The 283,091-nt window shown below is 43.8% G+C and overlaps 17 protein-coding genes across 60 annotated transcripts in view; 11 read left to right on the forward strand and 6 right to left on the reverse strand.

Annotated features, from left to right (window-relative positions):
* gbf1 (golgi brefeldin A resistant guanine nucleotide exchange factor 1) overlaps nucleotides 1-14,483 on the forward strand; it is a 57,651-nt gene extending 43,168 nt beyond the window's left edge. For 2 of the 8 annotated variants that reach the window (XM_047029801.1, XM_047029807.1), the window contains 20 exons: nucleotides 593-675; nucleotides 866-1,102; nucleotides 1,756-1,849; nucleotides 2,006-2,182; nucleotides 2,702-2,766; nucleotides 3,028-3,151; nucleotides 3,377-3,448; nucleotides 3,544-3,638; nucleotides 3,759-3,912; nucleotides 4,794-5,019; nucleotides 5,164-5,321; nucleotides 5,556-5,805; nucleotides 7,020-7,234; nucleotides 8,969-9,119; nucleotides 9,521-9,651; nucleotides 9,752-9,853; nucleotides 10,149-10,262; nucleotides 10,539-10,716; nucleotides 11,208-11,402; nucleotides 11,539-14,483. In XM_047029801.1, the coding sequence (XP_046885757.1) occupies nucleotides 593-675; nucleotides 866-1,102; nucleotides 1,756-1,849; nucleotides 2,006-2,182; nucleotides 2,702-2,766; nucleotides 3,028-3,151; nucleotides 3,377-3,448; nucleotides 3,544-3,638; nucleotides 3,759-3,912; nucleotides 4,794-5,019; nucleotides 5,164-5,321; nucleotides 5,556-5,805; nucleotides 7,020-7,234; nucleotides 8,969-9,119; nucleotides 9,521-9,651; nucleotides 9,752-9,853; nucleotides 10,149-10,262; nucleotides 10,539-10,716; nucleotides 11,208-11,402; nucleotides 11,539-11,819 (3,102 nt within the window). In that variant the 3' untranslated portion in view covers nucleotides 11,820-14,483. The remainder of the gene's footprint in view (nucleotides 1-592; nucleotides 676-865; nucleotides 1,103-1,755; nucleotides 1,850-2,005; nucleotides 2,183-2,701; nucleotides 2,767-3,027; nucleotides 3,152-3,376; nucleotides 3,449-3,543; nucleotides 3,639-3,758; nucleotides 3,913-4,793; nucleotides 5,020-5,163; nucleotides 5,322-5,555; nucleotides 5,806-7,019; nucleotides 7,235-8,968; nucleotides 9,120-9,520; nucleotides 9,652-9,751; nucleotides 9,854-10,148; nucleotides 10,263-10,538; nucleotides 10,717-11,207; nucleotides 11,403-11,538) is intronic. The other 6 variants (XM_047029805.1, XM_047029808.1, XM_047029804.1 and 3 more) reach the window with 5 other exon arrangements.
* LOC124473989 (core histone macro-H2A.2) lies at nucleotides 14,057-18,784 on the reverse strand. 3 transcript variants are annotated; one of them, XM_047029813.1, is made up of 9 exons: nucleotides 18,598-18,784; nucleotides 17,158-17,345; nucleotides 16,973-17,079; nucleotides 16,166-16,360; nucleotides 15,637-15,741; nucleotides 15,419-15,518; nucleotides 15,241-15,330; nucleotides 14,903-15,077; nucleotides 14,057-14,686 (listed from the first exon to the last, which is right to left on the reverse strand). In XM_047029813.1, exons 2-9 carry the CDS (start codon nucleotides 17,327-17,329, stop codon nucleotides 14,521-14,523), a joined length of 1,110 nt encoding a protein of 369 aa, XP_046885769.1. In that variant the 5' UTR covers nucleotides 17,330-17,345; nucleotides 18,598-18,784; the 3' UTR covers nucleotides 14,057-14,520. The 3 variants fall into 3 exon arrangements, with proteins under 3 accessions (XP_046885769.1, XP_046885766.1, XP_046885767.1); XM_047029810.1 differs by having other exon boundaries at nucleotides 15,637-15,744; nucleotides 18,598-18,782; XM_047029811.1 differs by lacking the exon at nucleotides 18,598-18,784 and adding an exon at nucleotides 18,332-18,538 and having other exon boundaries at nucleotides 15,637-15,744.
* A 41,954-nt stretch (nucleotides 18,785-60,738) lies between these two features.
* On the forward strand, nucleotides 60,739-139,616 carry col13a1 (collagen, type XIII, alpha 1). 27 transcript variants are annotated; one of them, XM_047028906.1, is made up of 43 exons: nucleotides 60,739-61,454; nucleotides 65,733-65,802; nucleotides 92,941-92,985; nucleotides 95,228-95,235; nucleotides 98,846-98,872; nucleotides 102,295-102,330; nucleotides 103,638-103,664; nucleotides 106,066-106,116; nucleotides 108,083-108,118; nucleotides 108,626-108,652; nucleotides 108,918-108,944; nucleotides 110,645-110,671; nucleotides 110,788-110,814; nucleotides 110,967-110,993; nucleotides 112,184-112,255; nucleotides 115,139-115,231; nucleotides 115,403-115,444; nucleotides 115,563-115,580; nucleotides 116,205-116,231; nucleotides 116,612-116,656; nucleotides 118,477-118,503; nucleotides 123,145-123,180; nucleotides 123,277-123,330; nucleotides 124,054-124,140; nucleotides 124,260-124,286; nucleotides 124,683-124,718; nucleotides 124,914-124,970; nucleotides 125,067-125,090; nucleotides 125,217-125,270; nucleotides 125,419-125,463; nucleotides 125,587-125,721; nucleotides 126,320-126,391; nucleotides 126,602-126,646; nucleotides 126,919-126,969; nucleotides 127,118-127,144; nucleotides 127,291-127,377; nucleotides 128,266-128,301; nucleotides 129,286-129,339; nucleotides 129,450-129,503; nucleotides 129,653-129,688; nucleotides 132,082-132,168; nucleotides 134,258-134,296; nucleotides 136,318-139,616. In XM_047028906.1, the coding sequence occupies exons 1-43, from the start codon at nucleotides 61,152-61,154 to the stop codon at nucleotides 136,348-136,350; spliced, it is 2,238 nt and encodes a 745-aa protein (XP_046884862.1). In that variant the 5' UTR covers nucleotides 60,739-61,151; the 3' UTR covers nucleotides 136,351-139,616. The 27 variants fall into 27 exon arrangements, with proteins under 27 accessions (XP_046884862.1, XP_046884868.1, XP_046884863.1 ...); XM_047028912.1 differs by lacking the exon at nucleotides 132,082-132,168 and adding an exon at nucleotides 132,883-132,960; XM_047028907.1 differs by having other exon boundaries at nucleotides 115,142-115,231.
* Nucleotides 139,617-139,927: 311 nt separating this feature from the next.
* Nucleotides 139,928-151,873, forward strand: LOC124473470 (cGMP-dependent protein kinase 2). Its single transcript, XM_047028905.1, has 18 exons — nucleotides 139,928-141,091; nucleotides 142,414-142,580; nucleotides 142,823-142,936; nucleotides 143,183-143,288; nucleotides 143,532-143,595; nucleotides 143,702-143,779; nucleotides 143,909-144,003; nucleotides 144,312-144,380; nucleotides 144,536-144,634; nucleotides 144,718-144,868; nucleotides 145,295-145,431; nucleotides 147,017-147,106; nucleotides 147,244-147,385; nucleotides 147,543-147,706; nucleotides 148,825-148,947; nucleotides 149,472-149,534; nucleotides 150,136-150,202; nucleotides 150,627-151,873. Exons 1-18 carry the CDS (start codon nucleotides 140,601-140,603, stop codon nucleotides 150,720-150,722), a joined length of 2,316 nt encoding a protein of 771 aa, XP_046884861.1. The 5' UTR covers nucleotides 139,928-140,600; the 3' UTR covers nucleotides 150,723-151,873.
* A 3,270-nt stretch (nucleotides 151,874-155,143) lies between these two features.
* On the reverse strand, nucleotides 155,144-187,931 carry si:ch211-250c4.3 (uncharacterized protein LOC100535981 homolog). 4 transcript variants are annotated; one of them, XM_047028955.1, is made up of 10 exons: nucleotides 187,828-187,931; nucleotides 187,663-187,733; nucleotides 187,266-187,420; nucleotides 175,192-176,021; nucleotides 168,985-169,146; nucleotides 163,559-163,721; nucleotides 162,321-162,460; nucleotides 161,706-161,827; nucleotides 157,504-157,608; nucleotides 155,146-156,946 (listed from the first exon to the last, which is right to left on the reverse strand). In XM_047028955.1, the coding sequence occupies exons 4-9, from the start codon at nucleotides 176,008-176,010 to the stop codon at nucleotides 157,512-157,514; spliced, it is 1,503 nt and encodes a 500-aa protein (XP_046884911.1). In that variant the 5' UTR covers nucleotides 176,011-176,021; nucleotides 187,266-187,420; nucleotides 187,663-187,733; nucleotides 187,828-187,931; the 3' UTR covers nucleotides 155,146-156,946; nucleotides 157,504-157,511. The 4 variants fall into 4 exon arrangements, with proteins under 4 accessions (XP_046884909.1, XP_046884911.1, XP_046884908.1 ...); XM_047028953.1 differs by lacking the exons at nucleotides 187,266-187,420; nucleotides 187,663-187,733; nucleotides 187,828-187,931 and adding an exon at nucleotides 183,488-184,027 and having other exon boundaries at nucleotides 155,144-156,942; XM_047028952.1 differs by lacking the exons at nucleotides 187,266-187,420; nucleotides 187,663-187,733; nucleotides 187,828-187,931 and adding an exon at nucleotides 183,488-184,027 and having other exon boundaries at nucleotides 155,147-156,946.
* Nucleotides 187,932-192,966: 5,035 nt separating this feature from the next.
* hells (helicase, lymphoid specific) lies at nucleotides 192,967-200,131 on the forward strand. The gene is made up of 23 exons (XM_047028901.1): nucleotides 192,967-193,245; nucleotides 193,364-193,473; nucleotides 193,645-193,763; nucleotides 193,859-193,981; nucleotides 194,318-194,353; nucleotides 194,452-194,476; nucleotides 194,600-194,661; nucleotides 194,748-194,789; nucleotides 194,918-195,139; nucleotides 195,252-195,434; nucleotides 195,622-195,765; nucleotides 196,161-196,357; nucleotides 196,602-196,698; nucleotides 196,855-197,016; nucleotides 197,122-197,267; nucleotides 197,679-197,823; nucleotides 198,053-198,136; nucleotides 198,284-198,403; nucleotides 198,534-198,650; nucleotides 198,864-199,023; nucleotides 199,143-199,239; nucleotides 199,345-199,421; nucleotides 199,609-200,131. The coding sequence occupies exons 1-23, from the start codon at nucleotides 193,238-193,240 to the stop codon at nucleotides 199,695-199,697; spliced, it is 2,565 nt and encodes an 854-aa protein (XP_046884857.1). The 5' UTR covers nucleotides 192,967-193,237; the 3' UTR covers nucleotides 199,698-200,131.
* Nucleotides 200,132-200,492: 361 nt separating this feature from the next.
* On the forward strand, nucleotides 200,493-203,034 carry calhm3 (calcium homeostasis modulator 3). Its single transcript, XM_047028969.1, has 4 exons — nucleotides 200,493-201,013; nucleotides 201,278-201,405; nucleotides 201,595-201,722; nucleotides 202,088-203,034. The coding sequence occupies exons 1-4, from the start codon at nucleotides 200,727-200,729 to the stop codon at nucleotides 202,538-202,540; spliced, it is 996 nt and encodes a 331-aa protein (XP_046884925.1). The 5' UTR covers nucleotides 200,493-200,726; the 3' UTR covers nucleotides 202,541-203,034.
* A 292-nt stretch (nucleotides 203,035-203,326) lies between these two features.
* On the forward strand, nucleotides 203,327-205,436 carry calhm2.1 (calcium homeostasis modulator family member 2, tandem duplicate 1). Its single transcript, XM_047028970.1, has 3 exons — nucleotides 203,327-203,474; nucleotides 203,799-204,422; nucleotides 204,656-205,436. The coding sequence occupies exons 2-3, from the start codon at nucleotides 203,877-203,879 to the stop codon at nucleotides 205,067-205,069; spliced, it is 960 nt and encodes a 319-aa protein (XP_046884926.1). The 5' UTR covers nucleotides 203,327-203,474; nucleotides 203,799-203,876; the 3' UTR covers nucleotides 205,070-205,436.
* A 504-nt stretch (nucleotides 205,437-205,940) lies between these two features.
* si:dkey-51a16.9 (RING finger protein 122) lies at nucleotides 205,941-211,647 on the forward strand. 2 transcript variants are annotated; one of them, XM_047028978.1, is made up of 6 exons: nucleotides 205,941-207,107; nucleotides 208,839-208,995; nucleotides 209,401-209,443; nucleotides 209,601-209,642; nucleotides 210,216-210,298; nucleotides 210,741-211,647. In XM_047028978.1, the coding sequence occupies exons 1-6, from the start codon at nucleotides 207,083-207,085 to the stop codon at nucleotides 210,859-210,861; spliced, it is 471 nt and encodes a 156-aa protein (XP_046884934.1). In that variant the 5' UTR covers nucleotides 205,941-207,082; the 3' UTR covers nucleotides 210,862-211,647. The 2 variants fall into 2 exon arrangements, with proteins under 2 accessions (XP_046884934.1, XP_046884935.1); XM_047028979.1 differs by having other exon boundaries at nucleotides 208,857-208,995.
* Nucleotides 211,648-213,447: 1,800 nt separating this feature from the next.
* pcgf6 (polycomb group ring finger 6) lies at nucleotides 213,448-218,187 on the forward strand. Its single transcript, XM_047028973.1, has 10 exons — nucleotides 213,448-213,998; nucleotides 214,370-214,469; nucleotides 214,567-214,663; nucleotides 215,288-215,343; nucleotides 215,449-215,508; nucleotides 215,682-215,799; nucleotides 216,024-216,051; nucleotides 216,221-216,319; nucleotides 217,128-217,214; nucleotides 217,409-218,187. The coding sequence occupies exons 1-10, from the start codon at nucleotides 213,825-213,827 to the stop codon at nucleotides 217,451-217,453; spliced, it is 864 nt and encodes a 287-aa protein (XP_046884929.1). The 5' UTR covers nucleotides 213,448-213,824; the 3' UTR covers nucleotides 217,454-218,187.
* An 85-nt stretch (nucleotides 218,188-218,272) lies between these two features.
* On the reverse strand, nucleotides 218,273-221,452 carry inaa (internexin neuronal intermediate filament protein, alpha a). The gene is made up of 3 exons (XM_047028959.1): nucleotides 220,385-221,452; nucleotides 219,305-219,429; nucleotides 218,273-219,219 (listed from the first exon to the last, which is right to left on the reverse strand). Exons 1-3 carry the CDS (start codon nucleotides 221,450-221,452, stop codon nucleotides 219,012-219,014), a joined length of 1,401 nt encoding a protein of 466 aa, XP_046884915.1. The 3' UTR covers nucleotides 218,273-219,011.
* A 1,743-nt stretch (nucleotides 221,453-223,195) lies between these two features.
* On the forward strand, nucleotides 223,196-232,063 carry nt5c2a (5'-nucleotidase, cytosolic IIa). 4 transcript variants are annotated; one of them, XM_047028948.1, is made up of 18 exons: nucleotides 223,196-223,367; nucleotides 223,907-224,028; nucleotides 225,672-225,745; nucleotides 226,238-226,355; nucleotides 226,616-226,711; nucleotides 226,840-226,931; nucleotides 227,165-227,222; nucleotides 227,382-227,475; nucleotides 227,556-227,609; nucleotides 227,703-227,786; nucleotides 227,875-227,916; nucleotides 228,011-228,118; nucleotides 228,218-228,284; nucleotides 228,473-228,643; nucleotides 228,784-228,835; nucleotides 229,010-229,070; nucleotides 229,161-229,337; nucleotides 229,654-232,063. In XM_047028948.1, exons 2-18 carry the CDS (start codon nucleotides 223,928-223,930, stop codon nucleotides 229,885-229,887), a joined length of 1,683 nt encoding a protein of 560 aa, XP_046884904.1. In that variant the 5' UTR covers nucleotides 223,196-223,367; nucleotides 223,907-223,927; the 3' UTR covers nucleotides 229,888-232,063. The 4 variants fall into 4 exon arrangements, with proteins under 4 accessions (XP_046884904.1, XP_046884905.1, XP_046884903.1 ...); XM_047028949.1 differs by lacking the exon at nucleotides 223,196-223,367 and adding an exon at nucleotides 223,389-223,470; XM_047028947.1 differs by lacking the exon at nucleotides 223,196-223,367 and adding an exon at nucleotides 223,437-223,543.
* A 1,914-nt stretch (nucleotides 232,064-233,977) lies between these two features.
* borcs7 (BLOC-1 related complex subunit 7) lies at nucleotides 233,978-236,119 on the reverse strand. Its single transcript, XM_047028984.1, has 5 exons — nucleotides 235,949-236,119; nucleotides 235,517-235,579; nucleotides 235,338-235,381; nucleotides 235,214-235,234; nucleotides 233,978-235,084 (listed from the first exon to the last, which is right to left on the reverse strand). The coding sequence occupies exons 1-5, from the start codon at nucleotides 236,078-236,080 to the stop codon at nucleotides 235,033-235,035; spliced, it is 312 nt and encodes a 103-aa protein (XP_046884940.1). The 5' UTR covers nucleotides 236,081-236,119; the 3' UTR covers nucleotides 233,978-235,032.
* A 102-nt stretch (nucleotides 236,120-236,221) lies between these two features.
* On the forward strand, nucleotides 236,222-239,349 carry LOC124473500 (steroid 17-alpha-hydroxylase/17,20 lyase). The gene is made up of 8 exons (XM_047028988.1): nucleotides 236,222-236,827; nucleotides 236,927-237,065; nucleotides 237,294-237,529; nucleotides 237,716-237,802; nucleotides 237,898-238,116; nucleotides 238,344-238,513; nucleotides 238,601-238,704; nucleotides 238,866-239,349. Exons 1-8 carry the CDS (start codon nucleotides 236,513-236,515, stop codon nucleotides 239,144-239,146), a joined length of 1,551 nt encoding a protein of 516 aa, XP_046884944.1. The 5' UTR covers nucleotides 236,222-236,512; the 3' UTR covers nucleotides 239,147-239,349.
* A 260-nt stretch (nucleotides 239,350-239,609) lies between these two features.
* On the reverse strand, nucleotides 239,610-243,533 carry wbp1la (WW domain binding protein 1-like a). Of its 2 annotated transcripts, none has more exons than XM_047028975.1 (4): nucleotides 243,289-243,533; nucleotides 242,326-242,428; nucleotides 241,619-241,780; nucleotides 239,610-240,942 (listed from the first exon to the last, which is right to left on the reverse strand). In XM_047028975.1, the coding sequence occupies exons 1-4, from the start codon at nucleotides 243,352-243,354 to the stop codon at nucleotides 240,524-240,526; spliced, it is 750 nt and encodes a 249-aa protein (XP_046884931.1). In that variant the 5' UTR covers nucleotides 243,355-243,533; the 3' UTR covers nucleotides 239,610-240,523. The 2 variants fall into 2 exon arrangements, with proteins under 2 accessions (XP_046884931.1, XP_046884932.1); XM_047028976.1 differs by lacking the exon at nucleotides 243,289-243,533 and adding an exon at nucleotides 242,519-243,282.
* Nucleotides 243,534-244,767: 1,234 nt separating this feature from the next.
* Nucleotides 244,768-255,125, forward strand: si:dkey-191g9.5 (rap1 GTPase-GDP dissociation stimulator 1). Its single transcript, XM_047028950.1, has 14 exons — nucleotides 244,768-244,853; nucleotides 246,439-246,543; nucleotides 248,471-248,593; nucleotides 249,218-249,343; nucleotides 249,619-249,747; nucleotides 249,859-249,984; nucleotides 250,218-250,361; nucleotides 250,948-251,079; nucleotides 251,423-251,557; nucleotides 251,637-251,762; nucleotides 252,361-252,500; nucleotides 252,687-252,813; nucleotides 253,132-253,260; nucleotides 253,534-255,125. The coding sequence occupies exons 1-14, from the start codon at nucleotides 244,841-244,843 to the stop codon at nucleotides 253,659-253,661; spliced, it is 1,683 nt and encodes a 560-aa protein (XP_046884906.1). The 5' UTR covers nucleotides 244,768-244,840; the 3' UTR covers nucleotides 253,662-255,125.
* Nucleotides 255,126-257,463: 2,338 nt separating this feature from the next.
* camk2g2 (calcium/calmodulin-dependent protein kinase (CaM kinase) II gamma 2) lies at nucleotides 257,464-282,100 on the reverse strand. The gene is given in 21 exon segments (XM_047029389.1): nucleotides 257,464-259,872; nucleotides 260,063-260,313; nucleotides 260,498-260,592; nucleotides 260,790-260,865; nucleotides 261,813-261,917; nucleotides 263,422-263,523; nucleotides 265,462-265,516; nucleotides 266,312-266,356; nucleotides 268,152-268,235; nucleotides 272,265-272,305; nucleotides 274,709-274,768; nucleotides 275,359-275,401; nucleotides 275,540-275,623; nucleotides 276,335-276,457; nucleotides 278,473-278,484; nucleotides 278,486-278,518; nucleotides 278,520-278,569; nucleotides 278,754-278,837; nucleotides 279,732-279,834; nucleotides 281,839-281,918; nucleotides 282,085-282,100. Coding segments are annotated over 20 exon segments (1,524 nt in total). The 3' UTR covers nucleotides 257,464-259,872; nucleotides 260,063-260,080.
* Nucleotides 282,101-283,091: the final 991 nt, after the last annotated feature.

Raw genomic sequence — 283,091 nt, forward strand, 5'->3', positions numbered from 1 at the left:
CTCTCACTTTCTCTCTCTCTCCCTCTCTCTCTCCATCTCTTCTCACTCTCTTTCTCTCTCTCTTCCTCTCTCTCTCCTCTCTCTCTCCTCTCTCTCTCTCTCCTCCTCTCTCTCTCTCTCTCTCTCTGTCTCCCCCTCTCTACTCTCTATGTTTATTTCTCTGTCTGTCTCTCTCGCTGTGGCAAGTCTCCTGTTTCCCTTTTTGGTTTACCTGCCATTAGCCCCCAGCATGGTGCCAACCCAGAGTCTCACTGCTGTCAGGTCAACACAGGGCGGATATGTTTATTTGTAGGGGGATCTTGGCTCCAATCCCTGTTTGACTCGCATCACAACCGGACCGTATTAAGTGACACGCGTGGATAAACCCCCTTAATTGCTGGATGCTCAATTAGGAGAAGCGTCTGATGCCGAAAGGGTTGGATGTCAGCGCTAAGCTAGCTAGCTGAGACGCGATGATGGATATGTTGATGGTGGAGGGCTTGGCCGATGGCCGCGGTGTTGACTGTGTGCGATGTATGATTTGATTGGGAATAAAGACTTGTCACTGATCGGTACGGATGGTTGTTTTGTTTTGGGGGGCGGCTTCTTGCAGCAATTCAAGAAGAATCTGAAGGGTGTCAACGGCTCCAAAGACTTTGACCAGGACATGCTGGAGGACATTTACAACGCCATTAAGTAAGTGGAAGTCCAAGTTTAAAGGAGGCAGATAACAGTTTGTAACGTGGAGGCATTGTGTATAGTCGCTCCAGGTACATCACGTGAGTGATATAGGCCGAGAATGTTTCAGTGTACAGATGCATATATACGTACAGACACACACACACACTTAACGCACCCTTCCCCGGCCGTTTGGTTTCTCCTTCAGGAACGAGGAGATTGTGATGCCCGACGAGCAGTCGGGCCTGGTGAAGGAGAACTACGTGTGGAGCGTGTTGCTGCACCGCGGCGTCACCCCCGAGGGCGTGTTCCTGCACGTGCCGGCCGGCAGCTACGACCACGACCTGTTCACCATGACCTGGGGCCCCACCATCGCCGCCCTGTCCTATGTGTTTGACAAGAGCCTGGATGACACCATCATCCAGAAGGCCATCACAGGCTTCAGGTACAGCAGGCTTCAGGCACAGCAGGCTTCAGGTACAGCAGGCTTCAGGTACAGCTCGCTTCAGGTACAGCAGGCTTCAGGCACAGCAGGCTTCAGGTACAGCTCGCTTCAGGTACAGCTCGCTTCAGGTACAGCTCGCTTCAGGTACAGCAGGCTTCAGGTACAGCAGGCTTTAGGTACAGAAAGCTTCAGGTACAGCTGGCTTCAGACATAGCAGGCTTCAGACATAGCAGGCTTCAGGTACAGCAGGCTTCAGATACAGCAGGATTCAGGTACAGCAGGCTTCAGGTACAGCAGGCTTCAGGTACAGCAGGCTTCAGGTACAGCAGGCTTCAGGTACAGCAGGCTTCAGGTACAGCAGGCTTCAGGTACAGCAGGCTTCGCAGAAGGGTTGGGCCGAGTCACGTAGAGCGCAGTAGATCGGCGGTGTCATCCGAAAGGTTATTGCTGTCTTTGGGAAGATCCATATAACCAGTGACTGGGATTAGGATTGGGTATAGAACGTCGACTATTCCCCAAATAACGCTGTTTAGGGTACTTCTAGCCCAGTCGCTGTGATAACCTGCCAGGGCTTACAGTTAGCCATGTACTTTCAAATGGGATCGTTAGCTGCATATGAAGAATTAAAACAATGTCAATTTTTCTCTTTTCAGGAAATGTGCCATGATATCAGCCCATTATGGATTCAGTGATGTGTTTGATAACCTGATCATCTCCCTCTGCAAATTCACCACACTCAGCAGCGAGGTGGTTAAACCCCATGCAATTTCCGACACCACACACTCCATTTATGAACCAGCTACACTACACGCAAATTGACCACCTGATATTTCTCTGGCAAAGACTACATTGTGCGTCAAGAACCGCGGCCGGTAATCTGACCCTGTGTGTGTTCCTCCTCAGTCGGTGGAGAACCTGCCCACGGTGTTTGGCAGTAACGGGAAGGCCCAGGTGGCGGCGAAGACGGTGTTCCACCTGGCGCATCGTCATGGAGACATCCTGCGGGAGGGATGGAAGAACATCATGGACTCCATGTTGCAGCTGTTCAGGGCCGAGCTCCTGCCCAAGGCCATGGTCGAGGTCAGGCAGGCGTGAATGGAAACGCTTGTGTTTTCGACCTACGAGTGGAATGCCCACTGGAGGCGGATGCTAGTGCAGTGCCCGTTGTCGCCTCGCCAGATCCATGGCTCCCTCGCCTAGTGCAGCTCAACGCGTTTATGTATTCAGGGTTTCTTTCTTTCTCGTGAACCGCTCCTCCAAGCCTGTTCACAGGCCACGCCGCACGTCTTTGCGTCCTGATTAATATACCTGACACATTTCTACTTCATACAGTGCCCACTTCTCACAATACATTCTCCAGAAACACACACACATTCTTCCCTTTATAGTTTGATCATTTGTATATATACAGTGTTTTTTAATACTTAACATACCGAGTGTTTTAATTTCTTGAAATGGAACAATAAGCTGTTTCTTTTAGTTCAAAAATCGTTGTTGTGAGATGTAGAGCAAACATTGTTCTGCTGGCCAGACTAACTTGTGTGTGTGAGCTGCTGTCACCTACTGGCTGGTCTCAGTATCTTCTTCTATTCCATACAGGTGGAGGATTTCGTGGAACCCAATGGAAAGATTTCCCTTCAAAGAGAAGAGACGCCGTCAAATCGGTACTACGTCTTGCTATTTGCAGCCCTTTCATCTAAGCCTTTATCTAAACAAGAGAATCGCAAACCCTGTTTCCTCACTCAACAACCCACCCCTTTTTTTACTTGACCCATTTGTTGATGTGCTTGTCATAACTTGGCTGTCATTCTCCCCGTCTCACTCTCTCTCTCTGTCTCTCTCTCTCGTTCTCTCTCTCGTTCTCTCTCTCTCGTTCTCTCTCTCTCTCTCTCCCTCTCTCTTGCTCTCCCTCCCTCCTCTCTCAGGGGCGAGTCAGCAGTGCTTAGCTTCGTCAACTGGCTGACGCTGAGTGGAGCCGAGCAGTCAGGGCTTCGAGGCCCCTCCACTGAGAACCAGGAGGCCAAGCAGGCGGCCATGCTGTGTATCAAGGTACCCAGGCTGGAGCATCCTCTCCCGCCACTGTGTCTCAGATAAAACACCCTTCGGACGCCTGGTGCCGATTGATACTTTCAATTCCAGTAGGCCACATTTTCCGCATTGTACAAGGAGAACTTCTACTTACTTGATGAGAACGTTTCCGAGCCCCCGATTTCCGTACAACCTTTTCGAGGTGGTCTTACAACACACACTCAAACTGTCTGTTCTGCCCTCTAGCAATGTGACCCAGAGAAGCTGGTCACTGAGAGTAAATTCCTCCAGTTGGAATCTCTACACGAACTGATGAAGGTAACCTTTTAGAACCACGTGTGCCTGATAAGCCTTTTAAATGAGGGTGAGCCAGTCGAAATGTTAGACTGTGAACACTGTGTGTGTGTGTCCAGGCCCTGATATCAGTCACACCTGATGAGGAGACCTACGACGAAGAGGACGCTGCCTTCTGTCTGGAAATGCTGCTGCGCATCGTGTTGGAGAACAGGTACACCACAACCTGTGTGTCGCTCGTGGGTGATCTGGAACATGTGCATGTTCTACGAGCATTTCAGAGCTTTCCAACTGGGTCTCCGGGCATCAGTATGAAGTGTGTGTGTGTGTCCAGGGACCGCGTGTCGTGTGTGTGGCAGACGGTGCGAGACCACCTGTGCCACCTGTGTGTCCACGCCACCGAGAGCTGCTTCCTGGTGGAGAGGGCTGTGGTCGGACTCCTCCGATTGGCCATCCGCCTGCTGCGACGAGAGGACATCAGCTCTCAGGTACACTCACACACGCTCTCTCACGCACACGCACACACACACATATATATAAAACATTGTAGCGCACCTGCTTGACCATGAGCTCTGATTTAGGTTGATGTTGTTTTCCCCTCATGGCAGTGATGAGTGCTTTGATAAGCCCATCGTGGGGCCATCTGTTTGTAGGTATCATGTGTTTGTGATGACTTGTCCTGTTTTCATCTAGTTCCCTTCCTTATCAGATTTTGAGTACACTTGTAACATATATATATTTTTGTTGTTGTTGCTGGTATTCAATTATTGTACACTAATCTTTGGCATAACATTGCATTCTGTAATGTTTCCCATTTGAAAAGACTTTAAGAGCGACCTTCTAAAAAAATATACCAATCCGTTACGCAATGATCATCCGGGTCAATAGGGCAATCACGTAATAAACTAGGACAATTCCTTTGTCCAGGGGATTTGTTTATAAACTGGGACGGCCTCTTTAGAAATCTTATGTCGCGAGGACATGAACCCTCAACCTGTGCCCGTGGTCAGCAGGAATCCACACGTTGCTTCACTTGTATCCTCAGAGCGTTCCTCAGAATCAGCTTGCCAAGTCTACCTTTCACGTACAAACAATGTGTCTGACAGGAGCTTCAGTACCCACGAGCAAGACATGGATAAGAATAAAAAAGACAGAGATAAGAATAAAACAAAATACATGGATCATTTAAAAAACAATGTACAGACACACAGGCATACCTACATACACTCCTACACATACATGCCTGGTGCAAATCGAACGCAATGACACCCCCTAACGCCACCCCCTCCCCCCCCACCTCTCTCGTACACGTGCAACACTGAGCACGTGACCAAAGAACCGCCCTGTAACCCCTCCTCCCTCCCTCCAGGTGCTCCTGTCCCTGCGCCTGCTGCTCATGATGAAGCCCCACGTCCTGTCCAGGGTGAGTCGGGAGGTGGCCTACGGCCTCCACGAGCTGCTGAAGACCAACGCCGCCAACATCCACTGCACCGAGCACTGGTACACGCTCTTCTCCCTGCTGGAGTGCATCGGGGCAGGGATCAAACCCCCAGCCTCCTTCCAAATGGCCAGTGCCAACCCCGACCCGGACACAGGTCAGACATATGCATGCACGTTTGCGTTGGCTTTGATTTAAAAAAAAAAAAAAATGGGGGGGTGGGGGGGGTTGAGCCTTACGCACACTCCTACTGAACTGGACTCCCAGGTCATGAATACATGGTGGTTTGTGTCCCCCCCAGGAGCCCAGTCGGACAGCGAGCTGTCCTCCCACCACCCCAGCGAGGTGAGCCTCGACCGAGGCTACACCTCCGACTCGGAGGTCTACACCGAGCACGGCAAGTCCAGGATGCCCCGCTCCATCACCGACGTCGACGTGGCCAGCAGCGGCTGGCTGGTGGTGAGTGGTTATAGAGGACGCGCACACTCTCTCACACACACACACATGCTGTTGAACACAAATACATTCCATACATTCAAGTTTCATACAAGAATTCAAACTCCCGCAGCGGTTCTTTGGGACTTTTATATGACTTTACTTATCCATCATGTCCGTGAAGTTCATGCCCTTGTATCTAGAAGTGCTGGAGGTTTGATCTCTTCGTGACTCGAATGTTGCGCTTTGCGTCGCCAGGTTGGTAAAGATGACCTGGAAAGGCCTGCGTTGGCGGCGGCGGTGAGCTCCAAGCCCCTGAACCATCCGCTGGTGAACCAGTACAGCCTGACCCTGGGCCAGGACATGGGCCAGCACGACACCAAGTCCCTCATCAAGTGCGTGGAGTCGCTGTCCTTCGTCGTCAGGGACGCGGCGCACGTCACCCCGGAGAACTTTGAGCTGTGCGTCAAAGCCATCCGCGTGTTTGTGGAGGCCAGCCTGAACGGAGGTACTGCTTCCTGTTTCGGACAATGTCACTTCCTCTTTGTTGGTGAATGGTTTGGAAGTTTGTTCTTGTGATTCGATATTTATTTTGGGGGGGGGGGGGGGAGAGAGGTTCTATGTAAAGTGTGTTTCCTGTTACGACCAATTGTACAAGAATAAATTGACATCTTAATACGTGTTTGTAAGGGTTTCTTTGGTAGTACAGTTCTTGCCGCAAGTGACTAGCCTGGTTCTGGGGCCTGTTTATTTAGGAAGACTCTTCAGAAGACTCTCGCGCCACCTCTCTCTCTCGCAACTCTTTTTCTCTCCCTGGCTTCCCTCTCCCACCCTTTCTTATCCTCTCTCTCACTCCTTTACCTCTCCCCCACTCCTTTTCCCTCTCTCTCTATTCACCCTGTCTGTTTCGGATCTACAGCGCAGTAATACAGGGATTAGATGGGAAATTGCATTGGTGCACTTTCGCTCTGGCTCTGCTTATGGCTCTTTTCATCACCGGCCCTCCTCGCCCCAGGTCCTTGGATACACACTGTCAACACAGCTTTAGACGCGCAAACAATAAAGTTTGGTCGATCAAAGGCCTTAGCTGAGCCTAGCACTGTATTAATCTGTATAGGAACCTAATGGCAGGCAGTCAGTCCTGAAACCTGCTATTAGTGATGTGGGTGATGTTGCCTGCGAAGGTTTGACATGAAAGGAATGTTTGGGTAACCCGGAAAACTGTGTGGCACAGGCTGTTTCTTTAAGTCGTACTTAAGTCTTTCGTTGTGAGAGTCTTCAAAGCCAGCGTCTCGTATTAATCCATCTAATTAAGACATCGTCTGCCAAAAGCATCACAAGAATCTGTTGGAAGATCCGTGTGCATAACAACGATCCTGATCTTTTGCGGTACTGCCTTGCAGTTCACCGCGGGGTGACGTTCATTTTTGAATCTCGGATGAAGTAGTGGGGATTCAAATGAGCCGTCCTCTCCACAAGTCTCGAAGGCTTTCCCATGAAGGCCATTTGGCACGATATTGCAGCACTCATCTCTCGAATGAAGCCTGAGCTTTACCCTTTTTTCAAAGACCCGAAAGCTTCCTCTGGAGACGAGCTGTCGTCGTCACCACCCGAGCGACACAAACCCAGTAGCGAGCGGTGAAGCGGCGTGTCTCGGGGCTACCGTCCTTCCAGCCGTCTTTCCATCTCAGCCCGCCCCGCTCTGCTCTCTCCCTCCTCCAGGCTTCAGGAGCCACGACAAGAAGAAGAGCCACAAGTACGACTCGTCCAAGTCCCGCCTGAGGAAGAAGGCCGGCGGCGGGGGCCGGGAGAAGGAGGCGGCGACCCGCCGGGCCAGGCCGTCCAGCCAGCGGCTGTCCCGCACGCACAGCGACGAGGAGGAGGACGAGGGCGTGCCGGCCAGCTACCACACGGTGTCTTTACAGGTTAGTCAGGATGTAAGTACAGCAGTCCTCTTTACGCTTCTCTACCTTTATGCCCTGTCTCAGAGGGGGGGGGGGGGGGGGGAAGGAACATTCAGGAAGGCCACGTCCTGTGTTTGTAGTGATGTTCGTTTGGGGGGGGAAAACATGTACAAATATGACTAATAATATGAATATCTTTATTCATATTATTATAATTTTATTTTTGTGCATTGGTGTCAGACAAACGTCTTACTGAATGCCCAGGTAGGCCTACTACATGGTCTTTATTACTTCCTGTGTCCTCTACACGGAGCAAGCAGTTTAAAACGGCCTCGTGGAACGGACATCCGTGACCGTCGGGTGGGGTCTGTCCGGAACGGTTGTTAGAACTCTGACCTCTCCTGAATGCCCCCCCAGCTGTGCTGTTCTTCTGGTGTTTGGAATGGGGGGGGTGGGGGCTGATCTTATATGGGGTGAGGGGTGTAGGTGTTTGCTATTGTTCTCTCCATAATACTCATGTAAAGGGGCTGAGCAGGGCTGGGCCTGAACGACAAGCGTTTGGTTGTCATGGAGTTGTCAAGGGATGTTCAGTGTTTCCCACACATAGACTAATGTGTGGCGGTGCGCCACAGAATCAACACCGGCCGCCACATATTGCGTTTCGTAAAAAAACATTTTTTTTATCGCTATTTAGGTTAAAACACGCAGCGTATTCGTTCAGCTGCATTTCCTTTCCCCTGCTCTCCCTCCGTCTCTCTGTCACTCATGCGTCTTTCTCACATATTCACACAGTCACAACGTCAACACACGTTAGCAACAATGCATACATATGCCGTTCTAGTAAGACCGACAGCTATATCAGCTAGCCTTCAGCATTAGTGCCGTTGCTATAAGTCGAGGAAAGTTGAGGCTACTTTTCGCTAGGTACCTTACTCACATTTACATTTAGTCATTTAGCAGACGCTCTTATCCAGAGCGACTTGCAGTACTCGAAGTTTCCCCTTCGGTCTTTTGGTGAGAAGTCTCAAGAGCTAGCTACTTACCCGGCGTCATGGAGCCGACCTGTTAAATAGTTGTTTAGCACTAGCGTTGCTACATGCATAATGCAGAAATGATATGTTAGTTGTTGTAAATTTTGTGAAGGTGTGAATCATTTTGGATTAATATTTAATGTAACAAATTATTAACAAATTAACTGTGTAACGAATTGTTAACGAAGGAATTATTACGACCCCCCCCCCCCCCCCCCCCCCCGTCTGACAACCCCCACCCCTCCCCGCCACAATTAGTTTTCTAATCTGTGGGAAACACTGGATGTTGTACGGGGGGATGGTGTTTGGGGAGAAAAGACTACGTTTACTGTAACTTGTTGACCCGTCGTTTTCTGTGGTTACTAAAAGGGGCGGTATTCCAAATACTAACTCCCTCAGAAAGCTTTCAAGTCTCTCCCTCAGCGTGTACTCCCTGAAGTGTACTTTAAATCCATCATCAGGCCTCACTCCATCTGGTGCTAAATCAGCAGTACTACCTGAAAACGGCTATTGAACTGTCACATTCGCTATTAATCAAGCCTCTAAAGAGGGCTGTAAATAAACAAAGTGTCACTCAGTGAAAGCAATACACAGCCATTACACAAGTCAATTTGTTCAGAAGTGCTTACAAACCTACAACCCCCCCCCACCCCCCTCCACATTGCTTTGACCTGTATTCCGATCCGAAACAACGTAACTGTTAACAGTGCTATCGTCGTTTCCCCCTCCGGTACAGCTGCTCGACCTGATGCACACTCTGCACACACGTGCAGCCAGCATCTACAGCTCCTGGGCGGAGGAACAGCGCCACCTGGGGGCGGCCGGCCGGAAGATCGAAGCTGACTCCCAGACCCTGTGGACCAGCTGCTGGTGCCCCCTGCTGCAAGGTCAGCCCCTCCGCCACAACCTGGCCCACCTCTTCAACCCTGGTCCTCGGGGGGGGGGGGGGGGGGGGGGATGGGCCGGCGGTCCTGCATGTTTTCAATGTTTCCCTGGCTTCAACACACCTGATTCGAATGAATGGGTCGTTATCAGGCTTCTGCTGAGCTCGGTAACGACCGTTCATTTGAGACAGGTGTGCCGGCTCGAGGCCTGAAGGAGAAATCAAGTTGTTTTTGTGGAAAGCAAAAATACCTCTTAACAAAATAAGCTTTTTTTTGGGGGGGGGGGGTGATTTTGTATCCTTCATTTGCTTGTAAGCATTTAGCTCCCAGGGTGTTCTAGGAGGAACGGTGTTGCCACGCCAATCTTGATAACAGCTGTGTCCTCAACGTGTTGAACCCTGTAGGTATTGCCTGGCTGTGCTGTGATGCCCGGAGGCAGGTCCGCATGCAGGCCCTCACCTACCTGCAGAGGGCGCTGTTGGTGCACGACCTGCAGACGTTAGACGCCACTGAGTGGGAATCCTGCTTCAACAAGGTGGCACCCCCTTCTCAACCAAAGGAGTCTGTTATCCTAGCCTTCCTTCTGTGGGGACGGTTGATAGAGAAAGCGGTTGTGTGTGTGTGTGTCGCTGCAGGTGCTATTCCCCCTGCTCACCAAGCTGCTGGACAACATCAGCCCAGCGGACGTGGGGGGGATGGAGGAGACGAGGATGAGGGCCTGCACCCTCCTCTCCAAGGTGCGGATCACTCGTCCACGTCACGGCCCTGCCGTCCGTCAGGGATTCCCTTTGCTTCCCCTGGCGATAGACCCGTCCCTTTCCTAATGGCCTATCGATCCGATTCTCATTTGTGTGTCCCGCGTCACGCAAAGAATCCCACACGCATTCGCTCGATACTCTTTGTAAAGACCTTCACAGAAGCAACCCACAACGCACGTCCTTGTCTATGGCACAGTATATTGCCCCCCCCCCCCCCCCCCCCCCCCCCACGTCACGTAACACGCCCATACCAACCCCGGTCTCCTCCCCCCAGGTGTTCCTGCAGCACCTGTCCCCACTGCTGTCTCTGCCCACCTTCGCTGCCCTCTGGCTCACCATCCTGGACTTCATGGACAAGTACATGCACGCTGGCTCCAGCGACCTGCTGGTGAGTCATGTGATTCCGATTACAGACGCTGTTAGATTTGGGGGGATGTCGGCGGGTTCAGTTTACGGATTTGTTGTACAGGCAGTTGTTTTGCTCTGGGTGTGCCTCCGCACGCCATCTTCATTCGTCGATTTTGTTTCGTTGCATGGAGTGCTCCGTAGAGCATAAACTCCCACGCACTTCTCTCTCACAGCAACATCATGAACGCCCTCTTCCATTACCGTCACCAGGTTTTCCCGTGAGAATGTATGTTTACTTTTTTCTCCCCCCCCCCAGTTGGAGGCAATCCCAGAGTCCCTGAAGAACATGCTGCTTGTGATGGACACAGCCGGCATCTTCCACTGCGCCGACTCCCGAACCGGCTACTCCGACCTCTGGGAGATCACCTGGGAGCGCATCGACTGCTTCCTGCCCCACCTCCGAGAAGAGCTCTTCAAACAGACCGTCATACCAGGTAATGGCAGGGACACCCTGTGCAGACACATCCAGCACTCAACCCAAAATAGCTGTCCGGGCTCTGAAACGGAGATGTAAATTGGTGTAAGGACCAGGGAATGGCAATTGGAGGAAGTGTCTACTTTCAAGGAAAATGCATCCCAAGAATAGGATGCTGTGTAGACCGTTCTCAGCAGGGAATGAACTGGATGAATCAAAGGACAGGAATGATGCAGCCAGACTATGCGGTCCTGGTGTGACGTTGATTTGCGGTGAAAAGGTTAAGCGATAGGGAACTAAGGGAAGCACCGAGGAGTATGACCATCAGAGATGGGAACCAAGTTAGTGGAGCGCCTTGCAGTAGAACTGCAATCTTCTGGTCCTGCCGCAACGCAAAATGATTTCCGACTGCATGTAAACATGGTTGTCATTGTAAATATCCCCACTATCGCCGTTCTCGCCGCTATAGGAAGAGTGTGAAGTTTGACACCCGTTCTCTCTGTGCGTCAGTAGAAGCGGTGCAGAGTGGTCCTGTGGAGCCTGCCCAGCCCCCCCCGGCCTCCCCTCCCCCAGCCCAGGCACCCTCCCCGGGCCCTGGACCCATGCCAGTGCCAGCTGCTCCAGCAGAGCCAAAGATCTCCAGTAGACCAGCGTCGCCCCAGGAGCAGCCACCACCCAGTGCCAATGGTAATGTCTTTATGGCAGGTAAATTACGAATTTTGGGGTCAAAGTTATATGTTTTACCAAGATGCAATTGTGGTTCAACTCGGTCATTTTCGCTGTGTCATCATTTTTCCTCCCCCCTTTTCTTTTTGTGTGTGTTTTTTTTCTTTTCTTTCAGGAACAGACCGCACATCTCCGGTGCCCCCCTTGACTCCACCCATGCACTCCCCTCCCAAGATGCCCCATGCCCACATCTCCTCCCCCATGAGCCAGTCCCCCCCGCCCATGAGCCAGTCCCCCCTCATCCTGCAGCCCCTGGGCTCGCCCCTCCAGGTGGGCGTGCCCCCCATGTCCCTCCCCATCATTCTGAACCCCGCCCTCATCGAGGCCACCTCCCCTGTGCCCTTGGTCCCCACCCCTCGGCCCACTGACCCAGCTGACATCTCCGAGGTCAAATAAAGCCGCACCTCCCCTCCGCCCTCTTCTAAAACCCATGGTTCTCCCCACTGCGCCCCTAAGTAGACCCCCCCCTCATTACCTCAGATACAGAGAGAGACCCTGGACTTGCATGGTCAACTCGGCTCAAAACTGCAGAAGTGAACCCTTTAGCTTAAATCTTAAAGTCTCCTTGCTTTTTTGACCCACGGTATTGCTGTCCTTCAATAGTCTTCTTCAGAAACATTAAGAATCCATGTTTAGGAGATACATGTGTGTTAGGGACAACACTGTTTTAAGCTCTATTCTGTCTTTTGACTTGCATCCGTCAAGTCAGATTCATGAGAGAATTCTTGAGAATATGAAGATCACTACATTGCAAGTATGCCTGTGCTTCATGTAATATCTAGAGGTTTCTGACAGGGTGAGTCCTTGCTAACTTGGTTTTTAGGTACAGTACTGCATGTTTCCTGAATAGGATGTACAGTGATGAATTTTAGTCCAAATGTATCAGGGGCACTGTGTCTTCAAGTATGTAATTATTGATGTCATCTCATACAACTGAGGGTCTGAAGTCAAATGTACAGTAATATAAAAACAAACAAATAGTCTATATTTCCAATCTAGAGTATTTGATCTGAGAGTGTTCGAGAAAGAATTGTATATTGTTATGTCCAAAGACGTCGAATTCGGCCTGTACTTTACTAATATCAACTTAGTTCAAATATTTGTTTTAATTAACCTGAAATACCTTATTTGCCCCAGAGAACAACAATGTCACCTTACTTAGTTTGGGCATACCCAAATGGTGTACATACATACAGAAGACAGCGTTTGAAAGATAGATTTGAGATAAGACGGGATGACAATGGCACCCTCTCCTAAACATTCCGAATCTTAGTCTGCCCTGGACTGTTGGTTTGCTGGAGACAGTCTACATGTTCATATACATGTGTCAGTTTTTATGGAGAAGCAAGGAGGAGTTTCTTTAGGAGAGTCTTACAATGAGATTATTTACAGAGTACAGTGCTTATGTCATATGAGGGTATATTTGTCACATTTGTGTAACTGGATCCATTGAGTCATCGTGTCTCCAAAGGACCTAAGAAACTCATTGCCATATTGAGTTTCCTTGAACAGGATTCCACCGTAAATCTAGTCTTGGATCTTCATGTTTTACTTTCAAACGGCTTTTGGGATATTTGTCGTCAAGTGTATTTGGCAGGTCTAAAATCAGAACTTGATTATGAAAAGTATTCTTCCAGGTGATTTGACCACATTGAGTAGTGTCGTACATTAATTGATCAAAGGAAGGATACCTGGGGTTGAAGATGGAGCTTTATGATTGAATACCCAAACTTTGTGTACTGGAGTACTGTGTGACGATGGAACAGGTAGTTGTAAAAGCATCCAGTCTCTTCTTCAGGTTTCTTTTTGGAGAAACCTCAACCTTGTTTGAAACCGCCTATAGTCACAGCTTTGCTCTGGAACAGGTCTCCAATCGGTCTAGAATATTATATGTTATTTATTCCATTAGGAATGGGGAACTGGAGAAGATTTTAGGTTGAATCACAGTTAGGTCAACTGCATCTTGGTCAGGTAACATCATTCTACACATCCATTGCCTTATGTCAGAGAGATGGGGACAGCTGTGCATCAACACAACCACATTACAAAGTGTCTTTGTAAGCCGTTTGTTCATTTGTTGTGCTGCTTTGTTAGAAGCTAATTTTGCGTGGACAGGAAATTAAATGAATATAATGTATATATAATGAAAGGTAATGTACTTTTTACAATGTAATAAATATAATGTAAAGATACCTTGCTGTAATATTGCTGTTTTTACCCAATTTTAATGGGTTGGTTAAGGGAATTACTTATTTACGTTGTAGTCCAGGGCTTCCTATTAATGTTGGTACTGTCCTATAGGTTGTTATGCCAACCCTAATGCAGCACACCTGATTCGAATAATGAGCAGTTTGACACGCTGATTCATGTTTGCGACGACTAGGGTTGGAGTGAAAATTGACAGGAGCATAGATCTCCCCGAGTAGGGTTGGACAGCCCTGTTCCAGTCTTATTTTATCAAGCAGTTATTACGTTAAAGTATTTTGCTTTTGAAGTCTAATTTCAGAGAATTTATCTGTATACAATGGTAATAAAGTTAACACATCATTTTCTTCAGAGAGATTTACCAACAGAGGTGGATGTGAGTCATTTGAAAGGAGTCCCAAGCTGTGTTGGAAAGTCAGGCCTCAATCTGTGGTGTAAAACATCTGGATTTTTATTTCAAAGCAGAATGAGAAACACTCATTTTTTTAGTAAACTAACTGTATCAGAAACTACAGAGGGATTTCTGGCCGCAAAAACAACCGTCAAAATTGTCGTCTTTGTTGGACATGGAATGTAAAAACAACAATGGGTAAATAAGAAGTCAGAACGACAAGCCATGGGGATAAAGTTACTCTAGTCTAAAAAGAATTATATCATAAAAGGACAGTGTAACATAAATTCATACAGTACTTCACTCACAAAGGTTTTTTTTTTTTTTTTCCTTAACCTTCCGAGGCTGGGTCCACATCATAATAATGCCTACTCACATGACCTTCCATTGACCTATACCAGATGTAAAGAACTAAACCCACCTGAAATACAACTGCAACCTGTTTAAAAAAAAACAAAAAAACACCCCAAACTGAGCTCCTTCTTTTTTGCAGTCTCCTCTTCACTTGGCATCCAGCTTGGCCATTTCCTGAAGATATATTCCGATACTCTCGCTGTCAAATAGTACAAAGTAAATGTTTTTGAGAGAGGAGGTGGTGGCGGACACAAAATGGCTGGAGATGGCCTTGAGGATCAGCTGGGCAGCCGTCTGCTTTGGGAAGCCGTTCCTGAGCCGGGGCAAGAGATACATACATGTTGTTTAAGGGCGTGTGTTGTTAAGACACAGGTTTTGTTTTACACCTACTTTTCAAACTATATCCTAATAGACATACAGCACATCAACAACAGTCACGGGAAAGTGTAGTTATACTATTGTTTAAATGTATTCTTTTAAGGATACTACTGTAGGGATAAATGGCCGGTGTAATCAGTAGAAGTCTCACCGGCCAGCAGGAAGGGAGGGGAAGGCCACAGATTTGAGCTTTTTCTCCTCGGCGGCGGACAGGCAGTTCTTGACCGTCTTCTCCAGCTGGTCCTCGCACTTCTCGGAGCCCCACTGGGGGACGTTACAGTGGATCACAAAGCGGGCGGCCATCCCAGTGGCCTGGCTCACAGCAACTACAAAACACCAGACGGATTTGTGAGGTTCAGGATACCGCTCGCTACTTGCGACCTGTGCTGACGTCGGTATATTTGGTCAAATGGACCTTTTTTCATTCAATTCATCACCAATGTTTAACCCGTGTATGCTTTAGTGTTAGGGTAATGGGTTTTCCCATACCTGATGCTACCTCTAGAGGCCCTTGTGCTTTCCGCAGGTCTTTTACTGCGTCCTGGAACTCCCGACCCCCTGCCTTCTCCAGAGCGGTCCCTTCAGACAGAAAACGGGTGAGCGCTACAAAACTGACTTTTTTGTCAAGGCTAATCTTAAACATCATGACCATGACAGGGGTCCTCACCCACGCCTTCTTTAAGGTCCATCTCTGCATTTGTTGGGTTGATGATACCTTCCACTTTGATACTTCCAATTTTACTGATTTCACTCTCGGTTAGTGAAAGCTGTTAACATGGGGCAAGGCGTTAAAGAACTGCCAATAAGAAAAGTACCTCTCTAAACACAGCAACATTTTTTTGTAGTTTTGGACCGGCTGAGCTTCCTTGGTACAAAACAGTTTACCTTCTGTCCGAGAAACAGGCTTTTCGCTGACAGGATTGTGAACCCATCGCCTGGTCCATCCTCCACAGTTGAGTTGGCTACAACCTCTTTGTCGTTTTCTGTGCTCTTCTTTGCAGGGTGGAGAAAAAGTAGCACAAATAAATATCTCCTCCTATCGCCGCTTGACCATGGAATATCATCATATAGGGCAGTGGTTCTCAATCCTGGTCTTCAGGACCCCCTGCCCTGCATGTTTTAGATATTTCCCTGCTCCTACACACCCGATTCAAATAAATGGGCCTGATAACGACCCATTAATTTGAATCAGGTGTGTTTGAGGAGGGGAACGTCTAAAACATGCAGGGCAGGGGGTCCCGAGGACCAGGATTGAGAACCACTGATATAGGGCAGTGGTTCCCAACCCTTGTCCTTAGGGCACCCTGTCCTGCATGTTTGAGATGTTTCCTTGCTCCAACACACCCGATTCAAATGAAGGGGTCGTCCTGAGGACCAGGGTTGGGAACCACTGATATAGGAAACCCGAGCTTACCCTTGCTTTGCGGCCTGGTTTGCCTTTTCCTTTTTTGATGGAGGGTTTCTTGATGCTCTTGACGCGCGCCTCCCTCTTCTCGGGCACTGTGACCTGGGTGTCCACCTTCACCCGGCCCCCCCTCTTCTTGGACAGGAGCTCTGGGTGGATCCGGGGCAGGACCCCGCCGTTCGATATGGTCACCCCACGGAGAAGCTGACAGTCGACAAATACTACTAGGTCACATATTTGACTATTATCTTTTGACCAGCTCCTTTTGAGAAACGACTATACTTTGAGTCTGAGAGAATGGATGTTATGCCCTTATTGCTAAAGTTGCCTCGCCACCAATGTGGGCTTAGTGTGAATGTGAGGTGTACAGGTGTACATCAGGTTAACTGCAAAGTAGAAGCATTTGATGCCAAGTGAAACCCTACCTGGCCCACACACAGCATATGGTGTCTACTGAAATAATGGGTTCCCTTTGGTCATTATACTTTCATGTTGCACTTCCATTACTGGGTTGTATTTAAAAGTTATTTCCGACAGACATATATTTTAATATTATTGACTATAATGAACATCAAACATTTTTTGTTTGTGAATGTAAGAACATTAAGCAATAACTATAAAAATATTTGGATTCCACAGTTTATCAAGCAACTCTCTTAAAGGGCCTTCATTTTGAGGTAGGAGGAAACATGACAGCTCAGTGTGATACTAAAATAGTCGATGTCAAAAGCTTGACATTTCTCGACTGAAAACACATTGAAACACCTACTTGAAAAAATAATAAGCACTGTTGCCTGTACATGATGTGATTGCTACCTGGTTGAGCTCCTCGTCATTAGCTACTGCCAACTTGATGTGTCGTGGCGTTATTCTGCCTTTCTTGTTGTCCCTCGCTGCATTGCCAGCCAACTCCAGGATTTCAGCTAAAACACACAAAAACACATACAAATACACAGCAACACAACTCCTGTTTAGGCTGGATAGCCAAAGAGGGTACCCACCTGCCAGGTATTCGATGACAGCCGCCATGTAGACAGGGGCCCCCATGCCGATGCGGTACTTGTGGGTCCCTGTACGGAGGTAACGCATCATCCTCCCCACGGGGAAGATGACCCCTGCTCGGGCAGAGCGGGACAGCTTGGTGGTCTTCTTCTTCCCTCCTCGGGCCGACATCCTGCCTCAGCTTGCTCTGAGTGAACGGGAGTCATGTTTGGTTTTTAGACAATGGAGGGAAAATTGACATTGAGCATGCACTTTTAGTGTCATGGTTACCAATTGCTGTTTGCCGGTGGGTACCGTACATGCAAGTAAAATCTATTTTTGTTTGTAAGTGTAAAGCAGTTGAGTTGTTCTTTCCATAAATGTTAAACAGGACAACCATTGCAATATGTGATTCTACACTGTTATAAAAGGGGCAAGCACACATCACATATCGATGTGCTTATGCACACATAAAACAAGACTGCAATCTGAACCTAGTCGCTACAGCCGGATATTGTCCTCATGCAACCTATGAAATAACTTAAGATACTCACTATCTTAAAGATATCATGGACGATTTACTCATGCAAAGCTGATCAATTGTATTCAGTTGCCAACATTTTAATTAATAAGCACGGTTAATTCAATCACATAACTAAGTATTCCATTACGAATCATTTGCACATCTATGACCAAACGTCAATATTTTCCTCAAAGTAAACTAGCAATTATGTCACGGTAATTTAGGATTCATGTAATACAACTGAAAGTGCATGGCACAGATGTTTGGAAATGGTTGCATCTCCTTCACAGCTCCATGGCCTCGAGGGGTTACATGTAAACAAACTCAAGAGCACTGCACTCTGCAAGGGTGTCCTGCAGAACGGTCACGAAAATAGCCTCGAGCGACTACACTACAACGTCGTGTTTTATTTTGCTCGAGAAATTGAAAAACCGAATCGTGCCACCTACTGTACAGTCTAACAATTTCGACACACAGCCATTAAATGTTTCCTCTTAAACGTTTAGAATAACACACACCAACCCATATGAATAAAGTACATCAAGATCAGTTCTACAATATTTAGAAAGAGTAAGGACATCTAAAATAGACACGTTATTCTGCAGAAAAAAAGGCCTCGCTGGTACGTGCGTTTTTCGGATAGGCTGCGCGTATCGAAACGGTTTGCACACCTTTCTTATCAACGACGGGGTTCACTTGGTCGCTTGTCAAACAATACGTCGGCTATTCTAAACATGCAGAGTCGTGGACATAGGGTCAAAACCTTTCTTTAAAACTGTTGCTCCTATGTTCACGCTACAACCCCCATTTTGTTTTCAATCCGTTGGATGTGTAATCTCATCAGACATGGAAAGTAGCTTTCCTTTCGGAGACGCAGTTCGCCCACGAAACGCATGAATCCGGATATGCGTGAGCGTAAAAATCCCCAAGTTTCTACCTGTTTGTCCTCCTTTTGAACGAATCAATGCTGGCCTGTGATTCTCTTAGAAAAATCCCCGAAGAATAGATGTATTCTCTTCTCCTTGTGCGTATCCTGTTCCAAAAAAAAACTACAGCCAGAACCACCGTACAATCATTGGAGGCAGGCTCTATGCTACTGATGCTGCAAAGGGGAAAAATTCAGTACACGGAAAAATAGAATGAAAACGCCCCCCTAACATGGCTTCAAGGGGAGAAGAATGTTGGCTAAAGGAACGCGATGTGCTTCGAGATAAAACTACGTTTGGCGATTTTACCGTAATAATACATTTAAATGTGACCAATATACCTGTTTATGAAAAAATAGTAATTTATTAAGACACCTTTGCTCTGCCAATTGGCATGGCTGCTGTATTTCAAAACGACAGCCCACATACAATTCACAAAATCTTGTTATGACCAGGTATGGGTCCTTCAGTCTGAGGTTAACCATTTATGGCAGGTTTATTGTCAGGTAACACATTAGAGCATATTACTAGATGTTGCTTTAATAAATAAAATAAATATTTTGGTTGTCACAATATCATCCTCTACTTATTATAACATGAAGACAAGACCCAGACTATAGAAAAGGGAATTAAGGCAGCTAAAAGCAGTTTATACTTGGCTGTGCAACTGGCTGTTTCACACATCAAAGGTAAATCACAAGGGACATGGCTTTCAGATGAGCCAATCAGAGCACTTGACTCCATCTCTGATCTGTCAAACCCAATAGACAAATAATCGGTGATGCCAACCATCTCCTTTATTTCACCGGCAGATATTAGCTTTATTTGTCTTTTTCAATTATCATGTCATACCCAATTTCGATTTCAGTCTCATTAAACAATGTTTAATATTGAGGTTAATATAAATTTGTGTTAATGCCAGTTATGGTTTAAATCGTGTTGGGCAAGCCAAACTGAGAATGTGGCTGCCAATTAACACACTACTCATAACTTACTGTTATGTTGCATATGGCTTTTTTTGTCATTTGTTTCCACAAAAGTCAGGTGAACAATTCCATGGTTATGGTTGTGCTATTAATATCCCTATCTCAACATAATACCTATAACCTGGCACCAGTAGCCTCAAGCAAAACAATAAAGCTGCTCGGCAGAACGTAGAGCCAAATGACAAATTACCACTCATGGCAAACCAAAAGTGCAGGGGTTGTGACTTTCTTTTGTGGCACAAATTCTCTCTGAGCATAATATCAAAGGAGGCATTGTGCAGTACTTTTATTTCTAAATGATTGTGATAACCACATAATATTTGTATTACTATACAAACTGTAGGATGTTTCCCATCCAAACACATTAATGAAAATGAGTAAAGGATGACACATACAGAACTAAACGGAACTTGGTTATACACAAAATAATGTATATCACATCAAGTATTTGAAATGGATTCCAGAACTGTGTGTAGTACCATCCAATGATTACTGAATATGCTGACCATTACTCTATGACTAATTACAAATATTGAGGGTGGATAATATTCTGGCAGTATGTGCCAAAGATGTTCCACAATATGGCTCCTCAATATCTTCATGGCCTGGTTGTTCAAACCAGTAAAGAAAACTGTCCATAGAGGGCAGTGAAACACCATGTTTGATAACGGCACCCAAAACACACTGTAATTTATCAATTAGATTAAAACTTTGAAATGACTCTTCAATTGAGCATGGTCAGATATATCTGGTAAAAAGGGCTTCAGATAACATCAATCATGTGACATTCATCAATTAGATTATCAATAATTAATGACATTTGCTATTCCAGGTTGTTTTCTAGTACGGACAGGACATGATTTTGGCCCTCTGTCCCTGTATTTCCCTGGATCTCCAGTGGAGGTCATTAGTGGCATGTTCTCTGAATATACTGCTCTTATTGAGTCATCAAATCATCCAATGAACTTCTTGACATTTTTAGTGGTAAGGGCTTATTAATTGTGATGTGTGCTGATTAGAGGTGAGGTTGTATTGATTTGTTTTCAGAATTAGTAAGCTTGTTGTGTATTATATAGAATGCAATGTGACATACAGTATATATATAGATATATGTATATGTATTCTTGCAGAGTACATTAGAGATTTTAAATTACTGTTATTATATGACTGTTGTATTCCCATTACTTCTAATAATACAATATGTAATGGTTGCATCTTCCAAGACAGTAGACCCAGACTGACAAAAATGGTTTCATAATGAGTACTGTATCATTTGTAAATTACTTATTTTAGAGGATTAGACGGAGAATAACTGAAAAACAGACAGCATCATGAACGACGGACAGCGTATCTTTCCAGTCCGGTGGAGCACACAAGGACCAGATGGCAGCTGTATATCAGTAAAAGCACAGAGATGATCCAGACACTCGTGTGCATTGACATTGGCCTTCGTCACTGTTAGAGGATGTTGGATCCAGTTTAATGACCTTACCTACTCTGTGGGCTCAGAGGATGGTGCTGTCTGTCTCTAACAGCCCCAGTGCACAGCTCCAGATGCCTTGTGAAGCATCCTCAGGAGGACACCCAGATGGCTTCCCCAGGCCTCCCGTCTAGCTTCTTTCTGCAGGAAGCTTCAGGGAGAGAATGGGCCCTGGAGCCTCTGCCTTAGAGGGGCATGTATGCTGTTAGTCAGCATCCACCGGCTGAATGGTGAAAACACCTGGTTGGAACCGTCTAAACAAACTGTGTGCCTGGTGATGGGGAGAGTGGGGCTGCTCCCAGCGGGCTGCGGACAGAAATTACTTTGAGCATTGTGTGTGCTCGTGGTCTGTTTACGAAGAAAACAGAAAGAAAACCTGCCTGCTCGTAATATGAATACCTCATTTAAAGTTGCATTATCAACTGGATTTGGTGATTTTCAAACTTAGTGTAGCTGACAGTGCTCGGTATTACCCATGCAATGACCAAAAACAACATTACATATACCACTCCTTGACAACACTTTACAGTAGCAAGATCACAAGGGCAACATTTATCTAGCAGGGGAACTGTTGTCCTTTCAGCATATCAATCACAGAGGAACCTGTACACACCTGTACCTACAGCAGTCTTGATAAATGTGTTCCCTCTAAGGATACAAACGGATAGCAAGTGTCAACAAGGCTATGGACTTGAGGTCTTTCTAAGGGGCTGCTGCCTTATTGCACACTTGGGTATCTGGCTAATCATTTAGCATGGAGATTACCTTTGGTCATGTTTGTTCTAGTCTGTATCCAGGTCACTGTTTAGTCATGTGTCTTGTATAGAGAGGTAAACGTCACTGTAGAGGTGTGGCGGGGTTATTTATAGAGACGACAAGAAGCTTCACGGATCGAATTTGACAAGTTATTACCCAAGAGACACTGGTGTTCTTTCCTCTGCTGTTCGAGGTGTCTAAGAGCAGTATTTGAACCTACAAAATCCAATGTCATGAACATCCAGATCACTTTAAGTTACCCTAAACCCACCTTGTTCAAATGAAGCGGAAAGGGGAAAGAAAGCTTACAAGATTGATTATCATTCAAAGCGTCTCTCGTCTCCTGTCCCGTCTCATCCTGGGAAAGTGACCTTGTGCGCCAGGGTGGGGCTTCCCATCATCCCCTTTCCCTTGCTGACAGCCTCCCCCACCCCACCTCCACCATTATAACCTTGTGTTTCCTCCCCTACTGTTTATAGATATCTCTCATGATAGGTGGTGTGGTGGCAGGGGCGGTGCATGTTTATTTCGGCCGTTTTGTACTTTTCCTTACGACCCGCGAACTGTAGGTCAGGAAGAGAGTGATGGAGAGTTTGTCAGTTCCATACCTCTAATGATGTCAGAGAGCTTCAAAGGGAGGGCTGTTTGTTATCTGAGTTTGAGGTAGTGTTGGACAACAGACGACTGCAGGGTTGATTAGACAAGGCTACGGGAAGTGTGATAGCTTGCCGTTTGTCGTTTCCTAGTGTGGCTGCTCCCTCTCTAGCCTTGACTGTTTTTTTCATGTAGCTGTGGCTGATGTATTTCCTTTTTCCAAGCATAGTGTTCAGCCTGTTCTCAGTTTCTTCAGCTGCAGTCCGTTCCAGTGGCAGTAAGTGGCATTACAGATGCAAGTCAAACTGTATAGTAGTTGTTTAAAATGTTTACCCATTTTGAATACATTGATTGGATCCAAAAAAATCTTGGTAGCTAAATGGGGTACAGCCAGTTTTAGATTCAGGTGAACAATAATGATACTATTGAGTATGACATCCCTAATGTCCAGTGATACAGTGTGTTTTCAATTATTCATGTCGTTTCTGTGATGCGTCTCGATTCAGGCCTGAGACAAAAACAACATTGCTATTATCTGATGAGGGTTTGGATCTCTTCAGAGAAAGATTTAAACACGCCTTGTCCAAAACCGCACTCAGGTGGCACCATAAAGAACCAGCTGGAGAACTCATCCACATGTGTTGACTCTTCAACTGGTTGGGCCACGTTTCCCATCCATTTATGACTCATATGTTAAGTAATGACGAGGCCTAAATTAGGTTGTATTTTAGGAGGATACTAAAGTACCGTTCGTGTCTGACGAGAGAAAGTTGTGAGCTGTGTTTTGACTGTGTGGGAAAGAAGTGACTGTCTTAATAAAAGGGTGAAGGCATAGCTTTAACTGTTACATGTTTTACTCACTTAAACTGCCACTTTAGTCTCGTACAATATATAATGAGGTCGACCCAAATCTCATGTATTTGTCATAAACATCAGTTATCTTCTGTTTGGGAATGACAGATTAGACGCCCTGAGAATACAGTTAGTGGAAAGCCGCCAAATTGTATATTAATTGTAGATACTTCCTGTACCTTCCTTCACGGAGACTATAAAAAGGGTTTATTTAACAATGTCAGCTCCGTCCATCCATCTAGTTCCATTCATCCATTTGACACCATCATTCCCTGGACTGTTAAAAACTCTAATGGTGTGAAGTAGACACACGCAGGTATTATTTTAAAGATAAGGATGACATGCTGTATAGTCATATCCCACACATGCAACACCATAGCATAGAAAATGTTTCCATCCTAATTAGGATTTAATACCTGCAGTCTAGCTGAGAAGAATCAAGATCGGCTACGAGATGGTTTCTCCAGAAACACATGCGTATTGCTTCTGTTACAGAGTGAGCAGCTCCCCTATTAAAGCTACACCAAAACATTGCCTAAGAGGCAAAGCCTTCTGGAGTACTGAACTGGATAGAAATTAAAAGTGTCCATGTGAAACAGAGGACATACCCTGTATTAAAGATCCAAAGGACAGTAGTGTGGTTCCAACTTTGTTTAGTTAATTATAAATAAAAGAAATAAGAATGTATTTATTTTAACTATAAAAGGCCAATTATCATGACAACTTGAAGTTTTGGAGCAAGATCACAATTATGACCTTGAGGGTTTAGGTTGGTTGAGGGGCAGTTCAATGGGCATATGTGAAGCCCTCTGTGACATTGCTTGTAAAAAGGGCCATACAAATACATTTTGATTTGATGACCTCAAGCCACTTAAAGATCTGAAGTACAAACATTGTTCGATGGCTATGAAAAAGATATTCTCTAAAGCAGATCAAGAGTCTTCTGCTTGTTTACTATTGCAATCAATGCTTGATAGCATTTAAAAAGTGTCAAATCATGCTTGATGCCGGAACACATTCATGACACGTCACCAGAGAAGATAGGGCTGGATGGGGGGAGGTTCTAACCCAGAACAGTCTGTCCTACCAGTGACAAAAAAAAAAACAGCTCACAAAATAGATCTATCACACACCCTCAGCGTGGGCACCTATCACAGGTATTTATAGGACCAAGTCTAGTGGGCGATGGTGCCTGTCTCTAAACAGATGACCTGGGCCCTCAAAACAGCGCGGTCTCCCTGAAGGCCCCTGGAAATAGCACCCCAAAATCCCCTCTCATCCGCTCTTGGAGGTCGCCCTCAAAAAGAGTTCTCAGAACAAAATAAGGCTTGAAAGTGGAGGAGTCAAAAAAGAGGAGCCAGTTTCAGGTTTCTGTCAGACGGAGCTGTCCTGTCAAAATAGGCCCTTGGAGTGGCGACAAGGCCCGGGCCACTGACCTGACCCCACTGCCAAGCCCCAAATTCCAGCCAGATATTTTTAGCCGTGGCATTTAAACTTGGCAGCGCGTCATATACCCGGACCATCTGTACTGCTTCCTGTTCCTGTTAAAGATGGAGGTACAGGGGACACAACCACTCCAGTCAAGGCCCAACCTTTAAAAGACATATTATCATATTTCTCTCATCAGCTTTGAGCTATAATGCTTTTAATCAACTTTGAGCTGACAACACACTGATGTTTGATGAGACTGGTTGTTTACACGGTACACAGACATGGAATGCTGTGACATCCAAACGAACGGACATCACGATATGTCAGACATGTCATGAATGTAACCCAATGCCTGGTTCAAAACTCACAGTACACAAAATAGTCCTGTCCAAGACGCCTGCCCCACCCAGAAGGAGAGCACGTCCAGAAGTAGAACAATCCACCTTTTCCCGTAGGTTTTCTCCCTAGTTCCCAAGCCTGGGTGGTGTGTATTTTGTTGTAAAGGATTTCTTTTCTTCATGTTCTGTGTTGTCTAAAGCTAAATGAAAAAGAGTGGAATGGTGAGTGAGAGAGGAGATGGAGAGACAGCTGGATGAGAGTATAAATCACTCTGCAATGATTCAGACTGCTGAATCATTGCACGAAATGCGATTGTATGTCATCAATGTTTTACCCTAAACTCACTTCTGTTGCTTTTGTGTGTCCGGATTAGGCCATGCATATTTACTATTTCTGTACTTTACAATGAGTTTGAGTCCAACGTGTCTATTCTTAGAGTGAGCGTCACCCTTTATAGTTTTGGGCTAAGCTGTCATAGTTGGTATTCCTATTAGCATAGGAGTGAAAATCTTATGTGCAAAATCAAACTCACAATCAATGAGGCTATTTAATATGACCTACAGAATCCTCCTCCTCTGATTCACTGTTATCATGTTCTATATATTTCACTCCAGCCTCCACCTGTACTTAAGCCTCCTGGTGGGGCATAAGTACAGGGGATGTATGGTGTTGTCTCAGCTGACTGTCAAACCGTATTATGAAAGGTTATCCTGTAAGTAAAGTATGTATTTTGAGACTAACCACAGGCAGGTAGTGCTCTACCCCCCCTCCCACACACACACACACACACACACACACACACACACACACACACACAGCGTCTGAAGACACATTTGTAAATTGCGAAAACCTTCATGAAAAGGGGGATTAAGCAATTGGTGCAGGTATAGGGTGGCCTAGCGATAACCACTGGTGGAGTTTGAACTCCATTCACTCAACAGCATGTGAGCATGGATCCCCAGTTGGGACCGATGGAAGTTTCTGTTTCCATTCCAGGCTTATCCACTAGAGAGGCCAGAGCAGTGGATAAATTCTGTCCACACTATCTGGTTCCGTGTCACTCATCGTTCCCATTTAGCGTCGGTGCCGGTGTATTAAAAGCTCACGCTTGGAAGGGAACCGTCGCCTTTGGCACGCAGGAAGCTCTCAAAATGTGTAAAACTACTAAGAGCGTATTGCTGCTAACAAGGGCCACGCTACTGAAAAGGGCCTCCAAATGTTCAAATTTTTTGTGCCTGATTTTCAGGCTGCGGAGTAAGGTGAGGCGTTGAAAGTATGGTTCCTGAGGACAGTGTTTTCCTTGACACATGACTAATTAGCATTGAGAGGCCAAAGGGAGCCTGGAACTAGCGGATCAGATTTTATGACGGCTGGCTTAATCTGAAAAGGTTCCACATTTCCCCATTAAAAAGTGTTACATACATTGTTAACCTCCAAAACCAAGCCCCTACATGAAATGGATATTTCAGCCGAAGTTTTCAATTATGTAGCAGGCCTACTCTACCTGAAAACATAACAAGATGACTTAAATGACTCCAACTCATGTAAATACATTTCTATGTACAAATAAAAACATGTGGGAACTCTTTCATTGATTTATGTGGTATTTACAACCACTACACCGTGGGTGACAGGATTTACCATCATCCTCAAATCCTGTAAGTACAGTACTACCTCATTTTAGCATACTACAACATCTGCTTCATATGAAAGACTACATCAAACACCAGTAAGGGGTAGATACCGTCCGTATACCTGCAAGGATGGAAGCCTGGGACTCATTTTCCACTGTGATTCTATACTTTGATGGTAAAGGATAGATCCCTGTTCCTGACACACACTCTCGATGCCTGAGTGAACTATTGAGTGTGTGTCAAAAGAATAAGTGTGTGCGAGTGCTCACTCGACAGTCTCCCTACAGCTAAGACTGTAGCAGCACCTACTGTAGGCAACACACTGTAGTAGTCAAGCATCCATCTGGAAAAGGAGTCAAAGTCATAAATCACAGAATACAGCACCATGGGTTGGCTAACCACTCTCTATCATAAATGTGTGTCTATTGTATAAAAAAAGGAAAGGGTTTTAGTGTGCAACGACATATAGAATTGCCCTCTTACAAATACAGATGTTTCTGGGAGCGCGTGAACTCCTTTTTCCCAGCAATGTTAATGTCACCTGTAAAAGCACTTACCTTGCAGATAGCATCAAATCCTACAATGGCACTGACCTGAATGTAAATGGGTCCCAAAATTCTAATACATTAAAGTGAACCAGATTAAGCTAAATACATTAAGTGGTGTGATCCAGCCAGAGTCCCAGTTACGGAATTAACCCTTTACAGATTTACACTATGAATATCAATCCTTCAATGTTCATGCACAAAAATACTGCATGTGTGCACATGGACTGCACACACTGTACATTAACGTGTGTAGTCGTTAGACCTATTGCAAAACATCTTCATTACCAAAAGCAGCTCGAACCACAGACTATTCCCCTTTGCATTTAAGTACACATCATCACATTTTCTTACTAAATCACTTTGTACGTTTGCTGAAGGGGGCGGCGCAGGCTGGATATGATGCATGATTAGGAAAAGGAGCACATTGAAAAACGTTCACTAAGTATCTCTTGACATGTGGGCACTACCCTATTTAGAACACTTGTTTATTGGCCTGTCACTTTGACAGACAGTCGCCCCAACAACATCACATAACAGTGTCTGGTTTCAAAGGCAGGTTGGAGCGCCAAACCTCTCATGTCAGCATCCCTTTGAAGCCTACGTCTGGTATTGCAGATACAAAACAATACCATGTAAATATAGAGCTCTCTGGATCAGGTAGTCCAAGCTCAAACCAAAGCAGACACCATCTCATTTATCTCATGAGCATCTCTAGCCTGTAATTGTGTTCATTTTAAGATCTGTCCTCTAATGGCATTTGTACAGCTAACGCTTAATGGCCTACAATTATGAACTATAAAAGCTCCATAAAAGTCCATGAATTGGCATCCAGTACTGTATGCCTCCTCCTGTCTATGACACAAGGGCAGCTTCTGCTCCATTGACAGCACGACTGGATCTAAACCCCAATGACAAAACAATATGACAAGGACGCCTCCCGTCTCCATCCCAATCTCTATCTCGCTTCGTTTTTATCCTTTTATCCTCTCTCTCTCTCTCTCTCTCTCTCTCTCTCTCTCTCTCTCTCTCTCTCTCTCTCTCTCTCTCTCTCTCTCTCTCTCTCTCTCTCTCTCTCTCTCTGCACCATCTGTTTTTCTTGTGTTATTTTCTTCCTCTTTTAGTCCATCCACTCATCTTCCTATTCCTCATCGTCATATTGGGGTCTACATGGCCATGCATAACAGCGATGGTGCAGGATCAGAGGCGGGCCCTTCTGTGTAACCTGAGCTCAGACCTTGACCAGGGGGGCTAGGTAGAGTTTATAAATGAACCAGGGTCGTTGCTTCAACAGCACAATCGCTCACTCTCAGGTGTGTGACACCTCTTTCCTTTTAAGAACCAGAAGCCAAAAAATAAGTAAAAGTCCTTGAGTACTATATGTTCATTCCGATACCCCCCAAAAATCTGCGTTCTGTCAACATTTACTTACAGCTTTGGACTTACAAGACTGCTCCATTCAGAGATTTAGTCTGTAATATATCTATAGTTGGGGAAGGTTTTACAAATAAGAGAAGGACAAAGTGTTTGTCTGGATCATTTTAAAGACCTTCTTAACAGTGTAATGTGAGATGTCCATGAAAACAATACTTTTAAGCCAAAGCAACTCCAAAATAGTCAGACCACAATGCTGCATGCTGACAAGCTCTGCTGTGAACCAAACATTTGGCAGTGGCACTGACTGAACAGAAAAGGGGGCTTGACTTAAACTCGGATTTTACTTGCCGGCGAGCTAAGTCTCCTGTCCTCAATGCTATCGGGTTCTGCACCTTTCCGCAAGTATGATAGAGGGCCTGCTTTTGCGGTTTTGCATATCGCAGAGCAACTTGTTGTAAGCTCCCCCCTGACCCCTAAGCCCTTGGCCTTAAAACATTCCTCTTGTAGTGTTACACTGAAAACATTCCCCTCCACCTACTACAACTAGTCTTGACTGCTAGCAGCATTAGCGCCCATGATTTATGGATACAGCTGTGGATTAGCAATGAAGACACCTGTCCTGCCCTCCATCACCAGTTCATTCCCACACAGCCTGTGCTAACCTGGGCAGAAATGTTACCCCAATGACCCCTAGGGTCAAAAGTGCCATGTTCTATTGACAGCACATTTCGCGACTGTGGTTTAGTTCACAAACTTTCCTGTGCAAATGTTGACATATCCATAGCCATACATTTTAACGACAAATAGCAACTGCAAGATCATTGTGATTGATGATTCAAGAAATAATAAGTCTTTAAAATGATTCAACATGGAATGATACAATTACTAGATTATAAGAGATATCGAGACAAAAAAATATAATTCAAATTAGTATTAAACAGACTCAACACTTGTTTTTACTTAGGGTACCAAATCGAGCATTAAAACAACTTGTGAATGAATGCACCTTCAGTACGTCCACTACTGAGGTCTGCCCAGGGGTCAGACGCTACCTGGGTTTTGCGGTTCTTTGTGGTGGGTACCACCCTAGTGGAAACCAACCCTGGCCAGGCCTGCTCTGAATGCCTGGGCGGTCTAAATGGGAGAGATATCCTGGCATCTCCTCTGACCTGTGTCACCATGGACACCAGTCACCAGTGACATGACATCTCCCTGGTAGGTAGAGACAGGTATTCCACAGGAGCAACTGCATACCTTTTCATGTCATTGCAAGGACACGTTTTGTATGTGCAGTATATACTGTGAGCTATTTATATTGCTTACTGGTACCCTCTGCTATTCAAATAATGGAAAAATGCGCTGACAAATAGAAGCTGTATTGCATAGCGTCATTATACAGGACATTGCATAATTTCAGTCCTTTTCCAAAACGTAATTAAAGTAAACTTTTACGACACTGGAATCCTAAATGTAATCATCATGCTCTGCAGTGAAAGACTACAGTACCGTCCACCATCTAGCATCTGCTTGTCGACAACATCTGAACACACTTATCGGATTACCTTTACATTAAATCTTAAGAACATTCGAAGGACCCAAACGGCTCCCCATTTGCGATGAATGGGAAGTTCAGGATGGGACAAAGTGTGTCTGCCATGGAATGTAGAGCTCCTCTCCACAATCACATCCTTGTCATTCCTGGCCTTGACGAGCCCTCTGAAGTCTTTGTGTTGCTCGCTCCCCGTAGAGCAGAATCAATGGAGAGTCAGATAGTAGTCTGTGACAACTTAGGCTGTGTGTGTGTGTGTGTGTGTGTGTGTGTGTGTGTGTGTGTTGACCCTGTCGGACTCCAGTGTGCTAAAGCTATTGAACGTTTCGCAGGACTCCGACTTTGTCAGTCAGCATGGTTTCTGGTTCTGGACAGCCTCTGGGATCCTGGCCCAGTGTTATCCAATGGAACAGGCTTCATTAGAGAATCAGAAGCAGATCATCAGTTACTGGAGAAGAATGAGCATTTGGGGAGAGCTGTTACCAATCTGGTCTCCTTCTAGTTTTAATACTCCACCCAGTATAGGTCACCTCCTCCTTCCATTAAGTCATGGAATTTCATAAAGTTGAAGTGGAAGTTCTCTTTCAATATAGAAAGTAATCTGTCAATCAGGTCAACTTGATAGGTTGCATTTCCTGACATGGCCCTGCCCCCCCTCTCCCCCCATATCTATGGCCTTGAGATGGGCTAGCTAATAGGTTGATGTAAATCAACATTGTTTAAGCATATTTGGATTACCTCAACTAAAAATAACACATTGCCTTTCAAGATTAGGTCGGAATTGAAATAACTTCATAATTTTATGACAAGTCTCTGTGCAGTGGTACTGAAGAAAGACAGACTCATTATTTGAGCTATGTCATAGTTTGAGTTCTGTTGTTAGTAGTGTCAGTTCTGTTGGCTGCAATGAGGGATCAATCTGGTTTACATTAAGTTTATTTGTTTCAATTTGTGTTCCTACTTACTTCTGAATTGCTCCCCCAGACACATGGGCTTTGAAAACTGTGCATCAAAAAAAGTGAACAGTGGTCACAGATGTTAAAATGGTTGCGGATGGAAGCTTGCAAAACGACTAATTTGAGCCACTGTTTTTAAATCCGATTAAACTCAGAGCATTGAGTCTTTCCGCAGCCTCACCTGCAGCTTTTGTCATATCGATCAAGCACAACACTGACCCCCAAACCTTTGCAGTAACTTCTGATACGAACACGCGATACTCGCCCACCCATGCAATAAACGGTCACAAGATCACTCCTGCGAGACGTTCCTATCTTCATCTTCCTTGAGGGGAAAGTATGACTCAACAGGAGAATATGGCCTTCTGAGGAGAGACAAAGTCACATCCTCTCCTCCGGCCGTTTTCCCCATCTCTTCCCTCTCCCTCCCCAGAGCTCCCGAACATCCCCACCACCACACTGACCCACAGCAGATCTCAAAGCCGCCCATCTTCCCCCAACGCTGTAATTACGTCTGGCTAACGTTTCAAGGGACGTGCTAACTTGAAAGCCTCCTTCTTCTTTTTTGAAATGATAGACGGCCCATCTTGTGGCTCTCCTGGCTAAGAGGGAGATGAAAGGTGGGAGCCAAGAATGGGTTACTTGTCAGTGGGGAACACTGGTCAGAGAAAAAGACAAGACTAGCAACCTTCTGTGACATCACTGAGTGACAAACAATATGTAGATATTGAGTGGTATTTTACCCTCTACCATTTTCACGTAGCTGGTAAGATATTGAATGTTTGAAGAGGTTGGACACGGAGACATTTTTACATTCTATAGCTGTGCTAGATGTCATCAGCCAAGTTCAGTGGAGAGAAGTGATATATTTTGTTGCATAGGCTGTGTAGGGCTAAGAGAAGCAGTCATGTACTGTAGGATTCAGGGAGCTAGCATATCATGCTGCTTTTACTGGCATCTGGGTGTAAGACAACTCCAGAGGAGCAGGAGCCAGGCTCTCACTGTGCCCCTGCAGAAGATGGCCCTCTGCGAGGGGGCAGAGCATTCAAAGCAGCCCCCACCACTTTGAAGACCATACATGACTCACATGCCTCGCATTGAAGACAAGTCCCTGAAGAAGGTGTGAATAACTTGTACGATGAAGAGATGAGAGAAGCAGCCTGGTCTGTCCACCTAAGATCCTCTTCAATGTTCTTTTCTGCAGTTCTATAATATTTACATGACATATGGTTTCTTAAATGATAGTCATCACACAGAGTTTTTTTGATAATACATTATCTATTGATTGTATGCTGTAATCCACTGTCACATACTACACAGTTTTTGGGTGAGCATTGGTATTACTTTCTGGAAGGTTCCTATGCACAAATTGCAAATGTGATTTAATTTAAATGAATAATAATTAGTCCTTTGTCATTGCTGGGCTCCATGTTTAAGATTTTGAATAATTAAACATTGTTCCTCATAATTTCACATTTATTTGGATATTCTATGAGTCCTACCTTACAACATGATGTTTGTTGATTTTACAGTATAGCCTAACAAAAAGTCCCACTCCAAGCTAACCACAGATCCAGATGCATGTTGTTTCGGTTGAATCTCTGTTAATTTCTATCTGTAAATCAAACTGTTTTACAAGAATAGTGCTGCCATCTGTTTTCAAGAGTTACCATTACGATGCTCCTGGCGACAAAACTTTTAAGTCAACTCACTAACCGTAACCGGTGTCTTGTTCACTGCATGGCCACCATAGGCAGATTTGAATCAGCTCAACCATACAGCTACTAAACCATTACTTCAGCATTCATACATATACTATAACACTAACGGCTTACTCTGGCCAGAGTAAAATACTATGAATATGAATAATATGTTATAATAGAAAACGTAAACCGTCGCTCCTTGTAGCCTACCCGAGTAATCAAAGTTACTTGGCTGATGGTGAGTCTTCAGGAGGGTAAAAGTCCATCATAAGTGATGTAGCAGATGTTCTTTAATTACTTTTCAGACAGGAGTAGTTTGGACAGATGTCTCAGTCACTGAAAGATAGGGTAAAATGAAGATCTGTGTTTGTGTCCAAAACACAGTTGTTAACAGGTGTAAACATGGATGTACTACACATGTCAATCCAGGTTTTTCCATGCACATCGGTAACTCATGACATTGGTATCGTATACATGAAGGATAGATGTGTTCTTGTTGGAATGGTATTCTTTTCTGTCTGAAACTGAAGAACAGCTTCATCTGCACCAGTCTAGTACTGGTCTAGTAGCACAACAAAAGTTTCAGATTCAGATTAATGTTCTTTACCTGCTACAGTACAAAACATTATGTTCAAGGTGCTTGGACATGCTTCTGTCATATGTCTTCAAACTTATTTACTTCAAACAAATATTTAAAGACAAAAATGTAACGTGCAATAAAAAAAAATCCTAAATGCCTGAAAAACGTTTACCAGCATTGTCAAATCTAGAAAACATATTCCATGAGAGCCTAGCCTGTGTGCCCCAAATCTGATACTCAAAACAGATTATGGGAAGTAAATCATATCTTAAAACTGTGGATGAATGTATAGGGGTTACCTCACATGTTTTGTAAAGCTAAAAAGGTAAACACTTGGAGATCATAGATCACTTCTATCTGGGAAATATATGGAACGTAAAGGAATGTTCTATGGCTGGAAGAAGGGCTTTTGCAGAATTGGGATAGCATACGTTATCTTTTGTACTATTTGGGAGGTAGGCCTACACATGTGTATCTCGTGAGGAAAAGCTTAGGAATGGATAAGTCATTGGATATTCCTGAGTTGATATCCAATCATTTCTTTGCTCTGCCATTGTGCCTGGATTTGGAGGAAATTGAGGTTGATGGGTAGACTTGGCCCCAGGGAAAACATGTTCATTTGAAATACAGACCTGATTAATTTTGAGCACAGACCTGTCACTTGGGCTAATAATTGTGCTCTAGTTGATTGAAGTTGTTGTTGAAGTCAACAACGAACATAAACTGCTTCTTGTACTACATTTAAAGGGATAACATTGTTGTTAATTGGAGCTCACAGAACATCCAAATATTGATAATTTTGTTTTTTGGCAGGGGGGGGGGGGGGGGGGGGGGGGGGGGGGGGGGGGGGATTTGCTTGTTTATTTCAGTCAGCCTAGCTCTATGGGGCTACCTTCTCCCTGAGAACTGTTCAACATGATGCTTTGGGGCGGGGTGGATAAAGAAACCTCTTTGGAAAAGGATGTTTGTTCTGAGACTGTTCAGTTTCTCAACAACTGTTTCCTGAAATGCCCTGAGAACCTACTCATTTCATTGAGGGAAGGGTGAGTCATACCCCTGGGACAATGTCATATATGTATATCATTGGCAGTGGCATGCCAAATAACCTGGTCCTTCTCAGAAACCCACGTGTTTGCATTAGACAGTTTTGGACTGAAGTGGTTTACGAGGAACTGCATAGACAGACTTCACGTCATCCGACCTCACTGACAGTCAACAGATTAAAAGAGATCACGGGTTCAATGTAATTACAACCAGTATAAGAATGCACCTAAAACGAAACCTTGTTTTAGTAGACAGCCTTTATGACACCCACGTGAAAAGATTTTTCTAATCCCCCACCACCCCGTCCTCCTTCAAACAGTGGGCCACCTTGGCCTGGTCTGGCACTGCAGGGGCCTGGCTGGACTGCTAAAGATATCAACCTGCCCTGGCCTGGGCCAGATAAATCAGCTTGTAATAACAGACATCAGCAGGTAAGGGGGGTTTGAGGAGGTCCAAGCTACCTGCTCTAAATCTCCAGCCCTGCTGTCCGTCCCACATCCACTTTGGTGTGGAGAGTGGCGTGTAATCTGCTCTTACCCCCGGAGTGACTCGACCACCCCCTGATTTAGGACTGTGAGAATTTTTTCGCCTAGAATTTCCTTGTTTGGCTACGTGTTCTGTTTTGTTTAGTTTACCAGTATTATAATAATGTAATTGTATCATGGTTTGAAATAGGTCTTACTACATGTAGACACTAAAACTGAACTATTTATTTGTTTATTTCCCTATAGATGATCTGTTCATTAGTTTATGTTCAAACTTAAAGAACAAGAAACTTCAACTAAGAGAATGTAAACCGTGTGATATGCTTCAGCTGGTTAAGGTTAGTTGATAGTAATTAACATTTTTCTTTTCCAGCAGCTGAATGAAATGAACACACATTGAAGAGTCAATTTATTAATCTGAAGAGTTAATAGATTTACGAACACGGCCCAGCGTTTTACACAACCTGTGAAGTCATCCCCAAAATGGCGTCTTGAACCCCTTCCAGTAGCATGACGAATCAGCAGTAAAAACAACCTCTTAATATGTAGCCCTCTGCAGCAGAGGGATGATAGATGAGGCAGACAGGCTGGCTGCTGCTATGGCTGCCGGTTCCAGCTGAGGCAGCCTTTCCAGGCCCCAGGTCGTCAGGAGTGCGTCCCCCATCAGGGTTGCCTTTCCTGGGCCTGCTCTTGTCTTATGTGGCTGTGCCGCTGGAGTGGGAAGGGGGTTACAGAGAAGGGACAGAGTAGCTGCCCGAGGCTGCTTGTCTGGGAGGTCTTTTCATGCCTGCCTGTTCTTGTATTTGAAATGAAGTGACATGCCAAAGCCTGAATAGCAGCCCTGTTTGACCTGCTTCTTGTATTTACCATGTTGGCCACCAAGTTGTGTAGGCACATCTGACACTGATTAGGCATGCAGGCATGACTGATCTCTGGTTCGACCTATTAGCAAAATAATTCATGAACATATACAACACACAATATACTGCATGTACACATATTAATGACATGATGATACTATTAATGTGTCTCTCAGTCTCTTACTCTTTTCCTGTGATGGGAAGCTCACCAGCAGCCACTACGACTGACACCAGCCGGTCCCATGTACATACTCTTTGAAGTCCCAGCTGCGTTTGTTTCCGCTGTCCTGCAGGTGCTGGCAACACCAAAGGATAGATAGAGAGAGAGAGAGTGAGAGTGAGAGAGAGAGAGAGAGAGAGAGAGAAAGAGAGAGGAAGAGAGAGAGAGAGCTTACACACCACTGTCTCGTAAAACATGCACAGCTTTTCTACAAATATTCTCTATCTGCTATAAAAGACAACAGGTTGGAGTTAACATCTGCACTGCACATGAGGACAAACCGCAGAAGTCCTCGGGGTGGCAGATGTGTTAATGCATAAACAATGTAACGTTAGAGTCTCGCGCAGGTGTAAAAGACTGGGCCTCTGAAACAGTGAATATCGGAAGGCTGTGTAATGTCCGCTTTTGATTGATACTCCACATTTGTTTTCGGAGGTGTCAAGTCACGCAAGGGTTTGTTAATGGAGCTTTGACTGCTTCTTGTCGTGAGAGAGTCATGTGTGGGAGAGGATGATTTGATTTAGATTTTTTGTATGGTGCCATCTGTAATATATTGAGGGAGATACTACTGAAATTTACGACGACTACAAAGTTTAGGGTCAAAGTGTTCATTGGGTAATAGTTACACTGATAGTAAAATGTGCCCACCTAAAATGACATCATGCAGTTATCACCCTGTGTTGGTCTGTTTCCTAGGTTAACCTACGAAAGTCAGTCTTTATTTATTTATTTGAGTCTTTACTTATTCCCTACTATACATTCCATCCATAAATATGCAGGTATAAAATATTTGGTTTTCTTTTAAAGTCTACTCATCTAACAGTGTTGAGTATGATCCGATTATCAAAATGTGGTCACAATGTTTGTTTTAGTCATCTGGCATTACCAAATGGGCCTGCAATTTATATAGACCATACTGTACTATTATTACCAGTTTAAACATTCCTATTCCGGAACTCTCCCGCTTATGTCAAACTCTAATAATATTAGTCATTTGGAAAGGGTCATTGAAAGTGGAGCAGCACTATTTTTGACATTGTCCAGTGGTCAGATATGACACTGTTAATAAGCACAGTGAAGTGCAGCCCCACTTCTGCCAAATGGATTGAAATGATGTTCCAAATAAGGTTCGGTTACTAAACATTTAATGCATGTCCTCAACCTGATCTATTTGTCTAGTTCTATAGTAAGAGACAGATTTTAGTCATTCTGGTTTTTAGAAAAGTGCTACAATGCAGATACACATTCAATAGTAAGTTGTATAACATTGTAGGTAGGGTTGACCACCTCTCAGTTATGCAGAAACCATGTGAAGATTCTTAGTCTTCTCCGCAAATGTACGTGGAATTCTACACTCCAAATAACAAAGACTCCAACGTCTTTAGGTCAAAGGACAGCCTCGATCAGTTTGTAAAACAGAGTAAGAACACATTTTCTCCTTGAGCTTTCGAGGGGCATTGCCTTGGGCGTCTCTTTTCATCCAATACAACTCTGTTCATGTCCACACTCACAAGCTGTTTTCACTTTTACTCAAATGTGTCATTTATTCCAATGCCCTGACATCCAGCTTTCAAGCTGTTAACATGTGATCTCTGGGGTGAGTGATGGAAAGCTTCCAGGTAGTGAAAACAGGCATTAAGAGTTACAATAGCATTTGGGCAATGAGGACTGGCCTTTTAAGAGCAAACGTGCTTCACAGCTGACACCAATCATAGCAACACAGCGCAATCTGGTCTGATGTTTACTTCAAGGTAGGTGATGGGTGAGCCGGGGCCTTTTCAAACAGACTGTTCTTCATCAAGCACAATGTTCTTCATGAGTCAACGCTCGCGGCTAAACAGACAATTAGCTACCAGCCGGGGATATTATCCTCACAAGGAATTTATCAGTCAATTGCCGTTAAAAACAGGTGTAAATTCATACCGAGGTGAGTGTGTTGGCATGCAACCTCAGCAAAGATAGATGTTCTCAAAAATTCCTTGGCTTTAAACGTGGGGAAACTGACACTTATATTGTTAGGAATCACTAACTGCTGTGTTATATAAATTATGTGGTACTAATTGCAATGGCTTGTAGTATCTATAGTATAATATATAGTATCAAATCTAGGTGTTGGATTGTGAAAACCACCAGTGAGACACGTCAGTGTACCCCAAAATAGGAGAGAGTGTGTTTCCTTGGCTTTGTGTAACACTGTTGTGTAGAGGCACACAGGTCAGAGAGGGTCAATGAGGGTCACTGACGATGTGAGGTCACCATGCTGTCACACAACGGCTGCAGAGACAGACCCCACTCTCACAGGAACAACTGTCATGATGACTTGGTTGAATTGAATGTCATGTTTAGGCAAAACAACTGGTGCTGAGCAATCTTTTTTTTTAAATAATACTGCCATTCAGGTCAATTTAAAACACGTTGTAAAAGTGTCCAAATATCTCATAGCTTCTCCCCATAATTAGAATGGAGGTTAAGAAAGGACACCTCCATTTAACATGAGCTTGTAAAGCAGGCAGAAGCCCCTTTCTTAGGATACTGATGGACTTCCTTGACCCCTCTTTATGGACGGCAGCAAGGGCCACAGATTGAACCCCCTCCTACCCATCTCCTGAGCAGCTGTCCATCCTTCTGTGGAGGTCCATCCCTTTCCAGCGGGAGTAAACTGCAAGGCTATGGTGGAATGTGGAGTGGTTCCTCCCCTCAGAACCTGATGGTCTTAGCAGGCTTGGCAATCAGTGGGAGACTAAGGTCGGTGGGCGAGGTGGGGGGAGGGGGTGGTGGTTTAGCAGAGACAGGTCAGTGATGCCACGCCTGGGAAAATGATCAAGACAGTCCACAGTCCATAGCAGATGTAATGGCATTGTCTTACCTTCCTTCTCTCAGGTGTCACTGTCTCTCTCTTTTAATCTTGCCGGTCTCTTTCTCCCCCACCATACGAAGAAGGGACCAATGATTCTACCCAATGTGTCTCCTTCTCTCCCCTTCACATCTTTAGTCTACCTATTTCCCTTTCTTTTCTCTTAAGTCTCTCTCTGCCCCCGTCCCCAGGAAACAACCTCCTAGTAAGGACTGGGAAATAAGCGGAGCAGAGGAGGAGGATTGTGAGGTAGATGGCGGGGAGGCCGGTATGGATTGCCGTCTCCACTTACCGGAGGAAGTGGATCTGCGTGTCAGATCTCGGCACGCATAAAGCTGTCAAAGTCCAATTGATAGTGATGAACAACCGCTGGGGACTGGGGAGGGTGATGAAGGGACTGAAGATAAATAGGATGGATGACGGCTGAGTGGGCAGCTCCCTTCGTGTTAGCGTGTTAGCCTACTACAGAATAGAGAGGCTCACCACCACTAGCCGGTGCTCAAATTGGTGGTTTATCTGCAGGATTAGCGCTGCTGCTTGCAGTTGTTTCAGAGTTATTTGAACGTTTGAGGATAGTTATTCAGGATATTTATGGCGTGATCGTACGTGGCAAGAGCCCAGTTTAATGTCATTCACTTGAAACGGATTAACATTTTGTCATTATCTGCCACAGAAAAAGTCATTTATGGTGTACTTTTTAGACAATACTGTAAATCAAACAAGGAAAATGAGGTAGGCAAAGGACGATCTCAAAAGCAGGTTCTGAAATAGATGATGTGGAACTTGACATGCTTGAGGTGGTCATACGGTGGTGCCTGCTCTGCCCCCTGTCAGCTCTGCTGCTCTGCCTACTGGGAAGTTCCTCTTTGATGTGGACACAATCTAAATGAGACCCCTGGCATTTCAGAAATAATTCAACCTTGTTCAAATGTTAAAGCCCGCCAGCTTTGAATTGAACATAACATGCAATAATGTTTATGACTGTAATCAAAGCTCACTATTACCTTGTTTATTTCACTTCCAGACCATTTTTTTTTCTTTCTGTGATGGCTCGTGTCTCATTACAGCCATATGTTTGCTTACCATAAACCATTCTCCAGTGTTCCACAAAGACAAACAGTCTGTTTGTGTTGCTTATATTTCCCATTATGTTCTCTCACTCATGTCAATCGCCATGTTTTTCTTGTGCTCGGATTTGGTGAGATAAAACAAAAGAGAGAGAGAATGTCTATGTGTGTTTGTTTAGGTGTGTTTGTGTGTGTGTGTGTGGAGCAAAGGGTTTCAGTGAATTAAGGCCTTCTCCTTCCAAGCTCCTACCTTCCTCCAGAGGGGTAAGGCTGTACCCTTGAGGAGAGAAGACCCCATGCCTCCTTTAACTGCTACTCAAGCTTCCTGCTCTAAGCCTTCAGGCTTTGTTCTCCTGTTGTGAGAGCAGGGCGCTGAACACACACACAAAACACACACACACAGAGCCTGGGTCCTTTGAGCCATGTGGTCTTCTAATTTGTCCTGATAACTGCCAGATGATGAGGCTAGGGCCAAGGAGCACTCAGGGAGGGGGGGGCTCCTACTGACTGACGGATCAACTCTCTCTCTCCCCGCTACGGTGTACGAAAGGACAGGAAGGGGGTCTGAGATTTGGAAAGACAACTCCACTTCCTGTGTCATGGGAGCTATCCCAGACTATCACCTGTGTCCGGTGGTCCTCTACCACGCCATTCACAGGCAGCACTAAGGAAGAACCGGGGATCTGAGAGAGGAGAACCATGAGAGAACGGTAAGCCAATAACCAGAAAACAGGTAATTTCACTTTCGTAAATGAATGAATTGCTGTATTATACCGGATAACCAGTATAGTACATACCGGCCTCATTCACAAATCTGTGTTATACAAAACCAGATTTGTTCCCACTGTTTATTTATCCTTTTAGGCTATTCAGGAATGTTGTTATCTTTCTGAACCAGTAGCTTCACACAATTGGCCACCCGTGTTCTTATCTTGACAATCAACCAATACCAATGAGGATTGGGAGCAATTGAGAGTTTGGTAGTAAAGGTAACATTTAAACACAATTCAACTAAACTGCCTCAGTCATATGAGAAAAAGCAAGCTGTCCAACCAAGACAGTTCAAGATGGCACTGCAGACTGGCAAGCCCAGACGCTTCTTGTCCACAGCTCCTCCAGCACTATACAACTGCACTTTTACATACTATTCCCACTCAGTCAAGTTAGGATATACAGTAGCTACAGTATATTAGGGTTTGCTTTGAAAAGCACGTTGTTTTAGCCTGGCAGTAACAGCTGCATCTGATAATGTCCAGTCCCTCCCGTCCTTGACTTCAATGGCAATTGCCTCATTGACGTCCTGAAAACGGACTGTCTGTCATGCTGTTACCTAACAAGCTGAAGGAACAGTGCACTACCGGTCTTGAGAATGCCATTATGATAATGTCAACATGCTCCTTCATTTGGCCAATCACACGCTACGGTTTTTGTGGTTGTTTATCTGAAATCAGACCTCAGTTTAAAAGCTTCTTGAATCATTTTCCTGCTCGTTAGGCGTCATGGCTGAGGAGTGTCCATAATTCATGATGATCACCTGCAGGACTGTTGCATATTACAACAAGACAGTGTGCCTCTCCATGCTTCATGGAGGCAAAGCAACAAAACTAAGGCTATTTTAGTTTTCCCAGCAGAGACAATACGACATCTATTTCATGGCCTGCACATCTATTAACCTGCCAAAGCGTGAGAAACCTTCAACACAGGACAGGATATTGTACACTTCCCTGATAAATATGGTGGCGTCTGCACGCTACGTGTAAAAGTCGGAAAGTACCGCGCACAAGGTGAAGGCTGAAGCACAGTCAATGGGCTGGACCGTTATATATATATATATACTCTCCGATAAGCTCTATTTGGGGCCTGAAAGAAAGATCTGAGCCTCGACAACCTTGAACATCATCACCCCAAAGTGACTGTGTCTCAGTCAAGGAGCATGAAATGACAAACGCATATCTGATTTTCCACATGACTGACCCTCATACTGCATCCCTCCTGTTCCGAGGATTATGGGAAACCATGACCAGGAAGCAATTTGTTAGGCCCAGGAAGACTGAAAGAGGACGAGAGGTCCAGGGGTCAACATGCCAGATATTTCTACTTAGCCCCTCTCTCAGGAGTGAAGGACTATGTATTTTGTGTGATGACATTCCTTTATGAATTTTAAACCGGAGAAGAACTGACTGACTTTATCCGGATCATTAAACTGCACAGGCTGTATAGGTAGGTATGAGTGTGTAAAATGCTTTCAAGCCATGAAGGACTAAGTCAAGATGTCCTGCTGTGTTTCCTTATGACATTCACCACTGATGCACTCATTGTGAGTTAAGGCTTCACAGATGCTCCTCTTCGTTGACTTGACTTCTACTGTATGTACAGTAAAGTCTCTCAGAATACAGTACTATATATTTAATTATTCAAGACTGTAGACAGTACTGTCTACTTAAAGATCTTAAAACATATCTTTATGAAACCGTATCATCATTGCACATAGCTTCATATTACCCCAGGAGTTAGCATTTTTACAAGCTCACACTCTATAAAAACTCCTTGTAAATACAGTATTTGGACAACTTTGTGGGAGAACTCTGCTTTGTCTAAAAAAGAATGAAGCTGTCAACACAATTTGATGTTTCCGCTCTCCATGCACCTCCACAGGGAGATTTCCTTCACTGACCAGCCCGTCTGCGACTAGAGCAAGACCCAAAACTAGGGGTAGACACTGACAGGACCCTGTAATGCTTCATCAAATAAGTTTTACAACACCTTGTAGAGGAAACGTCACAAGGTTAATGGCCATAATGATTACAAAGTCCTCTATTGAAGAGGATATGGAATAATATTTTGAGAGCCTTATGTTGAGAACTTTTTTTGTGGGCCGTCTCAAAAACCTGTTTTATTGGACCCTCGGTGGTCAACAGTATGTCTAGGTACTGTAGATCCTAAGTATACTTGACAGTTGAAGAATGGTCCCATCTCAGAAACTTGGGTCAGGGTTGTTTCAACACAAAAAGTTTAATGATTCTTATTTAATTGGTGAATATAGGCCCACTACAAATGTGGTTCAAGCTCCACAAAGAGCATCACACCCATGGTCAAGGAGACATCACCATCAACAGAACTAACTAGACTGTAGACCCATACACAAGCAGGTAAATGAGCAAAGTGCCAATAGTAGACTTATACTGTACACAGATTTATGACCCCTTTGTATTACCCTGTGGGTTAAAATCCCAAGTTTAGTCATTATTGTCCCTGCTTCATTTAAGATGTTTCTGCCATGTATCTTTCACCATTTACTTCCTTAGTTATCTGCACTGACCATGACTCCACTTTGGGACTTGTAAGTCATTCACATAGGTTTTTTTTGCCAATCACAGCAGACATTGTCTCTGCTTCATTTAAGATGTTTCTGCTACTTATCTTTCACCATTTACTTCCTTAGTAATCTGCACTGACTTTGACTCCACGTTGGACTTGTAAGTTATTCACATGGACATTGTTTGCCAATCTGGCTATAAATTAAAAATAAATACATCCAAAATCTAGTGTAAGAAAATAGTGTACTGTGGTATGTCTTTCAAAGCCTCTTATAATCCATAAACTTTACAAGTGCACAAGTTAGATAGAAAATACAAAACTCCACCTTCCATGATAATGGCTAAGAAAGCACACATCGTCACTCCATGTCTCCAGATTTATTTTAGCTCAGGGCGCAGGCACTTTTAGGGCACCAGTTTGCCATTTTACCAACCATTTGCCCAGTGTTTCAGGGTTCCCATGCATGTATATTGATGCCAAGGTTAAAGGTCACTATGGAAGATTCCAGACAGTGTAGACTCATTAGAGAACATAGGTGCCCTAGCTTTGATGTCCCTGCACCCTACAAGACTGAACCCACCAATGATTACACAGGAAGGAGGGAAGACTTGGACCTAAAACACAGGAGAATAACCAAAGTAGGAACACAGCCCTATACAGTCATTAAAGAGTGCATTAGGAGTAATGCTTCCCCCATGTGCTTGGGGCCTAACTGTGAGATACATGGAAAACAATTAAGCCCTTACCTTGAAAATGATACAGTGTGTTATTCATCTCAGTCCACCTAATTTCCCAGTGAAAGATTTATTGTTTGCTGAACCAGCACAGGTTGATAAATAATGCTAATGTTATTGGGCTTTCTTTCCTATAAACACAATGGGAATCCTTCAAGTAAATCCCTGGATTATATGCTACAGTAGAGTTGCCAGTTGAAATTTACAAAACAATATTTATTAATGCCCTGACAATAAAACGTCAGAAAAAAAAATGAGTGAATGATAATTTTACCACGAGACAAAGAGAGGGATGCTCCAATTACACTAACAACCTAACAATTGTGCTGGTAATGATCCCTAAGTGGTTAAAAGAAGGAATAATCCATCTGTTGCTGCTGTAATTTACTACAACTGATCACAGGGTCATTTGAAATATACTGTGCAACTTTGCCAGAAATTGAGGGCATACTTTGGAAATGAGGGCTTTGACTTCAAAAGAGACTATTAGACATTATACATACAGTACAACTGCTCTTTAGAAAGAGACAGGGAAAACAGCTGCAGCGGATCTGAGGACTTCTCCCACATACAGTTTCCTGTTTTAAATCTGGCCTACGTCTTTTTTACGGCCTATTGATGGCAAATAATGTGTGTGTGTGTGTGTGTGTGTGTGGGGGGGGTCATGTATATAGTGTCACACTAGCAATACTAGTATACTACAGATATCATTAACTACATCCCCACAAAATGGTGGTCAGGAAAGGTAAAACAAATGGCGAAGACATAATCAAGATGTTGTGTTTATCGAACAGACTAGGCGTGAATCAGTTGAAGGTGGATGTAACTTACGGTTGCAACGTTGACGCCAATTTGATGGTCTGGTGGTTTGTAGTGGACTAAAATAGAGGGTGGTACGACCTCTTGTTAAAACGGTTTATAGTGTCTCTATCTGCAGGATATCCCCATTATCAACACAAGGGCTGAGGAAACCCAATGTTTGTGAGATGCTTTTGTAATCCCAAAGATTTTATTGTTTTATTGTGCGTCATCTCCAGATTTTAATAGGGTTCTTTGGCCTTTTGTCCTTACTCTTGGTCCAAAATCGATATACATGTGCTCTAACGTCAGCGTCAAATGTGTACAAAAGACGGTAATCTCCTCTGTCTTTCCAGACAATACGTTGATTATTTGGAGGGGAGTTTCAAGGACATAACTCTAAACCAATACACATTCGTGTGTGTGTCTGTGTGTGTGGGTGTGTCTGTTTGTGAGAGACCGAGAGTATATAAGAAGACAATACATTAAACTTTGAGAGATCCTCAACATTTTGTGGCCGTGCTGCTTTGAAGACCACAAAAGCAGACTTTAAACCTAAGCTGATAAACTTGATAGATGTTCAGTATAGTCTCTTTGATCTTAATGAAAATATGAAGTGTCTTGCTGTCAGTTACGTCTGTCTCTGTTTGGCTACATTAACGAGAGAAACAATGATCATGTAATCGTGAACTGTCATACGCTATTACATTTATCTGACTTTGAATAAGCCTCGAACCCATAAGCTTTACAAGAAATACGAAATTTGGAATCTAGTTAGAAATCTTTTTTTCTTCTGTCTTTACTTTTCTTCCTTTTCTTGTTGTTTCTTTCTGCTGTGTAATGGCTTTGTTCAATGATGAATATAATAAAGTGAGAAACAGAAATCTCAACGTTCCTGTAGTTTTTCCTGGCCACAGACAGACACTAGGCCTACTGGCAATATATTTTGCTGGGTCATCAACCGGACACCATTCTGTTCAACCCCCTACAAGTTGCTCCCGTTTAAACGAAACGCAGTTGGAACACATTGAACACACTCGGAAATGAACCATAGGTGATTTGCCCTGGGGCTTAAGCAATTGGCTCTTTACGCACCTCCTTCCTTCAGCTTCTCAAAACCTCCGGAGCAACGCTGGAAAAATACAATACGGTCTGTCCAAACCAATTACATTAGAATTTCCATGTAATTCAAGATAGTACTTCAAACCTTTAGAAGATTAAGCTGTGGATGAAACGTGATTTCTTCTGTAATTGACTCGGCTGCGAGAACATTTTACATAACAAATGTGTACGTTTGTCAGAGATGCGCTTAAACTGTTATTTACGAGGGTAAATGAATCAAGTGCCCCAACCCAAATGACCAACTACAGTAAGGCTCATTAAAAAGATGACTTCCACCTGAGTCAACAGACCAAATGCACAGGTGTAATTAAACAGTTTTCCCCGTTCAGCTTCTGGTCAACTGTAGCATGGCTGCAATCACTCTTCATTGACCTTCATCTAACGGAACAGCCTACAACCCCACAGGAGCTGCGCATATCTACAGGAAATAATTCTCTCTCTCCACTCAGAATCAACAGAAACCTTTCCTGATTTTAATGTGTTGGCACTTAGTTATCCTATAGGAATTTAATGTAAGGTCCAGGACATCTTATACTATTGTCAGTGATATAATCCAGACAAACTCTAAACTTGCATACTTTCCCAAAATATATCCTTTTCCAACTAGACTGCTTTCATAATATGGACCGTTTGATACACAGAGTTTCTAGTCAACCAAAAAGTGCCTGTTTATGAAGCGTGACCACAGGAATGGGGCCCACACAGCCTCTTAATACGCTATTGTTTGGAGATCAAATCTTTAACCCTTGACATGCGATCCGTCTACAGCACCTCCAAACCCAGACTCCAAGATAGTGGGCCAACCACAGATCCATGCTGGATTAGTGTAAAACTGAAGATTGCCTTGAAAGGGCTGAACACGGCAGTTGACCCAGGGGTGATTAACGGTGTGATCTCCATGGTACAGCTGTGGTACTTCCGGTTCTCCACAAGAGGTTCCATCCTTTCAGACCGCTACCTTGCTCATCTCAAAAGAACAAAACTGAAGATACTGTCTGCTAAAGACACTTTGGACTGTCCTTGCATGTCTGTCAAGATGTATCTAGATTTACAGTATATCCTGGAGGAATCAGGCTTCACACTGAGGACACTGACCAAGGTCTTATTCACTTCTTATTCATTCACATCGTCTAGCATTACGTTTTTTGGTCTATTAAGATACCAAAGGCCTGTGCCCGAACCTCTACAACATTTGTAGACTGTTTTTGTTTCTTTAGTGTGCTCATAAAAAGTTGCAGTTGCTGTCCAAGCATTCAGGAGAGAGCACTTCTGTCTCACAGATTGGCCTTAAGAACAGCAAAAGTACCTCCAGATGAACCTCCACTTGTCCCCATGTTAAAACACTGAAAACATGTTGTTTTTGTAATCAGAACGTGTGGCATTGATAACTGGAAGAATGAAGTTCAAGGCGACTGCTAGGTTATCCTATTGGGAAGTTGAGGAAAGGGAAATTGCAGATAACATTACAGACTAACTAATCTGTACTTCCCACCCTAAACACAAATGGTAAGCTATGTTTTACTATTCACCAGACAGGATTAGAACTGGGGAGGGGAATTTGGGTAGAGAGCGAAAAAGGTGGGGATGGAGAGAGGTAGGAATGAGAGACAAGGAATGAAACAGGTAGACGGAGGGTTAAAAGGGAATGTAATATCAATAGATGGCAATGTATGAATATAAATAGAATTGTCTTTAATCAACAACAAAAATTGCTGTAAAATATCATTGGTGGATTATAATACTTACTGTTTTGATTAAACATGTTTCACATGTTGGCATTGGATGCTGTAGTCTAATCTTATGGTCTGTACCATTGAATTCAAGCAATGATTAGAATCATTTGACATGTACAGTCTCACATGATTCAAAAAGAGGCTACAGTGTATGTATACAGTTTTTCATGAAGTAATGTCATAACAGTACAGTATCATTAACCTTTGTGTGGTGTTCATATTTGTCACTCATCCAATGCTCGAGGGTCTGATGGACCCACATTTTTATTGGGGCCACGAAACAGTACAGCCATACCAATTTCTGTAAACAAACCACCAATATTTGACAAAACATTGACATAGTTCAGCCTCCCTATGCTTCATGTAAGATCGAGCGGGTGTAAGAGGACACTGAATGAGACTCCTCTCATGCTGCACCTGTGTGAGGACCGTTGAAGGCGTAGAAGCTGGTTGAACCGTAAAACATACACACAGGTTGGGTTTCGCTGTAAATTCACCACAGTGCTCTCTCTTTTTGCCCCCCAACACTAAATATAAACATGGACAGCTGAGGTGGGCAGGATCAAATACTTTCTGGGGTTGAAGTTGTGATTTATGCTAAGGCAACACCAACAAAAGCCTTTAATTGGGGCCACCGCTGGCAGGAGAACTTTATGGAACAGCTGCCTTTAAACCGTGACTCTTGAAAGGCAAACTTCATGTATTGCCATAGGGAAAATCTTGATTTTGTTGTCTTGCAACTGATATAAACTATCATGGACTGTGACTGAAATACACAAGAAAAATCTTTTAAACAACGCAATCTATTCCAACAGTGAGGCAGTCTTTTTAGGTGATGGGGGGTTTGTGGACACCTGTTTTTAAAAATCGACTTTCCCTGCAAGAAAGTTACATTACACCACATGTCTTTGTGGTGTAATGATTGTGTCTGTTTTGGGTCGTAGCAATCTCCCCAGACAATCTTTTGGTCCTGTGTACTTTTGGTCCAGAAGAAATACAGATTTATTTATGGAAAATTAAACTAGTACCATTGTATCACGGGAAAGTAGAGTTTAATAGTTTCAAAGTTTCAAAGAATACATCTGTAATGTTTGGGGTGTAGACAGTGTTCGTGGTAGTAATCAATGAATTCAATGAGTGAGGACAGATAGTCATAACCACAACGAGAAAGAGAGATAATGAAAGACAGAGAGGGAAAGAGCGTGAGAGAGAGAGGGATACTGAGACAGAAGTGTGAGAGGCGTAGAGCTTTGGTCTGGTATTTCAGTGATCCCTGCAAGTCTAAATGGCTTCTCTGGCATCTGAATAGTCCTTCAATAGTAGCGATTACAAGAGGAGCTCACATGTGTTTTCAGCTGACAGCAGGGTCGGAGTGGCCGTCGGGAGATTAGGGAGATTTCCCGAACGGCCGGTCAAACGGCCGCGGCATAATGCAAAAAAATGAATATATAAACAATAATAATACACGGTCTTGGGTTGGTCTGCGTTTCAAAGTCCCAGGCCGTTTTTCAGTCCCAGTCCAGACCTGGCTGACAGTCAGGCCAATTTAGCTGCAGGCCAACAACAATTGGACCTATTTTCTTTCTAATAGACACAGTATCGACTAGCATCTATGGACTTAAAACACTTTCCTCTGTATCCCTGGGATGTTATCTGTTAATTGATGTAAGGTACAACATTGTTTAGGTATGACTCACTGAAATAGCTGCTTATTTAGCTAGTTTCTACCTCTGTCACAAAGTTTTCTAAACTGGAGTTAACTCTTTATCAGATCGCATACAGCATAGCATAGTACACTAGCAATACACTAGCATAGTACACATATCTGATAAAACACCTAAACACATGTAATGTCTAGTTTAGATAAGATTTGATCCATGCAAAGCCAAAAAAAGCACCACTGATGATTTATGCTTTGCTCATTGCTCTGACTAGAATTTGTAAAAAAAAAAACACATCTTATATAACCATAATACTTACTCTCATAGTTTCTTACAACAATGTATCTGTCCATTGCTAGTTTGGCATGACATGATCTGGAGGTTAAGCTTTGGGTAAACGTTACAAATCTTTTGAAATCTACGCTAATCTGATTTTATATGCTTCAATCTCACAAATTGAAATTCCATTCCATTGGACTGTGTCTCATTTAGAGGCCTACTGCACCTCGGCCATCATTGGTGGTACACAGACAGTAGTCTTGAAAGTGAATGAGAGGTAAAAGAGAGTGATGGGATGGAAAGTGGCCATGAAGGGCATCAAAGCCCTTCCTCTATTTTTTTTTCCCTGAAAGGTCGCTGCTCTCACAGACCCCGGGGAGGTAGCCATCAGGCTTTCGGAGTCTTGACAGGCAACTTCCTGCTCAGCCCTGGCATGTTCTTGAGTGATGGCTGGAGTGGAACATCGATTGCCATGCTCAACAACTTAGCCAGAATGATCTTGCAAAAAAGAGCTTTGTCAGAGACATGAACATTGCCCTTGCGATTTAGATTGAGGTGACTTGGCAACTCAGCACCATGTAAGAATGGTCAAGATGAGAAATGAAAGACAGTTCTTTGTAAGCAGGCTTCAACCCAGACAGAGAGGCACCCAATTCATTTCTTGAGGGAAAACTATAGAAACATTCAGGAAATCTGTATTACATTACCAACTATTAACATTTCCAAATAAAAATGCTCTTCACAATATATTTACTGCCTAATTTATACTAAGAAATACTGACTTGCTTCTGTCAATAAAAAGTATGGGTGTGTGGGGGCAACATCAGAATCTCATCCTCTTCTCTCAGAGGATCACAATGTCTGCCGAATGTCTGCTCCAAGTTTGGAAATTTACGAGCTTTGATGAAAACAAATTCCACCCATAGGACTCATTGTTATTGTCTTACCGTCCTGCCAAGTAGCTAAACTACACTGGCGAATGCTCCCGCCAACCCTCTCCACCAAGGACACTCCTCGTTATCTGCAGCACATCTAGTAGTGTTTTTCCCACACTTTAATTCTTGTGCTGCCTTCGGGTCACAACGACCCAAAGGTTCACAACGACCCACCGTAGTGCTGCGACAACTTTACCCAATACAAAGACAAATAAAAAGCATTTTCTTTTAACCTCGTGCTGTGGGGGGGGGGTGAGACAGCCCGACGAGAAAATGCTTCACTTTATTTTTGTATGAGGTAAAGTTGTCGCAACACGTGGGGGGGTCACAATGACTGAAGGGTCACAATGACCCGAAGAAAACACAAGGGTTAATAGGTTGTTTTGACCAACCAAAGTCTTTCCGAAAATGTTCTTTGCCTTCAAAAGAGTTACTTCTGATTGGTATGTATGCCGATGGCTTTAACATGCTCCTTATCTGCACAGAAAAAATATCTAAATTCAGTGATAGTTCCTCAAGGTGTATGGGAAATGAAACCGAAATGGAGCAAAAAGTCGGAAAATCCACCAAGACCTGTATTGCATCATACCTTGAAAGTGCATTCACAGCTTGCACTAGGCCTAAGCCAGATACTGAGAGAAACTCAGAGAACGGACAAATGAAGTGGTTCCATATCATCGTACAGTAACTTAAATATTTGGCATGGTATATAATGAGGAGACACATGAGATAGGCTTGAGTCAGACTTTCATACTTGGTTGCTTTCTTCCCTGCTATTAAGCAGTGGTGCCACAGAGGGGGCTAGACCCGTTAGAAGCCCACTCGCTGGTTTAGGGGGCAGGTGCTGCGGGTCGTTCACCGGTTTATGTCTCCTGGCAGTGTCTCAAGGAGGCATAGCGTTCCCCTGCTCTCGTATTCCCAGACTATCTGAACGGCCTCCAGCTCCAACAGTTGTGACGTGCAGGCTAACATGCGAGGACTTCTGCTTGTAACCCACCGAGGGAGATACGACAACAGGCTAACACCCATTGTAGCAGGGGTCCATATGACGGTGTTTGACCGCCAATCGACCGTGTTTGACCGCCAATCGAGCCAAAGGCCAGGTCCATAAAGACACCATGGTCCAACGCTCGGCTTCCTTCTCTTTTTTTATTGGCTGGGTTCAGCCAAAAGAGTGTCAGAAAGGAAAGGGTGGGGAGACGGGTGTGAGTGGGATGATGGTGTTTAGGGTCTAAAGTGCCGGATGCTCTTCCAGTCCTCACACCTGTTTGCCTGCCTCAATGGACCTCTGAGTCAATTAGAGCTGGGTCAGTTTGAAGAGAGCAGTGAATGGATACACACACACACATACTCACACATGCTACTGTTGTTTCTCACATCAACTTAGATCTTAGACCAGAGCCAAAGTACACAGTCTGACTGACTAAAGGCAAGGACTCTCAGACTCGTCTGCTTCTTGTCACTTTTAGACACTGCTGTCATCTGACTTCCTATGTTGTGTCATGTTTTTCACCTGGCCATTACTATGTCTCATGAGAAGGATTCGATGCTCGAGCACAATTACTTAATTTTCTTTGAAAGGTCACATTAAAAGCGACCACAATGGAAAGTTTAACAGAGACCCTACATAATCAACGAGCAACATATATGCCCAACAGATGGCCTTACTTTGGAAGGTCTCATAATGTGACCGTCCACAGACCAGGCCACTGTGGTCAAGACTGAGGCATGGATTATCTCAACCCTGTTGGTTTGTGCCTAGGATTGACGCTGGCCAAAACCGAAATCTAAATTAGTTGGGGTCTAGGCACACAGACTGTAGCCAGCAAGCATGACCAAACAAAAGTGGTAGCAAACCCTCTGCCGAAATTACGTTTCTCATCAGACAACCGCTTTGAAAATAAACCTCCCGATGAGCTCACTCAATGTTGGGTTGGCCTAATTAAGTAATGCGGTCAACGTTATTTACAAATCGGATTCTTACTCTTGGGATTTCCTAAAATGTACCATCTAAAGTAACTTCTCATTAATGCCATAATGATATATTACAGTGTGTCCGTGTGTTTTTATTTCATTCTTTTCTCCGACACATTTTGTAAATCTTGATTAGCTGGGATATATTAAAGCTATGAAGGGCACAGGGGAGCAATTTCCCCTGTTGGGAGAACTGTAAATATCTATTGAAAAATTGTCATGCGATTGATAAAATGTAAATATTACTACAGGAATAACACGAGTGAGTATACAGTAGTGTAGAGATACTGTATCTGTAAAGAAATAAAGGTGGCTGACAGAAAGAGATTCTCAGATATGACGTCCTGTTTCCCTCGAGTTAGGGTTCCAAAACATCACAAAATAAGAATTGAATGTTCGCCCTCAAAGAAAAACCCAAGACAAGAAAAACATCCCTCCCCCGAAAATTATTTCCTCCAAACATTTTCTTTTTTGATTGCTTCAAAAGAGTATTTTTGTGGTAAACCTAGCCAGCATAAATTCACCTTTAAGACCTAGTGTCACGGCCACAGCCGTGCCCCCCTATTGTTTTTGGTTTTGCCCTGCCCTAGTGTTTCCCTGTCATTGTCGTCACCTGTGTCGTTCAGTTGTCGTTAGTTTCATTGTGTTCACCTGTGTCTTGTTTGTTTCTGTGTATTTAGGTTCCTGCTTTGTGTCCAGTCTTTGTCTTAGCATTACCCTTTGTCACTGTGTGTACCCTGTCTGTTTCCCGTTTTGAGAATTAAACCTGTGTTCCTCGCTATGCCTCGGTACTCCCCTGCATTTGGGTCCAACCCCACCTCACGTCGTGACAGAATGCTAAGAACAAGATGGGACCCAGCAGAGAGTTCACCCAACCCTTTCCTAGGGACCCGCCTGGCCTTTGGTGGACCCCGAAGCCTGCAGCTCAAGGCCCACCCCAAGTCCTGGTTCCAGCCCCAGCCGGAACCCCGACTCCAGCCTCGGTCCTGCCCTGGGCCCCTGCCTCGATCCTGCCCTGTGCCCCTGCCTCATCCTGAGGTTGTGCCGCCCTGCACCCGGACGAAGAAGGTTGCGCCGCCCAGCACCCAGACCACCAAGGCTGTTCCTGCCAGGGAGTTTCGGCCGCCTGCCGCCAGAACCCAGCCCCGTTCCTGCCCTGTACCCCTGCCTCGTTCCTGCCCTGTAGCCCAGCCTCGTTCCTGCCCTGTACCCCTGCCTCGTTCCTGCCCTGTGCCCCAGCCTCGTTCCTGTCCTGTAGCCCAGCCTCATTCCTGCCCTGTGCCCCAGCCTCGTTCCTGCCCTGTACCCCAGCCTCGTTCCTGCCCGGTGCCCCAGCCTCGTTCCTGCCCGGTGCCCCAGCCTCGTTCCTGCCCTGTGCCCCAGCCTCGTTCCTGCCCTGTGCCCCAGCCTCGTTCCTGCCCTGAGCCCCTGCCTCGCCCCGAGGTTGTGCCGCCCAGTGCCAGGCCATCCGAGGACTCCTGGCCGCCTCCTACTCCTCCCGAGGACTCCTGGCCACCTCCTCCTCCGCCCGAGGACTCCTGGTCGCCGCCTCCTCCGCCCGAGGACTCCTGGCCGCCTCCTCCTCCGCCCGAGGACTCCTGGTCGCCGCCTCCTCCGCCCGAGGACTTCTGGCCTCCTCCTCCGCCCGAGGACTTCTGGCTGCTGCCTGCCGCGGTGCCCGCGCTCCCATGCGCCCCGGTGCCCACGCTCCCATGCGCCCCGGTGCCCGCGCTCCCAGGCGCCTCCTCGTCCGCGCCCCCTCGTCCGCGCCCCCTCGTCCGCGCTCCCAGGCGCCCCCTCGTCCGCGCTCCCAGGCGCCTCCTCGTCCGCGCTCCCAGGCGCCTCCTCGTCCGCGCTCCCAGGCGCCTCCTCGTCCGCGCTCCCAGGTGCCTCCTCGTCCGCGCTCCCAGGTGCCCCCGTGCCCGTGCTCCGGCGTCCGGGCCGCCCCCCGGACCTGCCTCTACCCTCTGCCCTGCCTCCGGGTCGCCCCCCGGACCTGCCCCGACCCTCTGCCCTGCCTCCGGGCCGCCCCCCGGACCTGCCCCGACCCTCTGCCCTGCCTCCGGGTCGTCCCCCGGACCTGCCCTGACCCCCCTGCCCTGCCTTGTGGGTCGTCGGGTGACGTCCCTTGGGAGGGGGGTACTGTCACGGCCACAGCCGTGCCCCCCTATTGTTTTTGGTTTTGCCCTGCCCTAGTGTTTCCCTGTCATTGTCGTCACCTGTGTCGTTCAGTTGTCGTTAGTTTCATTGTGTTCACCTGTGTCTTGTTTCTGTGTATTTAGGTTCCTGCTTTGTGTCCAGTCTTTGTCTTAGCATTACCCTTTGTCACTGTGTGTACCCTGTCTGTTTCCCGTTTTGAGAATTAAACCTGTGTTCCTCGGTACTCCCCTGCATTTGGGTCCAACCCCACCTCACGTCGTGACACCTAGTAACGGACCACAGCTGAAGTTAAAGGTGAGAGCCATGGGCTCAATTATCGAGTGAGGCGTTTTAACTATTTTCCAGTGAGAAAACAAGCAGTGGAAATCAGCAATGTATCAAACGCAACTAGGCAAATAAGCTGTGTAATTCAATGACACACTGACGGTGGACAAATGATACACAGAGAGGTCCAATTTCAGCACTCAGTGCAAATCAAAGTAATACATCGAGAGCCCAAATGATTTTCCCCTCTCTGGCTTGGATTGTTTTTCTTTCTTCATTAAAGCCACCGTCGCTCCACATCTGCCCAGAACGACCCACTTGCTTTCTGAAACCTCAGGGTAGCTGGTTCTAATTTGTTGTTCCTTACACATTATTAAACCTCACTAGGCTCAAAGCGAAGGGGGGTGGGGGGGTTGTGGGGAGTAGGATGACCCCAAAGACATTTAATAAGCACATGGAGTATTTAACCATGCACATGGTAGTCCACATGCAGGAAGGATTGCAGTGGGAACATGCCAGATGTTTGTAGACTCATCTATTTATTCACAGAATCATGTAATTACCCCCACCCAGTGAAAAACGACAACTGCATTTATCAGCCACAACAAAATGACTAACCCTAAGCCAGTTATTAATTACATTTGAGCGTGATGGCAAGGTTACAAAAAAATGTTTCAACAAACTTCAGCCCTTTGACGTGAGAATCTACTGCAGCATTGCAACTTTCCAAGTTCTTTGTCAAAGCTACTCTGTCTTCAATTCTCTGGTGCGCTGAAAAGGACAAGTGCCTCCTCTCTGCAAAACCTGAATGATCTGACCATAAGTGCAATCCAAGGCCTATAATTTATTTGATGTGAATGTCAGCAAAACTTTAATAACCGAAAAGAAAATAACATTGAGGGTGGAGCACTTGGCTAATTATAGAAGTGTGAGAAAACCGCAGACCGCCAGTAGCCTGCAAGGGCAAGAACCACTGATGCCGAGACACAGGCTTCCACCTCAACTTGCAGTATGCTGTTTGAAAAAGATGAGGAACTCTGGATGGACTGAGAGAGCAAGACACACTGACAGAGAGAGAGAGCGCTGATAGAGGATCCAGGCACAGACAGAGTGAGAGATGGAGGAGGCAAGAGGGACAGAGACAGAGGAGCAACATAAAAATACTGAGACACGGGGAAGGAGCCAAAGATATCAGCCGATTGGACCTCATTAGAACCCATGCAGGACTGTGCAGGCCTTTGAACAAGTGCAGCTGTGACAGTCCTACTATGTAATCTCCTTGAACAGAGGGAGTAAGGTTGTAATTTTCAAATCTAATTGCCACAGTTGCATGATCCTGCTGTGAACCAGAGGGATCAGAAAGAGGAAACCTTCTTGCTCACAATCTTGTTTGGTTTTTCTTCAGCTCCCATTCTTGAGCCAAATCAAATTTTCCTCAAGCATATATGACCAAGCCCCTTTACATGTGAGATATTCCATCTGGATCGAAAAGCTTCTGTAGTAATTTAATCCTCTGAATCATTGCATCCTTCCTGGGCTGAGCAGTCTATCAACACACTGTTTTCTATAGTAATAGAGAATGCATGGTGGTCCAATCACAGATAAACGCCTGTGGGACCTTCTGACACCCCTTTTCTATGGTTATTAATGGAGTTAGCATGCTAGCACAGACAGGACCTTCACTGTGGTTGATAATTGAGTTAGCATGCGGCTAGCATGGACCATCCCTACCACGACAGGACTTTTGTCCAGAGAGCCAGACACACCTGCAAGTCATTAGGAATAATTATCCTCAGGGACTGGGTGAACATCCTCTTGAACTTGAGATCTTTCCGCCTCAGTATCACCCAAGATGGACCATGACTGAACATTCAAGACGAATAGCGGCAATTGTCTCCCCATCACAGGAAAAAGGCCTCCCTCATCAATTTAGGGTGATTGCCTCATTATTCAAAGAAATAACAACTTTGAGGGCGCTAACAGCTTGAAAGTGATGCACAATTTTTCACGGTCTAGATTCTGTGTAGTTACATGGCCTTAGTGATCAACTATGGATTCATAAATGTGGCAAGTTACTATACAGACAATTGCTGACTAGTTTAAGTTACATATTGTGTACAGTGACATGGTACATACCAGGGATCTGATTGAGTTTTCCCACAAATTGGCTCACATGCTTATGACTGATGTCAATCGCTCTGCACTAGGTTGCCAAACAAGTCTGGTTATAGGGTGCTTGGCACATGTTTTTAATAGATCCAACAAGCATTGCGTAACAATGTACCCCCTGTCATAAATTCCAGAAAAAAAGGGAAAATTACAAAGAAACAGTGTTGACTTCACACTTCAACAGCTCAGACTTCTCAAATGCATTTCATCCTATTTTTCTTAACTAACTGTGAAGGCCTTACTGCTGCAGAGTCTGCATCAGATATCCCCTGACACTGTCAACTCAATGTTATGTTTTATCCAGGAAAGCTTTAAGTTTGCCAGTTGCCACCTAGGTATCGGTTTGGCAGAAACATGAACTATTTAAAGAAAGCTGCTGTTGATCGCTCTGACCTTCATACCGAAAATAATGTGTAGAATAAATGTGGACCAGTGTGAAGGAGAGGAGTCAATATGTAGACATATCGCTATCCTCCCACCCGGTCTGCCATGAGAAAGTAATGGAGAGGTACAGAACTGGAAACACATTTATCGAAAGATATAAAGATAAAGTTAGAAAACATACTCAGCTTCTACCTCCAAACAGGTAGTATATATAGAGTATATATATGTATTTATATAGAATAAGCTGTGGGCGAAGCCCCTCATGGGTAAATAACTAGTATCTATTGTAATGGCTGCATGGACTGTATCCTGTGACTAGGAACTGGGATAAATAACACATTGTATGTTTTGAAGGAGCTGTATCCTGTATACCCGGATACTGGTGCAGGGTTTTCTAAGTGTGGGGTCAATGACAAACTGCATCTGTGTTTAGCCATTTGGCATACAGGGTGTAGTATGTTCTTCTAATGTAGAAAACAAGACTCTGTGCTCTACTGTCACTGACAACGTGCATCCCCCTCTCATGCACAGACATCCACCATCCACTATGCCTCAACAATGCCTTCAGGCACAGAAGATAGCATCATTTTAGTACCATAAACGAACAGTTAAGACAGAAACAAACAAGCGATTTTCTCAAATAGGGAGCTTGGCTGATTTCAATCCTCAATTAGCTGAGAGTAATTAGCTGCTAAGGCAAGTTTTGCTGTAATTTCAGAGAGGGCAGAATTTGTTGCCAGTGCACATGCTGAGGTATTGGACTCACACATAATTACTGAGCACTTGACCCGAAAATGTTCATGTTGCAAACCGAACCAGATGCCCTTGTGCTGAAGCGTACCATCAAATGACTTTTCTGTACTTTGTAAAGACATTTCGTAATTCAGTCATTTGAACCTTTTCTTTACGTTTTTCAATAACTGTTTGGAAAGTATAGGTTTGTGAAAGACCTTGGACCAAATAATGGCTATCCCGGAACTGTAATATTGTTCAAGACATGTCACAAAACCTTATTGTTAATAATCCCTGTCTTTGTAAGAAAGACATAAACAAAATAATCCATCCCCTGGACCCTCTCTTCCTACTGCATCATACTTCTAGCTTTCGTACCATCTAAGTTATCATTTCATTTAATTGAATCCAATGATTGCCATACGTTTTCTGGTTTCATTTCATATAGGTTTTTTACCTTCCAGAATCACAAAGCCAGCTGGCTAGGGCAATGTCGTAATTACAAGGGCTTAGAGAACCAACTTTATTACAAACGCTTAATGGACCTGAGTCACCAAGTCATAAACCTTAGTGGCTAGGACCGTACAGTAGCACTAAGATGTGGTTGACAGTCGAAAGGGGACATCTCTTGGTCCGACTACATTTACGTCAGAAGATATAAGTCAGGAAATTCTCCATTAGCTTTTTAAAGCCTTCTGTGGTCCCTTGAAAATCTAAACCACCCATGTGGTTTTGTAAACGCAATTACACAACCGCTGCTTGAGGTCGGCCATCTTGATTTTGGTGGCCAGCAAGTCATCTGCTGTCAAAACCACACTTGTAGTTGCTACAGGCAGCACAACATCAAAAAAACATTGCTTTCAATGTAACCGACGTACCCCTCAATTTGAAGGATTAATCAATATACAGTGGGGATGATTGTAGGATTGTGAATGGTCTCTTTATCAAACGTAATTATTGTTTTAATACAAAACACATTTTTCTCAAATGTGGTATAATCCTGTACTGAATGACATTTGATTAAAATCTTTCTGTTGTAGCAAGTCACTTTTCTTTTTTTTGGTCTGTTCAATATGCAGTGCCAAATCTCTGTTCTGCCAGCAGCCTGTACATGCACATACAGCCAGGGGACAAGTGTTCTTTTGTCCTCCAGCAAGCAGTGAGCATTGCTGCTGTCTGGCCCGCCTGGGAGAGATACTACAAATAAAAACCCTTGATAAACCTCAGAGTTAATCCAGTGGGTTAAGGCTCCTTTTCTCTACAGACATGTGAACGTAGCACTGTACCACTGCATACAGCCCACTGAACGATGGAGTTGAAGAGTGCCTTAATCACAATTAAACTGTCAAATTAACCGTTTCATAGCATTGTACTCTTCATCATAAAATCAATCCGTTTTATGTTAGGGCCACGGTGATGAATGCCAGTTTATGTAATAAAGAATACTGGTTGACACATGTACAACAAGTACATGCAGTAAGTATATGAACTCAACACACTCGCACTCCACTTGATTGAACACTGAGACTGAACTCAGCAGTTTTACAGTGTTTTATTCACTGACTGCCAACTAATCAATGGTAGGCTCAGGCCTCTCAAACATGGGCAACCATAGCCAAAAGCAATCGACAAACCTATTAGGTTCAACCTGATAAAGCATTTGCAACTTGAAAGAACTTGTCAGGAAACAGCATTATTGGGCCTACAAGGTCATGTTTATTGGATTTCTAAATTAAAGAATAAAGCCTTCATAAACAGACACATCCTAGACAAATCAGTGAAACTAGGATGAAAATGGTTTCCCAAGCAAAGATGAATTTGGGTCTTACATTTGAACTAGTCTTCTTGACCTTGTGTTGTTCTCGATCCGTTGGGTTCGGTCATGACTTCTGTCTGACAGTCAATTTGTGGAGCCCTATCCAAAAACGTAAATATGTAGGGCTGGTATTTAATGTATGTATTGATATGGCACTTCTACAGTGACTTCGTGGTATGGTAATTCTCCAGCTTCTTCATCCCCAGTGGTTGTCCTTTAGACCTTTTAGTGATTTTTACATTTAAATATAAGTGATTATATGCATGGAACGTTGTGGATCCATAATAGGAAGTTGCACTACATCATTAACAATTTCAGCATCATCAGTTCATGAGCTTCACCTATGAAATTACTGAGTTTCCTTATCTAATGTGGGAGAGGCCGATAAGTTTGCATTAGCCCCGCAAAACATGGGTGTGCCAACCTTTGATATCTGTGCACAGCCAGGGCTGAACAGTGAAAGCATTTCAGAACAACTTGAAGGGCTTCATGTTTTGAATGCATGAAGACTGCAGGATTCGGGGTATTCTCAGTATAAAATACAAGTTGAAGTTGACTTGCTGTGGTAAGTTGAATACAGTGCGTCGGTGCTGATAGCCAAGGCGATGGAGCGAGTTCACTTCGCATCTTAACTGTACGCACCTAAAAATATCCTCCGCGAGCTGCTTGGATCAAAGGGGGAAGGCAGCAACACCGCCGTGAATCCCGCCCCGACATTTAGCCTAAATAAACTCATAGGAGGAGCATGTACTCTACAGTGGAGCAAAAGGCCCATGGTAACCAGTGCAGTAGCGAGCGGGTCGGGTTACAACGTGCGCACTGACTGGTGATCTTGCTGAGATAGTAGGCTGTTAGACACTGCAGGACCGCTTTGAAGACCTGATCAGATGGCATAGCCGAACAACACGGCAAATGAATAGAGCTCCCTTTGAAATCGGACATAAATTATTGATTAATCAAAATCTACATAATGTCTCATATTGTCACTCTGATATAGACAGTCATCTGAGGATAGCAGGCAGAAGGAGAGGGCAGCTGCAACTTGCTCGAGGCGACCCTCTGTTCAAAAGTTAGGTTAGGATTTCGACTCCAAAACTGTTATATTTTCATCTTTCTTCTCATGAATATTGGAATTTCGTGGCGGATAAAAAGCGAATAAACACGTATAACAAACATGGAAGAAGATCAGAAATGGGGAGCTGCTGATAAATCTAAAGTGGGGAGGACTTGCAACGAGTTCTACCCTTGTAAAAAGCCCTTTTGGAGGAATTGTAAAGACCTGTCTGCTATAACTGTGTGCATCGCTTTATCGGTGTTGTCTTTTGGAGTTTGCTTACTGGTTTTCCTTCGGACCTCGGATCTGCATTCCCGGATACTAAATCTGGAAAAGCAGAGAGAAACACAGGTCTCCGCGTGGATCTCTCTCGAGCAGGTGGAACCCGTTATCTTGGGACGCCTCGATCAGATTTTGGAAGAGGTAAGGATTCCGTTGTTAGACTTGCTACTGTTATTTTTGAGGAATATAAAAAGCACATTAATGGATATTAAAGCTCCCTTTTCACATCCAATATAAAATGAACTAAACCTAAAATTAACGTTCTTACAGTTTTTTGGGGGAATATCAGAGTTTTAACGTATGTCAAGTACATTTACTTAATTTTTAGACCTAGGCTAGCCTACTACAAACAAGGAATGTTTGGGTAATACTTCAATTACCAACTGGAAAGGATGTGCATCGCTTATCAAGGCTATGTCTTACCGATTACTTTAATTATCAAAGCAGCTTAATTCAGTCCTGCTCGTTTATTGCATGATTATATTTTTTTGAACTCGGAACGGTCCACGGTTAAATAGTGCGCACAGCAGCCCTTAATTAAATTCATAAGCTACTACCATTGGGTCATAACCTGTAGATTCAGGCAAACGTAATAGCCTTCTGAAGCGCACGCGGGAGGGTTGCATTTGCCCTGTGTGATCACAGGTAACATCCCTATTATCACCCCAAGCAATGTTACTTATTTACAAAATGAATAATCTGAGTTAATTGCATCAGAATCATGGTTTAGAACACAACTAGAGAAACCATGTTTTCAACGCATCCAGACGTAGCCCTTAAATTGACCACTTCCACAGCTATACTAACATCTTCTCCCGTTATTGAAGTCCCAAAGTGCCCAGGTTTTCCCTTGCCGTGTTTACTTTAGCATACCTTTGTTCATCATGCCCTCTTCACTCTCACTAAGTGCGTCGTAAATGCTCTTTATGTCAGGGCCGGTTTCCAAAAGCCCTCTGTATGGTGCCAGAACTCAGCTGTTCTCTGCAGCCCCGGTCCCCCCAGCTGTCAAGGTGCTGCAAAAGAAGTGATGACTAAAGACAACTTCCAAATATAAAATGGTAGATAGAAAATATGTTACAAGTCATGCAAGAAAGGACATTTACAACTTTGTTTATTTCATGTGACTAATATTCCAGGTTGAATGAAGTGTTTTGAGGGAGCATGGGGCCCGATAAAGAAGATCTTGCCTCAGGCATCTTAGTCCATCCCTTTGTTTAGGACTGTTTATATAAATACCCATTATTAATGTGACGCAAAAACAGATGTGGTCGTTCATGGAAGCTTACCTTCTCACTCAACACAGTCCAGTGCCTCTTTTTTTTTCTTCTAATTGACTCCTAGTTGGATTCCTCTTTGGAAAATCTCCCCTGTATCAGTTGAAATTATTTCCCACTATTTTCCATGATTCTTTCAGGACCAGGACAGTTTCCCATAGCGCATGGGAAAATGTTTTAGCCTTTTTGTCACTTACTTGTGGATGTACAGGTAGTCGTACATATGCCACTCTCTATGCTGTTTAAATAACTATTAAGAAAACGTTGTGATTTTTACTTACTAAACCAAATAGTGAAAAATGACAAATGCTCTTACTTAGGCCCGTGTGCTCACTCATGCACCTCCAACTTCCAACCCCCCCCCCCCCCCCCCCCCCCCCCCCCCCCATCCGAATACACCATTATCTCACCCTAAAAGTGGCCTGTTTAACATTTACAATTAACCGCAAAGTGGTCTCCACAGGCCGCACTGAGGCCTAGCACACATTTCAGGGTGCTCAAGCTCGGTGTTAGTTTCAGGCCAGAAACTGAGGTGTGGAAAAGGAAGAAATACGGGCGCCCTCTGCACAGGTTTCTGCGCTCTGTTCCCAACTGCTCCGTCACCCAGCACAGTGTAAACTATGTGTAGTGTTGAGGCACTTTGGCCAGGAAGACTGACAGAGCACACGCACACACCTACACACACACACACACACACGCACACACCTACACACACACAACAGTCATCTCCATGCTGTGCGTCATCTGTTTCTGTAGCTTGTGGAGGAATGCAAGTGTTTGTGCTTTTTTCTGTTTGTGTATGTGCAGAGGTCTCATGTGTGTATGTGGTGTGTGTGTGAATGCTTTGGTGTGTGTGTGCACTAAAATAACCTATTTGTAGGCGAATCAGACAAATGCAAACAGCCCACTCTAAGGGAAGTGTCCATGCAACCTCTGTGATTTATCAAAATTATTATTGAGTACTGTCAGTCAGAGACTGATTCTGCATAGCATTTCAGTAGGCTTGCAAAGCGGGTGATTAACCTCGTTGAATAATTTAAACAAAGGATTAGGACTAAAAGCACTACAGCACAAATTATTATGAAGTACCTTTGTCAATGGTAAACTGCATGTAGCACCTCATACGTTTTCATATTTCCAAATAGCAAACCAATGCAATAGTTCCGTATTGCATTCTAGATGCGTGCTGAGTTTGGACCCTTGTCAGAGACAACTGGAGACTACTAAAGCTTCTTTACCTGATTTTACAAACCAAAGTTGTAAAAACATCTTAGTACGAAGGTTGCATCATTTACCACAGGCAATCAATTCCTCTAAAATCTTCCATAAATGGTACATGTAAGCAAACCTGCTAACTTGACATGAGATCAATAAGATGTCCTATGACCTGTTTGTAAAGGTTTAATACCATGTGATTGATGACACCCAAGTGCTAATAGCTCATCTGCTATAGAAATCAGCATGAGTCAAATAGGGGTGTAGGTTTCTGTAAGGAACTACAGAAATATACCTCAAAGTCCCATGGTTCCTCAGTCCCACCAAGTTTGGTAATAGAGATGCAGCCATGATAGTGGGTCACCATCACGCAAAATGCTCTGTGGCGAAAGGGCCCCTGAGCACCCAAAGCCCCTGGACTCCCTGAGTAATAATCCAACTTTGAGATTGTAAAACGTTTTGTCATCCTTTTTAAAATAGAATGTTAAAACCAGATCAAAAACCTCCGGCATCGGGTTACCATTAGAGTGGGGAGGCAGAGAGGCGGAGAATGCATCCCCCTCTCTCTACCCCTCCTTCCCACACTCTCTTCCCCTCATCCCTTGCTCACCCCATTCCCAAAAGGCCAGAGGACATCAGCTGCTATGATTGCAGTGTGCATCATAAACACTGTACACCCTCCACATCCATGCACATTATATACGAGACGTCTTTTTGTCTCCCTCGAGTGAGACTGCCCTTGTTATTGTCAGACCACAGACACTCCACAGGAGAGCACGATATGAACCAATTGTGCAGGATGGGTTCTTTTGATGTTTCTTTTTGTCATGCAGCTTCTCCCAGTTAGCTGTGTGCAGTGGTGACCGAAAGTGCTTTGGGTTTTCAATGGTGAGCCTTCATGTGGTTTTTGGGCAGCTTTTAGTGGGTTTCCTCTGCTCGGATTCCCATTAGCAATGTATTCTCAGCATTGCATTTTTGCTTGACATTATCCAGGTGAAAGGCTGTTTTCCTAAATTCCAGTTAGTGTGATTTTGTTCAAGGTTTAACCTGCCACTTTGGAGATTAGGAACGAAAAAGGCTGTCTACTCAGAGAGTTGGGTCGTTCTCTTTCTAAAGAGTTCTCCAGCTGAGAGAGAGGGAGGGAGGGAGCTGTGCCAGCACAGTATCAGCCAAATAACTTCCTGTAACTATTTATGATTAATATAAAGATGGTTAAGAGCAGAAAGTCCAGAAGTGCAGTCCGAGAGTGATTTGCCATGAGAGTTTTGTAACATTGGGGTGACTTTGAATCTTGAGCCAGACACATTTTTTGAGCAAGTTGGACTCCAACAACCTCATTCCCTCCAAAACCTCAGTCAGGAGCACTTACAGAAAAGCTACAGTACAGTATTATACAGCACACACTATATATATGTGGTTGTTCAGAAAGTTGATATATGAAGGGTTTTGGTTTCCCTTGTTTAAAGTGTGACTGCTTTGCCCTTGTTAAAAATATCATAATGTATTTTTTATTTTATTTTTAACAGTATGACATGACATTGTTCAGAATTGCAGAACACTATTAACATCAACACTAGCACCTGTTAGAAGCATCTAAACCGCACTCTGACTTTCCTCTTACAGTAAGTACACTGAATGGCCCTGGATGACGGTGTGTAGTGGGGATGTGCTTGTGTGTCTGCTCAGGGTCAGATCATGGAATCACTGTTGTTTGTTTATTGAGGTAAGCTGTAAAACTGAACAATTCCTTGACTAAGATGTGAACACCCTTTGTCTGAGGTTAAGGGTCTGTGTCATTTGTTTCAGGGTTCATCAACAGTATGTCTGTTGTATCCCTTTGACATGGCATAAACACACCCGATAACATTGCATTAGAGACGTTTTGATCATGTTTGCTCTGACACTCCCCTCTGTCTCCTCTCTTTTTTAGAAACTAGCTGCTCGGCTTCCCAAGACACGAGAGGCCAGAGACGCGACCCAGGGCTGTGTCTGTCCACCAGGTAAGTCCTCCTTTATCCACTCGGCTCACCTCTGAGCTGAGCTCCGCTCTGGTGTAGTTAAGAGTCTTTTTCAGCCACCGCCACTAATCACAGCTGCTCAAATCTTGCTTTGGTTTCCTCCCTCTGGGTGAGGGGAATTTGCCCCCTTTATATGGGTCACTACCTTAAGTAGGTAGGAGTAGTATGGGTGGGACGCTTATGGCACTTGGCCACTGCCTAAGGGTGAGATATTGATCCCTGTTAGTGAGATCTTCCCCTCAAGGTGTTTGTTACCTGAGAAAATCATATAAGGATCTTTTGAAGGAAGGGTTTTTCCGCACAAAGGTTTCTCTTGTCTACAGTTGAAGGGCCTCATTCAGAGTTTTTTTACTACTGGGATGGTATCATTTATGTTAGTTTGGTCGTCAATGGGAACAGTGTGCAACTCCCATGCAATCAGCGTAAGGTGAGAGAAGTCAGGGTTATCTCCGTTGGTTTATAACACCTTTAGGCAGGTAATTACGTTTTTATGATCATAAGGCACCTCCGTGAGAGTAACTAATGGCTCATGCGCATGCGAGGCTGTTGTTTTCTTAACTGTGTGAAATCTCTCATTACGGACACGGAAGCAAGCAATATAAACAGTTTGTACAAACACGGTATCACATCAAAGTTAGAGGGTAATAAAAAGCATCAAAGATCAAAGTAGAGTGGAAATGGATACCCAGCCATAGCATGGGGCACTAAGGCACAATGACGGGCTCCCCTCGCAGATTCAGGAAGGGACAACAAATGCAAGGATATCCAACAGGTTTTACTAGTATACCACTATCTGCCACACTTGATACTATGCATGCCAACTGGTGCCCTCATTTTGCACTTGTGCCCTCGGGCCAGCTTCACCATGACGACAGGTGGAGGTGTATTTTGGGCACAGTTGGGTCAGTGGCAGTTGACAATGGTTGCAGCAGAGGGCATTCTGTGTCACATTGGTTCATGATGGAATCTGGCGTGACGAGGTGCCATCATCAGGGCATTCCTGGGTAAGGATGGCAAGGCATCCCACTGATAACTAGCCATATCCGCCACCTTCTACACACAGTGTTGTCCCATTGTGGTGTAACATTGTGACCCATGGAATTGAAAGATTGAAAATCTTATCCTTGGACTTGAATTATCCTGGAGTAATCTTTGTTTTGGAATTTCATTAAATCATTATTCTATTCAAGTAGAATTCCATGTGTGTGTTTGCAGATCCCAGTTAGGTTAACTGAATTGAATGAGCTGTACTTAGAATTGCGTCTGACTCACATTTGAGAAGCCACCTCAGTCACTACAGACACCTGTTTCCCCGCTCTCCTCCCCTGGTGTCAGTCATTAAGTAATTACGCAGTGTAGAGTGTGTCTGCTGAACACTAAAGGTTTTGTGAATGCCAATGTCTGTGAGGCTCGGCATAGGATTATAGCATTCTACACATCACGGTGTCGGTGAAACTGACGTGTGTCTCTGTGTGTTTGTTGTCATGGTTTGGTGTGTTTGTGTGTGTTTGAACACTTTCACGTGGGCCCACATATGTCTGCCTGCTCGCCTGAGCCAAACACGTCTGTGAGAACCAGGGGGCGTGAGAGCGTCCACACATTCGTGCTAATTGGCCTTGTCAATAGGATGCTAGGCTTTTAACGGGTCAGTGAATGTCTTTGGAGGTCCTCTGAAGAGCAGTTCGGACGCACACGCAGTCACAGCCCCAGAGACGAGGGCCTCGTGTTGCAGGTGTGGGGAGCTCTTTCAACTCTGACCATCCCAGATGGTCGGTGTGTTTTATGGGAAGAGCTGACTGTTTGTGAGCTCAGACTGCTGCTAAAGGATCCTGTGAAGACGTGCTGTGTTGTTTTGAACCCACCTATTGTATAAGGTCTGGCTTGAAGTCGACAAAATGCATCAGCCTCACACAGGGAAGCGTTTTTGAGGTGGTAGGGCTACAACATATATCTACTGTGACTTTATGGCTTCTCACCATAGGCTACGGATATTCTAAAGGCTATCGTTTTGCGCTTATTCCCGGATTACAGCCTACCATCCATCACCTCCGCTCTTATTGTGTAAAGACCACTCCATTGATGTCCCTTTCAACAATGACACAGGGCCCCTGGACGGCCCAATGGCTCCAGCCCTCCGCCCTCGCTGCGGTGCACTGTGGGATATGTATATGTATGGCTATACAGTGTTCACAGCACCCACCTGGCTACTGCCAATCAAAGAGCGGCACACAGCGTTCAGATGGCTCCCATTCCTTTGTTTATTTTCAGTGCCGGGCGACCAGAGCCATAGCGAGCTAACTTCCCTGGTCCTCAAGAGGCCCTGTGAAGAGACCCTAAGACAAGAGAGCAAGCCACTATTGTAGTGTAGCCCATATGTTATGCCGTGTAATTGTGTGGCTGAGGTATAGTGGTTAAAAAGTTGAAGATTGATTAACTCAGGGAACATATTAATGAGCGTCGTTCATCACAAAGTGGAATCCTTATACTTAGTAGGCTTTTGTTTCCCAAAAAGGTTTATTTATGCCTAGGCTACATCTCGAAATGTTCTCCCAGAAGTCAAATCAGCGTACACAATGTGTTAGATATTGACCCAGAAGTTTTATCTGACTTGACTGAAATGCCCTTCTGTTGAAGCTATGTTGAAGTGCCTCACCTGTCTTTTGAACACAAGGAAAATAACATAGCGTTTCCTGTGTCATGTTGAGGAGGTTTTGGGCTGTCAGTTGAAGGACACTCTGTATTATTCTGGGCTTGACATTTTTGTGAGCCAGGGAACAATCACCTCATGCTAAAAGCATGAGGTGATTGAGTGGGTGTGGGTATTTGCAGAGTGGGTATTTGCTCATATTCAGCGTTCACGGTTTTACAATAACAATAAAGACACATGTATGTCGCGACTTCTGCTATTGTAACAATGACATTGCCCAACTCCTTAACAGTACTCAAACATTAACAGTACTCAAACATTCTATTTTTAAGAGGAGTTGTCAGAAATAAACAAGTCAGACATTTTCAATCGCTCAGTGCTTTCATGTCAACAGTCTGGCTATGCGGAGATGTGTACATCCCTCTGAGTGAAGCATTGCATGTTCTCATATCTAAACATGGCACCGTTGACGGGACGGCTAAAGCCCTATGTGTGTCACCTTCCAATTAGCTCACAGTCACATGTTGACCAAGCTGGTTTCGAGCAAGAGCACATTCTTAGCCTGGATTAGAATATTCCACAAAGCCTTATGGTTAAGACTTATTTTGATTGGCATGAATTGGCATTAATCAGAAATTTTAATGACTTGCATGCCTTTAGTTTTTGACGAACAGCTAACCACATACTCTAGATATTGCACATGCCAGTTTACTTGGCTTGCATCGATTCGTTTTTGCAGTAGAGGTTGATAATCACAATAAAATATATCACATCCTTCTTAAGAGGATGACATATTTGCTGGCTATGTTATGAAATACAAATAAAACAAATACATAAAACAAATGTTTGGCCTAAATGTACGTGAACAGGAGGTCATAAACAATATGTGTAGCCAAAGTCTAAGGAACCAAAATGTAGGAACATTTCTTATTTCATATGTGTGACATGGTGTGAATGTGAACATCCAGCTAAAGGTCAGGAAGTCCGTGGCCCAGTCAGATAAACAAGAGCGGGAGAGGAGGGAGCTATCTGTAATTGGAGCATTGTTAAAGGCGGTGTGTTTCTTCCACGGAGGATACAGTGTGTATACGTTAACCCCCGTAAGATTTACGACTGTGAAAATACGTGAGAGTGAGTGTTTATCAGCCCTGTCCAACACTCACCAACAGTGTTTACGTGAATATTTATTGCCATCAAAGTAGTCACGCATGTCGTGGATGAAACCGACTAATCGGGATTAATTGAACTATCATAAAATTAACTTAGATACTTGAAATCTTTTTTTATTGAAGTGGTGTTCAAGTTGTCAATCAAAGAATAGAATAAAGCCAAGACCAGGATAACAGCATGATTGAATCCAGGCCACGTTGTTTTTGGGACAAGCTTAAGCGGACTTTCTTGGATGTCAAGTCAGAAAAAGGAAAGAAAAGGCAAACTCTGTAGCCTCCTCATTTGCGTGGCAATACTCTTTCCGCTCCATCAAATAAACCTAACTCCTCGGATTGAGTTGCTTTGTGCCTGGAGACGACAATGGTGGAGACAATGCTTGGAGTCAAAGGGGGCGGGAGTTGCGGGTAGGGGTCAGAGAGAGAGTGTGCACAGGTGCGTGTGAGTTTACTCCTGACCCTGTGTGTGTGTGTGTGTGTGTGTTTATGTATGCAAGGTGACTAGGGTTCTATCTTGGGTAGAGAGTGTCACTGGCACTCGTTCAGCCACTTCCTGGGACTGGATAACACAGCCCTTATCTTCCGTGCATTACTGCAGAGCAGGGCCCTGCTGTAGCTTACATCCCCCCTATCTGGGGGGATTAATCCTGGTTAAAAAGGGGGGATGGAGTGAATGAGAAAGGATAGCAGGAAAGGGGGCAGGGAGAAGGGGAGGTAAAGGCCTTCTAAGCCCACTGCCAGAGAGGCAGGAAGTGGGCTTTGACAATTTACCTGGCCGAGCTCCGAGAGGAAGCTACATCTAGTGTGTTCGCTGGATTGTAATCAGAGAACAGACCCCCCCCCCCCCCCCCCGCCTCCCCGCCCCATCCCCCTTCTCCTAATGCCACACAGGCTGGCAGCCTGACGTCGTTGGCATAGCTGACCCTCACCCCTCTTCCATTCACCCTCTCCCACCCCCCCCCCCCCCCCTGGCAAAATAATGGTGAATGAGACGGGCAGCAGGGCTGCCGCTGCCACCCGCCAGGACCCACTTACACACACACGCACACGCACACACACGCACACGCACACACACACAGACTTGCATACACACACCATCTGGGATGGGGCCGGGCATGATAGACAGATTTAAAGAGCTGCATGACATAGACATCATTTTTTCAATCCCACTTGTCCGCAATGTGTCACATTGACATTAGGCAGCACGGTTGGTGTGCGGAGGGGGAACAAAGAATAAGACTCCAAAGGTTCGTTAATGGAACAAAAACCCTGTAGCTCATCATTTTTTCCCACCTATTTTAAGCCATCAGAATCAATTCCATGTATTTATCGCCAGCACAATCTTGCACTCAACCACAGAGTTGTGTTTACTCAAACATTACAGTGGACATGGACACATCTATTCTTAGTGACTGTACATTTGCAGTGAAAGAAGCTTAGTTGTGCCTGTCCGTCAATCTAAATTTGACCTGCTTATAAGTGGAGCGGCGCTTGGGGAGACGGTGCTGTGTGAAAACATTGTGACTTTATTTTATTGCTCAAGGTACAAACACTTGTCAGACAGGCTCCATTGCCAGCATGCTGGTTTGGCTTGTAGGGCACATTGGCTAGCTGGCACGCAGAGCTCTCAGAGTATGCCCATAGCCAGCCTGCTGACAGACCAAAGCAGCACCCAGTGCCAGATCAAAGAGAGTTGGGAAAAAACTGTCCGTGTGCAAGTGCAAGAGAGGAAGAGGGGGTGAGTAATGTCTGGTGTAGTGGGGGGGTCGGGGGTCCAGGTTGGGGGGTGGGAGAGAGCCCATAAGGACAGACAGTTCTGTCCATTGAAAGAAAATAAGCCAACTGAGAACAAAATCTGCAGGGGAAGGGGGGGGGGGGGGGCAGTTACACCTGTCCACTCCTGGTCATTTTTTCTCAAACTTTTTCATAATCTCCCCATCCATCCAAATGCTGTCGATAAAGTCCCCTCCCCCCCCCCCCCCCCATGATCCTTGTAAACAAGAGGCTTCCTCTAATCTCTGCATTGATGGAGGGGGAAGGGGAGGAGCATGAGGTCGCTGGGGTGGTTATTTAAGGAGTCCCCCAAGTTCACCTTGACATGTCTGCTGACAGGAAGAGCGGCCAGCAGATCCCCTTTCTTCGCCTGTGATTAGTTTTCACAGCAGCTGCCAGTGTGCAGCCATACTTGGGGTGGGGCTGCCACTGGTCCCAGAGAGCGAGAGAGAGAGAGAGACAGAGAGAGAGAGACAGAGAGAGAGAGAGAGAGAGACAGAGACAGAGACAGAGACAGAGACAGAGACAGAGACAGAGACAGAGACAGAGACAGAGACAGAGAGAGAGACAGAGAGAGAGAGAGACAGAGACAGAGAGAGAGAGACAGAGAGAGAGGGAGAGAGACAGAGAGAGAGAGAGACAGAGACAGAGAGAGAGAGACAGAGAGAGAGGGAGAGAGACTGACCAGTGTGGGGGGACAGAAGGAGAGAGGGAAGGATGGAGGAAAGTCAGTGTGCTGGACACATAGAAGAGTTCCAGAAACTTGAAGCTCAACACGGGAGGGAGAATGGTGTACGTATTCAACAGAAACGTTGAACATTTGAGCCGAGAGAAAGAGGGAATGGTTAGAGGATTGGGGAGTGTTCAGAGGGCGAAGAGGAAGAGAAAGTAACACACCCCTCTGAGGTACGGTAGGTGAAGGAGACACTGAGACACAGTAGAATTCCAGTTAACCATCTGGTTTTCCGATCAAGATACTGGTCCTGGTCAAAGAGTTTGCCCAATCCCCTCCCAGTGTTCCAACACCGATACAGCGTCCACATCCTAAACCTGTTAGCATCTTGTTTGTAGAACTTTAACGGCCAACTCTTAATGCTCTACTCAGGAAGAGACGCCTTTAAGACGCCTTGTTTGTCTACCCCTCTGGCCATTTCCGCGTTGAATTGGAGAAAGAGCTGAGCAAACACAGGGTATGCTCTGAAGTATGTACTCTGTATTGAGTATTGGACAAATAAGATTTGTGCCGATTCTTTCAAATGAAAGTGCCTCAGACATGTGTCAAATGTAGGCTTATTCTAAGTAGAGGACTGAATTATGGAAATGGTATCATTTAACCTTATTCTGTGCATGCTGCGTGATTGGGATTTAGGAAATGCGCAGTCATTCAGCGAGTAAGCCACAAGTGGGCAGCCATTTTGCCTTTTAGAAATAAAAGCATGATAGTGAATATGTAGAGGTGCAATTAGGTGTAATTCAAGCTGACCCCTCAACCACTGAGTCTCCCAGAACAATTACTGCTGAGATTGCTGTATTGGACAAAAAAAAGAGAATGAAATTGAGTCTGGCTTTCTTGCTTACAGTTGCGGTCAAATCAAGGGATAGCAACGCTACTGTGGTCTAACCCGACTTTAGGAATTGTTTACTTGAATTTATATCTGTGTGCTTGGTTGAAGGAGCTGCTGACAGCGCATGCACATGGGGGAAATCATGTCTACATATTGACTGATTTCCTGGCAAATAAACTATGAAGAAGATGGAGTTTTGCCAAAGAGAAGGTTGGCCCATGTTTGCCCATTCAGACTCTCAGTAGACGGGCATTGGTCAATCGGCAACTCCTGACGTTTCTTTTTCTAATTATTATTTCAAATACCATGGCTATTCTCAATTGTATTGCAGAACATTAAATATGTCTGGTCCATGAGAATTTGACATCTTCATGACTGTGGAGAGCTGAATATTGAAAACCTGCAGGCAGGAGCACATTTTTCTCAAAATTGCCTTTGGATTAAAACCAACAAAAACAAACATGCAATCATTTTATTCCATGAATCTCTGGTGTTTGGAAGAGTTTGAGTAGGTATGCAGATGCTTGGGAAATGAGAATAAACATCTACCAATAAAATGTGACTCCAATATAAAGGAAGCAACTCACACACAAGGAAGCAAGGCAAACAAATATGTACACAACAGGCCTAAATGTTTCAAGATTAGTTCTGAAGAGTCTGCTCTGTACCAATGCAAAGGATTGCATGAATCTAACTGAAATCTTAAAAACATCCCTGTGTGTGTGTGTGTGTGTACTGTATCTACTGTATGTGACTTCCTGGCCAGATTCCAGGCATTGTTGACACACTTCACAATAACACATTGTAGGTTTGGCAGTGATAACTTGGTCCTTTTGAGTATGCCACAAATACAACAGGAACAACAGCACAGTACTGTAGAAACTGACACCTCAGACCTCAGACAAATCAGACCTCATTTTGTTTTTCATTCCGATTTCTCTCAGCAGCCAAAAAAAGAAGGTTATTCTTTGTATCAACCCTTCTCATCTGTGCCCACTGAACATTTTTATAGCTTCATAATGAGTGAGTTATGCATGAAATGTAATAGCGATTAGGAATTGCTGCAAATGCAAAATTGTTGTTGTAAAGGAAAGCCAATCATGTTATAATCAGTGGAACACCCTTATCCTTATAATGTAGGTGTGGTAGCCCCTGGAGTCGCCATGGGGAAGTTGGACTGGAAATTCAGTTAGCCAATAATACTGAACTGTGATGTTTTTTGTTGAGTGTTATGAAAGTGTTGTTACAGATATGTATTTATTTGGAGTATATTTCTGTACTGTGCAGAATGTGCATTCCCCACAGGCATGGTTGCCCTCCTGATGATATGCAGCCTCACCTGTAGGCTGTGTGACACTTTAGCTCCAAAACATGCTACCAGATCTGCTGTCTAATCCCCCCCCCCCCTAGACTGCTCAGTTATACGCAGTTTAACACTTTTGTGTAATTAAGATACATTTGTTTAATAATTGGCGTTTACAGGAAGAGTGGGGCCTAAGTACCAGGTGTCATGTGAACGTGTGGCCTCCAGGCCTGGGACCCCACTGAAACACGCACACACATACACACACACACACACACACGCACACACACACACACACACACACACACACACACACACACACACACACACACACACACACACACACATACACTGTAAGCACACTGTAAACACACTGCCACATTACAAACACAGAAAGCCACACACATGCTCTTTCCCACTGTTTCCCAGAGGGCCATCTCGTGTTGGCACCGTCCGCGGAGGCCCCCTCGCTCACTCCAGACATCCTGTGGGCATCGTAGCGGACCGTGGCGAGCGAGAAAACCCACAGGGAGCACGCTCTTATGTTAACAGAGCTGGGATGGTTGCCAACGACAATACAATTCATTGAAACTCTGAGGGAAAAGCTTGTATTTCCCCCATCGGCTACAGAGGGCAACGGCAGTAAATGGAACAGTACAGTAGTTGAAACTGCAGAAGCCATTTACAAAAGGTTGTGTGTCACCTTTTCAGTTTGCAAGTAATTACAGACTTCAAGACCAAAAGTCAAATACGCGCTGCAACACACATACACACACACACACACCCTCACCACCAACCGCACGTTGAGGATTGCCTGAATTTATGTCTCGGAGTGCAATGAAAACACTGGCGCCTTGATTGTTAATATGGGCTATTAATGGTGTGGATGTGTCGTACTCGCAACTAATGGACCTGAAGAAGTGGGCCATCTGCTTCACATCATCCTCTGATTGAGAGAAGGAGCGGAACCCTCCGATACTGTTGTTGATGGATAAAGGCTTGCTAAAGACGGCCCTCCCGGCCTTGTGTGAGTACACTGTGTTCCGGCAGCACCATCAACAGTCAGTGAAGGGAGGATGAGTTGGTTTGCCAGCGTTAAAGGATGGATGTCGCCGTACTTCTGAGGACTGGAGGACTTGCTCGCGATGTTGTTGTTGGAATGGTCCCTCTGATATCTGACTTGCTTCTTGATGAATCGTTTGTAACCTTGTCGCTTAGACATTATTTAGAGTCCTAGCCGTCTGGGTATTTATTTATGTGTTACTTGTAAATATATCAGGACTCCTCGTCCGGAGAATAAACGCACACACACACACACACACTTACATACTGACACACAGAAATGTTTGGGGGTTATGAAACCTAAGCTGTGAAGCTCTTGAGATGTGATGTATACGATACTCATCTCCACCAAACATGGGCCCCTTCTAACAGACCACAACTAGGCTGTCCATTTCATAATACAGCACACAAGCAAAAAAAAAGGCTATTTAAATTTGAGTGTTTGGATCTCATGGCTTATATTTCATGGGTACATGGAGCAATTGTATAGCACTTTGTCCCAGTCCTCGAATAATGGTTTTCCACATTTTCCCAAGATTGGACTGTTGAGTTCTTTTAGTGGGTAATCTTTGATAGCCCACTGGAATGGAAACTCCATAACAAATGACCCCTCCATCAACGCAAAGTGCACCTTTAAAGCCATGTTGAAAATAACATCTAAATGATTAACTTTTCATTGAAGAAGTTGAGCCAGAGAATATCCTCTCATTTTAGGATTAGGTTACTTTATAATATTTCGGTACCTGCGTAAAACCATACAATTCTTTTTTTAATATGTATAAATTACTAAACGTATATTTAATGGTGGCTACCCACATCAGAAAGCTGTTCTAAAATGTTTCTGAAATACCCGTGACTTCTGGAGCAAGGTCACATCAATGAAGGGATTGTTTTTACTTAATAAAAGGCCCAAGCTTTCATGCTGTCTTTATATCAATAAGGACCTTTCCAGATGTCTAAATATGAGAAGGTTTACGCTTTTGCTTTTGTGTTACAACATCAGGCACCGATTTCCCTGATCGGCCTTGGGGCTTCTAGCCCATGCTTTCCACCCTTCTCTCAATGGCCTTTTCATATGAAACAATAACCTTGCAGGATCTTTGATGCACACAGCCACTTTATATGGGCGACTTCCCTTAAAACGGTGACATGACTTGGTAGAAATGCAGACTTGCTTAATGTGACTTTAATTGCCTGGCAGGACTTCTGATATAACGTAATCTCTTTGGAGCCGTAGGTTAAATAGGTTGCGATCATCTATGTCACCCTGTTTGACTAGCTTTGACTTCTGACCACTAATTAAAGCGCTACTATAATCATGACATAAGGCGGTAACCAACAACAGTTCAGTGGCGTGGAAAAACTATCAGGGGCTTATATGAACCAAGGCTCATGTGACACTGTTTTCTCAACCCATCTTCTCTACCATCTATTCCATCACAGTCCTAGTTAGGGACCTCCCCTTTCCTGGAAGATGAACACTAAAGAGAGCACTAGTGCTGGATCACAAACACACACCAAAGCTACCGCCAGTTCATGGATCTGTTACAGGCCGAAGAAGATTCCACTTAGGGTCAACATGACCCCGACCCTGCCCACTCCCTTCTATCCTAAAATTACCCCCCGATGATCTGGGAAAATTCACTGGAGAACTCAGGGGCGCTTTAGGAGGACATAGGACATACAGATTAGTCTCTCTTCCTCTCTCTCTCTCTCTCTCTCTCTCTCTTTCTTTCTCTCTCTCTCTCTCTCTCTCTCTCTCTCTCTCTCTCTCTCTCTCTCTCTCTCTCTCTCTCTCTTTCTCTCTCTTTCTCTCTCTCACTCTTCCTCTGTGTCCCTTTCTCTGTCTCTCTGTTTTTCTGCACCCCTGACTCTCTCTCTTTCTTTCTCATCCTTTCCCTACCCTCCAGTTCCTCAATTGTCGACGATTGAACATTGTACTCCAGTCTTTACCTAGCACCATCTTAATCATCCTCCCTAAACCTCTTCACCCCTGGTGTTCCTGTGCCCCCCCCCCCACACACACACACACTACCACCCACTTCCCGTAACCTCTCAACACCCCCCTCTGATCCTCTTAAGAGCTAATTAGATCTATTAAAAAGATAGGCAGTGTTTCCTTGTCTTTGTTTGTCTTGGCCGGCCTGGCTGAAGGCTGTCAGCCTCTACCTCATCAGTTGGTTTACTGACTACCCCGCACGTGCACACACATCCGCGCGCATGCACACACACACACACACACACACATTGGAACTGAGCCATGTTATTTGAAATGGCATCTCTCACCTCAAGTTAAAACCAAGGCCTCTGATTATCAGTTGAGAGGATGATCTTAAATGTAATTCATGTGGGAGAATATTATTCAGTTGTTAAGGAACAACAACATGATTCAGTATGTTCATGTTTGGAAAGGCTTGTGGCGTAACTACCATGCGATGCCAACTCGTGTAAGTATGCGGCAGGTTATTTACTTGAATGATGAGCATCTGTCTTGGTCTGCCAAGGGGTCAAAATTGATATTTCCTGTGTGGCGTCCAGGAGACTGGAAGTAAAGGTCATGTTGAGGTACACATTTCTCTCAGATTTGGTTTACTCTTCACTTCTGTCACCCTTTCACGTGTCACTTTCCTCATTCTGGAGATCCTTATCATTGACAGGAAGACGATAATAGCGTTCACATGTTGAACATTTGTCATGCAATCATAACAAACAGAACTGTTGATATAATCTTCTGTGTCCTTTGGAATATGGCCTACCTCATGGAGGTTGTCTCAGTGTAAAGCCTTGAGGAGTTGTTTTGTGAAGAGGTCAAACCATGATGCGTTACAATGCAAACCCAGAATACAGAGAGAGACACTGAGAGATCAGCTTGCCTATCTATACCAATATTTAATTAGTCACAGTAAAACTTTTTTCTGTTTTCTTCCCCGCTCTCTCTCTCTCTCTCTCTCTCTCTCTCTCTCTCTCTCTCTCTCTCCCTCTCTCTCTCTCTCTCTCTCTCTCTCTCTCTCTCTCTCTCTCTCTCTCTCTCTCTCTCATTCACTCTCTCTCTCTCTCATTCACTTTCTCTCCTTCTGTCTCCCTCATAGTCCTCGGTTTCCCCTTTAAACATAATGGTGGGTCTTCAAGGAGACAATCAACTCCATCTTCGATAGACGCTTTGTCAGTATGTGGACTTGTACGTGAGCTCCAGGGTGCGTTGAATTCCTTTCCCCCACAGAAGAATGTGCGCAGCTCCCACGTAGGAGCTGTGCTTGTCTCCGTTTGCCTTGCAAAGCCGTTAGTGCGTCAATCCTCCGAGGTGAAGGAGAAAAATGTGGAGAAGCTCTATGGATTTTCCAGAGGTTCTGGATCATGGCCTAGCCACCACGACACCCGAAGCCCAAAGTGGGGGACCTAGGGCCTGTTTAAAAGAGTGTGAATAAGAAGGACAGTGAGGTGATTGAATTGCTCAAATTCCATCGTTATATGAGACTCGACTTTTCAGTGGAATTTTGTTCAGGCAATGTAGGAGACCAAAACCCATCCAGGCCTTACACACCGAATGTCATCGTTAACCAATCACCTCAAAGGGGTCCTGTTATGGCCCTCGCTGGTGTGGTCCAATAAAAATAAAATAAAACGTAAAAATGCATCTGTTTTGAAAGATGAGAGCACCAGGTTGGCTCAGTAAAGGTCTTGGAAAGTGTAACCCAGTAGACATGGTGTCCAGGTCAGAGACTGAAATAAGGGTGAAGCTTCTCCACAGGGCCCCCCTGGTCTTCTGCTCTTTCTTACAGTGGAAAGCTTAACAGGCACTTGTCAATTACAAGTCAGTAAGCAAGCCCAGCAGGGGAATACAGTGTTGGCTCTGACAAGCTGCTGGTCTGTCAACACAGAGGAGACTTCCCAGAGACCAACTGCCATCAAACCCACATCAAAAGTGGAGAAAATGGCTCCCAGACTGGGGTGGACTTGTAAAAGGACTCACATCACAGCTCCTTGTTGGCAAATGACAGAAAAATGTGTGAGGCGGGTGGAGGTTGGAATAACAGGCAGTTTCAATGAAAGAATGTCAGTTACAAAACTTTTACTGGCTAAACATTTCCCCTTCTGTTTGAAAGCACATTTACAAATATTGTTTTTGTATTTAGATGTGGTGGAACCTGACAAAGACACATTCACTTCCTTGTCGTTAAGAGAATGTTCTTGACTTCCTTGTCTCTATAATGACATCCTCGCAGATATCCAGTCTATGGATTGTCTGCCGCCATAAAGGTTATCTGGCCCCTCATCTCATATGGTCGACCCCTTATCCTAAGGGTCAAAGGTCGGGCCTGTTGCTGTGTCATCCCTGAGGCTAAGCGAGAGAGGGGGGAAGGATGATGACACCAGATTCTCTCCAATGACTTACCCAGCTGTGAAACCAGAGAGGGCTGCACACCTAGGAATGGAGGGGGTTAATGGAGTAACAGAGAGAGCCAAACAGACAGCAATGCCATGCAGAGGGTGACTGGTGAGGCGGGCGGGGGGGGGGGAGAGAGGGGGGGGGGGAGAGAGAGGGGGAAAGGGGGGCTGACAGTTGGTTTGCTCATCTAGCCGTTAAACAGCATTTGATGTCCCCAAGATAAACAAGGTTATTTACAATGCTGGAGGGCTGTGACCAGGCCGGGGTGTCAAACCCTCTCCCTGGCCGGGCCCCATCGCTGGGTTGTCAGGCAGATGTGTGTTCAAGTGTTTGTGTGAGTGTTTTTCTCCACCTCACCATCCCTCCTACCCTACCACACACACACACTCACACACACACGCACACACCCTTTCCCGCTCTTTGTCTGTATCTGTATTTGCTTATTCTCCTGTGTGTATGTGTGTCGATAGTGTGTGTTTTGGTCTCTTGTCATGCGCACGAGACAAAACAAGTGCCAGTGTTTCGCAAACAGGCTGTCTTCAGATCTAAGGGCTGGTGGTACTGTTCCTGACCCAGACGTTGTACGCATTAGAGTTCCAGGGTCTTCTCTGACCTCCGTCTGAACTGGTGGCCTCCTTTGACTCAGTCCCACCGTACTTCAAACAGACCAATTTCCTAGACCGCACATTACCGAGCCACGAATGAGGGGTAGCTGCTTGGCAAGTACATTGTTAGAGGCTTTTAGATCTGATTGATAGAAAAGGCAGGGTGGACCTTTCCTTGAAGTCTCTTGCGCTGTAGATGTCCCTTCAGATGCCTGCTGAGGAAGAGGTTGGGAGCCCTGGGGATTTTCAGACTGCAGACTATCTCTCACTACTTTCCATTTTCCACCCCCCCCCCCCCCCCCACACACACACCAACCACACACACGCCTCACACTCTCGATATCCCTCGCATGCAGTATGTGAGGCATTGCCCTATGTGGTTGACAGGGCCAGGTCTCTCCTCTGCTCCCCCCCTCACTCATGCGGTGCCAAGACCTGGGCCCCACACTAAAATGCCAAGACCCTCCTGATAAAACAGCCCAACTCTCCCAGGCGCAGGTCTACACCAAACCTGATATCATAATTTACTGTAGCTTACCCCCCTCCCCAGCCCAGGGGGTAGGGGGATAGGATTGGGGCCTGACAGGCTTTCACAGCCAGGTTGAGTTGGGATGATGTGTGCCTGTGTGTGTGTGGAGGGGAGGGGCGGGGGAGGCGAGGGTTGAGGGGTACAGTGTTTGTTCTCAGCCTGTCAAGGCCCCCTCATCCAGGATTAGATCTCCCCTGTGTGTGTGTGTGTGTGTGTGTTTGTGTGTTTTGTTTGTGTGGTATGGATACCTCTACCCCCTGTTTACCTTTCGTCAACATCAGCTCACCAGGGAAGTGATGATTGAGCTTAATCCAAGACTGGGGGTCGAAATGAGGGGGTGGGGAGGTGGCAGAATTGGGGGCGCGAGAAAGCGGCGGATACTGTCACCACGGAATGCTCCTTTAGTATTCTGCTTTGAGGTGTCTTTGGTGATGCAGAAATCCCTGAATGCATATGTTGGCGTCTCTATAAGGCATTGTATTGGGTTGCTTTTGCCCAACGTGATAGCGTACAACTTGAAAGCAAACAAAGAAGTTCCAATGCTTTTGTCCACGGAATTTCAGAACATCTACAGCCTGTTTAGTTTAGCTCCTATTAAATAACGTACTTCAGCGATGGATTGGGCACTGCAGATGCAACATCTGTGTTTGGCGACGTACATTTCGATGGATTTACATCGGCGCAACAGTGGGGACTGAGGGACCACTGGTCAGAGGTATACTGTGCATCAAAACGCTGTATGTTTTCTATTACAAGGAACATGCATTCTATTAAAAAATACTTTTGAAATTTGAGAAAGTGGAAACTTAAAGGTGCCTCCCCCCTTCATCTAGCCACCATGCTAACTCAGTCAACATTGCAGTCACGCTTGACCTGCTGCGATTACTGACGCGTGGAGACATGGATATCCCAGATTATGAACCCTAACTGTGCGCTGAGGTCGGACACCCCTCGCGCAGCTATGGCTCTGCAGTTTCGCTCCAGCGAGCCAAAATGGACCCCACAGCTTCCTGGCAAGCCACTCTATGTTATTGTCCTGTCCTGCGACTGGAGAAGGCCAGCAGCCATGGGGGTGTTTGGTCGGTGGTTCTGCATGGCTGGTCTGAGATTCAAAGATATACAATGGCTGCCGTTGCGCGCGGGGGCTTGTTTTGTTCTGAGCAGAACAATCAAAGACCAGCTGGTTTGTGAGCCAGTGTGGTCAGCAACCACCATGAGAGAGAGGCCCTTTGCCATTATGCCGAAGCTTCCTTTGTCCGGAAACTTGGAGTTATTAATAATCACCCCAAGGAGTCTGGTGCAATCTGGGATTGTTTTATTGGATTCTGTGTCCGACCTGGGGTCAGTGTTCTTAAATACTTTGAAGTTTGTCATTTCTGGAAGTGCATGGCCGGTGACCACACTGGTGCCCTACACACATGGAGGCATTGGCACACACATACACATAATCACACACACATGCACACACAGTCATATAGGAACTGAATGTTACTATGTGGATACATTCTTATTGAATCTCCTGATTGGGTTTGGCTCTGAATGGAGGGTAATGTTGAGGTAATATTTTTCCAACAAACCCAAGTAAAAGGCTATAAGGTTTGTGTCAATGCCACACTGAGATTTAACCAACATGTCAACAGAGTTTTAATAATTTCATTAGTGCTATATCCTATACACCATTATGGAATACCCCATTATATACTGTACAATAGGGGACATTGTTGAAATTCCAGCATCATGTCATATGGACCAATCTAGATATTCAACTGAGCCTCAGTTCCCTTTTGACTGAACCAACTTTGTTCACATGGGAATACCGAAATTCCCAAAGCTTCTCTTCCTATTCTATGAAAGCAGATTCCTTTTCATAAGAACCCAGCTAAGCCCGAGGCTTCACCAGCCTGAAGTCTGATCCCTCTGGCTTGTGAGTGGCGTTTGTTCAGCCCCTGCAGTAGAAGAAACAGTGGGGGGAGGCCATGTTTTTGTGTTTTCTCTGAAGAGCTGACTGACTTCCTCCCTTGTTTTGGAATGCCCTGGAGCAAGTGTTCCATACTAGTAGGGGACAAGGCTAATTTCTCTTGTTGACTGTGAGAAAGTCCATATGTCCTTTTTTTGAAAGGGCTTGAAGACAAACAAGGTCTGTTTCATGTTTATTGATGTTGGATAATCATTTTTTAAGTGTGTGCCCATGTGTGTGTGTGTGGGCGCGTGTGTGTGTTTTTGTAAGTGTGCCACAGCCGTTTGTTATGGTAACTTCCATATGACCAGTTCAAGTCTCCAGTCTCTTTGCGAACGTGTGTATGGACTTGCTATGTGTGCATAAATACATGGAGACATTGTTTAGACTCTCGTTTTTCAGATCCACTAATAACATAATCTGGACTGAATAAATACAGGTCATTGATGCCTTCTACTGGAGCCTGAAAAACATGTGTGTGTGTGTACATTCGTGTGTGTGAATTAGTGTGTGTGTGGTCACTGGTTGCATGTCACTGCTCTCTCCCACTGTCTGTTTCTTTGTAAATGTACAGAGTCCTTACAGTAAACCCAGCCTCAAGGTATGAAATGAGCGACAGTGTTGTCTCCCATATGGACTACAAGGTTAAGTCTATGTACCTTGACTCCCCTGTAATGCTGTAAAAGGCTGGATATCCTACATAGCTAGCTCCTTAGCTAACGGCTGTTTGCAGGCTATGCAAACTCATAGAAGTTACTTTTAGCCTGGTGGTGTTTTTGAGCGAGACCAACAGTCATGTTTTGGTTTATGGTTGAGGGCTCCTCTCCCAAGGGGGGACCCCTGGAATAGACCAGCTTTAAGTTTCAGGGTTTCATGATTTCAGGGAGCTAGGGTGGCACATGAAGGTATAGGATGAATCCCTTCATGTTGAGTGTACAGCGTGTGTGTGTTTGTGTTGATGTGTTTGTGCGGGGGGGTGGAGGGTGTAGGTTTGGCCTCTGTGCGAATGTCACGTGCAGTGGATCGGAGATGCAGACGTGTGGTGTAGGAAATCCCTTATAGATCACCCAGAAGGGCTTTCTGCGGAGCAGGGCGGAAGACATCTGGAAAGAGAGGAGGGAAATGGGGAGAGAGGTAGAAAGAAAGACGGGACCGAGATAAACCGAGGAGCACACAGAAGTACTGAGAGGAAAGATGAAGAGGAAAGAGTTCAGAGGAAAGTACATATGGGGAAAAAGAGAGGAGGAAGAGGGGGAGGGTGGGGGGGGAGGGTTTTTGTGGACAGAGCAGGTTCTGGGAACAGACTCTGGTCAGTGTTTGGATGTATGTAGTTATTGGCCAGACCAGGATAGAGGAGGCTGAGAGAAAGAACTCAGTCGCTCCAAGTCAACACTGTTCCAGAGTACAGTGTACAGGTATGTGACCTCTTGCCCTCGACATCCCCATGGCAATGAGATGCAAATACAGTGCAAAACACATCGAGTTTCATATATATTTGCCTATAATCAGAAACACTGAACTATGATCCAGTTTAATTAATGATTGGAGTGTTTATAGAATGGAAAACGTCCATTGGGGGTTGATAAAAAAGATTTTGCTTCAATTCCACCTAAATTATGACACAAAACTTATGATGGCATAAAAGTCTGCGCTAGCATTTATATTGTTTATGGTGTGCTTTCAGAAATCCACATCAGACATACCTTTTGCCCTGCCAGTTAGTCATATTACAGCACAGGATTGTGTTTTACAAGATGCACTGCTATTTCTCCTGTCACAGCCATGGTGGTAGTCCTGTTGTCCAGAGTGGTGGCATGGTACGCTTATTTTGAGATGTAACAGAGAGGGCTGAAGCCAAACGTCCTCTGCAACAGTCCTTAACTAAGCAGTAAGGGTCGGTGCACATTGCTGCAGCAGTCTATTAACCTCATGCACGCGCTAAGGTTTCGATATTTTTTCATTTGCAATCCGTTTCCATTGACTGATCTGTGAGTTTTAATTTCTGTTGGGATGAGAAGAGAGGACAGGAGAAGAGAGGAGAGGAGACTGGGAAATAGGGTCCAGGGGTGTTCTGATGGTTTTAGGAATGAAATGTCTTGTCAGTCATAACTCCCTCCGGCTAGACGCAAGTTCGCATTTGTGGCCAGGTCTGTTTTTCTCATTTAAGGCTTCCACCTTCCTTGCTGTAATGTGATATTTTCATGTGATTTGGCTTTTTTACTTTGTTTGTCCTTTTGGTAGACATGTCATCCTTCACCAAGCCGTGTGTTTATTTGGATATCCTGTGTTGAAGGGAACCAAAATAGACCTTTGAACTACAGTATCACAGTAGTGATACTGGAGGATAGTGAAAGCGGAGAAGGAGGTATCTTGATCTTGTTTAGAATGTGCTCTGTAAAATGATTTTGAATCTTATGACCCATGTCGGAGTACCATCAGAAAACACACTGTTGTTTTAAAAGCTTGAAATACGCCCGCATGAATCCAGTTCTGTTCCCATGGCGATATGGTGCGACCGCAGGGCTCAGGCGACAGCAGTCCTGTACTATGTTCTGTTGAAACACAAGTAGAATGTTTACAGCTCTCACAGCTCAATGTGTTTGATTCATTTGTTCAGACCTTGGGAGCCGTCTCTGACTAATGGCTCCGATGACAGTTTCCAACCTTAGCCGTGAGTCGTGACATCGAGGTGTCCATGTTCATGACAAATGGCCGACTTAACGCAATGGGGCCTTCTGTCGGCTTGGGACATTGCGAAATAGACATGGCTGGGTGCCTGTGGTTGAACTGAAGGATGCTTGCCAGTCCCTCTCTGTCCCACAGGGGGCAGGGTAGAGGTATGAGGAGGGTAAGAGTGTCACTGTGGTTGGGACCAGACTATTTCAACTTTGGGATTCAAGATGGCGGCAGTTCTACCATTGAGCCAGGTTTGAGATTTAGAAAGAATAGAGTTGCATAGCTAGACAGTTAGCATGATTTCACCTGACAGTCTTTGCAAAAATATCACAGGCTTTCCAGATACAAATCTTTAAAGGTTCTCAAATATTTTCGTACTCAAACACAATTTTTTCTCCAGATTTAAACAATTGAGGGTTGTTCCTCTTCTAATCGAACCCAGACTGTTTTTGTCACCTTTAACAAATTGGATCTGTGATGTTTATGCCAATGGCTCTGCTTTTCTAATTAGCTCAAGGTAATACCCATTTTAGAGCTCCCTTTTTAACACTAGAGTCGGTGTGTAGTGTAGAGCTGGCCAAATGCCAATCCTTTATACAGCACACATGGTAAAAGTGTTGAGTTCCTACCCGTTTATTTCAGCCATGCAACAAACGTCTGCTCTCTCTGTTGTTCCCTTTCTCTGTCTCTCCATTTTCTCTTTTGAATTCTCTCTCTTTGCTATCGATCTCTGTCTTTCTCTCTCCTTTTCTGTCTTTCTCACATTTTTCTTTGATTCCTAATCCCTCTTTCTTTTCGCTGTCTGTCTCTGTCTCTGTCTCTGTCTCTCTCTCTCTCTCTCTCTCTCTCTCTCTCTCTCTCTCTCTCTCTCTCTCTCTCTCTCTCTCTCTCTCTCTCTCTCTCTCTCTCTCTCTCTCTCTCTCTCTGTGTCTCTCTGTGTCTCTCTGTCTCTCTGTGTCTGTCTTTGAGCTTCTGTTTTAATAACTTCTTGCACGGCAAGATACCCTCCCTATTCCCCCCTAGTAACTCAATATTAAGAGGCACTAGCTCTTAAAATCTACATCGCACCTCATTTTTGATCTTGGCAGCAGAGTGTGGTTAGGAATGGAAGCAAGGCCCTGTGGTCCCTACGCAGTGGCCCAGGGGGAGCCTCGACGTCTGGGCTGTATCACATGAATGTTGTGACACTGTTGGGTAGAGCCACTTGTCTAACTTGGCTGTCAAAGTTGATAGAATGCTTTCTAGAGGGAAAACCTGAGGAAACTTAACAAGCTTGTTTTGGTTGTTTCAAGGCCGAGGGGGATTATGTCAGTGACTAATTGGCATGTAAAAGTCAAGCTGTGATTAGATTTTTCACAGAATCACGATGTTAGTCAGTAGCCTCACCCAGATTTATGTCGAGGATTGATGACAGGTAGAAAGTCCTTGGTGCAGAAATATTCGCAGCTCACATTGAGCTGAATTACCTTGAGTGTCAATATCTGAAAATATAAACAGAAGAATATGGTGAAGAATGGATGTCAACAGCTCTTTTTATTTCACACACTCATAACTTTAATAAAACACAGATAAACAAGCATAGTAGCTATACGGTGCACATATAGGCTAGTTAATGCACTACTTATTTGCAGATATGACTAAACATTTCAGTCGTTGTTATGGATGTTGGTCAAACTCAATACATCTTGGCTACCTGTTGATGTGATTAACTGACTGTACTTCTCCTTGTTTGTTATATTAGGCCCGTTTTTACAAGAGGCTCCACAGTTGATTCATTCATCAGATTCTGGAAACAATAACACACGCCTAGATCACATCCCCATGTTCATTTCTCTCAGCGAGGCCTTCAGCGGATATACACGTCCACATGAGGCCTGAAAGGTTGCAGGGGAGGAATGCTAGCTTTGCACAATCCTTTTACTGTCGTCTGAGGCCAAGCATAAAACATCCAGAGACATCCCTTGCCGTTCTAAACGTGTTGTTTTAACCTTGCCCTTGATGCCATTTGTCTCTTGTAAATAATGTGTTTGTGAGTCAAGAAGCGGTTAATGCGTGGCCGGCTGGATAAGTGTGGCGCCTGATTGCCGCTCTCTACACTGACAGGCGTGGGCTGTTTCCTTCTCTGCTGTACGGTACCCGCAGGTGCCAAAACTATTATTAGAAGCAGCACGTAAAAGTACATTTTTTGTTATATGTCCCAACTCTAAACACAAGTTTAAACACTTTATAAAGCCTTTATAATCCATGTTGATTCCCTCATACAGCGTCTCTCCAATTCCTTCATACAAATAGATCAGTTTTCATCTTCTTGATGACCCAAGTGACCCTTTACAAATAATGACAAATAATCAATTGTTATTATAAAATAAGAGAGCCTCTCCAAATAGTTTCCATATCATCTATCACATGTCTGTTTGTTTCATTAATGTGCTGCTATGCATTGTATTTCGCTGCTTGAGTTGTCAAATACCTCCCAGTTAGAAAAACAGAAGATTGCTTTGGCTCATTGTCTCTCTTTTAAATCCTCACTCTCCCACCTCAGACAAACATTAAACCCTTACCCCAAATATTTTTGGGACTATGTCCAAACCCCACAGGACACATAAAAAAAGAAATCCTTAAGATTTAAAAACATTAACGGGGTGGAATGCAGCTGCCCCACGTGCTGGTATGGGACTCCCCTGGTTTTCTTTCCCAGATATGTCTTCACTCTGGTGGGCTTGTTTCCTTTGGCTGGCTGGTGACAAACAGTATAGGAAGTACGCAGTGGATGACATATTGGTTTTCATGACAGAGGCCTGTTGAAGGTTATTTAACAGCTAGAGCAGAGGGCCCTGCTTGGGTTACAGAGGGACCATCCTTGTGGAATACATTGAAAGGAGGATTTTCTGGGAGGTTCTGTCAGTAAAAAAAAAACTAAAAACCATCATGCAGTTTGCTTGGAGTATATCCTCTCTCTACCCAGACCCTTCCCTGTTATAGTGAGTTGTGACATAATGTCTTTAACATCTGCTAGATATGACAGGTGTTAATATTGAAATTACCTTTTATTTTTGGAAGGCATTTTATAGCCTAAACTGTTGACTTGTAGCTCTGGGAGTTTTCAACGGTGAGGTTAGATGTTAAGAATCAGCTGACCTTTGTGTCTCTATTGACTTTCCTGTCAGTTCAAAGACCTCCTTCTCTGGGTTTTTTTTTCTTTTCTTCCTCTGCTCCTTTGTGTCCTGTTATTTCATGGCCTAAGGTCCAACAAAAGTTCAGGGCTTACAAAAGCAAAACCTTGTCAACCTGAATGAAACCTCAGTGTGTCTGAATGCAAACCTGCTATTAAGTCAATGAAAGAGGAGCCATGGTAAAGCCTCATTAAAAGCGCTGGCCAGTTTCCGAAAGGTCCTGACTGTGCATTTCCAATGATTAGGTGAATTAGCAAGTCAGGGAAATGGAGCTTGGTATTCTAGAGCAATGCAGTTTAACCTAATTTCTTACTAATAGTTTGTACTTTGTGTCCAGTGCTCTCTCAGATGTGTTACTTTGCTAATTGGAAGACAAAAAAAGTTAGTTTTCGATAATAATCAGAAAAAACTACACCATATATATTCAAACTCCTACTAAACTAAAGTGGTTGCATTTGACTGGTTTCAAACTCATCTATCATGAAACAGGCTTTGGTGCTCTTTGCCACCATCACCCTGGCTAAAAAATCTAATCAATTTTTAAGTCCTTATTGCATAACAAAACAACGTTAAAAACGTTATATATATGTGTATTTTTTTCCTCCAATTCTTATAGATCACACTTATCTCAATGTACAGGTGATTCCTGTAGTATGTGTGCTTTGTGCTTAAACCTGCAGAATACCAAACTCTGAACTTGACCCACCAGAGCCAATATTCAATTGTTTCCATCCAATGTCTGAGATTTGAATCATGGAAAATATGGAGGTGTGGAATCAAAGATATGATTCATGCACCCTCTCCATGAAACCACTAACCTGAATGGATTGGGAAACAAAGCCTTGTCTTCTGCCCAGTCTACAGTGGGTTTGTTCAAGATGTGATGCCTTTTCTTCTTCCAAGAACAATTTGGGAACATAATGGTAAAGTCAGGTTAATTGTGGCTTTTCTGGTCCAAACACAATACCGTCTTTGTGATGATCTGCTGTATGAAGCAAGGTGTAATTACATAATCTCCGGCTTAGTGGTTTGGCTTTTGGGGTCCAAGCGGTTGTTCGGGAAAATAGCTTAGTTTCTTTACAAAGCCATTTGATTGAGTGTGTAATAGGTGAACCAACTTGTCTTCTCCCCGACATTCCTGGGAGGAGATCCCTTTATGATAGGGCTGAGTTTTCTGTCATGTGGTATCCTAAATCTGATCATAAGAAAAGAGCTGCAAAGGTCCCTTGAAACTCGTTTTGTATTGGGTTTTGACATTATTTTGAAAATATATCAGATTATTGAGAACCATTGGCAGTGTGTTACAACAACAGTAGAAACCTTGCACAGGTAAACTAGGGATGAGGATTTGAGAATGTTTATGGTTAACATAGCAGTGTTTGCCCTCACCCCTTACTGGCTCGTTGACTGAAGCTCTTTCCCATGGCCTTCTCCATATGCTGTAATAGCTCATTCAGCCAAGTCTTGTGTGCACAAGCACTGTCATCTTGACCATGAACCGGTTTCTACACGCTAAATGACACATAGGAAATATTTCTGGATGTGTATGTTTGTGTTCCAGTCAAGTGTGTACACATTATAATGCCAAAATGTGTCAAGCAGGGTTTTTGGGTCACTCATAATCCACATTAGAGAGCATCTTTTCATAACGATCGGCCCCACCTCTCTTAACTTTAACATTTTACTCAGAACATGACATCAGTGGAGTGCAAGCCAAAAGAAATCACCACAGGCTCTGGAACTATGACTCATGTTTAACAAGGCAACAAAGCTACACATACTCCTTGTGAATGGGTCGTCTGTCAGATCGGGGAACAGTAAGAGGACGAGGAGGAGGACTTGTGTCTGGGTCCCCACAGTCAGCCGTCTACCATTCAGGACATGGCATCTCTTTCATGGGTACCCACCCCTGACTTCAACCCCCCCACCCCACCCCTCCCCCACCATACACACACACACAGAGACACACACACACCCCAGGACAAGTAGGAAATGAGCAGACGAAGGGATGTGTGATGAACTGTTAGGTTGGCCAGACGTTATTTTTGTGGAGCACGTGTAACCTAATAGGACCGTTGTCAGCTTTTATTGGTTCCCCCGAGGAAGCAGGGACGGCGAAGGAGTCAACTAATCTAACTCACCTTTTGGAAAACAGCCACACATCCATACTTTTATTAGGAAACCAAGCAAGCGTTTATATAGGCCCTAGCAGTTGTGAAAAAGGCATGAAATGTGTAGAATTTCTTCCCTCTTTTAGGCCTTACAAATGTCAGAGGTGCAAAAGTTCAGTCCCTTTTTGTCTTCGACAGATACTGTAAACGCCCCTGCTAAGTAAATCCGGTCCAGTGTTTGCACAACTGCAGCAGAAAATCCTCAAAGTCTGAATGTAAATTTGTTCAGTAAAATTACTTTTTGTTTTAAATGACTGTTATTGAAGAGTATTCTTTACTCCCTCAAAAATCTGAAAATGAAATGTGAATGGTTTACAGCTTTAGGGTTATTTTAGTCTATTTGGGGTCATTTCAGTTCGAGAGCAAGTTCTGCTGATATGAAGAATTATAGCCGTTCCCACCTAAGGTAATTTAGTAATTAAAGTTATTTTTCAGAAGATTGATCCTTATTACATCTTTCAATGCCTTAACATACTCCTCATTTAAACCCCCTTTATTAATTAACTCCCATGCCACTCACCTTAGTGATACTCAAAAGTATACCCCACAGGACATGCCCACAGGTGATACCCGATATTACACAACACCGCAAATGTTATTCCTACCATCCTGGCAGATCACACTGTACATACCAGATTATACAGAGCTCTTTCTGTGGTCCAGCGTATCCTAACCTCTCTACTACACTCACAGTACGGAAGCTTGAGAGTCGATACATTTGTGGCGGACACTACTGTGTGTTTACAAGGGCAATCGGAGAAGTGGTGAATTTGAGAGATTGGTTTAGGATGAGGGGGGTTGGGAAGAGGGTGTATTTTCAGCACCAGAATTCCAGAGGTTATTCCTGGCTGGATCTGGATCCCGGTAGAGGAATCGTCTCAAGATGACAATCCACCTGCCCACAAGACTCTTGTGCTTCAGTACACTCCCTACGACACAAAAGGTCATGTGAATTTAGCAGTGAAGTGTTCACAAATGATCCCATAGTTGTGTTGTCTTATTTAATAGACAATGCATGAACCCTTGCAGCATTAGTTACATAAACCGGAGGTTACTACTGTTTACTACTGAACTGGTGTAGACTCATTGTAAAAAAGCTTTGCTGAGATTTGGAAGACAGTCCCAGCTGTAACTCAGGCAGAGACAGTGTTGAGTAATTAACTTCCCCTTGAACCATTAGAAGCAGTGTTGAGTAACAACCTGCCGGCTGAACCATTAGAAGACGTATTGAGTACTTGACTGCCTGCTGAACTATTATAAGGGGTGAGGAGGATGCATGCATGAGATGGTAGATCTCAATTTCAGAACACCATTAGCTGGGACATGGGCCCTTACACAAGCAGGGACAACAGGTGTCAGCAACACTTGGACCACATTTCGCCCGACCGAAGATATGTGGCATGCATGATATCAATGGAACAACTTCCTTTTTTATATTTGTGGTCAGTGTGTGTGTGTTGCGTGCGCCGACCGTTGCCACTAGCGTGCAAAGCTTAGGCTTCAGCAGCCCAACATCAGGCGCCATCTCATGAGGCTATTTGAAGCCTCTCCATGTCTCTTAATGTGCCTTTGGTCCAAGGTTGTCTATAGATGTCCCTCCCTGTGTGGGTCGTGCCAACAGGATGTGACCGCGAGCCCAGAATGCAGCAGGAATCCAAGTCCATGCTCGCGTGCGAGATCGGACACTGGCTCTGAGGCTGGCCCAAGTCTGCAGGAATGATTTAGAACACGGCAAAAACCCTGCTTGTGACTCAGCGAGCGATAGTTGGACCTGCGTAGCGAGATATTCGCCTGTAAAAGCTGAGCATGAGCTTGTGTTGTTCCAAAAAATATATGCTTCCTTTTTTTGGAAACGCTTTTGACTGCATGAAATTGGCCGGCCGGTGCTTCCACACATGGCGCTGTGCTGTTTTCATTTCATAAGATGCCCCTCACCCTTACCAGGATACTCAAATCCTCATACGTTTATGATTGTGAGATGAAGGTGTAGAACCTTCCAGTACACTGAGTAATGTTATTGGCCAGATGGATCCTGTTGGGCTGAAAGGCTGTCTGGTAGACATGGAGTGTAACCTCTTGACTAACTGCTGGTTGTTTCTCAACCAGGGCCTCCTGGCTCGAGGGGAAAGAGAGGTCGCGAAGGGGATCCAGGTAGGTCTACTGTACCTGCCCAATGTGGACTGTATGTCTGAAACCACCTAACTGTGCAGGGGAATCTTCCAGATTGTTCTTTTCTGGCTATTCTCACTTATACAGAAAGCAGGTTACCTTTGAGCAGGGGTGCAAATCTCTGGTGATGACATGTTTAACTAGATACCAAATATTTTCAGGAGGGTACATCACAATGAAGTGGAACGGAAAACTGTCATCCAGGAACGCGACGGAACCCCAGTTCCGACACAACCCTCCCAAAAATCTCTTGTGGGTTCTGCAAACACCACTTTGACATTTGCTTGGACTCGGGTTCACCGAAAATAGCACCTGCCCACTCAGCAGAAGCTTAGAAAAAATGCCTCCTCGGATTACTAGCCAAACACAGACACAAAAAGTAGGAAAGCATAAAGCTGGAAGCCTGGAAGAGAGGGATTGTCACCCTTGGCCACTTTGCCTGTTACTCTTCCACGTTATCCCCCATGTCAGACCTGTAGTCTGTCTGGAGGAGTGGCCAGATGCACTGCTTTCCCTCTGTCAGGTTTGCAAGTCTTTCGGGTAGGGGCGGCTACTCCTCCTTAGGGTTGTTGCTCTTGAGCTGTGACAGATTTTCGAGTATATTAAGTCGAATTTACTGCAGACCTTTTGACTTATCTCTCCTCTGTTGCAGGGGTGGGGATTTGGGGATCCCCAGTCAGCCCTGTTTCTGTCTCGTTCCTCACAGAATGGTCTGATTGTCCAATTCACTGCCCTCCATTTTTCATTCTCTTATTCACTTAAGAAGTCTGGAGAGCCCTCCTCTTTCTCCGGCTCTCCTCTGCTGCTGGGTTCAATTTAAGCAGGGGAAATCTTTTCATATAGTTATATCTCAGCAGTTTTTTTACGTCGTAAAAAATACAAATACCGGACCAAAGTCAAGAGAGGAGAATAAGCTTGCGGTTGACGTGACATTCAGGGACATGAACTGTTGTTCGGGATTGTCTTCGGTGTGAAGTGATGGATGCAATGACATTGCGAGCTCCCTGTCTTGGTTTGGCAGCAACTGGTTTCCTTCTGGTGACTGAGGACTAGCTGATTCACCTCTTGAAAAGGTCAAAGGGAAGGGTATTGATGTTGTATGATGCATATCTATCCCAAAGAAGTTAGGTCTTGCCTGGTGGCTGACTCTGTCCCTCCCATATGTTTCTGATAGAAGGTTTGAGGTTTGTGTTACCGATCAGGAGCCCTTTGATGGAGGTTTTCCAACCTCTGTGAATAACTGCGCGCACACACACATACACAGACAAAGGCAGTAAAAACATCAAAAGTAATCTGTAAATACGTAGATGTCATTTCACTGCCTCTCAGAGAGTCTGATGCAGGAGTAATTCAAGCTGGTCTGTGTCTAATGGAAAAAGGTCTGACTGGCTGGCAGTGCTGTAGCAGTGTGTTGCATTAATCTTGACTGGGCGTGGAGGAAGCAATTGAGGAGCGGCGCCGGTTTGGCGTTCTTCAACGGCTCAGACTACAAGCTACAGGCGGGGTTGTGTCATATGCTGTCTCCCTGGCACTAGTTGCTGCTCTCCCCCCTCCATCCCTGCTCTCATCAATCCAGGGCTTGGTAGGCAGGCTATTTCCACCACTGCCAGAGGAGGGGAAATGTCTCAAGCTCCCAGTGCCGGGAGTGACAGTCTCGTGGGAGGGCAGAGTACGCTTTTCAGATGTATGATCTACAACATTAACAACAGGCTCCTGAAATGAATATCTTGATTTATGCGCCAAAGTCTTGATGTGACTTGTTTCTGAAAACATAGCCTGGCCTATGTATGTGCTGATTCTCCAGTGTATTGCCGATGATGTGTAGGTTTAGACAAAAAAAAGCATTGATGAATCCACGAGTAGTTCTGGAATATGATCTTGAATTTGAAATAGGTGGTTTTTTGAGGTGCTCTTTTTCTCAAGGCTACTGTGAGGTTTAGAATCTACAAGGAGCTGAACTTTGAGGATGAGTTTGGTATCTGGGAGTGGGCCACTATTTATTTCTTCCACCAAAGTTTTGAGTCATGATGTTTATTGTACTATGAATCTGTCAGTGGCATGACAGGTGAGGGGATTGAGGGCGCTTAGGTAGAACAGAACAAAGCTTTTCATTATGAACTCTAGCTACACTCCCTCCAACTTCCAACTTCCAAACCCAATGCCATGTCATAAAGGCATGGGTATATGACTAATTTTGTTTTTTTCTCTCTTTCTCTTCTTACAGGACCTCCAGTAAGTAGACGTGATTCCTTGTCTCGCAGGAGTGTGGTAAAGTGACAGTTTTTGTATTTGTGGTGTTTGGTGTGTGAAGGAGATGTACTGTGCATTTCCATACTGTGAGTGTTTGAGCATCCAGTCAAAGGTTTGATTTTACAGCAACTCCACCCTTTTCATGTTGAATTGTGGGCACAGAACCCTTGTTTGGACTAATATTTGACTGTAAGGTAAAATACACATATCTGCTTATTCTGCCAAAAAATTGCACATCCAAATGTCTACTCAACTTAAATGTCAAATACTTAAAATTAGTGCTAAAAAAATATTGACAACACCATCAAATGTTTCAGACATTGCTGTGGATCATGACATCCAACTGTAAATACAGCGTGTGTACAGCAGTGTAGATTTGACAAACACCTAAGCCAAAAATCCCTCCCTGGAAAATCTGAATAATAGTTCCACGGAGGAGGCTTATAAAGGTACTTGTGATGTCAGGAGATGGGGCGTCTTTTCCACTCCAAAACGCCTCCATCATGCCTGGAGTCGACAAGTGAAAACTCAAGACATTTGCAGATCCCATGATGATCTCCCATGTCTGCCCTAGCCTCCTGCCAAATGCTTATAGGATCTTAGCCTTAGCCACCACATGTCTGAGGGCTAACCTGCTCGGTCTTATCCCCGGGTCCTCTGGGAGGGCAGTATGTATAGCACACCTTAGGCTCAGGGGCTCTAAAATTGGGCACAGCTGCGACAGCTGCGTCCTGGTGCTGAGTAGGGGGTGAAGGTCGCGGCCCAGCTTCGGGCTATGGCAGTGATTGATTGGCCAAGGGATGGACAGCCAGCAAGCATTGGCCAGCCATATTGGCCAAGCCAGAGACAGCCAGTCCAAGCAATAGAGTGGGTGTCGACAATGGCACTCTGTAAGATGACCATTGTCTCAGATGAATAATGTCAAGTTAAATCAACTTCAGTTGTAATTTCAGTAGTGATTGCCTATTTTGTAAATAGTATCTCCTTTAGGATTTGATTGAATGTTGACAAGAAAAACTGAAGGTGAATTTCATGTTTTTAAGGTTGGTTCTAGAAAATAGAAAACATTATACTTCAAAAGGATTGCTCACAAATAAAATAAAATAGTTTGTAAAAGAGCATTTGGTTTAACTGTTGAGACAGAATAGAGCTGCCACCAGTGTTCTCTAACACAGTAACAGAATTCATAAGAATACAATTTTAACATGGAAAATCTGAAAAGCATTTCCTTTTATTTTCAAGGAAATTATTATTTGAAGTCAGACTTTCAATACTGAAAGGAAATGTTTTTTTCTGTCCAATGTAAACATGTACTTTCAGAGAGTGGATGATGGTTTATCAGTTGAATTTCTTGCTTTCTTTTATTTCTAATAGCTTTTTCAATGGCCCATTTTGTGCCTGTTGGCTGTCAAGGAGAATCGAACACATTATCCCAGGTTTCTATTTACAGTAGAAAGTTCAGCTAACATGATTTGCTCTCATCTGATTGCAACTTTGTTGTGAAACGACATAACATTCACGCTGTCCTATTCTCTGAAAACCTGAAGGCTTTGTCCTTTTTAAAACACCGTCATTCCTCAGAGGTCATATCCCAGAAGCCTGGCCTATAGTAGTTGCTTCTAAGGCAGTTAACATTAAGCACACTCTGAAACAATCATCCCTGATGGGGAACACCTTCAGACTCTAATGAAACCGAACAGCATAATCAATGACAATCACAGTCATTTTGCAGATGAGGATACAGAATTGCATAGCTTGCGGTATTTTGCTGACCAATTTAATGTGCACTGCAGTGTGCACTACAAGGGTACTTTTGTAATAAAAACTTTATTTGGTCCAGTTAAATTTATTTGGTCCAGTTCCTTCTCATATAGTGTTTTCCTACTGTCGGCCAGTGGGTAAAATAACACTTAGACCAATCAGAATGTCACTACCAGTCCCCTTAATGTGGTAAGGAAGTCCAAACCCCTCTCCCACACCCCCGCTCCTTCTCTAGTAAGGAAGGTGAGGCCCCCAAAGGCTACAGATGCCCCTTGGGACAAACTTCCTGTCCTCTCCCTATTCATCCAACAACGTTTGGCCAAATGGAAGCCACATGTTGAGGAGGACTACCGTGTAATTCCAATGAGGGGTTTCTTCCGGCGGGAGGACACCCCTGACCCTGCAGACAGCCCCTGGAGACCCTGAAGCGGGCATGCGGGAGGGCAGGCACCCATGTGCAATGCATTCTTTGCACCTGGTGTTGCACCTCACCACTGGCCCTAAACTACAAGGGTAATGCAAGGTGCTCCACAGAAGAGAAGCACCAGGAAGTAGACTCCACATAGCTAGAGACGATAGCTACTGGATTCACTTACTGAGGGTCCACACAGTGCAGCCAAAGACAGACCAAAGACCGACATTCTCGAATCTTCTTTTTCACCTTTTTATGATTTTTGTCATTTCATTTCTCATAGTTCCCTCATAATCTGTCTGAAACTCCTGCATTGAAATGCAATCATCATTTTCACAATAAATTAGCGGCCTTGATATAAAGTCAGTCTGAAAGCATCAAAGAGCTTAGTGCAATAGGGAGTGTGTTAAAGTCTCTTCCCTCCAGGGTTATTGATGTATGAATAATGACTTCCCCTCTGCAACTATCGGCCAGCTGACGCCTACACACTCTCTAGGAAGCAGCGGTAATTTCTCATGGCTTTTGAGAGGAGACTAGTATTGAACCTCTAGAGCTTCCCTAAAGGGATAAAAAGCTCACAAACACATACTCAACACAAAGGAGCTTTTGGGAAAATGTCAAGTTCCTGTTTAGTCTGATCAATAATTAGCGCTGTGTCTTTGTCTAAAAGGACTGACGAAAGAACCATTGACGTGTGCTCCTTGTTAATTGCATTGAAAACAAAACTCTTGGCATTTGACGAGGTAGTCCGGTCTCCTTGAACATGGTCTGTAATGAATGGCCTTTGAATTTCACCTCCTCTTGGCTTTGTATGTTGTGGAAGTCAACAAGCCACATGGCTGCAGTGTCTCTATTAAGTAGGTATTTCAAAGAGGGCTTGTTAGTTCCGCACATTCTTTGATTCAATACAGTGGATGCTGAAACAAGCTTGTTTAAGGTATTCAGAGCATGCATTCTCACCAAACCTGTCTTTGCATGTTTTGCATATTGATTAAAAACAATGACATGATATTCTTTAATGCTGAGGGGAATCTCCAATGTACAATCAATGACATGTGTTCCAGCTACAGTGTTGTTGGAACTACTGATTGATGATTCACCCTCACCTTAAAGGAGCATGACACTTTTCCTGCCCTTAGAAATCTATTGATGTCCATCCAACGTAATGTATGTTCTATGTTGTGGAATGCTGTTTTTCTCTTTCATGTCTGCCTGTTAAACTGAACTTAAAAGGCCAAAATAAAATCTATGATGTATAAACTAGACATCCGGCAAAGTCTACTGGTGTATTTTTACATTTATTGCAAGCATTTTATTCTGGCCTGGCTCAGTTTTTGATACGTTTTGTGATGGGGACTCTCTAGAATATTGTCAAGTTCATTTTCTATTTTGTGCCCATTTTCTCTCACCCCTTTTCAGGGTCCTCCTGGACGAGCAGGCTTTCCGGTAACTGTCTTTTAACTTGTGCCTTGCCTGTTGTGTCTGTGAACTTTCCAGTAGATCTCTGCTCTTTTCTGAGAAGTTGACTTTACTTAGAGCATGAACATTTGGTTTGAAAGAATACAATGGAAAAACTAACATAGAAGCCACAATCAATTATGGAAGACCTAAATAACATATAAAAACATGATTGGGGCATGTCAGAAATATTCAAGGGTCTGGGTGGACATTCTGTGTTGTCCTTTCATTCATCTGAACAGGGTAATTAGATATTTGTTTTGGACCTTGAATTGAATTTGAAAAGCCCTATTTGGAAGAAATGTTGTTGCTTTCCAGAGCCTCTTTAATATAAGTGAATCCCTTTCAGGATCCACTTCAGATCCTCTTTTCCCCGTTTTTTGTTTTTGTCTTTACCAGTTTTCCTTTCTGAGCTTTCCAAGCTCTAACATAACTAATGCACACGTCCCAAAGCAAAACCCACATGGCGTCCATCAGTGCATGGCAACAGGAGGCCATCTTAGATCTGATCTTTGACCCCACCTGCCAGTTAGAACTGCCCCCACCACCACCCCGCCACTCCATCCTGACAGACTGACTTGTGAAACAGGCCCATAAAACAGTCTGAAGAGGAAGACAAGGCTTTGCTGAGAGGGGTTTTTCATGTGTGAGATTAGCTGACAGGTTTTGTCAAAGTTAGGATGTGACCCATTCCAGGGTATTTTGATTGATTATGCCTGTCAGCGGGCTGGAGATTAAATCACAACTGGTCATTCTTTAAGAAAGGGTGAAAGGATGTGGTTTTGGCGAGAGAAATCGGTCTGAAATCGGTCATGTTGAATGTGGTTATCTCTGATGGGAGTTTTGAACAAAGAAGGAAAACCTCCTAGCATGATGGATGGACTGTAAACACATTGTTCTGTTTTGGTCTCTCGGTTAACTTAATGATACCTAAGGATGTGGTCTTCATGCTTCTCCTACAGGACCAGACATGCATTTCATTGCATTTCATTGCATTTCATTGCATTTCATTTCACACAATTCATGCTTTTCCACTACTTAATGACTCTGTGAACAAAGGGATTAATGCAATCACATAACTTTGCACAAATCCTCATTGTGTGTGTCTATATTATCCTGTTGATTGGACATTTTATCCACGCTTCATTTACATCAATGTATGTGTTTATTTTAGCCAAAACCATGCTTGTGGTGTTGGGAGGTGGGGGTGGGGGGGAATGCCTGCGGTCAGTCTGGAGAAGGAGAGAGAGAGAGAGTGAGAATGACAGACAAAGAGCGGGAGAGAGAGCGAGAGAGTGCGTGTGCTGGGCCTGTGCCTGGGCCTACAGTCCAGCTGAGTCTCATTACTCCTGGAAATACACCTGAGAGGCCTGAGCCTTGCACTGCTGGGAGCTGGCATAAATCCTAATGACTGGAGTGGGTTTGTGTGATGCTCAGGTGTGTATGTCCCATGCTAAAAGTGTGTGTGTGTGTATATTTGTGGGGGGTCAGGAGCTTGGTCTGGCTCTGGTGAATTTGAGACTACCGTAGGCCCAATAACTCAGAAAACCAGACTTGAGAGTGACAGGTGCTCTAAAGGAAGAGGCGACAGAGGAGGCTGTACTTGGTGGGGTGAAAACGGTCCCCACCACCCTGATCTTGTTGTGCTTCAAGAACTTGAAGAACGAAACACATTGAAGTAACACTGAGGAATAGAGTAGGGAGTGATTTGATTACTTGTTTTCGGTCTTTTGTTATGTAGCGTCACCACGTAACAAACGTGGCCCAATATCCTGCAAGGGTCAGGAGATGGAAGGAGCATCTGATAGGTGGAGAACCTATGAGAGTGTGGTATCCCCATTTAGTGACCAGGGGAAACGTTTCAGTCAGGCTGTACACACAGTATGTTACTTAGAAATACAATTCTGAATGGTACATAATTGTTACAAGCCACAGATTTTTTATCAGCACCTTGGACAGGGCCTCAAACACGTCACCTCTAGTTAGCATGTCTCTGGAGACCTGGATGATCTTCTAGTCTGATGAAAGCCACAACTGGCTCTCCTGAAGCATATTGCATATGAGTAACAGCCGTATTGGGGGGTGAATTTGTTTCTACTGCAGGCCCATACAGTACCAATGTCTGTAGATGTCTGAAAGGAAATGCAGACTTATATTTCAAATATGTTTGTTTAATGAATACACTACACACGGTACATTTAATTAAAATTAGACAAAACTAGCTGCTGGAAGCCTAAGATATTTGTTATCTGCTTACTCTTAAGCCAGGTTTATTCCCTGGGTGAAATGCTAAAAACAATCATGCGTTCTTAAAACTGTTTTCAGTGCAAAGGAAACGTATTCACCATAGAACCCGTTATACAGATTCAGTTCTCAAACATATGTTGTAATGACTTATGGCAGGGCCGAACCTGCAACTGGCCCCCTCAGACAGACACACACACACAAACATACACTAGCCCCCGACCACCACCATCACCCCCTTGTTTCCATGACGTGAGGACACGAGTGAGTCGTCAAAAAACTGTCATCGGCAGCCCACCGGCGGATTCACTGCCCTGGGGGCTGCAATGAGAGATTCAGGAGAACCAGTGCACATTAAGAGGCTTTAGGAACGAACACCTTCGCTTAATAAGTCATTTCATCACAGCGGGAGTTTACGGCCATTTGGAATAGTGTGAAAGAAGGCAATACACTGGACAGATGAACAGGGACAGGAGAAAGTGGAAGGTTGTAATGGAATGTGACATTCACTGTTTACGTTTAACGAGTTGGTGCTCGAAAACCAGGATTGTTCCAAACTAGACATATTATCAAGGCCTCCCTCCCACTTGTGTTTAAACATGAATGACTGCATCCAGTAAAATATCGGCCCTACATTTTATTATGTAGTGTGAAAAATGAATGACTTTTTCACATGTTGCCATAAGGATTGGTGTGTTTGTAAACTTGTTGCTAGTCAATTCACATTATACTGTGCTAAGTTGAAGACTGCGTACTGTAATAATGTTGCGCTTTGAGAATGTGCCAAGTAATCTACTATAGTCACTGTAGCTGGCTTGGGCCTTGAGAAAAGAAATATTTGGCATGAGAACAGCTTAACTCAACCTGTCATAATTAAGATGGGTTTGGACACGAATGTTTGGATTAAACTTTAAAAGTGGATTAACTTTACAAATTTCAAGAGCATATGTGCCCCCCTGTGCATTGTTCTAATCTAGATAAATATAAAACCAATTTTGGAAAAGTACATGTGGATGGCACAATCGAATGAATTGGCTCATTGTAGGATGGTAAAGTTAATCTATGTATTTTATAAAATATATATATATAATTATATATATATATTCTTTTTTTAAGTTCATCCTTATTGTTGACTGCTTTCCTTTTGACTTTGCGTTGCTCATCAGGGTGACAAAGGAACTATGGGAATTCCTGGACGAATGGTGAGTGAATTGGCAATGTGTATAACATGCAACCTCGTACTGTAGAATGTAGGAACAGGCACAGGGCCACTGACCAAATGAGGATTAGTTGTGGGGATGTTAGCAGCATGTGTTCAAAGATTTTAGAAAATCAGTAATGTCAGTAGGTGGGCAGTGAAGGTCAAGTGTTAACATGATTTTAAGTTTGTTCTGTAGTGAATTGTGTGTACATCATGTAGACAATATAATTACATTCAAATTATTTTGTATGGCAGTCCCATCATTGATCTAAAATCAGTTAAAGGGGTGGGTACCTGATGTAAAGAATTGTTTAGGTAGTCCATAAATTACCTAGTTCAACAATAACTTGATATTGCACAATGCTGCTGATGATTCAAAATACAGACAAGGCTATTGTACACCAGCATTAACTTTGCATTTTTTTGTGTGATGTGACGTTACAGAAAATGCATAGGCTTAAGTGTTTGACTGTAAATCAAGTCAAAAACCATAACTGACATTAGATCATATTTATAGAACTGTCATACTATGGTAGCTGTATAAAACATACAAACATGTATGAAAACAAATTTGGAAAGAAAAAATAAACTTGGAAACCCTGTTTACCAGCGTTGCCAAGAGACAAAACACGTGTCATTGGGGGAAATGAGAAAAACAGTTTTCACTATGAAGTCAAGGCCTCTTCCACATGTTGCAATGCAGACTTTTGCTTTCTCATTTATTTAGATTTGTGTATTTTGATATGGCCACTTTTCAGGGCATTTTTACCCCCGCGCAGCATATGGATAACATTTTCCCCTCAGTTTAGTCGAGTGCAGTGAAGATTTTTCCTGAAAATCTGACTCCTGTTCAGCCGCACATAATGTGGGCTTGAAATATTTGGCTTTAAAGATACTCCCTTTCCAACTGTGGGCTTTTCGCAGTGTGGCTCCCACTGTGAAACCCACACAGAGCACTCAATATTTCACACAGCGTAGAAGAGTTTTAAGTAAGTATGTGATCCTCAAGCACCTCAAAGGAAGTCCTTTTTTTCAGACTTTTATCCTTCTCAGTCCACTCAGTTGCTGCTGTGAGAAAAATCTGTCTGGACTCCACACGACCCCCCTCCCCCCACATAGACCGCCCCCTCCCTAATGCTCCACATGCAGACCACACTCCCTCACCCCATTGACCACCCTTGAGGCTGCTGCATGCCCCATGTCCTCCTCTCTGTGCCTCTCTAACCCCGGTTCTCCTCTCTCTCTCTTGTGTCTCTCCTCCCTTCACAACTCTTTGCATGCGACTGTGTCTGCTGTGACTGACCCCAGGGGTTAAAAGGACACGCAGGGGAAAAGGTAAGTGTAGACATGTCTGTCTCCGTTAGGTCATTCGTGTATGTACCTAAAGGAAAAGGAAACTTGGTTGACTTCCAAATCACACCCTATGTTCTGTGTAGTGCACTTGATTTGACCCAGCTCTGGTCAAAAATAGCACACTGTTTTGGGTATTAGGGTGTGATTTGTGACAATGGTTTTAGGTAAATCTCAAATGACAATCCTCTTGATCTGGCTTTTGTCAAACGTAGAGCTTTAATTATTTGTGAAGAAATTACATTTGGGAGGGTGGTTTGAGACGCTGTGGGTGGTGGTGTTGATGGTGGTCAGAAGTGCAGCCCTGTCTACTGTGTCATACAGGTAACATTTGATTTATGTCAACGAGTCTGGATCTAGGCTGTGAGGGTCGCATGCTGAAAACCATTTCCCACCCTGATTGGATTACTTGTGTTTTTTGACCAATGTAACTGAATAGTCCAGAATTGTCACATAAGAATCTCAAAGTTCTAATTTAAGGCTCCCCATAGAAAGCTGATAGACATTTATGGAGGCCAGGGTAGAGTCCAAATGTACATTCCACCTTGGTTTTGTGAAATAATCTCTACTATAACAATGACCAAACTGCCTTGGTGGTCATAAGTAACGATCTCAAACTTTCTCAGCCATCAGACATCTTATTTCATCTCTTCTCTGCTGTCAGACTGATGAGGGGTCAGGATATGGAGTACCCTCTCCTGACCTGAAGTAACATGACCGCTAGAACTTCCAGCCTACAGCCTCAAACGACTAAACTGCCACAGTTGCTAAAGTAATCACACTGACCCCTCTTCTTTGCTCCAATCAAAGCCAGAAACAGCAGCTTTGCGGATTTGCTTTCATCAAACCTGAGGTGATTTGTGATCTACAGATTCAAATGTGCGCCAAGAGGTGAAACATGTAGCATTCTTCAATATCATACACTCTAGCTAGCTATCAGAACAACCATTATAGGTTTGACTATAGTCGGCCTGCCAACAGAGTTCTGTTTTGCCGTTGGAGTTATAGGTAGAAACAGCAATTTGACCACCAAGACAGTAAATGGAGAACCAGACTATGCACTGATGGCTTTTGGGAGCTCTTGACAGATCTCCTTCCAAAACCAACCAAAGGCTTTCCTCGTATTTCTCAACAGAGATTGTTTCAGGAGCTTTCTGCAATATCGCAGCTGGTATTTGGTGGTTAGTCTCTTAGACACCAAGAGAGAGAATGAAGAAACACAGCACACTTGGACTGCAAAGTCTTGGCTGTAGATCTTCATTAAATATGAAAACATCCATAACAAAGATGGAGAGTCAAAAACAAAAGAGAAGTGCTGAATAACTGCTATTCCTGTACATTGCTCTGCGAGGCCTGCGTTAGGTCTGTGTCTCTGTACCTCATGTTTCAGAACTCCAGGTTTTTATATGTACAGAGATATACTGCATTTATTTTGGGTGGATTCTGGTTTTAGTTATGATATGGTCTGGGTTTGTGAGGTTAACCCTTTCCAGCGGTGGTAATACAAACTCCCTTGACAAGTATCTTCGCTTCACACAACTGGGAGACTGTACAATGCTGGATCAGATGTGAAGCCCTTTTTTCACCTCAACATAGCTTTATAGCCACTGAAAAGCATAGCCACCATCAATCCGTCTTTCCCAGAAGCCACTGTAAGGCAAAAGATACACCTACCTCATGTGTGAAAACAAATACTTCCCCTCCCAAAGTAGGTCTTTGTACAGAAACATTCAAATCACCTGTGTTTTTAGATGGATGACTGGGCCATCAAAGATGTCCTTGTGATAGGGTTTCTTGAGGTGGGAGAGTGGTGAGCTAATTAGGGAAAGTGCTGGAAACCCGAGCTGCCCCCGTCTGGCCCCAGTGGTTTGTGGGATTGCATGGGGAGGGTTGATGGGACTATGTGGACCAGGGCTGACACAGTGCAAATCACCCATTTTGTGCCAGAGAAGGAGCCTGGAGGGTTGCTTCTGTTTGTACAGCAGTATTGCTGACCTTCCGAGCCATGTTGTCGAGTTTTAAAGTATGGGTTTGAAAGGAGATCCTTTTCACATTGCTGAAAATTGATAAAAATGAGAAAAATGTCTCGCTTACATGTTTACAATAAGTATTGCACTTGCGTGTTTACAATAAGTACAATAATTGGCTGTGGGAATAGTTATTATTTGAGATTTTTGTAGTTTTTCCTACAGATGCCCTAAATGGATGTACAGTACTATGAATAATTCCCCCGCTTTTGAATTGAACATGCAGTGTATTTACTACAAAGCACACTAGTACTATGTAACACTGTGGAAAACAAGTGTTTGGGATCATGAGAGTGTTTCTGTTCTTTTTTTTCCCTGTGTTTGTATCTTGTCTCCTCACTGTCTTCATCTGTCCTTAGGGAGCACCAGGGGAGCCAGGTCTGTCTATCATTGGGCCGCGTGGACCTCCTGTAAGTGTCTTCACTTCTCCTTACACCTAATAAACGTTTGTATCTCAAGCTACTGCTTTCAATGTCGCCTGGATTAATCTGTAGTCCGTTCTTAGTCGTTGTTTTTGTCCAAGAGACTTGAAGTCCAAGCTCAGTACAGTACAGATGATGTGCTTGGCGGTAAGACATGTATAACTTGGACTAATGTCTTTCATGTGCAATGTTACAATCTTGCATTCTTGTGCTTTCCAAATTCATTCAGCATTTAGTAAAGATTAATGACTTGTGGTGTACTTCTGTACATTGACTGGTGATTTGATGAGCTAAAAGTTAGGTAGCTTTTTATACTTCAGGACTGCATTTGAGGCCTGGGGTTGAGTCATCTAACACACCTATCTAATCTGAAAGAGAAAACTTTTCACATGTTCCTCCCACCTCAGAAATTAGGAATAATCAAGAAACTATAGAAATGAGTGGCCTTGTTGTATTAAAGAACCAATCATCTATCCAAATTCGACTGAATGTCTAATCACTGAAGTTATGAAAGTTTCAGCTTCCATTTGGCAAAAAAGTCCACCTCTATTTTGCTGTTTATAATTACACTTTGGAAAGCTGAACTGATTTTGTCTGACATTGCTTGTAAAACCCTACACACGTTACAGTCGACGACATTAGCCAATCAACTACCTTGGAAGAGCAGACATCTGTTTTTCAAATGACCAATTACAATACTTACTTGTAGGCCCACACCCCCTTGCCGGTAATAAGGTATTTCTAATGAATAGCAGGCAAGCAGAGGAAGCTAGGCCCAGTTGGAGATTGGCTGTGAACATAGAAAGCCAGAAAAGCAGGGGTATTTAGAAGGTGATTTTCCATAGCAGGTAGGTCGACATAAGAGTCTTTTGCCTTGACCTTGGTGAGAATGAGAGAGTTGATTTAGTGGAGAGGAGGAGAGAAAAAGAGAGAGAGGAAATGACAGCTTAGGCTAGCCAGGTGGCCTGTTCTCTTCTTGACAAGCTGTCATTTAACAGACTGACTGAGACAGATGAGTATAGGCTAGGGTTAGGGTTAGGTTCTACTGGAGCCTGATCACATGGACTGTGAGTAAAAACAGATAACTTTCAAATTGGAATATAAACGTAGTGTGCATCTATTTTTAGGCCTCAAAAATACACTGTAGAGAAAACCATGAATCCACTCAGAACCCTAGAAGCCTATAAACTTGAGACAAAAGGATCCATGTTGTAACTACAATACATTTTATTACACTGTATTCTCAGTGTTCCGTTATGTCTCCTAAGTTCACATAAAATACTTGTAATAAGCCATGTCCTCTTCTGGTCTAGACCATTACCCTAAATAGATGTGTTCTCCTAGGTTTCCATGGGAAAGAAAAATATAATGCAAATCCCCCAATAACCATTTTGGGTCCCAGACACACAAACTGGTTCATTAGCCACGTTCACCTCTCCCTTGTCATTTTCTCTCCGTTTGTCTTTACGGCCCCCTTTTTTGTTTCCCTGGGATATTGAATGGCTTCTACAAGTCCCTCAGGTGGGACAGCATATCCTTAGATCCTAAGCATACCGTTTTCTACCAAACGTGTTCACTAATTATTATTGACATGTACTCATTCAGCATGTTTGCTTTTTCCATCTCCCCCCGTCTATCTTTTATTAGATTTGAAAGCAGCATCGTTTTTTGTTTTTTTGGTCTGAATTGTTTTCAGTGTTGTGTTTCACTGTCTTATTTCCTGGTGTTTGGGGAGACGGTTTCCTCCGCTCCGCAACCCACGCAGACGTCTCTCCCCGTAGTCTGCAGGATCACTCCCTCTGTCAGGGTCGATTACGGCTCTCGCTTTGCCCAAATGTATTACCGCGAGGGGAACGTACCCTCTCACACTGACCCTCTTTCACCAAATCTCCATGTCAATCTTCCAGCAGTAAATACATGCCCTGACTGTGTTTCTGTTTCTGTCTGTCTTCAGGGGCAGCCAGGAACCAGAGGATTTCCAGGCTTCCCGGTAAGTCTGAGGCCACTAGTCTACTTATCCAGTTATAAAAACACAAGTCACACTCTTAAGACACAATTGTACATTTTTGTGGAGTTGTAGGTCTTAGGTCGGACAGAGGAAACGTATATGGAAAATACCTTCAAGTGTTTAAATTCCTTTATTTTTTTGGAAAAAAAATAGAAAGGAAAGGGAAAATGGGCCTTCAGGTCCTTTATAGCAGTAATACATATCATAGCAGTGCTCTGTTGGTTTCTGACCTACCCCTCCTTTAACAGACTCATGCTTGGGGTGTTCATGACAGTTCTCTCTGTAGTTCCCCATTACGACATACTCATCCTATAGCTTCAAGAGATACATTATACTCTGCATACTCTCAACATTCTTCACTCTCACTCAACCTAACCACCAGGGCTTGACCTAAAAATGCATTCAAACGGACTCTCATCTTTGGAAATTATTAGCAGTTATGCAGCTATTGGATTATTAACCTTGTCTCCCCCTCTCTTTTCATCATAGGGTCCAATTGGTTTGGACGGCAAGGCTGTGAGTTTTCACCATTCGTGACAAATGTTGAATAATTGAGTAATTTTGTGCTTTTAGTGCTCCAAACCCAACACTTTATGATGATTATGATAATTACGTTAATAATGATTATGGTCATTATTGTAATAAAATGTCTATTAGCATCATTAGTGTTATTACAGGGTGGAGATAATCATGTTATTGATATTTCGGAAGGTTTGTATAAGGGAAAAAAAGAGTATATTGTTGAAAAACTGTGTTAAGCTACCTTTTCATTTTTGCACAGGGCCAGAATGGATTAAAAGGTGACATGGTAAGCATTCCACTGTTGCTGTTACAGTTGCTAGAGTAGCAATAAACTAAACAATTTCTGTCTGAAAATCATTCTAATTTTCTTTTCTTTTCGAAAGACACAAAAAAATCTAACAAAAATCCAAACTCCAAAATACCAGGATACTACTCTCACTCTCTGAAATGCGACTTGGATGCATTTCTAATGCAATTAACAAAAACGTGCAAAAGGCAGTAAAACTTTGAACACCGTTCGTTGTCAAAATAGCCCATTAATAGACCTTGTGCTCTGAGTGCAGCCCTCTGAATTCATTGGGAAAACAGTGTTGTGTTCTGATTTATGTGAAAGGTAATGGGATAGCAGTGGGCCGCCTGTTTTAGTGACACGGAGAATGTCTGGCCATATTTAGTAGATAGAGTTTGTCAGATGGGAGCTGTTATACACATTCTGCTGTTCAATCAGGGTTGATGGGTACAACATGTTCAAGGTAAACACAAATTAATCTTGTATACCCTGATCGAACTAAGACAAACACTTAAATCCATCCACTCAAACTCTTCACCATTCTTCTTACTGAATCTATTATATTTTAAAGGATATTAAAAAAATATTGCAGATTAGTCTAATATATTTGTTAGTGGAAGAATATTTAGAAATACACCTTTGTCTAAACATTGTGTAAATAAAAATATATAATTACTGTAACTAAGAGCTCTAAGCAGCTTAATGGTCATCCCCTCATCAACTGATAATCGAAATGACTTACTGTATCTTGGCTGGCAAGATGTACACATTCCTCTACCAAGGTGCCAAGGAAAAGAGTTAGATTTCCTCTATCAATCTGACACCTTTACAGCCCCACATCAATTCTACATGCTCCCTGAGAGCCTTCTGGATGGGACACAATAACTATTAAAATATATCCTTCTACTGCTTATTCTCTGACCACTGGAGAACTCTCTAGAAATATCTACCCTGGGAGTTGGAATAATTTTTTTATTGATAACTTTCAAAGCTTCAGAGTTTTCAAAGTCTCTGCTATTCTTGGACCCATTTTGAGGTTTCTTTGCATATTGGGTTAGTAGTGAATATAGAGGCTTTTATGACAGTTATCCAAAAACAGTTTTCTCTAATGGAGTGATTCTTCTTCACAGAAGCTCGCAGGGAGGGAGGTAGGGCCAACACAAACGACTCCAAGGCCAAATGCAGTTGGAATGTCAAAATAATGTGAACGTTTGAATAATGGTCATACAATGACTTAGTCCCCACCTTTTATCTTGTAACAAGTGTCAAGGTGTGTTTTAAAGGGTTTAACATGTAGTCTGTGACATGTAATGAAATGACCTGTGGAAACTCTGGATGGAACTCCTACTGTACACTCCAGGGCCGCAGGCATGGGGAGTGGTGGATGTGTCCAGCTGTGCACTTTTCCTGAACGCATTAATGATGCAGTTGGTAGATACTGACATGTGCCTTGACAGCTCCCCCCAGGACAGGATAGGTTGTCAAATAGAACCATGGTTATAATAGGAGACTGCTGTCAGAGTTATTTGGGTGGCCTGCTTTGTAAATTTAGCCAGAAACCTACAGCTCAATCAGGAATTGAATCTCTTTTGTTTAACAAATGTTTTTGTCGAAAGATATGACATATGACTCTACGGAAGTGTTTTTACTGCACGGTATCTGTTCACAATTAATTTGTTAATTTTCTTACTCTTTAGGGTCAGCGTGGTCCAAAAGGAGTCCCGGTAAGTTTTGTATACATTATTATAGGGTGACGGTGTCTGAATTATATTTGTATCAATCATACTCTCTCACTGAATGTATAGTGAATCTATTTCCCCTCTTTTGTTTTACCTGCCAGGGTGAACCTGGTCCCAAAGGCGAGAAGGTGAGGTTGTTTTTCCCTAAAGATCAGTTTGAAAGCTACTTTTTAATACTAAAGATCAGTTTGAAAGCTACTTTTTAATACCTATGAGGTACCACTGAGAGCAAAGATAAGTGCTGGTTTCTGATCCAGTTCATTGTTTCCTTGTTCTTCAGGGTGTATGTGGAGACTACACACACCGGGTAAGTCTTTCAATGCAATTTATCCCCATTGTTGATGATTAATTCATAATTTTCTAAAGTGACTCCATGTCACTCGTTTGTATCACCTGTAAGGATTGTGTAGCTTAAATGTACTGGTGTATGGTGCTAAATGTCATCTGCTATGCCAATATTGTGCTTTTATCTCCTGTTGCGACAAATAACATCATATTCTTCGCAGGTATAGACACCAGCAATGTAATTGCTAATCTGTAAAAATAGTATACTGTATGTTGTATGTAAGCTAGGAAGAAGGGGAAAAATTATTGGTAGCTAGACGAATGAGACGGTGATGGCTAGCTCATGCAACACATGGATGCAGCTGCCCAAGATGCAAATCAACCCATGTCTTCAGGGATTGGCTGTTCGAGAGAAAACAAGGCAATTATTGGCTGCCTGCCGCAGCGCATAGTACAGTGAGACATGATAAGGCTCTGTATGGAAGGGGCCAAGAATAAGAGTCTGTCATGTACTGGTGGATTTTTGCAATAGCTAAATCATTTTTCACACAATATGTAATTCAACCTACTGTTGCTAAGTGGCTACCTTTGTGCAAGTTTTCATAAACCTTTGCTATCCAAGTGAAAGATTGGTTCAGAATGAAACAACAGCTCATTCCAAGTTGAAAAGGTATTTTCAGCTCTTTTCATAATGTGACCGCCAAATGTTTTGTCTACGTAGATAAACAAGGGCTGTTCAGAATGTAGAGTTCATAGGGAGAGGGTCAAAAGCATTGGGGGGGTTTGTTTAAAGTCTTCAACCTGCATTGCAGCTCCTGACATACCTCTCGTGAGTAGGATTGTTTTCCTACATGCCTCCAAGTCCCAACGGCAAACTGCATGGGAGGTCTTTGCCAGCGGGTGGCTCCATCTCCACATTGCCAAGGGGATTGTTACGAAAAGGGGGACAGGATTGTTTTTGACAGATTGGAGTAGCATTGGAGCTTGGAGAGATTGTTCTGCAGGAGTAGACAGTTACACTGGTGTGTGATATTGTGAATAGCAGAATTGGAGGTGATGGGAATTCCGTTCAAATCTGGATTCCATTGAGATGAAATCCATAGGAAGAAAATAAATGTTCACAGCAAATGTATTACCTTCAACACTCGTACATTTCAATTTGAACGGAATTCCAATTGACACCCCCCCCCCCTCCCCAATCCTGGTGTGTAGGGCCTTTTTGTACAGGATGTGCCATTGAAAACCCTTGCTGCCTTACGCTCCAATCAGGCTCTGATGTTGAAGGTTTGTGGGTTGATCCCCCAAACACCCTCACCCTCTTCCCTTGTAATGATACTTCCCAGTCGTGCCACAAAGAGAGCAAGTGCTCCAGTGCCCAGCCGCCTTCCCACCACTTAGCCTCCCACAAGAAAGGTCAACAGGTCATGGAGGATAACTGTTGGAGTCTGGCCTGGCCCTGAATAGGGCTTTGGGGTGGTCATAAGATGGACTGATAATGGGAGATTGCTTTCACCAACAGATTCATTAAGATCTGTTATATATTTTGCCAAAAGCATCAAAAACAAACCTATACAATGATGGTGATTTCGGTTGCTTTAGAGGTCAAACGTGAATTCCCATGGTGCATCTTATGGCATGTTGGAGGATGTGGTGGAGGGCTTCTCATGGCATACCGTAATGACTCACTCATCTACTTTGCATCTCTGACACCCCCACTACTTGTGTCTTATATAAAGTATATATTTCTCCTCATTTGAACCTCAATATACAAGGTATTGTATATTATAGTCAAGTTACAGGCCAACTCTGCACTGTACAGTTCATGCATTTCCATGAACAGAAGCAGGGGAAATGTACATTTGACCCTAAACTCTTTCAAACTGCACCTGACAATGCTGGTGATCTCAACAGAAGCGGCGTATTGTACAGCCCTGTGTTGGCGGATTGGCCACAGTAAGTCTGGATATATGTATCTGTAGCTACTCTCTTTGTGGCAAGACTGTATCCTACCTGATCTCCTCTCAGCTGTAATATACTGAAGGGCCAGGAGTACAATCAATATGGGGAACTGATGCCAATACCATTAGAGTAGTCTGATCCAACACAAGGCCTCAAAGGGCTCCCTGTAGCTGTGCTGTGAATGCCCGAAAAGGATATTGTTTTAATCAATAACAAACAATGTCACGTCATGGTATTGGCACTCAATAATACTTTGTATGAGCAGGGTGTAATCCCCTCAGTTACCTACTCCTGGTCCCTGGTATGCAGTTACCTGTCACCTCTCCCTTGTTTTCTCTTCCTCCTCCGCCTTTCTCTCCTCTCGTCTTGCCGTGCCATTTTCTTGCCGTTCACTCTCATGTTTTTTTTCTCCCTTTTCCCTCCCTCCCCTTTCCCAATTTCCCTCCACTCTTTCTCGCTCCTCTCTCCTGGTCCTTGGCTGTTTTCTTTTCTCCTTGAACTCCTGGGCTACTTGTTGCCCCGTGACTTCTTTCTGGCGCCGCTGGGCCACCTGTGCTTTGTGACTGACCCCCCCTCAGCAGATGTTGCCCATCACCGTGCGCAACATGCCCCAAATAAGCCCTCTAATCCTAAAGCGCCTCAAGGTACATTTCTCTCTGCCCTTCCCTCCCTGACTTCCTACTGTGGATGCCAACCGCCGATCACTCTCGCCATATTGTCCTCTGTTTTGTGTCCCCTGTAACCCTGCAGTGAGCACACCAAAGCACCGCTTGTGTTTCGAATGATCAGTTACAGATAGGAAGTTCTGGCTGTAGACAGTGTGGAGAGTAAGGAAAAGGTTAGGTAAAAGTCAGAATTTTTGTTCCAACTAGTCCCAACCCATAGTGAGAAATATTGTAATGAATCAGTACTTATAAAATGTGACAATAAATGGTTGGGGGAAAAAATACATTTACACTTGAGAATTTTAATCAATCAATCAAAGAGCCTCAGTGTCCTTGCCTTGTGCTTGGTGCCCACCCTACACCCTGCTAGCCAGAGAGCCCAGCTGGCACAGGTGGACTCCTGTTGGCATCCACCTTTCCATCTTGTTTTTCTGCCAGGTGTCCGGTCCGTCTGTGCCAGGATGGAATACCTTGTTTGGAGACAATGCTACGCACTGTAGTATACCAATATAAAAAGTACCACCCAGATTGGCTTGGCTTTCCTAAAATCAAACTCCCTGGAACTAGTCTTGGACAGCAATGTGGAATGTGTTCATTTAACCAATGCTCACGCATCCTGGTGCATAAATCATCACCGGAAACATCCTGTTCGGGATGCGGGGATTGATAAAATATGGATCTAATGTGGATAGATGTGTTCTGGGTTATGCAAGCCTGCCTGCACAACTGAAATTTTACAGCAGCTAAATATGCGCACGGCCCTCATACTGTAACACATCGCACAGTGACTAAGGAGAGTTATAGTTTAAGGCTTAAGGATTTTGCATTATGAAGTTCTAAAGCCAGGCCACATGTGTAGTCATAAATCATTTACAGTAGTGGGGTGAATATCAAATCATGCTGTTCTTTTGTATAGTTATAGAACTTATCCAGAACAAAGCTGACAAACAAATATAAAGCCCACAGATACTGACTCACAGTGGAATAACATCACGTCAGATGGCTGAATTTGTGTCTCAGATAAATAAAGATTTCAGACATAAACAATTGTGGAGTATACAATCATAGCATTCACACTCCATACAAGTTTATTTAGGTAAAGTATATTTCCTTCCATATCCTGGCCTTGTTGTATAAAATGTATCTGGTTCGCTTTTGTTTAGTCTTACATTTGTTTTGGATGTGTCTTCAGTCTCACAGACATGCCCTAAAGGAAAAGAGATTAGCTGATAGACTAGGTTTTTGTGCCCTGGAGAAATTATTAATAATAAGGATTGTTTTGGCCCTTGTCTATTCTATAACACATTTTGTCACATTAAATAAAACAGGTTGGTTCCACCTCAAAATGTAATTCAATCACAGTGGTATACTCTCCAAACATGGTAGCCAGTGTATGTCAAAATGCTTTATAACAGCTTGTCTTGTTCCCTGCTAACATGGTCCTTCATGCTACCCCAGTATATGAAGTGCAGTGTGATGATGTGTAGGCATGATCTTGTCAGGCTGGCAGCAGGGTTTCAGATGGTAACTCTCTGTCTCTCAGCAGGGCGATCCTGGAGCACAAGGCCCCCCTGGACCTCCTGGGCCCCCCGGCCTCCCAGGGACCGCTGGACTGAACGGAGCTAGTGGACCACCGGTAATTCTTACTTTGACACATGACTGGGTTCAGTTTTGTGATTGAGTTAGTTTAGCCATAGTAATTTATGATATAACTACTATTGTCAAGATATCAAATGTGTTATATTAGTATTAGTATTACTGTAGATTAAAAGAACACTGAGCACCTGTTGCGTTTCACCTGTTTTAGGGGAAACCTGGTGAACCAGGAAAACCAGGCAAAGACACGAGGGTAAGACCTGCTGTACAGTCGGCACACCTGATGACTAATACCTGATCCTTGGACATACTGGAGTTATGCACAGTGTTACTATGTCATCCTCATTCATCTTTTTTCATCTTACCCACAGCTCTTACCAGGAATGAAGGTACTACAGACTTGATCTCTCTCAAATGTGGCTAATTGTGGTTGTATGTTGTGGTAATCCACACCCAAATGTTCAGTTAGATATGATGGCATGGTTTTCACAGACAAAGATGGTTCCTACAACGGTTTTCAGCTGAGAAAACCTTGAGAGTGGACGCAGCTCGGTTGTGTTTGAGAAACTCACAGCATCGCCACAACTTTCCACCCTGCTTTGTTATTGTTTCTTTTGGACAGGACGAGTACAGTTACCCCAGACGCGTTAATTCTCATGGCTTATTTGGAGAGGAGAATTTTGAGTGTTGGAAACATGCAGAGCCTGTTAAGAAGTGTGGTCTGACTCCTCTATAAAGACAGAGTTTATCTCACAGCAGGAACTGAAGTTGAAAGCAGGCTCTGGGGCTTTTGATTTGCCTTTTCACAATAGTGAATATCTGACCTCAACTGGACTGTATCAAGATATGGCAAACTGGTTGGAAAACATGCCTTTGAAGTCCTCAAGTCAAATTATAGCACAAAGACTGAGCCAGCCATGTAATGATACAGGATAGGAGTATTCAATGTATGTACACTGACTATGTAATAGTGGTTTCGCAGGATCTGACACACAACTCTTTCTGTTATATAGGGTGAGCCTGGCATGCCTGGATTAAAGGTAAGTTAGTGTGGAGTGTTATTGATGGGTATTTCCTGACAGGACAATTGGTTATAACCATCAATCTTCCCTCTGCAGTTGATTTTACTCATCCATCTGCTTTTGAGCACCTGCTGGCACTAATACTGAACCAGAAGGATATTTCATTAAATCATTCCACATCTTGATTTCAAAACATTATGTTTCTCCACTTGTCCTTAATGCTACATTCAGATAATGAATGGGGTCTTTGGACAAGCCTGTAGTTTTAGGGGGGGAAAGCATTATGCAATATGGGAACTTGGCCTGTGGTTGAAATGACCGACTTCAAAAGAAAGATCTGTAGTTTTGCATCGTTCTAGTCCTTTCTGCGTATCTCATATTGTGCTTTTCGTTCACAGGGTGACCATGGAAATGTAGGACCCATTGGACCTGAAGGCCCCAAGGTATTATTATTATTATACATTGTAAATATTAGTATTGGGTCTGTGGATGTCACACTAGGCAAGGCAGGCAGCAGGAATCATTGACCATTCAGTTGAAAAGAGAAATTCCTCTTCGGTAGTTATAATGGAGCATGCAGTACTGAAATACTGTACAGTAAGAACACACAGTTTATCTTCTCAGTTCTTCCCTTATCATTGGTTTGAGACATCTCCTTGTATTGGATATCCAGGGATGGACACGTCCCTTGTCTTTATTGGACAAGGGAGTATTCTGCTCCTACACATAAACACACACACACACACGTTAACATTCTCCTATTCCACAAACCACCCACATTCCCTCTATACATATACACAGACACGCACCCACATGGACACACACATGGACACCCACACAAACATACCGTTTGAATCCTGCGGGGCAGGAGCTAACCTTGGCTTTGAAGTTTAAAGTGGGAGGTGAGGTGGGGTGTGGGGGGTCAATAAGAGCTGTGCTTTCTAAACGCTCCATGTGCCTGTCCTTCTCCACTTGTCCATGGCTTAATGGACTTCCTGTGGAAGGTTCACACATGCAAACAGACGCACACACACACACAAACATACTCCCACAGCTGAGTCCTGCCCTTTACTGATTTGATCTGGGCCCTGTCACAAACAGACTGCAGAGAGAGGGAGTGGAGGGAAGAGAGAAAGAGGGAGAGGATTGAGGGAAAAAGAAAGGAAAGGAGAGAGAGAGAGACAGAGAGAGAGAGACAGAGAGAGAGAGACAGAGAGAGAGAGAGAGAGAGAGAGAGAGAGAGAGAGAGAGAGACAGACTACGAGCCTCTCTGCAGCCTCCACAGCTTCCACACGCAGTGAAACCCAGGGTCACCTCCACATGGGCCTCAGAGGCAAGCTAAACGGCTTGGCCATCTGGGCTGCGTCAAAACAGTTTTGCTGCCACGCTTAGAGAACCACGACCTATCCCTGACATGATCGCCTCAACACAACTACCTTAAGCCAGATATTTAAAAAAAACGAAGCGAATTGAGACCATGGGGGACTTTTCTGTAGTGTAAAAGGCACCCTATTGTAGGAAAATTGAGTTTTCTATGCCGGATTTTCATGTTTGACCTTCATTTTGGAGACCTCTGGAAGAACCTGCTGCTTGGAGCTCCTGGTTAGATTATTGCCTTGTAAACTTCAGCTCTCCTCCATCTCACTGCTTTCCCAGAAAGTGCCATCCAAAAAAGCTCAGTGCTTCTTTATGAGGACGCTGGTCAACCCCATTGTAGGTTACATAAAGGACAGTACAGTATATAAATGTGGAACCTGGACGCAGTAAAACAACCAATATTTATAGACAGAAAGGGTTTTTACACCTTAAAAGAAGAATACTATTGTTTTGAAAGTACTATTGATTATCTATTCATGTTTTGGGGTCGCAGAAATCAGTAACATTGAGTTTTAAATATGGTCTTGCAGAATGCTGTCACAACCTCTCTTTTTACTCCGCTTAACATCCACTGATCCACTTTTACAGCATATCATCAAGGACTATTAGGGCTTCATATTGCTCTCACAGAGTATTGCACCATCTAGTGGAACACTTAAGGATTGTGACATTTATCGCAACAAAGTGAACATATTGTGGTTTGGCAGTCTTTATTATGTCCCAAACTATGAGTTAATAATGAGAGAAAAGGTCAGAGAGATAACAACTGTGACTTATTCTCCCTCCAACAGCAAATACACTTCTAGTCAGAACGGGAACTGTAGATGAAACTGAACTAATGATCATAGTCATCTCATTTGTGTTTATTTGTCTTTTTCTCTTATAGGGACCAAAGGGTGACATAGGGGGAAAGGTAAGATACATTACTTATGTCCCTCTCACTTTTTTATCTTTGGCTCTCCCTTTCCATTTGTCTTTCTCCTTCTTACTCTCAATCTTTAGCTTGTCTGAAATGAATCTGGAACACATAAAAAACATTAAGCTTGGAATGAATCAGGTTTAATTGGATTCACAGACAGGTTTGATTCAGTTTACAGACTGCTAGTCACAAAGGGAATCCTCCAAACTGTCAAAACAAGAGGCCAGAGTTTTGGCAATTTGTTAAGCCTACACCTGCTGAAGCACAAATACACTCCACGGTCTTAGACTACTGTCCATTTCCATGAATGGACTGAATTGTGTCCTCAATCCTCAATGGAGGGGAGCCTCCCATTGACAACACGCCAATGGGTGTGGAGGTAACGGGTTTGTCGCTAATATCTAACATACACCGGAGGTCTTTATCGTAATCTGCGGACATGCACAAACACAGACCTGATTGGTGGTTTCCTAAGTCTGGGCGAGATATCAGCGCACTTCAAAAAATACTGCAGCGGTGTGGGTTTGTCCTGTTTTAATTCCTAATTGGTTCAAGTTTGATGGAATATTTGGGTCCACCCGCAACACACCCACCCACCCACCTACACACACACACACACACACAGACCTCCTACCCTCCTACTTTCCAAGGACCACCATGTTAGATCCCTCAAAGCAGAGAGGCCCAGGCTGGAAGTACCAAGAGTTGTTCCCACAAGGCAATTTATGTTGCCTGCTTTCAGGCTCATGGCAGGAACAGAGGCCTTTTTTCCCCTGGTGCCATCCACTGTCTGTTGCTTCCTCCTCTGATTCAGACGCTGTGGCGCTTTTGGTTTTGTTCTCACTACTTCTTAAGACGAGGAAAAGCTTAAGGTTCATCATGATCCTCAAGGTTTGGGCTCCTTAACCTGTAACCTTCTCCGATGGTGTTTGACCTTAAATTGGCCCCTTTCACCTCATGTCTAACAAGCCTTAGATCAATGCGATGGACGGGAAGGAACATAGAAAGAAACAAAAAAGACAGAGACTGAAGATTCTGGATCACATGTCTGGTGGATGGATGGCCACTTGTCTCCCTCTCAGCCTCATACCGACTTTGCCATCCCAGAGTTTTGTCCAACCTGTTACCATGGTAAACGCTCCCATTGCTGCGGTAGCCCCGGCGTGTGTTATACCCATTAGACCCTACAGATGGAGAGATCGAGGGAGGAAAGGAAGGAACAGGAGGAAAGCAAGGGGGAAAAACACTCAAAGAGGAGGCAGCATTTCGAAGAACACGGCCACGGAGGGAGAGAATGGCTTTTATTGTTTTATTATAAAGAGAAATTGCTTTCACAGTCCAATTCATTCAAGCTGCGGTGTATTCACCTCAGGATTTGAGGTTTGCTTGGCTCTTGGGACCTTCTAAATGTATACCACAATGTTGGACCAGACCTAGAGTTCCATTAGCTTTGGACAAAGCAGAGCAGGTAAGGGTTTGTGGCGTCAGTCACTACTCTTAATATCAGCATGGTGCTAACCACAAGTCTGACTGTAGTCTTCTACATCTAAAGACGACAGAACTTTAAGAGCCAATCACTGAAGTCAATACTGGCATGTCTAGACTCAGAGGAAGCAGACAGGACCACTCTACTGGACCACCATTATGGTAAAACACTTCACCGTTGATTTAATGAGTCGGTCTTTAAAAGGACCCTGTTTTAATACATCTCGTGAGTCAGAAGTGTGTGGGCACTCGTCGACTCTCAGGACAGGAGGAGTGGATGGCTGAAAGAAACAGGAGAAGGTGGATCATGTGTACAGGGCGGAGTGGGGGACGGAAGGGAAAAGGTGTGTGGGTTAGTGGGTTTAGCCAAAAGTAGCGCTTCATTGACAGACTGGCTTTTTTGGGCCAGCCGTCCGCGCTACCTCTGTCAACATCGGAGAGATAGAGGTACACAGCTGGAGAGGACATTAGGGTGGAGGGGGGAGACGGCAATTAGGAGCTTTGCTCACCCACCCTGTCCTGAAATACTGCTCTCGATGAATGAAGACGAATGCCTCAAAGGATTCTGTGGTCGCTGTGTTTTCTTCACATACAGTCTGTTAAATGAGTTGCGGAGGGAATTAGTGCATCGTTTCATAAATGACCTGTTATTCTAATATTGTTTAATGTGAGCAATTAAAGCTTTTTTCACTTTAATTCCATTTTTACGGGTCCCAGTGGCACAAAGCCGCTTCATGTTTCAGTGTTTACCACGCTAATGAACAGCTAGCTTCCTACAACGTCCAGGTAATTATGGAAACACTGGAAGAAAGCTCCCAATTTACAACTCTATCTCATGCTACTTGCATGACAATGATAATCTGAGTTGGCAAGAGCACAAACAGAATTGGGGAGGCTGGCGTGCAGGACGGTATGGGTGGATCATTAGTAACTTTTATCCACTATCCACTAACGGATGATGTGTCTTTTCCCTCTGGACCCCTTGGTACATTTCCTGTGAACTGGAAAGGCCATGTCCGCATGGTTCAAATGAAGGGATTAGCGAATTGATAAATCACTGCAAAGGCATGACAGTCAACAGATTACACCCGCGCCCAAACCCATTGGGTGTGCACGCAAACACACACATATCTACAAGCATGTGGGCAGTGCTATGCATATCCACTGCTAAGCACACACACACTCCACACACACACACACACACCGGTGTTAAAATAGAAGCAGGGCGTGGGGAGAGATGATGACGAGGGCGGATCAGTGAGCAGACAGGAGGAATGGTGCAAGCTGATTGGAGCAGGAGATCAAAGGATCGCCTGTTTCCTGTTCAGAAGCTTGGCGATTCGGGGGGCATCCGAGGGCCCCCTCCGCATGATTAGAGCCGTCACCGGTCCCATCCCCCAAGGCGGTTCAGGCGTGGTTCAGGGCTTTGGAGGGATGGCAGGGAGGGGATGGGGGGGTCTGACAACACTTTCATCTTCCCAGATAGCAAGGAGACTCAATCGGACACCCTATCCCACACACAACCCCCCAACAGGTGGGTGTGAAAGTGATCACGGGGGGTTGCTAGGGGTCCGGTCTCCAGCACTGCTCCCCTCCGCAGCCGCTATCTCCAACCCCCTTGAGGAGGGACATGGCGCCCCCTCCCCGTCCTTGCTCACCCTCCCTCTCTCTGTGCCCTGACCACAACACCTGTCAGGGGCTCTGGCAGAAATGCACTTGTTGAGCGTCTGTCGGGGGGGAGGGGGTGGTGGGTGGGTGGGAGTTCCATGGGCGAGGAAGGGGCAATGCAGGTTTGCCAACTCGCCATCTGCCACCTGCCATCTCGGTCAGACTCGGAGGAGTCAGGGTTGTCAGCTTTTCTCCCTCTCTGCCAGAGACGTGCCGCCCATCTACCCGCCCTCTATGACCTCACCCTTTGTTCAAAGGAATTGTTTCATAGATACTGGCTGTACGTTTTTATGACACAGTGTTTGCATGATACCGTATGAGGGCAATGTGTTCCTTTGTTCTGACTACTCGCATGCCCTGTGTCGCAGTGACAGGAGTGCAACCCTCTTATATTGCATCATGGCTCTTCCCATATGACCTGATGTCCATTATTTATACTCTCTTAGGGGGAATTTGGACTACCAGGAATGCCAGGGAAACAAGGGTTAAAGGTAGTTCACCTTGTGCAAGTAGCCCCCCTCCCTAATCCTTGACCTACAGTATACCTGAGAGAACCATGTATCTAAAATGATGTTAGTAGAGGAAATCCATAGGATACTTTCTCCTAATGGTGTGCCATTAGTGTTATTGTTCCCAGTTAGTGCTTTACTGTATATTTGTGCTGTACATATTATATACCTTATAACATTTGTTTGTGCCCTGATATGTCCCCAATTAATACATTTATGATAACTAAACACCTGTGATGAAGCTAATTGAAAATGTAGAACATGGGTTCATTAAGAGTGACATATTTACCGCTTAAAAATGCAGTTCTAGATTCATTCCTGAACAGCCCATATTCATTTCGCGGAGAGAAACTTGAGGGATTCATGCATTCTAAGAATAATTCCCCTATTCCTCATGAAGACAGAATTCACATCCAAGCCACACCATATAGCATCCTGTAGATCTAATGTCATTAGAAAGCGCAAACCATCCCTGGCATTGGGTTCTCCCCCTTGTGGTCACAGCTGTTGCCATGCGTCATCCCCAGTGCATCTACTAGTTAATCAAGCCAACGAAAGTGTACAATTAGCAGACCGATGAATTAAATAACTCTGGTGAGCTCCAAGCTGTTTATAGACAGCAATTGGAGAGGGTTGATTGTCTTGCGGTGGACCAAGAGCTCTGGAAGGATGGCAGTCAAGCCCCAGTTTCATGCCCAAACCAAGATGTCGCTGTTTGCAGAACGAACCGTGTCGGTGTCTCTGTGGCTCTTCAGTGTGGAGTGTGCTCGTATCATCGATGCATGGTATTTTAAGACCCATGGAGGAATCACGAGCCTGTGGTCTGTGATCAAAAGATGCTGCTAAGTTTATCCCAGCATGCCGTTGGTGTAACTAACAGAAATGCAGGACAGAGCTTTCAATTCTCTTCTTTCTTCTTTTCTCCTCTCTTTTTCCCTCCACTTTTGATCTCTGGACCCTCTCGTCCCTGTAGGGGGAGTCAGGTTTTCCAGGCACCCCTGGACTCAAGGTAAATCGGTGTGAAATGTTATACTGTAGTCGTTTACACTCGTGAAATCACCTAAGTCCAGGTGTCCTGATTCCTTCCCTGTCTGATTCTGTAAAGGGTCAGGCTGGCACCCATGGTATTCCTGGTATACCTGGCAAGAGGGGCTACAGGGTAGGCTTAGCATGGAATGCGCGTTGTACATGTTATGCTGTCCGCCTGTCAATCACCTGTGTTTCCATAGCAACTTCACCTCCATCAAGCTTGTGGTCTCATTGTTTGCTGGGGGGATTGAATAGCATTTCCATTAAAGTTTGGTCGGGATTAACGTCTTTTTTCACAGGCCCTCTCTCTATCACTCTGCGGAATTGGCTTTTGTGGAATTGCTTTGATCTTTGTGTTAGCACCGAAATAATCCAGTTCTTTATTGGCTAGTCATAATAGAGCTAGCTATGTGTGGTTGGCTGGGCCTTCATTAACTGTGTCCCATGTCATGTGAGGACTCTTTCCGTTAGGTCAGGCACACACACACGTATTGCTCACATATTATCGTATACATGGAATTTATAGGGATTTTAACTTTCAAGTGAAAACGTCCACATGCTGGTGTGAATTGTTCTATGGTGGTATGAGGGTATTAACATGTTAACATGTTATGTATGTTTGAGCCTACATAGAACTACATGTAAACATCATAATCATCTGATTTGAATCACTGTCAAGCCATTGTTGTCTGATCTGTCGTGTGTGACCAACCAAACCACAGTGTTGTGCTGTGTCTACAGTAACGTAAAACACTGTGCAGTACAGGTATAATGAGCTTGTTTGGGGTTTTGGATGGTGAACTGTGCTGGACAGTCATGGATGGTTCTACTTATGTCTGGTGTGTGCTAACAGGGTGATAAGGGGGATGCCAGTCAAGAAGGTACCGGCATCAAAGGGGAACCTGGAACACCAGGACTAGCAGGCTCAGTTGGACCCAAGGTACGGAATAATTCTGGGAATATCAACTGGGTTATTTCCAGTGGAACTCCATCTCGTCATGGTTGGGTTGAGGGACATCTGTTTGACAAGTTTTTTTTAATGATTAAACATCTTTTTAGGGTGACAAAGGAGATCAGGGGCTTAAGGTAAGACCAAAACATGTTACTGCCATTGCAGGATATTATGCTGTATTAGTGTATAAACAATTGTCATTAATTGCAATCTTATTTTAAATGTAAACTGTTCACCGACAGAATTAATTTTCAATGCATTCATTTAGCAGATGCTTTGATCCAAAAAGAAATAAAGTAGTGCATAAAAAAAATGTAGCATCCAATTTTTTTATCAAAAAATGACATGGAATGGTCTGTATTTTACCAAGCACAGTGCAACAAAATCATCCCTTAAAGAGTACTTAATAACCTGTCAATTAAAATATTACATAGTAAAATGCAACAAAAATTGTGTCATATCTTAAGTGCACCATCATGAACGATCAAGTCGTTTGTAGACTAACTGTATTACACCTGCTTGGCCACTAGGGAGAGTCAGGACCTGAGGGGCCATCTGGACCAAAAGTAAGATCTCTGTAAAGGGTTCTGTTTACATTTAGTGATGTCTTCTGGATGCAGCACATACCGGACAGTATTAATGCTGAATTTAAAAGACTATTGCTCTAATTGGTCATCTGTAAAGTTTGCTGTTAGATTACTAGTAATGTACTATGGTAGCCAACTATTGGACTGTAATTGTTTTCTTGGCAATTGATCTAGGGACCTCCAGGTCCAACCGGAGAACCAGGAAAAGCAGAAATCCTGAACAACGAAAATGTAGGTCACCAACCATTCCATTGCTTGTCATACATTGATACAGTATTTTGTAACAGGATAACAACATCATTTATAAAAATGTGTTTTCATCCTTAGGATATTCGAAATGTACCTATGATGGTGAGTGCTTTTGGTTTTTCTAATGTTTCTAAAGTTGTAAATGTACTGTTTAAGCTGAATTGTTTTGACTCTTATTATTGTTTAAAGTTTTCTATTATTAACTTAAACACATTCTCATCTCATCAGGGCCCCCCCGGATTACCTGGCCCTCCAGGCATACCTGGTCTCACTGGCACCAAGGTAGGACCTTCCTGAAGTTACCCTCCACAGTTCCCACTACATCCCACACTACTTTATTTTGATACAATTCACACCAGTTGCCATTGAGATTACGATGAATTAAGTACATGCTTTTTACTGATTACCGAGAATTCTTTGACTTTCTAAGGGTGAAGTTGGTTTGCCGGGTCCTCCTGGTCTTGATGGAGAGAAGGTGAGTGATGGGGACACACTTGTATGGCTGGAATGTGGAGAGATGAACATGAACCAGACTGAAGATGAACAAGCTGAGATGATGCGATGCTTTGAATGCAAATATTTGGTGTGTGTTTCTCAGGGCCCCAGAGGGAAGCCCGGTGATGTGGGTCCTGCCGGCCCCACAGGTCCTGAGGGCGGCAGAGGGGAGGGAGGCCTTATGGGCTACCCAGGACCCAAGGGAGATAAGGGGGACTCAGGTCCCTCTGGATCACCTGTGAGTGGCTGGAGAACCATAGCAGAGTCACAAACCCCCAACAAACCTTCCCATGACACACTTCCATTACACACTTCACTCAGACCAGACCAGAGCCAGACTATTAGTTGGGTCTTTCATGAACGAGAGGGGATGGCTGCCTTAAGCTTTCTAGGATACCCTCAGTGGGCCCAGTACTAAAGGTGGAACTGAAGGTTAATGCATCAGGGCATGGATCCCCGCCATGTTTCTTAGTGAAACTAGGCTACCACTTGAACAGTTGCCAGATTCATGTCCTGGTTTGTGGGTATGGATGTGCTATTGAGGAAACAATACAAAATGTGTTCGTAAGGTGAAAGGAGAAAATCATCTTAGCGCTTCATCTTGAGCAGTCTGAGTTTCTAGATATAGTAAAAGTAATGGGCAGCATTGCGTCCCTTATGCTCACCACTACTGACAGAACGAGGCAATTCCAAAAATATTCGGCTTCAAAGATCTATTTTAACATCATAATATCAACAAAAAATTGTATGAAAATTAACCCAAACTCAACAAACTCTAATTGAATCTTCCGTCCAATATTTTAACTTTTATCTCCACCCCGTTCCTTATCCTGTAGGGTTTAGATGGGCCTACGGGGGAGAAGGGGGTTTCAGGGACCCAAGGCCCCATTGGATTACCAGGCTCAATGGTACGCAATGGTGCCCCTTAGACTGTCATCCCTGCATGCACTGTCTGACGTGGCAGAGGCACTCAAGGGAACACATGCAGTCATGTCATAACTGTGTTGTTGGTTCATGTGTATGGTGTTTTATCCACTTGGTGCTAGCTATGTGTATGGGACTGTATTTGATTGGTTGTGTTAACTTTGTTTGTGTACCTGCTGTACCTTGCGCTACAGGGTCCAAAAGGAGAGGCAGGGGATAAGGGTGAAAGATCCGATATGGTACGAGTTTGATTCACTTTATGTTCCAAAAACATGCCCACGTTTGAATCTTTTCATGTCCGTCATTTAAAATCCACTTTATAGTAGGGTCAAATTGTTTCAAAATGTTTTCAATACAACTTGGCATGAGTTTTCTGGTATGTTGTGTGTGTTCATCTGGGTGAAGCATAGGAGATTAGTTCCAGTCCTTTTAGTGGATTAAAACACACTAAATGGGGTAAATTACCTGCTGAAATCCTAAACTGGTGTGGTCGTGTGTGATCATGTTTCAGGTTTATGGGCCCCCGGGATCTCCAGGGCCCCAAGGACCAGTTGGCCCTGCAGTATGTACAAACCAACATTACAAAGCCAACAGAGAAATCTTTACTCTACTTCAAAGCGATAAAAAAACGAAAAAAAGAATGCCTTAGAATATCAGGTATAGCTAATTGATTGACATTTTAACTCACATTATTCGTTTATACCTCTTAGGGACCTCAAGGACTCTCAGGGCCAAAGGTAAGAATTAACAGAAGGCCTCTCTTTCTGAATCCTTTGGCAGTTGCACTGTACTGTAGTTTGGTCTTAGGACTTCACAGTGCTTTCTCAAATTACAATGACATGAAGTCCATTTGATTTGAGCATGAGTGAATTGTCACTTCTAGGGAGAGCCAGGCATTGGCTTAAGGGGAGAGAAAGGAGCATCTGGTCTGAAAGGCGACAAGGGGGACAGGGGCCATCTTGGACTTCCTGTAAGTACACTGGACTTCCTGTTCATTCCATAGCAGTCAAGTGTATGTGCTGTGGTTTAGATGTGGGGTCTGTCTTGCCATCAACTGTCATCTGTTCAACTAAACCATCTTGTTCCCAGTTGGAGTTCATGTTGTTGTTTCAGGTTGTTGTGTCAAAGCCCAAGCAGCATGACTGTCTGACGTTGCTTTTATGTCGCCCTAACTCACCAAGGAAATATTTAATGCTCAGTTGTCAAAGTGAATAGGATGGCACAACCTTATTCACAGAATAATTTAAATCACTAATTTCAGGTTCGACACTATAATGAGTAATCTAATGTATGTAATAGACTGTAAATGTTTGTTTTCGTCTATGGAGAAATTGGGAAATAAGTATTGGATTCTGCACAATCATTCATGTACAGAATATCTTGAAAGTGATCATGTTCATTTTTCAGTGTATGGTATGGGGTTTCTCTATTCTTAACTTCTGATTTACTTTCTTGGGGCCAAAGATCCCTTCATGTTCTAGTCACACAAATTAATAGCACAGTAACTCCTTTTGTGTAAAACAGGAAGAGAGAAGCAGTAAAGCATTTAGTAGATCTATAGCACTATTAAGTATTGCACTTTTTCAGATTGTGCCTTTAGGGACAATATTGATACGAATCACTTTCAATCAATTGTTTGAGAAAAAAAGGAGTTACTGACGATCACTATTTCTCACTTCATCACCAATACCATCACCCTTCATCCAAAACTGAATGTTGTTTTTAGAAAGTCACGAGTCACAGCTTCACTCACTCACCCCCCCAACCCTCACCCTCTCCACACCTCCTCCCTCCCCTTTTCCTTCCTCCCACCATCTCTCCATCATCTCTGCTCTCTAACTGTGTACACACTGTCCAGGGGGCTCATGGGTTAGACGGCAGACCAGGTCCAGTGGTGAGTGGCGCAAGTCCTGTACCGGCCCCTCTTCTCCTCCTCCTCCTCCTCCTCCTCCATTCCTCCTTGTTCTCTCCTTCCCCTCTCCACTCCTCCACAGCTCACCGTCTGTGCTGCTGTCTTGTCTGCCTGTCCGTCGGCTTGCTTTTTTGACATCCGCTCCAGCTTGTCCTGTCTCTCTTCCAAGTTCTATGCAAAGAAATCGGTATCGTTTCGACAACGTTGAGAGGTCGCATTGGCATAGGAAATATGGTCACGTGGCTATCCCTAAAAAAGGATGAGAGTGAGAATGGCAAATATCTCAAAAGTGTGTTTGACTTGCATGTGGACACAGATAGGACTACTCTACTCCTCCTGCTCATCGTCTCACTGCCCAGAACACAGTGTTGTGCCAGAAACCACGTCAATGCGACACCTCACGAATGTCTAAACCATATCTGACTTCCCTCCACTATGACCGTTAGCCCAGTCATGGACTGTGCACCTTCAGATCTGGCCCTGTGATGTCATATTGTACCAGAGAAGCATGCTCGGATGCCTGTGCTGCATGTTGATCATGCGTATTCTGTACAGTAGGGCAGAATGGCTCCCTGTGGCTGTATGCTCTACGTACTCTGTATGACTGAGATGCAAGGTCCTCCTGAGTTCTACCAGGAGAGAGAGAGCTGTGGCACATCGATTCTCTTTGTTCCAAATTGATTTCTTCCCTTTTTTGTGACAGTTTGTCTTTTAACTCAACAAGCTTGTTGTTAATCCTGGAGTCATTGTTTACTCCTACATTAATGAATGGATTGGTAATCAATGATGTAAAGATAATCAGCAAATAGACTGAAAGTCCTAAGGCCGGATGAGTTAATTCCAATAGCCCCAACAAGCTTATTGATCTATTGATAACTGAGAATTGTAATAATGCCTTTATCTTTAATACTTCCCTACTGTAACATTTATATTCACTTACGGTTCTGCCTTTTCCAACCTCCGAAGGGTCTGATCGGACCAGTGGGTGTAGCAGGGCCAGCAGGACCAAAGGGAGAGAGAGTAAGTACACACACACACCCTCTTTCTCACACACATGCTCTGATTCTCTCTTGGATTACCATTTTTTTGTTTGGTATAAATAAAGTATTGGTCGCTTTCTGTGAATGTAGGCTGTGAAGGGAGACACAGGAGTACCAGGACCAATTGGGCCTCAAGGCATCCCTGTAAGTAGCCTACACAACATTACTGCATAGGTAATGTAAAAGCAACTCAAGATGTTCATATCGTATGTAACAGCATTCCAGCTTCAATTAATCCACATTATACATTTTATAACCCAATCATTTATATTGGGTTTCATTTTCTCTGACAGGGTTTAGTAGGACCACAAGGATTGAAAGGAAATCGGGTAAGATACTGCTTATAAAATATCTAGCTTTTAATACTGCTAGATTTAGCATGTTTATATTTGTAGCTAGATTATGCTACAAGGTCTTTTGCTAATGTAAAATGCATTGATGTAGTACAGTGGAATACAATGTTCTCTTTTGGTTTGGTTAGCCTCTAGTTCCATGTTAGTGGTACATGTTAGTCTTGCTGGGCAGGACCAGGGTGGGTTCAAAGGCTCACTTGAGTGGTGAAACTGAATCCAAATGGTAATGTGAATATCAATTAGCACAGCATTCTGTTTTAATGGATGTTCAGATACTCCAGTACAGAACTACTCTTTGATGATGGTTGAATGGTTAGGAGAAAATGTGTTTTTTTGTGATTCAATATGTATATACTTTTCGTATTGCCCTTTTGAGATACTTGTAATTTATTTTGCAGTGGCTTTTTTTATTTTAATGTGTGGAAATGAAGAGATATATGCAGAGATGGAAAGGTTAAATAAAAAGGTTATATTATATTGAGTATTGATCAAGTAATTTTGAACAACAGGCTGTGCACACCATTGGTAAATCATGCACATGCATTTTCTTAAGAATGAGATAAACAATTATCAACTAAATGTTATACATTTTATGTATTTGGTCATTTTATGATTTCATGATTTTTGAAATTAAGATTAAATTAATCCTGTCTGGTTAAAAACCCTGCAAATTAAAAGCAGCTCTTTATATCAATATGGTAAAAGTATATGTTTTTCAATGTCCATATACCCTCCCTCTAAGAGAATGTCTGTTTCCCTCCCATTAACCTTTGACTGTCTTAATATTCTGACTCCCACCTTTGAAGCCACGACATATCGTCAACCTTCTCAGCACTTTCAACTGTTCTCATGTCGGCAGAAAAATACAATTTGATTTATTCAGTCAGCAGTAATGCATAACAGTAATGCATACTGTATCTATGACACATACATATACTGCATTGCTGCAACAAATGTGTTTTTCAAAACCAAGAATAAAACTAATGAAGATGGCCAATACAGAGTAGTATGTTCAGGTTTCCCCGACTCCAGTTGAAGGTGCTGTAAAGATGGCTATGAGTTTGTGGTGCTGTTTTTACTCTTTGTCCTGTCTTTCTCTGTTTCCGCAGGTCTTCCTATCCCCTTTTCCTCCCCTCCACCCTGCTCTGTATCCCGGGGCTCTTTTGTTTGCCGGGGTCGCCCTCTCTCCCTCTCACAAACTCTGGCCTCCTGCTCCTCCTCCTGCACTCTAATGTCATAGTCCCGGGTTAATATTCCTCCTCCTTCTCCTCTTCCCACTTACCTCCCTGCAACCTTCCCTGTAATCTCTTCCTGTGATCTCTCCTCTTGGCTGACAAGTAATACTCTCTCAGCATTAGACCATCCTGGTAGGTGATTCTACCGTACATGTGATGTTGAGGCAGTGCTGTGAGTCTGTTGCTTGTCAGGAAGAGGATCACGATTTTCCAAATCCTGTTCCTTCTTGAAAAGTATTTAAATAAGATGCCATAAGTTCCTTGGCCTTGGTGAGCAGATTTTTAAGAATTCTTTAGTGTTTAAGTATTTAGTATATATTTATATACTTAAAAAAAGGTATATATTTGCTATTTTTACTTAAATTCAAAAACTATAAGATATGTACTAGAAACATCTATACATAGTATTTAAAGGCCTACAAACCAAAAATGCAGCTGGTCATTTAATTTGTTTAATGATTTACGATTTTTTTTGTAGGGGTTAGCAAGCAGTAACTTCTTATTGATAATGGTTTTGGTTGATAATATATAATGGTCCTTCATTTTGTTCATACAATGCAAAATGATAAGCAACACGAGACTAAAATGAGCATCATCACAGATGGATCAGTTGTCTGCTCTGTGAAGGAGCTAATTACTACTGCTGTCATAATATATATATATATATATATATATATATATATATATATATATATATATATATATATATATATCACCTGGCATTTCATTATCATCATATTTTTTTTACGAAATGGCCCAACAGTCTTAGAAATGTTAACTTAAATATAGAATATCATGAGATTACTTGGAGGTTCATAGATTTGTATTTAATTTTACATTTTATTTTAGAAGTTCTACAGAAACCTGCTCACCAAGAGAACTGGCTCTTTTCCCTTTTCCCTAACTTCCTCAACTTACCATCCCTACAACTAAATTACCCCTACCCTTAATAAACAGTTGTACTGTCCTTTGTAAGCCCCCTAAAGTCCCATCACATGTTACTATAATGTGGCCCGTCGCTTTGAAATCTACCTTTAAAAAACGTATGAAACAAACTATATTATGCTTATAAATGTACCACCAACTAGTTAGGAGGACTAAAGCCTGTCTTTTTGAATGCCCTGTTGTTTGCAGGGAGAGAGGGGCAAGAAAGGCAACAGGGGGGCCAAAGGGGATAAGGGAGACCAAGGAGCACCCGGACTAGATGCCCCCTGTCCGTTGGTATGTCCTGTGTTCAATGTGCAGCCAGAAGGCAGAAGGGAGGGCCATTTCCTCAGTGTGACAGCCTACAGAATGAAACGCCAATGTCTGTACGCTCTGATGTGGACTTCCTTCTGCCTCTGGTTTTGAATGGCGCTAATAAACCTCTGTGGGTTCTGGTCCAAGTGTCCACTAGCGTAACATTGGAGAAGAAGGGCTGGCAGCTTCTGGGTCTTTGCCTTTGTACTGTTGGTACAAACCTGATTTGTAGTCTGGTAAAAATGTCAATAAAGTTCAGAGAGTGGATGAATCCCCACTGATGGACACTGAGCCATTACCCATTTGAGAGGCTGTTCTTTTCCAGGTTTGAGACTGACAGGAATCAGGCAGTCCCGGTTGACAAGTGGCAGCATCACATCCGCCATTTCTCATTCAGTTTCATCCTCCTCCTGCAGCCCTGCATCTGTTTCCTCCTCCTCCGTCCCTCCCTTACTTTCAAGCTGTTTCGTATAGAAATCCTCCCTGCTTATCCTTCCAATCCCACTGGTACCTCTCAGGGTGAGCCAGTTCCTGTCAGTCCCAGGCAGCCTGCATGTAAAGGCGGGCCTGCTCCTGTAGGGGAGTCCAGTCTACCTGAGGAGTGCCAGCAGGTTCTCCCATCGACCAGCAGGGGGAGCTGCAGCTACTGGAGGGGGTGCAGTGCACAGATTTTTATACGGTTGATTTCACAAACAGGGTTTCCGAGGCTTTAAAGGGGAGAAAGGTGAACCGGGCTTGCCAGGCCTGGACGGGCTGGATGCCCCTTGCGCTGTGGTATGGTGTTCTCTCCCTTCCCTATCCAGCATGCTTTGGGCTTCCCATAAACATTCCCCTCACCATCCCCTCTCATTGGCTGCTCCGATAGGGATGAATCACAGGAACAATCATGGCTGCATGGACATTAACATCTGACTTCCTAATACCTCCATTTTTTATTTGCTAAAACATAATCTTGTTAAAATCATTATCTATTTAAATCAATGAATGCATGCATGCGTTTTATAGACCCTTCTAAGTAGCTGTAGTGCTTGTCCAATTTGGATTGTGTGGTTGAAGTTACTCATACAAATTTTAGGCGTATGCTAAATCGAATGTAAAATAGTTAATTTTGAAGATTGACAGTAACTCTCTCATAGCAGGAGCCGTACTATTACACTAATTTCCTTACCTCCTTCGTTGCTTCAAGCAGCAATTTTCCCAACTTTTCTCACCTCTTGAGGCAACAGGATACCCTGTGGTGTGAAGCTGGAACTTTACAGCATCCAGTCTTATCACTGACAAACATACTCTTTTATGGATACAGTAAGACGTTACACTTGTGTGGTTAGGATTAAGCATTGCGCTTGTGGGGTTTGGGTAAGTGAGCTTCTTTGGTTTGGTTTGTATGACATAAGGTTAGGTATTACCCATTTGTGGTTAACGTAACAACAGTCTAACAATAGTAAAGCCAGTGAGGTGTTTGGGACCGATCTCAGAACCCACTGGTTAGAAGTGCATTTATTGTACACCTCCCTCACTCATAGCCTGCACGTGCAGGCTGTTTTATATAACATGTATGTATACAAGTGTTTTTTCTTCAAATTGCTTGCCAAAAATGTCTGCTGTATGCAATGTAGTCAGTCAAGTGGCTATACTCCAGAAACTGTTCTAACATTCTTACAAGTCACAATAAGATGTTTTATACTGATTGTAAGCAGTTCACTACAGTATATTTTGAACAACATTGTTTCAAGCACTTTATTTACTGCACATAATATCACATGCAGTTTGGCTGATGACTGTGGTCTAAAATGATGAAGTAAAGTTAACATCAAAATGTATATGGGAAGTACTTCATTGTCATTGTAAACACATATAAAGTACAGGCACATACACTCACTACATTGTGTACCAAGTACTATATGTGGATATGGGAGTGACTGTATAAATCTAGTATAGAAATAATGCTGTACTGTGCTCATACTGACCATGTTGGGTCATTTGCAATACTGAACTACATTATTGCAAGGTTGTACTGTTTATTGTTTTCAGTTTCAATAGTATGTGTAACATCTTCCATTTCCTTCCTCAGGGAGATGATGGCTTACCAGTACCCGGTTGTTGGAATAAAGTAAGTTGAATTTCAACTGATAAACGAATTTAACTCTTTGCTGTGGAAACTTTTTGCATCTTGCAATTATGCCTTGCTTGATGATACAGCCATTGGTTGTGGAAAAATCACATCATCACCTTCTCTAACTCAATTAACGTAATTTAACTTTATTGCCTCTTTGTTTGTTTTGTCTTGCAGTGACGATAGCTACGGAGTGGCATGTGTTACTGTAGATAGAATATTTATTTTTCTACTTTTTATGTGCTTTCTTATACTGATCAAAAAAACAGAAAAAAAGGCAGCATTTTTGTACAGATTTCTGTGTATTTTAGTACTTATAATGTTTCTGTATGGGATTTTATATCTATGCATTATTTTAACATGTTTAAACAAGGAAGAATTCTAAAGGGGCTGCATACATATGCATGATATTTGTGCATAATGTAAAGTTGATATTGCCTATTAACTTATTTTATCGTGTTTTGTTGACGTTGTAACAGACCATGCTGCACTGAACTGTGGGGCTGGAAAAATGAAGTGTTGGCTTTTAAAATTCCTTAGTTGAACCCTGTTTCTAGAGATACAGATGTCCTCAATTAACAAGCACAGCAAATAAGTACAGTAATGATGTTGTGTATCACACTTTCAACTGGCCAGTGACAGATAGCACTGTTTTTAGTCTGCACTGTACAGGTAAAAACCATTTTCTAAATTGATTATTCCCACTGCTACATTGCTTGAATAGGATACAATTTAGGTCCATGGTGTACCAGAAAAACACAACTTGCCGGTGTCTGAAAACAAGGACATTTTTATCTTGTAAAGTGGAGTTCAACTTAGACTGCTTGACCATTAGATGATTATGTTGTTTCTACCAAAGCAGGCATAAGCAAATTAAACTAAATATTATGCATTCAATTCTACAGCCAGAAACCAAACACATTCTAAGCTATAAATGCAACCTTACCAGCCTCAATTTGTTCAAGTTATCTGCATATAGTTTTTATCCAATCTAAGGGGCAGCCACCTTCTGCATTTTGACTATCAGTCTATGTTTTTAACCCACATTTGTATTTGTGAACGTTGTCTAAATGTTGACCCATCAAGCTTCTTGGATGACTGAAATATTGCTGCTCACCCTTATGGCATGCTGCTGCGATAGCCACATTGCCTGTACACCCAGTGAACCTCATCCATTTATTTATATATGAAGAACGCTTATCACAGACATTATGAAGATTAGATTTGGTAGGTAAGAAATTGATACAATACATGTTTTATCTGAAACTGTTCTACAGAGAGCATATCATGTCTGAGTACCTTTTAACTATGTCATGAGTTGAATCAGTGTTTAAGAAATGGATGAGGGGGATTGCTGTGGAGCTTGGTCCATTAACTGCTGCTCATTGAAAAAATAAAAAAGCTAGGTTTGTGTGTTTGCTCTGCCTGGAAATGTATAGCTAGTTTAAGAGATTGTCAAACTCCCACTTTTGATAAAACCATCATCGGGTCATCATAGGCCTACAGTACTTTTATATACCTACTTATGCCTTTATCTCTAGTAGCTACACATATTGATGTATCAAAATTGCCATAAGTCCACAAGGAATTCCTAAATGTGTACAAATTACTTTCAACTATTTTGTTTATGCATTATTTTCTAAATGACAATCAGAAATAAAAATATACATTTCTAAAGTACTGTACACGCGTGTGCTTAAATGCTCAAAAAGCATGTATCAGTTCCTGTCTTACTACAAAACGGTGTGAAATTCACTGAGTGTGCCTTGCTGCATGAATTGAATGAGTTGCGTGAGGTGAGTCTTTTTATCTTAATATTTGTTGTTCAAGATTCAGTTTTGTAGCCATTATTCATCAAACTTAATCAGTACACTAACAGAAGTATTTGTAGTACTATATACTATTCATCTCATAGAACTACTGTACGGTATGGTTCCTCTGCACCTTATCTTACTTTGTAATGTGTTCCTTCATCGAAAGAGGTTGCTCTCATCAAAATGAATCTGTTGTTTTTAAAGGGTCAAAATCCTTTCCAACTGGCTAAGAAGTAAGAGGCACCAGAGATCTGCCTAGCAATGTTTCTCTAAAAGCTGCCATGAGCAAACTTGAAGACGTTAGGAGGTACCTGGTTTTGACCCAACCAGGGCACCATCTTACAGAGTTTCCAGAAGGCTGAGAGAGGGCCAGTATCATTGGGCGCTCTGGTAGCAGTGAGCAGACCGACTTCACCGAAGCAAAAAAAATATCGAAAAGGAATTTTCAGTCCTTTACAGTTCTTCGGCTACTCGTGTGGAAATGCCATCCCCATGACAGAGAGATACAGATGCATTTCTTTGACTTTCATATGCTCGATACTTTCATCTATTTTATTCACTATGTGAAGGCGAGACATTCACTTTTTATTGTGTACAATTTTCTGTGTTTTCTCTGTCACCAACAACTGTGATTCAAAATTCAGAGCAGCTCACAAAACAGATAGACGCAATCTTTCGGTCTTCATGTGTTTCCAAGATAAGCCAAAAACATAGGAAAACACCTATTGATGATTCCTGATTTCAAACTCACTGCCATCTCTACTATCCTTGCTGATGCAGGTGTAACATCCTGTTTGATTGTGCACAAGGATGAACTTTGACACTAGCATTGCATATTGTTGGTATGCATTTATACTTGTCTGTACATTTATTCACATTCTTGGGTGTTTAATGATGCCACATATTCATTTTGTATATTAGGATTCATGTGTTACAGTATGTCCAGAGTGTATTCTATAGCTTTGTATATTAATATTTGATGCATTGATGCAACATGACATGCCCATAAATAATCCACATGAGGTGCTAAATGGATTGTAATATAGTTCTCCAAAATCATGTCATCTCTTAGAACATTCACTTAAGTCTTTCATTGATACACCAAACTCAAAAAATAGACAAATTCAATGTTCCTATCCCAAGGTAAAGAGCAATGATTCATTTCATTCACTGAAATAATTGGCATTGCTACATAGCAGGAAGCAATATTTTTTGGGTGGAGTTAAGGGGGCGTGCCATCAGAGTTTGATGTTCTTTTCTGTTATACACAGCATCCAATACCAGCCAAGTTCTTATTCTGATGTATGTAAAATAAGGGTTGTCTACTAAACAGTTTTTATGATAAATTGTCATTTTCTAATCGTAATATGACTTATCGGACTGTACTTTGCATGGATAATCTTACAAAAGAATAACAAAAGATTACAAAAAATTATACCGTAGTTGATCCCTAAAACATTTTTATAGTTTCAGAGTTTTTTAAGCTTTTATCCAAGACATTATAAGAGGACAGTAAATTATGTGGCAATGTTTGTGGGAAGTATGTACATATTTGTTTTATTTGGCTCATTTCTTTTAAGGACGTGAAATTTAGCCACAATCTTTGACTCATTTGAACCCATGATGTGTTCACTTCAATATGCTAAACCTGAAGACTGAATTGCTTGATTATCTGATACAGTTAGTGGCATTATCCGTTTGTGACTTTAATTATATTTAACACAAACTTTCCTGTTTTGTAGAGAATTAACTGCACGGAAGCATTCCTTGTGTCATTTTGACAATCGACAAACCTGGTTATAAATTGTGTATTTTCCCCATTAACTTTGGGTGTTTGCTGTTGTTTAGCATACAAAGTGTGTTACTGTTACACTGTATTAGAGAAAGTTATCATAATACACATTATTTTAAAGGCTTTGAAGTATTACAATGCTCTGCAAAGTGATCTTGGTGATATAAAGTATTGCAAGCAATTTTATGGCTGCATCATAGTCCCAGGTGATATTAATGACTTATCAATAGAGTTATCTTTAGTTCACGATGATTTAAGTATGCAACAAACACCAAATGCACTAAACCATGTCTTTGTGCATAGACCCATTTAGAAGTAAATTCTTACATCTTAAAGTAGTCTGTACTTGTCAGACCAATAGTATTACCTCTAATTAACCCTCTACAAAGTACATAAACTAGCAATAATTGCAGTGATAAAAAAACTATAGAAATTGTTAGCCTGACTAAAAGATATGTTTGTGTAACTCAGAAGCACAACACAAACAAGCATTGTTTGTGTATGCTCAGAAGCATTCACCGTGCGCATTTACTTTTTGATAGGATGATCTCTAATTGTTTGTATGCATTACATTTCTGCTTTCTTCACATTTATATTTTGCACAGTTATGGACGTAGTCTACTCTTTAATTTTACCATCTGTGGACAGTATTATGATCTGTTTGTATCATATTTCTTTGGTAAACATTTCCTTATTGATACAAATGTATTTTATCATGCCTTTCATCTTTATGTACTCTTCATGTTTTATCTCAGAATTTCAGAATGCATCACTTAATACTTATTAACATGAAAGACAACTAACATTAATTTAACAAAAAAAAAGGAATAAATTGTTATTTACACATTTTGGGATCAATGCACAAAATGGTCCTTTGTAAATATATTAGTTACGTTTGCAAACCTCTCCCAATTAATCCACTCCAAATCCATATACATCTCCAGTTTAAATATTTCCCAAAAATCTGGTTATGAATTTTCACTTTTTATATACACAAGAGTAAGAGTTTAGAGTTTAAGAGTACACAGATCTTTTTTAAAGGAGGGATTGAGTTGAAGTTAAGCATTTGGTCAGAATTACCAGTTTATGGTAAAAGAGTTTTGTCTCTGTATCTCCTCTTTAATTTGTCTGTGTACAGTTAAGGAGAGGATAGAAAGTTTGTGAGAAACTATTGTTAGTTAACTTAATACATTTGTTATCTTAACGATCCTCTGTAAATAATGGAAATAACCCAAGATGTATAATGTTGTAAAAATCTGTTTGTGTGATAGCGTATTTCTTTACGTTTCAGTACCTGATTGCAAACACATAAGTGGGCATTTATTTTAATGCATTGATGTTAAAACCATCTGCATGATGATTTTGTTAATAAGCACTATTCATATTAAGCAACAGTGTAACTTGATAGCCTCATTTGCTGCCTAAGCAATGTAACCTTTTAGAAACCCCCTCGGTTGTTGCAGAAGGTTCTGTGGTGTAAAAACGTATAGACAGATGCAGGCCTACTCAATCCACAATTTAGTGTTTTATTAACTTCAATGAGTGTGGGGTCAAAATGACTGTTACTGACGTTTTTATTTTCAGAAAATGTTTTTACTTTTTATATACCATAAATGGCAGCTTTAGTCACTGATTGCCAAAATAAATTTCACTGTTAAAATAGGCCTACGTGATTTTGAAAACGTCATCAAGAATTCAAAATAAAGAGGTTGAGAATCATGTGTTGTCATATAATTGAATGTGATTCGAAATATTAAATGCAGATATTGTTTGAACTAAACTATTAAAAAAGGTATATGCTTATATTTTTCCATATGGGTCAATATTCATCTCCCGAACAAAAAAAGGCATGCACCCTTGAAATGTGGAATCGAGGATTATAAAGGGCTGATGCTCTTGCATCCAACCAACAGGGGTGGACAAAAACACGAACTTCTTTCTGATGTAGCCTACCAAATGAAATGGGAGGGGGGAACAATTACCATAAGAGAGTTTCACAGACCTATCCATGATTCCGGGTGAAGAACAGTCGAATGGTTGGATAATTAGTCCGTCTCTTCAGCCAAAGAAAGTGCACGCACCATACAGTGTTAGCTGATCTGCTAACGAACATCTGCCTCGATATGGGACTATGTAATGCCGACCGCAGGTGCTTTTTTTCGAGTTAATGACTTCATAAAATGAGCTGATGGAAAACGATATAAGCACAACATAGGTTTTAACACATAAGGTTTGTATGAAGGAGGTTACTTAAATTATTGGTTGTATTCGAATGTATACGACTTCAGTCCATTAATTATAAAAAATATTGCAATAATTGGGATATTCTAACAGCTTTTACCGTATTTTTGTGATAAACTTAACTATCATTTTGAATTTTATTTTCAATCGAGCATTTATTTTACAAATTGGATTAGTGGAATTTCAAAATGTTACATTTTCAGGATGTTTAGCCATGGTCCTCCTGGTTTTAAAATCTACCGTGCGTTGCACAGTAAGCATAGTAGGCTATTTAAGTATGTCATATGGAGTAGCTTTAAATTACATTTCAAGTGCCTTGCTTTATAGTAGTCTACATGCATAACAATCATCTTCAGTGTTGTTACTTATCAACTATTAGCGATTTGAATTCACTGGCCAGAAGACTTGGAGACATTCTCAGTAACAGGTGTGAGCTTGATCAAAGGGCTTTCCTATGGTGGCCAGCCAAAAGCTGGCCATGGGCAACGGTTCGATTAAAGCCCCACGACCTGAGGACAGCTGCCTGGCCTCCACCATGAGAGAACGGGACCCTCCAGGCTGGGACACGGAGCCCCTGAGACTGCGGATAGCCCACTTGGAAGAGGAGCTGGCCAGAAGGGACCAGGAGTTCCGAGCCCAGGAGCTTCAGCTGCTGAACCTCCAGAGGGAGCTGGAGGCCAAGGTCTCCCAAATTGACAAGCTTAAAGACGCCATCGGCTACAACAACCTGGGCCGCTCCCCGCCGGCCCCACTCAGACACAGCCGCCGTCTGCTGAGTGTCATCAACCAGGGCCCAACCCGCTTTCACAGGGTGGCTGTGGAGGTGCACCGCAGGCTGAAGGCCAAGGAAGGCGTCTCGGCCGAGCCCACCTCAGGCCACTTCTGTGGGGCTCCCCGAACCCCCAATGTGTCCATTGAGAGGGCTCATGTCCGCAAGGACTCCAAGTAAGTCAGTGAATGGTAATGCTTTTCCTTGTCAGAAAAAACTCTAGACCTTTAAGATACTTAACCACACAGATACTGTACCTGTCAACAGAGATGTAAAGGTGGAAATAATATGAGGCTGACAGCTTATCAAACAATATCAAAATGGCCAATCAGGCTAAGATGTTCTTGACCAACTGTTTTGTTCTAAGTTATTTGTTTATTTCATTTGAGTTTAACATTATGCTCAAACTGAGTCAAACACTACAGTAATATTAAACACCATTATTAGGACATCCACAACACACCCTTAAAATCCACAGATCAGAACCTGAATGGACTAAGTTTCCCTCCAAATCAAAATTGTTTGTGCAAAAGTTGTCTGGTGCATGCTTGGAAATCTCTGCAGTAAAACTAGCTGACTCTCTTGGACCGATGGCCACGAGACAAAACAACCAAGCCTTTGTAGTCCCTCCCACTCTTGGGAGAATTGAAAGCTTGTATTAGCATAGGAAGATAATAGAAAAGCAGACAGGGAACCAGAGCATCTATATGCATGGGCTTGTTGACCAGATCATTATGGCTTCAATTTTAGCTGGCATGCTTTGCACAGACACACACACACACACACACTCACAGCCAGTAATACATTCACTAGGTCCACATTAGGTTCATCGACAGACCATCGTCTGTGTGATGTGGAAATCAGAACGTGGGATGCATCTTCTGTGATGCTGTCTGGCTGTGCTCAATGCACAGGTTTTCTCTGTACGTTCAGATTTATTGAGAGCTTTGCAGTGGGTAACAGCATCTGAATGATATCACGAGAACTGTTGTTCCCAGTTTGCAAGAGAGCTGACTGTTGAGTGAGAAAAATGAAATGGTGTTACAGGCAGAAAGTGGTTCTGTCAGGGGTTAAATTAATGCTAAAATTAATGGAATATGTACAATTCATGGTTGTATTTTATCCTAATGTGAACAAAGTTATGTCAAATGCACATCTGAGATTGGGAGTCACTTTTAGCAGCTTTATTAGTTAAAAAATGATACAAGGTTATGTAGCTAAGTTATGTAGTTACCGTACAGGTATAACTGCTAAAATAAGGTAACGTGATATTGTATGATGTACGTTTATAAGGGAAACCCAATGTTTTGAAAGATTTCTCTTCACAAATCAGCCATGGCAATGTAAACAACTGATAGAATTTTTATAGAAAGCCCTATGTTCGCTAATCGCTACCAGTATTTTACATTGCATTTATCCTTCTTGTTTTGTTTGTCTAACAGGGAACACAAGGTTAAAAAAACGTATCTCATCCGAAAATGTATGTATTTTCTTGTAGTACCAAGAAGCTCATCAATGATGCCATCTTGAACAATGACTTTCTGAAGAAGCTGGAGCCTCAGCATACGAGGGAGATGATCGACTGTATGTACGAAAGGGTCTACACTGAGGGTCAGCTGGTCATCCAGGAAGGGCAGCCAGGGAACTACCTCTACGTTCTTGCAGGTCCATGTCAATCCAAATCTGTTCAGACAGTGAAGTCTTTCACTGTACTAGAAGAGTAGGAGTAATAGTACAATTTTAACTTTTCATAGTGCACGCTAACCTGTGACGATAAAGGGTTCAGGTGCTATGGAAGAAATTGTTGGCCCTCAAAATTATACTTTATTATGTATTATTTTTGTTATTTTTACCTTACTTGTTCCTCTCCATTTCATTTGCCCTCTGCTCTGTGTTTCTGTGCCTAGATGGATTGCTGGATGTCATGCAGAATGGCAAGTTACTGGGAGAGATGCGACCTGGGACAGCTTTCGGAGAGTTGGCAATACTGTACAACTGTAAAAGAACTGCCACTGTGAAGGGTGAGTGTTGAATTTCAAAATTGTAGTTCTGAAAGACACTACATGCCATACACAAGTTAAACTAAGAATTCTTACTTGACGTATTTTGCAACAAACCTCGAGTTTGACATCGGAGGTTAGTCATATTTGAAACCGACGTATAATGTACTACAGTCCATGACTTGGCGAGATCTTACCTATGGATTACAGTACTGAGTCCTCATTTCTCTCCGATTTAATTGGTGTTTATTTAATCCAACTTCCTAGCTGTGTCCCAGTCCCATATCTGGGCTCTGGACCGACAGACCTTCCAGAAAATTATGATGAGGACCACACAGGCCAGACAAGAGGAGTACTTCAGCTTTCTTCGCAGGTATACACACAGGCCTAGACTTTGCCAAAGTGTCTGCCTAAGTTAGTCTCAAGTCAAATGAAACAGTGAAACATAAAAAATGAAACATGACGGTGTATGATGATATCACTGACAAATCTGGCAACAATTCATGAACATAAAATGTCTTGCAATAAATCAAAGACTAATGTTTTTATTCTTCTGAAGTCTCCCTTAAAACCCAATACTGTAGCTAAATCTTTATGTGCGTGCTGTGCCCTGCAGTGTGTCTCTGCTGAGAGACCTACCTGAAGAAAAGCTTGCCAAAATAGTAGACTGTCTTGAAGTGGTGAGCTTTTACTGTGCTGTGATGTCCCTTCAGTAATATAACACAAGATTATATTGCACATTTTAAAAGGTACCCTACTGATATGAATAACATCTCAAATTGTCAGGATTATTTTGATAAAGGGGAGTATATCATTCGGGAGGGTGAGGAAGGAAACACGTTCTTCATCATAGCTAAAGGAGAGGTAAAATAGAAACATTGTTATTTTTAGCAATGAACTGTACTGTCGATAAAATAAACAATTCAGACATTTTTTCCCAAAACGTCAAAGGAGCTAGCTGTTAAATTGCAATGTTTCGTTGAAATTGGACAGGTGTCAGTAACACAGAGCACGGAGGGCTATCTGGAACCCCAGGAGATCAAGACTCTGGGTGTGGGGGACTACTTTGGAGAGAAGGCACTCATAAGGTAAGAGCACTGCCTCCAATAGGATAACACTCAACTTTAACTCACAGGGGTCTGCTGGTATAAGGAAATGTCAAAATTGATTTTTTTTGTTTTTTAATCTAAGCCTGTTACTGACAATGACCTCAGTTTCTGTCATGTGCTTGCATAATGGAAAGCTGTGGGCTTGGAATGTAGAATGGCCATTAACAGAGACAAATTCTTTAAATGGTGCACTGTTCTCTGGTAGTTTTTAAAATGTTTTTTTTACTGTGCCACTGTTCAGTCGATACAGCGGCTAATACAGTACATTTACCTATCTCTTTGTCTAGTGAGGATGTGCGCTCAGCTAACATAATCTCCAAGGAGAATGACACACAATGCTTGGTGGTGGATAGAGAGTAAGTGGTGTGACGACAATGTGACAACAAAGGCACACGCGCACACACACACATTTGAACTCGAATCTTTCACATATTCTGTACACACACAGACACACACTGCATGTACACGCACACACACTCATACAAGTCGACTTGTGATGCTGCCTCTCCAGCAACTTCAACCAGATGGTGGGTACTTATGATGAGCTTCAGGCATACCTTCAGGAATACGTGGAGGAGCTCTCCAGGAGTGACGTGAGGAGACACGCACTGTGAGTAGCCTCCTAACGAACTACAAACCGCCAATGGACTACACATCCCACGCACTAATCAATCACCTCTCCTGGGTCCCCAGGCCCCAGTCCCCCCTCATGGACTCGTCTCCAGAGGGCCAGGAGCTGAGGAGGCTGAGGGAGAGGATTGCCCTCCTGCCCCACCACAGCCCCTTCCAGGACCTGGAGGTCATAGCCACCCTGGGAATGGGAGGCTTTGGCCGGGTTGAGCTGGTGAGACACCTGATATTTGGGTCACATGTTGTCGTAGATCAATGGATTTGTGTATGAGAGGTGCCGAAGAAATTTACTTATGCTTTATGGGTATAGAGTAGCTCAGTGGTAGAGCATTTGACTGCAGATCAAGATTTCCCAGGTTCAAATACCCCCTTGTGGCTTTGTAAAATGGTCTGATGAATTACTTTAGTGGTATACTGGCTTTACAGAATAAACACAGACTTGATCAATGAATTCATTTCTAAATGTGATCTTATAAAAACGGTAATTCGATCCAATCATGGACAGTACAAGAAATGGACAGTGAACTGGAAACAATGTTCTAGTACAGGAAGTCTAAATGTTTTTTGTTGGTCTGCTTTATGGCGATGTTGTGCACCAGCTCTTTATAACATATCACTGTGCATATTGGTTGGATTGCAGGTGAAACTGAAGGATGAGAACACAACGTTTGCACTGAAGTGCATAAAAAAGAAGCACATCGTAGACACCAGACAACAGGAACATATATACTCTGAGAAGAACATTTTACAGCAGACCAACTCTTACTTCATAGTCAGGTTTGTCTGGGCAATACGATTATAGGTGAATGTTCTGCCAAATGTGTTAATTTCCTGTATATGGTGTTTAGTGTGTCACCATTGAAGACTGTAGCTACTCTACATTAATGTATATATATAAGACAGTATGTAGGGATGGGACGAGTTTTCACAACAAATGAGACTGAGAAATAATTGGAAATTATTGGAAGGATGCCCAAGAGCTGTATCTTGTGTAACAAATTAGGATTTGTTTATGGACAAAGCAAAAACAAATTGATCCAAAAAAATATTTAAATTCATGGGGAAAAAGGTTAGTCTCATCACACAACATGTTGGAATAAAATATTAGTGGGACAATTTATGGTAAGTGAGAGCTATTTTGAATCCACAGAATACATAAAAAACCACTCAGACTCAATTGTTCCTTAGATCTGTGGGACAAAAAAATTGATTGTTTGTGGTCACAATGAAACTGGATATGCATTGTGGATGAGTATTGCAAATTAAGAGTTTGATTTCAAGCAGGATATCACTATTGAAAAAATTCAAGGAAGGGACTGAGGCCTTATCAACGATCCTGATCAAGCCTACACAACTCCTATCATTTTATAAGGATATTCAGTATTGTGAAACCTATATTGCTGTCTTATTACTTTCTTTTATAATAACATACCTTACCTAAGCCTGTTCCAGACAAATCCATTTTCAGTGTGCTTTGGTTTTCTCATCAGGAAGCTGATATAGACCTAATACATTTGACATTTGCTTTCAGTTCTCCTAAGAGTGACAGCGTCAATTTGATTGCATGCTAAGGAAAGGCTTTGTAGCTGTAATAGGTTAGCTGATTGACAGCTACAAGCGGTATAGCTGATGTGAATGTTGTTGACCTTGAAACACGAAGAGTTTCTTGGGAGAAAAAAATGAATGTTGGTCTAACAATATGGGACAGAGAGAAAGAGGAACTCAGAGGGAGGCCCCCAGGCCCATGTTTTAAAGGCTTGGCTAGGAGTTGCTAAGGAGTCCCTATGCAGAATGTGTGCATGTCTATCGCCCCTCTGTAATAGTGTAGACTAAGGTTTGATTTATCTGGCCTGTGACATTCAAGGACAATAGGCGTGGGCAAACATTGATTCTAGCTGTCACTTTGGGGAAAGGTTCAGGGTTCAGGCAGTATTCACTGCCCCATCTTGCTTTTCTATTCCCTCTCTTTTAATGTCCGATTTCCATTGGTCTGTTTTGCTCTCTTTCTGCTTTTGTAGTTTTATAAAGGACCTCTGTTATTTGAACAAATGAAGGCAACTTAAGGAGAGCTCAACATTTTGTTTACTATGAAAAAGTAAGACATACTACAGTAGTGAGCCTGGTTTCCAAGGAGCTTTTTTAGTCTTAATCATTCAAGTTTCAAAACTTCGACCCTTAGTTTAACTTGTGTTAAATTAAACTTTTTTTTAAAGCTATATTACCTTGGCAACTGTTTAAGGTACGTTATAGAGTTAATAGATAGTTTGTTGATTTTTGCAGACAGTTGAGCATCTTTAGATAACTCAGAGGCGTACCTTGCAATACAAATGTCAGTATCCTATTGTATTTCCCTGTGTTCTAGGATGTTCCGGACCTTCCGGGATGACAAGTTTGTCTATATGCTTCTGGAGGTGTGTCTAGGTGGAGAACTGTGGAGTGTTCTAAGGGACATGTGAGTGTAGGTTGTATTATGTCTGCTAAAGTACATGCAATACAGAATTTGTTTTGGGAGGTTGCAATAATTGTTCATAAAAAAAGCCCATAAGTAACGTTTTGGTGTGAGTTCTAATAACTGTTATTGTCAACCAGGAGTTACTTTGAAGAGCAGACTGCCAGGTTCTGTATTGGTTGTGTCTTGGAGGCCTTTGACTACCTCCATGCCAAGGGAATTGTCTACAGAGACCTGAAACCTGAAAACCTCCTACTGGATGCAGAAGGTTATGTCAAAATGGTAGACTATCATCCCTTGTTTTCCAGTAGTAGCCTGGCTCCGAGATGTATTTCTGATTAGCTTCTCAAGCCAAAGAATGGATCTTAATTGAACAGTGTCAGGCAAAGTCACAACCTATACCTGTTCCTCTGTCAGTCATTCTGTGTGTTTGCTGTAGGCTGACTTTGGCTTTGCCAAGAAGATCGGTCTTGGGAAGAAGACATGGACATTCTGCGGGACTCCGGAGTATGTGGCCCCTGAGGTTGTCATGAACAAGGGTCACGACTTTGGGGCCGACTGCTGGTCCCTAGGCATCCTTATCTTCGAGTTGCTTACTGGCAAGTGAGTCCTTAGGTTGTACTGCACACATGGGGGGTTGTATGGATTAGGGTTGATAATCAGAATCAGAATCTGAATTGGTGTTTATTCGCCATGAAAGTTTGCACAGACAAGGAATTTACTTTGGCAGTAGAGCCTACCTAGGCAGCCATTCTCGGCGCCAACTAGAAAGGTTACAGCATAACATGAGCAGAGAGGAGGAGAGAAAAAGGCAACCCCCATACAATGCTCCTAGAGGAGTACAGTGTGGGAACAGGCAAAAACCTCAGCACATAAGCCCAACAACATTTACAAACATGACTTGCAACGGGGAGTGGGGGGGGTGCAGATAAGCAGCATCTGGACCTGCAGCCATGGTAGGCGCTGGACACAGACCCGCCAGCCACCCTGGGGAAACAAGCAGTCGAAGGCGTTAGATGGGGGTGGGGGGGTGGTGATATCTGTAGTAGGTGAAAGTTAATGTGTGAGTAGGTCTGGGTTGGCGCCCTCGACCTAGGCCACAATCAGTCCGATTCTCCCTATGCAGATTAGATTGTGTTGGCAAGGAGACATCCTTGGTCATGACCCGGGCAGAGACCAAACCACAGATGTCGGTGGGGGGGGGGGGGGGGAAGAGCAAGATAGTTTCGCTTCAGCGCTCTCCGGGGGATTTGTTTTCCAGCAACAGCCTTGGCCAAGGCCTGTGCTGGTTACGGGGCCGAAAGTAGATAGGTGTAGTTGTTTAGACGAGTAGCTGCGACTCAATTTTCACGTCCACCCTTCAAGAAGGTCTCCAAGTCCTCCATCTTCTTTTGCAGAGCCGCAAACGTATCCCTGTTGTAATCCATACTGCGTTGTAAGTTCACAGTCTAAGCTCCAACAGCTCTGACCATCGAAATCAACCAGGTCGGACAGCCGAACGGGGCTTTTGATGGCCACAGCCGTTTCCTTGATTTTCCGATATACAAACCAACATAAGCATTCTGACTGTGTGTCTTTGTCCTTGGAAATCACATACAGCACTTCTTACTTCATGTTGACCTGTTTTTTTTGTCTGTTTCACAACTCTTTGAAGGCCCACTGTAACACCAAGACCCCACCCTACTCTGTTTCCTCTCTCTATTTTACCCCTATCTGTCTAGTCCACCTTTTGCTGGATCAGACCCTATAAAGATCTACACCATGGTTCTCCATGGCATTGAGAAGGTGGACTTCCCCAAGAGGATAAGCAAACGCCCAGACGACCTGATCAGGAGACTCTGCAAGTATGTTCGCTGTCCAACCGCACTCTGATAAATAAACCACAGAAGTAAATGAGGAAACAGTCGAGTTAGCCCTTGTTTGGATAACCCCACTCACTAAACAGATGCTTAATGAGATGGATTGATTTACTTTAAACATGAGAGTTTGGCTCAGTGTGATGTTGTGTGCAATACTAAATGTTCATTTATCCAAATCATTCAGTTAACTCACAGTTACTGGCCTTGCATGCCAGTCAGTACCACTGGAAATCATTGATATCCGAATTCATCCGAGAATCACCAGGAAATGATGTCAGATCATTACATGTGGACCTCAATCACCCCTTCACATCCCTTGCCAGAGTCTACACTATTATTATCAGGCCAACCTAGTTACGAATGTCCAGATTGTTGACAAATAAACAGTAATTACACCCACACGTTCATATGTATCTAATCATGTTAGAGGACTAATCTTGTTATGCATGCCCAGATGGCCGACAAACAGATGTTTATGCAACATTTAACACATGCCTCTCTCCCCTTAGGCTAAACCCTGTGGAAAGACTTGGTAACAAGAAAAACGGCATCATCGATATCAAGAAACACAAGTATGTGTTTGATATTTACCACACTGCGTGAGGTACAGAGAACTATTGAGTTGCAGGTCATATATTAGTTCCATAACCACCACCACCAAAAAAAAAATAGATTTGTCTGGAGATTTCTAACCATATTGATATTTTCGAGAGGAAAGCTAGAGTTCTGATGTGTGCCCAAGGGCGACCAGACCTGCCAGTCTTGCTCCTGCTCTGTTGAACAGGGGGACAGCTGTAGCTGCAGCTCTCATCATTCTCATCACTAATTGCTCCCAGGTGAAAGTGCTTGTGACGCCATGCTGCCAGTGGAGGTGACAGGCACTGTCCCCTGCCTATTGTGACGTGACACTGGGGGGGGGGGGGGGGGGGACGAGCGATTGGGGGTGTCGGATGGTTGTGATGGTAACCTGGGCATCCTTATGACAGCAGTAGAGAGCTGAATAGGTCTGATGCAAAATGTTTGATTAGGTTTTGGTGGGATGTAGGATGACATAATTGTAGGAAAAATACATCCAGCAGCATTGGAGACCCTTAAATCCTGATCCACAAGTTACACCAGAACCTGTGACCTAATCACCCCAAAACAGATCACCCTTTTATGGGATTCCCGTAGGTGGTTCCAGGGCTTCAACTGGGAGGGGCTTCGAAGTCTGAAGCTGACGTCCCCACTAAGGAGGGAGGTGAAGATGGCTTTTTATTAGCAATATCCATGTTCTCTGAGAACCTGTGCTCGCTAACAATAAATAGGCATAGTGCTAATACAAGCAGGGTGATCTCATTTTCACCCGGCTAGTGAGTGTCTCTGCTGGTTTATATGCTTGCTCTATGTACCCATGTTACTAGATGTGTTTATTCGAGAGAGAAAGAAAAGCCATGAGGCAAACTCAAGCCATCCTCTTCCTTTTAAGGATTTGAAAGGCTCAGTAGATATGTCAACACATATATGTTATAATACTGTTAAATAGTCTAAAATAAATCTAACGTCTAATCCCAGTACACACTATACACACAGAACTGTTAAAAGTTAGAATTTATGATTATACCTGCGATACATAACCACCAAAATTGACCTCTGACCTTTATATGTGTTGTTCCTGTGTTCAGTTAAAAGGGCCAATGGACCACAGCCATTTCGATATGTTCCCCCCAGATGTGGATGAGCCTCCCGATGAGCTATCTGGCTGGGATAAGGACTTCTGATGACCTCCCCCCCCTTCCACACCCTGGGCAGAACTTCTCGTCAGCCCCAAGAGGGGCTTAGGGATTACACGATTACATGGACACTGGCGGAGTGGAAACCTAGTTGGAGGAGCCACCCATGCCAACAATCCCATCGCTTCCATTCCGTTGCCATGCGTATCATAAGTCTGACACAAGTGCCTGTGTCCACCCTATAGGGTGTGAATTTGCCTGCTGGCAAGTGCATTTTAGCCCCTTACCGTAGGAACAGTATTTGATGCAGGCTACTAATTACTAATGACTAATTGCATGGACTTGTATTTCAAGGAAGGATCTTACTGTGAGCACCAATAACCTGTGGTGCCAGTGAATTGGATGCTACTGCTATACAAAAACACGCATCTCAATGTTCATAACATTGCTATCCTGTATCGACACTGTCCGTCCCATCTTAGGTCTACCACGAGATGCCCGTGCCTTTTTAATGAACTCCTACGTAATACACTCTGTCATGTGTTCATTTCTTTATTTTCATTTTGAGTTTACATACCAGAATTTAAAAAAGCACTTGAAATCATTCTTAGGGTCATATAAACCATCTTTTTTAATGATCATCAATGTATCTATTTCCCATATTGCTCTGATATGAGCGGATGGTTGTCTTTTCCACTTTAATCCTCAGGACGCAGTGTTATATAATCAGATCAGGCTGGCTCTGAATACAAGAGTAATCCACTTGCTTCCCCGAAGGGCCAGTTTTTTATGTAATTATGTTTGAATATGCCTCTCAGTATTTGTAGGAGATTATGTTATTTTGGAATGTGTGATTCTTATCATGTTTCAGTTGTAGTTATTAAATGTTTAAACATGTGATTTAAAAGCACTGTAAATTAACGGGATCCACTTCAGATGGAGGCACTGTTATTGAGGTATTTTGTGAGAGAGTTTGTGGTATTGGTTTTCTTCCTTCCGTTTCTCTTCAGAAAAAAAGGTCAGGAAATAAAATGCAGCCTTACTGTTGTTGACAAAAAGTAGTATTGTAGTTGTGGATGTATTCCAAAAGACTAAAAGTTGTTTATAATAAAATGTAATCTCTATAAAAACCATCAACCACAAACTAAAACAAACATCTCTCGAGATTGTTTCTGTTTCATAATCTTGTCAAATCCACGGCCATGGCGACAACATCATAATACATTTGAAAAACAATAAACATTTCGCAGGCATGACAGGCATTTTACAGGGTTTTGCTGTGTATCCCTTTTGGTAGGAAAACACAACACATTCATTTGGAAAACAAGTGTTCTTATGGTCACACTTCATTGTCAGATCATTTTGATTTGTGTGCCACGTCTTCTAAAATATTAACGTGAAACCATGACGCCCTCTTCTGACCAACATGAGGACTTACACTCTTCTGATCAAAAGACAGATCCCAGAGAACCATGCATCGAAAAAGGTCAAACGTTTAATAAGCACCTACATACATGTACATACATTTAACAAGAACACTATTGATACGTTTTAAATTGCCCTAGTGTCATTCGCATGTTGTCCTTGTGTCGTTCAGAAGGTCTCTGGAGAAAGGCCTTCTGTGAAAGTCATACTGGCCGTGGTCCAAAGAGGGGCTGAATCTGTTGGCAGTGCTCTAAGCCCAGAAAAAGGTGGGAGTACAACCATGAAAAAACGTGAGATCTGTAAAGATGGCAGAATATCCTGATGATTACTCACAGTGTATTATGTGTTCCCAATTTATGCAGTTTCACCTGAGCAAAACTCTGAGCAACCAACATCAGATCAGAGGCGTTTTTCTTCCACTCAAGGTAAGATGACGAATCTTAATGTGTCGAAAGTAAATTGGAAATGTTGAGGGAATGTTTTTTGTGAGTAGTATTTAACTTTCCTTAATAAAGAACGTCGTGGAGATAGACCAGAGTGTATCTCTGAGGGTCACAGGATGGAGATCCTGGAGTTGAGTGGACGGTCAGCAAAGAATTGAATGTTGTGGCTCCTACACACCTGGTCATTAGTGTTTAATGTATAGAAAATGGAAGCAACCTCTTTTGCTTAAAGATCATACCCACAGCAACATGATAATGATGCTCTGATCGATGTCAAGCTCAGTGCTGTCCGTCATGCTTTTGAGGTTTCACTCTCATTGGTCATTTGTAAGGCAAGAACAATAGCCAATCAGGGGGTTCATCCATTTCACTTCCTTCTGTGCTCCAGATGATCCTCCAAGACCTTGAGTTCAAACAACCTGACCGTGTCAGGAAAGAACTTATGTGGACATATTCTCACTATGGCAGGAAAATGTGTGTGGTTAATATTAGTATCAGTTTAGTCGGGCCATTTTACAATATGGGACTGGTTATCTCTATTACTTTGCCAATTTATATAATCATCTATAGGCTTAATTAGTGCCTTCATTTGTGCCATTTGACGTTCCCACACAGCTTGGTATGTCATGTTGTGGGTGTATTAACCTGTGGGTTTACATGGCTGTATGTGTTCAGTTGTCAATGTTTCTCAAACATTTCTTCCTGAATTCTCCTAGAGGTGGACACTGCCAAGAAGGCTGGCATCCCCTAATATAAATATCCAGTCTGTTTCAAGGTTGGATGTCTGCCATATAGACTACTATGAGTGCTTGTTTGGGTGTTTGTCCTCCCCATAGAATAGCGGAGGCTTTGGTCTGGTATGGGGAAAACTCAGAGCCTTCACTGAGAATGCAGCAAACCGGGAAGGCATTGTTCAAGGATGCCAAGACGCTGGGGTGAGTTACATTGCAACCCACGGCTGGCCTTGTTGTCATATAAATGTGACTGCTATGAATACAAGTTGGATCATCTCTCTAATGTGTATACACACAAGTTCATGGAGGTACATGGATAATCTGTTCCTCTAGTTATTTTCCCACATACATACATTTTGGGAATCATTTGTGACGTTAGAGAAAATTGTGTTCATTTGTTAGATAAGTAATCATGAACATAACTCTTCCTCTACCTCAATTTTTACAGCTAAATCCGCCTGCCAGCTGGGTCAAGCTTCTAATAAGTATTCACATAATAAGTTCACATTTGTCACTGTTGTTTCATGATATTACAGTTAGGTATGATGTGAAGCTCAATCAGATACTATCACATTTGTGGTCATCTATGCATCTGTAATATAATAAAAAATGTCTTGAACAATGGTTTCCTCCTGAAGTAAACGGTTGGAAGAACTTGTCATCAATCATTGAACCTAGATGTGGCTCCCATTTCACTGAACAATGGCTCTGTTCTCTGACCCATATCTCCAGATGCAGACTGTGGACTTTTATGACATATTTTACGAGTCCATTGTGCTGAAAGTACTGGAATGCAGTGAGAAAATTCCTGATATCTCAAAGCCAATTCTTCAAACCCCATGGCTCTGTGAATGCACCAATAAAACAGTATGTGATCCACTCAATGTAAAGTGTTGTGTTGACTTTAATAACTGTCAATGTTATATTTATCATGATATATTAGTATTTGTTTGAGGCATTTGTGGTACATACACACCTTAAATTGTTAAAACTCCTGACAAAGGTGAGCCCAAATTCCTATTGTTTTTTTTCCTTTTAATTTGAGTTGTTTTTTCTGTTTACTGTTTCAGACTGTGATGTTCTATGCCTGAAAAAAAACTGCAATGTCCAGCGGTATGGAAAAGTCATTATAACTCTGGTCTGCATCTGCATCATTGGTAGCTTTACATTTAAGACCATGCATAGAGCGTGTAAAAGGAATCCTGCAGTAGCAACTGTTACCAATAGATGACAGTATATGAACACATTTGAAGTTGTGTTCTTGAACTGAAAAAAGCCAAGAATTACAGAAAGTATCAGGCTTTTCTGCAACTATCAAGCAATTAAACAAACTGATAGGAGCTATATATTTGATTAATCAGTAATTTATCTAAAGCTACAGTTGGTTAGATCCAGTCCTCCACGTATAGAGTTCTGGTGGACTGTGCTATCACCTATATGAGGGATTTCACTACATTGACCCAGAGTTTGCTTGGGCAGCTTACGCAAGTGAGAGAACGTCCACTGCCCATGATCTACCAGTTCTGTCTGCATATAGTTATAATGATTCTTTGTATATTCATAACGCAATTTACAACATGATACATGTGGCTGAAAATCAGTATGTAGCTTATGTATTGTGATGTTATTGTGCAAAAGAAAGCCCCTTACTAGTAAAATATCTTTACAATAGCCTAATACATCATGCTGGATGCAAAGAGTTGTAAGACCTTTTACTATTGATTTAATTAGCGGGATGTCTTTTCAAAGGTATGTTTCCAGTTTTAACACTTTCCTCTGCTTGCTGTTCTCAACTTCCAGGGTTTTTTCCAAGGATGAAGTGACTGCAGAGTGGTCCGATATCAACCCAAATGCAGGAACTAAAACAAGCCAACATTAATGATCTAGTGTCAAAAACGGCTTTATTTTTAAAAATATATTTGAAAAATGATACAATATGCACATTAAAATACATTTTCCAAAACAAAGTACAATATTCTTTACATACACGTCACCATATTTCATCTTGAAACTCCTCGACAGTTAATTACATATATCTGACATGCAAATAAGTATTTACTGCCTCTTGAGATTTCCTCAATACTTTTCAAAGCAAATTGTATCTAGAGGCACATATTGTACATTACACAGCTTGAGTACACCATTATTTCATTGTATTTAGAAGCACGTTGTTAGCATGTGTGTAGTAGCCCTTACCATTCTACTAGTCTGTTATATTGCTCACATATAACACATAACTCTGTTGGTTACAGTAAATACACAATGTGAAAACCAACTCAAACGTTTTGATGTTATAACATGTCCAGGAGTAGCTTATCAAATCTGACTTCCAGCTAAATCCATTCTAGAGTTTAGTATTTTCAAAACCTTCTGAAAATTGTTGTTCTAACTTTCTTATTCCCTCCACAGTTAGACTAGGGAGCCTCAGTGATGTCCTGTAAGAGTTAAGGGAATACTAAATCACTGTTAGCTTGTCAAGTACAACCTTTTATCCTCGTGTTCAACTCATCAGGAAGTCTCCACAACATGTGTAGCAGTCGTTGATGAAATACATTTTGTGATTGATGAATTTTCCTCCCAGGTTCTTAACAGTTTTGAGTTCAATGTTTCAAATAAACAGATGGATAATGTTATGATTTATGGACCAGCATACCATACCACTGCGAGAAAAAGATAAGTGACTAATGGAAAAGAGACTTTCTTATGTAATATTCTGATGGTAGTCCTTAATGGTATACAATTTATTTTAGTGTTCAATGAAGCCCTTTTTAACATATTAAACCTTCTTCTTCACATAACAGTAAAGCAGGAGTTAATATACACCTCTTGAATATATACATACATACATTTTAGATACATACAGACACTCAAACACACACACAGACACACACCACATGGACTTTCAATGTGTACATCACACACTGGAATAAGCCATCCCTGTATAATACACACATATTTATTGTTCAAATGAACAAGACAATTCACATTAAACATGTTATAAGATTGCATGGTTCTTGAATGTGGGAATACGCTCAAATCTTTATCTCAAATTATTTGAAATCATGTGAAAGGATCACATCATATAAATGACACATGCAGCAGAAATTAGCAGCTCTTCTCGGATTAATTTACATTTGTGTCAAAATCCAAAAAGTATTGCAATATACAGGCTTACGTGGTCTAATGTTTTCGACTTAATAGTTATAACCATTACACTTTTTGTCAAAGTCAACGTTAACTTCAGTATCTGGTAGTCACTGTCCCTCAAGATATTGTCATTATTTGCTTTATTATTGCATACTGTACTTAGGGGTTGTAATATATGCCTGTAAAATGTACATACTGTATATTAGTTTCGTTTAGATAATGCATCATCAAAACACATAAAAGTATAACGCAAAACATTGTGGAGTAAACAAACCTCACATCTTGAATACACCAATGTTCCCTTAACTGCAATACATGTTTTCCAAAACTATCTTAACAGAGATACATCTCCATCCTTTTTTTAGTATACTCTCTTCACACTTTTTGTCATTCATCACTACTATTTACCCTAATGTCATCCCTCCTTTCGTACTCCTCCTTTCCAGTCGAAAATCTGTGCAACTTCACTGTGTCCTCCTCTTCAGAATCTCTTCCCACTTCAGGCCATCTGTTCTTTATCTTGCTAGAAAACAAAGACAGTCAGTTTGGGCAGAATGTGCCAGAAGTTCTGCCTCCTCAGCTTCAGAGAAGGGAGACAAGCTATGTTAATATTATTTCCAGCTATCTACACAATCAATATCATCAGTATTTATTTATATTTCTTGTACTTTTGCAATATGCTTTTTAAAATAGTTTTTTGTTTTGTCATGGGTTCATTACAATATAATGTTAATCAAGGACATCACTCTACTTTCCCAACTCACTGATATTACAGTGAGTTGGGAACCATCACACACACACGCACACACACCTTAAGACCTTTCAGAGGTACCAGCATCACCCTGCCATATATCTGTCTTATAATATATACCTCAGACATGAATCAGCTTAACACCCGTCTCATTCATCAGCCCCCAGACCGTGAGACCGTCTCAGGGAGAAGGTGGGAGCTCCAGCCAAACTCTCCAGCCAAACATGATCTATCACTTTCAACACAACTCAGTCACACTGGGTGTGACTGAGTGGAATCTTTTCCCTCCTGTAAGTAAGATCTCAAAGGAAAAGTATAACATTGTGTACCTGCTTTTCTACTGTAGCCAGGGCATGTCCATTTTGTTCTGATGTCCCAGGGCAATCATTGAGTTTCGGTTTCTGCCAGGCAAGTCCACTGGTCCCAGGTCAGGCCTGGCAGGAGAATAGGATAACATTACTGGTGAACTCCATACCAATGACAAGCAGTAAGGTTTCTAGGGAGCAACATTAAACTGAAACTGGTCTAAGGATGGTACATACGTTGGCTTAAATTTCAAGGGGGACCTCAGATACTGTAAAAAATATATTTCTCTTCTGTCTCCAACAAGTCACGCTTTTATGCCTCGTTCCCCTCCGCCCCCCCCCCCCCCCACACTGTTGGGTCCAACCTACACCCCTGAAAGCATTATACGTGACTAGATTTAGATTCATCAAAAGAGTTACCAAGTTTATCCTCTATAGAAAAAACAAAATGTACATATATTTTACATATCTTTTGCTAATGCTTGTTAATCTAGGAGAAGAGGATCTCCCTTTACGTAAATTCAGTGTGGCCCATATCTCATCAGACCCATGTTGAATCTATGGGGATTTCTTCTCGTCTACTCCTCCAAGCATACCAGAAACCTGACAGAACAACCCCAAACACTATTTGCCTGGGTTATGGCCAAGCTCCCTACAGGAGGGGTGCCCCGCTGAAATCATGGAAAGGGTTGAAGGAATGAACAAATAGCTGTTCTCTCCACTAAGCCTGTAACTCCCACCAGATTCCTGTGTTCTACAACCCTTCAAACAAAGAAATACCACAATTTATACAGAGGCACACCCATCTTGCACATGCTAAAAAAAAATCAGTCCTCCACAAAAAATTGTTCAGGCTGTCAACGCTTGACATAAAGTATTTCTCTCTCACTTTCGCTCTCTTTGCTTCTCTCTCTCTTTTTCACTCAGAATGTTGAGTTTAAAGCCCTTGTGTAAAATAACTCACATTCCATCTGTAAGGACAATCTTGTTTTTGTTCAACAAATAAGGGAGGACCACAGACCATGGTAAATGTAATGTGGCTTTGAACCTGTGCCATTTAACCCCGTCTGTGCAAGTCAACATTCAGACCCGGATAAAACCCAAGGAAATCTTGGGTGCCATGCAGTAAACTATTTAGGAAGTCAGGGGTGGTAAACGGAAATAATGGGTTTACATTGCTGGGACATGATAACAACATTTGTGTAGTCACTGAATAAACCCCATAAAGTGTCTCTCTGGAATGTGCACCTGTTTCATGTTCTTATGTTTTCAAAATGATGTTGATTACATTTTTTGGGGTTTATGGAAAGACAAGGGCCGGGTTTCCCAGATTCGTTAAGAAGCTCTTAACGCCAAGAACTTCTTAGGAGCGTTCTAAGAACGCTCTAGAACGCTCTTAAGAAGCTCTTAGCGTTAAGAGCTTCTCAACGAATCTGGGAAACCCAGCCAAGGGGCGTATCCCACGGCCTGGTGCTAGAACGGTCATTGGTACTGGTCAAATGGCTCCATCTGCTGCCCGTTGGCTTTCTGGATAGACCAGTGCATGGCAGTCTGACACCTGAGCCAGATTACCTCATCAAACTGGGGTCGCAGGGGACTGCTTATATGAAGGGGAGAGAAAGGAAATGTGGGTCTCTTTTGTGTAGAGATGTAGCTTACCCAGGTATGTAGTTTCACTAAAGCTAGCTTGAAATATCTCAACCCCAAAATATAGTAAACCGTACTCAAGGTTTTGTTCCAAAATCTTTAAATACATCAGATCCAAATGTTCAAATCCTTATTCTGAAATTGTTGGACAATTGTAATATTGTATTAAATATTAAAATATTTTATTTTTCCATCTCTGATGTATGCATACTGGGTTCATTCTGTAAGGCTGGGTGTCAAACCAGCCCCCACCTCTCATATGCTAAAGTCTGGAGTTTCTGGACGGTCTCAACTTGATGGCTCTCACACCCCATTCAAGATTGGTCTGATTGGTTGACCTTTCTCCCCAGTTCCCCCTTGTCCTACTGTCCTACTCCTTGCTCACCTCTTGCTTTCTCTCTGATTTACAATGATCATGGTAGAGTAGGTAAGACTTAAAGCCTTGATTTTGTAACATGTTTGCCTTGTAATTGATTTCATTCATTTGCAATGTTATTTTTATGTATATGTAATTTTAACCTTACTTTGACCATTCTTGCTATGATTTAACCCATAGAGTCAAATAACTATAATTTCCATTTGTATTGGCATTATTTGTTTCATGCTAATACTGTTCGGTTTCCCATCTTCCTTTAAACCATAGGGGATTTGTTTTGGTTGTTTGGCAAATATTTAACCCCCTACAATTCCAACACATGAAAAGTAAACAAGGCATTTAACGTGAACCTTCTCCCAGAATGCCTGCACACTACACAGCAGCAACCCTGCTAAATGAATAAATGTAAATGTAAACCCATTTATATTCACCATTCCTCTTATTGGAAAATATCCTGCTCATCTGAAGTTTGTGTTTGTTACAGTAGTTGTATTTCTTTAAATACACAACTATATACAGTGCCCTCCAAAAGTATTGGAACAGTGAGGCGAATTCCTTTATTTTTGCTGTAGACTGAAAACATTTGGGCTTGACATCAAACGATGAATGTGAAACCAGAGATCAACGTTTCAGCTTTTATTTCCAGGTATTTACATCAGGATCTGATGCACAAATTAGAAAATATCACCTTTTTGTTCGAACCCACCCATTTGTCACGTGAGCAAAAGTATTGGAACATATGACTGACAGGTGTGTTTTGTTGCCCAGGTGTGTCCTATTACATACATTATTCAATCAATAAATACCACTGTATGTCTACACTCAGGTTCAGATTGGGTAAGATAGGTTTTGTCTATGCAGACTGTATTCAGAGGTGAAAACAACATGAAAACCGGAGCGCTGTCTTTGGGTGAAAAACAAGCAATTGTGAGTCTTAGAGAAGATGGAAAATCAATCAGAGCCATTGCAGAAACATTGGCCATAGCCAGTACAACCATTTGGAATGTCCTGAAGAAGAAGAAAACTACTGGTGTACTAAGTAACAGACGTCGAACAGGTAGACCAAGGAAAACATCAGCAGTTGATGACAGAAACATTGTGAGAGCTGTAAAGAAAGACCCTAAAACAACTGTTAGTGAGATCAGCAACAACCTCCAGATGGCAGGAGTGAAGGTATCACTATCTACTGTTCGCAGAAGACTTCATGAACAAAAGTACAAGGGCTACACCAGAAGATGCAAACCACTCATTAGCAAGAAGAATAGGAAGGCCAGGCTGGAATTTGCCAAAAAGTACAGAGATGAACCTCAAAAATTCTGGGACAAAGTTTTATGGACTGATGAGACAAAGATTAACTTTTACCAAAGTGATGGAAAGGCTAAAGTTTGGAGAAAGAAAGGAACTGCTCATGATCCCAAACACACAAGCTCATCTGTGAAACACGGTGGAGGTAATGTCATGGCTTGGGCTTGCATGGCTTCTTCTAGGACGGGCTCATTAATCTTCATTGAGGATGTAACACATGATGGCAGCAGCAAAATGAACTCGGAAGTCTACAGAAACATTTTGTCTGCCAATTTAAGGAAAGATGCAACCAAACTGATTGGCAGAGCCTTCATCATGCAGCAAGATAACGACCCAAAACACACTGCCAAAACAACAAAGGAGTTCATCAGGGGCAAGAAATGGAAGGTATTAGACTGGCCAAGTCAATCTCCAGACTTAAACCCTATAGAGCATGCATTTTACCTGCTTAAGAGGAGACTGAAGGGAGGAACCCCACAAAACAAACAACAACTGAAAGAGGCTGCAGTGAAAGCCTGGGAAAGCATAAAAAAGGAAGAATGCAAAAGTTTGGTGACGTCAATGGGTCACAGACTTGCTGCAGTTATTGAAAGCAAAGGATTTGCAACTAAATATTAAGTCTTATTCACTTAAATATGTTTTAAGTATATCTGTTCCAATACTTTTGCTCACATGACAAATGGGTGGATTCAAACAAAATGTGATATTTTCTTAGTTGTGCATCAGATCCTGATGTAAATACCTGGAAATAAAAGCTGAAACGTTGATCTCTGGTCTCACGTTCATTATTTGATGTCAAGCCCAAATGTTTTCAGTCTACAGCAAAAATAAAGGAATTCGCCTCACTGTTCCAATACTTTTGGAGGGCACTGTAAGTCCTGGCTAAGTGTGTCCTCACCGGTAGAGTTGTGGACAGGACATCTTCAGGGACGTGGAGGTCAGACTCAGTCTGCTCTGGTTTCGTAGCTTGCTCTTCTTTACCAGGTCTTTCACTCGCCCCCATGTGTAATTCTCACTCTGCTTTACACACACACACACGCACATGCACAAACAATTTAAACATTGGGATTTTTGGTAATGTGCATACACAACAAAGGGTGGAGAGGCGGAATTTTTTTTTGACCTGCAGCGCCTTGTAACTAAAATACTTGAAAACAAGTGTTCATCATTATTTATGGCCCATATTTTTGGGGATCAAGTTGTCTGCTGTTTGTTGAACTTTACACCTCATGACATAAATCACATGATTTCTCTTCATCCTCCTCCAGTCACTTAATTAAGATGTTTAGCAGGCTAGTAGATCTCATTAAAGTACTGTACCGTACATCCTAGAAATACTGTACATTTGATTTACTTTACATTTGGTTCCCTTCATAAAAGTCAAACCTAATCACGTGTATGTCTCTGCGTGTGTCTCTTACTTGGGAGTTAGCCAAGCACAGAGTAAACACGTGAAGGATGTTGCATTCCACCCCAGTGAATCGCAGAGGAAACGTTGTGTGCCGTGACTCACCCGTCTGTGGGGGGCAGAGAGCCGCTCGGAGCTGTCACAGAGATACCGCGCTTCCCCCTCCGTGTAGCTCCTCCGGTTCAGACCTCGCCTCCACAGAGGCACAGACCCCAGAGATTGGCATCCAGCCTCACTGCCAACATCTGCCCACAGAGACACAGGTGAAATGGATCATTAAGTGGTGTGTGGGTGTGCGTGTGTGGACAATCCCTGTTTGCCTTAGCACTGGGATCAGGGGGTTTCTTACAGTACAAAATCATGCTGTATCCTGCCACAATCTTCCCTGGTCACTTAGTCCCCTTTTCCCACCCCAGCTCCAGTTTCCTGCCCATCGGAGGAAGGAATTAGGAATTCCTGAAACCACGGGACGTTGTATGTTCCCCTCCATTCGCAGGATGCCAGGAATTTTCCTGCTCAAGTAATAATTTCCGACGTGCCCTCAGGCCCACTAGACTGTCACTCGCCTACCTGAGGACATGTGAGCCCCTCCAAAAACAAAAACACAGAGAACCGCAAAAACATTTGGGGAAATGACTCGGTTGCTGGGTGACTAACTTCGGCCAGGAATGCCAGCTGAAATGTGGGAACATCAGACAGAAAGCACACCTGAGGTCCCCCCCCGGTCATGTTTTGAAACCTGAGAATTGCTAATGCTCTGAAACAATAAATCTATTTGATTCTGAGAAAACCTTCAAGTCAAAGCCCACTTTGACTTTAGAAGAGTATTTTGTCATCTTGTGTGTGTTAATGAACCCAATAAGACCAGGTTATGAAGTGCAGATCCAGATGCTTATAATGGAAATAAAAGAAGAATGAAGGGAAAGCAGGGTTTAACTGAAAATGTCAGATTGAATTACTATCAAACCAGGACAACTGAGACTAAACAGAATAGTTTATATTTAGTCCTATACAGTGACTGGTTGAAAGTGTCTCAGTTAATGGTATGTAATGTGCAAAGCCCACACTAGCAAAGTTAAATCAAGTGGACCTCAAAAATGAAAAGTAAAAAGAAAAGAAAAATTGGTCTGTACTGTACAATTAAGAATGACTTGACCTGTGAATGACCTGGCAATACCTTTATTGACTGTAATGCACTAAATGTGAAGGTTTTTATGAGTTGGTTAGTGTTTTACTATATTTACGAATGTGATTAACAATAGATAAGGTACACTGCATTCTGACAATGTAATCGACTGTGTTGACTAGGAAATTGCATTGCCTAGACTGAAATTCCTACTGACCTCTCCGTAATGTGAGGGCCGGGTGGCGCGTGACCTCTGGGATAGTGGACAGGTCAGACAAGGTACTGTTGGAGGAGTTGAGGAACTCCCCTCTGGAGAGCTTCTTCAGGTCCTGGAAAGCCAGACTAGCTGCCCCACAGCTACAGTGCTGCTGGAAGAAGTCCTAAAGGAACAGACAGGAAGACAAGACCCAGGCATGACAGTCAGTGTTTAGGATATGTGCTAGATCAGCTTTTTTGTATGCCAGAAAGTATGTATGCCTTTGGTCACCCACGGTTATACTAATAACTAACATGATATCACAGTCAGAGTACTGTACTGTGGCTTCCTCACAACATCCTAGCTTAGAACAGACAGACCTTGGCAAGAACAAGAACACTTATGCACATTAAGTATGTTTTTATTATTTCAATCTGAGTTTGTTGTTTTTCTCACTCCTGGGTCTTTCAACTCTACATGCTTTGGTTCCAAGTAACCATCTGTTACAAATTCAGGTTATGGACGCCACACAAAGGTGCTCTATTGTTGTACTGTATGTTGCCAGGCACTTTAAAAGAGTTAGATATTTTGGTTTTACTATCCAAAACTGAATTTGGTAACTGTTTTCACCCTGTAAAACATAATTCAGCATTCCGTACATAGATAAATAAGAAGCCTACCTCTAGGTCCACTAAAAACATATACAAATGTTCATCATTTTAAGGCTCAAAAGAAAACAGTTTATGTAAGGAACAATTTCTCAGTAAAATCCAGTCTGTACCATATCACACTGTTATATAACATCATCACATACCTAAAAATATATTGTTTAGTCTGACAAAAAAAAAAATCCTCTACCTAACCTGTTCCATATCACTAAGCGTTTACATTCACTGAAGACAGAGAAGAGCACAGGATGATAAACAGCGGCTGCGGTCCCTCTCCATGACATTGTTTTTGTTGTTACAGGTTGGCGGCGATCTGACATCTCTCGCTGCATGCAGCACAACTGCACTTCTCATCGCGTAAAAGACATGTCCAGCCCTGGGAGGGTGGCTGTCACCGACCATGTTTTCACTGTGGTCTACACCACCTACGAGGACCTGCGCATCTGTGTGTGCTTAGCTCTGTGGCCCATCTCAAGAGACTCATGTGAGGGGAGTTGTTCCAAGGCAAGCCTGGGACCTTTGACCCCCCCAGAAGAGGATTAGGCTGCTAGAGGTATTATGTGGTTTCCAGAACCCCTGGAATGTTCCCTGCATCACTTCCTGCCCCTTAATAACCCAGGGACAGGTTTAGGATGTTGTCTTTGTGTGAGATAATGCAGCTCTGAGAATAGAGAAGGAGGAGGCTATTGGGAGTGAGCTCACATTCATTTCTGGATGTTGTAAAAGTGATTATTGTGTATTATCTGTTAGTCGAGAAAGCCTGGATATTTTTTGTCATTAAAAAAATCCAAAAATCCTTTCATGCGGTTGTGTTTTCTTCCTATCAAGGTCACAAGAAGAACTCTTGGCACGAGCACATGTCAACTTAGTTTAGCTGTTTATATTCAGCAGCAACTGCTGTTATGGGATAGCTACTTCTCTTTGTGGAAGTTGAAAGAGAACAACTTAGTGGTTCCATAACATGAGTGATCAAAAACAGGAGTAAGGGAGAAAAGTCTTTCTTTGTAGGTGGTAATGTCAATTGTCTGGGACTCATAGTGTTAATTATGTGTACGGCTGTGAGGTGCTGCTAATGAGAAAGATGAGGTGGAGGCTGAATAGGCTCAGGGATTGGAGAGTGTCTATTTAGTCCATTCAGTGGGGTGTGCTTGCCTTCGGTGAGCACAAACCATTGTTATCTCACATATATATTATTATTATTGTTTATTTTCGCGCCCCTAAGGCTCAGTCAATATTTGGACTACATAGACAACGTCGATGTCAAAAGGTTCGTCTTGGTCGCGATTGCGTTGGTTCTATTGGGATTTATGTTCCGTTGCACGGTTGAGGTTTTAATTAAGTTTTTGTGGCAAAAGTAAAGCTAACGGTGGCTAACTTGCTAGCCACATTCACTGACGCTACTGACGTCACTAACGTCACGAAATATCGCGTGACTACCTCTAGCAGAACATTAGTTTAGCAGCTCGTTAACTTCTGGGAGATAGCTAGGCCAACTGCTTTACTGCAAGGGAGGAGCAGAAACGCCACAAGCAAATAGGCCAGGGTGATAACTATTTACTCATTTTACTTTGAGATACTTTTACTTTGTGATATGAAACACAATTGTGAAGTGTAATGTACAATATAAGCTGATATAAGGAAGTTGTTACGTCTACTTTCGGAAACAGTAGTCTACTATTTCACTGAAGCATTAGCATCATGACATTAGCCTCTTGCCCGGGCAACACATACTATAGCGGTCCATGATGCATCTGTTTTCAATCGTTAAAATAAACATTCTTTTCCAATACATTCTCGTTGTAGGATTTATCATGACATTATATTACAAGTAAACGATTTGGGTGAAATTATCATTACCTGTGGTTTCAAACTAATGTAGCTCACTGCAACACTGTACAGTAGCCTAGAAGGGTACTTACAAAACAGCGTTAGCGGCTAGATAAAGACTACTAACAGAACAGCGCTAGCGGCTAGGTAAAGACTACTAACAGAACAGTGCTAGCGGCTAGGTAGCCTAGTAGGCTACTGTAGCTAACAAAAACATCTCCACAGCTGTTTACAGGACTGTAGGAAGTCAAACGGCGGCACATGTTTTTGGTGAAACTATCTAACTAGTGACTACTAACCTGAACTCCATTGCCACAGCCTAAACTTTGTCAATCTGTTCATGAAAATAATTCATTTCAGCCTAGACCGTACAATGGAAGTAACGTTAAATCGAATTCAACCAACGCAATCGCGACCAAGACAGTCTAGTTGTAGTTGTAGCCTACAATCTACCGGGGCAGCTTCTCCACACAGCAGGGCTATATCGCATTTTGCCTTGTTACTGACAATGATCGCTACCACTGACATTCTTATGAATAAGTGATTTTCCCCTAAATAAATGTCAAGCTTATTTACGATTTTTGGGGCATATTTTCAGTTAGCAGATGATACTATTTGAATCGCGATTCCATCTGAGATAGCTAGCTACTGCTGGTAACGTTGTTGTTAAACTACATTTCAAAGGGGGTTCTTTATTTATGAATTAATGCAATATGAGTAGGCTAAATGCCTGAAAATATCACGAGAATGGAAAAACTTACAATGACGTTTATGTCATAGAGATTAGGTCAATTTTTACACCGGTCTGCCAAATGTATTCGTTTTGATTCAACTATGAGGTTGCTGATCACCATTCCCTCTTGCAGGGGAAATGAGAAGACAACTATTTCATTCTACTCTTCACTCTTAGTATTTTGAGTTGTAAATGAGCAGAAAAAAATATGCTTTTATGCTTTTTTAAATCTACTTAATATACAGAAATGTAATTTAAATATGAACCCCTGCAACCAACACAAGTAAGCAAGCACACCCTACAATTTCCCCAGAAATTGTACCATCTCTAGTTGGATCTTAAGACGCGTCTCAGATAAGCTGCTTCTCTGTTTGATGTGTCATCTTCACACTAGCCTTGTGGCATCGCCTTTGAATTGCTCACAACAGGACACCTGACTTTGGACTGGGAAGGAACAACTGGTGTGGTCTTGGATGGGCCCGTCTTTCAGTTTTCTTTTGCAATGGATAGACAGTTTAATGTTCACATTCTATAAACAAAGAAATAAATAGGAGTATCATTGTGAGAGAAAGTCATGACCTTAAAGCCTTTAAACAGCGTTCAACTTGATAGAGGGGCTGTGTGAGAACTGTTCATAGATTCAGAGCTCACTCGCTTCTCACTACTCACTGTTTTCTATTGCTCGTCTCTCTCTACCTCTCTTTTTGCTCTCTAAGCTCTCCCTCTCTGTCTCTCTGTCATCGCCTCTTCCAACTCTCTCCCTCTCCCTCTCCCTCTCCCTGTCCCACTCCCTCTCTTTCTCCCTCTTTCTCTCACTCTCCCTCTTTCTCTCTTTGAAGGCTTTGAAGTGGAGGCTCCTGCTGGGTTTACCCACTGTTTTGGTGGAAAGCTTTTCCGGCCCCCAGGCCCAAACTGACATAGCTAGTTTCGAACCAGCTCTGTGAATCCCCCTGAACATGGCTGCTGCAGTATTTTGCCTCGCCTTTTTCACCAGGAAAAAACAAGAAGTCCACAACAATGTGGGAGTACAAAGGCAGAAATCACTAGAGAGGGGTAAAGTTCAATATTATTCAGAAAGGTGACGCCTAAAATTTAGAAAAATATGTTACTGTCAGGAAATTATATTTTTGAAGGACTTGGACACAGTATTGTACAGTAGGTGCATCCAGCTAAGGGTTTACACCAGATATTACTTTGCACCAAAAACACTCTCTATCTGAGTGCATATTATCGCTGTAATTGTTTTGAAGAGCAACAATACTTAGTTCCACTGGCATTGGTTAGATAACATTAGGACCCCAGTTATTAATCCTGTTTGGGGAAGGAAAGTGAGAGTGAGGAAAACTGGGCCGTGGATTTTATAGGTTACACATTGTTAACTGGGCAGAATTTCTGCCATTTTATGAGCGCTTACTGGAATACTACCCAAATGGTGCTTACAACAGAAAAATAACAAACATATTCTTGCCCTGTGCTACTTCTTTGCTGACGCTGCGCTTGCTTGCACTTGTTTGTGCAATCTGTGCTTACATCCAATTTAAGGCTAGGTGTGAGAGAGGGACATTCTGAATCAAGCTTACTTATAAACCTGCAAAGCAATCCTTCTGTTTAAGAGCATTTGGGATGACTGGGGCCAGTTTATTTAGATTCAGGGGCATAAACAGGATCTGGGTTTGTGATTTCACAATTAAGGTCATGGGGGCCCATAACAAAACAAATCTGAAAACTGAAGTTCTGCAATGTGACATGTATAACCTACAGTGTTTCCTCACAGGTGTCAGGAAAAGCCTCTGAAGTTTGTTGCATCCGATTGCCCCAATTGCACATATGTCCCTTTGTGATGCTTCAAGGACATTCCAAAATGTGTGCCCCACATGCATTTCCATAGGCTTGCAGGGGGATGACGCCAGCTGTTTATTACTGAAAATACGCTTTCATCCAGCAAGATTAACAACTCACCAGTGACTTTAGAGGACAAGCCATCTGGTAATTTATCTCTGAGGGAATGTACTGTACCTCCTAACTAAGATCAATAACAACAGTCATTTTAGTTTTCCCTAAAATGATCTACCATTAGATTGATGTTGACACATCAATACTGAAGCACTTCACCTGTCAGAACATTGTACATCATGGTTTTCAAATAAAACCACCATGTTTATCTCTAAATAGAGAGAAGGGCAAGTGGATTTCAGTGTACACTGGACACTGCTGCTCACATCTTTGGTCTTGGTCATCCTGTTGTCCTTCTGCAGGCTGCAGATCTGTTTCTGGAGTCCCAGGTTGGTCTCCTGGAGCTGGCCGATCTTCTCAATGAGCTGGCAGATGTGTTCCAGGTAGCCCAGACCGGAGCCCAGGGGGTTGGAGTTGGCTTTCTGGACCTGTGTGACCAGGACAGAAGGAGTCAGAGTAGACTGATAAGTGTCAGGTAGGTGTGCTAAATACTGTTGTTACACACTACACCTGGTTTGGTAACAATGAGGAGCAAGCTACAGTACCTTACAAAATATTAGAGCTACAGACATTACTGCACATACGGAAATAACATAAATTTGGACCACTTGTTGTTTGAGTCGTGTTTGAAGGTAACAGTAGAACTGTTAAGTTTACTCCTGTATGACTGTTCTTTCGGCAAGAGCGGCAGTAAAGCATTGTGTTCAACTGTGATGAATTGATCTTTTTTTTTAATATAAATCTATCCGCTTGTCTTTAAGCGTAAACTCAAAAAACATCACAGTTGTTATATTCTTGTAGAGGTACATTTGTGCAGTATATTTTTGAAAAATACTGTGGACCCTGACATGCCTTCTAAAAAGGTGCTCTATTACACGGTTCAAACACCGCTGTCTTAACACTGGTGTTATGTCAGATGACGTAACCTGTCAAGGATGATGTCTGCTATTCAACACCTCAGCACAATTTCATCATCACTTCAGAATGTTCGGATAGAGGTGTTTTATGACTACCAAAACATTGTTATATGTGAATCCCCATAGGTCGCTTTTACAACTTGTAATCATTGTCCAAACCCATAAATGCATTCCAGTGTCCGGGCTGTTTGTTTTATCTTGAAAATCATGTTAGGAGTAACCAGATGGATGTTAGAAGACTGCAAGGGATTATGGGTATAAGCTTGTTTTGGTGACCTTATATAATAACGGCATACCACAGTGTCAGTGTATATGTTCTTGCCTGTTTGAGTAATCGTAACTTGTCATTTACAGCATTACCATAATGGTCATTTAGAGGCTTTGGCCCAAACATTAAAATAGTACGTCTACCACTGCCCAAAAGTTCAGGAACTTCAGCATTAGGAATGATTTAAGATAAAATACTGGTAATGTAAGAGTGATGGGAACTATATAGCTGTTGGGTAGATTTGCAGAGGTGAAAACAGTGAGGACCAATATGACTGTGAAGTGTTCATGAGCAGGATGAAGCAGGGAAGTCATTTCTGTCGCTGATCAAATATATGACCACATCAGCAAAAACACCATTGTTTGTTTGTTCACCCTGGTGCAGTTTGCTTTGCCAGAGAGCGACAGATGTTCAGGTTTTTCAGCAATATGAAAAGGAAATTTTGAGCAAATATTTATACAATCGTCAACATTCCAAATACTGTCCCAACAAAAGCAGGAAGTGAGCTTCGGTCTGGGCCTTTTCCCTCTCTCACAAGGTCTTTTTCCGTGTCTCTCCTGTGAAACCCCAGTAAGGGACCTGTGCACTGATGGAAAGAGGGACCAAACAATGGGAAACCAAGACATAACAACCAGGGGGATGACATCACTCGTTTCCTCTGACGGAGAGACAGAACGACCCTCTGCACATCACAGGCTCGGGGCTTCAGAGGCACAGCCATGAACACATTTCCCTTCATTCAGTAGTTGTCACAGACTTATTTATGGATTACGTGTGCCTTGTAATGTATTTAAGTACCTGTTCCCGAGCATTTTGAAAACTTCAAGCATTTTCAGGAGTCCGCTATGTTATTTTTTGTTTCACGTTTAAAATGGGAGTTTATATTTAAAAACTACCCAAAATCCCTTTTTACATGACAGGAATGCCATAAAAAGCTAAGGTTGGCACAAATCAAAAACTACTGCTTATACTGTATCAAGTATTTCAGTATGACTACTGTACTACCATCACAACCTCCCCTTAATCAGGTGGCTGTGGCCAGTGACAAGTGCACAGTCTCTGCTTCTAATCCCAGCTGGGTTTCACAGCTCCAGCCTACGGTAGGATAAGGTCATAGATTCCTCCTCCATATAAAGTGACCTTCACATTATATACGCACACGCACACACATTCACACAAACACACACACTCAAATGCAAACAGAGTCCATGACGTTACGGGAGGATATGACACAGGTAGTCATTAGCAGTCTTCCTGGCAGAGGCACGATGAACGAAGGGTGGGACTGATCTTATCGGCCCTCCACAGCCCCCAAGAGACCCTGACCGTTGGTTTGTGGGAGGTCGCGAAGAGTGAAAGACAGGGAATGTCCCACACACGTACTCACAAACATACACATCTCGTGCAGTATTTTAGACAACCATACGCACACAACATCCCGGTCTCAGTTGCTCAGGAGGAAAGGGTTACCAGAGTTCATGACATGGAAGAAAGTCCTGTGTCTTAATTAGAGTTTTTCTTGCGTGCCCTAGGTTGTGATGGGGTAATGGATTAGAATAGTTTGGCATGTTGGGAAAACCATTCATACTATTATTGATCAATTCGTTACGGTATTATTTCAGTACAGGTATTCTCGATTTTGCCTCCATTTGATGACAAAAATGTTTTCAAATGTTGCATAGCCATTAAAGCCATACTTATATTTCCTGTCGCATTCACAGAAGGGATTGAAAACATGCGCATGATCTGAGAATAATAAAATATAATTTTAGAAAACATTGGCCTCGTTTGGTCTTTCTTTTGGGATATTTCCATGGTGTCTGCTGCCTGTCTCTTTCCTAAACATGACAGTATTAGAATGGAATGGAGCACCAGATGTGGAGTGCGTTCAGAGATAGGGAGAGAGATACTGGCAGTCCATATTTACTCCTTCTCCAATCCAAAACCCATTTGTTTTTCAGCACAAACAATGTGGGGAGTGTTTTAGATAGTACTCTGGCCTCGCTGATCTGTAGTAGATCTCTCAAAGTGCCCAGAAGGGGAATCACACAATGTGCCTGCACTGGATCTGAGTCCCTGACAGCTTTGACATAAAAAGCAGTTTTGAAGACTTACAGAAGGCCAGATTGTGAGAGGAAGTGGGTGTATTGACAGTGGTGTGTACTACACTTAGAATGTTCTCATTTTCTAAGAGACTTTCACAATTTAAATCTTAATATACATGAATGGCACATTTCATGTATGACATTTCAATTAACAGACACAAGCACACAAACACATTGGTGCCTGAAGTTCTGCTTTCTATGTCAAGTTAAATGGATAAGTGAATAGTTTTTCCTCTCAAACCTCCCCAAGTCAAATGGGTACTATGTACACTACACAGTGTATGTTGCGGTTAAGGAAGTGTATGTTAAAACCACAGAGCGGAAGAAGAAGGAGTATGGTTGCTTCTTCCTCTAGTTTCATTTCTCAGCGATACCACATTTCACACTGTGCTACTGAGTGGGAAAGTGTGCAGGCAGTTTTCCACACAGAAACAGGCCTGCAGGACCAAGATCAGAAAGACGCCTAATCCCATCCATATGATCGACGTTCTCCTCATGTTTGAAATATGTTTGCTATGCAGTGTCTCTTTCATGGCTGTATCGTTTTATGTGTCGTTAGACTAGCAGTGCAGAGAATTGAATTTAGCTTGCTTGTCATTTTGAGCTGTGCTGCTGTGTTGTTTGAAAATACTGTATCTTGTGTCCATCCTACCCCCTTTGAAGCACCTCCGTCCTACCTACCCCTCCACCTCCCCAGGCCCCTTGAGAGACACAGAGAGGAAGGCAGGGAAACGTTAATGTTCCCAGATAAAAACAGGGAAGGGGTAAGGGTCAGGAGGATTAAAGTCTCAACCAATGTATCTCTGCATATTGCCCCATTTACCTAGTGAAGGAATAAAATTATTACCTGCGATGACAAGTGACGATGAGGATGAAGATGTCAGTAATGTACCTTAAAGTAGGCCAAAGTGAGGCCCAATCTTGTGAAGAAAATACCAGCCGTCCGCTGTTCTCTCCGTGGAGCAGCTAGCAGCTATCAAAGGGTCTTTCTCTGCCTAAATATGTGAGTAATTTGAGCTATTTGACACCTGTTTGATGCGTCCAGGTAGGCCGCCAATCTTTAGACCAGAGGAACGCCCGGTGCCCAGATGAGAGAAGGGGCGGGCGGTCGTCGGCACCATCGTCGTAGCCATCTGCACAGTCACTCAGCACAGATGAACAGGTGCTGCGTGACATGTGGGCGCATGAAACAGGCTCCTCGCACTGTACTGCAGAGCCTCTCCCTGTTTTTCCACTAGCCTGTGTGCAACACACTGGGGCGTTTGGGTTCCTTTTCTACCTGCGGCTCCATAATAAAGCCTTGTCTACTTCAGAGCTGTGAGCGTGACATTGTTGTGAAAGACTGAGATGGGGAGATGGAAGAGAATCTGCTGAGATACAGTATATGGCCTTTGAAGTATTTGTCTAGTTTTTGCTAGTTTTAAATTCTTCCAAATCGTGGAGTCCTTAGATACACTAAGATGCAGAGCAACAGAACACCCCCCAGGGGAATGTCACAGGTAACATCTGGGTCTTATTGATCATGTACGACATGTTTGATTCATATTTGTTCATATTTAGGTATTGTAAATATGTTATGGACTCAGTAGGTATAGTGTAAGATATACCTGTGTTTCCTGGGAAATGTTCGGAAAGTCACTGATGTCATTACTTTCATCCCAATTAGCTTGACCCCTGATCCCAAACAGACCCACACTCAAGCCACATTTAGATGTATTATTCATTTCCCACAGTCTCATTATCATTTTAAAGAAACTGAAAATGTATGTACCGTAGATGACCATAAACTGAATTAGTAGCTACTTCCAAAAGTTCTATCACAAGATCAAAACATCAAAGGGATTAAACATTTCCTTATCTCAGTTTCCTTGAGGAAATACAGAACCAAACCCTAAAATAACATAAAATCATTCAGGTGGGTGTTCATGTGACACTGTCTCTTGTTTACATTGAAAAGGCTATGGTGGTGTTGAAACTTGACTGAGATGTTTTTAGCATATCAAACAGGTGATTGTGACTTGGCAGCCTGTGCAGCTGTCAGGTGCAGTTAAAAATTAGATTACATTGGGTTGTCTTTCTTCCCTTAACATGAATAAAAACACAGCTTTCAATGGCAAGCTTATATTATGAAACGTGCCTCTATTGGTCCCTATGAATGACTTAAGCTTTTTATTATGCTCCGCTCTTACAAAGGAAAAGGTGAGTTCAAAGAAAAGATGGAGGTCAACCCTAGATTACGTTTCTTTCTTCCTAAAAGAGATTTATTCCTTGAATGTTTCTGTATTTCCTGGCAAGAACTTAAAGCTGCTTTTGGAATGTAATTAAATATAATTCAATGCCTGTTTAGTGGGCAAGACTTTGTGCCAGACAAATCTGTTTTAATTTGAATCACCTGAAATCTGTGTCACATAATGTGTCATAAAATATGAAAGGAATACTTTCTTTCAAGCGAAGACAACTTGAAATACAACCCTTATCATATACAGTCCACTGGAGCCTCGTTGATGTTGGTAGTGAAGTAGTAGGCGACATGAAGGGTTGGTAATTAGAGATAATGACACAGAGCATGAAGATTTTTGTTGTCCACCACCCAAAACGGCTTTCCTTAAATTCCCATCAGTCTGGAGGAAGTTTGAACAGCCTCTCTAATTTTAACAGCTACATAGACCCAGGAATGGCAGGAAATGTCATGGCAGCTATAAAAGAAGAAAATTCCAAAGTACAATATGTTCTACTTGATATAGGTCATAAGGTGCATTCAATTAGTATACATGGTGTAAACATCCATTCTCGGATCAACATTTTCATTAGGATGGCCTCATATTGGTTTGCAATCTTTTTCCATCCTCTAATCAAAGTTTTTATAAGGATGGCCTCATATTGGTTGGCCATCTTTTTAGTATTTTTTGTACATAAAAAATAAGAATGCCTCATGCTTGTTATATATACCGGTAGTAACTAGATTTAATACATATGGCATGGCTACAGCTTGCCATACAGCACTCAGTACGCTATTCAAGTTGTTGTGCTGCGATGGCCACGTCCATGTAATTAACCCTTTATGGCTCTAACCTAAAACTGTAAAACAAAAAATAAATGTTGGCAACATCTGTGCTCTTATTCACAAACATGGCAGAAGCCAAGTTTTGTGAGTAAATAACCTAAATGAAAAAAATACATTACCTCACTGAGTCTGCAGCATTCTTCCATATACTCCTCAAGGCTGTCAATTGTAGAGCTTTTTCTTAGAGGTTGCTGTTCAGTCTCAACTCCTGTCATGCTGTCACAGGCCCCAGCAAAGCATGGGCTTCTTGGCCTAAAATTTTCTGAGTTGAACTCCTCTGTAACAGCCTCATTCTCCACAAGCTGTTCAGAGGTCAACTCTTTTTTCTCAAAGGTGTCCCCCAAGGCTTCACCCTGGGTCCTTTCCACATCTGTGGCCTCCTTAGTGACGTGTAGCTCTGGCCTCTCAATTTCAGAGCCAAGTTCAGTCTCTGGGTTTACAACAGTGTACTCCCGAGTGTCCAGAGTCGTACATAATGAGTTATCATTCGAGTTCTCTGTCTCGCTGGATTCTGAACGCTGGTCGAGTGAAAAGAGTGGGTCAGAGGTTAGGACGGGATTGTTCAGGTTACAGGAGTCACAGGAGGGCTCCCGGCTATGCACCACAAAGCTCTGCTCCGAGCCAGTGGGCGTGGACGGAGAGTTAGCCCCACTGGGCAGTTCTACTCCAGAGTCCTCAGACTCAAATTTGTAAAGCCTTGGGAGCTTAGTGTCAGAAAAAATAACAGACAGGTAGTCTGAGCTTGACTCCATAAGAGGCGATCCAGGTATGTTATCGAGGTCCGAATTCCCCTCCATGGCTTTGACGTGTTCTGAGATGTCCTGCTCAGATACTGACATGGATATTGTGGACGCAGAGTCGTCACCGTTAAGGAGTTTTTCATGGGAGTTGTTGAAGAGCTTCATCTTGGTGAGGACAACTTCACTCTCCAGCACCATGTCCCCTTTCCCTGTGAAAGGAACAAGTTGTAGAACGCAATTAGTCCAAACAGTCCCTGACAAATACCTGAGTTGGTGCCAGTTTTCAAGTGTTCTTAGTGTAGTCTAAGAGCTGCAAAAGTATCATATACCCGATAAATTGAGTTGCATGCATGTACCCTTCACTAACATCTAATTACAATATCTATTCCTTAGTACAGTGTCTGTTAGGAGCTAAATTAAAGAGTGTAACTGATCAGGTATGTGAAAAATTCCATCTACTGATGTTTTTGTTCCCAAGAACTCACAGTGGCATGTCCAACTCTTTTGACCATGAATGACACAGATGTACTGTCAAAATATACATCTAGTGGTACACCAGGATGGTTTTGTGTAACCCGAGGACTACTTTTTATACAATCCTGCATTCTTCAATTTTGGGGCACACACATACTCCAGGACACACATTGTGTGTCTCTGTCCCACACCAGACTGTCCGGCTTTGATCTTAAGGTCCAGTTAATACCATTATGGGGTGCACTCATATGTGGCATCTCTTCTTTCTTGCTGCAAGCAATCTGATACGTTTCGCTGCCAATCAACCATTCTTTTCCTTACTTTGAATTAGGGAAAAAGCGAGATACCATTTTGCCAGTCTTTACCCTGGGAAAGCAAAGGTCTAATTCAATATGTTTTGTCTGTATATTTTGTCTCTTGAGTACCTTTTTTCTCTACAGCATAAAAGCAAACATGTAAGATCAATCTTCGACAACAGAGGAAGTTCAGCAGCTTCCCACTCATAGAAATTCAATTACTGTTAAGATTGTACTTTTCATGTGTTCAATTACTCCTGAGGAACTTAAGAGTAATATTTTTTTGATAGGAATTTTAATTTGAAGCAAATAACACGTGGTCAGAACAAAAAAAATTAAAACAGTTCTTTCTTGTGATTCTAGACCCCATTTTAGAATCAAAACATATTGTCCTTTTTCTACAGTTCCCACTTAAGGAGTTGGGGTGGGTTATAGAAGTAAAAACATTCCTTTTGGGAATTTCATTACTGATTGATCGTTAGGAAATGATTCAGTAAACATTGTGATAAAATTTGTAAGGGCAGCTATACTGATGACTCATGCGTCAATGAAAATTATTCAATGTATTTTTGAAAGCTCTAGTAGCTTGATAGATCAGGGGCTGTAAAGTATCTAATTACCATGCTGTCTGCCAGCTAATAACAGTAGAAAAACACAAGTGGGACATTGGATTGTTTGGTCAGTTAAAAAAGTTGAGATACTTACAAATCAGTACATATTTCTTTTGATTACACTGAAGATAACATCCACCATAATGGGGACGCACCCATGTTTTCAAAGAGAACAACAGTTGTGATAAACCTTTTTTCAATTGGACAGCTCTCTGTTAAAACAGTATAATTTTCAGTCTGTTTTGTCAGTTTGTCAAGTACTGGTTTTCAGGTTTTTTCCTACTATAAACAATGGCTGTGTTTCCCTTGTCTGTGTACAGTTAACGTCTCAAAATAATTAGCTGGAAACATTCCACAGTCCATCCAAAAATACAGAATGCAAACATTTACATTTAGAATTGTTAACAATTTAATAATCTGTTTTTATTTACATTATTTGGGTTAAAGGGCATGATTTGGTACATCTCACTTACAATAAATGTATGTACTTTTGTTACGACTGCTACAGTGCTGATGATGTTCCACATGGAGAGGAATTCCACTTGTCCAACTTCAACCATCACACCACGAAACAAATTGTTAATGTAGGCTAATAAACATATTTCCTGTTTTCTACAAATGCCAGGATGATCTAGTGCAAGAAAACATTATAGGGAGATAAATAAGAACTGCATGGCTCTTTAAACACAGATTGTGTTTCCCAATTAGCTCAGATTAGATCACAACCTCACATATTTGAACAATGAAGGCAAATCTGATTTTAAGTTCATTTCTAATTTCATTCAAGTCCCTTTTGAACATGGCCTAAGAAGAAGCATGTAAAGTCTTTAATGACAGAACAGGATTTACAGTATATGTATTTCTAAACAGAGTTATATGCAGAAGTAAGAAAAAAAAACTAGATTTCTTTCAACTCTGTTCCTTTCAAAAAAGGCTTAGATTTGAGTTTACAGTATGCAATCTTGTAACCTGATCTTCCAGGCAGATCCACTAAACTAGTAGATGTGGACAGTACTTGTCGTACGGCTGTAAATTAACTTTAAGACCTTGTTAAACATATTTACAGCAGTTTACTAAGCCTTGATAAGGCTCCTAACCTCTTGGGGGAGATATGAGAATGTATAACCCAAGTCTCGCTCCTCTTGTGTTACTGCCCTGATAATCTCTTAATTGACTTTCTCATGTCAGTGTATGGTCAGTCATGTGCCAGTGAGTGGTGGGAACTGTTCTTACACAGTGGCAAAAGATCTCACACAGTGATGAGAATTAAATGCTAAAAGAGTAACACTGACATACACTACAACTACCTCCGGTCATTGTCCTGTTTTGCAGCCAACTTGTGTAGTTGTTGAGAATATATAAGTTATAAGGAATGAATTGTTTAAACATTTGGTATAAAATTTTAAATATTTACCACTTTGAGACAACACATGTCACTGCAAAGCCCTTCAACTCAAAAGTTCATTTGTTGAGTCTCCATTGAAATGCTAACAAACTGTAAAGATTCTGCCAAACGTTTGATGGTTTTAAACCTCACTCAAATCATCATGCGTTTGTAAATCAACATATAAATAAATGTCAACTCTAGAAATATGCCATTATGTATTTATTCATACCCTGAAATGGTTCACACTTAAACATTCCTGTCAACTGGGTCTGGCAGGGGCGTGCTTCAAATAGGGCACACAAAAAAACGTTGCTAGAAGTGCATTTTTTTGTCGTTGTCCCGACTAAAAACAATCTGCATCCTAAATCCCCCTGGATTTTCAATTAACGGCCCCAGGACCTGGCTCTCTGTACCGGGGAGATCAAACAAACCTTCAGCTACCACCCAGGAGCTTGCCATCTTAAATCTGTATTATAAACAACCTGCCAAGGAGTATGAATATGCCAGAGGTACAGTACATGACGGGACAACAATTCTAAACATAATCAAGATCAGTAGCTGTGTTAGATGAATATGAGAGCAAATTCATTTTAGGCATGGTACCATCAACGCTAACACTTGTTTGTAAGTTCATCTGTAATATGTATTATACTCTGTAATACAATCATAGTGTGTAGCCTGCATGGATGCTGTTTGTGGACAGTACTCCTCCAAGACATCTTTTCCCTATTAACAGCATTAGGAAGAAGGGGATCTATTTTCAATGACTTAACACTCAAGGAATTTATTTTCAAAACCAAGAAAGTGGAGATTAATTAAAGATGGAGAGAGGAATTTGACACAGATTCAAAGTTAAAAGACTAGTTGCTTTTAAAAGCAAAAACGACAGCAAATCTTCTCAGAATGTACTTTCATCCCCTTTTATCGTCCACGCCTGACTTCTTGCCAGTGCAGTACATGCCTGTTCCTGTGCGTTAACTGACAAACAATAGTAAGGGGGCAAGACTGACTTTAATTACACACTGAAGTCACCTTGCTTATTGAGCCATGTAATCTGACTGCTGCCATTGTTATCCAGTCTTCCAGGCCCAATCCTCCTAATCATCCACACCTTAGCAGGTGTTGACATCCTCCAGGTGTCCTCTTCGCAAACACAAAAACAGATATTCTATCCTGTAATTGTCTAGACTTGGGGAATCAGCCTATCACCAGGTACATAGCTGACTAAACCCCACAACATATCATTACAAACAGCCACCTGACTCCTTAATGACAAACTCCCACATTTCCCATGACGTGAATATCATTCTCACTCAAACTACAACCAAGAAGGTAATGTCTGAAAGGCAAAAATACATATACTTAGTCATTGACAATGGATATTTTCTTAGTGTTCGCCTCACTGAAGGGGAGTTAAAGTCTAGGGATTGCCCTTTTGCCCTCTTAGAAGTCTGGAGCCCAGACTCAGTGGGAGAACAAAGCTGCTGGGAAGGCTGTCACTCCCTCACAGAGGCAAAACACGGCTGGTGCCAGAGCTTAGTGGGTTTAGGGAGTGGCCCAAAGATAGGCTGGGTAAAGGACACATGTGTATGTGTACCAGTACATACGTGTCTCCAATAGTTCCATCCTGGCTTCTGACCTGAGAACATCCATACGCCACACTGATTTCACATTCCAATCCTGCTTTTATCCTCGGCACTATAGGCTGGGATCCCAAAAAATTATAGAATGATTACGACAATGCAAGTATCCCAACACATCCATCCGTAGACTATCAGTCTTTACAATTCCACTTGAGGTTTTGTCACCCTTAAAAAGGCGTAGTCCAGATTCTCTTTATAGTGGTTTCAAAAATAGGACCTGTCCTCCAAAGCAGGTGTGCTTACCCCTTCTTGATGCAAAAAGCTGATTTGAGAGTTCCTGAGGCACTAAGCAACGGTATGTGTCAGTCCTTGGGCTAAACTGTTCATTCAGTTGCCCCTTAGATTCTGCGTGGAAAGGTCATAAACAGGCCATCACAAGTTGCCTATTTTTACGGTCCAAAGGGCTCATTGGTATGTCAGCTCCCTGTTACTACTTTGGGTGGTCAATGGTCAGACTGACCTCAAGCCCCTAGTAAATAACCACCTGGTCTGGACCCTAATTCAATTACACTGTGTGGTTGACTTGTTAATTGATTTGTTGTTTTTGTGTGTGTGTGTTTTTTAACTACATTTCTGGAGAAAAAAATGTGTTTGAATTCCTCCACAGATACTTTGTACAATGCTTTTTTTCCCTCATGCCATAGAAGCACAATATTCTTCTCCATCAGGTGCAACAACATCTCAAGTGACACAAACCAGATGCCTTATCTGATGGCGTGTAAATTACTGCCACACATTTTCCCCCTTTCACCCGATCCCACCTCATCCTTCCCTCTATCTCTGCATCTCTCAACCATCCCCCAAACTTCTAGGAAATGAGGGCACCTCACAACTACATGTCTCTCAACACCTTGCGTGGTCAGTATCCCTCCCACACACACACATACACCCGAACACTCTTCTTCCTTGGCCGTGACGTCGTCAACCCCAAGGATGGTTACCAGACTCCGGTCTTTATCACCGTGGGCTTGAGGGGGGCTCTCCGTTCCCCCCTATCAGACACAGTTTAGGATAAGGCAAGAATGTGCCTGAGAGCTGTAACTCAAGTCAAGTCTCCTCCAGGCTAATTTCCTTCGACAGTTCAGGTTCTGGAGTTTGACTAAATCCAAACTTACACGGCAGCCCCTCACCCACTCCTGTGACCTAGTCTTTCTTTAACTATTTACATCACTAATTGACTGCCTAACTCACATTTGATATGAAATCAAATCAAACTTTCTGTATATAACGCATTTCATACCAGGAGGAAACGCAATGCGATTATAATAGGCACATTAATAGGTACACAACGAAATTAATGACCTTTATACAACCAAAACAATACTCCCTTCTCTCAATAATAACCTTCATCCACATAAGGACAGACCTGACTGAAAACACCTTACTTGTCTCAGTCAAACAGACTGAAACACCTGGAATGATTTGGCCTTGGGGTTTTTCCTGGCCGGCTCAAAAGTTTGCATAAGGAGACATACTGTAACATGTTTACAACTACTATCACTCCCCACAGGTTTCCAAAATTCCTGAAAACTGAATCATTCTTGACAGCTCTTTCTTGAATAATTATTTCATATTCTGGTGTCTACAGGTCCTGCTTCCTGAGTCAGAATGATAGGAAACAGAAGGAGAGGGAATATCTTGATGACGTAGATGTCATTTTCAAATACTGTGTTACCTATATCATGAAACAGTTTAATCTGAACTGAACCCTTTTTTGTGAGCTGTTGTCTATTTTGAAACAAAAAGGGAAGATTGCATCTTAACCCTCCTCTCTTCTCAACAAACAATCCTCAGTCCCTGAAAAACAAACAGTGATCAAATAACAATGGGAGAATTAGAAGAATACACCCATAAAGGCTTTGCCTTACTGTGCTGTCGTGTACACTGTGCACAATGTCAACGTTATCTTTACAATGCTTCGTTTCTTCTAGCTTCAAGAAGCATGGCAAACAACGTGATTCCCATCAGAGAAGGCCTTCTGTGGCTCTTTCACAACTGCAACAATGACAAGAATGCTCTCTCTTTCCCAGAACTAAACTAATTGAGGATCTGAAGGAGTCGATCCTTGGCAGCAGGTGTAGGGGGTCCTACAGTACATAAGTGGTGATTGTTATCTGATCGAGGCGGATACTTGGAATGCAGGATAGTCTGATAATATAGGAGCGAGGATGAGAATGAGGAGCCTGTATCATAAGGCACAGATTTTGTAGTAATACTTTTTCTTTTCATGAAGTCTTTTTAAAAAAGGGCTTTTCCTTACGAGGAAGAAGTGACATTAAAATACAAGTCCTAGCAAAAGCTTTACGACAATTATTTACACTGTGTCGTTACATCACCACTTTTCAAAAGACTAAACTGTACACCACGTTATATAAGACAGAGGGCATTCAAAACATGATTGTGTATTATCCCATATCATATGTCATAAAGCATCTGTATGAAGAATCTGATGATGTGGTTGGTTTGTCATATGATACAGTCTCTCCAGTTGCAGCCAACACGAGGAGTTTGGTGCTCAAGAACGTGTCTCCTAGGACACGATCACCTACTCTTCCTACCGCTCTCCTCCTCTGATGAAGTGAATTTCATGGCATCCCTCATTTGAGAAGAAACAAGCCACTTTTAAATATCAAACCTCTGTTCTTGTAACAACCAGATGGTGAATGAATCAGGATTCAAACCATGTTTTCTCTCCCTTGAATGTTTCCACAATTAACTTTATAGGCAGCGCAAAGCAAAAGCAATTGTGTCGTCTCGGTTTCAAATTAAACGCAGCATAGTACATACTCCTGCTGTCATTCTGGTGTGTGTCATCTGGTGATGAAAAACTGATTGCTGTTTTCAACATCATACTCATGATTTGTAGTGCATTCTAAAGAGCCAATGTCCACAATGAAATGTACTAGATACTGTAGGTATGCTTTCTTTTCCTTAAATGCTCCAATCCTAACAATTTAGCCCTTATTATTCAAGGTCGAGCACAAATGCCCTTAAGATCTAAATATCTGTTTTTATAGACGTGTTGTTTTTGATGATATGATTAGCATCTTGAAAGTCACGCTTCTGAAATAGCACACTTGTGTCTAAAACAGCTCCTACCTCCGGGGTGAAATTATCCCCTTTCCCAAACCACAACCTCTCATCTACCAGACACTCAAATAACAATTTGTGTCAGAGAGCCCAGGTAGCATAGACAAGCTGGCACTAGATTAAACATCCTTTGAACACAAATACTTTTAAGTGAAATATGATGTTTTCTTCTACCTTTCCTCCAAGGGGTGAGGATGGAGAAAGACTTCTGCCAGCTGAACACCATGCTGGCCTTTTTCCTCTTCACACTCATAGATGGTTAATTCCACCGGTTCAGCAACTGCAGTAACAATGAGCAAAAAAAACTCTCCTCCTCCACAGAAGATACAGCAGAAAATCCCTCCTCGGTAGTTCCTTGTGCCTCTGTGTTGTTGTGGATTTCTGCGTCGTCCAGCTGCTTTCAGTGTCCCAAATAAACGTCTAGTTCAGTTCAGAGGGAGGCATTTGTTGTCATAGGTCGCAGTGCTGTGGGTGTCCCAAGTAAGGGTCATGGTGCCTGCCTGTCTGCCTGCCTGCCTGCCTGCCTGCCTGCCTGTCTGTCTGCCTGTCTGTCTGTCTGTCTGTCTGTCTGTCTGTCTGTCTGTCTGTCTGTCTGTCTGTCTGTCTGCCTGTCTGCCTGACTGCCTGTGAGCAAGAGTGTGTGCGTGTCCAGCTGAGAAGAGTAAGGAACTGGGCTCCCATCGACAACACACACTACCGCCAGGACCTCTGAGAGGAGTGGCAGCCAGCCAAGGGGAGGGAGGGAATGGAGGGAGGACGAGGAGGGAGTGGTGAAGGGAGGGAGGGAAGGCTTGGAAGAAGCCTGGTTAAGATTTAAATGTAACCTTAGGGCAAACGTGAGAGGCTAATAACAGAGAGAGAGAGAGAGAGAGAGAGAGAGAGAGAGAGAGTGCAAAAGAGACAAAGACAGAGAGACAAAGATGGAGGGAAATACAGAGTGAGAGAGAGCTAGAGAGAGAGACAGAAAAGGGGAATGAGAGACATAAACAGAAGCTTTATTACGGTTGAAGCCCAACTGTCAGATAGAGAGAGAGACAGAGCGATGACGAGGGAGAGAGAGAGAGAGAGAGAGAGAGAGAGAGAGAGAGAGAGAGAGAGAGAGAGAGAGAGAGAGAGAGAGAGAGAGAGAGAGAGAGAGAGAGAGAGAGAGAGAGAGAGAGAGAGGGAAAAGTGTTGGAGAGGGTTTTACTGTCTTTCATTATTAAATTTTCCACAGAGCAGGAAATACCAAGGAAATATGTATCAGTTGGTCTCTCCTGCCTGATTGCAGAGCTCTTGAATGCCGATGACGCTGATCTTCCTTTTCATTTCAGGGGACTCAGGATTTTTGCTTTTTACGTTATACTTGATTAATATGTTACACACTCAAATATAATTATGATTATTGTCACACTCATGTAATAAGTGGGAAAACTGCACTACATGAGGTACCTGTGCTGTTTTTCTGTCAAGCGAGTGATCTCTTGACACAAAAAAAAGAATCTACAGTATCTTTCACCCTCTTTCACTCTAAAGTTCTGTGTGGGAGGTGACAGGCACAGCTTGTGTCTGTTGGGAAACACATTCTACTCTCCATGAAGCTACTCATTGTTCTACAGTCAAAGAAATCCCTGTTGTCGATGACAAACCAAGCTTAAACCAAGCTTTTGCACTGCATTTTGGATAGAGGGGACATTTTTACAGGAAACGCTACTTAACCTAAAAAGACATTTCAGGAACAGATAAGGGCTTGTTCTATGGTGGTGGCCATTAAGTGTGTTGTTGTACGGAACAGGTGGAAGGGTTAAAGGAGAGGCAACACAGCTGAAATCCCCCCAGGCTAAGAGTAGAAAGAAGTTGTGAGCACTGATAAAGCTCAAAAATAGATAAGGATGCAACTCTCCCCATCCTCACGAAAGCTTCCTCCAAAATTGAGAGTTTGATTACCATGTCAGATGATTGGAGAGACAAACTGTCCTTATAAATTATTATATATTATACATCAAAATATTGGCTCTTCATAAAGCCTACTTTTCCATTAGAGGCGGTCTACTACAATTTGAAGTGACCTTAAAGTGACTACAAGTGTTTTTCCCAGTCCCACCTGGAACAGAGCTCTGGTGGGAATCCAAGCATTCCCATCTTTCCCATCACCCGTCTGCTCTTCCCCATCCACACTCAGTGATATTGTGAACACGTGGGCAAACAAAAACACCCTTGTCACCATAGGGGACACTGTCCAGTGAGATAATGGGACGTGCATAAGGGATTGTTTGGGGCCAAAGCAAACACAGTTTGATCCATGGAGTTCACAAAGGGAAACCCTTTTGTGCACACTGAAACAGAGTTTCAGTTTTAAAAAAAATGTTTGCCTGGAATTGTTTTTTTCTGGACATTTGCAAATGATTGTGTTGCTTTTGGATGGGATTAGGAACAATCTCAGCAGGTATCGATACTTGGTTGTTTGATGTGAGGACTTCTAGGGACTTCACAGTTCTAATGCATGCAGTTACAGACCGTCATGTGAGATTCATGTATTTAGTCTTAACAGGGGTTCTTCTCAGCCAACAAAATGAAAAGAACAAATTATGTAAAAGCAGTGACCTGCACCTTCTTCAGGTCTTTAGTGTCGTACACTGAACAATGGTTACATTTAGGCCACCCATATATATGTACGACATATATAAGTATAAGGTAGTAGTTTTCCTGAACAGATTTTATCATCGGAAAATACTTTTTTTCTAGTCTTGTTGATTAACAACATGCCTACTTCTTCTCTAAAGGGAATTTAAATAGTTTTGAGTCTTAGTTCTTTTATTCTCCCATTGTTAAATATTCTGATTGTCAAAGCTATCATAGCAAATGTTGAAGATGGAGTATACTCTTTGGATGAGAATCCCCTTTAAAATGTGCACTTTTAGTGTTTTATATTTTGTATTGCTTGATTTTTTTTTAAGCTTCTGCTTGAATTTGTCTTTTCTCTGTTGTTTATGTTGACATATGGGTGCCAACCAGCCTACAACATTTCATGCCTTCATAGTTATTCAATTATGTTGATGTTTATATTAGTCATTCTGGGTCCTGCCAATGGCAATGGCTAAGGAAATTAAGACTAATTCAAAATAGCAAAGGGAAATGATTGTCAGGTTTCAGCACTGAAATGTAGTATTTAACAGGTTGTTTTTTCATGCCTTTTTGATTAAAGGAATTACATCACACAGATCATTTTTTATCCACTTCTGAAAACATACTTTGGGTTACCCCTCCCTTTGAGAGTTCCTTCCTGCAGGCCTTGCTAAAACAGGTTGCTGTTGTTTTTGGCTAATTGTTTTCTGTTATGTCAAGTTCAAGCTACTTTACAGCACAAAATATCCAGATTTATAGAGAAAGAGGAAGAGCCACATCGTCTAATTCTCTGCCACACTGTTTGAAAATAGCATAAAAAACATTAGTATCACATGGTCTCAAACAGAGACATGAGCCATCAACTCAAATATTAAGGAACGTCCGTGACAATATTTATTTTGTAGGAGTTTGTTCACAACTCTGTACCAGCTACAATATGGCTCATGTTGGAGCCATCAAGTATGCTCTTCCCAGATATGTCTTATCTGATGGGCTTGTCAGAGCTACAATGTGTGCCGTTGATAAACTATGCTGGACAGTTACCAGGGATAAAGGGTTGCTGTGAGAACAGAAGGAGTTTATCAAAGAAAACCTCCTGTTTTTACTGCAGTCAAATGAACCACTGTGATTGCAGACTTTAAGCCCCGGCCATGACCAAAACACATTATAAGAATCTAGTGGTCTTCCTAGTGGACCACTATTTACGTTGTACTCATCATGGACTACAACATTGACTTCACTTCACAGAAATCTAACCCACTCATTTGGGTGTTGTTAAATTTGAGTGTTGTGTTTATTTCAACTTAAGTGCCATTTATTGTACTTGTAGAAATAGGTAATCTCTTACCTTTCCACTTCAGACCCTGTTTTATCTCTTGTTCTGCTTCTCACACTGTCTGGAGCTCCTATTATTCACACAGAACTGGGTTTCAAACGATGGGCTTGTCGTGAGAAGACTTTAGGGTCAAAGGTTCCGTAGTATCCCTCAAGTTCATCATCTGCCTGAGAAAGGCACACCAGAGAGAGCACCACAGACAGTGGTGTTTAGAAACGACTTGGAGGCTGTATATCTTGGCGAACCAATGTAATGATTACAGTCAGAGAAGATCCAGGGTAAAGAGACACATCTGTTTCTCCAAATTCTGTTCTGTTCTTTTGAATTAATACGTTGTGAGCTGATAGAATAATAAAAGCACATCTGGCTTGGATTGACCGGTGATTTATGCCATTAGATCCGTATCCACCTTTTTTCTCCACTCCCAGATACTTCGTTATCCCTAGATGTGGTGGATTCTGAAGCACCTATCCAGCTCTCCTAGATTTTATGTGGTTGAAAATGTACACACATTTCAGTACAAGAGACACAACAGTGGTTTCTTTATGTTGCTCTTCTTTCTTCTACATATTACCTTTGCATTCAGATCTTCCCTTGCTGATGATTAATGACACAATCGCTAGACCAACATCTGCTGGTTGCTCTTTTGGCCTGGTATCTCTATGACATGGTGGTGAGGTCCTCCCACCTCAGTCAACGCTTTTGTCTTCATTTCCTGTCATTGAGAGTGACAGAAACCGATATTGTTAGGACAGACTGAATGAAAGCAAATAAACAAAAAGCAGACCAGGCCACTCTTGCATCAAGCCTACTCTACCGCCAATGACATGACTCTAAAAAAAAAAATACACACAAACATCTTCAAGGAGGATATCTGATTGGTTGAGTCAAAATAATTTTGTCGGAAGTAATTTCTGGATGGACATAAAAGGGGGAGAATGCTGACTAATCCGAAAATGAACCACTTAAGGGCAATTAGCTACAGGCTCTGGGAAGATCAGAGAAGATTGCTGCTGACATGTTTTGATTGTGTTTCCTTCCTTAACAGGAACTTTCATCATTTTCACCCAAAAACCTGTTTATTTGTATTTACTTTCAAAGCTCTGCTTCAATTTGTGAGTTTCCTCTTATTTTTTTTTACTTTGCACTAAGCTGACAGGAACTAGGTCAAAGAAAGGGAATGAGGCGTGGCTGCTTTATTTCAGGCTCATGCTCACCCCATGCAGGGATATGACCTCAGTAATTTGATTATTGTCTCTGTTTTCATAAATCTTCCCGGCTGCTTTTAATAAATAGCACTGCCAACCCATACAATGGTGTCAGTGTGCTAAGCAAACGTATTAGGCATGCATGAAGTAATATGTGGCCGGTTATGACAGCTGAAAGCACTGAGATTTGTTGTTGTTGTCGGATACACATTTAAACCTGAGACCTTGTCGTGTCACTCAAACATACTCAATTACAACCATGGAAGAGGTCATAATATTGGTAATCCATGACAATAGTTTCTGTATTAATAAATCAAACAATCACAACTCCTTAAAGGAGTATTTTCTAGATATTGCAACTGTGGTTGATGAATGTAATAAGTGATAAGATAATGCTCATTAGCATGCACTTATGGATAAGTTCAGTGTGTGGTCGCACAATCATAAGACATCATTTTGGAGTGTTTTGTATGTCAACAAATTAATCTTACAAAATGAAAGCAAAGGTGTCTCAATCAGTATTTCATTAGACAAATGTAGTAAAACCTTATTTCCAGCATTACAGCACACAGTCTACACAAAGTCTCCATCACTGCCATGAAGACTATACTAGTTTACAGTCTATGTTTACTACTCACAACACTTATACTTCACAGTGACCACATGACCTCCCTTCCCCTGTAATTGAAGTGTGTTAGACTCAGACTGTGTAAGCCTATACTTACTCTGGCTGAGGCCATGACAGAGACTTGTCTTTTAGCCCCTGGATCTGTGATGATGATGACACAGGGTTGGCCTTGAAGTGCTCACAACAAAGACGCAGACAAGTTGTTGCCTGTATGTCACATTCTTCTGACTTTTGGTCAAGTAAAAATAACAATGTGAGCAGAGTCGAACAATTGGTCTTTGATGAAAGTCACAGTTAGATGCATTGGAAGGGACTAGGATTAATTCAATTTTGATTGAACAATTCTGAACATTCTGAATGAATGTTATTTTACAAGATTTAAGGATACATTTTAAGAAAACACCTTGAGCACTTGTTTTATATCTCCTCCTAATGTCCAATAGTAATATATTCAAATACATCTAATACAGTCAGTTTCAGTAAGATTGCTACAACCTGTGCTACACAGACAGAAGGCTTCAATGGAGGAAGTGGGTTAATGGGTCGTTTCCATATGTTTACAGCCAGCAGAGTCTCTGTGATAACCTCCCAGATAACCCAGGCATACTTCACTCACACCCCCCAACGAGTGAACCCAAGTCCTGCACGTGCAGAACCCAACAAAGGATTGTTTCAAATACGTACTAACGGAAACAGCAGCCCCTTGGATCTGTGCGCTAAGTGCTGCTAGGTCATCCTAAGTTTACGTATTGTTCTTGATTGTTATCATTGGTGCGACCCACTGAAGCGATACTGTATGAATGTAAGGTGTGAACTGGATGGTTGTGTATTGTCAGATAGTTTACAGTAGCAATGGCATACTTGTGTCTGACCCAGGGGCGTTGTTAGATATAACGCTCTACTGGTGCACAGGCCCCTATTCATATCCCTTTTTTTTCTTCCAAACTGGCTGCGCACAATGCACTACTTGGCTATAGAAATTCCCCTTGCTTAACCCAATATACAACAGTTCAGGGACGCAAGTTTGATATCAGCTTTGGCAGGGACATCAACAGTTAATGCGAGCGTGCACATTTATTTTGCATTCATTTGAGTGCAAAACAGTTTTTTGAGCTTCATGTAATATTGTTTTTATGTTTTAGTCAAAATAAGAGGATCGGTAGGCCTATCATTTAGAAACTACCTAAATTCTGACTTGTGTGCAGAGTCTGACACCTGAACTTCTGCGTGCGTTCTGCAGTGGCTATTTGGCAAGCTCAGAACAGTGCCCTGACATTGAATTCTGCAGCCATCGGCATGTGATTTTACAAGTGTTGATTAGGATACTGCGTTTATTTTTTCCGGCATTATCAATCTAAATGAATGCACTGCACAAAAAAAATCTTTATTAAACTCAAACTAGATTTGACTGGGGCACAGCAGATTCATCATTGGGCACGTGCCCTAGTAAAAAGGGTTTAACAACGCCCCTGGTCTTACTCCGTGCCCTTAAAGGTTCGGAGACTGCCTGTTACAATGAATCATTCAAAGTCTTTCAAACTAAAACATCCATATTTACAGTTCTTTAACCTAGATCAGGAAATTCACTCGTTTGATTTTAGTTAATGAATGTTTTCCTAGTTATGCTGAATGGAGATTGACAGATAAGTTACTGTATTTCCTGACCCTCTTTCATAAACAGTATGCTGTTTGCACAGTGCAGAAGCATGTCTAATCTCATAACTTTAAGTACACATGCCCACCCATATTTGCAGTGGGAATACATAAGCCATTGTTGTCAATTGCCATTGTGTGACTCTCATGTAGTAGGTTAGCTTTACACCAAGTCACTATTATTGTGCAATGTATTTTTTGTACTGTATACACAAATCTAAGTCAAATAATGTGTTACAGTGATGTGTTTTTGTGCTTTTATTTCTTTATTTTATTGTTTTGCTTGAGGTCTGTTTGGCTTCAGTGAAGACGAGGATCTTGTGTTTCTAAAATAAGATGTCATAATAAAGCACATTTACAAAAACAGACTTCACTGTTTTGCATTAGCTAGGCCATGAGCCCCTAAACAGGACTTATTTAATCTTACGTGACAATGATAATTCTGCAGAGGAGTGAGTTTTCTATTCTTGCTCACACTATCCGTTACTCCACCTTGATACCGTCAACTTCACGGGGGCTTTACCCAGGATTGATCATCTCACTGACTCAGGTTCTTAAAAAGTACTGATAACAACCACCTATACAAAACTTGAAGCCCAGAAACCCTGCTTTAGCCAGCTAAGCTAGTGAAAAGCGATTAGTTTGATTGTACAGATGGGTGGTACATCAGTCAGTTCAGTTCATTCACACTTTGTCTTTTTCCCTCTTTATTATTCTACTCTTCCCTTCACATATTCACACTTCAAATGATGTGGCACAGGAACTACAACTATCCACTAATACCCTTTATGACTGCATAGAATCAAAGAGCGCTAACTGAAGTTTCATAACATCTTATTATAATTACTTAACTTCAATTTTCAAAATGATTGAGAAATTCAAAACCCCCTATTTGATCAATTGAAAATGCATCTACATGGAAAACTGTATTGTTTGGATTGATGGAGTGAATAGTTTTAGCATTTTAGCAGCATGGGCAGTCAAAATTGACAAAAAGCTCCCCAAAAATATTGACCTTTATTTCCATCTTGTGGCAAAAGGGTAATATTACATTATGGGAGCATTACCAAAACCTTTTGCTGGAAAATGAATAAAAATGTTTGCCACTATTGGTGTCTTTTGACAAGGTTTCTGCACGATTACAATTTAAGATTCAATCGTGTCTTCAATTGCTCTATGGTTTTTTTTAGCCTTCACATAGCCTACAAGTAACTGCACTGAAACATTTGGAGTAGCCTACTAGTTTTAATAATTAAGTATTTATCCATCTCAAAATTGGTCGACAATGGTTGGTTGCATCTTGAGCGTCAAACCTGAATTTGTTATGGGTTTCATATAATCAATATTCAATACTCTGTCATATCAAAGTATAATTTGTGTTGTGGTAGGGAAGGGAAAACATTGTTGTCAAGCTTAATCTGCAAGATCCTATCAAGTAGACCTAGGGTGAGACTTGGGTGGGAGGGTCAATGAATTTGTCATTTTAGTAAATCAACATTTGTAGTTTGAAAACTATTTCAATACTTAGTCAAAAGATAAATAAGACAGTACCCGAAACTATTTCAATTGTAATAGAAATTTAAATATATAATTTGGTCAGCTCAGCAGCGGTTATATCATCCACTGTTGTTGTGTTCTGAGAAAATTATGTTAAGAAAGAAGAACTATTCGCCACAATCTCAAAATGTATGTGTGCCTCTTATGTGACATCATCTTATTCCCCTGGGAAACCATTATTAGAGATCACCGTTACCATTACGTTTGCTGGGTGTTTTCTACATTTTATAACAATCACACGAAGAAGTTTAAACCAACTCGTTTCGAAACCCTTATTACCCTTATTAAACCCTTAGTACCTCTTATCGTTGGCTGTAGTGAGATGCAGAGCCCTCAGGTTGTAGGTTGGTTTATCTTCTACAGGCGGGAAATATTAATCAGATGGATTTCAGAACTCGTCTCACGGGGTTTTTACGTCAGTTCGTGGTTGCATAACTTAGTGATAAGGAAAATGTTTATTCATGTATGTGTTTTTATTGTATACCATTTATATATACAATATTTACATATATTCGTCCGATCTTAGTCCTTAAATAGAACATAATATTTTGCCTGTCTGTTGCGCCACAGAAGTTACTTGTACCCCTCAAAGAAATTACATGGTTTGATCCTTTTTGGCGCGAAATTGTGAAGCCCCTCCCTCCGCTGCCATACATACCGGTACTCTCGAGTCTGTATCCTACATTGAAACCTGTGTCACGTTTGGGATTATATAAATTTTTATTCTAGCAAATCGCTATTGTAACAAGATAGTGCCTGTTCTTATAAACCAGTTATCTAGCTAACTTGCTTAGGCTACTGAAGTTGTTGGTGTTCACTGCACCAACCACATTGCAAATACTTTGCCAACGTTGTCTTTTATAACTCAGTACAGTAGCTACTGGAACTCAGCTGCAGAAGTTCTATTTCGTGACTACAGTAGCAAAACGTGGTTCATCATGAGTTGGTACGTTTTTACGTGTTTTAAAATCCGTTGTGCTGGTTTGACATGGTAATTAGCTGCTGTCAAACTAGTTTAGATAGCTCTAACAGAACAAGCTACCAACCCTTGCTTTCTTTCTCAGTGCAACGACGGAAGAGATCCGAAGTGTGTCTCCGCATTGCCCCAAGCCTGACGAATCGGAGGTGCCGCTTGGTACAGCTATGCCGGAGGAGACAGCATTGTCTGCGAATGGTAGCTAGCTAGCTAAAAACATGAACAGTGTACTATGAAAATACTGGTCCATTGACTTAAGACCCATTTTCTTGCTGCATGATGCATTTCTTGCTGTATTGTTAACAATTTCAACATGTTAGACCAAAAACTTGCTGAACGGCCAATCAGTTGACTACTTGTTTTCCATAGCTGCAAGTGTGAAAGCTGAAAAGGACGTGTCTGAAGTTATTATCACTAAAGAAATGGAGGAAGAGGAGAATCAGTTGATGGAGAAAGGGGAACGGAAAGAGAAGGAAATGATGGAAAAGGTATCGTTTATATTAATCAGTGTTGCATTCGAACTGTATGGCGTATGTAATAGCCAACACACGATCGATTTTGTAACGTATGTTCTGCTCATAAGGCACGAGTGTCTATGGAGAAGGAGTCTCATGAGATACGCTTCAAGAGACTGCAGCACCTGCTGGAGAAAAGTAACATTTATTCAAAGTTCCTGCTGACAAAGATGGAGCTGCAACAACAGGAGGTAAAGTTGGTGAATGGAGAACAGTCCTACTAAAATCACTATGAGATGAGATTAATATAGCTCACATTAAGCTCACCCTCACATTTGACCTCAAACATTGTTCAGTAGCTCAGATCCTGCAGCCTCTTATAACTGACATGGTAACACATGCTGGTGAGGATTGTAATTGAAGGATATGTATTCTTGAAATAAAACTGCTCAGTTGCAAACTAGCCTGTATCAAATAAGAACAGTCCAAAAGGGTTGGGGAGATTATGGCAAATTTGATTGCATTTCAAAAGGAGTAGGTGAAGTGTGACCAGTTGGCGGTTCTAACTTGTTTTCTTCTGAATTCAGGAGATAAGGAAAGAGAAGCAGGAAAAGACAAAGAAGGTTTGTGGGTTTCCATTTCTGTCTCTTGCATCTTGTATGACAGTTTAATCAGCTGGTTGTCTCTCATAGCACTAACCTATCAAATATTTCTGTCACAGGGCACTGGCAAAAATACAGAGAGAGGTGAGCATTTTTGGGGGCTTCCTTTCTCGCATACTCTCCGTTTACGACATGCTGTTTTCATATAGCCAACACGCTTGTCAGTTAGAATGTTCCTCCTTTGATGTCGTTCACCCTTGTTTGAAGTGGAGAGAAAGAAGCGGGAGCGAGAGGAGGACTACAAAATAGCCGACGTCATGTCTAAAGAGGTGTGTAAAGTCGTATCCTTTTGGAATTTGAATATACAGGTTTCTATAAAGTGTTCCGTTTCAAATACTTGTTTGGTTTCTTTTAGGAAATCATGTCCACGGCTAAGAAGGCCAGAGTGGAGGAGGAGGTAACTGTCTTTCCTACTTGAACACCCCCGTGGAGTTGTTACTTGCGTCATACTCAACGGTAGCCGTACGATGATGTGTCACAATCCAAGCATTCCCCCCCCCCTCTCTTCTCGCCCCACGCGAGCAGGTACCCAGTTCCAGGAAGCTAGATGCGGAGGACATCGAGAAGATGAGTGACTCCAACACCGATATCAAGGGGCGCCTGTCGGAGGCGGTGCGAGAAAGTTCCAAGCAGCTGCTGGACCCAGAGAGGAAGGTGAACGGCCAGCCCGTGCCTGTCCAACAGCCCGCTCTCGTGACTGGTGGCATCATGAGGCAGTACCAGATCGAGGGCGTGGAGTGGCTCAGGGTGAGTGTGGGTCTTGTCGACTCTCTCGTTGCATTGTAAGCGCAATTGTCGGCGTTGTCGTCGTTTCGATCGCTTGATCTCACAAAGAACGGATGTTCCCTTTCTTTTCCAGATGCTGTGGGAGAACGGCATTAACGGGATTCTGGCAGACGAGATGGGTCTCGGGAAGACCATCCAGTGCATCGCTCATGTGGCCATGATGGTTGAGAAGAAGGTGCTGGGGCCTTTCCTGGTGGTGGCCCCTCTCTCCACACTCCCCAACTGGATCAACGAGTTCAAGCGTTTCACACCGGAGGTAGCACACAAAAAAAAGCACAGAGCTTTTTTTTCCTTCTGAACTCTTATACAAGGATTACCCCATTGTCGGAACACATGTTGACAATGGTGGGGACGACAAGATTCATGTTACAAACTTTGATTATAGAAACACTTTGATCCCCTTCTAACCCGAGCGCCTTTGTCTGTTGGCCCTGTGCTGGCAGGTGTCTGTGCAGCTGTACCACGGGACCAAGCCAGAGAGGGCGGCCCTGCTGAAGAAGATTCGTAAGCCCCAGGGGTCTCTCAACATGTACCCTGTGGTGGTCACCTCCTTCGAGATGGCCATGATCGACAGGAGTCTCCTTCAGGTAAGCCACTTCCCCCTCGTGGCCTGGTAGCCATTTGTAGACTTCCTGTTCTTCTCACGGCACACGAGTTCTTCCTCATAACATGAGTGCACTTTATTAGCAGACTGGTGGGAATGGAATTTGTTTGTTGACTGTTGAGGATATGGTGAATGAATGTTGTCCTTGTCTACATAGATCACATCCTAGAGAAGCTTTACAACTACCTTTGCATGTCCGTCATGCAATTCCGTCATATGATAGCATGCAATCTATCTCTACATATCTGACCCTTACGTATGACTAATAGATTGGAATTTGCATGACATCCGAACTGGGGGAAAAAGCTTGGGTCACCCTGTCACTTCCCCCCCGTGCCCCGTGCCTCTCTCTAACTCTCTCTCCCTCTGTTCGTCCAGCGCTTCCCTTGGAAGTATCTGATTGTGGACGAGGGCCACAGGATCAAGAACCTAAACTGCCGTCTGGTGAGGGAGCTGAAAAAGCTGCCAACGGACAACAAGCTGCTTCTTACTGGCACTCCTCTGCAGAACAATCTGTCCGAGCTCTGGTCCCTGCTCAACTTTCTGCTGCCTGAGGTCTTTGATGACCTCAAGAGGTAGTTGCCAGCTGGCGCATGGTGTGATTATGTGCTCTGTGTTTATATAAGACAAGCGTTTTTTTATAGATTTTCTTTGCACACATTTCTCAGCTGCCAATTGCTCTTTCGCACCAAATAGATTTGGCTGCTAATGTGTATGAAGTAATGACCCACTCTTAATTTTCACACTGCATGAAACGGTAGATATCCCAAGAGAGGGTTGGGGGAGCTTGTAGGTCATTCATTCGATTTCTGTCTGCAGCTTTGAATCGTGGTTCGATATCAACACCATTGGGGCAGAAGCTGAGAATATCGTCGCCAACGAGCAAGAGAAGAATATCCTGAACATGCTTCACCAGGTAACGGCTGCCCCCCTTGACTTCAGTCCATGAATATTAGACGTTTTCAAGAGACCAACCCTGCACCCCACGCATGCCGTCAGAACTGTTTTGGCCGCGAGACGCCTGCAGGAGCTGGTCATCATCACCAACGTGGGGTTCCGTCTCTGGTTTCAGATCCTGACACCGTTCCTGCTGAGGCGGCTCAAGTCCGACGTGACACTGGAGATCCCACCCAAGAAGGAGGTCATCGTTTATGCTCCTCTCACCGCCAAGCAGGAGGCCTTCTACACGGCTGTCGTCAACAAGACAATCTCCAAAATGCTGGGCCAGGAGAAGGTAGCTACATTAGTACAGGATGGGCCTTTTTTGTGTATATATTTGATTTAAAAGGTAGAGAATGGAAATTCCCATCCAATGTAACCCCGCCCCCTCTGCTCTCAGGTGGAGGCCCCTGTGGCGGTGACGTCCGTTGGCAGGCCGAAGCGCCGGAGCCGGAGGCTGGTGGACTACTCAGAGCAAGGGGGGGTAGAGTCCCCCGGCGACCTGGAGAAATACCTGGAGAGGCTTCAGAAGGAGGCAGAGCAGAGGTCCATATGAACTCCCTCTCGATTTCTAATAACAAGTTGTCTTAGATGTCAACGTAAAGGGGACATTTTGAACTTTCCACCCAGACGTGTTTAAAGTCTGTCATAAGTCCAGGGTGCAGGTTTACATTTCATTAATTAAGCAGGAGCTTTTATCTCAAGTGAAGTACCCACAGTGCAAATAAAGTGAGATCATTTAAGATCAAGAGTACATAGTTCTAACAGTGTTTTGATGGTTAGAGCTATGGAACAGTCAGTGTTATAAACGGGCATCGTGCAAAAATTACTTTCTGTCAAAATATTACATTATTTAGACAATAGCACAGTACAACAAAACAAATCTACCAAGTGCGACATCACAACAATATTTTGAGGTTCGGTCTGTAATCCAAGTCGTGTCTGTCTGTCCCTCAGCTCTGCCCCAGTCGTAGACGTCCAGATGCCCCTGGACGCCCAGATCAACCTGAAGCTGCAGAACATTCTCATGCTGCTGAAGAGGTGCTGCAATCACCCCTACCTAATCGAGTACCCCTTGGACCCTGCCACTCAGGAGTTCAAGGTAATGAGCAGGAACATTTAAAAATATACGCTGATGGGAACAGTAACTTTTTTGCATTCTGAAAAGAAAATTTGAAAAGTGTGTTCCAGTTGTAAATACAGACCAGGGAAAATAGAATATTTGTATGCATGTTTTTATTATATATTCATATGAAGAATAGGTTGGTGGTATGTTCTGATTAGCAAGTATTTATTTATAGCTTCCATTAATAGCATTTGTCCCTCTCTAGATTGATGAGCAACTGGTCCAGACCTCTGGGAAGTTCCTTATACTGGACAGATTGTTGCCAGAGCTGAAGAAAAGAGGACATAAGGTCAGCTACACAGTCATATTCAAACTGTCCTCTAGCGCTCGAATGCTGAACATTTCCATCTCATTGTTTAACCAAGAGGATAAACCATCACATAAGGACTGCACCAAATCGACAACTTAATTTGTGGGTTTGTTTTGGTGAGGACAGGTGCTGATCTTCAGTCAGATGACGTCCATCCTGGACATCCTGATGGACTACTGCTACCTGCGGGGCTACCAATACAGCCGGCTGGACGGGAGCATGTCCTACAACGACAGGGACGACAACGTGAGCACCCGCTAGCCACTTCTCCATCGCCGTCATTCACCGGGCGTTGAGCTCCGAGAACCACGCTGGAAAATGTGTTCTATGACCATAACGTGTTATGTAAGGTAATGGGAATCCTGTTTGCTCCCAGATGAAGAGATTCTCCTCCGATCCCGAGGTGTTCCTGTTCCTGCTGAGCACTAGGGCAGGGGGGCTGGGGATCAACCTGACCGCTGCCGACACGGTCATCATCTTCGACAGTGACTGGGTAGGTGCTAGGCACTCGGAACCACTGCAAAGATGGAACTTTTGACGTGCCCTCAACCCATTCATAACGCGTTGCGTTGGTGCTTGAAAACCACATTTTAAAACGCACCTTTCAAACAATGGCTGCCAATAAGTATGTACCACACGTGATGCTGACATGCGATAGTCTTGCGCGGCACATAACGGAGTAACCATCCCCCTCATCCACGTCTAGAACCCCCAGGCTGACCTGCAGGCCCAGGACCGGTGTCACCGGATTGGCCAGACCAAGCCCGTGGTGGTGTACCGCCTGGTCACGGCCAACACCATCGACCAGAAGATCCTGGAGAGGGCCTCCGCAAAGAGGAAACTGGAGAAGATGGTCATTCATAAGAGTAAGCACATGCAGCACTTCCTTTGATTTCCGACTCTTGTTTGGAACTGTATGCAGCTGTGAGTCGGGTCAATCTGAATCGGTGTTCATGTGGGCTCATGTCAATCTTTCGTCCCACAGACAAGTTCAAGGGAGGGAAGGCGGAGCTGAAGCAGACCAAAAGCTGCATCGATGTTTCTGAGCTGATGGAGCTTCTCAAATCCCGAGATTATGAGAAGTAGGCATGAGTTTAACGCTTCTTTATAAAGGGCATTGGATACTGTAGTATATGAGAGTGACTGCAGTTGTCTAATCATGGCAATTATTCTTTTGCTTTCTTCAGGGGGGTGAAAAGCACCATGGGTAAGGTCATCAGTGACAAGGACCTGGAGTTTCTGCTGGACCGCAGTGACCTGATGGGTGAGTTTCAGTCTTGACCTAAAACACAAGTCAACATATCTTAAATACTTCCAGTCCTTATTTTCTCCCAATTAACTTCAACAAAAAAATGCCTAAATTATAATATTTAATCTAAATTGATGTTTTTGAACCAGAATTAATGCCAAGATATCATGTACAATCATTTACTACCCCCTCCCTTATACAGACAAGGAAAAGAAGAGCTCTAAGCAGGAGAAGGTTGGAGTGTTCCGGGTGATTGAAGCCAAAGAGTCGTCTGAGATCAGCCTGACCTGAGAAGACATTTAGACATCATCTCAAGACCTTAAGCTAGTACATACGGGGACCAATGAGTGGCTGGGTGTTACAGTAGGGACTGAAACCAACCATCCTGAAACTGCTGTAGAAACGCATGACAAAATGATCTCATTCAATTGTTATCATTTTGTTTTTGTTTAGGGTTTGAAGTATTATGTTGGGAGATAAATCTTTGCAAGTAAGATTTCTTAAGAGCAGTTGTTTCATGTTTTTTTTCTTTCATATATACTGCTGTACGCTTTCCCTTTCCTGTTAACATCTAAAACATAGTAAGCTATACTGTATTTTTGATTAAAAAAACATTCCTTGCACTTTTCTGTAAGGGGAGTTATCTCCTTGCACACTGACCTTGTCCTTCATGTTTTGTAATCACCACATTTTAGAGAAATAAACTAGGTTTTCAATTAAATGTAGTATTGTTTGTTTTTTGTTATCATAAACCACATACATATTGGACTAAAAGAGAAATAAATGTAATCATTGCTTCAACGTTTTAAGAATTGTGGTTACTGGAGTAGGTAAGTAAACACTCAATAGCTTAGTCAAAGATGTAGTCTAATGTGTGCTTTGTAAAAGTTAGACTGATCCTTTTAATTACAAGCACAGGTCAAGTATTTTGTCTTTGTACAAAGTTGTTGCACCTGTACCTTTGGTAGCCTGTGAACACACCCTTCATTCTCCTGCAAAGCCTCTAGTGCTCACATGTCCTGTTGGGGTGTGGTCAAAGAGCATTGGCATCTGGCTGGTACCTTTTTCAGTCTCTTCCTAGATCACTGTCTGCGCTGACGTATTAGTCTGGTCTGAAAGGATTTACTATAGCATTACCTTCGGCTTCTGGAATTAACTTATTTCATCGTCAGAGTTGTATTGCGGTAGGGCAAATAGTACTTGTTTTATAACTTAATTTATACTTTTTTAATACAATTTTTTATAGTTAAAAGTAATTACTTCCCTTGTCTACTACAGTATCTGCTTTTAAAGTTGTAGTCACAAACCTCTAGCTACAGTATGGATCGTCTGAAGTTAGTCCTGCATTATTTCCAGTCCAACTCAGAGTCCATCTCCAATGGTATCTGTATCATACTAGCCCTGGTCAGTGTTAAGCTGTACACCAGCTTTGACTTCAACTGCCCCTGTATACCTCAATACAACAAACTCTACTCGCTGGGAGTGATGTTTGTCCCGCCAATCATATTCTTCTTCCTGGGGATCCTGGTGAACCGACACACAGGGGTGATGATGGAGGAGTGGCTGAGGCCCATCGGAAAGAGAGCAAAAAATCCTGCCGTTGTCAAGTGAGTCCACACTTTTTTGCCCACATGATGCTTACTTGGTGTGAAAATGGTTTGGAAAATAAATGATAGATTGGACGTCACTAGAATTGGTTTGGTTTGTAATTTCTAAACTGAACTAGCCTTCCAAATTCTGTTGAGAAAACAAACATAACCTAAACTACATAGTTTTTTAAAAATAATTATATTAAAGGAACAATATTTATACAGGAGTGCCTTGGAACTAGGGGATTTGATCTTGACAATGATATGGGTCCCTCTGCACAGATACCTCTTCTCTGCCATGATCCAGAGGGCTTTACTGGCTCCCATGGTGTGGATCCTGGTCACTCTGCTGGATGGCAAGATCTTCATCTGTGCTTTCAGCATGGGTGTGGACCCCATATATTTCTCTGGTGAGTAGAATCATATACTACCTCTTTTCAACTCCTTTACCAGTCTATGTTCTCTCCTCTTCCGTTCCCTAGGCTTATTTGGGGGTTGTTTGAAATGGTTGTGGTGTTCTGGTGTGTGTTTGTGAGACTGTACATACACACAAAAACTTCTAACAACATATGCCGTCATGTGATGTATGCTTTTCCCAGGTATGCCCAACATCACAGGTCTGGATGTGGTCAAGCTCATGGCCAAGGTCCCCTGCAAGGAAGACATGATCTTTCGAAACAGCACGTTCCGCAAAGCCGTCTCACGCTACGTCCGTTGTTACTCACAAGTAAGGGCTATGACGTTGTAATATCCTCTTTCACTGTCTGTGTGATATGTTTTCTTAACAACTGCCACAGGTTGTCCAACCTGTGCATGATATCTTTTTTACTCTAGTCATTTACAATAAATACCAGCACAGTGATGTCAAGATGTAATATACCTTGTCTTATATCTTATATATAATAAAATACCAGCTCTTGTCACATATCAGGCTTTGAACATGTTTTCTGTAGAATAGGTTGTCAAGTTACTTTAAGCAGGCTGTCAACTGTCATGGCTGTAACTAAATCCATGGGTGTGCCGGAGAGACAATTGACACGATGACTGATGGAGTCGGATGAAATACCAACATCTTTTTAACTCTCCTGGCAGGCAATTGGCTGGGCCATCCTCCTCTTCCTCATTCTCCTGGGTGCGGTGGGGCGTCTCATCAAGCCGTGCTTCAACCACGCCACCTTCCTGCAGACGCGCTACTGGAGCAACTACCTGGACGTGGAGCAGAAGCTCTTCGACGAGACCTGCGTGCTGCACGCTCGGGACTTTGCCCGCAAGTGCGTGGTGCAGTTCTTCGAGGGGATGCGCGAGGACACGGTGCTCCGGCTTCCCCTGTCGCCCACCCCGCGCGGTCGGACAGAGAAGTACGAGGAGGAGGATGAGGAGGAGGAGAGACTGCATGGGATTACCAAGCAGGAGCAGGTGGACCAGCTGTTGTGCAAGTGGTACCTGTGTAAGCCTGAACTGGATGTCACCAAGATGGCCTTCAGGCCCAGAGTGTGCATCACCTGGGAGGACCACAACGGACGGACCCTCTACTCAGATGTTTAGGCTTAGACTCTGTGTGTGTTTGTGTGTGTGTGTGTGTGTGTGTGTTTGCTTACAGGGTAATAGATGGCACTGACAATGATGGTGAAAAACCTGCACTACAGTCAAATCTGAATGTGCCGGGATTTAGCTTGGTTGGTTTTGCATGGTTCTCTTTTCCCAGTGCTCAACCACATGCATATGAGATGCAAACTCAGATATGTTTTTCTTTATGTGTGCTCTATATTCCTCAAAGAAAATCCTTTGCATTTCTGCTGGGAATTTCAGGTTTTGAAATACAATGTGATAGTGGAAGACAAATATGTAATATATCAATGACAGATAAATATGTGATTCAAAGGTACTTGAATAATGTTTTTCAGCCTGGTTATTGTGTCTGAGATGTACATACGCAGAGCAGTAAATTTGCTGAAAGCATCTTGCCTTTTGATCTACAAAGCAAATCATATTGCAAGTTTCTATGTAGATTAAAATGTATTTTCAATGTTATATTGGTGCATTTATTAAAGGGTTAACTTAGTAGATGTTTGCGCAAATATGCTCATTAATTGCCCGTTACATTAGTACAGTATGTGCTGTAGCTCAGTTCTGTAATATAGCCAGTTGTTCCAGATTAGTTCTGCTTGCCATGGTAGCCGCCATCTTGCTTGGTGACATCACAGAAACGTGGATCTCCATGAAGTTCAACATATGTTTCCAGTTGGGGCCCTTTTTCCAATGGCTGGAAACTGTGGGCAGTATCATCTACTGAGGACTCACTGCACATGCTCAGACCTGCTCAGAGAAAAAACTTCTGAAAACATAGAACCTTTCCTGAAAACAGTGAAGCGAATGCCACCCTCCTTCCTGTTCTTACAAAAGGTTTTGGTCACAGCATTTCCCGCCGTACTGTCTACTCTTAAAAGTTTTTATTGGGGCTTCCAACTGGTTATGGAAAGTAAGTTTGCATGAGTTATTAAGTGATGCCACATTTTTTCCTATTTGCTGTTTCTCTTCCATACTATCTAAGTGTTATGAATGCATGGATTCTGAAGTTATACAGTACGTTTACAAAAGTTATAATTGAAAGCATGTTGAAAGCACCCTATTGCATAGTCCTGACCGGAGTTCTGTTAGAAAACGGAATCCATTCATTTATGAAGCAAGAATTCTCTGGCTATCACACATAACAGAGCATACAGTATCTTTCAATAAAATGAAGCATTGACCAACAATAACACACAAAGCTCCTATTCATACATCTTTGTTTTACTTCCTCTAGACTGACTACTCGGCATTCAAGCTACAGGAAAATAAACCCTGCTTCTCCAGAATAAGAATTCCCTATCAGAGGTCCACGATGGCTGCTCTCGTCACAGAGAATTTCAAGTTTGTCTCCCTCTTCTTCAAGAGCAAAGATGTGATGATCTTCAATGGTTTGATCGCCCTGGGCACTGTGGCCAGCCAGACCATGTACAACATCTTCGCTTTCAGCTGCCCATGCTCTTCTGGTCGTAACTACCGCTATGGCCTGGCAGCGCTCGGGGTGCCCGCCCTGGCGTTCTTCCTCATTGGCATGATGATAAACAAGAGCATGTGGGACCTGGTGTCCGAGTGCAGGCTCAGAAGGTGCTGGAAGCTGTCGGGGGCGTCGGTCTTTGCACTTTTCGGATCTGTCATCGGGCGTGCAGCGGTGGCCCCCGTGACGTGGGTGGTGATCTCTCTTCTCAGGGGGGAGGGCTACGTCTGCGCCCTCAGTGAGTTTATTGACCCCACGACCTTGGAGGGCTTCCCGTCGGGACAGGCGTCAGAGGTCATAGCCACGTTCCCTTGTGAGGGGAGTGTCCCTCCAGAACTACAACACTTCCGGAGTGAAATAGAGCGTAGGCTGAAGTATGAGTCTCAGGTATGTACTTTCTTTTATAATGGCATATAAATGAAGGAGTATGCATGGAGATCATAAATACTCACATCCACAGTCTCACAATTCGGACATAAATGGATCACTGTTTGTCTAAACATGATCTGTTCTGGTACAGGTTGCTTGTAGGCTGCCTGTGTTCAACTGTAGAATTCGACTGTAGAATCCCCTCCTGGAGGAGTGTCTTGATGGATCGCTATCCGTATCATTTCTCTCAGTTGTTAGGCTGGCTGCTGGTGGCAGCCATGGCGCTGGCTGTGTTCGCAATGCTGTGCGCAAAGCGCTGCTGCTCTCCCCTGGGCTACCAGCAGGAGGCCTACTGGTCCCAGTTTCGCTCCTGTGAGAACGACCTCTTCCAGCGCACGGCCCAGGCGCATGCCCTCCTCCACGCTGCCCAGAGCGTGAAGAGTTTCTTTGGCTTTGTGGCGCTGGAGAAGAACGAGAAAGAGCTGCTCCTGGAGAACCAGGCCGCCAACCCTGTCTCTAGTACGGAGTGGAACAGAGTGACTGGAGTCTATCTGTACAGAGAGAAGAATGGGTTGCCTCTTTATAGCAGACTGAACAAGTGGGCTCAATATAATGTGGACGACAACACTGAGGAGATGGACAAAGAGATGGACACCCTCAGTTGACTGTCAATGGACAGTCCAGTGTTCTTGAACACTGGCGATAGGGAACCATGTCGTGTGGTGGCTTTGGTTCCAGTCCAGTGTTAACACTATTGATAATTAGGCCTTGCCAATGGGTATTTGTGTTAGCTAACAGTGGACTGGAACGGAAGCTTACACTCCTTGAGAATTCAGTATACTTGCTGTTTATTTAAGTATTCTAATCATGTCCTCATGCATGTATAGTGAAAGATTCCACTGGATCTATACCGCTCAGGAGTAAATTAGTATGCATTATGTGTTTATACATTATCTTGTTTACATGTATTCGCTGCTCTTTCTATCTGTCCCAAAGTTGTCCAACATAAGGTGAAATAATTATTTATGAAATAAAAATATGATACAGTCTGCATGGAACTGTTATGTAGGTACTTTCTTACTCGAGTGGCATAACCTTTCTGGTTTGGCTCCTTGATATGATATCTTATGTGACATAATCTTGCTTTTCTCTTGTTTACATTTGTGAAACGCACCTGTGTCTCTACGTCTGGCTTTTCTGCCTCTGTAGTTTGTACCATCAGTCAGTCTATTCTTCTGTGTACCTGTTTTTTGGCCTTGTGTTTCTCACTATGTACCTTGTTTACCTGTCACATTGAGTGCACCTCCACCTCTCTTGCATTCTTCTTACCCTGTTGCTGTTTCTTCCCTACCTCCTCCTCCTCCTCCTTGTCTGCCTGTCACCATTATTCCTGTATTTATCAGTGTGCCTTATGTTATGCGGCCACCTCAACATTCAGCTGGAAAGTGGAGGCAGAGAAAGAGGTAGACAAAATGAGAGGAGGGAAAGGAGGGGCGGGTGAAAGCAGAGTCGTGATGCAGACAGCGAATCACATGAGCAGAGATCTGTTTACAAACTGCTGTGAGCTGGAGGAGAAGTGCTGGGCACCATTAAGGAGAGGGAGAGAGAGAGAGAGAAAAGCAGAGAGTTGGAGTGATAACGGAAGAGGGTATTTGTACAGACTTCAATTACAAATCTTTTATTTTTACCCTTTCGTCGTCGCCCCTGCTTTGTCTTTTTTTGCGAAAAGAACGAAGGAAGCAGATCAGATGGTGGGGGCTGACAGGGGCGGCGGGAGGACAACGCTAATGCGGGCGTGACGCTGGCTGAACCGCGGGGAACCGCTCGCGTCCTTTATTTGTTTGCTCTGTAATTGGCTGAGGCATATTTTCACAGCCGTAAAACTATCGTAGCAAGAAGAATCAGAAAAGAAAACGAGGGATCAGGGGAAAGAGTAAAAAAAAAAACAGCAGACTTTAGTAGAGGGGTATAAGCTCGGTGACAATGTTTTGAAGGGAGACAAAGCAAAAACAGCAATTTACATGTTTTTTCTGGATTTGGGGAGTATTTTTGGGGTTATGTTCTGACTATCATCAATGTCACTGACGAGGCTGTAACCTACAAGTATTGGAGGACCATCTCCCGCAGTATAAACAAGGCTAGATCATCTGGATGTCATTGTTTATGCTTGGGGTGTAAATGCAATACGCATTTATTTTCCGTCTACTGCATCAAGTACCCATCTGCAATTCTTTTGAGCATGTGTCTGGAAGGACCTTTTCCAGATCCAGTTTTTGCTTGAATATTGTCATAATTCGCATTTAGTCTGAAGTCAGTACTATGAGTGGATTATAAGCATGGTTGACTTGACTTTAAAAACTCTCAGTAGACTGTAAAGAACCAGAGATCCCCTTAAGGAGAGTTCGTACAAGCTCACTCAACAATATGAACTGACACCAAATCCATTAACCAGAGATCAAAAATCTATAAGTATTTGAAGGGTTTGCTCTTGAGAGGTGGAAATCATATGGACTTCCATAGATCAATCACAGTACAATCAACTTGATTGGTCAGCGCCTAAAAAAAATCCAAGGACAATTGTGACCTCCCATGTGACATCGTGAAAGATTGTGGCTGAAAACATTGACCTCCATCCACAGTTCCCTCTTTGGTGTCTCTGAAGACCAGAGGCTGGTTTCATGCACCCTGTTCAGTGGTGCAACGGTGAGTATTCATTATATGTATGTAAAATCATATGTATATCATTGTAGGACTAATTGTTTACTGATCTGCATGCTGGTTTGTGCAGGTAAATTAATAACATAATTAATGGCCAGTAGTTATTGTGGTATAATCTGGAGAATGTTTATTTGCTTGCTGATCAGGTGGGTGGGGTTAGAATTTTGGGAAGTAGTCTATTGGTCAGTTCAATTCAGTCTCCAGTCAATTCAGGTTAGAAAAAACAGTTAACACTGCTGGATGTTCTTCTGCATTTTGAACATGTGTATTTCCCTTTAACTCCACTTGAGTCCTGAACTAAACACTCTCCCAGACAGCATGTGTTCAGAGAGTGGCTTACCTTTTAGAGCTCCACTATCAATGATTTACTAACATCCCGCTAAGATTACAGTTATCCCCTCCCTCACCCAAACACAGCCACCAACAGCCCCCTCCCTTGACTTGAAACCGAAGTAGCCCTATTGGCTTGCACTTCAAATGGACAAATAATGACCTTTTGAACCAGGAAGTGCTTTACCCTAGTGAGACTATGGGTGACCTTTGACCTCAGGGCTATAATGTTGGATCTTCCTTCCTACTGGGGATAGAAGGAAGACCATTTTGATTACTTTCAATGCATGTTGCCATTTTACCTTGTCAAATGTAAAATCTTGCTGACCCATAGAATCTTTCTCTAAATACACTGTCATGCACTTCTCCAGACTGAAACACAAGTAGGAAGCATTTCAGTCTGAGAATTCCAGTTGGTAGTAATAACATTGTTAATATTGACATTTGGGAACATATTTAATGTTTCTCTTCTGGTAGACATTTGTTATGGAATACTTTACAGATTAGCCTGCAAGGATTGGAATGTTGCGCAAGTCTTCTCCCATGATCAAGTAACAAGAGTCCTTGAATGGCTATGGATATGTTACAGAACTTACTGCACTAAAACACACACATACACACCAACAGCCACACTAGTTTGACTTGAGTTTTACAGCTGCTTCAACACACACAACAGTAAAACACTCCCCTACCAACATCTCGCTTGTCAGTTGAAGCAACTCAGGACTTCAAAACTTCAAAACATGCAACTTACTAAACTTCCACAATGGCAGTATTGTTATACTGATACAGTGTGAAACAAGAAGCTGCAGAATGTCTTACAGTATGCAATATGCATGCTTAGCCTCGGAATCACATACACAGACACACACACACACACAGAAAAAGATGAATCCAGTAGGGGACAGAAGAGTATAGAACATTAGAGGCCTCCCACTCCTCACTAAAGTACGCAAACAATTTTATGTTACTCAGAATTCTAGTTCTTTTTTTGCTTGACAACCATGTAAATTGTCCTCTGTGCCCCTTGAATGTCTACACACAGTCACAACATACTTATTTCAAATGCCATTGAATTTGTATTTGCCTAATTTAAAAGACAAATTCCTCTCATTAAAAAGGCTCCCTGTGCTCTTTGCAAATCAACACGCACGACACATCAAATGTTCAATAACTGGTTCTTTGTATGCCTTGTTTTAAGCCTATGAATGCAGAAGTTGTCCCAACATACCGTACGTGTTGTAAACCGACACACATACATATGCACGCATACTCCTCATATGTACTTTGAATGCATAAACACAGGCTGACCAACACATCTGCAATGACTGTCCGTCGCTGTATCGCCTGATGTGTAGGACGTATTCTCCCTGTCCCCTCGCTCAGGATGTCTGTGTGGTATAGGATTGCTGAGTTCCGACCCCTACTGCAAGATGACGTCTGAAGAGATCTACCACCTCCCCCTCAACGTCTATGTCATCATTCTGGGAATTGGCCTGTTCATCTTCATGCTCAGTCTCATCTTCTGTTGCTATCTCTTTCGGTATGACAAACAAGTGTTCTTCCACCTGTGTCATGTGTCATGTGTTAGAGACTGGCTGTTTTCTACAATATAGTCCCTGGGAATCTTCTCTAGATCTACATTTCTTCCTAGCCTAACCCCTCCCTAGATTTCTTTTATACCTACGAATTGAATAAGACATTAAATATCTGACTGTACTTTGGCATCAGAGTAGATTCCAGTCTGCTAGACTAGTGCTACAAAACTACTACATGACAGGACATGAGTAGAGATTGTGATCAGGGAGTTGAATGGTAACAATAACATGCATGTAGATCCCATAAATAAGATATTACACAGTCTGTGGATAACATTGTGCTAGAATAAAATCATTCTAGACTTTGTGCTCAAAGTTAATTCTTTTATTTGAAATAATGTGTTTCACAGGTTGAGGCGACAAGGCACCAGAGAGCAGTATGGCTATAATGAGGTATTCAGTTTGTACCGTAACTAAATCAAGAAGTGTACTGTAGCCTAATTGGGGAGCTTCTCGTACAATAGGACATAATCAACAGTGTGACCTTGTATGTATATTTACAAAGTTATTAAAATGCTTAACTGTTTCATGAATGTGCCTTTGTCTTCAGGTTGTTCTGAAAGGGGCCGGGAAGAAACTGAGCCTTCTTGGAGTAAGTACTGTCTGAGCGTCATTGAGCCATTGTTATTCTATTGAGTACCATTGCCTTTTCAGGTTCCTTCCACTGTCTTGCCATGTCATCAGTGAATAAATTGGAGTACCGACTCTATCATGACAGAGACCATTGAAAAAGGAACACAGTGAGATTGAGGCTTTGTTATTGCAGTATTTACAGCATTTGAGACGAGAATAAAAGAACGTTTGTTCAATATGAGATGACTGACATTTGTGTGGTCTTAAATGAGAGGGTTAAAGTGAATTGTGAATGAGTGAGGCTGGGGACTGCAAGGAGAGATCACTGAAGTAAAACATTTGACTGTACTCTTCTCAAATGTGTCTCTATTGAAAAGGTGTGTTTCCACCATGGGTCATTTCCCACCTCCCAGTTGTGCATTATCTGAACACATTGTTGTTGATTATCCACAACTAAGAGCTTGTGGGCTGACTCAGCACTTTCAAAATGGGCTCATGGAGTGACAATGTGGAGAATGTGAAAGTGTTAATGACGGGGTTATGGTGACTGGGCATGGTGATGGGCTAACATGGTCTATCCTCTGTACTACAGCAGACCTGTGCAGTGTGCTTAGAAGAGTTTCGGAGCCGAGATGAGCTCGGAGTGTGTCCCTGCTCACATGCCTTTCACAAGAAGTAAGAGCTAATGCAATACACCATTAATACACCAAACACCATTTAGTTTGGTCTATTTCACTGTCATAACCGTAAACATCAGACATTCCCATACCTCATTCCTTGATGCAAATTGATCAGCTAAGGAAGACACTCACGGCGAGAACAAAGGCAGCCAGGTGCAAAATAAGGACAGATCCCATATTTAGGCTCTCCAGGTGCTATTGCTGTGCCAGTTCATATATTTGCATACTGATGCGAGCTGGTTTTAGCCTGCAGTTTGCATTGAAATGAGATGTGTTATGTGAGACAGATATATGACACTTTTGTTGAAAATATTGGAGGCAAGCATTCAATGCCGCAAGATGCAGAATAGATAAGTACTGTGTTATTTTTTGTTGTTCTCTACCCACCCCTAAATAAATAGCGCAATGTCATCTTTTCCCACGTCCATTTTCTCCAGGTGTCTTCTGAAATGGTTGGAGATCCGTAGCGTGTGTCCCATGTGCAATAAACCCATCTGCCGCTTGCAGCCAGACCCGCCGCAAGAGGCCGAAGGGCCTCAGAGCCCCCTGGAGGTGTGAGAGGGTGGAGGGAGCCCACCACAGCACCTTTCCATCAACAGGAGTGTCCAACCTGGGGCACAGAGGGGTCCCACCACGTCCATCACCACTACTAATCTATCCCAGAGAATCTCCCACCACGATACAAAAGGGTACCTTTCCTGACTTGACATCATAAATACAACCCCTTGGATCTGATGGATCTTTCATCGTCAAACTCACCTCACCCCTTGACAGTCTTTTAAGAGTCCTTTGAACATTTGTAGAAACCAACCGGAAGGTGTGTGTGTATTTGTGTGTGTGTGTGTGTGTAAAAAGGTTATAGGAAATAGATATACTGTATGTGCACTGGAGGACGAAAAAACATTATCTACCCAACATACAGGGTATAAAAAGAGCCTCAATCCTATAACCACACCATACTGCTTGAAGATAAGGATATCCACAAAGAAGACAAGGAATCTAAGAAAGAACTGGGAACTGTGTATTTTGGTCATAGTCTTCCATAACACAGTCAATACCCTTCACCCCACAATGCCAAGCAAAATGAAGAAGGCTTTCCTTCAGTTAAGAGTGGAATAATTAACTTGGGGCCTGATTGGAGGAGAATCCTCCTCACACATACATACATGCCACTCTCACAACTGCCGTCACTCGCCTATGAGGTATCCAGCTATGACTTAGGGTTAGAAAACCCAGTCACTAATTAATGCATCGATAAAAGATATATCCATAGTCTTTAAGTTATTTCTAAGGAGTTGTTTTGTATTATAACTGGCTTTGAATAAAGTGTAGTGTTTAGTGATATTGAGGGCTTTGACTTTCTTCATTCTTATATACCAAGGTTGCCTCTGCAAATCATTTTTGGATTGTGCATAAACTGCCCAATAGCTAAAATTTGAAAACAAAATAAATACATGGGCTAAAACATTAAACATAAAATGCTTGATTTTGAATCTTTATTTGCCAGGACCTGTGTATTTTCTCTATGTATGTAGTTATCATTGTCTGGTCATGTCAATTAAGTGGTAATTCAGTTTATAGTATAATGTCTATAATTTACCATGTACTGTATTTCATGTATATAAAAGTCAAGCTCTGAATCAAGGAATAGGAAGGAATAGTTTTAAACTTCAGAATAATTTCCCCTTTTCTTAGAATAAACTACAGTGCGGACATAAGAATGTTGACACAGTTCCCAGCACCCAGTATTGCATAAACTGCAGCTGGATCTAACTTCACCGTTTTGGCCTTGCGTAAGGCTGATCTAGAAACCAACACAAAAGCCCTTTTATTTGGTGGATTTAACGGATACCACTCTTACATAGTAATGATTGCTAAGTGTGTCAAGGGGACAATCTTGTGATCATGTAGAGTAAGGTTTTCACTCACAAGAAAGGTACAGCCGGAGTGATGTTTTCAAATATAAAAAGTCTATGGTTCATAACATTTAGCTTACTCTACAAATAAATACCAAAATGATTGACATCTAAGAAGAAACTATATTTTAGGGACTGACTAAAGGACAAATAGTTAGACTACTGTAAAGTAAACACATTCATCATTTCCATTGGAAAAATCTTTTAAGGGCTTACATGTGGAGGAATATGCACAAACAAGACTACAGTATGTATCAATGGCACACAGGTTTACTGTTGATCTTGTTCTGTTCCTTGCTTTCTCACTGCCAGTAGATCCTTTGAACAAAGCCTCATGAATACTTCAGAAATGAGGGGATAAGTGCCTGTGCTGCTCAGACTCGCTGCTGTATTTGGGGATGTCCCACAAGGCAAGACCCAGCACTGTCCATGTCCCAACACATACACACACAAACACACACACACCACCGCTAACGCAAAGAATCTATAACCTATGGTAGTTGTTTGCATACCTCAGGCTACTCCACATCTACACTGTAGCCATTCTTTGTCATTAATTAACATGAGTGATAAATTCAAGTGGTTACACTGTATGAATAGAACATGGAGACTATACCCAATATAATCTGATGCTGAACCTAGGTGTGTTCACTTTTAGTAAAGGTAAAACAACTACACAATGAGTCAACAAAACAGTGATGTGGGCCCACTGCAATTAACCGCAATTGGTCAATGTCAGCACATAACTTACCAAATAAAGCAGAATTCATACCTGATATGTACATGGTCAACTGTGTGCTCCCTAGTGGTCAAGATCAGTTGCCGCAATTGGTCGATGTCAGCACAGGACTTAACTTTTAATGATAATATATCAAGTCAATTCCTGTCAGAAGGTTATTGGTAATATTAAACTGTGTCTTGTCAATAACATTCTCTATGCTTCATTTATGTAATAAATAGTGTATATGTATTGATGTTCAAATATATTGTTACTAATCATCAGAGGTTTTGCTTGATTCTCTTTTTGTTCACAAAACTATCACACAATTGTTTCCTGTTTCTGAGTAGTTGGTTGTAAAAACATCTTCCAGTTCTTTTTCTTTGTGCAAACACAAAGAACAATCCAGAAGTTAGTCCTACGCCAATTAACATACACAAGTCAGTGGGCTGCTCTTCCTGACCTGGGCCCCTCCTCTTGTGCTGTAATTGGCTACTCGTTTTACCGCAATTTTCGTCACTCATCCCGGAAGCAACTGAAACTCGAGGGAAATTTAGCCATAGCAACTGGCTAGTGTCACAACCAGAATAAGTTTACTTTTGTTTATTATAAGGGATTTATTTTGGTTTAGGGGGACGTTTGACATGAGTTGAAGGTCTAAACATAGTATATAGATATGTATTTAGTGTGCAAGGTTTATCACTCTGTTATGTTTTGCACGTGAGCCAGCTAGCCTCAACAAGCAAATGCTACGAAACTGAACCAGCTCACAGTAGCTTACCAACCAATCCCCCCGAGGTCTTGAGCCTTGGACTTCTGGAAGCAAACAGGTTTCCTGATTGCCAAAATATGTTTATCTTGGCTTGATACACTCAATTCGTGTAATCATGGAAAAGACAACGCATTCCTTCGGTATCCGTGTCGAGCATCAGTCTTCTAGAGTGTCAACACCAACAGATGGTCGGGATAGTCGACAAAGCAGTGATCTGTTTAGCGACACCGGTGCCTCGGACTTGCAAAATGAGACCGCGATTAAATGTGATACGGATTCCGAGGATGAAGTATGTAGTGTTTTGTTAATATGCATGTATTTAATACCGCTGTCAAAATCTTGTATTTTATATTAGTGACGTTTATGACATTAGTGGGCAATTTAATACACCTCCAAATGTTCTGTAAATGATAGCCTAAAGAATAGTGGAAGGAGTCAGATGGCTTAGCGGTGAGGGAGTTGGGCTAGTAATCAGAAGGTTGCCGGATCGATTCCCCGCCGTGCCACATGATTTGTGTCCTTGGGCAAGGCACTTCACCCTACTTGCCTCGGGGGGAATGTCCCTGTACTTACTGTAAGTCGCTCTGGGTAAGAGCGTCTGGTAAATGACTAAATGTAAATGTAATGTAATAGTGGAACGTTGTTTCGTGCTTCTCCCAGCCCAGACTTCCTCTCAACCAGTTTTATCCTTACATTCGCTGTGCTCTCTGCTGTGGGTTCCTTATCGATGCAACCACCATAACTGAGTGCCTTCACACCTGTGAGTTATGAAATCATATCACCTACATTGACTACAGTATCAAAACAATAACATTTCACTTGTCTTAATAATTGACCAATGTATTCTTTTTCTTCAGTTTGTAAAAGCTGCATAGTCAAGCATTTCTTTTACAGCAACAGGTGTCCAAATTGCAGCATTGTGGTGCACCAAACACAACCTCTTTACAATATAAGGTATGAATGCATGACCTCCACTGTCAGCATTGTATGTCTACTGTCCAAGCAAGAATGCAAGCCTTACATTGTCCTGTAATGGTTTTATAGTCATTAAGAGTTTGACATGGAGGTTAAGAATGTAGCATCAGCGGAACACTGTAGAGGACATTTCTCCACAATTTAATGTTGTTTGGAGTGGCATCCCATGTGAGCCTGTTTCTATGGTAACCCTCCTCCTGTTGGGAAATTAACTGTAACACAGCAGGCTGTTTTGACGCAGATATGGGGAAACATCTGTCACTAGGGACTACTGGCGTTAGCACCCTGAACTGAAACTAGTTGGCTCCTCTTCACATCTTATCACTTATTTACAGTACATGAACATTTAATCAACATGGTCAGTAAAACCTGACCATTTAGCTTGTATAGCCTTGTTATCAACAGTCGTTGTTTGTTGTGTGCCCATATGTCATTGACACGCATATGTGAGAGACTGTCACCACTCAGATATAAAACAGAAAATCCCTCCCATTGGCTAGGGTAGTGCCATAAAGGTTGATATGGTGTCAGCAGAAAAGAATATGCCACACCTTGTCCAATTGATCCATGGGTGGTGAATATGGTGAATTTGTTTCCCCACAGACCTGACCGACAGTTGCAGGACATTGTTTACAAGATGCTGCCATTTCTTGAGGAAAGTAAGGAAGCTTTTATGTTGTTTTATTTTGTTTTAATCTCTCCCATTTTACACAATATGAATTGCTCCTGTACCGGTTAAACATTGTATTTGTATGTGTCACCAGTGGAGAGAGCACAGATGGTGGATTTCTACAAGCAGAGAGGACTCGAGGTGCCTAAACCAGGTAAGGTAAATAGCACGGGTCACCAAATGTTCCCTGAATCTGAATTTTTTTCTTAGACTCAATGAAACTTAGATTCAGGAGCCGGTGCCTCGGTGTTCATATGTCCAGCTTTGCTAGGTGCACAAATAACGGAACATTTTGGTCTTTCCGTCGTCTTCTCCCTGTGGCTCCAGTGTTGGCCTCCCCCATGGTCCCCCTGAAAAGCCAGAAGCAAAGGAAGGAGCTGCTGCCCCAGTCTGTGTTCAGAATGCCTCCTGAGTTGGACGTGTCCCTGTTGCTGGAGTTTGTAGGGTGAGTGTCTTGACTCGGCCCAAGCAGCAAACGTACAAACTGCTCTTATCTTAAGGAGTGAATTGGAGCGGCACACGAAGGACCATGGTGACGCGCCGTCGGATCGTCGTTCCTGCTCCCCCCAGTAGATGGCTCTCCGGTGTTGCATGCAATACTTGCAGCACTCAAAATCCATCTACATGTATCCATTGACATTTTTTTTTCTTCTTTTTTTCTTTCTTTAGAGCCGAAGAAGGCATTGACAACTACAAGGTAATAACCCCACACAAAGACAGAGTAGTAACGCCAGGTAGCTAATGCATGCTTACTTACTATATTACTACCGCTTTTTTGAACAGTGAGTAAATGATCAATGGAATGTCCTCAATATGTGAGATGACAACGACATTTAAGCCCTAACCCCGTTGTTGTCCCTGACCAGCCGCTGGAGCGACGGTACGTGCGGGTGTCTGGGGAAGCCACCGTCCGCCACGTTGAACTGTTCATCCGGAGGAAGATGGAACTCAGCTCAACCTGCCAGGTCTGTGGAAGGAGCCGCAAATGAACCACGGCCAGTCATTTGACTTCTTTAGTGAGATGTATCAAAACGGGATTCCAAGGCTAGTGTGTATTAGCCCCACATCAGTCTGCTTGGGAGGGAATACGAGTGAAAGTGCTCTACTGTGAGAGACTAAAAATATGAATGTGTTTTAAAGTATGTGTATGCATGTATTTGGCCATACAGCCTCAAAACTCAGAGAATATCATTGAATAGAAGGGAAGTCTGAGCACATGTAAGATTTGCATGTGTGCCAAGACATGAGTCCATTGAGTTTGCATCGTAGTGGATTTAAATATTGCATTATCTACAAGGTAGCCTTACCTAAATACACCTCAGAAATAGCGAAGAAAGCTGCCCTTGGATCTGGTAGCACACCCTTCTGAGAGATCCCTGCCACCATGGAGCAGAGCCATGGAGCATATTTAGCTGTAACACAGTTGGACAAGATTAGCGGCTTAGGCTGATTTTTCTTGGCACTCAACTCCGCTGTGTGTCTGGGGTAATGTAGAGAGGGGTAAAGTGGAAAAACAAAGGAGAACCTGGAACTCAGCATTGGTCGGACTCTCAAACATTGCTGTCTTAACTTCATAAATCAATGTGTAAAAAAAAAATGGATTTGTACCACATTGAGAATGATTTGCCTATAGTTCAATTCTCACCACACAAAACCAAGAAAATAATACACCAGTCCCCCTATTTCCCTCCCCTGTATGTTTTAATATAATGTGTTGCTCTCCAAGATATCACACAGTAAATAGTGATCATGTTGTGCCTGTATGTGTAACAGGTGGATGTGGTGTGTGGTGACCACCTCCTGGACCGCTACCAGTCACTTAAAGAGGTCCAGGATTCCATGGGAGAGAATGCACTACAGGTGAACCGAGTGTACAACCTTTGAATTAGCCTCAGGACCCAGAACAGAATGTCTTATGTGGGACGCAACTGATCTTAAAAGCTGTATTATGTAAGCAGAAGACAGCTTTTGATCAAGACTGCATGAGAGTGAAGTAATGCCATTGACTCGTATTTGAACAGGAACTGCATTTGTTCTGTTGGGTTCTATTTCAGGATGGTCTTTTGGTGCTTCACTTTGGACTGGTCCTGCCTTCTTAGACACAAGAAGACCAAAGCAGAAAGGATGTCATACTGGCACTGGTGCTGAGGTTCAGACGTTGAAGCACTCTTTTCAAGTCCTCTCTTGCTTTCCAGTTCTCTGATCTACTGTTCTGTTCTCCTCACGCCTGTTAAAGGTCAAAGATAGCCGATGCTCACCTTTCAGAAGCCAGGGATATTTAATTGCTTGGTTGTAGTTTAAATTTACTATGGCTTCCATTAACTTGTGATTTAAAGGGCTTAACAAAGTACCTATAATACTACACTTGGGTGTTAATATAATATAATATATCAATATAAGGGTTTCTAACAGAACCCTTTTCAGGTCTGTATATTTCTATCTAGAAAGAACCCTTTCTCAGGTCAGAAATTACCAGCAGAACCTTACTGAGATTCTGTTTGTTTATACATATGATACTATACTGCACCCTTCTTGTTTAGAGTGTATTAATACCAAATACTTGTGGTTTTGCTACACTTTGGTTACGGGTTAAAGTGTCACTTCTGTTGTCAATAATGTCTTCACTGTGTTTTTTCTTTTTCTCAATAAGTCATTTAAGAGTTTGTAAATTTATTTTATGTTTGTCTTGAATATAATTTACAAGTTTTCCCAAAACAGATATTTTGACAAATATTTGAAGGAAATTTAGAGATCTTTTGATAGTGTTGAGATTTGATGAAATAGGGATTCTTACATGCCGTTTGTAACTAATAAACTATGCAATTGTGGATAATTGTCTGATGTACTCCCTTTTTTCATACTGTTCTTTCTAAGTTGATGGTGGTTTAGGTTTGAATATAGCACTGATCATCTCTTAGTGGTTATACATAGGATTTAGTAAGGTTTAGTTGAGGAAAGAGTTGGCTGTGTGTATGTAAATGTGCCAAGACTGACCAGCGCACAGAATCATCTTCTTAGTGACTGAGCCAGGGCTGACCTGAAGCAGGAGATGTTATCTCCGATGCATTTCCTTTATTTCAAGAATCACTGACTTAGAAGTGTATTTAAAACTTGTAAGATGAACATTTTAAAAGGTGCTTGATCAATGTACAACATTTTATGTCCCTGGTTAGTTATTGCAATTCAGGCTTTTCATTTGTGGAAGTACAATACTGGAGCAGTGTGTGAGCTGGATGAAAATGAAGAATGTTTTCTGTCTGTTTTTTTGCATTTGATACAACTGTCATTGTGTCTCACTATGAAATCGAGTACAGAAAAGTTGTTGCAGAGATTATGTACATCATTTATTATTCTAATAGAGGGGCTCTAGTCATGACTAAAATAAATTGAATAAACATTTCATACTAATTCACAAAAATAAATACATTTTTTAATTGTTAAAAGACATTTCTTTTAAACACTTTTTTAGTATCTTACTCACTCCATTATGGTCTACAGTTTAAATATTTCCCAACATACTGTATCAATAATAACACAAATGAGACACTATGTATCTGTAAATGGACGGTTTGATACAACGAGATAAACTTTTCAGAGATGTATGAAGACTTACATTTGCTCTGCATCTAAGAGTCTCTTGTCTTAATCACTAAGGCTCTACCCATTAGAGTTGATATCAGCCTCATCGTGCTTCTCCACTTTCTCCTCAGTGATCTCCTTGAAAGTCTCCTTCTGGGAGGTTTCTGTCTTACTGTGGGAGGAGCTGGACATACGTGCCTGGTAACCATAGTGACTGGTCCCATGGTTGGAAACAGTGAAGGACGTCCCTGTGCTGAAATGTGTCTCCTCCACCTCCAATAGTTTTCTAGCAAGAAAAGAAAGTATAATGTTGAGTTTTTCCAACACAATCAAATGATGGGTCCTCCTTAAACAGTTCCAGTAGTTAGTACCTGTAGGCAGCTATCTCGATGTCAAGAGCCATTTTGACACTGAGCAGATCCTGGTATTCTCTGAGGTGCTGAGTCATTTGGATCTTCATGTTGCGTAGTTCGCTATCCAGTTGGTTTATAGTATCCTGTTTCAATGGAAAATTAAATATATTAGAAATGTGAATGTAAAATAAGCAACCTCACTCTCACGGGAGTGTTTTATGGGCAGTTGCTCTCATGCATTGACTTCAATTGCAAGGCTAACGCTTATCAAGGGAGCGAATATGTTGTGAGTTCAATGACTGAAGACTGGTTCATTCATATGGGAATTTCACACTTCACAGTATGACCTAGGTGTCAACTGTGTGACCCTCGTTCGAATTGTGTCAGATGTTTTGGACTAAAGGGATGGTGCGTGGGGTGGAGGGTAACACTAGCACAGGACTAAGTTCGTATTTTTCTCGGTCATGGAACCATTTGGACAGTGGTCTTACCTCTGCGTGCTTCATCTAATGACAGGAGGTTTCAGGGAAAGGATTGGAAACCTTCTTGACCAAGGATGAAAAACGGATGATCACTAATCCGATTTGGTAAGGGTTAAGGTTTAGTCTGATATGGGGGTTAGTTTAGTCAAGTGCACTGCTCTCTCGTTAGTCTAGAGTAATTTATTTCGGTCAGACGACGACGTCACCTATTACGCAAATGCAAAAAGCCTAAACGATAACCAATTTGACAACTAAATACTCCCATGATAAGCTTAAGCCTTACAATTGAAGTTATTCAATAGACGCATTACATAACCCTGCTGTGTGTCTGACGTTAGAAAGCATCCATCAATAGGCATGGGCAGTCTTGCGCCACACGCGCTTGTTTCAGAACCATGGACAGAGACTCTGGTAGACTCCTGGTTCTGACGACTGTTTCATCTTAAAGAGTTTGACTCAAAAGGTTAAGGCTTTGCGTAACCTAGTCACAGATTACAAATGCATGTATATCATGCGGATGGAATTTTGTTTTCGTCTGAATAAAATCATATTTGGATCCAAAATATTCTAATGTATGACTATAGCTGAGGTCAAAATAAACACGTTATAGCTATACCTGCATGCCTGCAATTTCCAAATTGCTTTCATCCTCAAGTTCTCTTATGCGTCGTTCTAAAGACTCGTTTGTGCCTTTAAGTGTCTCCATCTCAATGCTCTTGGACTGCAGTTGTCTTCTGAACTCGTTGGTCTCTTCTCTGCTGGCGCGAATAGCTTCGTTGCTCCTTGTGGCTTGTTCATTGAGATTGGCAAATTTGGTTTTGTACCACTCCTCCGCCGATTGCTGGTTTTTGGACGCGAGAACTTCGTACTGATTGCGGATCTCTTTCAGGGCCGAGGTCAGGTCGGGTTTGGCCAACTCTATTTCCACAGACACATTGGCTGCTTGCATTATACAGGTCAGCTCGGACACTTCTTCGTCGTGAGCCTTTCTCAGAAAAGCTATTTCGTTTAGAAGGGACTCAACCTTCCGCTCCAGGTCTAGTCGAGCTAAAGTAGCGTCGTCCACGTCCCTTTTGAAGGACCTCAGGGTTTGTTCGGCCTCCTCTCGTACTCTTACCTCCTCCTCAAATTTGGCGCGAAGCTTCTGGAACTCTTCCTCAATGTTATCCTTGTCGATGAGAATATGGGACTTTTCATTGCTTATCTCCTCTAACTGAAAGCGAAGCTCGCATATCTCGTGTTGGTATATGTCGGCTATGCGGGAGGGCTCTTGTTGCCTCTGACGTAGAGTTACCAACTCGACTTCTAAAACTTTGTTCTGCTGTTCGAGGCTTCGTACTTTTTCAATAAACATGGCAAAGCGATCGTTGAGACCCTGCAGCTGTTCCTTCTCGTTGGTTCGGGTGACTTTAAACTCATTGTTAAGAAAGTAGGTCTGAGTAAGGTCCAGACTGTCGCTGGGGACCGGCGAGAAAGAGGAAGACGGTCCAGACCTTCGGTTGTATCCCACAGAAGTTGATGCGTTGCGGGACAGGGACAGTGACCTGCTGAGTCCGCCAGATGAGAAAGAACTGCAGCGCGACGAGGCAACACTCATTCGAGAGGGTGATGCTGAGAAACGAGGAGCATCCCCAAATATCTTTCGGTAGGACGAAGAAGCATGATGGTCAGATCCGTAGTTCATTTTGCAGTGAACAAATTAGATACAGGGGATTTAGCAGGTGCTTAAAAAGCCTCGGACCGACCCAATTACGCACAGTATATAGACAAGCTATAATAAGCCATACCTATCCTTGTATTTAGCGCAGTCATTTGTATTAGCCTACTATACTAAACAAGCACACATTGTTACCTGAGCAAAATAGTGAAAAAAATGTTCCCTTTAGGCCTACTTCCTTTCTGCTCACGCGGCCTTCACCCATGCGTAAAAACAATGGAACTGTCCACTTGTCACCACCACCACCACCACCACCACCACCACCACGAAGACGGCAATTTAGATCACCCAACACACAAAAACGGTAGAAAAGTCGCACAATTACATTGCTAAACCTCAAGTCCAAAATAAATGTTTCAAATGCACAAGTGCTACCCCGAAGAAGCTGTATTACGTAATAACGACTGCATCACACAACACTAAAGTGTTAGGACTGGGGTCAGATGGCTGAGCGGTAAGGGAGTCGGGGTATTAATCAGAAAGGTTGTTGATTCGATTCCCGGCCGTGTAAAATGACGTTGTGTCCTTGGGCAAGGCACTTCACCCTACTTGCCTCGGGGAGAATGTCCCTGTACTTACTGTAAGTCGCTCTGGATACGAGCGTCTGCTAAATGACTAAATGTAATTGTAGGCCTAACCAAAAACGTAAATAGGCCTAGGCCTACTAACCATGTAGCTTACATTACACATAAAGACAAATGTAACCCAACCCGACCGAAGGCTACGGGCTACAGCGCTTTCCGACCTCGAAATCTGTCTAATAGGCCTATAGGTAGGCTCAGGCTAAACCTCTTAATAAACAGTTTGGCCTACCTTTTTGAAAGATGACAAAATAAACAGCTTTCAACTAAATTAAACAGTCTATAGTTTTCTTAAGGTAGCACTGTATTTGCCATGCATGGAGCTAGGCCTAATAGGCTAATTTCAGGTTAAGATATTCTAGGAGGAATTCAAGAAAAAGGCTATTTGGACTGTCCAAACCACCGGCCATAATGGCCAATGCCCCCAAGCCAAGGCATGGTTGTGGGTCACACATTTAATAATTCCTAAATCACGGTGAATCACGTGAAATCACGACGTGAATTACGCAAAGGTCTACTCATCTGTAGCCTATAGGCAGGCCCAAACGGAATACAAGGGCGCAGAATTCCGACGAAAACCCGCGGATTTTCAAGTTTAAAGCATTGGTCTGAGGCAAAATGTAAATACACGTTTCAACTCATATTACGTCTCTATTAAAATGTTAGCCAAAAATGCTAAGAATTGAAAAGGAAACATTTATCGACCAACATCATTACAGCAGGAGACAGGGCCAGGGAGTTTTCAGCCGATCTTTATGAGGATAGATCAATACTTTTTTGCAAAGTCTGTCAACATTCAATCGACCATATTCGCGTCAAACTGTTGTGGAACATCTTTCGGTCGCTCCGACATAAGAACAAGAAGGCTGGCGAAATTCCGCTAAAAGCAAGCTATAAATAGGCTTAGGCTATAGCGGATACAAATATTCTCCAATACCTCACGCTACATTCATTTTACTCTAGGTGTCGAGGTCGTCATTGTTTTAAAATATATATGCTTTACACACAGTTATTAGTCTTTGTAGCCTGTATATTTTTTTAGGACCCCGGACCCATTCAATTTGACTCTGCCACACAGACTTTATGAAGAAGACATGCACAGAGAACGCTCTGACATGCCGCCACATCTTTCCGCATTGTGATGACGTCGTCGCCTCAACCTTGATATATTAAATCTAGATTACACCACTTTTATTGTTTCTTTCTTTATTTATTATTTCCCTTCTTTAGTAAAGCCTTGCTTGAGTGTAAAAGTTACTAATAGCAGTAGTCAACGTCGAGAGAAACTCTGCTGTCAAACTGTAAGTTTATCGAGGTCACAACTTCGTGTTGTGTGTCTTTGATACATTCTGTGTTTGTTCTATTTCTATCTGCAACAGGTTCAGTCTTTGCGCATTGGTCGAGGTAGGTTGTCTCGTTCCCCGACTGTATTTATTTAGCTTTTAATGGATAATGCAACGCTGACTAAACCACACAGGTATTTTTCAGTTTTGATATATTTTGTTGGTGCGTATATTGAACGGTTGAACATGAAGACGGCCCGCTCGACCTCCTTGTTGTAGGCTAGTTGCAACAACTAAGCTAGGCTAGCAGCAGCAGTAGCACAACAACCAAGCCATATACTAGCTACTGTTTAGCTGTGATCGCTTCTATCCAATCTCGGCAGCTATCTCGACATTGCCCTTGTTTTTAGACCTAAATGCTACAAACCCTGCTTGCGAGCTAAAAAAAACAGATATTGCGGAACTAAACGAACATTTTAGAAAACGAACCATCTGCCCGGATAGAAGCTTATCAATTGTGCTTTAGCTGAAACTTATTCTGTGACCTATATTGTCAGAAATAATTGCTACGGTTCAAGATGACAACCTCGTGGAGTGACCGCTTACAGAACTATGCGGACCTGCCAGCCAACATGGATGGTGTGGCTATGAAGAAGTATCGGCGTGAAGCCTATCACAGGTAAACAGTAGAGCCACGCAGTCACACCTTTCAATTCTTTAGTCATGTGTGTGTACTTTGACGAGGTGTGAGTGTTCCTCTCAACAGCAGCTTGCTGTGTCAAGGTTTAATCTTGGATCTACATTTTAGAGTGCTACACTACAGTACTATGAACTACTTCAGAGGGAAGTAAGTTATGGTAGGTTGCAACACAGTGTGGTAACTTGGACAGTGTATCATCATGATGTACCCTGTTTCCTCACAACAGTCTAATGGCTGACTGCACCAGTCATGTTGATGCACCAGAGGGTGAATGTAAAATTATATGATCTGCAGAAGGCAATGTGCTGGCTCCAAACAAGAAGCCATGTTAACTACACCACACATTTACAAGACAAGTCCATGTGTTTACAACGCTGGAGAATTGGTCAAGTCAGTTTTCATCTGAAGGTTAATGTCATCATCGCACATGTATTCTCTTATTACAAAGCTTTCCAAGGGAACTGGCCCAAAATCATCCTGCTATGAGGTACGCCAAAACCTTTGTTGTTGAAACCTGCGACTACTGACTGAATCACCCTTTTCTTTTTCCTCCATGATGTATATTTAATTTATTCCCTATTCAAATCCCATGGAACTCCATTCATACTGACACTAGTGTGATGGGTAGGGTCCCATGAGGTAGTTGGTGGTCATGAGGTCTTTGTGTGAGTTCCTTTCTTTTCCACCCCTTTCGGTTTGTGCCTCCCCTCCCCCACATCCTCTCTGTTTACACTGCTCCATAACGTCACCACCACATCATCTTCATCCGTCTCATGTCAGGCCATCTGAATATTAGAAACTTCATGCCGAAGCAGAGTTGGATGGGAGATGATTGAAAAGCTGGGCTTTGTTGGACTGGGTTTGAATCATCTCATTTTAGTGCAGATCTAAAATGCTGCACTTTGTTTTCATGTGAATGAGCAAAAACATATTGTAACAGTCCTATCTGCATTTCCTGGTACAGTTGTTTTCCACCGTTGCGTTAGTTTTTCGTTTGAGGACTTGAATAAAAATTGCTTATTGGATTAGTGCCTTACACCAATGTTTTACGCCAAGGCTAGAGGGTATACTTTTTGGGAACAGGCTCGTAAAAGATGTAAATGTGAGGAAAGTGTTGCCTGAGTTTCCGTCATTTCTAGCCATAAGCTACAAAGTAGCTAACCCTAACCTTTTCAAAATAGAAGGGCGATGTTTTGCTGTTGGGTATTATTTTGTTGCCATGGGAGGGTCCTTTTGAAGTTGATGTTCAGATATTTTTAGCAAGAGTACCTATTAATGTAGAATCAAACCTGCATGCAAATTGTTGTGATTTGTTTGCTTGTGTGATTCTATTGTGTTTTCTTTTACCCAAAAAACAAATACTTCAGAAGTGTGCTCTCAAATTTGCTGTGTCTGAAAATGGTGGTGCTTCCACTTGTTTTGTTATATATGCTGTATAAAACATGGCTATTAAGCATTGTAGCATACAACTGAAACAATGGAAAGATGGTATAGGCTACCTCATTTTTTTGGATAATAATTTTTCCCCTCCTCCAGACTTTTGTCTTACAGACTTCATTCTGCTCCACATTCACTATCTGTACTCTGTATTTTGATCACAGCATTCTCCTGTTCTCTCTTAGAGTTTTTGTCAACAGAAGCTTGGCCATGGAGAAGATCAAATGCTTTGGCTTTGATATGGATTACACTCTGGCAGGTAAGTGAAATGGTAGTGTCTGACTGCATGTGCCTTGCTCCCTCTCTGCCCTTTCGTCTCATTCCGCTGCCCTCCTTGAGACTGGAACCCAAGCTGCAACAGCTGGCTGTTTATAGATACCACCCTGAAGACATGTACTGTGCTGATGGAGGCTGTAGACACACACACACACACACACACACACAGACCAGGGTTAAGTAGAGGGGCAGGTAACTAAACTATGGGGTTTGACATGCCAGCCATTGTAGGTCATCGCTAAAGTTGGTCGCCCTACACTTTGGTGCTGCGTGCGTGTGTGTGTTAGTTTACTAGACCATCCACTGCAGACACACTGTTGTAAATCTATGTCCCGCTTGAATAAACCTCCCAGCCCACCTCACATAAATCTCTGACTGTATTGCCGGAGGTAAACACCGTGGTCTCTCCTTGCCTCTCAGTCATGTCCCTCGTGGGTTACAGGCAAACTCATGTTGTGTTCCTGTCCCCCCACAGTGTATAAGTCTCCTGAATATGAGTCGCTGGGGTTTGAGCTCACAGTTGAGCGCCTCGTGTCCATAGGGTACCCACAGGAGCTGCTGAACTTTGTCTATGACCCCGCCTTCCCCACCAGGTCTGTTTAAAAAAATAAATAATAATAAAATGGTTCTGTGTATATTTTGTCTGTCTATGTGCCTGACTGAAGTGGCTAGCTGGCAGGCTTTGAGATAACGTTATTTACAAATACTTGCATTCCAGTTATACAGATTAACTCGTACAGTCTGTTTCTGACAGTGAATTGTTTGACCTGAGGTCTTCAACGTCAAGGTCTTTGTCCCGTATTGCATCTAATGGACCCCTCGGTGATCTGGTGTCCCTCTCTGTTTGTTCCAGGGGTCTTGTGTTCGATACAATGTTTGGAAACCTGCTCAAGGTGGATGCCTATGGCAACATTCTGGTCTGTGCCCATGGTTTCAACTTCATGAGAGGGTAAAGTCCTGCTCTCTCTCTCGCTCTCGCTCGCTCTCTCTTGCTCCCTCTCTCTCTCCCTCCCTCCTTGTCTTTCGGTCTGCAGTGACTACACTGTGACTCCTAACATCAACATCACCTCTCACCAGGCCTGAGACCAGAGAGATGTACCCTAACAAGTTTATCCAGCGTGGAGACACAGACCGCTTCTACATCCTCAATACACTCTTCAACCTCCCTGGTGAGAAAGACAATGCCATGTCCTCACTGCAGGTTTCCAAACATAGTTGGTTTTCCTGGCACTAGTGGTGCTATCCTGTACGTGTACATATATAAGGTATTTATGTCATTGAATCCTAGCCAGAGTAGTACCTTGTAGTCCATGACTGTTTTTGTATTTACTTGTTTGGTGTTCCAAGACATGGTAACCAGCATCATTGGTGTGTATAATGTCATCACTCGCTCTCTCCTCAGAAACGTACCTCTTCGCATGCCTGGTTGACTTTTTCTCCAACTGCTCCAGATACACCAGGTGAACATACAGCAGAATAACCTACACATAACAACATGTCTATGTCCTTGTGTATCCCAGAATCTTATCACCTGTATTACAGTTGGCACACCAGTCATGTACGATGGTTTGGTAATTCAATCACAAACGCTTGACATCATGACTCTGCCCTGCTCTCAGCTGTGAGTCGGGTTTTAAGGACGGAGATCTGTTCATGTCCTACAAGAGCATGTTCCAGGATGTAAGAGATGCAGTGGACTGGGTCCACTTCAAGGTAAGCCTGAAGTCCCTATTCCTATTGGCTTTCTTTGATCTTTACAGTGAAGTCCTCATTTGATGTTTTGTCTCCCTCAGGGATCGCTTAAAGAAAAGACAGTGGAGAACTTGGAGAAATATGTGGTTAAGGACGTAAGTAACACTGTATAGAGGTGAAACAATGTGCTAATCAGGAGCTAACTGCCAGTACATTGTTACACAGACCTTTTCTTTTCTGTCACCAAGGGAAAGCTGCCTCTCCTGCTGAGTCGGATGAACGAAGTGGCCAAGGTGTTCCTGGCCACAAACAGTGACTACAAATACACAGAGGTACTGCCTGTTAGACTTTTAGTAATGTTTTATACTTCGGAAATCCATCGACTTCACCTAAATGGTTCTGTCTTATTTCTCACTGTAGAAAATCATGACCTACCTGTTCGACTTTCCTCATGGACCAAAGGTTAGGCAAACCCTAAATTTTCTTCAACTTCATTGTCAATCAGTGTCTTAGTTTAATGTTGGTGACGAGTGCTGTATGTGTGTGTGTGTGACAGATGGGCATGCCCCATCGGCCTTGGCAGTCCTACTTTGACCTGATTCTTGTGGATGCCCGCAAGCCTGTGTTTTTTGGAGAGGGGACTGTGCTACGACAGGTTGACACAGTGAGTCCCTGTGTGTGTGTGTGTATTGCAAAAAGAACAATGGAACATACCCTTTTACGTCTGTTTGTATGATAACCTGCTAATTGTTACCCGGTGTAGACCACGGGTCGGCTGAAGATCGGCACTTACACAGGACCCCTGCAGCATGGCATCGTGTACTCTGGAGGTAACACTCTCACTGGACACAGGAAGTCTACAGACAAGCCTTATCACATATCACCTCAAGAAAACAGACCATATTTCATGTTGATATCACTATAAGGTTCCACTGAAAAGTTATTAGCTGGCTGCTAAATGAATAAATGTAAATGTAATGGCAAGAAAGATCATTTGTGTGCTCTCTCTTGTCCCCAGGCTCCTCGGACATGGTGTGTGACCTGCTGGGGGCCAAGGGGAAGGACATAGTCTACATCGGGGACCACATTTTCGGGGACATCCTGAAGTCTAAGAAGCGCCAGGGCTGGAGGACTTTCCTGGTCATCCCCGAGCTGGCCCAGGAGCTGCACGTCTGGACCGACAAGAGCTGTGAGGCCACACACACACACACACACACCTGCATACAACACATTCTATCTCAGCAACATGACCTGATGAAGCCCAAATGCTGTAGAGTTCAATGTTTTGTGTGTACATATGGACTCAACCCCACTATGTTTTTGTTCCAGCCTTGTTTGAGGAACTGCAGTCGCTGGACATCTTCCTGGCAGAGCTGTACAAGTAAGTGATGGACTGTTGACATAGAATCATTGTGCGGTGGTAATTTATCATGCAATGGGGGTGAGCGCGAGGTTTCCTCCATAGTTCCACATAGCAGTCCCCCATGTAGTTATCAAGTTGCAATGAAACATGTGAGTCAGGTCCCCCCCTAAGGCAGCCCTAAACTCTCTACAGGAATCTGGACAGCAGCAGTAACGAGAGGCCTGATATCAGCTCACTGCAACGTAGAATTAAGGTACACCTCTCAGACACTCTTGACATACCTACACATCATGACACGTACACCAACCGTGTCCCCTCCCTCACTCCCCCCCCCCCCCCCCAGAAAGTGACCCATGACATGGACATGTGCTACGGCATGATGGGCAGCCTGTTCCGCAGCGGCTCCAGACAGACGCTGTTCGCCTCGCAGGTGATGCGCTACGCCGACCTGTACGCCGCCTCCTTCATCAACCTCCTCTACTACCCTTTCAGCTACCTGTTCAGGGCCGCACACGTCCTGGTGAGTAGCAGAGGCCTGGGTCCAAAGCTGCCCTCTGTAGGAGCCCGGTCCTTCCTGTGTGTGTGTGTGTGTGTGTGTGTGTGTGTGTGTGTGTGCTTTTTGCGCGCATATGTGTAAACCCATATCTTTTGTTTTCCCCTATACTTTTTATGATAACTTATTATAAAAAAAAAAAAAGGTCCAGATTCCCTCTTTATAATTTTGTAACAATGACTTAACACTTAAGGACTTGACACCGCCAAAAAGACCTCAACTCTAAACACCCTCGTTCGAATTGTACACTTGACTCCCCCCCTCGCTCCTCCTCATCTCCCAGATGCCCCACGAGTCGACGGTGGAGCACGCTCACATCGACATCAACGACACCGAGTCGCCACTGGCCACACGCAACCGCCACTCCATGAACCTGATCGAGTTTGAGTGCAAGCGCCACCAGCTGACACGCTCAGTCAGCGAGATCCAGCCCCCGCACCTGTTCCCCCAGACGCCCCAGGAGATCACCCACTGCCACGACGAGGACGATGACGAGGAGGAGGAGGAGGAGGAGTAGAGAGAGGAGAGGAACAGGAGGAATGGAGAGGTCAGGAGTAGGCTGGGAGAGGAGGAGGAGGAGGAAGGGGAAGAGTCGAGAGAGGAGGAAGAGTAGGGTGGTGGAGCGGTAGAAAAGGAGAAGTAGGAGGAGTCTGGTAGGCTCATGTTTTGAGGTTGCAGCACACATGAGAGGAGGCTCATGGTGTACCGTATGAGCACAGTTACCAAATGTCCTGGTGAAATAATGGGGTTGAAACGAGAATGAAAATAAAGGATTATTCCTTGAATAAGTATGGTAAACCCTATCCTGCAAACATGAATATTTGACCGTCTGTATATATTCATTAAGGCTCACTCCATTTATTTTGTTACTCCTTTTTTTTTTTTTTTTTTTTTTTTACTGAGAAGATCTGAGTGGATGTATTTTTGTAACTCCATACACCATACCTCTGCAAACAGTTGGAGGTGACTAGGGTTACTGGTGTCCCCTTACCCTGCCTGCATCCCTCGCCGCAGCCCGTACTCTTTAACACTCCTCCAAGCAATGCACCCCTCCAGCAGTGTGCCATAGTTGAACCTTCATCCTTTGCTCACCGACTGCCCTAAATAAGGAATGTATCCTTGGTTAATATTTGAACCCTTAACAGACTTAGCTAATATGGAGGAACGGTTACTTTTCTACAAACGTGTGTATGATTATGTACAAGCCGTGGTACACGCTGTGGGTGGAATTTGATAAATAGAAATATCGCATTACACGCAGCAGCAACAGGTCCAAAGTAGCCTGGCATTCCATAGGCTGAATTCTGCACTAGAGATCATTCAATAGCATCTGATTACCAGCACTGGGAAGGCTCCTCCTATTGGCTTACGTAACAGACTGAGAATGCTTGCTTGTATCTCATCCACTCAGTTAACTTACATTAATATTTCAACCCTTCTATCCACAGACTGCAGACCAGGGCAGTATTGTGAAGTATCGTGTATCACTTCACTTCCCTCTATGAGTGGGTCACTGCTTGGTCACTGCTGACTGTGTCCTGCCTCCGAGTCTTGTACGTGGATGTAAATGTACTACTGCAGCTTGTTTCTGAGTGTCGTTTCATAGCTATCGAAAGAGAAACTATCCAGGAGAAAGGTGCTTGTCGTGTTACTGTATGAATCCTAAAGGAATGTATTTGCGCTAGCCGCTAGGCTGCTAAATTGGGGTGGGTTGGTTGCTGCTTGTGACGTTGCCTTAACGGATGCCATGTTTTCTGCCTGCCAGCCTTTCTCCATTTAGCTGCAGTACTTGTCACCGTGTCGTGCAGATGCTGAATTGTCAGCAAATTGGAACATGTAGGCTAAAGCACTGGGCTTTGCTAAACTCTGAATTGCATTTTGTTTTTGCTTTAACAAAATAAAACTGTAACTGCTCATTTTCTATGTTGGCATTTGTTTTAAAGACACTTGTAAACCTCAACCATGTGACTTGGGTCCTCTCAAGTTCAGTTTTTCTTTTGTATTTATGCTGTTTGGACAGCATTCTTTTAAGAGAGGTGAAATTCTGCACTGCCAGAAAAGTCCTTTGACTTCAGCTATCATTGAGGTACAGACCACTTTGTACTGGAGAATTAATGTTGGATTGTTTGTGGTATTTTGTGGTCCATGAACTGCTTCAAGTTGCCTTAGCTTCCTCCCCAACCCCCCCCAAAAAGGTTTGTCTAACTTCCCTATGCTGGTCAAAGGTTGTGAAAAGGGATCATGTTAGTGTAATGTAAATGCACAGATCAATGGGGGTTTATTTTTTTATATAGTTTTAACTTGAATTTCTTGACTGTAAAGCAGTGTCCTGTTTGTTTGGATGTTTTATATGAGAAAAACTCAACGGGGTTGCATTAAAATACAGATTTCTACCTGATGAAAGTCCTGCTGTAGAAAAGCAAGTTGCCAATCGGTGTGATCTTTATTGTGATTTGCTCTTAATCATGCAGTGGCATACTTTGTGTGCATGCTCTGTTGAAATTGATGTATCATTTAAATTGAATAATATTTGGAGCAATTTGGACAGATTAGAACTGTTTTCTTGTTACTAATGATCAATAACCTAAAGAGAGTTGCCTTACTTTTCCATGCATGCACTGCTGTTTTTAAGTTTTGTTTCTAAGCATGCTAAGTTCTCTTTCAAATAAAGTGTATTGTTCTGAGTACCCTTCCAAGGAGTCCTATATTGTGAAACAGGCCTCTTCCTTAAGCCCCTAAGTCATTCACTCAATGTTTGGCTCCCCCTGATGGAACAAAACATCTACATGGGACCTACACAAAAATAGACATGCCCCAGTGTGGTTTTGTGATTGAGGGAATGTGATTGGTCAGTCCTCGGCATACATTTGGTTTATTTGAGCCGTACCACCATGGTTGTGTTTTGTTGGTGAATGAGGTTCTACTAGTCATGTAGGTCTCCTGCCATTTGTCTTGGTGTGAATGATATGCTCAGTAAAATGGGAGCTTACTGGGGAGTGCTACAGCCCGTATGCACCCACAGGCCGGTGTAGGAGAAAACGTGGAGGGAAGAGTACAATTAAATGTACACAGAAATACTCAAATGTAATGTACAGTGGGATTTGAGGTTTATTTCAACCTCTGCCAATGGCCCTGACCATATGTCCTTGGAGCCTGTTAAGATAAAAATTTTGCAGGAGGATGAACATCCTCTCATGTTCAAGGCTTTCGACGTTGGCTTCTATACAGCAACTGATAGCAGTGATTTTTCAACTAAGGAAGTTGGCATTCTTTCACATTGTCATCCCAAACACCTAAATGTCCAAAAGTCACTGTTAATCAGACGCAATCAAATGTTTTCCTTAGTGTCATCAAATGATCTCAACTGACAACAATTGTCAGTCGTGTAGACAGTATCAATACAAAATGGTATAAAGAGATTATACTTAAGACTTATACAGCAATGTATCAAACAGCCCTCACAACCTCAAATTCATCCTTGACACTGGGTGCACCACAGCTAGTTGTCTTTGTCTAAGTAACATAGGACACATCCAACACTGTGTTTTGGACTACTCCCAATACATTTTTGAAACACGGCTCTGATTTCACCTTTGTGTAAGATGCAACACATGGCATTTACCTTCAGTGTTGAGGGGAGTGTTGAGATGGTCTTCCAGGGTTAACTTTCTAGGCCAGCCAGCTGCCTAGCCTCCAAAATACTGATACCGTGTTGTGGAGACTGAACTGCAGCACGCACTTTCTACTAACGGATACACAAAGTAAACGCTACAGCTCAGAGGAGCAAATACAATTTTATTGAGTCCTCCTTTAATGCATACACAGAGGGAAGTGCTTGCTTCCAAGCTTCTAGGTCTCTCAAAGAAGCAATGATTCCAATCATGCTTTAGTACACCCTCTGTAGCGCTTTGAATCGTTTCTTGTTTTTTCTTGTAGTCTTTGTGTAACAAGTTAAACATCAGGCAAAACAGTTCCAGGGTGTCATAAGATAATCACACCCGTTTTAACAATGGTCAGCCACATGTGTCCAAGTAGAAGTTGCAACCCTGAAATTAAAGTTAAAATAAACTATTTAAAATGTGAACTCAAGCTGTTGCGGTACTGCCCCAGCATGTCTGAAAGAGCATGCACACTAACCCAGTGAGCTAACAGGGGAGCCCTGCTTTCTTCTGGTTTTCTGACACCCCAACTCTGAAGGTTGTTACAACTAGATATTTCAATGTCAAATTTTTATATTGAGTGGAGATTGTTATGATCCCTGATAGCTCAGTGGTTAAGGATCAGGCTACTGAGTGAGGAGTAGTGTGTTTAAATCTGGCTAAATCTTCTAACAGCTCATTTTTTACTCTTGGATTTATAAATAAAACTTGATTTATAAATAATGATGGTCCACATGCTTACCCACAGAGGTTTCCTGCAAAGTTACTTTCTACAAGGCGGTGTAATTGCCCTTATGACACTACTAAATGCCAATGTACGTTTTGTTTCTGCTAATGCCAAGTTATAAAACAGAATACTCTGCCTTCTAATCATGCTTACAAAACAAGTGAAAGTTTGCTTAAGGATTTCTAAGAAGTCATAAAAAAATACAGTGACGATAAGTAGGCTTCTCTTGAATAGACTTATTTATTTCTGCAACACAGTTAAATATAAAACATAAATGTACAGCTTACCGGCTATTAGGGGTGGGAATCTTTTGGTACCTCAAGATTAAATTTTTTTTCAAATTGCGATTCAATATGTGTGTAACCGGTGTGAATCGGTGAAACTCACTCCTCAGGTATGTAATGGGCAAATAGCTAGCTTTTCTTTGGCGTAGCTGGTAGTGGTGGCGCTTGGGAAGTCAGAGATGATGTGTTCGACCCTCGGTGAAGGGTGGACACAGTCCGGAAAAGTCTGACGGAACTGGAAAGACCACGTCCGTGATATACCGTCACATATGCTTATATAAAAAGAAATTGTAAATCGATGTGAATCGCTAGAAGACTGAATCGCGATACATATGTGAATCGATTTTTTCCCCCACCCCTAATACTTAGTGCTTAATGAAATTAAATTACGTGACTAATGTGATTGCTTTATCTGTAAATTAAAATAATGCTTTTTCAATAATTGCATTCATTGAAATAAAGTTTTTTTTCAGAATTTCTATAATTTTCATATTTTTGGGGAAATGTGTGGTGGAAGTCTTAAATTTCAATCTTTATGGTCTTAAAATGTCCTTAAAAGCCTTAAAAGGTCTTAAATTTGACTTACAGGGTCATATTTTTGGGGAAATGCGTGGTGTAAGTCTTATATTTCAATCTTATGGTCTTAAAATGTCCTTAAAAGGTCTTAAACTTGACTTACTGAAACCTGCATGAACCCTGCAGTGACACTTGAATCCATTAAAATTAACATGTTTTTCTTTCCAAGAAAACAATTTTACAATGCAGTCTTGGTGTGTTCAGAAGTCCATTGTATGAACAGTTGGTTGTGGTTTGGGCTGCTAGGCAACTCTGTACACCCGAGTAGCACATGCATTCATCTTTCTCATACTAGCACCTTATTCCACCACAATTCAACAGGCAGTTCAAAAATTGTTGCTGCATAGGAATCAGTGTTTATGGAGATTCTTCCAACTCCAGAGACAAATGCTGCTCTCCTTCACATAAGTAGCTCATCACTTCAGCAAGTGTCTCAGTTGGTCTTGAAGGTTTTTGGAATGTTCCACACTAGAAAGAAAGTGTAAACAGTAGATTTGTTAAAAGAAATAAGCAGTGTTGTCAAGCCATGTTATGGCTTCCCATTGCTGAAATGATATAAACCCTTTGCAAACATCCAAAGTTTATATTGTGACTTACTTTTTCTGAATGGCCTCTTGTCTGGTGATAAAACAGACAGATTAGTATCTGGTAAGATGCTTTTTAACAATTTGAGTTTTTCAGCATGCACATGATAATAAAACAAAGTAACCGAGGAACATACTGATATTGCAAATGTGTAGTGATGATGGACATTTTTCTCAGACTCTGTAAAAACAAGAAAGGAAGTGTCACAATGGATCTAGTTTCTATATTTTCCTCTTTCCACACAGCTGGTAGACTAATGATAACGATAACAAATGCTTGTCCTGATATAAGAAATTAAGTGATAATCTGACTCACATCCTCTGAGTGCAGAATAGCATCCTCCTGAATTACCATATTTCTGGCGGCTTGGCCAAGCAGCTGTAAAACAGAAGGACAATCTGATCATCTCAATATGCGTCTCTCTAATGCCTTAAATTATACATTGTGAAGATGTTAATCCCCTGTACTAAGGGCCATTATTTTGTGGGGGCAAATGGCAACTGTTTTTCGGAGTATGGACGACTGGTAAATGTGAAGAACAGATAAGGACGTAAATTCATAGACTCATTCTTTATTGTTAGCCTACACAAACTAGCAAGTTATTTCTAAAATAGATCAAAACATTTGTAGCTCAAAAGCTAGCGATTAGCTATTTTGCGAGTGTTTACATTAGCTAGCCTAGCTAGCCTAGCACTACATCAATCTACAAAGGTTGCAAGTTAAAGACAGCGTGTTTTAATTCTGTACCTCTTGGCTACGGGATCCCTTGAGAACTTGGCGGGTCAGTGCAATTACATCCCCGCTACAGGAACCTACTTTATCCGATAACAAACCTTTCACAGATTGACCAAATCGAGGTTGCGACTCCACAGAAGCCATAGCAAACGATGTTTACCTTAACAGCTAGCTACGGCGATCAGAGAGGTACAAAAATGTAAAGCAAGTAGTGCTAGTTTTCACAGTTCACTTGTGTTATAAACTAATTGACAACCTAGTCTCAAATAATTTTTTTTTTAGTAAATTAGATCACATTGTCGCATTTAAGTCATTTTAAAGTCAAATAAATAAATAGGCCTGCATAATTAACATTAAATTGGTTACACATTAACATTAAATATGCTGCAGGGCCATACAAGCATCTCAAGGAAGCAAAGGTTAGCGATGGTATCTTGTTTGGATTGGCAAGAACAGCAAAAGATATCAAATCCTTAAATATTTCCGGTCAAGGGGATGGCATTGAAGGAGCCATATATAAACCCCTACCCATAATGGTTCCATGACTTTTGCGTGTCTCAGCAGCCACTCAGCAGTATGGCATGGTTTTTATGTGTGTGTTTATTCTCCGCAGTTGGGCTGGCTTTTCTGCTCTTGCAGGCAAAGCTCCGGAGGTCTCATTTGGGCAACAGGGCCCCCCCTTGTCTGCCCTGGCTCCCGCTTATCGGGAGCCTGTTGAGCCTGCGGAGCTCGCGCCAACCCCATGTCCTCTTTCAGGACTTGCAGCAGAAGTACGGACATACCTATTCTCTCATGATGGGCTCACACACAGTAATAATAGTCAATCACTACCGGCATGCCAAAGAAGTGCTACTGAGAAAGGGGAAAACATTTGCTGGGAGACCCAGAACAGTGAGTATTGTATTAATGAATTCATGTAATTCAATTTCCTTGTACTGCATATTCAATTTGTTTTTCTCTCTTCCAACTTGTAATTCCTGTGTTTCAAAGGTAACAACAGACATATTGACCAGGGATGGTAAAGATATTGCCTTTGCAGACTACAGTGCCACTTGGAGATTCCACCGCAAAATTGTGCACGGAGCTTTATGTATGTTTGGAGAAGGCTCAGCCTCCATCGAGAAAATCAGTGAGTACCAAACAATAGCTTCATCTAGTGACACTTCCCCCCCATTTCCTTGCCATGACAAGATCTAAGCCTAAATGAAGCAGACCTCAATATTTGTTTGTTGGTCTCTCTCTCTCAAAATCTCCCCTCTCTCCTCTGTGTCCCTTCCTGGCTTCTAACTGTACCTCCATCCTTCCACTCTAATCCACTCTCTCTCACCTAAATCTTCCTCTCTTCATCTCCCCCCAGTCTGCAGACAGGCCCAGTCTCTGTGTGAAACACTGGGGGAGTCAGGATCAGGGAGCACAGTGTTGGACATGTCCCCAGAGCTGACGCGTGCTGTCACCAACGTGGTGTGCTCTCTCTGCTTCAGTTCCTCCTACCTCCGTGGCGACCCCGAGTTTGAGGCCATGCTGCAGTATAGCCAGGGCATCGTCGATACAGTGGCCAAGGACAGCCTGGTGGACATCTTCCCCTGGCTACAGGTAATTTAAGCCTTCCATTTGTCATGGAATTAAGACTGTTCTCCACTATCTTTCCTTTAAGTAGTAGAGGACGTCTGACCATGTCAACGGGAGAACTGTAACATGGGACAGAGAAGTGTTATACAGTAAGAGTTTTAATCTGCCCTGTGGATGACACAGTCCTGACTCTGTTCTACTTCATCTCAGATGTTTCCCAATGCAGGCCTGCGCCTCCTTAAGCAGTGTGTGTCAATCAGGGACAGCTTCCTCCAGAAGAAATATGATGAGCACAAGGTACGGCAGGCATCCTTATCACAGCGGACTCCGTTTACCAAACAGACGGGCCAATGGAGTTTTACCGCTGGGTTTTGTATTGTCAACCCTTGCAGGTGGACTACAGTGACCATGTACAGAGAGACCTTCTGGACGCGCTCTTGAGGGCCAAACGCAGCGCCGAGAACAACAACACGGCTGAGATCACCACGGAGATGGTAGGCCTCAGCAAAGACCACCTGCTCATGACTGTAGGCGACATCTTTGGAGCAGGAGTGGAAACCACCACTACAGTGCTGAAATGGGCCATAGCCTACCTCATCCACTATCCACAGGTATCTGATCTGAGAACTTCTGGGGTGTGTGTGATGACTTAGCTGGGAGTAATTGATGTCTTTGTGCGATCTATTGCCAAGCTGTGCATCTCATCTCGCTTTGTGTGCGCACTGGATGTGCGTAAACAACAGTGGGATTTCTGATGGTATCAGAAATTCAAATCCCTTGCAAGTCGCTTTGGATAAAAGCGTCTGCCAAATGGATACATGTAAATGTAATGTATCAGGTGCAGAAGCGTATACAGGAGGAGCTGGACGGGAAGGTGGGGGGGAACAGAGCCCCCCAACTCAGCGACAGGGGTAGTCTCCCCTACCTGGAGGCCACCATCAGAGAGGTGCTACGCATTCGCCCCGTCGCCCCCCTACTCATCCCTCATGTGGCCCTCACTGATGCCAGGTAAACACATGTACGCACACGCACACTGCACACACGCATTGTTCCGTTTCAAACTCACCAGTGTCCATGTGTGTATATGTGCCGCAGTATCGGGGAGTTCACGGTGAGGAAAGGATCCCGTGTCATTGTCAACCTGTGGTCTCTGCATCACGATGAAAAAGAGTGGAAGAACCCGGAAGTGTTTGAGCCTGGTGAGAAGAAATATGTGAAGTCAGGGTATTGAACTTAAGGCTCTGTTAAAATCACTTTCGACTTCCCCTATTTATTTTGAGCCCACATGCAATCCTGTCTAGATTATGTATCCTATATGTGAGAAAAAAAAAGCGAATAACTGATGTCTTTCACACTAAAGGTCGGTTCCTAACGAAGGACGGAACAGGTCTTCACATCCCCTCGCCCAGCTACCTACCATTTGGAGTGGGGGTGAGGGTGTGTTTGGGTGAGGCGCTGGCCAAAATGGAGATCTTCCTCTTCCTGTCCTGGATCATGCAGCGCTTTACCCTCACTGTACCACCTGGCCAGTCAATGCCGAGTCTGGAAGGCAAGTTTGGGGTGGTCCTCCAGCCAATGAAATACAAGGTCCATGCCACACCGAGGGCGGATTGGTTGCAGAGCAAGCCGCTGCCCTGTTAGACACATTGCAACGCACATTTAATTTCAAGCTCATGCACACACAAAATGGGACATTACATTTAGATGAAATAATGAAGAATTCAATGTGAAATACATCAACAGTCTGTAAATACAATGCAGTGTCTATAATCTTAGACCTCTCTCATAATGCCCTAACTGGTTTTTGTTTTGTGTGTAACTCTGTACTAATTCTGTAAATATTGTCCTGAGCTATAATACCTAGTTTTAGATATTGTTTTATTAATATATAGATGAGAAAGTGTGTTTTTTGTTTCAATCTGTTAGCTAAAATACTGTAGAGTAAAATAAGTACAGAACATCTTATATGACAAGACATAATGTACAATGAATACTATAAAAACTAAACACATGACGTTGTGCCAACTTTCTGCAGACTCTTAATGGGATTCAAATGTCAATTCAACTGTCTGTACAACAAACAAACAATCTGGCAAATAGTATAAATGTTAAATGAACATTTTTAATAGCCATTTACACCATTTTGTACAAAAAGTGTTCAATTAACAAAAATATAATTTCATTTAGTAGGCAATACAAAGATTAATTATAATACATAGCACCTCAGCTACTTTGAGGAACTGAAACATAGATCCTTATATGTACACCAATATACACCCATCCCTGTATGAATATAGGTCTACAGGCTTACAGTGCAGCAGGTAGAAAAAGTGCAATATAGAGCAGATTCATTTGTTAAGAGTTCTCTGAAGCCGTTTCGTTTTCTGTATTGGCATCTAAAACAAACAATTTCTTTCGGCCAAACAGAAGGGTAAATGCTTTCAAATCCTTTGCCTGTGATTGATTGGACTCGCCTGCCAAACCATATGAAAAGCTTCACAGTGCAAGCCGTCTTTGGCACTCCAGGCATGTCCAATCAAAAAGTAATCGGAGAGTTTCACGTCCTGCTTGGCTGGTATTGAAGTATTGATTCTGACTAAAGTCGAATTTGCAATAAACAACATTCTATTCTGCTTGAGACATATCAGTGGATAAGAGTTAATCTAAGGTAGAAACAATAGGCTGAAAACCCTTCTGTAGATAAGGCTAGGGAGATGAGTTAATCATCACTTACAGAACACTAGAACACTATTCTAGAAATCCTACATACACATGGCACTCTGGCAAAACAGATAACAGGCTTTGGAGATAAAATAACTTTTATAGGTTAACTGTGTGCTACATTCCCAAGGAATCTAGAAAATACATTCTAGATACACTGACATCAGGAAAGAACCATGAGCCCTCATACTCATCATACCTGAGCAACAAGAACAATAGTACCCATTCTGAATTCCTTCATCACATGCTCTGCAGGTTCACTCTATGACTTATTCATTATTGCTGAGGTTGTGGGCCTCAAACTGTGTGGTGCATTTGGATCTGGCCATCAGTGGGAGCCTGGCATTGGGGGCCACTCATTTCACATTGTGCCTGCTCTTCGTGATCCTCCTCCTTCCCCAGAGTGCCATGTTGCTCCCAGAGATCCTGGCTGTCGCACACTTCGATTCCAGAATCGCCAGTGAAGCGCCGGAACCGGCCCGGTGTCGAGTCTTTGTCACAGGCGCAGAGGTTTCCCGTCTCCGCCTGCGTCACGGGAGCAGCAGTGGGGGGGTTGTCAGGGTGCGTGGCATCGGACGGGGGGGGAGGGGTGGGAGGACGATTCGAATTGTCTGTGGGCGTAGAGGAGGACTGCAGGGGGCTGTAGGGAGGGGGAGGCGTAGCGGGGCGGTCAAATACTTCCTCGTAGGGTGGCAGCAGGTAGTCTGGTATTAATCCTAAAACATGAGGAAAAGAGAGGACGTTTTAGGCTCTACATCACTGTCAAATGGGGGACATTTCTCAAATGGAACAGATATCAGGAGAAGGGGATACTGAAGCTAAACACTGCTCTGCATCACTGAGCGCACCACACCGAAATCTCCACTAGAGAGCGATAGTGCTACCATTTCCTATCTGCAGAGGCAGAGGTTCTTTGCTTTCTGAATATGAAAGTATATTTCCTTTTTGCATGTTTAAGCTATTTGCAAGAATAAGAAAAAAGCAAAAACATTTGATTACAAAATGTTATTAGTCAAATTTGATTAATACAAAGATGATAATCTACATGTGGCTCTCAGGCAAAGCAAGCTTCAACTCAAAAGGATTCTACACTACCCCCAAGCCTTTGTCGGTATTGGTTCATTGCTTGCACCGATTTTGCAGGTTGCATGAGCACCAATAAGTCGAGTTCCTGTCCATTTTGTGGTGTAAAACAAAAAAATGTTGTACACTTGGATCGCTGCAAGTTAGGGTACCTAAAATGCTACATCATCAAAACCGAAGATGATCTGCCTTCATTCTCTACACGACCCAGTCTCGTGACTTGGGACGTAAATGAAAGGTTTGAAGGAAGCGTTTTCAGGCTAGACGCTTCATCAGACAAAACAGCCCAACAGGCCGGCAGCCACTCACTAAGATAGAGGGGCGTCTGTGTGTTGTTGTGAGCCTCTCTGTACGCGATGAGGTTGATCTCATGCTGTCTGCGCTGCTGCTGGAAGCGCAGTTTGGCGCGCCGGTGCTGGCACACACAGAAACCGGTCAGTATGATGATGATGGTCCACACCAACCAGAACCCTATAGGGGATGAGACGCGAAAGGTTAGGTTAACAAAAACACAACGTACCTCTTACCGACAAACGCAATGTACCACAGACACACTTTGACCATTTTAATATACCTCAGTTACTAGCCTTTGATAGGTTCTAAATAAACAGACCTATAAATCATAAATCACGTCAACAGGCAACTCCTGGTCAACTAGACCACTCAGGCCCAGTCAGTGAGCTTTTCAAAAGGGGCGGTTAGCTAATTCTGTAACATGAGAGACCCTAGGCCTGCCAACTCCTATCTGAAGAACTAGTAAACAACAGCCGCAAACCTGCTTGGACTCCCAAGAACACTCTAAAATGTAACAATTTTAAATACTTGACTAAATCTTTGTTCAACGTTTGTGCCAGCTGCACTGTAACTGTGCCGACGTGCAGATAGCCCCACTTCCACTGAGGTTTCAGGAAACTCACACAATTGTAAAAGGCAAGGCAGTAAGACAGAGAGAAGTGAAAGAGGACCGGGGGAAGGGAGTTTTAGGTGCGGGCGGAAAGAAAAAATAGGCATCTTACACCAGAGTTCATAGTAGTAACTGCAACACTGGGTCTCTCCACAGCAATGGCCATATTCGCATAAGTAGCTCTGGTTGTTGATTCCAAGGCACACCAGTTGGCTCTGAAAAAAAATAGGGGAGCAGCACAGCATACATTGTTGTCACATCCTTTAGATCCGAGCACACACAAAAAAAAGGCTGCTCTGATTTACCTGTTGGATTCCCAATAAGAAGGGCATGGTCTCACTCAATCAGTTGAGCTCAGTTATTGAACCCAGATAACAAATGAAGGAGGCAACAGGAGAACCGAAGGGAGTGTGCTACTACAGAAGATTTGAGCATTACAGAGCAAGAAGCCTGAGAAAACTCTCAGACACCTCACCTGACTCCCCTCTAGAATTAGACCCCGCCTCAGTGCCAAGAAATGTAAGGAAAGGGGGTAACACAAACATTCTCTCTCAACACACAAGATCAACCTCTACTTGAGCAGAAGTCAACAAAGTTACAATTTAACAATGACGTAGGCCATGACACATTCCAGTCTTAAGAACAGCTGTACAAGCAAACCTGCCAAACCTCTTCTCTTTCAAAGACCAGTACAGGCCCTGCCAACTCCGAAACAACATTATGTTGCTCGACAGCCTGTCATCAATGCAGCAACCACATACATCCCCAAAGCAGTGTCATAAAATAAGACATTTAGCTAATATATAAAGTGTAATCTTACATTTCCCATTTCTCCTGAATCACAAGAGGACACATCGAAACAATCTCGATCAATCTTTAATACACTGTGCCATGTGTACTAGATTAACTACAATTTTAACAAGCTACAACGTAGCTAGCAGGCTGACAGCAAACGCTAGTCTTAGCATCGTGTACGTGGGGTGGTAAATTGGCCTGCTAGCTAAATACTATAGAGCTAGTGCTATAACAGCTAGCCAATACTAGTGGTACGACCAAGCTAACGACGTTCGGATACCTCTGTGACTATTGTCACTTCTGTCGTTGGATTGACTTGTCCATCGTTGAACTTCAATAAACCCATATTATTGTCCAAAACTCGGCCTTTCCAGCCTGATTATGATCTCTGTTGACATATCATCCGACCGTGAGAAATTTATATTCTTTCACTTTCACTGTCTCGTAATTTACCTCTCTTCCTTAGCTAGCGTAGTAAGCTAGCTCTAGCTTGTTTTCAAACTTTATCCTGTATTTTTTGACACGCCTCCTTAAAAAACCATTGGTGGATTTAAAATACATACGGACTGCTTCCGTCATTTCCCCAAAAAACATCTATTGGGTGTATTAGCTGTCACAACAATCTGATTGTCAAAGTGCAAGGGAATGGTCTAAAAAAACATGACATACTATATCTAGTAGTTTTTAATAAGATAGATAAAAAAAAGTATTCAGCAGAAAAAGATTTAAAATTAGGGAAGTTGAAACGAATACCAAAACCATAGCTCTGCAGATGCATGCATGAATGTCCAGAACTTAGCCTTTCCCTTGACACTTGTTACACAGCGCTCTAGCTATGACCATGTACTTCAAACATCGTGGTTGCTTGGGATTCAAACCTCTCTAAGATTCAAATCTCTCTAGGGTTCCAACCTAGAAAGCCTATCTAAATATTTACTAACCATTATCATTCCACTTCATGTGGAATGGGCCTATTTGGTAAGCCTAGGGTTCAGAAAGCTGACATTTTGTCCAGATATAGTATCAAATGAATGGCCAGTGTCCAGAAGACTGACAGTTTGTCCAGATATACGGATGTGTGGTCCATGGAGATATTTAAGCAGGAAGAGAGAATCCATGTTTGTGTCACAATTCAGTGTCTTGGGTCTGAGTTCAGAATGTCTCCCATGGGCTAATAATCAACTGATGAGCTTTGGAGAGATTTAGGATTTAGAGCTTATCATAAATGGAGCGCAAAGGAGGGCCCAAGAGAGGTAGAGACAGCATGGAAAAGACAGAGAAGGAGAGAGAGAGAGGGAGACATGAAAGGGTGGGGGAGGGAGAAAGACAAAAGACGAAAGACAGGGGAGAATCATATTGAGAGTCAGGCAGTGAGTGGTACGGGGGAAACCAATAGCAACCGACTGTGTGTGGGAGATTGACAGAGAGAGAGAAGGAGGGTGGAGAACGAGAGAAAGAGAGAGAGAGCAAGCGAAGAGAGAGGGAGAACGCAAGCGCAGCGCGAGGGCCAGAGCTGGGCGATAGAGCGGAAGGTGGTCGAGAGAGAGAGAGAGAGAGAGAGAGAGAGAGAGAGAGAGAGGGACGTAGGCAACACGGCCGTCAGAGACGAGGGAGCAGAGCGGAGAAACTGAACACCAGGGCACGCCTGGCCTGAAGGAGGGGGGGCTGCTCCCCTCTCATTACCGAGTCAAACACACACTCACACACGCACACACGCGCACGCACACACACACAGGCAGCGACAGCAGAGGCAGCAGCAGAGAGAGGAGAACAGCCAGACAGCCGGCATTGAGACAGAGTGAGAGTGAGAGAGCGCCTGCCATCCTGCAGCCATGGCAGACATGGGTGAGTAGCAAATGATCCGACTGAGTCCTATCTGCCTGCATGGCGTGTGTGTGTGTGTGTGTGTGTTTGAGTCAATGAGTTTGTGTGTGCATGTGCTCATCCTCGTGTGTAAATCTAGGTGTGTGCGTATGTGCGTGTGTCTGTGCATCTGTGTGTACGCATGTCTGAGCCATGGAGCTGGGGGCGACGGATCAACAGGGATAAAAGTGAGGCTGGATTCCAGGAGACGGAAAGCCAATGTGTCTTAGGCTAGTTCCTGTGTGTTTTAAAGGTCAGGATGACCTACTATTAACAATCGACCAGGTGACCACTGGAGAACAGGGATGGGACAGCACCTTGAGAGAGAGAGATAGAGAGAGGGAGAGAGGGAGAGAGGGAGAGAGGGAGGGAGGGAGAAAGATATAGAGAGAGAAAGAGAGAGAGAGAAAGAGAGAGAAAGAGAGAGAGAGAGAGAGAGAGAGAGAGAAAGAGAGAGATGAAAGGTTTTCATCTGGAAACATGCTGTTAGTGTGACACATTGCTTTACCAAGAACTAAGGGTAGTTTACTCTCTGCAGGGTTAATTAGTGTTAATGAGTCTAGTCCTGTAAATTTGAATGGCTTTTACAGTACAAGTTACAAAAGTCTAATTAGTAGGCCAGTATGTTACCTGGAATAATATGTCTGGTTCTACTAGTCCGCCACCGTAGGTCTATTTTGACACTACTTATCAGGGATTAGCCAGAGTGATTAGAGTCCTTTAGGTAGCTCTGTCTGTGGCTGTGCTTTCTAGAGCATGTTGGCAGTACAGCACAGTCATATCAAAAGACTGAATGAGCTCTGAATCCCTCCCAGACAACTTGAGGCTCTGTGTGTGATGGGACGAGCCAATGTCAAAAATGTATGTCGTGTGGAGGCTGTCAGATATTTCTAGAAACAAATATACTTTTTCTCTGTCTATCACATACACGCGCTCGTGTAAAAAATGGTTGTCTCCAAGCCTGAGGCTCGTTATCTACTCTTTAACAGGGTAAAACTCCTCCATTCCCTCGTAAAGCTATATCTTCTTCTATATTTTATGCATGCAGCCTCCTCTGCATACATAGTGTATGCTATCTTATTTAACAGAGATGCAATGCAGCTCAATTAATTTGCAATGCCTGCAGTGGTGGGAAATGTTACTGGTCATTATCAAAGTAGAAAGCAGTTCACTCTGGCTAGGGTAGAGTTACGACTTTGCTCAGCCATTCCACAGTGTCCAGGCTTTTGACAGGGCAAGGTGATGGATAAGGGCTTGGACTGTAGTTATGATATATCTGTGCTATAATAAAACACTAGGATATGCATACGCATTTCTTCCGAATTATGGGGGTTGCAGTTTCCAGGATTGATGTGTGAATGTGTAGTAGAACTGGAAACATTGATGTGCTGTCCATGAATGTCTGCATTACGTGATTTAGAAGATGGAACAATGCTGATGTAGAAAATGAGTATGAGTGTGGGGGTGTGCCTGCCTGTATGACAATAATAATACTTTCTGCCTAGCCTATGTGTCAATGCCTTCATGTATGGATGAAAGGAGGTATGCCTATCTTCGTGTGTTCCAGACTCTCTGAGCAAGGCCCTCGAGGCTATAAGTGTGAGCACAGAACTCGTAGAGGAGGAACTCAAGCCTCACCTGGAAACCTTGCTGGCTACACTACTGGATAAGAGTGAGTGGGTCCGTCCGTCCGTCCGTCTATCTGTCTATCTCTCCATCCATCTATCCATCCATCTATCCATCCATCCATGTACAATATTATCCATCAATCATCCATCCATCTACTATATTTGTGATGTGCATCCCAGGCTGTGTCTTTCATGCCACAGCTAGCTAGAGCCAGCCGGGGGGACCTGGTTTCATCCACAAGTGTTAACCTCAGTACCTACAGTACTGCCTACAGTACTGCCCTCTCATATCATTCTTCACGTTCTTGTCTCGCTGTGTGTTTTACTGCACCATGATGATCCCCAGAGACAAGGGCAATGAGCCTCGGCTCCAGCCAAACCTGCACCCTCTTCTATCCATCTCACTGCTGCCATGTTCCCAGCGATGCCCCCCCCCCTACTGTCAACATGCGAGCCTGGTGTGTCCACAAGGGATCGCAAACACACGGATCAGGCTTCGACATTATTAGCTTTGCAACAACATGGTTACATTTAGCAATTTGACATTTGATTAATTTAGCAGACACTCATGGAAATACAGCGAGTATAGAAGAGGAAATATAGTTTGGTAGACAATGTTACTGAGACCATTAGAGAACATTTTAGTGTGGAAATCCAGTGTTGCCGTCAAGATGGGATGATGCAGAGGCACTGACTCTTTCCTCACTTCATTTTCTCCTTTTTCTCACCTCCATATAAGATATTTATTAGCTCAACCAGATGTCTGATGAAGCCTTGGCCCAAATCTCTGACTCTATAAAAAGCCTTGCCTCTCCTCTGATGTGAAAAAGGGGTGCAAACGTGTCGAGAGCCCCCTCCTCTCGCGTCTCTGGATCCACACGGCAGCACAGTGAGGCGGGGGGGACGTGTTATCTCAGCTCCTGCAAACCCCCCCACGGCTCTGTTTCTCTGCCAGAGGGGCGTCATGAAATCGGTTAAATGCCAGTTGTCTGTCTCAGTCAGTCTCTATGGGGATTGTGGAGCCCGGATAACACTACCCCATGATGAAAGGGGTGGGGGAGAAAGTCGCCGTGGCTCCGCATGGCTTCACAGGCCCAGGTGGATTTGGAAAGCCTTGGGGGGCAGGGGGGGGGGGGGAGGTGGTAGGGGTTAGTCCTAATTCATATCGCGAGGAGGATGGGTGGGTGGGGGTGGAGAGAGAGATAGTGGCTGTGAGTGAAAGGTAAGATTAAGGCTGTGTGGAAAGATGCCAGAACGAGCACACGCGCATGGTCAAAAGCAAAAAGCTCCCTGCATGCAGCCTCACCCCACCAAATACACACACACACGCATGCACACACACACTCGGCCACCCTTCCTTTAATTCATCTGAGGGGTTAGGGTTACATAAACGGCTTTAAATGGCTCCCCTCAAATAGGGAGGGTGGGGACGTTGCCATGGCAGCAGGCCTACCCTGACAGTGTGACCAGCCTCCTCCCTGGGCTGTTGTGGTCCACTGTGACAGAGAAGCACCATCAGTTAATACTGGGTTTACCCCCCAGCGCCACACAGCTACTATAATGACCAGCTCCAAAGCTCAAATGAAGGAGTCTATTTCAGGCCTTTTCCAGTGTCCTCCTGGAATCCCAGTGGGGTTCCATTCAGTGCTCAGCAGAAAGTGTGGGGGAGAGCCAAGGGTGACCTGTACTCAGCAAAAGGACATCATTAGTTGCCCCACAGGAAAAATACATTATACATAGTACTTGGTTGCGATGATCGATGTATAATGAGGTATTTTTTTGCCTCGAGGCATCAATAGCTGGCAATGAAGTGGTTTTGCCGATGTCGTACGTCAATGTCATCGCACTCGTTTATATATGAAGTTCATGCGATAATCGACATCATATGATACAGAATCGTAACGTTTTGGTCGTTTGGTTCAATTGGTGTGTTTGACGTGTGTGTGTGTGTGTGCACGGCTGTGTCCACAGAGAAAGGTGCAGCTGTGGAGATAGCCAAGAGTGGCATTCTGCCCATCTTGGCCCAGGCCCTGAGAAGGAAGAGCCCCCTCACCAAGACAGTAGCCCTGGTGGTGGCCGAGATGGCACGGGAAGGTATGGTGTCATTCTTCAGGACCAGGGGACAGGGGGGGGGGGGGTGGATACGGATACAGACTAGCATTACCAAACTGTCGACTTTGAGGTTGAAAATCAGGCCCACTTTGTGATTCAAGACATCATCGTTGAAAGACTCCCTGATTAAAAAGATTCTCTCCTGTGACTGGAAGCCTTTGAATAGTTCCAATCCAGCTGTGATGGTAGTGTGTTCTCATGGGCGAACCTTCCCCAGTGAGTTGAATCCTCATTATTTAGGAATGCATATTCATCACCCCTGCTCCGCATGTGTCCTTTGAATTTTTGTCAATGCTAATCAGACCTTTAAAAACTTTTTTTTAGAGCTTTCTTTGTATTCAGATGTTGCCTTTGCTCGTCTGGTCGCCCTTCAGGGCTCTTTTTGAACACTTTGAAGATACATCCTTCCTTTCTTCCTTCCTTCCTTCCTTCCTTCCTTCCTTCTTTCCTTCCTTCCTTCCAAAAGCCATGGGTCAAACCTAGTCAGATAGGTGAAACTGGTTGCTTCTTTACACAGCTGTCAATAATCAGCTGTCAATAAAAGGAAACACGGGGCCCTGCTCGTGTTCATCACTCTCCCCACTTGTGTTTCCCTTTGTGTTGAAGCTGCAGTGAGGGATCCGTGCATCGAAGCTGGCCTGGTGACCGCCCTGGTGCCCCATCTCCACAGCGCTGACCAGGAGCTGTTGCTGAGCACGGGCAGAGCCATCGGACGCATCTGTTTCGACAACAGTGAGTGACCGTGGCCAACCGACAGGCAGGGGACCCTGTCACTGTCACTCTGTCTGTCACTGTCAGCTACAGTGACCAGAGATGAGCGATACTGATGAGTCATGTTAGACAGTGTCGGAGCGTGTGAGGCTGGTGGGTGGAAACATGTGCGAGCCAGAGTATGAGAAAGACTGGATGTTTTGAACGCCTGCCCTCCTCAGTCTCCATCTATAATTCATATCCCCCCACTCCCCTACTAACCCCCAACCCCTCGACGACCCCCCTCCCCCCCCCAGCGGCACAGCAAGACCAGCTGGTGCAGAGTGGAGTGATCCCAAGGCTGGTGGCCATCATGAGGGAATACCCGGAGAACGACCCCCTGGTCAACGTTTGCCTCCTGGCCCTCTGTAACCTCGCCGATATGGGTGAGGAGAAAAAGCGCAATCCACGTCTTGGAATGTTCCAGATTGGGGACAGCTCCGAACGTGTCCCTGATCGGTTCGCCGCGAGTTACAGACTGACCTTTGACCTTTCAGACACGGCGCGGGAGGCCCTGGCGGAGCTGTCCGTGGCCGAGGTCCTGACCTTCCAGCTGAAACGCGCACCTGATGCCGAACGCAGGCACATCATCTTGGAGGTGCTGGGATCGCTGGGAGAGAGCGGTGAGGCCAGGCCCTATTCCACCTCGCTTCGTGATTCGTAGCGTCACGATGAATCTCATTGCATGGTGTGATTTACATTCATACAAGGATGATCACAAATTCGGGGCCGTTTGCAATATTTAACAGGGGGAGCCAGGATCCAGATGAGGTTCGTGATTTGGATCAATGTGAAATCTAGGTCGACAAACACAACGTTGATTTTTTTGCTCCTGGCTTTCCTCCTGCTCCTCCAGATGTGCTGAAGCTGCAGTTTGTGGAGTCGGGGGTGCCCGAGGGTCTGTCTGAGATGATCCGGGGGCTGCAGGGGGGCTCCGACCCTCATGACCTCTGCAGCATTAAGATCGCCTCCAACCTCATTGTGTCTCTCCTGCTAGGGGGTGAGTAACTCAGGCAGATACCCCCAGCCCCTTCATTACACATCCTCAACCAGTACTGTCCAGTCTGTCCCTGACTTATGACCTCACTTCCTCAGTTCACATGAGCCTTTTATTTATTCCTCCTAATCAAGCCGGGAGGAGGTGATTCTACAAAGTTCTGGGGGAGTACTGTAAAATAGTACCTGGTGTTAGTCTATAGAGGAGGATTCAAGTGAACTGAAAATCCATCAAGTTGTTGACTCTGGACTTGACTGTGGACTCCTTTGACCTCAGAGTTTTAGAGGAGGAAGGAGAGTGTGTCCCATTCAAGATGACAGTGACAATGTTGATAATGGCCGGGTTTCCCAGATTCATTAAGAAGCTCTTAACGCTAAGATCTTCTTAAGAACGTTCTAAGAGCGTTCGAGAGCGCCCTTAGAACGTTCTTAAGAAGATCTTAGCGTTAAGAGCTTCTTAATGAATCTGGGAAACCCGGCCCATGATGGTGGGGATGTTTGTGACCATGGTAATCGATGATAACACTGCAGAAATCGATCATGACAACGAAATCCCATCAATAACCCACCGTCTGTGTGTGGTGTTTCAGACGACTCGATGCAGAAATGTTTTGGCGAGGGCACAGGGACAGTTTACCAGGATGTTCTGTCCTGGCTCCAGTCCTCCCACTCTCAGCTGCAACTGTCTGGGGCGCTGGCTATTGCCAACTTTGCCAGGAATGGTGAGACTGTTTGAAAAAAAGGAAACAAGTTTTGAAAGGTTTCACTTGAGTTCTGGGTGCCCAATGTTCTGTGTCTATTTTGAGATGTCACTGTTCCCTTCAAATAAATTACATCTTGTCAACTCTCTATCTCACCCTCTGTCTTTCTCTGTCACTCACTTACTCACTCACTCAATCTCTGCCCGTCCGTCTCACTCTCTCTCTCTCTCCCTCTCTCTCCCTCTCTTTCTGTATCTCTCCCTCCCTCTCTCTCTTTCTCTCTCTCTCTCTCTCTCTCTCTCTCTCTCTCTCTCTCTGTCTCTCTCTATGTCTCTCTCTCTGTCTCTCTCTGTCTCTCTCTCAGACAGTAACTGTGTGAAGATGCTGGAGCTGGGGGTGGTGCCTCACATCCTGACTCTGCTGGAGCAGCACGTGGACGAGGGAGATGTGTCTGTGCAGCACGCTGGACTGAGCGCGCTCCGTAACCTGGCCATACCAGGTACGGGACCACACACAAACACAGACACACACTTCTGTCTGAACCTACATGAGCCCTCTCTCCTCTCTGTTGTGTCCAGGCACTAACAAAGTGCGCATGTTGGAGGATGGGGTGACTGAGAGGATAAAGAGCCTGCTGCGCTCTGACATGCCCCCCGTCCAGTTCAAACTGCTGGGGACCCTTCGGATGATGGTGGACGGCCAAGGTAAGAAGGAGGGGCTTCAACGTTTCCTGTGTTTGTTTTCGATCAAAACACGAATTTTAATACGACTTAACGTGCGGTAATAGCAGGCTTCCAAATGTAGACCCGTGACACCGAACCAGCTAAGTCAGACTGAATGGGTATCATTAACGCCCCCCTGTTGAAGGGAAAGTTATGGTAGATGTGTGAAGCCACAGTTGGAATCACAGCCTATTCATTCCGATTCTGAAGCGAGCCAGAGTACATGAGAAAGGGCGACGACCTGTCGCATGAAATTGCACGGCAGTGCTGTTAGGTCCCCTTAATTACCGTACTCCAGTACTCCAGACGTTTTTTACACACTCTCTCTACTGTTATTCTCTCCTGCTCTACAACTCGATGTTTACCTCCGCTCCACCACCTCTACATTCCCATTTGTCCATCTGCTCTTCTATCTCTATATCTTCCTCTACGTCCACACCTCTATCGCCTCACGTCTACCTTTCAACCTCTGCGCCTCCTCTCGTCCACCTCTCCCTTCCCTCCGTCGGCCTTGTCCTGGTGTCCTTCACGGACGGGGATGCACCTCCCTCTCCCCCCCCTCTGTCTGTGTGGGTGTCAGAGGAGGCAGCCACCGTGCTGGGGATGGACGAGGTGCTGCTGAGCCGGGTCATGGAGTGGTGCGAAGCCAAGGACCATGCAGGGGTCAGAGGGGAGGCCAACCGTCTCCTGGCTGCCCTCATTAGACACAGCCGCAACCTGGTGAGTCTCTCTCTCTCTCTCACACTTACACACACTCCCGTTCAAATTTACGTTCACCCACATTCCTGGCGGATGAACACCCCACACGCAAAGAGACAGATGGGTGCACGAAGGGCTGTTTGCTTCACTTGAATATTTCCACACATAGGCGTACATAACCGACACCTCCCTCTTCTCTCTGTACAGGAAGTGGTCCACGCTGTTACCAAAGCAGATGGGGTACGGCACCTCATCTCCATGGCAACCAGTGAGCACGTCATCATGCAGAATGAAGCCCTGGTTGCTCTGGCGATAGCCTCTGCTATTGACATGGGTAAGGGATTGATTGATAGAAAGCTCTGTATTTGTTACTGTGTCTTTGGTACCATGTATCCACAGGCAACTACTGTAGGGTAAACCCTCTGCTGGGATTGCCTGACACGACAAGAGCTTTGATGGCTGTTGATCAATAAAACAAACCCAACATGCTGTTAGATGTGTGGGTCTGTTGTGTAAGGGTGTGTGTGATCAGACTCCATGTTGTTTAAGTGTGTGTGTGTGTGTGTGTTCAGACTCCATGTTGTTTAAGTGTGTGTGTGTGTGTGTGTTCAGACTCCATGTTGTTTAAGCGTGTGTGTGTGTGTGTGTTCAGACTCCATGCAGGACTCGTTCCAGGAGGCTGAGCTGTTGCCCACGCTGCAGAAGATGTTGGAGGATCCTGTGGGGGCGTCAGAGGTCAAGTTCAGCGCCTTAGGTCTCATCTGCAGCCTGGTAAACTCTGGTAGGTACCACAGTGGGATGAAGACACTAACACACACTCATAGACACATGGTACACACATACAAATGCAGACACATGCATATATACACACCCATACAATACACACACACACACACACAGGCGTGGATGGGGTGGGTGTTATTCTCTTATGCCTTCTGTGTCTTCCTCACTCTCAATCAACATCTCTTTTCTTCTTTCCTCTCTGTCTCCTATATCCCCAATTATTCCTCCTTTCTGCCCTCATTCCCCCCCCCCCCCCCCCCCCCCCCCCCAGGCATGATGAAAGAGCAGATGGATTCCCTGAACCTGAAGGAAAGCCTCAGCAAGCTGTCGGGGAGTTCCAACACCAAACTGGCTTCCCAGGCTGACACAGTCCTGTCCATGCTCAATGAGTCCAGCTAAACTGACCGCCCCACTGCCCCTTGTGGTCTACACAACCACAGACTTTCAGCACCGTGTGCCACCACCAACCCTCAACCGCATCAAACCAGTTTGGACCACGCAAACCAACCTTCTCTTGGTGGAGAATGCTGAAGGAGTGGGGAAGGTGTGTGACGAGACTGATGTTTCTATCTAACATGTTTTCCATGGCTGCGGCCATCTTCCAACTTCTTATCATTCGGGCCAATGGCAAGCACATAGGGACAATAAGCACTGACCCACACATCTCTCACATCACAAGTCATTTGACAAAGAGCTGATAAAAGTAGCCTATGACTGAAGCACAAGCTGGGGAGACCAATACACGCAATCCCAAATATTCCTTGTCCTGTCAAATATCAAATCCACTACTAAGCAAAATACTAAATGTAAACTAACTTAACAAAATAAACCAAACAATTCTATGTGACATTGAATAGATAGCATAGGAATTTGTGTACAGTATGTTGTCAAATGAAGTGTTTGCACATGTATGGCACCCTAGATTTAATTACCTTCAACATTTTATATGTTAACGCTATTTAAGAGAAACAGACATTTACTATGGAGATTCAACGTGTGTTCTATGCTCTGTGCATAGACGGTTAAAGTATTAGGCTATTACAGTATACAGTATATTACAGTGTTACCAAGTTTGTGTCTTCCTTGTGGATTTTTGGACGAGTTCCTTTTGGCAATATCTACAGCACATTGTATAACAGCATCAAAAGAAAATCCTTGTCTTAACCTAAGCATGACTTTAACCAAAGCACATTATGGGTTACGGTGGAAGGCTAATCTAATCAACAATTTTCCATTGTTGTCCATATGTCAGTTGAAAACGATCAGCTTCTGCAATCAATACGGTGGGAGGACATTTTAACACAATTTTACTATAATCAACCATTGACACCATTGACAGTACGATCCATTATTGTCAAGGGAAATGTCTTCCAAGATTTGACTGGGAGACTCCCATATACTTTGTGCTCTGACACATGGGTGCTAAAACTCAATTCTACTATATGAGAAGTACAGCAGACTGCCTGTTTCCACAGCCTGGTTGTGACAGGTCTCCCTTTTGTGAACACTGATTAAAAAGAGGATCAATAGACCAATAAAGTGTTTGTCTGTGAAGGACTGTTTTAATGAGACACTCCAATCCCAGCTGATTCCCAAATCCTTTTTTAACAATAATGAGTTTCAAACTCATGTGCACATTATGAAAAACACTTTGCACGGGAGAAAAGCCCACTCTCTGATTTCCTGTCATGGTTTTAAGGTCTATCAAATATTTTTTTTGATTTGCCTATTTAGGTGTTGACGTGTGATGGCTTACAGGAACATCTGGCAATAAAATAATCATATGGTCCGAAGGTTATGCCTTTTTATTATTTTCACTGACGCATAACTGACTGGGTGGATGTGTGTTTATGAATTACGTGGGAGTTTTCATGCTGTTAATAATGTTACCACAATATTCAGCATTTCTCGTTTGAGTGCAATCTGATTACCAAGAGAGGGTACAGAACACAGAATAGATTTCATCTCTAATGCGTTTATGGTATCTCTTTTAAAGCCTTTTCTAGCTTCCATTTTCTATTAGGCCTAGTTATGGTGTCTATAAAGACTTTGTTCAGAAGCAGCTGTTTCCTATACTGTTGTTGTTGTAATTGGAAGGTGATATTATAATATCAAGGTGGTGCCCTGTTAAATCGATACCATAGGAACTAGCCTGCGCCGTAATTATAGAAATGTGTGTACCCAATGAGAACGTAGACACATCCTATGTTTAAATTCGATTTTTATTAAATACTTCAAGATTGTTTCAATAATAACAAAGATATGATCTACTGACATTCAAACAAACACTTGATAGTTTTAAATTCAGGATTTTATTAATTGTATGGTCATGCAAAATCCAGCATCCAAATGAGAACTCAAGAGTATAGTCATATGAAGCCCCTTAGTATATGGTTACAATGCAATACATTTACTAATAAAAGGGGAACATACCAAGCTAAGGCTTTTAATATATATTTTTTTGCACATTTTATGTGATAACATCACTTGATTTCAATATCTGAGACAGAGCCTTTTCAATAAACCTTTAGAATGCAGGTAACATATACAGATTTCCATTACTTAATCAAGTAAACACAGACAGTGAAAAATATGACCAGAAAGTAGACATGCATATTTCTTCCTCTTGTAAAACTGCATATATAGTTTGGTTGTTAAGATTGTGTGGCTTTTAATAGTTATTTTCTGTATTTCATATCTTTTTCGTAAGTGTATCAAGGCGTCTCCCCTCCTTCCAGCCAATCAGATAGGTAACAGTAGAATATAAGGTCAACTATTCCGCCCCCCCCCCCCCCCCCCCCCCCCCCCCCCCCTCGCTTCCCTCCGTTTTCACCCTTCCCTGTTTTGATAACTTGAGTCCAAGTCACCGCATCTGTTTTCTACCCGGATACAAGAGCCTTCCCATGGCTGTGTGAACACACGATGGATGGAGCCTTGCCTGGCGGGGTGCTAGGTATAGAGAAGGGAAGCCAGGGCCCACAGCACACGGTCAGGAACACTACGCAGAGCCAGCAGAACATCACATGGTTTAGTACTGTATACATCATCGTCATGGTGTAGAAGAGGGGATGGGGGGGGATGGGGGGAGGAGGGGGGGGGGGGGGGGGTTGGGGGGACAGTCTCATGGCAAAGGGGATATGTCACAGCGTAGTTGCCAGGGTGGGGCGGGCGTGTCATCGCGTGACTCGTGACTTTTCGCGACAGGGCACGTTCGCGGCGACATGTCGGCCGTGCGACATGCTTTGATATCGTATAGACCAATTATTTATTTGTAAACAATCGGGATGCGCGCGCACTGTGGCTGCAGAAAACCGGGAAATGATAGCATTTTAAATGGCAAAAGGACCACACGGATAATACAGATAGTTAGATTTAAAAAGACCAAAAGCGTCGAGGAGGATATGCCTTTAGGAGAGAAAGCGATTACCCAATGATCTGTCGCATCAGAATTTTTGATTTGGGTCACGAAATTTGAGTGAGAATGTCGCCCGGTACAGACCGCATAGTCGAGCGGCAACCATGTCTTCACGTCATGTCACAAAGTTCATAATTTTACACTTTTACAGTCAATTCTACATTTAAAAAGTCGAGCAGGGCAGCTTTCAAGAGATATGGGAATTCTGCTTTTAGTCAGCTGGTCCGATTATTTTTCTGATTTGGCAATCTGAGTGAGACTACATCCCAGTTACACTGTTTTGACGTTAGCCTCAGTCAGACTCGCTCACTGGCAGTGTGCACAATGTTGTATTTCACTCCATTCTACACCAGAAACGTCAGGGAGGACTGCCTAATGTAGATACGAGTCTGGTGAAGATAGCCCGAATCTCGGATATCTTTAACCTGTCTGTTTCATTCGTCATTTGCCTGAGGAAGCGACCTCCGTTAGCCAGGCTAGTTTTGCCCGATCACTTGGACAGGCTATTTAAGGGTATCGGGGTCAAGTGACTTTTGTGCATAGACAAGTGAACGTAAATGTATTTGTCCAAAGGCCAAGAGCCTCAAAAAGTTAATATCAAGCCCTGCAATCCAGTGGCCAGAGATATATGATGACCTGAACGACACTCCAAGAGTAATAGAACGGGGAGAAGTTCGTCTTTTGCAACCCACATGCGCAGTTGAGACTGCTTGACAGTTGTGTGACGTAGGGTGATAATTGGTCTATCGGATTACGATTCGATCATTTCAAGATGTTTTCTTTGACTTTGAACGCCCGTCCTCTGACAGGACTGATGGAGTGCACGTTACCATGGGAGCTGCTCACAGGTTTGAAGCAGGCTTCACTCTTGATGGTACAAAGTCAAACACACACACCGACACATACACACACACAGTTCTACTGCACAGTGACAAACAGCTTTCCAATGGCAAACCATCGACACAATATGTTTGAACGATATGTTTTAAAGGGAAACTGGTTCATGTGTGCTTGATGCGGGTGCCTTTTTTTCAAATAGTTGTGCACTGACAGCATCCTGTGCACGTGAGTTTCTGTGTGCGTGCGGTGGAGTCTACTTTTTACTGATTGTTTATTGATGACTTTTTATTGGGATGGTTTATGCATGTGTGATGGGGTCGGGGGACGGAGAGAGAGGAGGCGATTAGATGCGATTGGCCAGAAGCCTTGGCCCCACCCCCAGACTCGATAGTGCCCCCCCCATATTTACAGTTTCAATTTGTGGAAACAAAGAACTGAGGTTATCCAGAAGCAAACACTAAGACCACTAACAGCTAGTACAATTAACTACAAACCATTACAAACCATTACAAAATGGACCAATCCATTGATTGCCTTCAGCATGGCTCCCAAAACACCAGCTTCTAAGTCCGCCGCCCATCCAAATATTCTGTCTCGTCCAATCACCGGCCATCAAAAATCATGCGGTCACTGGTAGTTGGCCACGAACCAATCCCAGACTTTCACTGCTTTCTCCCTTTTAACATGCTATTCCGTGCCCGTGAATTTTACAGAGGTACGGCAAGCCAAGACAGACAATATACAGTGTTCAAGAACAGGACCAGAACAAGAGACAGGCAAAACAGTGACATCATCTTCAACAGAGTGGCGCGAGTGAGACAGACAACGGGATGGGGGAGTGGTTTACCAGGGATCGTCATAGAAACACGTCCCCCGGGGAGTGGGCTAGCTTAACCTGAAGTTGCAGAAACGTCCACTCAGGAAAAGTGAACACAACAGTATTGAGTCTCAAGTTCATGTGCAAAACAGTACAGGCCATTTTAAATTCATGATTTTGTTGTTGTTGTCATCCTTGTATTAATTAAACATGCTTAAATCAGAGTAGAAACCCTTACAGGTGGGAGAGGTGTCGTGTGCCCTTTCAGGGTTTGTGTTTGAGGCCTCGGTGTGGGAGAGTGCTGGGCCAGAAACGAAAATGTCTAAATGCGCCCTCTAGTGGCCAAGAGGCAGATAGCATTTAACTGGGAGTGTTCTGCAACTTCAGGTTGTGCTGGTCAGGAGGTTGTGGCTGAAGAGCAGGCTGGCATACAGACCCAAAGGGCACAGCACATGTGTGGACATGTCCATGTGTGTGTGTGGATGGATTCACACGCAGGACCCCAACGCACAAACAAAGCTAGGAGTCGCAAAGGGAGTTACAAGGATAAAAGGGACATCTATACATCCACACACACACACACACACATCCACACACACACCTCCCCTTCTCCAAACCCTGAAAGGAAAGAGTTGTTCCCCTTCTCCTTATAAATATTGATGTATTTCATAACTACGTTAAATAAAGTCCCATTTGTAAAAATGATTCTCTTTGAACACAAAATACTTTCAAATACAGCATCATTCAGAAGATAAAAATGAAGATCCACATTAACACATTGGAATACTAAAAAACGTAAGCCCACCCTAACTTCCCCAAAAAGCTCACTTCTACATTAAAACAATGTCTTTAAATGCAAAAGATTTCTAAAGTCTACACTTTGGTGCTTTTAATTCAGATATTAAGTAATATGCTGTAATTTAGTTTATGTCCTCATTTTCCCTATTACCATTTCAAAGCATCAAAATAGATATACATGTTAACCGTGAAATTGACAAAGCAAAAAACACATTGCCACTAAAATGAGGAGTGTGCTCTTCCGTTCTGGGAGAAAAAAAAAAAGATAAAAAAGAAAGATTTTTGTCAATAAATTACTCGTGTGAAGGCTTAGTTTTTTTTGTTATTCTTTTTTTTTTTACCGAAAATTGAAATATTTCTTGTACATTTGTTAATACTTCAAACACCTTTCCAAACAACGGGCATGAAAAAAAAAAAAGAAGATGGATCCATGAAAGAAAAGAAGAAGCCAGTGCCCCGTGTGGGCATCAGAAGCATGCACCGCCCAGAGGGCGGGGCTGCAGCCTCGGCAAGCCCTCAGCGACAAGGTTTGGATGGGGTTGGTGGTGGTCGGTGTTGTCGATCGGTCAGACAAGCGGTTGGCGGTTTAAATATTCTAGTTTGTTACGTATATATATCTTTTTTCCCCCCCTTGTGTTTTTTTTTTCAAACTTCAAGCGGTCTTAACCGGCTGGGCTCCTTGGCGCCAATCCGACCACGGAGAGAAAATGCTCCAAACAGCTTCAGAATTCAGGTCAAAGCTGAGAGAGACATAGAGAGAGGCAGAGAGACACAGGCACAGAGACGGAGAGAGAGAACAAAAAATGGGTACAAGCAAGCGTCAGAATCAGACCCGACAGTCAAGCGTGTACTCATCCTTTTCCGCTACGTGTTTAAGGTCGAAGAAATCCTCTGCGTGCGCGTGTGCGAGCGAGCCACTGGCAGGTGTACCTGGGGCCTGGTCAAGGTTCACTGGAGGGGCGCGGCGGGCGCTCCCGAGCAGTGGAAGTGCACGTTGAGCCACTTGGCGTCGCGGCGGTGCCACACACGCGTCTCCTCCGACTGGCAGGAGCGCGGATGGCCCTGGCTGTCCATGTACTGCGTCAGGCGGATGTAGGCGATGCAGGCGGCGTCCTCGCCGATCAGGTGGACGTGCGGGTTGAGGATGGTGGTGTGCACCGGCTTACTGTTCTTACTCAACACTGGAGGAGGACGAGAGACACGCGGTTCACAGACAGAAGACGAATGATATATATGAGATTCATGATGTCAACATTTAGGGCTTGAGCTCCACCTTATGTCAGTCTGGTGGAGGTTATGACAGCATCTGACAAACATTTCATTGTTATTGTTTACTCGGGTTAGAAAGCAGAGGGATGTGCGTACAATTATCAAAGTAGAATTTGTGGAAGTCCATGCCCTCCACCAGGTTCCCAAGAGCCTCCGGTTCAAACGAGGTCAGTCCAGGGTCACAGATTCTCCTGCAGAAGAAAAAGCTTCAACGTCTCCCCAACTCAAAACATACGGGACCAGCAACCAAGCCTGGACTCTGTGTTTGGGAAGTACTTTTAACAAGACCCCCTTCAAAAAAGGTATATTTATTGGACGGCAATGTTATTGGCAAACAAACAGGAGCACAGAATGACGAAGAAGGTTGGCCCAGTGGCCCCTAACTCACGTGTAAGCCTCAAAGTCCCCATTGTTAATCGCTTCAATCAGCTGCTCGGTAATCTTGATGATCTCCTGCTTGCGAGCTGAAATGGACGGAAACCGAGGACAATAGGGAAAAAAGAGAGACAGAGAGAGAGACAGAAGACCAGATCAGCTCAGAGGAGTTCTGGCTAACCCTAGAGGTGAAGTTCTCCCTCCCCATGCAACACTGCCGCCTGGGTTTAGACCTGACCTTTCAGAAGGGCTCGTGGCAGAACCACAGAATGATGACCACCTTTATTACGATGGTAGACATACGTAGGGTGAAGGGTCCTCTGGGGAGTATCATCTGTCAGTTCTGACTGTCTGAGCCCAAAGTCTTCCTTTCGAGACCCTGTTTTAAGTCTGTCACCTGGTACCGCTGAATTATTGACATCATAGTTGTCTGGGCCCTGGAATCCCTGTTCACGGATAACAGGCAAACATCGGAATTTGTTGTTCATCCCTTGCTACATCTCCTGCTGGTCCAGAACTTTTGACACACACCCCGTAGCACACCACAAGACAACCAAACAACCCAAGTAGCCTCAGAGGGCCACCCATGAGAAGCTAGAGATGCGCACACACAAGCAGGAACACACAAACACACACAGATAGTCCAAACTTGAGAAGAACCTCACAAAGTGGTTCAAATCCACACAGCACACAGAGCCTTTGATCAAGCACACACAGCACCCTTAATATACAAACGGTACAGTTTTGTATTCAGTTGTATACAGTTCACATTGTCGTTGGACTCATGAACCGGCAATTGGGCACTAGCCTGGCTGCTTAGAAGCTTGCTAACGTTGCCTGTAGCATGTGTGTCATGTTGTTTGCTAGGGACATGATTGGTGTTAAAGTCTTTATTGTGAATGTCCACGCACAAGCTAAGCCAGCAGCTAGCAGCACAGCGGGGTTAGCTAGCGACTAAAGCCAGGGGGAATAAACACCTGAATGATATGCTGCTTCTGCTGCCAGGCAACAAGGCAGCAGAAGCAGCAGCACTTACTGAGCAGCACGCCGCTGCCCCCTGGTGGAGGCAGCCCACGCTCTAAGTCAGGACAGGCGCTCTGAGCTGATTTGGTGTTTTGAGCATCTTCGTGCAGGGGGGCAGCTGGAAGACAACACGATGACAGGCGTGAAATGGCCGCCGTGTCATTAATGTCAGCAGGAGGGGGGGCGACGCGACCTCCCACAAGTGTGCGCGCGCGCGTGTCTCAAAGCTTTGTTCGCGTAGTATTGCATGGCGTGCGACTGAGACATCGATCGAGGCAAAATGTCAGTCCAGGGAAATGGAGTTCGACGACATCATTAGCTCAAATCCACAGCCACGCACGCGTCGCACGCCGTTCACAGCAATACGGACACACGCGCACGCAGATGAGACAGAAGGGCTTAGGTGACGCAGCAGGTGGGGGAACTACTGGACCAGCAGGGGGCAGCAGCTCACCATCAAACACAGTGATAAATGACACGGCCAACAGACAGACCCAACAGATGGACGTACTGACCGACAGACAGACAGACAGACAGACAGAACACACAGACAGACTAAAAAGACAGACATACAAAGAAGAAATGATACAAAGACAGAACGGACACACAGACTGAAAGATAAGAAGAACAGACAGACAGACAGACATGTGACACAGACATTCAGAGAGAAAGAGAGAGGGACAGAGAGAGAGACAGATAGAGAGCACAGAGAGACAGAGGGAGAGCAACACGAGACCTCGTGGAGATATCTGTTTGGCAAGCACACACAACCCAGTGTCAGGGTCTGGCTTGGGCCGGATCCGTTCAACCCTCGGGGGGTTCTGGAGAGACGGATGGATGGATGGATGAATACCTAAAAAGGGCAGCGGGGCCTCAGAAGGCTATCACTGCTCACTTCTCGCCACGGGAGAAGGAGAGTCAGCGGAAAAAAGAAGCGAGATGTTTCTGTGAGATAAGAGGGTCTGTGTGGGCGTACGCGGGTCCGCAATGTCGCCGCCAAGCCAAGAAGGCATGGAGCTGGCCTCGAGGCCAGGTCTGAGAGAGAGAGACGAGCGTGTGTCAGACGGATCCCAGAAGAGACCGCTACGAGTCTGAGAGAAGAGGAGGATGAGACACACAAGGACGTACACCCCCCCCCCCCCCCCCCACCACACACACACACACGTTTACAAACACACACACACAGGAACGCGCACAGGCGCACACACACTGGAGACTAGGGGGGGGGGGGGGGGGGGGGAGGATCCTACCCACCCGAGGTCATTGTCACTCAAATACACATTCAAGAGATGCCGCGTCATGGAAAGAGCCCAAGAAATATACATGTGGGGGTAGAACAGGTCAAGACATTTTGCATGACGCAGCGTAACTAGGGGTGCAAGCGAAAACAAGGGGCCGGACGAATCAGGCCCCTTTGAAAGGGGGACATTCTTAAGGGGGACAGTATGGATTGCGGCACAGGGTTCGAACAGGGGGGAACAGAGTTGGGGTGGGTTTCAGAGGCGACTGTCCGAAAGAGGACCTTCTGGAGGGGACAGCCGTGTGGGAAGAGGTCAGAGGTGAGAGGCGAGAGGTGAGAGAGGAGGGGGGTGGGGGTGGGGTGGAGACTGCTGCTGACTTACAGGCGGGTAGGCAGTGAGGGGCCTGGCTCTGCTGGCTCTGCTCCTCACTGGCACTGCACTGGCTGACCACTGCGCTGTCGGCGCTAGCCCCGCACGCGGACACTGCCCCCGCCGCGACGTGATGTGACACACACACACAAGGCCAGAGAGAGACACAGCGAGGTCAGACCATTTTTGGGGTTCACTTCTGTCAACAGGTACCACACCATGCCTTGTCTCCGAGCCAATGCCCTCTGGACATTGAAACACTCTGAGAAGATGTACAGTACAGAGACCATTCGAGTACGACAGGTAAACCCCACAGCACCAAATACAAGACGAAAATAAAGAAATAAGACAATTCATGTCACACAACTACAGCACATCACACAGAGAACACCACAACACACCAACAGACCACCAAACCATTGAATTCCAATCTCAACGTTCAAATAAGCCTTCTTTGCTGTAATAAGCTGCATCGGTCAAAGTATGTTTCTGATATAATAAAGAAAGAAGAACAAAATAAACGGTATCAAGAGGAAACCGTCTGAGGTGGAAGCCAGCCTGCGCTGTCCGGCCCCTCCCAGTCAGAGCTCGTCACTCCTCTCTGCACGTGCTCCTACTCTGCCACACCACCAGCGCCACGCACGGCCCTCCGCAACACCGTGAGAGCGAGAAATGGAACGCTCCAGTCTGCCACTCTGAGTCGGAGACAATATTGACCCTCTTTACCCCCCCGCCCCACCCCCACGTACTGTAAACTGGGCTTCTGGAAACATACTGTATGAAGTCAATAGGATTTGAGTTTGTCTTGGTGTGCCACGCATGTGTTTCTGTGTCTAGGAGGTCTGAAAGAGGGCTCTGTCGAGGGAGATATTTTCACCCTCTCTCAGAATGTGGGGCCTTGTCGTTGCCCGGCGCAGTGACGTCAGTGGCCTGGTCACCTCCGGACTTAGAGACCGTTGCTATGTTTGCCTGACGGTTCGATGCGAGAGTGTCCTTGTAAAAAAGAAAAAGACTAATTTTCCCATGAGGAGCCGTAAGGGCAACATATTGTGTGTGGTGTGTGTACGTGTGTGTGCGTGAGTGAAGATGCTTGTTTCGCGGATCCCATGTCACTCATGCTCCACTGACTGCTCCTACCCTTGTGAACACGGTTTAAGCGGCCAGTTAAAACAGGCCAGAGCCCTTCTCTAAACAGTCCTCTGGAACTAGCAGTAAAAAGGCTGAGCTTGTAAACTTGTAAACCCTGAAGTTCACCGCTCGACGGAACACACCCCGTTATGGAGTTGAAGGTTTATGGTGCAGGCTGATAGCACCGCGCACACACACACACGAGCGCGCAAACACACACCCACACACACCAACACAGGTTCAACTGCAGCCCAGTGCCAACTCTCTAAGCCCAGGGGAGATGATAGAGAATGGGGAGTCAATTTGAAAGCTAAGGGGAATTAGGAAAGCAAAAGCAGGACATATAAGGCCTGTGGTCTGTGTCTGAGCCAGGCTCAGTCTGATCGGCCCTGCTACCCTGATCTGTCTTTCTCTCCCAAAGCCTCCAAGCAGTTGTGGAAACCTGTTCCTGAACACTGCCATGCGGTCCGTCCATGTACAGAATGGATTTCCACCTACAGACACACACACACACACACACACACACACACACACAGTGTGGCTGTCTCTTCTGATGTACTCAACCATGCAGATGTTCACTGTGGTACACACTCACCCACCATTCACTTACTGCCTCGGCCATTATGGGTTCTCTAAAGGTAGCATTGTAACCTAGTGTAGTCGATGCTCTTTGTAGAAGGGAACAGAACTACATTGAAGCTAGCTCGCTAGCTTTGAGTTATTTCGAACCATCCCTTAAGCTCCACATAGCTTGTTCACGCATGCATCCTATTCATGACCTGGTATGAGGAAGCCGCCCCCCAAAAAGGCTAACTCTCTGATTCCTAGCCAGAGTTTCTATGCTCGCCTCGACTTCTTGACAGTCACACAACACGACAGGAAGTGAAGAAAACGTGCAGAGTACTTGAAAAGTTTGACGTGTACCTTTCCTACCTTTCATATCCTCCTCTTCTGTGGTGTTGCAGCTCTCCGTGGAGCCCTGTGGGGGACAGGGGAGAAAGGTGGAGGAGGGAGAGAGGGAGAGAGACATAGAGAGATAGAGAGAGAGAGGGAGGGAGAGAGAGGTAGAGACAGAGAGAGAGAGAGAGAGAGAGAGAGAGAGAGAGAGAGAGAGAGAGAGAGAGAGAGAGAGAGAGAGAGAGAGGGGAGCAGGAGAGGGAGGCATAGAAACACAGAGCGGTCAGTGTTGAGTGGCGGGGGTTCAGGCTGGTGGCGGAGGGTGGTTGACGAGGAACTTGGTGACCTTTTTCCCCAGGCTGACAGACAGACACACAAGACAGGTGGATGGACGGACTCCTCCCAGGAACGCACAAACCAGCGAAGCCAGCGCGACGGGGCAAGTGCACAGGGCCACACACACACCAAAGCAGTTGGTTTGGTGGAGGTGGGAGGATTAGCGTGTGCGCAAGTGTGCGAGGGAGTGCGAGTGAGTCGGCATTTGTGACTTGAGTCAGTGCAAAGCACTGCTCCTGTTAGTGGTTGTGCCACAGGAAGCATTACGTATACTACAGTGACTTCAGAAGGTTAGTGCACTTGTGAGTATTATATACAGAAGCAAGGTGTCAGTACTAGTGAGTTCTCGACAGAAGCAAGGTGTCAGTACTAGTGAGTTCTCGACAGAAGCAAGGTGTCAGTACTAGTGAGTTCTCGACAGAAGCGAGGTGTCATTACTAGTGAGTTCTCGACAGAAGCGAGGTGTCCGCAGAGTGTGCAAGAAGAAGAGAAGCCAGTGCTGGTGCTAGCGGCAGCTCTAGAGGTTCTGGAAGTGTCTTACCTTGGTGCCGTCAGCTGGGTTGTGCACGACAGTGGTCTGTGGTTCCTAGGGGAAGTGGGAGACAGTTTACCATGCAGGGAACCCACCAGGGAGCCGGGCATGTGGAACACACACACGCGCACGCACACGCATGACCCGCATACACATTATGAGCACACGCACACACGGCAAAGCACTGGAGCCACAGTACGGAGGTAGCGGTTGGGCTCTGCTATGGATGGAGAGGAGGGGGAGTTGGATTGGATACTACACAGTACTGTTATGAAGCCATACCAATCCCTTCCATGCCGTCCCGACACCACATCATTGTACATGGTGCACATAAAGAGGTGTGCAGGGTCCAGATTGAGAATGACAGGGGGGTGGGGGGGTGGGGGGTCGGAGAGGTGTCTGGGTCAGAGCGGGTTGACCCGACCCTCTGTCGCCAACCCAGACCCCAATCTAGACCCCGTCGGCACACAGTCACCACGGAAACACTCGTCGCCAAAGCGCCTAGTAGCTCACACTGCCACATATCATCATTCAGACACGGCACACCCAAATCCAATGACCCAACCCCCCCCCCCCCCCCCCCCCCCCCTGCTCCTACTCCCGCCAAATCCCCACACAGAACGTCCTGCCCATCACCAAGACCTTAGTGCATCCCAACAGCAAAGAACATACAGTCTGAAAGAAACCGACAGGAAAATGCAGTCGCTCCGTTAAACGATTAGCCAGGCTTGGCTCTTTGGTCCATAGCCTGAAGCTCTTATATATATAGCTAATATAGGTTCATGTACAGAAGGCCCATCTGGTTTACTACTTGAGAGTCTCTAGAGGCCTTAAGACCCCATGCACATCGTTTATCTGGCTAATTAGAAGTAGCCAGGAGGAGCACGCGGCTAACGCATGGACAGGGCTGTGCATGAGGGACTGGAGGAGAAGCCGACAGTAATGTCATAATGCGATTGTCAGAAATGCAAGCGTCTTTTGTCTTCCTGCCCGAGTGGCGATTACGGAGCGATGTGCCAAAATGGGTTTGGTCCAAGATGAAATGGCTTCATTGAGGTTTCAGGTCCATAATCTCCCAGGACAATGTAAGTGGACAGTCCGTCTGGCAGGCACCAGCTCTGCTTTTCAATTTAAGGCCATTCGATTCTGTGCTCCCATCATGTCATTAGTTTCCTGGAGGCAGAGTGCAAGGACTGTACCACTTGGGAGGGGGGTGGGGGGGTCACATTGGTGAGACCCATACGGAGGGACTGCATTTTCTACAAGTGGGATATCTCTGTTTCCAACCACGTCTGGCTCCTGTTTTACCCATACAGAACAATACTGTAGTTGTCCACAATTGTCTGTAATACAACTTGTATTTTATGACTAGTAGTTTGCTCTTTACTCGTCATTTACAGACACAAATGCTCTAAAGATGTAACCTGTGCACATACATTTAAACTATACTATTGAACAACATGGTTAAAGACCATGTAAACTAGCTGTCACGCTGATACCCGGCTATCTGTGTATTATTTTGCTCCAGTATCTGGGTAAAACAGAAGCCTAGAGAGAGGGGTCACAGGCACAGACCAGTTGTTTAGCTTAATCAAAACTACCGCCAACATCACACAGTTTATCTCGAAAAAAAACTAAGGTGGAGAGGAGAGGGCGGAAGGGAAGGAGGAGGGGGGGGTCCAAAGAACTGGGGGGGGGGGGGGGGGGGGGGGGCACCAAAGAGGGGATGAGATGAACAGATGGGGAGGAAGAAGATGACGGAACAAAACTCAACGGAACGGTGGGGACTAAAATAGGCAACAATGTCAGTCAAAGCAAGGATGAGAGAAACCAAGTATAGATGAGATACCATTGGTGCTGAAGATGATATGCTGCTGTCTTTGGTGCTGCTGGTACTGCTTACTACACTGTTTTTATTGTTGTTTGTCAGCGGCTGGGGCAAAGAAAAACAACAACAACAACAAAATGACTTCTGCTCAACAGTGTTACAGCTGTCCAGCCTATCGTACGGAGCTGAGATGCAAGGCTGTGGCAGGTGTGTCTGTTCCTAGTGTTACTCCAGGTGTGTGTGTGTGTTCCTAGTGTTACTCCAGTAGGACAGATAAGATACAGTGGACAAAATGCTAGGCTGCTGGACAGCTTCCTTACACACTCTCGACTTGAGCTCAGAGCTCGGCAAGAGTCTCTGTAGGTTTGAGTGTGTGTATGAGAAAGAGAGAGAGAGAGATAGAGAAAGAGAGAGATGTCTCTTTTTTTTTTTTTTTACCAGTAAGCCAGTGAGCAGGGTATGCCTGGTGCGTTTCTGGAAACAATTGTTGAATGCTGTCTGCCATACGCGCGCTTCAAAATTCCGCGAGCAGTTTCTTTTTTCTCTTTAGCACACAAAATGACAGCCTCCTTTGAGCGTCAAAAGGAATTTGTCGGGAGAAAGAGGCGCGCTCTGAAGGCCCTGACACTCCAGGGGGAGCAACATTAGCATTCTTGACACGCTAAGTGACGTTAGCGCTCGCCTTCCATTTTCCCAATGCCTGCGTGTGAATGTCTCAAATTGGGCGTTTGAAGTGTCTGCGTCTACCTCTCCAATGTGATGCCTTGTTGTATGAGTGTCGACAATCTTTTCACTCAAGACACGACACGAGGGTAGCAAAACTCTGTAAATACACAGGAATATTGAAACACGTGCGCTGTTTAAACACTCGGGGAGAGGGGGTAACAGGAGAACCCAGGCCTCTCAAAATCAATATTGATGAGTACCTGCTGGGGTAAAAGACATCGCTGTCTCTCTGAGAACAGCAGGGAACACAGTTAGCACCACCTCTAACCAAACCAGCAGGAGTCTATCCAAACAGTTAAGCAGGTGGCTCCAAACTCTGGTCCTGTACATTCGAGTGAATAGTAGTAGCTAACCGATCGCGCCTGTGCATGCAGTGAAAGGCCTTGACGAGAAGGTGTTTCTCCATTGAAATTGCTATTTACCGTTCATGTGGTGTATGGTGAGGTTTATAAAGGAGGTTGGAGAAAGAATCAGGGGAGTCCATTTACAGCCTACCTGTTAAATATGGATTGTTTTGTATGGTTGGGTTGGAGTGTAGATGTTTAGTCTATCTCCTGTTTGGGTTTGTTTATTTAACCATCCCCAGTGATTACATTGCTTTAGCACAAAAATTAACTTTTTGGGGGATCTAAAAGGACATTCCTAGTTTGATCATTTAACGCTGAACTTTATTAACAGTCACGTCTCCCACCCTGGGTTAGTTTAGTGTCATTTCCTGTACCAAGGCCTGACATCAATAAACCAAGAAGGCTCTTGAATATCTTAACATAATGTCAAGTTGTAAATTACATCAATTAACGGGCAACATGCCGTTGAAGTATCAGAAGGTGCCATGGTACTTTCTGGTGATCCAAAGCCCCGGTATCCCCTTTAAGACTCTTGACATTTATGCATGATGAATGAGCCATTATCAAACAGAGCTTTACAGATATGTACTTACTTTTTGTTGTGAATTTAGCCTTAGGAGTCTGGCTTACCTATTACCTGTACTCCTTCTCCTATAACACAAACTAGGGACAAAAGAATGACAACTACCAATGGGAAGGGGTGAGGTGGATGTGATGGTGGGCACCAGTGATATTGCACTGACAGAGGTTAACCCAGTGGTGTGGGATGGACCTCTAACATTGGGGATGTTTGGAAAAAGGAGCTTAGCCATGTTTAACGATGCATGCGGTACACATCTTCAGTGCCTGTTGGCGTCTTCCTCTTTGCTGGCAGTGACTCCCTTAAAGTGAAATGATATATTTGTAGACGCGTTAAAAGCGCAAAAGCTATCTAAATGCAGGCCACTCGCCATCGGTTGTTGCTACGTTTGGTAGTGTCTAACGTATTGTGGTTGTGACGACAATCTTTCTTTAAAGTAGCCTGTATTATATAACAGTCACAAATGATCCCTTAAACACTGTTACAACAGATATCTGAGTGGACTGGACAAGTGGAAACAATATGGCAGCAATTCCAATCAGCCAAACATTATTTCCACCTGCCAAAAAGTTCTGATATCCATTCCTGAATAAAAAGCAGGGTTTAGGGGTTGATTGTGAAGTGGCTTTACTAATCCTTGGGTGGAACCATCTCTAGTTACTCATTTGTTGCTGCGTAGTTGTCTGCAGGCAACCAAGACAGGAAAGGAAAATGAAGAAGAGGGTGTTTCACTGGAGGGGAAAAACATGAGGGTCCAATAAAAAGAAAGAAAGAAAAAAAGGAAAAATAAACTAACAATTGGTTTCATGCCCTTACCCCCGTTGCCAGGCCAAGCCAGCTGCCATGGGCTACACTACTATTGCCATAGAGACAAGAATCAGCTGGTTTGATGTGTCTGGGCGGGTAGGTCGACCGGGAGAAAGAGTCCCTTGTGTGTTCCCTTTTCACACGGAACGTGATGGCCTACTTGAAATGTTCCCGTTCCAGAAGAGAATGAATTGCCCTTTGTTCTTGACTTGACTGCTTCTTTGGAGGACTCCATGACTGACTGTGAGAAAGAGACTGTGACACTGGGCTTCTGGCCTGGCTGTTGGCACGCTGCCCCCAGCCCTCCACTTTGCCTGTGTAGAAGGGCAAGGTGAGGATGGGGCAGGGGAGCCAGAAAGGCTGGTCCATATGCAGATAGGCTTGGCCTGGTCACTGGAGATAGCATTTAGGGGAGAATGCAAATGCAGCGAACAGGATGGCTGTACTGCATTATGTGTGTGTGTGTGTTGCACACGGCACGCCCATGTTATTACGGTGTTCTCAGGGGAAGACATGACGGTGGTGTGGACAATGGGAAGGGATGCGATGGGAGTTGAACGATTCCAATGGAATTCCGACAAGACAAAATTGCTACAGACCCTGTGTAGCATCTCAACTAAAAAACAGAGAAAGAGAAGAGAAAGCCAGAGAGGAAGTGAGAGAAATCAAGCGAGAGAGAGAGAGGGAGAGAGAGGGAGAGAGAGACCACCGACTGCAAAAGGAGAAAAGACAGCTGAAGACGTGGAGAAAAGGGAGCAGGAAGAGAGGAAAGACACGGAGCAGGTCTCACCATCAAATAAACACTGGAGCTGGACTTCCTTTTCTGAACAGATAGCAACAGAGAGGAGGAGGGAAAACAGGGAATCATAACAAAGAAAAAGAAACCAACAAAAAAATAGGGACAATCAGGCTGCCAGTTAGATCCCACAGAGAAGAACAACCACAAAAGCTTTTGAAGGGGGACAAAACGGACACACAGAGGGAAGGCAATCTACCGAGACAATCCTAAAGCTGTTTGGAAGCAGTGTTTCTACCATAGTCCCAACAAAGAAAAAGAAAATAGGTTTAAATGGTACCCAAATTGAAAATAAATGTGTGTCTGTGTGTGTTTTGGTGTTAAGTTTGCACAGCAACCAACAAGAAATCTGCTATATTATCAAAGTTTAATTGGTTTGTGTAGATTGGTTTTATTTAGACAGTTTTGACCCTGGTCGATCATGGCGCTTCACTGCATGCACTGACTCCCTGGTTGAGCAAAACAAAACGACCCCTGGATCCATGAGCATCATCCCTCTGAACCCTGGGAATAATAGCAGCAGTCTGTTGTAACCACATGATAAGAGTTAGGACTAGACAGCCTTTCTTAAGACGAACCGTTGATGTGTAGGCCCTTCCGATGGCCATTTGTTTCCTATGGCAAATTCGACTTGTATTGCCTAATATGAAAACAACCTTTGAAAGAGATATTTTTATGAATATTCACTCGTGAAGACCACAACTTTGGTCCACACCCTCAGTGAATAGTAAGAAAGAAGTCCATCACAACCAAATGTGTGAGGAGAAAGAGAGAGAGAGAATGAGAGATAAGAGTAAGGAGGGAAGGAAAGACGAAGAGAGATTACAAAAGTGCAGTGAACCCAATCCAATCATTCCTATGTCACATTGGACACTTACCTTGACGCCATCTGACTTTTTGTTGAGTAAACTTTTGCATGCTGAAAGAGAGAAAAGAGAGACGGGACAAACAGTCAGAAGGAGAACATCAACAGAGCCAGCACAGATTGATCCGGAAACCAAAGAGGGGGAACCGGGAAGTGAAGGCCCATGCTTGTTCTGTGGGGTCACCAGGGTTTCGCAGATCCCATGTGGTCAAGTGGCATTATGTCTGGTGCTTTACTCAACCAATCAGCATCGTCACCACAGAGACAGGAAGCTATTTTTACAGTGCCGCGTGCGCTGCAAGTATTGGGACAGTTATTCTTTTGTTGTGTTTAAGGTTGGCTGTACTGTATTTATAGTATGGATCCCTTTAGTGCCTGTACGTGCTATCTTCTGAACTCTAATTCTCTAAGTCTTTCAGTACAGAGCCAAAACAACTCCAAAGGTACCAAGTCACTGTCCCAATACAAACGCTGGACAAAAGGCAGTTCTAGAGGACTGCACATGCCCACACTAACATATACGGTCTGTCACAAACATGCTCTTGACAAAATCCACACTGCATACGTAAAAAAAGGAGTCTTCCACGACAGACACGAATAAGACAAACAAACAGAGACAGGCTTACAGGTGACAGACACGCGGAGGTGCACACCTAAACACACACAAAGACAAACACACGCACATGAACACGTACAGGTATTGTCATTGTCACTTCAACCAGTTCTCCTATTCCCTTACCTTCCATGGAAAACAAGAAAGGAAGGAGGGCAAGGAAAAAGCAAGATTGAAAAAAAAAATATATTGATCAGTACCCTGATATCTGCATATTGATAACGACGACTGCAGGCACAGAAAAAAGAAGAAGAAAAAAAACAATCTCAGGCTCGTTCGCAGGTGGTTCATGCGATGAGGTGGTTCGTGTGGGTCATATCAAAAGCTTGGGCATGCAGAATCCACAGCAAACAACATCTCCCAGAGTGCATCTCTGCCGAGGAGTGCATCATAGGAGGGAAAAAAAGGAGACAAACTCTGTGGCCCAGTGTAGATAGTTCCCCCCTAGCCATCTAAAGCCAGGGGGGATCATGGGATTTCTTCCCACTGGTGCATCTAACACTAAATCCACTTCCATCCAATGGATGCATTTGTGAAACCGGGAATTCAAACGAGAGACAAAGTGACAGAAACGAGGTGACAGGTCCGTGGGGCAGCCCAAGCTAGGTTTCCTGTGGGCGGGATGATCAATGACCAATCAAATCAAAGCTGCCATTGACATCATCCAGTAGGTGTGCTGTCTCTCCTTGGGTGGGAACGGTGGGCAGAAAAACCAAGCAAGCAGGACAACAGAGAAAGAGACAGGTTGAGAGAGAGTGAGAGATAACACGAGAGGGGAATATTCGAGAGCCCGGTGCATCTGGCTACCCATGCAGGCTGGCAGACGCAGAGACACATGCTCGGCTGGCAGGAGGTGCCAGGCAATGCAGAGGAATGCGATGGGCATGGGCATCGACCGGGGCACTCTGGATGAAAAGAAAAAAGCCGGATGCTTGCTTGCTTGCTTAAAGCGACGGAACCGTCGGAAAATCCAGTACGACCCTCCCTCAATGTGGCTTGGCGAAGCTTGCGTTGTCTTGGAATCGGAGACATGCACACGCATGCACACACACACTTCCTAGACATGGCGCTGAGTATTTGTGTGCATGTACTAATGAGGAAGGAGGTTAAAGGATGGGGATTAGTCTGGGTGACAGGGCAGCAGAGAAGCCCACGGACAGCAGCCAGGCCACGTGGAAGCAGGGAGATAACGTTCCTGACAAACGGAATGACTATGTCAAAGAGACGACTGTCCGCTATGATTACAGAGGTCAATGCTAGTCGTGTTGCATCGGGGGGGAGTGGGGGGGGGGGGAGCGGATGGGGGGTAACTATTGCCGTGTACTATGTTGCCGTGTGCTATGTCCACGTGTGTGTTCGGATGGCGAGGAGATCCTTTTGAAACGATCATCTCTTTTCAAAGGCCCAGATGTTCGGATGCACTCTGTGTCCTGGAACGCTCGTGAACGCACCGACGGGAAGCTTACGCTGTGTGTCACCCAGTCAGCTGCCATGACCCGCCCTGTCAAAAAGCGTTGATCGCGTATAGCGTTCGTCGCCCAGGCAGTGGTGGAACACCTAACCCTAGTTCTGGGCCAACAGGTGTGTGGCTTCCCTCTGGTCTGGGGTTGTGTGGGTAGGGCACCGGGGCAGGAAGTGTGTGTGTGTGTGCGTGAGGATGTTTCGACGCTCGAACGGGACCACTCAAGAACAGCAAGGTGCCAGTGTGCAGACCGGCGAGGGGGTGGGATGGGGCAGAGGGGCAGACAGGCGGGGTACCCCGGGGTCACATGCTACCAGACCGGGGTGGCGGGCACTGGCCGGATGACAGCGCCGGGCTGCCGCGCCCCCTTCAGCGGACATACCTTCCTGCGCCATAGCAGCCGTGCTGGTGGTGGCTGCAGGGCTGGTGTGCTGTCGGCCAACTATTGGACAGAGAGGCGTTCAGTTTGGACAGGGCCGGGCAGGGAGGAGGGCGGAGCCTTGCTGAGTCCCTTCCTACCCCCCCCCCCCACGCCCTCCCCTTACCCCCCCCCCCCCCCCCCCCCCCAACACAGCACTCGTTTGGGGACCCCCTGAAAGCCATCCCTGCCTGGGACAGCCTTCGCCATACTTACCCCCCGGAGTGAACCCTCAACGCTAACACAAAAACTCCTTTGACGCCATATTGGTGGTCACATGACCCGTGCACACCGCCCATCACACCACGCTGTCGAGTGAACTGACCAGCCTTCAAAAGTATGCTCGTGGTAACGGGCGTGTGTTCATCAACTGGGATACTACTGTACTTAACAGACGAAAAGTAGTGTGCAATAAAAAAGAAAATAAGAGTTTGGGATCTTGGTGGTTTATGCAAGGACAAACAGCCCATTCAGGGGGCCCACTTAGAGGCCCCGATAGGAATAAAACATGGAAATGTCCCCAGACACTTGGACTTTACAGCTTCTAAACGTTTAACTGAGCTGAAACGAAATGGGGTTACGACCCGGAGTTCCTTAAGTACTCATCCTCTCACCTGAGAAGTTTCTGGACACCAGCATGGTAGTAAGGATAGCTCCCTGGGAAGACAGGAAACACACCAGGGTTAGAGAGCAAGAGGAGAGAGAGATGAGAAGAGAGAGAGAGATGAGGAGAGAGAGAGAGTGAGAGAGACGAAAGGAGACCAGACTGATTTTACACATTTTAAACACACTCACTTTGAGTTTCCTCCGGGCGTTGAACTTGCGCAGGCACTCCACGGTCTCTTGGCGATGCATCATGGAGGCCACGGTGGAGCGTTGCTGCATGGGAGAGAGAGAGAGAGAGTGGGAGAGAGAGAGAGAGTGGGAGAGAGAGAGAGAGAGAGAGAGAGAGAGAGAGAGAGAGAGAGAGAGAGAGAGAGAGAGGAGGAGAGATCAAGAACAGAGAGAGGAGAGACACCGGGAGGGATCAGAGAGAGAGAGAGAAGCCAGAAGTAGAGAGGAGGAGAGACCAGGGAGAGAGGAGAGGTGGGGAGATCACAAGAGCGGGAGGGAAAAAAGAGAGAGAGAGAGGATGTGAACATCGGCCCCCTCGTCGACCGATCGATACAGAAGCCTTCACGGCAGCCGCTAACAGGGTGAACGCGGGTTAATCCCACGACAGCGGCGGAACAGAGGAGCGGGGCCGCGGCGAGAGCAGGTGCTCAGGAAACACAAGCTCCGCAGGGGGGCTCTTCATCCAGTCCCATCCAGGAGAACACACAGGGCGGAGGATCCGATCTAACAGAGACGGACGTGCTCGGAGAGAGGGAGCCGGGGGTGGATGGAGTTACCCGTCGGCAAGAACGAGTTTCCGGAATAGACTACGGATGGAGACCGATGATGGGGAAGCCCTCCGAAGTACCTGACATACCTAATAGAACCACTTCACGGGCGACAGGAGATATTGATACACTAGATGTCCATGGGGGGGGGGGTTCAGATGTGTGTGTGTGTTGGGGGGGACGGAGGGGGGGGGACGGGGGTACTTACGCAGACCCATGGGTGTTTGAGGGCCTGGTCAGCAGTGATCCTCTTGGCTGGGTTGATGGTCAGCATCTGGTTGATCAGGTTCTTAGCCTCGGGGGTGACGGTGTCCCACTCTGGAGAGGGGAACTGAGAGGGGCAGGGCAGGGAGGAGGAGAGAGGGGGGAAGGGTATGAGGGAGACGGGTCGATACACATGGTACAAAGCCGCACGTGCTGTAGATCCAGCCACACTCCGTGGGCGATACGGTGTCGGACTGAGGGCCAGTCGGGCGAGTGTGAGGACAGAGTCCAGTAGGACCTGGTCCCTGGAGGGCTGTTGTCTGCTCCTCTTAACCGCGCCTAATGCTCTTTTAATCCCAACGTGTCCTTACCGCACCCCTATGTCACACACACACACACACATATACACACACACACAAAAGCATTCTCTGACAGCACCAGAATTTGCCAAATGTTGAAGACTGACATCTCATTTTAAGGGAATAATGAGGATTTTTTAATTGCCTTGTGAAAAAAACGTATTTATTGGATCTGTTCGGTCACACCACAATCAACTACCAAGGCATTAAACGATTTACTTGTGTATCAATTTGCCATCCCTCGACACTTAATCAAATCTCAAATTAGACTGTCCGGAGAGAGAATAGGACACTAATCTGCATGTGGGGTAGGAAATGATGCCCGATCAGGAGAAACAGCCAACGGGTTGCCAGGTTTGTGAAAAACAAAAGCAGTAGTGACTCCTTATTGACTCCGCTCCCGTTCTGTGCGTTAATGAACTCCCATCCCCTCGGATCATGCAGATTAAAATCCATAATGCATTCGAATGTCCCAGAGGAATAGGAAATAATAACCGGGTTGATGAACAAGGTTGATTTACTTGTTTACTTGAGTCGTAATGAGCAATATCCCAGTCTGAATCAGGAGAGGCAAACACCCCTTCTGCGTATGGCTTGCACGTACACAGTAGAGGAGACACATTCAAACATGACTAAGATGAATACTGTATAGCAGGTCGTCTCTCAAGCGAGTATAGATACTGACCATCTAGATTTATGCGAAGGACTTTCTATAAGGCACACTTGCCAGCTGAGCCATGTTTCATTTGCAGGTGTGTGTGTGTCCGTCTCCTAGCCCTGTGTTAGTGCAGCAGGTGGGCTTGCTCTGACAGGAGCAGTGGTCAGGGAACACATCTCTCTATCACAGCCAATTAACTAAATAATGTGGGCGTCAATTTGGACCGGAACCACTTGGATCGACGCTCGGCTTGACGGACTGTGTGTGTGTTTGTGTGTGTTTGTGTATGAAGAGCGCCTGCCAGAGTTCAAATGTGTCCGTCTGCAACACGGCATGTGCGCGGAAACGCACTCAAAAGGCACACACCCCAGAACGAATCCCCTCTCACTTTCTCTCCCTCTCCCTCTCTCTGTCTCTGTCTCTCTCTCTGTCTCTCCCTCTCTCTGTCTCTGTCTCTCTCTCTGTCTCTCTCTCTGTCTCTCTCTCTGTCTCTCTCTCTGTCTCTCTCTCTCTCTCTTTCTCTCTCTCTCTCCCTCTACATCTCTCTCTCTCTCTCTCTCTCTCTCTCTCCTCTCTCTCTCTCTCTCTCTCTCTCTCTCTCTCTCTCTCTCTCGTCCTCGTCTCTCACTGTCTCGAGTCTCGGTCGCCCCTCGGTTCCCCTCGGTGAAGTGCTAATGGGCCTGAGTGCTGCTCTAAAAGCTCCTGCTAGCCCGACTCCAAAGCACTTCGCCGCTTCCCCCAAAGCTTCTGGTTTGGCCTCCCATGGCCTCACCCAGACACTCCCTCAGACCACGCACGCACACACACACACACACGCACACACGCAGGCATATCAATTTGGACATAGGCAAAGAAAACGGACGCACCGGTACAAACGGCCTCATTCAGTGCCGACGCATTGCTTCTACTCATTTACCGTGTCGAGTCCCACCTGGGCGCATGTCCACACACACACACCTACACCAGCTCCCTCTTTGTGAACTCTAAACACACACCAGACAACCCCCACTGGCCCCGCCCGCGCACACACAACCCACAAATCTGCTGTGATCCAGCGGTCTGCAGTGTAGCTAGAGGAGAGGAGGAGAGGGTGGGTGGGAGGGAGGCAGATGGTTCGGGACTCACGTCGTAGGCCCCCGGCCTTGATCTGCTGATAGAGCTTGTGCTGGTCCCTCATCCCAGAAGGGAGGGTAGCCCACCAGGAGGATGTACAGGATCACGCCTGCACACACACACACACACACACACACACACACACACAGAGGATTAGCGCAAATCGCCACAGGCACCCATAACCATGTTATGTGCACATACACACGGACCTACCGTCACACACACACCCCTACAGACATGGTCTACAGAAGGTCATGCGCACACGCACCGGTGAGCACGCGTGCCACACTCACCACAGGCCCAGATGTCCACAGGCTTGCCGTATGGATCCTTCCTCAGAACCTCTGGGGACAGGTAGCCAGGTGTGCCCGCAAAGCCTGAGGGCATGACACACACACACAACACACACCACATACACACACACAACACACACACAACACACACAACACACACAAGAGACACCCAGACCTCATCAGGACAGGAAGCCTCATCTCAACCTCAAATCTCTTCGTTGAGATCCACTCGTCTCAGTAACCCCTCCCCCTCCACACTTACAGATTTAGACTCGCGGCCGACCATTCTTAAAAACCTCATCAAACACCAAATGGAAGGTTACCCATGGGGGTGTATTCCTATATAAATGAGTGCCGGCTTTTTCAGACTGGATGGAACCAGCCGGGCCTCCAGTAGAGTGCCGGTGGAGGGTCTCTAAGGGCTGCGGCCTCACACTGAGAGGCTGGGAGGAGAGGCTGCAGGACGGCGGCCTCACACTGAGAGGCCGGGAGGAGAGGCTGCAGGACGGCGGCCTCACACTGAGAGGCTGGTAGGAGAGGCTGCAGGACGGCGGCCTCACACTGAGAGGCTGGGAGGAGAGGCTGCAGGACGGCGGCCTCACACTGAGAGGCTGGGAGGAGAGGCTGCAGGACGGCGGCCTCACACTGAGAGGCTGGGAGGAGAGGCTGTGGCTTCAAGCTCTCTCTCTGGCTGGATGGAATCAAGGCCCAGTAATGTGTGTGTAAGGCCTGTTAGGCTCTGCTGAGGATCCCATCAGAGGTGTGTGTGTGTGGGGGTGAGTGTAAGGCCTGTTAACCTCTGTTGAGGACATCGTTAGAGGTGTGTGTGTGGAGGGGAAGTTCATCCAATGGAAACAAAACGGATGTTTTGTCGTTTTTTTCTTTGTTTGTTTTTCTACATACAGCACCGGTCTGCTACCGCGTTCTGCAAATGTTCTACGCAGGGAATCCAATCCACCCTGGAAAGTGGCTGCTTACCGAACCATGCCTGCTGTTCTCCCTGCACCTCGATGGCCAGGCCAAAGTCGGCCAGCTTCACCGCCGCTCCCTTTAGCTTGCTGGCCAGCAACAGGTTCTCTGGCTGTGGACACAAACACACACACGCACACAGAGCGTCACTCACAACACGAAGCCTGTACTGAACACTGGAACTGGTACATGCATCAGTCAAAAGTGTATTAGCAATTTGAACAGGCACATTGGGGTTTATTGGGTAGAGCTTATCTTATTAGAGCTTATCTCCCGATGGAGATAGAGTGCCACGGTCACAGTTTTTCATCAGTTAAAAAGAAGGAAAAACCAATATCCATGTCGCCGTCTAGGTCCACAAGATGATATTGGCTGTCTAGGACCACGAGAGGATGGGGTATGGAACAGGAGCTCTGCGTGGGCCGACATTAAAGACACCAGCGATGCCATTGCAGTTGGTCGGGTTACAAAACTACAACTCCCTGCAGTCTGGGTGTTTCCGAGAGGACACAGGAGCGAGTAGCAGGGCTGGTTAGACCTCATACATCAGGCAGGGAGACAACAGGGGCCAGGAGGATCTGTTATGTCAGCAGCCCTGTCTCTCTGGGCAGCGGTGTGGGGTGCCTCTCTCCCCTCTCATGAACACTAGGATTGATGACGCCACTACAGACAAACTAACGCGTGACTCTTTTACCAAGTCTCCTCTACGGTCTCTCCACCTGTCAGGCTGGGCTCTCTCTCTCTCTCTCTCCCTCTCTCCCTCCCTCTCTCTCTCTGTCTCTCTGTCTCTCTGTCTCTGTCTCTCTCACGTACACGCACACAAACTCACAGGAGACCAGTGATGCGCAGAGGGGTTGGGGGTAAAAGAGGAAGAGGAAATGGGGAGAGAAAGACAAAAAAATGTCCAAGCCAAGAGAAAGAGGTGCGACGATGAGAGAGGGTCAGAGAGATGGAGATGACACCCGTGGCTGATGGATTCGAGGTGGCATAATGAGTCCCCCTACAGTCCCTGCTCTGGTGCTGCAGCATGGTGACATCACCCCTCCAGGGGTTGCCATGGCAACCGGGCCGTCACCAGTAGCGCATTCACCCCCACCTCCCCCCCCCCCCCCCTTGTTTACCTTCAGCCATACTGCCTCCAGAGAGGGCAGGTTGGCAGGATGCCCACGGTGTTCACCGTGTGTCAGTGGAGTCGGACGCGTATGTGGGGGGGGGAGGTCTTCCTTATCTATGAGGCGGCTGGAGGTCGATCAGGTCCCTATCTCTTAATTGTCCGTTTTCCTTCTGCATTTGCCAATCTTTTTCAAAAGACTAAAAGAAACCCTGCATTTCTAGCGCACGAGAGGAGACCTAAACCTCACCATGGCAACAGTGGATTACACACACACTTCATTATTTACCTGGCCTTACTATGCGATCAAGCACATTTGAAATCTCGATGGCTGCCAACCGATTGATAACGGTGTTAAGTGTGAGACCTAGACACGAGATACAGGGTGTAGAAGTGCGGATGGGAGTTGTAGTTTACCATGGGCAACTTCTGAACCAAGACTAACCGACGGACACATTCTGCCGGCAGGGCCTCACCACTCCCCTCCGCTTCCCTGCTCTGACCAGGCCATTGCACAGTGGCCCCACGTCCGGCCACCAACTGAGATTCAACTCGTTTCCTACACCGCAGAGCCCACCGTCCTCTCAGAGTCAGCCTCCTAGTATACATCTGTCTGCGTCTATCCACCCGGGCTTCATCCCGGCTAAAAATAGCTCCTGAATGGTACTCCGTCTGCTGACGTCAGAGAGGGAGGTGGGGAAGGAGGGGGGGGGGGAGCGGGGCGGACGGACAGGGGATGATAAGCACCTGGAGCGCGCAGTCTGCCTCCCAGCCCCTCCTCCAATCACTTATCCCCCCCCTGTTGCCGTGACGCACGGACGGGTGGCGTGCCTGTCTGCGTTTTCATCTCCCTGCGTGCGTGTGAAGTGCGTGTGCGTCGTTGCGACGCGGAGGTGTATCCAGGGGTGATGTGTGTGTGTGTGCGTGCGACAATAGAGGCGGATCGACGTCGCTCTGCCTTCCCAGGTGGTTGGGATGATGTCGCCGTGGAGATGGATGACTCACCTTGAGGTCCCTGTGCACAATGTCATGCTGGTGGATGTGGTGGACACTCTCCAGGATCTGGTTGATGCACTGGCTGTGGAGGGAGAGGGGGGAGAGGGAGGGAGGGAGGGAGGGAGGGAGGGAGGGAGGGAGGGAGGGAGGGAGGGAGGGCAAGAGAGAACACGTCAGTCTAATTATGACAAATCCGATGACAGATCCTAGACAGAAGTTGAGATGAAAAGGTTGATCAAAAGGAGTCAAACTCACCTAAGACTTTTACCATTATTTCAATGTGAACTAGGCCCTTTATCCATTACTTAAATGCAGTCAAAGCAAATGATGCAATGAAAGGAAACTCAAAGTTAGCTAACAGGATAGAATCACCTTTAAGGAGTGAAACCGAGAGCGAGGTAAAATGAAATATTGAGATTTCCGAGAGACAGAACACGAAAAGAGAGAGACAGATGGGGGGGGGGGGGGGGGGGGGGGGAGGGGGCAGCACGAGAGAAACATGGCAACAACAGCTTGAGAGTAACTGAATCCACAGCGTTTGTGAAGCCAGAGGAGCCGTCGCAAGCTCTCGCCTCAGCCTTTTCCCTGTCCCACTCTTGTTTTCTTTGAGTCAGAAAAGCTGGTGAGACAGCAGATCCGTTTACCAAGTCACCTTCGCGCCAAGGCTCATTTCCTACTGCTCCTTTCACTTACATCTGTCATAGCATAGCGCCCACCATGAACACAAGCACACACACACACACACACAGCGTATACTTTTGACTGGTACTGTACACACGAATATCATTCTGAGGTTTTTGGCGGCTTTTGCCAAACTGAAACGTGAGATGTTCTTTGGCCATTTTCTAACGATGGCTGCTTCCTGCCAAAATAACATCATCTACCCTTTTCCATGGTTTGTCAGGGCAAATGGTGCCCATTAGCACACATTCATTTGTAGGCTAGCCTGAACTGTCACTGTTAATATTAGGCTGTTCTTAGACTAGTGTATGTGTCAGGAAGATATGGGTGGTTGAACGGGACTGACTTTTGGTGTGTGCATGTTTGTGGTCGTGGTTGTGTGTGTGTGTTCTCTCGTACCGTATCACAGGGAAAATCTAGGCCTCATTCATGCTGTGCTCCCCATTTCATTGTGGTTTTCGATACATGCAAATGCCTTCTTTCTGCCTCGACTGAAGCCCAAAAATTGAAGCAGGGTCGTTATTTCACGCAGAAAAGAGAAGACAGATCATATGAGTCGACGAGGAGAGAAAGAGAGGGTG

Source organism: Hypomesus transpacificus, chromosome 11, assembly GCF_021917145.1.
Source record: "Hypomesus transpacificus isolate Combined female chromosome 11, fHypTra1, whole genome shotgun sequence".
NCBI lineage: Eukaryota > Metazoa > Chordata > Actinopteri > Osmeriformes > Osmeridae > Hypomesus > Hypomesus transpacificus.

Bases quoted from the DNA above. Each gene is read 5' to 3' on its own strand.
- LOC124473989 (XM_047029810.1), bottom strand. From the start codon at position 17,329: ATGTCGGCCCGAGGAGGGAAGAAGAAGACCACCAAGCTGTCCCGCTCT. The intron at 15,519-15,636 runs GTAAACTGTTTT...CCATGTTAACAG, and splicing joins GCCTGTTTCTCGGACAGAAG to CTTTCACTAACCGAGAGTGA. The intron at 15,078-15,240 runs GTATGGGAAAAC...GGTGTTTTGTAG, and splicing joins GCCTCTAGAGGTAGCATCAG to TTGCTGTGAGCCAGGCCACT.
- col13a1 (XM_047028906.1), top strand. From the start codon at position 61,152: ATGGAAGAAGATCAGAAATGGGGAGCTGCTGATAAATCTAAAGTGGGG. The intron at 108,653-108,917 runs GTGAGTTTTCAC...ATTTTTGCACAG, and splicing joins TTGGTTTGGACGGCAAGGCT to GGCCAGAATGGATTAAAAGG. The intron at 124,287-124,682 runs GTAAGACCAAAA...CTTGGCCACTAG, and splicing joins AAGGAGATCAGGGGCTTAAG to GGAGAGTCAGGACCTGAGGG.
- LOC124473470 (XM_047028905.1), top strand. From the start codon at position 140,601: ATGGTGGCCAGCCAAAAGCTGGCCATGGGCAACGGTTCGATTAAAGCC. The intron at 142,581-142,822 runs GTCCATGTCAAT...TTCTGTGCCTAG, and splicing joins CTACCTCTACGTTCTTGCAG to ATGGATTGCTGGATGTCATG. The intron at 144,004-144,311 runs GTAAGAGCACTG...CTCTTTGTCTAG, and splicing joins GGAGAGAAGGCACTCATAAG to TGAGGATGTGCGCTCAGCTA.
- si:ch211-250c4.3 (XM_047028953.1), bottom strand. From the start codon at position 183,566: ATGAGTGTGAAGAGGAAAAAGGCCAGCATGGTGTTCAGCTGGCAGAAG. The intron at 163,722-168,984 runs GTGAGCAGCAGT...CTGTTCCTTTAG, and splicing joins GGATGACCAAGACCAAAGAT to GACTTCTTCCAGCAGCACTG. The intron at 162,461-163,558 runs GTCAGTAGGAAT...CTCTGTGGGCAG, and splicing joins GGCCCTCACATTACGGAGAG to ATGTTGGCAGTGAGGCTGGA.
- hells (XM_047028901.1), top strand. The intron at 194,790-194,917 runs GTAACTGTCTTT...CCACGCGAGCAG, and splicing joins AGGCCAGAGTGGAGGAGGAG to GTACCCAGTTCCAGGAAGCT. The intron at 195,140-195,251 runs GTGAGTGTGGGT...TTTCTTTTCCAG, and splicing joins AGGGCGTGGAGTGGCTCAGG to ATGCTGTGGGAGAACGGCAT.
- calhm3 (XM_047028969.1), top strand. From the start codon at position 200,727: ATGGATCGTCTGAAGTTAGTCCTGCATTATTTCCAGTCCAACTCAGAG. The intron at 201,014-201,277 runs GTGAGTCCACAC...CCCTCTGCACAG, and splicing joins AAAAATCCTGCCGTTGTCAA to ATACCTCTTCTCTGCCATGA. The intron at 201,406-201,594 runs GTGAGTAGAATC...TGCTTTTCCCAG, and splicing joins GGACCCCATATATTTCTCTG to GTATGCCCAACATCACAGGT.
- calhm2.1 (XM_047028970.1), top strand. From the start codon at position 203,877: ATGGCTGCTCTCGTCACAGAGAATTTCAAGTTTGTCTCCCTCTTCTTC. The intron at 204,423-204,655 runs GTATGTACTTTC...CATTTCTCTCAG, and splicing joins GGCTGAAGTATGAGTCTCAG to TTGTTAGGCTGGCTGCTGGT.
- si:dkey-51a16.9 (XM_047028978.1), top strand. From the start codon at position 207,083: ATGCACCCTGTTCAGTGGTGCAACG. The intron at 207,108-208,838 runs GTGAGTATTCAT...CCCCTCGCTCAG, and splicing joins CCCTGTTCAGTGGTGCAACG to GATGTCTGTGTGGTATAGGA. The intron at 208,996-209,400 runs GTATGACAAACA...TGTGTTTCACAG, and splicing joins TTCTGTTGCTATCTCTTTCG to GTTGAGGCGACAAGGCACCA.
- pcgf6 (XM_047028973.1), top strand. From the start codon at position 213,825: ATGGAAAAGACAACGCATTCCTTCGGTATCCGTGTCGAGCATCAGTCT. The intron at 214,664-215,287 runs GTATGAATGCAT...GTTTCCCCACAG, and splicing joins CAACCTCTTTACAATATAAG to ACCTGACCGACAGTTGCAGG. The intron at 216,052-216,220 runs GTAATAACCCCA...GTCCCTGACCAG, and splicing joins AAGGCATTGACAACTACAAG to CCGCTGGAGCGACGGTACGT.
- inaa (XM_047028959.1), bottom strand. From the start codon at position 221,452: ATGAACTACGGATCTGACCATCATGCTTCTTCGTCCTACCGAAAGATA. The intron at 219,430-220,384 runs GTATAGCTATAA...CCATTGAAACAG, and splicing joins TGGAAATTGCAGGCATGCAG to GATACTATAAACCAACTGGA. The intron at 219,220-219,304 runs GTACTAACTACT...TTTTCTTGCTAG, and splicing joins ATCGAGATAGCTGCCTACAG to AAAACTATTGGAGGTGGAGG.
- nt5c2a (XM_047028948.1), top strand. From the start codon at position 223,928: ATGACAACCTCGTGGAGTGACCGCTTACAGAACTATGCGGACCTGCCA. The intron at 227,787-227,874 runs GTACTGCCTGTT...TTCTCACTGTAG, and splicing joins GTGACTACAAATACACAGAG to AAAATCATGACCTACCTGTT. The intron at 229,338-229,653 runs GTGAGTAGCAGA...CTCATCTCCCAG, and splicing joins TCAGGGCCGCACACGTCCTG to ATGCCCCACGAGTCGACGGT.
- borcs7 (XM_047028984.1), bottom strand. From the start codon at position 236,080: ATGGCTTCTGTGGAGTCGCAACCTCGATTTGGTCAATCTGTGAAAGGT. The intron at 235,382-235,516 runs GTGAGTCAGATT...TTGTTTTTACAG, and splicing joins CTATTCTGCACTCAGAGGAT to AGTCTGAGAAAAATGTCCAT. The intron at 235,085-235,213 runs GTAAGTCACAAT...CTTTCTTTCTAG, and splicing joins CAAGAGGCCATTCAGAAAAA to TGTGGAACATTCCAAAAACC.
- LOC124473500 (XM_047028988.1), top strand. From the start codon at position 236,513: ATGGCATGGTTTTTATGTGTGTGTTTATTCTCCGCAGTTGGGCTGGCT. The intron at 237,066-237,293 runs GTGAGTACCAAA...ATCTCCCCCCAG, and splicing joins AGCCTCCATCGAGAAAATCA to TCTGCAGACAGGCCCAGTCT. The intron at 238,705-238,865 runs GTGAGAAGAAAT...TTCACACTAAAG, and splicing joins CCCGGAAGTGTTTGAGCCTG to GTCGGTTCCTAACGAAGGAC.
- wbp1la (XM_047028975.1), bottom strand. From the start codon at position 243,354: ATGGGTTTATTGAAGTTCAACGATGGACAAGTCAATCCAACGACAGAA. The intron at 241,781-242,325 runs GTAAGATGCCTA...CATCCCCTATAG, and splicing joins TTACTACTATGAACTCTGGT to GGTTCTGGTTGGTGTGGACC. The intron at 240,943-241,618 runs GTGAGTGGCTGC...CTCATGTTTTAG, and splicing joins ACAGACGCCCCTCTATCTTA to GATTAATACCAGACTACCTG.
- si:dkey-191g9.5 (XM_047028950.1), top strand. The intron at 246,544-248,470 runs GTGAGTGGGTCC...CTGTGTCCACAG, and splicing joins GGCTACACTACTGGATAAGA to AGAAAGGTGCAGCTGTGGAG. The intron at 252,814-253,131 runs GTAAGGGATTGA...GTGTGTGTTCAG, and splicing joins AGCCTCTGCTATTGACATGG to ACTCCATGCAGGACTCGTTC.